The sequence below is a fragment of the Rosa rugosa genome, chromosome 3 (genome assembly GCF_958449725.1).
Source record: "Rosa rugosa chromosome 3, drRosRugo1.1, whole genome shotgun sequence".
Taxonomy (NCBI): Eukaryota; Viridiplantae; Streptophyta; class Magnoliopsida; order Rosales; family Rosaceae; genus Rosa; species Rosa rugosa.
In genome coordinates, this window is record NC_084822.1 from 43,646,420 (window position 1) to 43,885,350 (window position 238,931).

The window sequence follows — 238,931 nt, forward strand, 5'->3', positions numbered from 1 at the left end:
CCCACCTTCAGTTTGCTGCTAAGTGACCAAGTTCATACTCTGCCATCTCTTCTGTCTCACTAAAAGAGGAGAGTGACCAAATGCTACGACCTACTTTGACCCATAAGAGAAAATTTTCAATTTATCGGATCCCTTAATTATTTTCCCTTTCAGATGTGAACCAAAAGACATAGTATAGGAATGAACAAAACATATGAATATTGTAGTGGAGACGGTTGCTTTTGTTAAGAGTATAGGTCAAAGTCAAGGTCAATATCAAGTTAGTATAAATAGGGACTTATCCTTTACTGTTAGTGAGTCATCTTTGTAAACAGTCATCTTTGTAAACAAATTACCACCACAAGTCAATCAATATCAGTTTCCCTCTCTCTCCCGTTCTTCTTCTTCTTCATTCTCAGTAGCTCCTGTAGCTTTTCTTTCTAGATTTCTTTAGCTTTTATCAACCTTACCATGAATTTCAACATGGTATCAAAGCGAGGTTACCCACGTGTGCATGCCTGACGGCCACACGGGCTCCACGTCACCCAAGTTGTCTACGTGTATGGCTTGAAAATTAGCCACACGTGCGGGGGCGTGTTGAAAATATATATACAATCCCACATGGGAAAAATGGGACATTGCCTATAGGTTTATAAGGATTCGTGTTTTTCCTGCTCCTAGTAGCATAATACACGCTCTCAGAAACAAGGATGTCTCTCCAAGCAGATCTGTTAGTGGTTCTGTTTCTTTGGATGAGACCATATCTACTTCTAACTCTTTGAAGAGTCCAGAATTTGAATATATTGGCAATGAGAAGAGAAACAATCTCTACATTACAGACATCCCACAAATAGAAGGAATTATTCGGAAGAGAAATATACTCCTCAACACTTCGTTGAAACACGGCACTTGGCAGCTTCCCTATATACCTCCTGACAGACCTCTACTGAACTGTAGGCAGGCTTGTCGGTCTATGGAGCTATGACAATCACCTCTCCTCATTTCTCCTGGTTGAAACTATTATCAAAGGACTCTGCTGCAACCTAGTACTTGGTAATCCAAGTACTAGTTTGAGGGGGGATGTTAAGAGTATAGGTCAAAGTCAAGGTCAATATCAAGTTAGTATAAATAGGGACTTATCCTTTACTGTTAGTAAGTCATCTTTGTAAACAAATTACCACCACAAGTCAATCAATATCAGTTTCCCTTTCTCTCTCTCGTTCTTCTTCTTCTTCATTCTCAGTAGCTCCTATAGCTTTTCTTTCTAGATTTCTTTAGCTTTTATCAACCTTACCATGAATTTCAACAGCTTTCACTAGTCCTCAAACATATAAACATAGCAATGGAATTTGTACATGAGATACCAGCAAATTTTCTGTTCTTACCCTTAGCTACAAATTATTATTTGTCTGAATACAGCCAAAGCTCAGCCTCAAAATTCTCAAAATTCTGTTATGGAATATCTGATGGACTTTACTATACACACTACACCTAAACTCAGTATCTATTGTGAGGTGATTAAGTTGTCCATATGAAATATCTTCCTGGCCCTTTCCCTTTGGGTTCCATATTCGAAGGAACATATTCACTTTCTCCCAACTCTCCACATACACACAAACCCCATAATGCCATGCATTATGCTATTTGAATGTGTGAAATGTATACATATACATATCTATATAAAGCCTTCTCCTGAGGACGGTAAAAATGCCTGTATAAGAGTTTATATTAATTATTGCAATATCTACAAGCAGATCTTATATGCTACATATGAAAGCAAGATATTGGACTTCGGATTGGAAATCAGGAGAGTAGATCTCATGCATATACTTGTGCACGTATTAAATCATCAGGAATGTTGCTCAGAATTTTCAGATTTAAGCCTTCATATTACCTTGGAAACCAAGTTGTCTATGTTATATATAGACTAAACATGCAGACACCATCTCACAAATCAAGCAGAGAGAAAAGTCTTAACTAGTAGACGATGAAAATGGAGGGTATAATGCATATGATAGCCGGAATCAACATGCTGCGCCCTGCAAGAATTCAGTTTATTGGCAACTTAATGTTGTCTGAAAACGACATAAACAGTGGTACCCTGGTGCTCAATCTACCCCAATTCTTATGCAACGTAGATATTAATTTTGCTTCGAACCAAGCCATTCCATTGTGGTTCCTATCACCTCTGCATCCTAATACTTTTTTGACCCTTGTAAGGTATCAAAACCTCATGTATGGTCTAACAAGCGGCTGGTCAAGGATGGTGCAAGTTGAGAATTTTCAGGTCGGTGATATGGTGCAGCTATGGTGCTTCACAGAGGTTAACAACAATCTACACTTAGCTATGTATCACCTGGAAGGATCTTCTAATAACAATACTAACTAGAGCAAATACTAGCTGCATGCTATTGAATCAGTTAAAATTATTATGGTTTAATTTTCTAGCTTCAGGGAATAATGCTCGTGTAGTGCTAGAAGGTCATCATTTTCTTATAGCTAGGTTTTGTTTACTTTGTTGTTCTTTTAATTTTGTTTTGCTGTTAAATAAAGTCAAAGATGATTTATCAACATTACTTTTCTTATTCTTCACTTGTTAGCAGCTTTCGTTACATAGTGCAAATTAAGAACTGGAATCAAGAAGTTCGTAGAAAGTAAAACTTTACAATCATATTGAATTAATAAGATCGTAGTAGTTACGTAGTACAATGGAAACCAAGACATAATCACATTAAAACACATATCGATCGGAACCAAGAATTAAAATGTAAACCAGAAAAATGAGGGGATTCAATTCAAAACGATAATGACAGTGATGCCATTGTGGTCCTAATTGTTGAAAATCAACTGTTTCAAATAATCTGCAAATAACACAGGATGAAATAGAACTACTCAATGTTCAAATTACTTCCACACACACACACACATGCATGACAAAGCAAAAAAATTCAAAAAAAAAAAAAAAACTATGCACTCATCTGAAACATTGAAAAGAAACATATTATACTCATCTCTGATGCCATGGGAGTATATTTGAGGTGAAAAGTTGGAGAACCTCTCGCAGGCAATCTATAAAAATGGGGGTATGGCCCAATATTACTATGCGGACTTGTAGTGGACTAGAGAGAAGAAAAGTTGGTCGCTTAAACCCGAGAATTAGAAGTGCCTGCACGATACATAGCACGACTCCACCAATTGTGACTATAAAAGTTATAAATAGTTATTATGATTTGGAATGATGCTCAAAATTAATTTTATGACATGAACCATTTCTAACTTTTAACCTAATATTTTCTTCGATGCTCAAGTAAAGAGTTTTGAAGAATTTCAAACATTTTATATTCACTGTATTATAGCATGAGTTTATCACTTTCTGAGTGTTCGACATATTTTTGATGAAGCGAATTTCATCTGGGTGTGGGTTAACCCATAATTTGTTTAGGAGTCCAAAAGTGCCGGTAAACAATCCGTTATAAAAAGATATTAATAGACTATGGATTTCTGGTTACACATTTGTTAAACCAAAAATATCTTTTTTTTTTTTTTTTTTGAAAAGGGTAGTTCTAATTTGACCTCTATCTTTTTTTAATTATCAATAGATTTTGTCAACTCATATGAAAAGACAAATAAGGACAAATAGAGAAAAAGACAAAAGAGAAAAACAAATATACTTTTCTTATCTCCCCTAATAATATAACATTTGTTTAAGGAAAACTGAATTGGGAGAGAATTGAATCGTGCTTTCATTGATAATAGAGACCTCTTTATATAGAGGATTACAAGCATAGAGATAGAGTTGTACATGGAAACATAATCGTACATTGATTGGATATCTCCTAAGATTCTCCGAGAATATCTCTAATATAAACCATATTTCAACTAGAGCAAGTAACCTCGAGTTTGGGCCAGACACATATTCTGGATTTACTTGAACACTCCCCCTTGTGTCGCCCGAACGTGATGCTCCTCTCGTTGCCTTATTAAAAACCTTGCCGAGTAACAAATACCCTGTGGGACAAAAATAACCTCGGTTGAAGGGAAAAAAGAGCACAACACACCCTTCACGTTTCGAGACCATACATGAAGACATCTCCCCCTGATGTCTGCATCTCCCCCTAATGACAACGGTCATGGGAGTTCGGATAACTTTCGCAAACGATTCTATCAACATATTTCTCGAAAGTGGAATTTAGACAATGACTTAGTGAGCAAGTCTGCCACACTGTCCTCATATCAAACCTTCACTTTGATCTTGAGGAGAGTCTGTTGTTGCTGATTATGCTTGGTGTTGTCGCTTTTGATGTAGTCTTTGTTTCATTTGTTCAAAGCAAGCAGCATTATCCTAAATGCTCGTAGGCTCATCTGTGGTAGACTTTAAACCACAATTGTTTCGAACATGCGTAATTATGGATCCAATCCATATACATTCACGAACCACTTCGTGAAAAGCAATAATCTTTGCATTGTTCGAAGATATAGCGACTAGGGTCTGTTCTGTAGACCTTCAAGATATCACAGTTTTTACCCATGGTGAACACTTAACCATTTTGGGAATGACCTTTGTGTGGGTCAAAGAGATACCCAACATCAGCAAAACCTTCCAAAACACATGTCGTTTTGGGATGGGGAAGTGGACGCAGACCAGTGTTGACGACGTTCCTGGTATGTGATGGGTCCGAATTCATAGTTTCTCTGTAGGGATAGAACAAGCCCATATCAATCGTACATCTTAGGTACCGAAAGATATCTTTTACACCAATTCAATGGCGTCGCATTAGCGCAAAGCTATACTTTAGTTAACAAGTTCACTGCAAATGAGATGTTCAGTCTTGTGCATTGAGCTAGGTACAATAATGCACCTATTGTACTTAAGTAAGGCACTTCTGCCTCTAGCACATCTTCGCCATCATCCTTTGGACGAAGAAGATCATTTTCAGGATCAAGACTACGATCGATCATGGGAGTGCTTGAAGGCTTGACCTTGTCAAAATGCCTAAGCATCTATCAACATGATGCTCAAGTTCCAAACCGAGACATAATCGTGTTCTCCCAAAATCCTTCATCTCAAACTCGGATTTCAAGTGTTCAGCGGTTTCCCTTAACTCTTTAAGGGCTTCCAATGAAGATCATGTCCAACATGAACCGCGATAGAATCCGAAACTTGTTATGGAAACGCTCGAGCATATCCCTTCCCAATCAAGTAGTCACTTTAGTGAGCGTTTCAACCTCATTGTAAATGCACTCCGTGGTCTAGAGCCACTTGACTTGGGTAAATGAAGTTCACCATGAACCTTCATGTTATTCCGTATCTAGATCCCCATAGAGATACATAGTGACCGCATTTGTAAGCTGCATGTTCAGTTATTCAGAAACTACCAAACTGACATGGTAGTGGAGTGCAATGACATCCATTACGAGAGAATATGTCTCATCGTAGTCGATTCCAGGGCGTTTTGTGAAAAGCCTTGCACCATAAGGTGAGATTACCATCTCTTTTTGTCATCACGCTTTCTAACGAAAACCCATTAGTCAATAGGTTTTATGTTAGGAGGTGTTGGCATCACAGGCTCAGAAACATTCCTCTTCGTTAGAGAATCCAACTTAACCTGGATCGCATCTTTCCATTAGTCAATAGGTTTTATGTTAGGAGGTGTTGGCATCACAGGCTCAGAAACCTTCCTCTTCGTTAGAGTATCCAACTTAACCTGGATCGCATCTTTCCATTTAGGCCAAATTTCTCTACGTTGGCATTCATTCATCAACAGAGCGTGGTTCGATATCATCAGACTCAACAAACTCATGCGCAACGAAATGTGTGACTACATTATCAATTATGATGGAGTTTATATCCCACGTCTCATGTACACTAGTGTAATTTTCATAGAGCTCTATATTCTCAGGAATAGGTTCTGACGTTGAGGCGTCCCCCAACGATAACCATAACCCGGAAGATACTCATGAGACTGATTTTGAGGTCGATGATCAAAGGATTGCAGTGTGCCAAAGTATCCTTCGAACCCATGGGCCTCCCATGCATCCTAGATGGGGCCATGGCCTATAACGCCAGAGTGCCACTTTCTTTGGCGTTGGCGCCATACCTACCTCTGTGTAGGGTGGCGCTACGTCCTCTCGTAGGGACGTTCATCCTTGCAGGCATGTTTGCAGCAGATATGTGTGATCTCGTCACTTTAGTGGGGATCGAGATGAGACATAGTGGGGACAGATCACGACAATTCTTGTCATTCCTGCTGAACATTAGTGTTCTTATCTCCCCCTAACGACGGGAAGAATGTCTCATCAAAGTGACAACCCGCAAATCTAGCGGTAATGAGATCGCCTTGCAAGGGCATTAAGTGGCAGACGATTGCCGGAGTCTCAAATCCAACGTAGTTGCCCTTTCGTCTGTAAGGACCTGTCATAGTGCGTTGTGGCGGCGCAATTGGCACATAAATGGCTCACTCAAATGTGCGTAAGTACGATACTTGTACCCAGTCACTAGCTGTAACGCAGAGGTAGATTGAGTGGCGGTGGGTTGAAGACGAATTAGCATAGTTGCATGCGATATTGCATCACCCCAAGCTGATATAAGGAGATTGGTGTGCATTACCAATATCTTGACGACCATCGTTGTCGTTTCCGCGAGACAATTTAGGTGTGTACATGAGAATATGATGTCCAACATCAGTCCCAATGCAATAACCATCGAAAGTCTTCGATGTGAACTCTCTAGCATTGTCAAGTCCAATTGACGAAATATGATGATCCGGGGAGTGAGCTCGTTGTCATATGATATTGGCTAGGAGTGTAATATAAGCAGCATTTACAAGTGGACAATGGCATAACATGTGACCAGCGTGTTTGCGTGTCAACCAACATCATGAAATATTTAAGCGTTCGCAAGTTGGTTGAATCAGTCCATAGAATCCCAATGGATTCTATGTAAGAACAGAATGAGTATTTTCATATCCTTTGCATAGGACGGTCTCAATCCTAATTTCCCTAAGGAACAGGCTTTGTAAAACGAGCGAGAGGTTTTAGAAGCAACCAATGAGGATTTTGGTTGGGCCTGAGCGTCTGAAACGCTATTTGAAGCAAAGTTGGTGATTGCAGCATCACCTAGGGCGCCATCGCCATGATGGACGCCATCCATGGCTTCATGGATAGGGACTGTGCCAGCCCTAGGCTGCTGGTGGACGGCGGCAGCGACGGTCACACTTAGTCCAAGAATCAACTTTTGATTCATGCTTCGTTTCGCTCGAGAGAATGGGTGTCCGTGCGAAGTCTTTAGTAGACGGATCATCATATCAGGACCAGGATGACCTATCCTGTCGTGACAAAGCCAATATGTGTCTAAATCCAAGAGATCTTCTCTCATGACTTTTTTAGATTTAATAGCTCGAATAGTGACATAGAGTCCACTAGAGAGACACATAAACTTCTCTAAGATGCGACTTATTTCACAATCATTAGAGGTATTGCAAAGGAACTTATTTCCGTTCTCTACATGCGTTTTCGCATGGAATCCGTTGGTTATTCATAGGTGCGATTTGCCCTAGGAGCATAGAGAGTTTTTGTGACAATAATCAATGTGCCATTTGGCAGGGGAACTTGGGCTATTCAATGTCCTTGAATTAATGTGGATGGCCCAGCCATCGTAGTCACAAAAGTAATATGCTCAGAATCAAAATGTAGTCATAATGAAAAGAACTCGAAATTTTATTCATAAGCCAACAGAGTACATCATTGTCTCTTAACCATTAGGAGAATCTAATCCAAATGCTAGCTAATGCAAAACAAAGGTAGTCGTTTAACTTCTTTCGGTAACTCCAAAATAAATATGACCAGGTGAGTAGAGAGATGTCGGTGGAGCATAGCTCGCTTAAGTACCACTTATCTCAAAACCTTCCTAGAAATCATACTTATTTTGGATGAGCCTATGTGAAGAAAAACTAAACCAATGGCATTTACTACAAAGTATGTGGCAATTGCCTATTACATCTCTTGGAAAAATAAAGACTTAAACAGAATTGGCGATCTATTGATTCCAGCCAGATTTGTAGTCTTCAACCCTTCACTCTAGATCATCTTCTTGATCTTCTTGTTCCACATAGTGGGCTTCTCTTGCTTCACAATATGCTTTGTAGGCGGTGACAATTTCTTCACGAGCTCTACAAATGTGTGCCCAATGATCGGATACTCCACATCGAGAACATACATCTCTTCGCTCAGACTCCATTGATTGAGGCGCTTTGAAAGCGTCATTTAGATGGCACCTAGTGTTGGTGGCGCAACCAACATGGCCAGAGGCGTTGCCTCCCTCTCTCTTTCCACGTTGACCTCTTCGGTTCCGTGTTCGCCTATTTTGGCGGTTACCTTCCCAAGTAGAGCGATTATATGGACCAGAACGTCCAGAAGTATCCCTAAGATTAGGGTTACGCTCTTGGCGCCCTCTCTTAGGGGCGTGACTATAATTGGATTCCGGAATAAGCTCTGTTTCTACGGATCTCGAATTATAGTTTTTCACAAGGATGTTGTCATGCTTTTCAGCGACATTCATAGCTCCAATAAGCTCATGAAACCTTGTGATCCGTCCTGCAGTAACATCTATTCGATAGTTCTTAGCAACCATCAATGTAGAGACGGGGAAGGTAGAGAGAGTCTTCTCAATCAACATTGCATTTGTGATCTCTTTACCACAGAATTCCATTAAGGATTTAATGCGAAGTGCTTCCGAGTTGTAGTCAAGAACTGACTTGAAATCACAGAAGTGGAGGCTATGCCATCTCACTTCTAAGTCAGGAAGCAGGGAGTCACGGACGTTGCCAAATCTTTCTTCGAGTGAGACCCACAGCCTTCTGGGGTCTTCTTCATTCATACACTCGTACTGGAGCGAATAATCCATATGACGAGTCATTAGGATGATGGCTTTTGCCTTATTTGCCTCTAAGGCAGCTCTATTTGCTTCCAAAGCTTGAGCTTGCTCAACAGTTAGCACGTCCTGGCTAGGCTCAAGAATCGTATCCAGGATTCCATTGGCCTTGAGATGATGGCGGACATCACGAACCCACCTGTGATATCCAGAGCCAGTTGTTCCCAATGGAGCAAAGTCCAATTTGTTCAGGTTACTCATCCTGAAAGAGAACAAGAAAAATGGTTAGTTTCGGAGAGGAAAAAGCTACCATGAAAACATATAAAATTTCTTAGCGTAGTCGCTTCCAATAAATTAGGAATTTCTTAGCGTAATCGCTTCCAAAAAATTCAATTCCAAGAGGTATTGGATTAGATCGAAACAATGACGTAAGTGGTCGATCATAAATTCTCTACAAACTCTAAGTTTGGAGATCTCAACAAGCTCCAAGCTTAGAGTGAGCACGAACCCCCACAGTTCGGCTTAATTAGGTCTCCCCTATGATGAAAAAAGGGGGGTAGAAGAAGGGAGTTTGCAAGTCCCCGGAAAAAGAAGAGAAAAGAAATAAAAACTTCAAAAACGGGAACTTTTCGTAAAAATTACCTCGAAATAGGTTGCCGGAAATTTGGCTGGAAAAAGTAGTCGAAAAACTCGCTGGAAAGTGGCAGGAAAAGTCTTCGGCGGCGGCCGGAATAGTGGCCGGCGGTGCTGACATGGCGGAGCTGTTGCTGACGTGGATGAGCTTCTAGGCTTGGTGGGCTTCTCTTCTGCTTCTGGGCCTGGGCTTCTCTTCTGCTTCTGGGCTGTTGACGCACGTGGGCCGCTGGGCCTTGGGCTGCCTTCTCCTTCCCCTTTTTTTCTCTTTTCTTTTCTACCGGTTTTCCTTCAGGAAGTTGTGGCAGCCAGTTCAACAAGTTTTAGGCCGGTTTTTGGAATTTTTCTTCCGGTTCCTTGATTCTGGTATCAAAGGGCTTCTGTTGGAGAATATTGGTAGAAGTCGGAGGTCCGAAACATGGTGAACCGGTGGAGAAATTTCTGCGGGTGGTTTGGAGCTTCCGGTGGCCGGTTCGGTATGTTTCCGGCCTGTTCTGGTGGTTCTGCCGCCGGTTCTAGATTTCTGGGGTCGAGGGCTTTAAGGTGTGAGGTGGAGGCAGAAAAGGCTTCAAGGTTTTGTATTCGAATTTGGGGTTTTAGCTTCTTGAATCAGGGTTTGGCTATTTGTTTCAGGGTTAGGGCTTCGTGCTGATAACGTGTTTAAGGAAAACTGAATTGGGAGAGAATTGAATCGTACGCGTGCTTTCATTGATAATATGGGCCTCTTTATATAGAGGATTACAAGCATAGAGATAGAGTTGTACATGGAAATATAATCGTACATTGATTGGATATCTCCTAAGATTCTCTGAGAATATCTCACTACAAGAAATCATGTCATAAGCGAGGAAAATATTTGCGACGATTAACAATTCCTCGCAGAAAGTTGGATTTCGCGAGGAATAGATAGTCGTCGCTTGTTTAAAAATGTGTGAGGAAACATCCCTCGCAAATTCTCATTTTGAGTGAGGAATTTTGTTGTTCCTTGGTTATGATGTAGCAAGAATTGGCGCCAAAATTTTACGCCAAAAATTCCTCACAATTAATTTTAAGTTCCTCACAAAATCTTTGGCGTTTTTTGTTTTTTTATGCCAAATCTTTGGCGGCTTAAGATGGCGCCAATTTCGTTTCAAAAAAAAAAAAAAGATGGCGCCAATTTAAAAATATTTTACAAGGAAAGATAGACATTCCTCGCTGAAAACCCCTAACATTATATAACTTAAAAAAAATAACCCAAATTGCACGATAGAACTCTCTACACACCAGTTCTCTCTTACATACTATACTCTTCGATCACCTCCCACCATCTTAATCGATCCACCGCCAACCCCTTCTCTTATCACCAGCGACCACCTTTGATTGCCCGCGACCACCTTTGATTGCCGGAGATCACCTTCAATTGCCCGTGACCACCATCGATTATCTGCGACACTGTACCTCCTCAATCGTCATCATCCAATTTCAATCGTTTTCATCTTTTCAAGTATAACCCAACGTAGGTATATGGTTCAATCTTTCTCTTCCATATATCTCAACTTAATTCTCAGTTGCTTTAACTATATTGTGGTTTAGCAATTTCTTGTAGTTTGATTTTGTTTTATGATTTGAATGTGGGTTTTGAGTGTTTTAGTTGGTTTTTCAAGTTGTTGATTAAAATAATTCCTCATTCAGGTTTAATTTTCAAGACTATTTGGGGGGTTTTAGGTTTTTATTTGTCTTGAATTGATCATACTTGATTGAAATAGGTCCAATTTATGAATCGAAAGATGGATAGTACCACGTGTTGATTGAATTGATGAAATATATATCATACATATGAATTATGAGTTAGGGGCAAGTGGGTAGCATTTATTAATTTTCCCTCAGCCTTAGTGTTTGAGTTGCTTTTGGGTATAAATTATTTTTGCTTGCCGTTGTTGTCATGTGATTTGGTGTTTGTTCAATTTGTTTGTTCTGTTGTTTAATGATTTCTCCTTTTTGTGCATTTGGTGATCCTTTTTTTATCATCAATTACTTTACTCTGCTGAACTTTTTCAATTTTTTCTTGACTTTACTTTTCTACAATTTCTGTAATTTCTTCCATTGTTTGCTGTCTATTTCATGTGATCTTTTCCCACCAGTGAAATATGCACCTAATAAATATAGCATAAGTTAATTATCAAGAATAGAAATATGAAAGAAGGCTTTCAGATTGAATGATAATGAGGTTACTAATTGATTAGCTAGATAGATAATGAGAACTAGATAGAGAGAAGTTTCCCACATGTCATTATACTCTAGTAAAATATGAGACTGCATGGATAATGCATTTGCTTCAAAGTGTATATAATATAATACTCTAGCAAACTTCTGTTCGAGGATGTCATTTGCTGTACTAATTCTATTGTGGCTTATGTATCTAATTCTTTCTTGACAGGTGGTTTCCTTTCTTGTTGAGTAAAGCTTGCTGTGAAGCCTGTGGAAATCTTAAAGCAGCATTTCTTATAGCAGTGGTGAGTTATGAGTAACACAGAGAAGTTCATATATCTAGACATCAGCTACTTTTGTTTGAGAATCTTGTTGGTTAGTTTGTTCATGTGCTTTAGTTTGGTACTTCACGTCTGGTAGTTCAGTTTGTGGTGTAGAAGAGTACGTTCTTGCGATGTGGATAGAATGTGTTACAAAATAGGCCATGTTGGCTTTCCAAAACATACTTTTATTTCAGCATAAACTTTGGTTGTTATTTTCAAATATCTTCCAATAATGACTTCATCTGAGCTTTGTTACTTAAAAATAGACACCCCAAGATTTGTTCCAAGAAAGTTTTGTCCAAAACCAAAACAAATTTGAACTCTAAAATCCATCTAGAAGAGAGAACAGTTTTACTGAAATTCTGCAGAAACTGCAGCACCGCCCTCTTCGGAATTTATTTTAACCAACTTACTGGCCTCCGAATATTCTGAAATTTTGACATGTTTCTGTTTTGTTAGTTAACAAAGGATCTGGAAAGTTTCATCTTATTCCGTTGTAAAGTGAGTTTTGGGTGTTTTTTCCAAGTTTGGTCTGTAATTGAGAAAGTTCTAGAATTTTGAATGTATCTTCTGATTTTCTGTTGAGATTTGAACTCCCATTTGAATCAATGAGCCTCTGATTTTTATGTATATTGAATTTGACATTTCAAATGGTTGTTTCAAGACTGATTTCAAGTCAATTGGATTTAGAATGAATTTTTGGTGAATTTATAAAGAAGATAGTGTCACTACTCTTTAGTTTTTGTCCTTCAGTGTAATTGAGAAATTGTGCATTTCTTGTTGATGTAGTAATAGTTTGAAGATCATCTAGAAGTGCATGATTTTAAGAGGCACCTTTTGACTGAGTGCTTTTTTAAGAGCATAACACCTCTATATTAAACTTGGCCTCTTCTTCCTAGTTATATCTGATTGCCTTGACTAACAACCAAAAGAGGGTCCGTAGATCTAACACAATTAGCTCCATGTACGGCACATATATATGTGTGTGTGTGTGTGTGTGTGTGTGTGTGTGTGTGTATTCTGTCTAGCTCTAGGTGTCATTAGTTGATCGATATACTCTTCTGAATATATATGACTTCAAAAGACTGATGAGAACGAGATTAAGATGGAGGCTAGGGAGTAATAATTGAGCTTTTGTATTATCGATCTGCAAACTAGATATTCATGTATCTTCATTATGTCATCATTCTTTAGCTTAATGTATTGACAGGTGTATACGTTTTCTTTCCAATTTAATTACCATCATTTAGTAACACTTATTTCTCTGAATAACTATATCATCATTTTTTCCTAGGACATTGACTACATTTAACAACTTCAGTCCAAAGAACTTGTTGAGTTTGCGTGTTTTTTTAAGGTAAGTTATTCAACATATAAACTACTATGATAAGGCAACTTGTATTTATTTACATCTTCATTTAGAAACATATATACAGGTGTTTTATAGTTTACTTAAGAAAACTAATCATGCTTTGCTTGTAACATGAATCTGAAAACTTAGATAAGTGATGCCTGTAACATGAATTAAAAAAGAAGAAGATAGTAATGCCTCTAATATTTCTGAAAACTTGGATAACTTCTATTACATGAATCTGAAAACTTATTAGACAGGTGAAAAATGTTCTTTAAGATGCATATAATAAACTGTAATATAGATAAGTAATGCCTCTATATATAATGTTTCTGAAAACTTAGGTAACTTATGTCTTTTACATGCATTTGTTCTTATGCCAATTAAACTGCTAAAATGCATATAATAAACTGCATGTTGGTTATTACATATCCATATTGATCATTTTAATCTTGTTTAGATTGGAATTAGGTTAAGATGGATAGGGAATGGATACTTAAGCAAATTCAGTGAAGAGTATAAAGAAGGGTTTAGATCTTTTATGGAGGTTGCAAAACATCATGTGAATGAGAGGAATGAGACAATATGTCCCTGCATGGAGTGCTTGAATAAACGTTGGTAGCCTCTTCATGCTACTAATGCTCAAAACAGAGATCAACAGGAAAGTACCCATCGGGGTGGTGCACCATTTATTCAGCATGCTTTGCAAGCAGCAAAGGTAATTAAATAATAGTCGCTCGTGTGGCATTCTATTACGATAAACTCTTATTTACTGAACTGTATGTTTTTTCAAGTGCAGGAAGGTGGTAAGCCTGTATCATTTATAGACAATTATGAAAACATGTATCAGGATGCAGAGCATAAGTGGGTTAGTGAGGCTAAATGAGTGAGACATGTAAGTTATCAATCAATATCTTAGTTCAAATATAAGTTTTATAAAATAGAAATAGAAGATTTAGAATTCAAGTGTGTGATTTGTATCCGTATGTATATACATGTACAGTTCCACGCTGATTGAATTATATGTACAATGTCTTGTATCTAGATTTGTATTTTAGAAAGTGATGTATGTCATATATAGTGCATTATATCTAGTCTGACTTTGTTAATATCTAGGGTGTGTGTGTGTGTAATCATATCATTCTTTTTGTTGCAGGAGAAAATGAAGCAGAAGAGGGAAGATGTCAAGGCAAAGTTCATTGAAGAGGCACCAGAAGGTACTCTTATTGAATCAATAGAAGTGGCTTTGAATGACAAGATTGCAATTATGGTTTAGGAGTGTGGGAGAAAAGGTGGCAAGGTTCAAGGTTTAGGTGCTTTCCCTCGCTTGGATATCTCGTCTTCTTCTTCTTCTTCAATGCCAATAAATTCTGAGTGGAATGAGATGAAAGGTAATCTACAAAAGCTTACATCCACTGTAAGTTGCTTGGAATCTGAAAATGCGAAGTTGAAATCTATGTTGCGAGCAATATTTAGCAAATTGAATGGGAGTGACGACATTAATTGAGTTGCTGATGATAGCTCTGCTCAAGAAACTGATGGTATTGAAGGAATTGATGTCTTCTCTAATGACTAGCTTGGTATGGAGGGTTAGAATGCCTTGGGTTTCATGAAATATTTAGGAATTATCTTTCTCATATGTAGTTAAGGAACTACTTAGTCCTGAACAATCGGTCCTAGGTTATTTTATTTTGAATCCTTTTGGAATTGCAATTACTAAATAGTAATATATTGGTGACTAGCCTAAATTTAATATAATTTTGTAGGTTTTGTAAGTCATTTGCATTTTCCCTTTGTCTCTATAATGAACAAGCATAATTTTAACTATGACGAATACACATTCCTTGCAATGTCTAATCTATGAGGAAAATGTGTTCCTCACATTTATTAATTTGTAGGGAATATTTGTCCCTCACAATTATAAATTTGTGAGGAATCTTCATTCCTTGCAATTATTAATCTGTGAGGAATCATCATTCCTTGAGATTAATAATCTGCAAGGAATCTTTGTTCCTTGCTATTATTAATTTGCAAGGAACACATATTCCTCGCAATTAATAATTTGTGAGGAAATCGAAAATCCTCGCATATAGTCATCCGTGAGGGGGTTTAAGTGAGGAAAATTTGCGACGCACGAGTTTCCTCGCTCATTAGTTTAAGCGAGGAATTTGGACATTTTGTGAGGAATTCCATTCGTCACATTTCTTGTTTTTCCTTGTAGTGTCTCTAATATAAACCCTATTTCAACTAGTGCAAATAACCTCGAGTTTGGACCAGACACATATTCTGGATTTACTTGAACAACATTCAATTTTTTTTTTCAAATTTCCTTATATTACCTATATATGGCCCTATCATTTAATACAAAAGTAAATTAAAAAAAATCTGAATTTGAAATTTCCTTAAACTAAATTTATTGAATATCTTGGTGTAGTTATTACTAATTAAGATCCAAACTTTTAATTTGATTTAATCGATGTATATATATTATTTTTTTGAGAACCAAAATCTTTTCTAATCTGGATTAATAGAAAAATCTTTGTAATTGTCTACTTGTTCGGATCCTCCAACAATCACTTTCTAGTTCCATCACTGAAAGTATACCAAAAATATAGCCAGCTTATTCACCCAATTCTTCATGATTGAATTGATAGAGATAAGAAAAAAAAACAACAAATTGTTGATGATTCATATTTAATTGTTCAATGGTGTTTTGGTAAAATTAAGGAGGTCTATTTAGTTATTTAAGGATTCAAAAAGGTGAATTAGAGGTTTAATAAATAGAAGAAGTCCAAATATCAAATTTGGAGGTCCAACTAGAACCTCCTTTTTTTCAAAGCATCATTTCCCCTATAATTTAACCTCTACTGCAATGAGAAAATTACATTATCCTCTTTCACCGTCTCCAAATGATCATGTTGCTACTAGAATCAGCTCTAGTAGTGTCAAACCTCCAAAGGATAATGCAAGAAAGAGTTCTGACCCGTGATCCAATCTTTCTCAAATTTAGGTATCAAAATGTGACTCTCAGTGTTGCTTTTGAATTTAGGTGCTTACTAGCTAGTTACTGAAAATTCTTAGCTCATATTAAATTATTGATTAATGCATGGAACTTATGGAACTCGGAACTTAATTATAGCATGTTTTGATAATCATTAGCTATAGCGTGTCTTCATAAATAGTTGCTGACTAAGATACAAAGATGAGAGCTTCCATGGGGCTTCTGATATTGCAGCAATTTTCTGTTGTCTGTACATTTTGTTTTTGCTTATATTGCATTCGGATCATAGAATGAATATCTTTTTTTTTGACAAAATAGAATGAATATCTTGAACGCTGTTCTTTACAGTCTTCCAATTTTTTCCCTGGCATGTGCTTATCATCAATGTTCAGCATTTGATATTATCTCCGTCGATGGTATAAGTTTAATTATCATTTTCAGCATTTGTAGTTTTGTACTATATATTAACGGTTAGTCTTCTACCAAATTGTCTAAACTTATATAATTATGTATAAGTTTAATAATAATTCTCGGTCTTTGGATTGGAAATTAGGAGAGAGAGAGAAAGAGAGAGAGAGAGAGAGAGCGAGTATTGCATTCTACAAAATTTTATATGCTACATGTGAGAGAAAGACTGTCTTTTTAGGAGAGTAGATCTCATATGCATATACTTGTGCATGTATTAAATCAGGAATGTTGTTCAATATTTCCAGATTTAAGCCTTCAAATTACCTTGGAAACCAAGTCGTCTTTGTTGTATATAAACCCCAAGCATGCAGACACCATCTTGTATATAAACCCCAAACATGCAGACACCATCTTGTAAAGTCTTAACCAGTAGCTAGAAGACGACAATGGAGGGTATAATGCATTCTGATATGAAAGCCACAATCAAAATGTGGCGCCCTGCAAAAATTGAGTTTATTGGCAACTTAACGTTGTCTGCAAACGACATAACCAGTGGTACCTTGGTGCTCATCAGTTTACCTCAATCCTTATGCGATGTATATATTAATTTTGTTCCGAACCAAGCTATTCCAATATGGTTCATGTCAACCCGACTTCTTGATAATTTTTTGACTCTTGTGAGGTATCAAGACCTCATGCATGTATGGTTTAACAAGCGGGCAGCGGCTGGTCAAGGGTGGTGCAAGTTGAAAATTTTCAGGTCGGCGATGTGGTGCAGCTATGGTGCTTCGCAGAGGTTAACAACAATATACACTTAGCTATGTATTCCCAAGAGAGATCCGATTCTAACAATACTAGCTAGACCAAATAATAGCTGTATGCTATTCAATCGGTTAAGATTATTATGGTTTAAGTTTCGCTTCAAGAAATTAGCACGAGTAGTGCTAGATGGTTTTTGACATGTTTTAAGCTAGTACTACTAGGTTTTGGTTAGTTTGATGTTCTTTTAATTTTATTTTGCTATTAAATAAAATCGAGATGAGTTAGTGAACATTATTTTTCTTATCTTTCAATTGTTGGCAGTTTTTACTACATGGTGGTTCTAGTTGGATCTCCAAATTTGATATATGGACCTCCAACTTTTTTCAATTATTAATAGACTTTGTCAAGTATATGAAAAGACAAATAAGGACAAAGAGAACAAAATGCAATAAATAAATAAAAAAAACTCTTCTTAGAGCATCTTTAGCAATGATAGCCATTTTTGAGTCAAATTTTAGCCAAAGTAGCTAAAAAGTAATTTTAGCTAGCCACTTTAGAAATACGTCTGTATCAGTGTTCCTTACTTTAGTTAACTTTGAATTTATATTATTTTTAAATGAAGTTTAAATAGTTTAAATGTATTTATAAATTACATAAAATAACTCAAAATGAATGTTTTAAATTATAGAGAGCCTCATCTCGCTCTCTATATTTAGGAGCGAGATAGCTAAAAATTATAATGGAGAGCCACTTAGGAGTTTGGTCCAGTTGCTAAAATAGATAAAAAGCTAAACATGCTCTCTAAAATAGCTAATGAGCTAAAATAGAGAGTCTGCTAAAGATGCTCTTACCTCCCCAAATATAACAATCAATTAAATTGTTTTTTTTTTTCCAAAATTTCCTTTATAGTTTTATAATTTACCTAAAATATAATTAAGCAAAAATTAAGTAAAAATAATAATTTCTATACATGGTCCATCATTTAATACAAAAATAAATTCAAAACAATCTAATTTGAAATTTCCTTAAACTAAATTATTTGAATGTTATGATATAGTTATTACCCGATCTTCCAACCCAAAACCCTTGAAATCTTTCTTTTAGCAAATTCTGAGGGATTCCAGCAACATATCAAGATTAAGAACCAACCCTCTGATTAATTTTGGTGGAGGAGAGACCTACTCATAAGAGAGCAATATCATGTGATTTTTATTTATTATTCTTCTCGTGGTTGAAGATAGAGATAAAAAGTAGAATAACTGATTGTTGTATCTCATGTTCAAGGGTGTTTTGGTAAAAATAAGGAGATCTACTTCGCTTTTCAAGTATTCTAAAAGTAAACTAAAGGTCGGTGAGCCGTGGCCTGTTGGTTAGCTTGCCTAACTAACACTGTGGAGGTCACAGGTTCAAATCTCACTAACATCAGGGATGGGGTAGGGTGGGGAGTTACATTAATGTCGTCCAGAGTCAAAAAAATAAATAAACTAGAGGTATACAAAGTATGGGAGATCTAAATAGCAAATTTGGAGGTCCAACTAGAACCACCATTTACTACATAGTAAAGAATAGAGAAAAGTTCAGCTACCGTCCCCAAACTATTTTGCCAAGGCCAATTTAATACCCGAACTCTCAAAAGTATCCATGTGATACCCAAAGACCTAAATTGGCATCAACGTGATACTTCCATCCAAAATTTCTGACGGCGTCGTTTGTTTGCTGACGTGGCAAGCACGTGGGTAAAAAAAAAAAGAGGGCAAAATCGACTTTTTACTCTTTTTTTGTTAATTTTCTTTTCTTTTTTTTGAGAAAATTTCAGCTACCGTTCCCGAACTATGGTGCCAATGCCAATTTGATACCGGAACTCTCAAAAGTATCAATGTGATACCCAAAGACGTATTTTGACATCAACGTGATACTTCCATCAAAAATCTCTAACGGCGCTATCTGTTTACTGACGTGGCAAGCACGTGGGCCCTTAAAAAAAGTGAAATGACCAATTTACCCTTCTTTTTTTTGTTAATTCTTTTTTTTTTCTTTTCATTTATTTTTCTTCTTCTTGTTCTTGTTCTTCTGGGATATTGTTCTAGCCAAACCGCCGCAAGCTCCGCTCCTTCTCCTCCACCCAAGAATCAAAGAAAAATGGCTTATGCTTCTTCTTCAACCTCAGTCCTCTTCTTCTTCTCTCGCCTCCTCCTCTCTCTCATCTCCTTCCCCTCCGCCTAAACCATCACCAACACTGCCATCATCCTCTCCAATTCCTGCTACAAATTCATGTTCTTCGCACTCAACTCCCAGCGGACGAACCCAAAACCAAAGTTGGGTGACACGATTAACAAAAAAAAAAAATCAAATCTTTCTGCACCCAGAAAACTGCTCTGGGCACCTAGAGACGCCCATGTCTTCTTCTCCGCCAAGATTTCCTTCTTCTCCGCCCAACAACTTTCCTCTTTCGGGACAACCAACTGGGAAACTGGTTCGCTGCACACCAAATTCTGGTGAACCTTAGCTCCACCAACCATCTTCTTTCTTCGCAAAGACCGTCACCCATTCGCTAATAGAACCTCCGTTCATCAAACGCCCTCCTCCACCGCCACAACCTCAGCGTCATCTTCCTCCACCGCCACTGTCATGTCAGTAACAACAGATATCAGATACTCCGATCAAAATCACAATCACAAGGTCAAAGCAACATATAACTATGAATTCATGTATACAAGAAATAAAAACAAACCCAACATAAACCAAAAAAGCAAAACCAACCCAGATAGCATTTGAGCACAATTAGATCAAGAAAAAGACTTGGCAGCTGGTACTTGGTACCTTTGGCTTCTCCCACACACTGTCAATTGCTCGATTTTGGTAAATGGGTCATTTCACCTTTTTTTTTTTACCCACGTGCTTGCCACGTCAACAACACAAACGACGCCGTCAGAAATTTTAGACGGAAGTATCACGTTGATGCCAATTTAGGTCTTTGGGTATCATATTGATACTTTTGAGAGTTCGGGTATCAAATTGGCCTTGGCAGAATAGTTTGGGGACGATAGTTGAATTTTTCTCCAAAAAAAGAAGGGTAAATGGGTCATTTCATTTTTTTTTTTGACCCACGTGCTTGCCACGTTAGTAAACAAACGGCGCCATAAAAAATTTTGAACGGAAGTATCACGTTGATGCTAATTTAGGTCTTTGGGTATCACATTGATACTTTTGAGAGTTCGGGTATCAAATTGACCTTGACAGAATAGTTTGGGGACGGTAGCTAAATTTTTCTCTAAAGAATATATGAAAAACTTAAGAACTTGAAACAAAAATATGTGTGGGTTTTTTTATTTTGTTTTATTTTTTTATCAAAACATATAATTCAACTAACCACATGGTGTGGTAAGGTTGGTCAAGCGGCCACATAGAACCTCATGTCTAGCCTTTGAGTCCCAACTCTCACCGGTTTGAGGGGTCTTTTCCAGTCTACTGTTTCCTTTGCTTTTTTACTGTTGTCAATCTCTTTTCCAGCTTCTATTCTATTGTTGAATCTACCCTTCTTTGCTTGCCCTTATGGCTTAATGAGGTTTCATTATCGACCAAAAAGAAAAAAAAAGTTTGAGGGGCCTTTCGATTCGTGCGTCTACGGCGAGGGATTAGTCTGGCTTTACTAGAATATTCTCGTGGACATCTGTCCAAATATTGACTTGATGGGTGTGTTACTAACTCGCTAGCGTAACCCAAATAGCTTGCTACCTCATCCCTGATAAAAAAATAAAAAATAAAAAAAGACATATAACTCAACTGCCCGGCCAGTTAGAATTTAATCTAGTGACATAACTCTCATCTTTTTAATTGAGAGGTTATGAGTTCGACGAATCACAAAAAAATTAGATGTTGTAATCTATAATTGTTGATGTAATAATAATAACAAAAAAACATATATATATAATTCAACTTATAGTTTGTTTGTGAGTTCTTAAGCTATAGTACGTTATGAAGCTATCCTAAAAAGTGGCTTTCTCTGCTCCCAAAAATCCAGACTGCTCTTGGGTCTAGGGTTTGAATATTTATGCCTATCCGGCGGCGCTCGAGGTCGATGGGGATCTCCTCGCCGCTGATGGGCCGCTGTCGGGTGTTTGAAGGCTAGGCGCTCAGGGAGTTCTGAGAGAGGGGTGTTGGCTCAAGGTTTGGCTGATGGTTTTGACGGCGAGTACCGGACAAAGTCTTGGGCACGGTGGGTCGCGCTTCATTGAGGATGGAGGGGTTGGACGGTGGCACGGGGTGCTGGATCGGGCATCGTGGGAGGCTAGTTCAACGTGGCGTGGCTAAGTGGCTTGGGCACATCGTAGACGTGGCGGTGCCGCTTGCAGCATTAACGTGGTGGTGCGGTTGCAGCGGCGAGGTCCAAGGGATCTGCACCAGATCCGTGTGCAACTAGTGAGGCTAAGATGGAATTTGGGCTTGGGTCAAGCCATTCTTGGGTGAGTCTTGAGTTGGGCCTCTTTCTTGGGGTTGCCTTTTTGGGTTGGGTTGTTGCCCTAGTCTATTTATGTTTTTTTTTTTTTTTAAGAATAGTCTATATTTATGGTTTTAGTTAGTCTAAATTCAATAATTTCCTTTTCTCTTAGGAAGCCAGGCGCTGTGTGCGCACTTTATGCACCTCTAGGGCATATGGAGTAGTACCAAAGAAGGATTCCCACTAGGTTTACGTTCATGAATGTCTAATGAGTGAGTCTATTTCTATGTACCACTGTGGGTACACTACCGCTATCTTCTTGTTTGTCTATAGATGACAGCGGAATGGTATGTAACGGCCTATTCTGACTTTAGATGAATTTATCTATTGACATTCGGTTCTGGGTTTGATTAAAAAAAAAAACAAAAAACAAAACGTACTATAGTACGTTATGAATGTGCATGTGACTGTGCATGCTGGTTTTAGAGACAAATGCTGGGAGCTTGAGGTGAATAATACTAACGAAGCAGTCGTCGATGACTTCCCATCAAAGTGTTCCCTCCTTCAATTTTTTTGATTTATGGAATAGTACTACTCCATGCCATGACTGAGACTCTGAGAGAACCAATAATGAAGTCACGTTGCTCAGTCAAATTCTCATCTGGCAGAGACACCTATGGAGGAGACAACGATGGGGTTGATGATGACTACCTACCCAGACAAATTTTGAGTAAATTTCTTTCAAGTGGTCACTAATTTTGTTTGATAGTAAGATGAGCCACCATTCAAACAAATATATGTTACATATTAACAAAAAAAAAATCAAATATATGTTACAGAAGAAAGACTAAATATTATGAGAGTGGGCATGTGGCTATGCCAGTGCACCCATCCCCATCTCCCTCACACAGTCATAGTCTCATGGATAAGCTTGTGCCCTTTTGGGATGACAAAGACCCCATCCTTCCCTTGTTTTAGAAACCCCTTTGGTTTTTTCTCCTCTGCCCTTTTGGAGATCTCTACTGAGGAATGGACCAAAGAGATTAATGGAATGAAATCAAAGATTTTGATAGCTGACCTAACTTTCTCCTCAGCTTGCTTATGGCTAAGAGACAACCCACTTGCATAACGATTACGATTTATACGGAGGTTACGCGACACAGAGTTTATATATAACCAAGGCATACAATAATTAGAAGAGATTAGGGGCACGAAATCGCCAAGGGGGCAACGCATGTTGATGCCTTGATGGGATACGTACGCCTTATCTATCGAGAAACCCCACCAAGTTTGAGCTTTTTCTTTCTTTGGTTTATGCCCACTGCATTGTAGAGAAAAATCTGCATGAAAAGATAAAAGGCACTGCCATAGGACCCAAAAACTGGTACCAAGCCTCATGCATCTGTCTGCAACTGATTAGAAATCTAAATAGGGTTTTGCATAATTTTTGTGAGGCAAAAAAACAGAGAGGGAGAGTTGAAAATTAATCTGTTTGACTTGTATGATTGATGGTCCATACACATAATTGGGAACCAGCTGATAACTGTAGCTGAATAAGAGAAGACCAGTGATGTATGTTATGAATGTGATCCAGAAGAAGATGAGGACCATTCTAGCCTATTATAAATTTATAAGGACTATGTTGTGTAGCTCTCTAAAAAGGTCTGTTTGTGTCTTTAAAGCTTGGACTGGAGGCACATTAGGAACAACAACAAAGTGGAGGCACATGCATGACAGAGTCACATAGAGCTCCTGATACAGTTGATAGGCTAATAGAACTCTTAGCTGTGTACGTAGCTGTAGTTGTTAGTTGTTAGTTGCTTGTTACTGTCTGAATGCTCTGCTGGGGCGTCTGAATCTGCTAGCTGTTGCTTATAATTTGATTTTGTTTTCCGCTTCAATTCCAAACTCAATTTGAACTCAAAATTAAATTCTATAATGAGAATAATAAGATTCGAATTCGGTTTCACTTAACATTGGTAAAAAAAAAAAAAAAACCATAATAAGAAATAACTACTAATCTACAGAAAGCAAGTACATATTAAATTTTTAGTTGAAAAATCGACTACCCTATCACATTTGAGTCTATTAGATTAATTTTGCCTTCTTAATATGCTCACCTTGCAACCACAAAGTCACAAGGGGTGGATTAGCAGGTTTAATTTTGACATTTACTGTTCACCAAAACGAGATAGCCGATATACTAATTTCTGACGCCAACGCCAACATCGGTGAAGTTTACCTAAATTATAAATTAAGGTTTTGCAAAATAAAAAAAGGATCAATCTACTGGTTCAATTCACTGAATTCTCCGGAAACTTTAAAACCGATTAGATAACCAATCTACAATTTCAATTTCTGTTTTAACCTCCATTCCATGAAATTCTCTCACTCAGTAATGAAACTCAATGTTTTCATGAGAAAAATTCATGCGCAATCTATGCTTCACAATAATTCTGTCTTTTCCATACTCTATTTTTATAATGTAAGATCCAAAATTTTAGGTTGCTGGCCCAGAATAGGGGTGCTATGATCATCATGAGCAGCCATGGAATGTTTAACCCCTCACTTGGAGACAATACACATGAATCAATCATCGCTTTAACGCTGAAAACATTGCCCCTTTTTCAGGCTTTTAACACTTTTTTCCTCTCATTTCTGCACATGCTTTGCTTTGAGTAGAGCACACCACATTCACTTTTTCATAGACAGAGAGATTATAATAACAAGAAGAAAAAAAAAAGAGAGAAAAACCCCTTTTTTTTTTACAGATTGTGACCGTTAGATTTGCCTGGTTTTTTTTAAAGCACGTAGATAAACATTTCCCCAAATTTTCTAATCTAAAAAGAAATAAAAAAGCTAAACAACATCATATTTTTAATTTCAATTTTTCTTTGAAAGAAGGCGCGAAAATTGAAACTTCCATCCCCTTCTTCCCTCCGTTTCAGAAGACCAACTTCCTACAAAGCGCCGAAACTCTACCGGAATTGGGGGAAAAAGAGGCGAGATCTCGGATCGTTTCACCGATCAAGTCTTTGAAAATGAGGCGTTCAATGTCCAAAACGGCGTCGGACATTTCGACCGAGCAGTCACCCCAGCCGTTTATTGCGTCACCCGCAAGGTCCTTCTTCAATACTCCACATATGACCTCGAACAAGTCTTCGGATTCATCCCTCTCCCGGATTCTCTGAAACTCGGACCAGATTTCGGACACCGAAGTCTGCCTCGAGACGGCCTTCCACGGCGGCAATTGCCGGTTTCGGTCGAGAATCTCGTTGATAATGTCAAAGATTAGCTTCCTTTCGAGCGTCGAAACTCTGGACGTGTCTTTTCCCTTGAGCTGTTGCTGCTTCTCCAGCAATAAGAAAATGTCCGAGTCGTCCGGTAAGTAATTCGAAGCTCGGAGAATGTCGGAAACATAGACGAAATCACAGTCGTCGGATTCCGACTCGTTTCCACAGATTGCTTGACCCCAGATATCTTCCATCTGATCACCTGTTTCATCAAACCGAAAATTAGAATCAACAATCAACAACTGGCCGAAAATGTAGACAGGGCCGGTATATCAAATGCAGCAGCAGCAGTAGTTGCAAGTGGGTCATTGTCATGGATTACGGTTAGGGTTCATCAATTCGATCTTGACTAGCAAAACGTTGTCGTTTTGAACGTCTCTACACTCATAAGAAAGTGTATCGTACTCCCATGACTACTGTACCCACGGACCTATTTCTCTACTTATTTCATATATCCAAACCAACCAACCACGTATTTTGTAAAGCATAAAAATCTGAGCTGGGGGGAGGTCCAAATCGGGGCTGGCTGACGTGGAGCGGATTAATCGGGTGTTAAAGAGTTTACTAGATATATATTCACTGCTGCAGAGAGTGCAGAGGATCGCTTCCCCACAGCCCAGGCCAGGCAGTGGTACAGTACCAGTAAACCTATGAAATATGAATGCTAAGAGGGTAGGGAGGGGTGCAAAGACGTCACCATGAGGTTTAAAAACGCAAACTGTAAGCATTCAAAATCTCTCTGAAACTGGAAGGAAGACCAGTTCAGGGTCCAAAACCCAGAGGCCAGAGCTGTTTAAAGAAACAAAAATGGCAGTGTCTGTGTGTGGCAGGGTGGAAGTGGCCCAATTACCTTTGAAATCAATGCTGCGCTTCATCACTGGCGAGGGTGAAGATTCCTCTCTGTCAAACGACGAGTCCAGCACCGAAACCGGACTCGGTTGCAACTCGGCTATACTGTTGAGTAGCTTGTCACACCTCTCCAATAGACTCCTCCCTTCTTTGTACTCCTCCACCTTCCATCTCTGCCATTATCATTTCATTCGATTAATAAATAAACGCGTCGTCGTCGCCTAATGACTTACTCGATTACATGAAGAAGAAAAAAATTTACTACAAGGAAAGTTCATTAAGGAATTTAACTAATTAAGTTTTACCTCAGTGTCGGTTTGTGAAGAACTGCTCTCTGACATGGTGGAGGAATCATCCTCTGCTCTGTGAATAGTTGTTTTTTCCTCCTTGGGCGTCATCCCAGCCGTTGGTTTCTTGACCCTCGGTGACCGGTTGGTCGTAGGTTGATCTGAGACCGACCGTCTTGAACTAACCTTGGGAGAGTGAACCGGAGAGACTCTCCTGTGCTCCACTGAATCCACGCTTCCTTTCCTATGCGTCTCGATCACTAATGGGCCTCCTCTCCGACTCGGACTTCTCACGCCACTCTCGCTCCTGGTCGGCGGGCTCGGACTTCTACCTCTGCTCTGGCTCCGCACATTCTCCGCCCGCTCACGCCTTGGGCTCATTGCCTGATACGTCTCGCCGGCGGGGTTCGCGTTCCGGCGAACTCCGGCTCTTGACCGGAAGCTTGAAGGCGGCGATTCGTTGCCGAATCTGGCGGCTCGGTTAGTGGAAGTCGGCGATCTGGACGGCCTCATCACCACAATCGGCGATTCCGAGAACCGGTCGTAGACGAAATTTCGGGAGTTGATTTGACGCGAAGATTTCCGGGAGTGAAGAAGACCTTTGAGCTGTAAAGCTTCAAGGATTTGCTTCAATGTCTCCAAATCTTTAGACGGTTCATCAATGCCTCTCATCCTCAGCCTCTTCTCAATCTCACCGTACACCGAAATCGACTGTTTGGGCTCCGGAAAAAAATCCGCCGAATCAAAGAAGCTCTTCCTCTGCACCATTCCCCTGTTTTGAGCTTTCACATTGTAAGATTTCGGATCTACCTGTCTAGTATTGCAGCTCCGATCCTCTCTGCCTACATTGCCGCAGTTATTGCTCTTCAAATTCTGCTGCTGCGGTTGCCTTGCCAGAAAATTATTGCTGTCCACGGACCGTGCCTGGTACAGATCTCTGTTCACTCTGGACTCTGACGCAGATCTCCGGAGCTTGATCGGTTCGGGATCCGATTGCGGCAACGGTTCGAGTCCCATTAGCCTGGCAATGACGCTAGGCGAGCGGTGATTCTTGTCTCCGTCAATTGCTCCGTCGCCGGAGTTCACGCTTCGGTTGGCTGACAATATCGCAGCGTTGGTACGGATCTCCTTCGGGTACAGGCTTCCCTTTGCGTCCACGGTGGCTCTGCTATCGAGTGAGAGCCTCGGCATGTCTCTGGAAAACTTCCACGACGACCTCGTGCCTTCTTTGAATTCGAAAACCGGAAGAGGAAGAGGTGATTCCGACGACGGCGTCCGTAGTTGCGGCAGCGGAGATCGGAGCTCCGACGCCGGTGGAGATTGCTCCGACCTGTCCGGTGAAGGCATGGATTTCCTTTGCGGTTGTTTCTCCAGTTCTTTCGATATCTCCGGCGATGCGTTCGACGACGGCTCTGGTGACGACACCACCACCGCCTAACCAGCATCCAAACAAACAAATATCATTACTGGAATTTGTTGCTACATTGAGCCAAACAGTAATAAATAATCAAAGAGACAAAAATATAATGAAACTCAAAACTCACCGAAGAAGCAGGTAGGCGTTTGGTGGAGCAGAGGCGTTTTCCGGTGAGAATCTGGTGGCGATCGAAGATCTGAAGAAAGCCGGCCATGCACCCCATCTGCTTCTCTATGTGCTTTTCAAGGTTCTGCTCTTGCACTATCCCAGTCGTCATTTTCGCGGCCAGATTAAATATCGATGTACTGATGATCTCTCCCTTTCACACTCCTCTCTTCAACGCCTCTCTAATACAGAGTCTAGTCTTAATTTCCTCTCTCACTAAAACTTACATTTCTCCATAACTCTCTCTCTCTCTCTCTCTCTCTCTCTGACCACGCCTTTATCTGTGTCTCCCGCTTTTCTGGTTCTTTTTAAAGGGGTTGGCGGAGTTAATGGAGCGCCAGGAGGGAGTGATCGATATATAATAAAGGGCTCCGAACTGGCGAAATCCCAACAATTGCCCTTGTGTTTTTACGAAATGCCCAATGTGTCCGGTGCGGACTAAGGATTTGACGGTTTTGCCCTTTCAGTCAAGGGCGGGGGTTCGAAATAAAAATCGGGGATAATCAGATTTGAGAAGTGAGGACTTGTCTGCACGAAGAGTGCACGGACCTGGAGCTGGACCCGCACTTGGGTCGTTCCGTGGGCAATGCATGCACCCACTTCCACTTACTCGATCCGCGAGAACTTTTGACTGGGTTTGACTCATCCACGGAGGGCGATCACGGCCGTCCATCGCACTCCACTACCGTTAGTGGGCGAAACCCTTATTAGGACGGGGGGAAGGTCGTGCCAAAAGGGTACTTGGGACTTTGGGGGAGGGTCCCGCCGAGAAGGACAGGTGGAGAAGAGTCCACGTAAGGACACAGGGATTCCGGAGGAGTACGACTGCGGTTTTGGGAGGGAATCAAGGACCTGAGGCCAGCTGCTTGGAGGAAGAGGACGACGTTTCGACACTGTTTGCCACGTTTAGGTGAGCAGAAACGACATGGTTCACCGCTGACCGCTTGAGATGTTGAATCAGGGATTCGAAAGGATGAACATTCTTTGTTCCTGCTCGTATATATATGGTGGTTGAGGATGAGTAGTGCTATCAAATCAAATCATGCATATATGGGACGATCTTTGACACATGGGTTTCGTTTTCATGTGAAAAGTTACTTGAAAAACCCAGACTGATAACCACGTTGGTGTTCTATTTTGTATACGCTGTCATGCAAGAGATCATTCTGACTGGAATGGATCATAATTTCTTTCCCGAGTTTTCTACGTGACAATTAATAATGATCGAGAAGGGTCGAAGTTGATTGATGCAATCGTACACGGTTTATAGCATAGGGTACTCACAAATGCAAGCTTTTACAGAATCAACTTTGGGGTTTCTTAACTACCTACTTCTCCATAAGTCGGATATGAGTTTCTACCTTTAAATAAACAAAGAAGCATCCGTTAGGGTTTTCCTGATCGAGGAGAAATACGAAAATGAGAGACATTCCTATAGCACTTTCGAAACCCCGTTTGCCCCTTTAGGGTTTTCATTAGGCTAAAATATATTTTCACACCATTTTATTTGATTTAATACAAATTTACCACATTCAGATTTGCTATGTCCAACAGTTCTTACCCGTTCTATATTGATATAGGAATATAAGGCTCTTTATACTTTCATAGTATGCACATAGCAAATAATCAACTAAAAATTTTACTTTTTCATTTTTTATATCCATCAAATTACGTACGTGTTCCATTAAATTTTTAGATAAAAGTCTGTACCAAAAAAATAAATTATTAGGTAAAAGTGATAGTGAAAACTATTGCTTAGCGATTCTATCATCTTTTTTATTAGGTGTATATATACAATTACTCATTTTTATTTTGTTGATTCAACATTAACAAAACAGAAATTTGTGTATGTCCCTGGTGAATAATAAACCCTAATTAATAAAACGCCGTGAGTGCAAATTCACATCCGCCTCATCAAACTTTTTATGTTTCCAATTCATGATGCAAGAGTAGAAGCGACCACAATCATTTGAAAATGTGCTCACTCTATGATCAACACCTTGCATTTTACGCAATACTCATCCCATATTTGTTAACAGAAATAGGTATGAGTGCCCAATCCCAACTTGAATATAGTTCATTTCGGGGTCTCTGCTTTCCCTTAATATCTCTATCCCATTTTAAATTATACTTTTGGTTTTCCGAGCAACGGTAAACTTACTTATCTCTGCCATGAGGCTCAATATCCAATTCTTAAATAATTATCCAGGCGTATTTTTGCTTCTGGTTACAGCAAATGTGTTCCTAAATAATACTCGCACACATAATACTAACACATACTATATACATATCGTTTACTGAGTTTTTTTGTATCTTGGTCTTTGATATAATGCATAAAATCCGTCGAATCCAAAGAGATTTCTTAAAATACAAGGCAAATGTGACTAATACCGTTATCTTTTTCAGATATCGATTGTTTATTCTGTAAATTATATATAATATGTGATAAACCTCTTTGTTAGTAAAAAATGCAACTTGCTGTACTTGTTCTGAAATCTGCAACTTATACGAGAATAGTACTAACTACTAAGTACTAAACGACCTTGACCATCTGATCAAACCTACTATCTTCAATAGTTTCTATTAATGTCATCTAGAGTTGCTTGGATTAAAGTAATAGTGAGTTGTATCAATGGCCGATCCAAGGCAAGGCATTGAAGGCGATGACCGTCGACCCTCCAAAAATTGTTGTTGAGACATGAAAAATGATTGATTTTTTTTAACATTTTTAGCTAGGTAAGTTTCTTCAGTGTATAATCTCAAACAGGCAGGCTAATCGTGAAGACTTTTATCATCATATTGGTGATAGTAGAATGTGTTTGACGTAATGTCTCACTGAGGCTAAAGGCAAGCAACGTCACAAGCAAAATAGGTAAGCGTACGTGCAAACCTCTACTATATGTCATCTCTCCCTCGGTTACATTATATTGAGTTTGGTATCACCAAGGCTAAAGACATTAGCATCCCCGTAAGCGAACAGGCTAATCGTGCAAATTTCTTCAACGATCTCACTCTCAAGAAGAAAAGATTCTCAAATCCGGCACTAACTTGTGTTATGTATGAAATACGGCTCTTATGCTTCTCAATAATGAACTTGAGATGTTCCATACATATAAGGTATTATAGGATTCATGCATGTAGTCAATAGTGTAAATTTGTTTTAATTTGCATTTTACGCAAGACAGCTTATATATGATCGATGTGCAATAATTTGTTTGTGTTTAATGGATTTATGAGAGAGTTTATCTCGACTGAAGAGCTTAAAGTCAATTAGTCAAGCAAGCTGTACCGGTTCAGTCTTGGATTAAAAATGGAAGCAACTGCCCCATTAATTGATACTGCCATACTGGTGTGACAAGGATGTTAAAACTTACAACAAAGCTTAGTTGCTCACTGCAAAAGCCAGTTGATGAGCTGGTTTAAAGAAATCCTGACATCTTATAAATCACAATTATATTACCCACCACACCCTAAATGCCATCTACTCTTCAACCACAACAAGAACGGACATGACCCTCGAGTTTATTTTTTCATGCAAATGGTATTCAAACCTCAAATGTCGGTATATCAATACCTTCTTTGTTCTCTGTCGGACTCTCTGATTAATATTTTATACATGTAATATAATACATATATTATATATGTATATTGATATTATATATTAATCTGATTAAATATAAGGTTAATTCTATTCGGAAGGCAATCATCCATTCATCATTTCATCCCTATTAGAGCATTTTAGTAGACATGAAATTGTCCAGTAACATTTACAGGAAGCACATAAGATGTTCAATGAATTGTGGACCGAAACACATGACGTTAATTTTATGCAGAAAGCAATCATCCTTGTTAGACATTTTTTTATGGATAATATTTTTTTTAAATAAAGTGTCGAGGAATTACTTTAAAGAGTCTGAAGCATATAAGGGAAATTTTGTATGATGACATTTTGTATAGATACAAAATTGTTTAGCAACATCCTCAGGCCGAACATAAGATGTTCGATCAATTGCTTCATCAATTAGCCCAATAAGGAAGTCAATCATCACTACCCGGCATAAACATGAAAATTTTCACATAATATTCAATGAATTACTTCAAAGACATTAAAAGCATAAACCACTGTAGCAAAAAGAATCTAATGAAAACTAGTGGAATTTGGTTTTGTAGGGATCTGCATGCATAATATTCGTTTTCCTTTATAATTGGAACTGGACAATCTTCGACTGGAAACTAACTTCCCTGGATTGCCAAACGCAGTGGCTTTTGGAGTTATACTAGGCCACAATGACGATGATGATATGTAAATAAAAGGTAGGGTGGTGGTTCCATGCTTTTGCAATCATCAAAAGTTCAAAACAATGGGGGTCAGGTCTGCTGATGGAGGTTCCTGCCACCGCCATGTGTATTGTCTTAAGGCTAAAGCTTAAAGACCCCATGGCCTTTCTGGTTGCTCCATGTGACCCCCTTAGCTCTATTACTATTGATCTCTAGAGATGTGTACTCCTCTATATACTGGATGACTATCATTTCCAGTTTGATATCTCATATGATAGGAGCCTAACTACCTAATATCTCCCTCATGCATTGAGTCACTTGTCCTGTCTCCACTATTACAATTATTGTTTGGAGAATTATAAAATACAGATCAAAGATAAGTTGCACGCAGGCCTTTTTCAGTTATTTTTACCTTTATCTTTCTGCTTCTTGTTCTATCTCCCCTCTTTTTTCATATAATCCACATGCATCCAGATCTGCACAACCCAACCCCTCGATCTCTTCCACAGTTCCATTTGTTGTTCTTTTTCTTTTCTTTGAATATATAGTTGGAAATTAGTGATAACTAATTAAGAGCTCTTCTGTCATCAGAGGCCGTATTTAGTAGGTGATCAATTGTTTCCCTCCTGAGGACGAAGTTAATTATCTCTAATCTTTCACCGGTCAACCTCGATCTATGTTGTTTCAAAGTTATAACTAGTGTTTAGAGTTGATGTGAGCCCCCGAAAATTTTGTTTAATTTTTAGAATGTAATTCTTCGCCAATAAGATTTTCGCAAGGTGATTTAAGTGAAGAAATCGATTTTGGAAATTGTTTTGGTGTCGAGACCACCTACTGGGCCGACAATTTAAGTTTGGGCCTAGGACGAAGTCGAGAAATAATTTAGGAAGTTCTCGATGAAAAACGAAGAAAAGAAAGATTACGAGCCCAAAAACGGAAAGCAGTAAGCTAGGAGAGTTCCGTAATTTGTCTTAAGGGTGAAACCGTCATTCCACACTCATGGGTATAAATAGGAAAAGTGGAAAACCCTAACATCTAAACTCTCATTTTCTCCCTCACTCTCGGCCGCACTCTCTCTCTCCCCGACCTCACTCTCTCATTCTCACCTTCTCCCTCTGCCAGCGCCGGAAACTCCATCTCCGGCCACCAGCTCTTGTTACCGCCACCACCAATCGACGCCGCACCCAAAACCGACCCAAGCCCGAGTCTCACCGTCGACATGCATCGCCTCCAGCCTCCGCACGGGTTCCTCGAAGCAGCGACGCCACTGCTCCTTGTCCTCCTCTGATTTCCGGTCATCACCTCGCCACAACGACGCCGCCGCCTGACTCAGCAAGCAACGAGGAGCAAAACCCAGAAGTTCCGCCACCCACCGAAGCCAGGAAACGCTGTGCTAGCTCGCCGGAACTCGAGGTTCTGCATGTCTCCATTCTCCGATCTCCAGTCCAAAACGAGCCCAACCACCACCATACATGGAGTCAGCATCTCTCCCCTTGACCAAAACCCGATAACCCCGACCTCTAACTCTGACCAGAGCCTCCGCACGCACTACACGCGCCGGCGGCAGCACGTGAGCCACTGCAGCTCCGCCGCTCGTGTTGCCATACCCCCAGGTCGTCACGATTGGGTAATTTCGTCACACCTCCCTATACTTGAATCCTGTAGTTTGATTTGGACAGAAAACCCTAACTCTATCGTTTGAATTCCGGATTGTGTGAGGTTATGGATTTCTGCAGTTTTGAGAGTTTTGGAAACGAGGAAGCCACTGCGTCAGTTTTGATTACGACTGAAAGAGGGTAAGGAGTGCTCACAAGTTATGTTTTGAATACAAGTATTGGTGAAGAGATGGATTGTTAATTTTGTTATGCTCGTTAGGTGTTGAAACTGTTGTCGATGGTGGATTGCAGCAGCAACGACTTGATTCCCAATTTGGAAAAGAAGAATGGTAAGGGTCTGGGTATTTGGATATGATTTTGCTGTATATTGTGTGTACTCGGTGAAGTCATGGTTATGTGAAATATTAGAAACGAAAGTGGTACTTGTTGTTTGAGTTATGTTGGAAACTTGGAATGAATTGGCTTATTGAATAGAGGAGAATTGTCTTGAGAATTAAAAGGATGAATTTTTATCAACGTCGAAATGTAAAATAAGAATGGACCGGTTTTGGATAAGTGAATTAATAGTCCGTGAATAGAAATATTCCAAACCTACCATATCCTGGAATTATCGTATAATGAAATTATTCGGGAATGGTGGTTGCTATTTAATTACTTAGGGTTTAAACGCTAAATAAAATGAGGTCAAACCGGTTGACCGAAATTTTAATATGGGAAGAAGTGTGACCACCATATCCCGAATGAGCTTATTATGTTAAATGAATTGTTCGGGAATGGAAATTGCCATTTGTTTTCTTAAGGTAAAAAGGGTAAAGAAATGAAGGTGAAAGTGCTAAGTATAATCACCATATCCTAAATGATTCAAATGCTATATCATTTGGATTTGGATTGCTTGGGAATGGATAATAGAATTTATCAACTAAAGGAGAATTCTATAAACACAAGTTCTAGATCATTGTTCGATTAAAGGATAATCCGATGGATTATAAGGAAATTAAGTAAATGTTTTGGTTGCTCGGTTAGTTGAGTTATAATGAAGTCAAGTTACTTATTGGTTTAATTTTATTATAAAGGACCGAGCGTGTGCACTTGGATTTGGATAAAGGATCGAAAGTCGGGAACGAACCCGAATGCGGGCAAGCACTCCAATTCCAGGTAGGGTGAGCTGTCCCTTCCTTGTTAGAGGTTTTCAGTATATGTGGAATGCTATACTATGATAGTATGTTGCCTGCAAGAACGTTTTTGGTTGTTCATCAGTCGATGCCTCGTGATACATGTGTTTTCAGAGCTGATAATTGTTGATTGCGAAAACCGAGGCTAGACTTGCATGTTGAGATACTGTACCCTTTGTATGTTTGTGACCTGAAAGTGAATGGGACCTAGACGCGTTGATTCCTAGGGATCCCACGGTGTCGATAACCGTGAACCTCCGGAGGGGGCTGTGCTCCTATGTTTGTCGGGGAAAGGTAAGTACAGACAGTGAACCAGTCATAGGAGACTCAGAGCCAGGAAATGGACACTTTCGCTACTTGTAGTCACAAGGACTACAAAGTAGTTGGCTGGTTCTCTTACTCAGGACGAACCAGATCGGTCACTGATTTATTTTACTTTAGCCGGCAGGTAAGTATCTCGGAGCTCCAAATTGTGTGAAGCATACTGCATATGCTTTTTGAAAGAAAACAAATGTTTGTGGTTGCCTCTTTACTTAAAGTATTTTTCGATAATCGTGCACAATATTATGTAGTAAATATTTTCAAGTATATTATTTTTCAAACCTAGCATGGTTGGGTCGGCCCCTATTGGGCATGCGAGGACGAAAGCTCACCCCTACTATAGTGTGCAGGTTTCGAGCATGTGGTCGGGAAGCGTACAGGGGAGGCACATGGCACGGCTTGGCGCATTTCTCTTTAGTTTTATCAAAAGAAGGTTTTGGTCCTTAATCGGATTTTGTAGTAGCTTGTTTATTTACTTTTTATTTATTTCCTACTCGTTTACAAAAATTCCGGGAGACCCGTAACCCTGGGGCGCGTCTCCCATACTTGTCGTTACTTAGAGATGTGTTTTATTTTCCAAATTGGGCTCCGATCGCAAGCCCAAAACTCTTAGCCCATTTCGAATTCCGCTTTTGAAAATGTGTTGTTAGGTTGCTAGAATGATTTGTCCAAGAAAGTGTTTTGTAAACCAACAACCTAAACTCAAAAGGCCTTGCGGTTTCGGGTTGATGAGCTATCGAGATGCCATTCGTGACATGTCGATTCCTCATTGGCTCGGAGTCGCGGCGCTGTGGGACCCCCTCCCGGTCACTACAGTTGACCTCAATTTGATGCTTATTCTTAATTGATGTATAATATTTTACGATATGAGACTGCATCAGTGTATGATAAAATTTAGAATTAATTACGACTAGTAATTAAACCCAAATGTTGCAAGCTTTATGAGATACATAGTTATAAAGAGGATACTCTTTAAAATTGAAAATTGAGAGTCCAAAATGTAATTCTTGAAAACCGGCCATCATTCTTTAATTCATATGCAACTATGCATGCATACACAAAATGCACAAATAATCCATAATTGAAATCCTTTTAACAATTTTCACTATTAGCATCTTCATAATTCTAATTTTATCCTATAGATTGTAGTTATGACATAGTTTAGATCAACAATTTGTTAGAGATTAATTTGACTAAAAAAGTAAAAATTAAAAGAAAAAATCATCCGACCATCCGATCACATTTCTTGAATGATCGAAAATGATGGATCCCGTAAATTTTACGTCCAAACGAGGTTAACGAGCCGTAGTTCTACACTGTAAGCATTATATATCACATCCACCTGATGTGACAATATATAGTTTTTATAAATTGAAAACTAAAGTGGGTGGCTAACATGAGCTAATGTTTCTCAATTTCCCGTGCCCTAGTTTTAGTTACATGAATATGGTAAGATAGCACAGTTCCCAAACCTCAGAACTCCCATGTTCTCTCACCGACCCCCCTCTTCTGCACACATTCCTTACAACCAAAACCTTATATTTTCTTAATAATCAAATGCGTCAGAACTCAGAAATATTCATAGCCTGCTGCATTTTCCACATCTCTATGAAAAATGAGATCAAACCCTAGATAAGCATTTAATATCTAATTATAATCGATGAGCTGGGGGTTTCTTCTAATACGTCTATCCCTTCTTTATATTATAATGTTAATATTCTGATCCCTTCAGTCTTCACCCCATATGCTTTGACAGAGATATTAAACAAATGTTAGGTTTCTGCATAACTGTTTGATTGGAGGAAATGGATTCATGGGAATGCTGAATCAATCATGATAGCTGATGATAGGGATTCTGACTCTCTCCCTCTCTCTCTCTCTCTCTGCATGATGACTTGACTGGTGACTATTGTTGAAGACTTGAAGCCTACCCACATTTGATGTACATTTGTTCTGTATATGCATGTTATGCATGTCATAGTATGGTCCATTTCTAGCTCCGAGAGTCCGAGATTATTCACCGCATCTATAATTCTATATCTATCTTTCTTATATTAGGTTTCTTGTATTTTTGCACCCGCAATTGAAGGAGGTGAATGTATGACATTTATTCCATAAGTTAGAAGCAGGGCCGTCCCGTGACAAAGTGAGGTCTGAGGCAAAATTTAGAGAGACCTTCCTCATAATTTTGTCCATTGAAAAAAAAAAATGTCAGCAAAGCAAAACTCAAACTAAAACACAATAGATTATATAACAAAATAAAAAGTAACAATGCTGATAAAGAACAATAGAACTTGATTTTCTAACCACAAAATTTTGGACTTCAGGCCTTGACGGTTTGTTAAAATTGTATCAACTATCTAAATTATGATTACGAAATTAGAACAGAGGGTGAAATTCAGAATTGAGTAAGAGGAAGAGAAAGATTGCTTCTATGCGTTTATGAGAGTCTGTCAATGGCTTAAATAGACATAAAAGGAAGAAATGTTACCGTTTGTCTTTGAAAGAATCAGAGGGGAATCAAAAATTCATGTTTCAGCAGCCAATGTTTCATTTTTGCCCAAATTAGTGAAAGTGAGAGCAAAACTTTTGGTTATCTTCTTTTCTAATCCCGAAGTGATGGAGAAAGAGGAAAGCTTGGGGTGTTTAAGCTTGGGTTGTATTTTCTTTTCTTTTTTGTTATTAATGAAATAATAATAGGGGGACGGGCGGTGGGTTCCCAGAGTGTGGCAAACCCCTCTCCTTCGGAATAGAGGGTGGGACTTGTTCCCTACATCGTTTGCCTTTTGTAAAAAAAAAAAACTTACAAATACAAAAGAAAAAGAAGAAATTTTGAGGCCTCATGGAGTCACGGGTTTGATTTCATTGGCCTCAACGTCGTATTCTACAAACTGTAGTTCTGTGTCTTTTTTTTTAATATATATATATATATATATATATATTTTTTTTTTGATATGGAAGCCTTCCCCAAACTGAGGCCCAAGGCCACTGCCTTGGTTGCCTTGGTCAAGGGACGACTCTGGTTAGAAGTTAGGCCTCATTTCCGTAGCTCCATCAATTATTCTACCTAGTCATTAGACCTTACTCTATGGATTGTCTTTGGCGAATAAACATCAAACTAGTGAAGAATATTAACTTGCTATCATCGACTAATTCTTCTTCTAGTAAAAACCAAAATAGTCTCACTGCGTCTATACTCTAGCTCAAATTTAATAATATAAATAATGTATTTTTAGATCCACACACAGAGTAATCATATTTGAAAACCATTAGTAACCATGACCAATATACAAAAGAATACAATGTTTACAATATAAATATTAGAATAACCAAGATTATAATCTAACAATTGACTATGTATCTTGATATGATATTTAGATGAGAATTCAAACCGAGTAAGATGATTGCAATGTAACAATGCATTCCTTTCTGCTTTTTCATGAAATGAATACCATTCTTATTGTTTTGTGATTAATTTGATGTAGTATAATGGACTCTCATGGTTGTCACATTCTAACAATTTCAAAGAAATTTTTCAAAAAGGGGAACATGTTGAGACATGTGAATAGACCAAGTATAGTTGGCACATATGGCACATAGTAGGGAAGGCTTATTGGCCAATGGTTTAATCCTTTATTCTTCTTCGTATTATATTCCATTTTTAGTCTCTTAGCTAGTCTCATGCAAATTAAGAAACCTAGATTAACTGCGAAGCATAATTTTCAAAAATATCCAAAAGTGAAGGCATAATTTTTCCCAACATGCATGCAGTCAACATGATATTATTTTCTTTTCAGGTTTTAGATCTTTCATCAATTATACATGAAATAATTAAGGGGATAAAGCAATGCACATTCGGATGACGTAATTGTCATGTTTTTCTGCTAGATCTTGCCTCTTATCTCTCTGTTAAATCATTCATAAACATTCGGATTAAACGTCAAGATCAATCACGCAATTCTGAAACAGCCATATGCAGATGATTCAACCCTAGAAATCCATATCGGACACTTATTGAATATTTTGGATAACATTCAAATCATCATGTTATCACAACTCACAAATGCCAAGTTTGTATGTTTGTAATACGAAAGTTCATAAATAGTTAGCAGAATGTCATTTATCATTTCCCCTTTTGATCGCCGAACGTGCTTACTTCATATCCATAATCCATATAACAAAGCTCAAGTTGTTTTCATGTCTACTTGTCTAGCAAACGTTAGCCATGTGTACTATCGAGTATAACGTAGAAAATTGACATTTCATGGCCTTAATATATCAAAGAAGCGAAAAATAAGTTCAATTTTCTCTAATACCGTGTGTATCATTTCATTTCTTAATCTATACATCTGTCTCTATCATTACATGATCTAATACATACGCAACAAGAGAATTAATAAACTAATTGCATCTAATACTTACATATGTCGCCTGATCAAATAAATCGCCTAATGTAATTGTTCTATTGTTGTCATTAAGGCCTCAAAACGAGTTATAGCGGAACAAGTGGTTTTATGTGGTATAACAAGGTGAAATGTTTATTCAATTCGAACCGTTCATTTGATCAACCAATGGCTGCATTATTTGTATATATGTATAACTAGTGAGAATTTAAGAAATCCCCATGTGACTTTAATTACTATTATTTTCCGTCACTGTCAGGTTTTTTTTTTTTTGGGCAATGAATACTTCATTAAAGCTGCAAACGCAGCAAACGAAACAAAAGAAGATACAAAAGCAAAAGAAACAAACAAACAACTTACTGAAGCTAGAAACTAAACTAACAAAGGAAGAGCAGGCAAGCCCTCAGTTTTAAGAACCTGCATCAATGAAAGTGGAGGTTGATTGATCCAATCTCCCAAATCCACCCCCATTTTAGCTCGTGTAGCAAGCCAATCCGCCGCAGCGTTCTATGGGATAGTTCGATAGTTTAGATTGAGAATTGAAAACAGTAATTTTCATAAGAGCTAGCTAGCCTATTAGCCAATGGATTGGATATACATGCTAGCTAGTGTCTACTGACATATGCCAAGCATTAATCTTCATTATCTTCCCGAGACAATGATTAATTAGGACGGCTATTAACTATCACTAATTCACCAATGGATCCAAAGAGGAGGACAAAGTGAAAATGACGGTAAAAGTTAGATGCTTAAATTACGGTCTTTTAGGTCACCAGCGTCCTGCGTGCTTTTCCAGTTTTCACAAAATGTAATGAGGGTCTGGTCGGTTCGGGTCACACAATTGCAGAGAGTTTCACTGGATAATTTGCTTGGGAAGCGTAAGTAGCCAATATCTGCCTAAAAGTAATGAACTTTTCTCACATCGATGGATACCTATCCTCCTCCTCGACCTCACATGCATGCCCCCGCTCTCTGTGATAAAAAGTAAAGGGGTTTCATTGAAGAAAGCAAAGAACATGGTGGCATAGTGATAGGCTGCTAAGGAATCCTTAATATAATCAAGTATTAAGAGTTTAATAATGGGGTTTAGCTATTCTAGGATGATTAATTTTTGTTAGCTCAAACATCTATGCATTTTCCTATGTGTAATGATGATGCAATGTATGGGAATGGGAATTTGGACTTGGATAATCAAGTGGGTTTAATCATGTTTAACTGTTTAAGCAAATCAGATTTCTTCTTTCTTTGTTCCTAATTTCTTATCATCCATTATCCCGTAGGTTACGTAGCATACTCTCTACATTCTAGAATTGTGTGAGACCATCTGAATTTCTTTTCGATGTGACATATTCAATCACCCCAACACAAACAATATAAGTTGACCAAAAAAAAAAAAAACAAACACAAACAATATCCAACTATTCTATTTTCTTTTCTTGATAATTTAATATGCTAGTTGCTAAACATCAAGTGTTTAGCAAAAAAAAAAGACTAAATAATATCCAGATTAACAAAATATTAACCAAAGACCAAACTATGCTACCCATCACCATGCCAGCGACAATGGCTGCTAGAGGCTATGAGCGAGAAATGGCTGGCAATCCAATTTAGTGTGCTGCATTTTTGAAATGGCAGGACACATAGACCACATCTAATTGGTATGAAAAGAAGAGGTGTAAAGAGAAATAGAAGGATAAAATAGAAAGTTTATGGGATAAAATTTTTAAAGGGATGTTCAAATATTAAATTTGGATGTCCAAAGATAATCACTCAACTACAAAATAAAGTATATTTGGACATACAAATTAGAGGCCGTGACTGCTTCTTCCCTCTCTCTTTATGTTGTTTTGTTTTATTTTCTTTCTATGAGCAACTAACTCTTTAGTAGTTAGAGATTGTTGAAGCCCCAAATCATGATTATATTGCTATGCTATGATATTTAATTAGTTTTTATTTATCTATTGGATGAGAACCTAATTTCTATTTCTATTTCTAAAAATAAATAAATAAATAAATAGAGGCCGGTTTGAAGCCAATATGAATCTGGAGTTTTCTAACTTTATTCTTTCGATCTCAAAGGAAAATTTTTGGTGCAACAATATTTCAATATCAGGCCACTTGGTTTCTTCAAATCTTGCCCTGTTGTTTTCATATAATACTCTATTTGTTTGATCTGGCTGATTCAAAAGACTTTATAGCAAACTCCGTCATTGTCTAAAGACTTTAAGGACTGAAGGCCCAAAATATTGGGTTGATATCTCACAACACCAGCAAATGAGTGTAGTTTTATTTGAACAAGTACTTGCAGAATTCAGCCCAGCAGCCCAAACCCAAATTTAGTATTTTACCACTAGTTTTTCTCACTAGGAGGAAATGTTTGTGGGAAATTGTCCCCCTAGTTTACTCCAACTTTTGAGAAGCTTCTCAATTAAAATAACTCATTTGAGTTCAATTTGTGGAACTTGAACTTGAGTTATTCAAACTTGAACGAATGAACTCGAATGATCCGATACAATTTATAATAATTTGAAAGATAAAAAAAAATTATATGAACCGAACTTGAGCCCTCAAAAATGGGTTCATTTGCCTTTTTTTTTTTTTTCCTTTAAAAAAAAAGAAGGCTAGAACCATGATCCTTCTTATTACAATTACAACCTTGTATTCAATAACACAAGAATACAAATGCCCACGTGTGCACTGTATCAAATGAGTAATTACCCTCTTCTCTATGTGGCTTCTATAGTCGGTCTATCCTCATCAAAATTGACGTTATCGTGTGACTTTGTGTCACACTCACAGCAATGAGGATTTCAGGATCGAAAATGGTGAGAGATTATTAGGCAGAAAGTTTAGGCAGCCAAAATAATGCAGAAGATAATATGGCAACCGTATTAATGGTCTAATCAAACCCCCTCATGGAGTATACACCTTAATGGCCATTACACCACCAAACTTTAAACGGGTTTAAGTTGCTCTCAATCTCCCCAGATTTTCAAAACTAACCCAAATCACCAATCAAATCCCATCCCAGGAATTGGATTTCAATGGAAGAAAGCACCATTCTGCATAATTAAACAAGTCCCAGGTCAGTCCTATTCATTCATTTCAAGCAAGTTTCATCCTTTATCTGCCTAATTGTACTATCAGTATGGTTTGGCAATCACAGCTTCATATGGGGTAAAATCAATTTCAATATCATTTACCTCTACTTTCCTTTTCTCTTTTCTTTTCAGTTGCATATTATAAAAACTTTGCGTCATGGAAAAATTACATACCATGAGTACTATAAGTCTAGCTATAACCAGTTATGATTTGTGTAGAAAAGGGTTTGGTGTGTGATTGACTTCCCTTATGTAGAGAAAGTATTTTTGTCTGTTTGGTAATGAATGTTGCTGTAAGTTACAATCTTGAATCCATAGATCTGATTTTGTAGTTTAGAGGATGTCATAGAATGTTGAAGGCTATTACTTTCTTCTTGTCAGTTTGTTTTGATTTGATGAGTTATCTGTTTCTGTTTTAAAAAAAAAACAGTAATTTCCCTTATCAAATGGTGTTACAGAGTAGTAAATTGAATCTCTGTCTGCTGCCCAAAATCAAAGTTTTGGGTTTGAGTGGCGGATTGGGAAGAAACCTGTTTTTGTATCACAGCACCTTGATCCTCTCTGTTGACTTTCTTCAGGTCCAAGCTTCCAAAAACATGAAGCTGCAAGTAGGCAATTCAGTGGAGGTGTTGAGAAAAGAAAATGATCTGTGTATGTCCTGGTTTTCAGGTAAAGTAATGGCAGTTGATGGCGATGACTTCATTGTGAGGTATATGTCACTTATAGACCGCAAAGAGGTGATGGCGGTGGAGAGGGTGTACAGAAAGGCCATTAGGCCTCGGCCTCCACATGCAAAGAAAGAGAAGGGATGGATTGTTGGTGATATGGTTGAAGTGTTTGATACGAAGTGTTGGAAGGTTGGGAAGGTAGCCAAGGTAGGGAAGAACAATCGAGTTGTCATTAGATTTCTCGGGTCCATTCAGCTTAAGGAATTTGATGAATGTAACCTGAGGATCAGGCAAGCTTGGGATCAGAATAAGTGGTCAGTGATTGAGAAGGTCAAACCCTAAACCCTGAACCTAATTGTTGTTGCAAACTTACAAATCAATAGTCTTATTTGGCGCGCTTGTCGGACATTAATAGTTATATACAGATGCTTCTTGCTATTTAGTTTGTAGCTTTAAATTGCAGCAACTAGAACAGCTATCTTTGTGCTAGTATACTAGGTTTATAGGACTTATCCATTTCTGATGCTCACAGGTTCAAAAGAAAAATCAGGTTAAGATTCGGAGCCATAGATGGGATCATTCAAAAGTTCAACTAGAGGCAAGTTGTGCAGAACCTTTATCAAAAGAGAAGAGAATTAGCTGCAAGAGAAGAAGATCAAACATTAATGTGGGAGCATGTGACAGGCCATCAATGAGTAACCATTGGCTGTACATGCAGGTAGATAAAACATCAAGGAACAACTCTAGTACTGATATAGATCCCAAAATGAGAAAGGCAACCAGCTATGGGATGCATAGATCTTTTGAGTCTGCTCAGTGCACTGAGGATAGTTACCAGTGTTCTGTGGCTAGTTGTAGTATGAATGAGCTTTCCGGCTCTCAAAATGGGAGTTCTGCAGAACTTGGAGAAGATATTTGTGATAGTTCTGACGCAGAGTCATCATTTCCATCTTCGGCTGGGAAAAAACTCTCAGCTCCATTACCAGAGCCTTATGTGCTCGATGTTGACATCCACAAATTAGAGCTTCACGCATACAAGTCGACTTTGCAGGTGCTCTATGCTTCAGGTCCCTTGAGTTGGGAGCAGGAATCCCTCCTAACGAATCTTCGTCTGTCCCTTCATATAACAAATGAGGAACATTTGCTGCATTTGAGGCACCTCTTATCTTCTCAGGTTCTTTGATGAACTCCACACCAGTTCAAAATCTCCAAATTACTTGTAAAGTGTAAATACATGTAATTTGTTTTAAATGAGTTGGGTTTTGTTTTGGAACTCTTAGCCATTTTATCCTGATGACTTTTATTAGTACAATCCAGTATAAGTTGATCAATAAGTTTTGGGGGAATCCTGTATGAAAAAGGGTCATGTGGTCTGCTAGTGTTTGATCCCCAGGTAGAAAGAACAGATCAAGATGGTTGAAACTTGAAAGTTGAAACATCTTTACCCAAGTGGAAATTGTTTTACAATGTGCTTTAAAATATAATTGTGGACAATACAACAATTAAGCTGTAAAATCTTCATGCACTTCAAAGTTTTAAGCACAAGTTCTATTCTACTTTTAGTCTTTTATCACCTGTCAAGAGATTATTCAAGATCAGAACATAAAATTTCATGCTTCTATTGGCGTGTTATTAAAACTCTAGAGCCAGGATTTGTTGGATTAGCTCATATACTAAACACATGAATTTATTGGATTAGCTCATATACTAATACAACGGCTTCTCACTTCGGAGTTTCGATACTCCAAAACATTGTGGAATCTACGCCCATTGGGTCAATAATGTCAGAAAAGTCAGTCAAACACTGCCAGCCTGCTACAGGTTCAATTTTCCCCGTCACTGACTTGGTTTTTTCATTTTCTGGTCAACAACTCACTTATTGGGTTTGCTCATGCAATGTGTTAGCTTCTAGACGGGTATTACACGTATTGAAGTTGAAACTGACTCAGCTGTTCTTATACAGCTCATGATGCATTGTGATATTGATCTTCATCCTTTGGGAACCTTATTATCCAACTGTCAAACTATGCTCAATTCCTTTGAATTTCATTCCATACAACACATTCATCGGGAGCGAAATATGGTAGCTGATGGATTAGCTAAAAGAAGTACTGATCAAGAGCTTGGATTATGCAGGTGTCCTTCAGCTCCTTCCTTTATTTGTCAAGCCATGCTTGATGACATTGATGGCTTTGCTAGGCCTAGAGTGTTCAAATCAGTTGAGGCTATTTAGCTGTTAGTTTTTTTTTTTTTTTCCTGTTCTGGGTCTTGGACCCCCATTGTACCAAAAAAAAAATGTGTTAGCTTCTAGACTTAAAATTTCTTTCATTTAACTGGAGTCAGAAGAGCAACCGGGGCATTTGATATACAAACTTAATAATTGTAAGTTCTACATTCAATAGGGTCAACGTAACGGGGTCAAGCACCGCACACCTGGTACAAGCTTTAAAGAAGTAGGAGCAAAAATAACAATAACTCTGTAGCAGGTATGACATTTCTGTTTATACTCTCCTGCAGCCATGGCAAGAAATGTTAAATTGCATCCAATCACAGTATCAAGCAACTGCAACTTTGTGAGTTTTGAGGTCCTTCAAACCATCGATCCCATATTACATTTATAGGCCCATTTGTTCTGCAATAAGATATGATCAAGGATAGTGCATTAGACACTGAACCAACCCGTTTAATACAAAATGAGGAGATTGGTTACAGAACTAGGTGCTTACAGTGGAAGTAGAGGATCCGGCCGGCCTTCGGTATAGGGCAGCAATCTAAAGGACACCAACAAAACAGACCATCAATTATCATCGAGTTATCAGAGTAGTCATGTTAGGACAGGAAGCTCTAATGTAGTAACAGAAGGAGCTAACAAAAATGAACATCACTGATACTTACTCAGAACATATGGTGGAAACGTTTTCAGTTTGTTCAAGCTCTCCCAACTCTTCCTGGAAATCAAAGCAAATAAAGTAACATTAAAATGCAATTCATGCATGCAGTGTAGAGGATCACAAGAAAGACTTTCTGAAGCACATCATACATGAAACATTACAGATGGTATACCACATGCAATGTGCAAAATAAGGCCTTATGCTGTCTGTGTATAAACCCCTATTGACATAAATGTTAATGTTCTAGCACAAGAAGTAGAACTATTCAACAGTATAGATGGAGTCTAGAAAAGCTCCAAAGGACAAATACCAAGCATAGAATATCAGACTATCTAAAAAAACTTATACACACACAACTAAGGATCTAGTTGATAAGTTTTAAACAAGACCAGAAAATCCCTCACAGAATCAATGCTGTAGGACGTGAGATTATAACTAAACGCATCAGATTAACTAGGAACTCTGAAGCTAAGCAAGAGCGACATGGATAGCACATTGTAAGACCTGAGGGCAAAATATATGGTATTATACCACAAAATCACTCAAAGGAATAGATATGGTAAAAACACAAAACAATTGTGATCGATCTTCAACAACTGATCTACTAGTCATCGATCAAGTGTGATTCTTCACACAGTAAAAGGGCGGATGAACACACCCTCATCAAGAGGGAAGATAATTGGACGATCCACAGAATTAGCTCCATTGAGTTTCAACAACGAGTTAAATCTACTGGATTCAATTAAGTATCTTTGCCTATGAATCAGCTGTTAATACATCCGATGTGGAAGAGGTCAACTTTCTTTTTGTCATGATTAGTACTAAACTGCTGAAGAATTGATCTACATTCTTTTGTTATCTAGTCAAAATGCTTCTTCAGCTCTGTTCTCTCAACAATCATATGAATCATTACTCCCTACTAATCAAAATTCCTGAACTTAAACAATCAACGATGCCAATCATGCAAGGTTGACACTCTACAAACCCTGAATCTCAACATGTGGTCAATTTGTGAACAACTTTTCCTTCTCCATCCAAACGTGTACTAAACTCAAAAGAAGAAATGTCTTGAAAAGTATATACAACACCCCTTTGCTTCTTCAACAAAAGAAGAAAAAGCAACATTCTTTCCCAGCTATAAGTACCCAAAATGAGAACTTCTTTACTTGCTTCCAATGACTGAAAGAAAACAGCTTTATCGCAATGTGCAACAAAAAAAAAAGAGAGCAAAAGGGAATTGGCATCGGAACCGCAAAAAGACAAAATTTACAAAGAACTGGGAATTCAGAGAAAACAAGAACAAAGTGCATTTAAGTAAGAGAAGAAGAAAGAACCTGCAAGAATTTGAGTTCTTGTTCGAGTCGGTTGAGCTCGGCAAGAACCCGATGCCTTCCTCTGTTGTCAGTTGGAGTAACAGCGACAAGCTGTGCCTGTTGTTCGTCCACAGACGACGCCGTATCGGACGCCATTTGTTCTCTGCTCAGCTTAGAAACTCATTACAACCCCATGTTTCATAGCAGCAAGCAAAAGGGTACAGATCTCGTGAGAGAGAGAAGAGAAGAGAGTTGTGGAGACCGAATTTTCGTACTGGTTGTCCGACTTTTCTATGTTTTGAAAAGTTTTAAAGTTTTTTTTTTTACCCAAAAAACAAAACAAAAATTAATATCCTTTCAAGTTAATAAACTAGTTTTCATTCCATAATGGATAAATTTGGAGACAAGAGCAGGGAGATGCGGGGCTATGGCTTTGGCTTTAGAAGTGGCTCCTCACTTGGAAAAGGACCTGCCTGTCTCTGTCTGTATTACATCGACTCGATGACATCTTCCACCATCTTACTACTTACGTATGTACCACGTGATTGACAAGTAAATTTCAAAGAAAATGAACTACAAATTTGTAGTTTGGAGTCTATAGACTTGTCAAAAAAAGAAAATATCGTGTTTAGGTCGTAAGTTTCGAGACTAAATATTTATTGATAGAAAATAAATTGTTTGTTTAAAGGGAAAATTTCACAAACAGTGCACTAAGTAAAAGTTACTAATAATTCTTATACATAAAGTTTCAAACCAATCATTTCGGTACACGAAATCTGAAACTCGACCCACTATCAGTACACGACGTCAATGACGCCGTTAATTTGACACCAAAATGTCTATTATGCCCTCAATTCTTTTTTTTTTTTAATTCTTTTTTTCCTTCGTTTTTATCTCTTTCTTCTTCCTTCTTCCGGCTCCACGATGTGAAGTTGTGAACTTTGCCCATCACTCCGAGCTCACCCACGATGTCAAGCCAACAACCATACACACAGATGGATCTCTTTTAATTGCGCATAGAATCCCCGAAATCAACCTCATTTTCCGCAGATTCCGATCACAACCTCCCTGAAACCAATCAATCCCCACAAAATCCAAAAAGCAAATTCAAGACGAATTGAAGAAAACTAAACCCTAAAGATCGGATTTTGAAACTGAACAGGTTAGGGGAAATCAAAAATTGAGAGAAAGATGAAGTAGATACCTGGTTGGAGATGTCGGAGAGCACCTCTATTTTGAGGAATTGAGCCACGCTCTCATCCTCGTCCTCTGATATCATCATGTCGGGCATGCCTTCAGATCGACGGAGAGGATGACGACCTCTTTGGATTATTGTCATTGATGGCCTTGGGGGTTGGTACCGGAGATGGTGAGGGAGAACAGCCTCTGCCAAGCCGATTGTGAGGATCTCCCGCCTCTCGAGCACCGGAACCGATTGGGGCATCAGGTTGAGCAGGTCCCGGGCGTTCTCGCTGTAGGCAATGACCCCGAAGGTGGACTCTTCCACCGCAATCGTGCACCCGAACGGCTGGATATGGCCGCCCCTTTGGATTTTGGACAGGTACGCCATGATTTGCTGCAATTGTCACCGAACCACCGCAATTGTCACCAAAGAAGAGAGAGAGAGAGAGAGAGAGAGAGAGAGGGATCTGAGGAAGGAGGAATCGAATAGATGAAGAAAAATCAGAAAGAAAGAAAGGAAAACTGAAGAACAGAGGTGGGTTTCAAAGTGGGTGAGCTTGGAGTGATGGGCAAAGTTCACATCGTGGAGCCGGAAGAAGGAAGAAGAAAGAGATAAAAACGAAGGAAAAAAAAAAAGAACAGAAAAAAAAATTATTTAAAAAAAAAATTGAGGGCATAATAGACATTTTGGTGTCAAATTAACGGCGTTATTGACGTCGTGTACTGATAGTGGGTCGAGTTTCAGATTTCGTGTACCGAAATGATTGGTTTGAAACTTTATGTATAAGAATTATTAGTGGCATTTACTTGGTGTACTGTTTGCGAAATTTTCCCTTGTTGAAAATATGATATAGTGTGCAAAATCTTGTTACATATAGCTTGGTAAATTGATGTTATGAGCATAATTGAGAAAATTATCATTTTACTGTTTCTCCTAATTTTAGTTAGATTTAACGAAACTGTCATTCAAACTCCCAAGGGTTCACGGCTCATATTTATTGTGTAGGTTTTCTTTCTTTTTTGAGTCTACCCCCTCACTAATTAAACTCATTAATTTTATGCATAAATATAAGCTCACCAAAACCAAATGAAAAAGTTATACATAACTTGTATTTCACGAAACATTAACATTCTAGATCTTCTATTAGGGTTAAGTTGTCATTTGCTGGCTGTCTTGGGTTAAGTTGCAACTGAGGGTTTTAGGGATCCATGTCTTAAATAGAGCAAACAATTTTATCACTGTTTTACTAGAAACAAGGTAGCTCCATTTCACTCCCATAGTAAAACATCTCGAACTGAGGCTTCATAATGCAAGGAGGAGATGCCAATGGTTAGTTTGTTTTTGTTGACGTCTTTAGTAATTTAGACTCATAAGTTAGCAAAACTATGTATCATTTTCTTTGTCTATTATATAAACAAGTGAAGCTCATAAAAGGTTAATTAACAATATAATAAGTAATTTTCTTTAACATATTCATGAAGACGAAAATTTTATAAGATAGCAAATTGCCACACAGGTCATCAACTACAATTTTGATACATCTCTATTGGAGATGCTCTTAGATGCTTCAGTTGTTTTATTTGAATGCATTAAGTTCCCATTTAGAAACGCATAACCAAAGTCAGTTAACGAGTTTTACCCCACAACATTAAGCTTTACTTGCCACCCCAAAGTCATCCATGCCATAAACTAAGTTACGCTTAGAGCCATCAAACTTCTCTCCATCTTCTCACAATGCATAAGCCTCCTCGCCATGAATTGCATCATCCCCTCTTTTCAAGTCGTCTTCTGTCATCTTAAGCGGAACAATGAGCCTCAACAATAAGCAGATTAAGCTGGTCATGATAACGTTCACGACAACCACAAACACAATTCCAAGAAGTTAAATTCTCATTTGCTTCATCCTTGCCATAACTCGGCCGTCGTGGATACCATAGGCAACGCCGATATAGTGTTGCCAGGTGGGAACTAGATAGAAAAGACAACACAGCTTGAAATTGGAAAAGAAGCCGGTGAGGAGACCGCCTAGCTAGGCTTCATGCCGTGTGGAACACGAGCAGGAATGGGCAAATGGGGGCGGGGTACTGGCGGGTTTTACCCGCATTTGTCAAGCGAGGGCGGGGGCGGGGTTCTCCCATCACGGTTGCGGATGAGGGGGCAGAGGCGGGGCGGGGTTTCCCATTACCCAGACGGGGTCTCCATTTTTATTTTTCCTTTCAAAAAAATAAAAAAATAAAATAAACTTCCAAATCTCCAATACTCGGGTTTTCTTCTTCCAAATACATCAGCTATAAGCCTATAAGCCGCCATGGCTGAATTGAAATTTTCCTCTTCTATTTTCTTCTTCCTCCACACTCATAGCTAGAATCATTCCTTGGTTTTGCTCCTTGGATTTGCAATCTTCGAAACAAGTCGGAAGGTATAATGTCACAAAGCCTTGAATTTCTTTACTTCGTGTTCTGGGTGGAGCACTGTTTCATTACTTCAAAGGGCAATTGCACATTTGATGATGATTTAGACTGAGCCGAGGCCATGAAGGATAATGTCACTCTTTATGATTGACATTGGAAGAAGAGAGAATTGTTGATGAATGTAGGATTTCAGGGATTAGAATGATTAATGTACGATTATTAAGTAGGATTTCGATGGATCACCAACTTTTGTATCAAGTAGGATTAATTATTAATTGTCTATTAATATGATTAAGATTTTTTTGAATGGAAAGACGACAAACTTTATTAATACGAACTAATTGTTACAAAGGATCTCATCAAGTGCAGGAGGGACAATCCCACTCCAAGACACTTGCAACCCTGAAACAAGAGCACTACTAGCTAGCTTGTGAGCAATCTTATTAGATTCTCTATAGACATGGCAGAAGAAAGAACCAGCCATAGAAGTCAATGCCAAAGAAATGTCATCTACAATCCTCCCAATCTCAGAAGTATCCTCTTCAGCTGCCTGGACAGCCTGAACCAACCGTAGACAATCAGACTCCACAATGATGGGAGTTAGATGAAATTGTAAGGCAATCTTACATGCCAAACGACCAGCCAACGCCTCCACCATATATGGAGAAGTCACATCATCACACCTGCAACAAGCCCCAGCCACTATATCACCCATAGAGTCCCTAACAACTACTCCAAAACTACTCCAAGACCTCCATGACGTAAATGCATATTATACGCCCCATCAACATTAGCTTTTAGCCAACCAACAGGAGGAGGACACCAAGGTTTAACCTGCCTTCCCAGTGTAAGCTTATTTTCCACATTAACTGCCTTGAACGTATTGAACAAATACATCACTTGGAAATGAACCTGTGCAACAGAATGGAATATACCAGACCAAACCCTTTGGTTTCTCTCTTTCCAAACTCCCCAGATAAGCATCAACAATAGATCAAAATCCTCATTCGACAAGCGAGAGAGACAGAAGCTTAACCAATCAAGCATAGAGCTCATTGGTGTAGCCAAAACAGACTGCATGGAAGGGAACAGATTGAGCAGATTTTTCACAAAGGCACACTCCCTGCTAATATGAACAATAGACTCCTCTGCATCATTACAGAAATAACACCCATCTTGAAGGAAAACCCTGCGATCTCTAAGGTGAGAAATAGTAGGTAAAATTGAAGCGCAAGCTCGCCAAACATGAACCTTGATTTTACCTGGAATCTTTGCTGCCCAAATAGATTTCCAAATGGGAACTGAGACCTCAGAACTAGAACTAGCCGTTGTGTTGGGATGTAGAGCACCAACTGCCAATTTATATGCACTTTTAGTTGTAAACTTCCCTTTCAAATCAAAGTGCCAAACAAGTCTATTTGGCACATGATTAGAGCTAAGGGGAATAGAAGAAATAAGAGAGGCATCACCCGCATCAAAATTAGCTGCAATCACCTCTTTATCCCATTGTCCATTACGTAACAGTTCACTGACTAACACCAAAGAAGAGGTACCGTACTTGATAGGTCGAAACAAAACCGGCCTTGGGAGCCATGCATCCTCCCAAATTCTGATCCTCGACCCATCACCAACCTGCCACCTCACCCCACTCTGAAGAGTAGATCGTGCAGTATAAATACCTCTTCTTTGGTATTTACACCCCCAAAATACCTCTTCTATGATTAAGATGATTAAGTAGTTTCTTATAACCTTTATAATTTCAAATATTAACACCTTTAACGAATTTACCTTCTCAACGTATTGCTTCCTCGCGACTAAACCAACAATTTCTTTCTTAAACACTATCTCAAGAATTTGAAATATTTATTCAACGAAAACAAGGATGCAAAATAAAAAGAATAAAAAATTTATTTTTTGTCAAAAAAGGAAAGAAAAAAAATCTGAAAAGATAGAAAATAGAAAATTTCAAAATAAAAAAAATCATATAGAGAAAATGGCCAATGCGAGGCGGGGAACCCGTTACCCGCAGGGGCAGGGGCGGGGTATCCCCCATTTAAAAATATCTCCAGATGAAGAATGGAGGCACGGGGGAAATTTGAGGCGGGGGCGGGGGTGGGGGAATCCCCCGTGTGGCCATTCCTGAACACGGCCATAGTGTCGTCTACATGCTTTAGGAGTTTGATTTGCTTGTGGAGGATAGGAGGACCATCATTGTGTACCATGGGATGCTTCCGGATTTGATTACCATTGTGATTGCTGCCCAACCTTGCAATAGTACTCCTGTTAAACATCACTCAATCAATTAGTTCTCATGGGTCCATTTATATAAACGGCAACAAAACAATTTTGGTAAACTGTATTTTGGACCAAGTTTCACCAAGGTATTGTCGAGTACTATCAATTTTCTCTTTTGGTAACCCCAAATTGTTTCAAGTTTCTATTCGACACATGTATACCAACAAACGAGGAGCTCGAGAAGCTATTCGAAAGTGATCATAATATCTCCACTGTTTTCAACTAGGGTGCGGCTATTGTCACCCTACCATCTACTTAGTTCACCCTATAAGAGAAAATAAACCAAATATTCCAATTACAACCTTATTTTTTTGAAACAAAGGTTCATTGCATTAGATGACCAGCCAAAAAGCCAGAGTCTAACATACACTTAAAGACAGAAAAATGGCGGGGTAACTACCACGCTCCTATCTAAGCAATGTAAACTCATTACAAGTCGATTTTGAGCCCGCTTTGGAAGCGGACCCATAAACAAAGAACAACTCCGTGTCTTCTAGGGTAAAATCATTGACTAGCATCCCCATTAGCCAGGCGCGCAATTGCGGTACCAACAGAGAGCCACTTCCCAGCAAACAAATAGGAGTCAGTTCCTCATCCATAAGCCGCTTCCTCCAGTCCAAATTCAAGATAATTACCAATTCCGAAGAACCATGATCTGAATTTGGACTGGCATTTTAAAAAACTCTAAGCGCATAATATGGGCCTAGTTACAGCCCAGCAACCCAAGTTTGAGCCCAGGCCCAAGCCCAAACCCAAACCCGAGCAGCCAAGACAGCAGCCCTAGCCCCCAGTAGCCAAGCCACCCCTGCCGCCATCCAACCCTCCAGCGGTCGACCGCGACGGAGCCTGGCCATGGTGACCTCAAGCCTCAAACCCAAGCCGGAAAACAAGGACTGCCCGACTTGCAGAAAGATCCGGATCCACCGACGACAACGTCAAACCAGGTACCGCACCTCCAAGCCTGCAACGACAGCACGCTGCTCGTCTCTCGCCCAAGACCGGAAATTCCAGGCCGGTGCGACCTCGTCTGCTTCCTTAGAACGCCGCTGCTCAACCAACAAGTCAGATCGCCAAGATCAGAGATCGGTCCCCGTCTTGAATCTGTACCTGCAGCAACACGCACGCCCAGCAGCCTGTGATACTTAGCCCCACGACAAGAAACCTCGTCGTCGCTATGTCGGCCGGCGCCTTCGATCGATTCTGACACCGCCGCACTCTGCTAAACCCTAGGGTTTCTTGGACTTGTCTAGAATGTTTATTGTTGGTTGTTGGTGATTGATTGTATATAGTATTGTGCATTAATAGATTCCGGCCATAGTGGATTTGTCTCTCTCCATGCTTCCCAATTACACCCTTATATTCCAATTATAAGAGAAAATTATCTGCTATTGTTTTGCTGCCATCACTGCCGTGTTCTTTTTTCTTCTTTTATTGTTTCTCTTTGTTGTTGGATGTGGCTTTCCATTCCACAACTTATTGATCTCTAGAGCTCTTTTACCTTTCTACAATATTAATCAATTCCTAATTAGCTATTCACAGTGGTGTTCACTTGGTCAGTACTTGACCAAGAAATTTAAGTTCAATCACTCTTAGATGTAAATCCAATCATGGAAATAATTATTTTTAAGTTGAGTTGTTTTGTTTTTCTTTGTATATCCAACAGTAGTACCGTTGAGCATAAGTTTCTTGGTCAGTTATTGAATATCCAATTGCAATTATCCATACTTTTTATTCCTTCAATAATTATGAAGTGCAACTTGAAAATCTGTTATTTTTTATCTCTATACTTTAGGCTTTGTATTAAGAGCTAGCTAGCTAAGCCTCTAATTGAAATCCATCACTTGCTTGTAATGTCTTTTTTTTAATGGCTACAAATACAAACAATCTCGAGTTTTGCAAACCTGCAATATCAATTATGATCTTCTTCTCCATGTTATTGTCGTTAGCGTTATTAGAAAACATGCATGTAGCAAGGATTTTTTTTTTTTTCTACCCTTTTAAGTTTTTATTTTTTCAATTTCAAGTAACAAGGGTAAAATTGAAAATTTTAGTGTAAAAGTTAAATGTGAGGTGAACTAAGACGATAGCAGGGTGGCATTAGCCGCACCCTTTAGCTTGACTATTGGGTAAGTTCAAGCTAACCATTAAAAATAATAATAATAATAATAATAAAATTTAAAAAGGGACATACACTGCCGACACGATTAGTTGGCAAAAGACACACAAAAAAATAAATTAAGAAGGACAATTGCTGATGAATTGTTCATTGGAAAAAGTCTATCATAAGAAAATAAATTTTTGTTGATGAATTTTTCTTTGCAAATTATAAAGGGTCACACTTTGCCGACGGTTGGTTGTCATCTCTCAGAAAAAAATAAAAAATAAAAACACACTTTGTCGATGAAATATTTGTCGATAAAACTATTCCCATAAAAATGTAAAATAACAAGGAACCCGCTTAACCAACAAATGCTCGTTGCGTCATTTGTTTAACACACCTTCACGATAAAGTTGCTCTCTAGGTTTTCTCTCTAGAGGAACAATTGCCAACTTTTTTTCATGCTCCGTCCGACGACGCGTCTCCATGATGTCATCATCGGACGGGTCTCCTTAGCCTATGTGTTACTCTTCTATCTCTACCGGGGTGGGAGGCGGGCGTTAGGGGAGAGTAAGCGCCTCGGTGCGCCTCAGTGCCTTGGCATGACGGCTTGATCGCTTCCGATCAAGGCTATAAGATGAGGCTCGTAGGATGGCCGCGTAGGTGAGGTTGTGCACGATGGGGTTTTGCACGGTGGAGGGGGATTTTTTGGGTGTGGTGTTGTGGTTCTTCATGGTCATGTGGACGCGAGATTTGCTTCGGTTAGCTGGCGGAGGGTGTGTGGCTGCTCGTCGTGCGACTGGTCTGGATCGAGTGCAGAGTGTGCATGTGGAAGAGGTAGGCGGCGGTTGCCATCCAGTCGATGCAGGTGGTGGTGGTGTCCTGGCAGTTATTTGGTATGGGTCATGGTCAGAGGGTGGAGTGCTGAGTCACTTGGGTTTCATCTTGCTGGATTGTCTAGAGATTGGGCCTAATTGGTTTTTGGCCCACAGTTTGTTTTAGGTTTTTAATCTAGCATTGTTTAGATTTTTACTCTAACACTATTCTCTAGGGGTGCTCCCTCTGCGTAGGTTGGTCCTAAGGTTTAATGGATAATATTAGAGTTAGTTCTTGAGCTGTTTTGAAGCTCTCTCTAGTAGTGTCAGGTTATTGGGTACTTTGACCTTATTTTCATGGTGATATTGCAGTTTAGGTGACTTCAGGGTTATCTAAAAATGATGCAATTTTGTCGTAACCCAATATTGAGTGAGCTATTTTTTTACGATGTTACCTATATATTGATTTTAATGGATTGAAACTCACATTCTCTCAAAATCAAGTTGCGAGTGGTGTGGAATAATTGTGTATATTTCTCTCGTCTAATCCACTTTAGAGTTACTCACATTTACAGGGAAGGCAATATGGTAGCTGATGCGCTTGCTAATTATGGTGTCACAAATGTTGGTGCTAGGTGGTGGGATTCTTTACCTACCTTCATTGACCTACCTTCATTGCTGGACATTATGAAAAAGACTTATCGTCTGCTGTCTCTTATAGATTTCGTTAATGTGGGTCTTTAGATTTGTTTTGATTGCTTTTGCTTCGTTGGTTAATTTTGTTGTTTTTTCAAGTTTTTGTATAAGAAGAGGGTTTTGTCTCTTCTCTATCTGTTACTTGTTGGGTTTTGGTTTGGTCTCCCCCAACTTATGTAATTTTGCACTTTCTTTTAAATAAAATAAAAAATAGGGGGATGGGAGGTGGGTTCTCATAGTGTGGCAGACCCTTCTCCTTTGGGATTGAGGGTGTGATTTGTTCCCTACATTGTCTGCCTCCGATGAGCTAATATCGCCTAATCTCTTATTTTATTGAAAAAAAAAAAAAAAGTAGAAGTTGCAAAAATTTCTCATAAAGCAAACTTTTGTCGATAATATTTTGTCAATAATAGTCCTATACGAATGTAAAATAAAAAAAGAACACACTGATGTGTTTATTCGAGTACTTATGCCTTCAAAATATAGGAGCATAGGACCCTTAGAGCAAGTTTACCCGTTGGGTCACCGGGTCACCTACTATTCACTGCTTTTTAGTGTATATTTTCATTCTCTGGGTCACGAAATACACTGTGCTCGTGACCCAGGGCACAAAATACACTGTGCAGGTCACCATGGTGACCCAGAACACTGTACCGGGTGACCCAGGGCACGAAATACACTGTGCTCGTGACCCAGGGCACGAAATTAACACTAAAAAGTAGTGAATAGTGGGTGACCTGGTGACCCAACGGGTGAACTTGCCCTTAACCTCTTCCCCCACAGAAAAAAAAAAAAAGATAAGTATAAATGAGAGGAAAAAAACTTGATCATGATTGTGTAAGCGCAACCACCACTCTGCAAGTACCACCACAAGAATGCTCTAAGCACTTTGTTTGTACTTTGTATCGTCTTTGCCAAAACCTGTGGTTCGTGTTCCACTCCGTGACCAGTTTCTCTCTTCTTCTCAACCTCCCTTGCTCGCTCAAGGTAAGCTCCACGCCACGTAGATTTTTCTATTCCCCCAATTCAACACACACACACAGAGATAAGTGAACACAGAAGCACATCATATTCACTCTCTCACAGAGTCACAGTGTTCCGGGCAACCCAGCATCTTTTCATTTCTAGTCTTCAGATTGAAATTCACTAGCTTTCCTTTGTGGGTTTTGCTCCAGTTGATCAAACCATGGCCTCTGCGATGCTCAACGGGGCCGAGCATCTCACACTCCGGCGAGGTTTATCCCCAAATGGGTTGGGTTTTGTTGGGTCGGATTTTCATGGGAAGCAGTTTCTGAAGATGGGTTTGGTCTCAAACACTAGAATTTCCAAGTCTGGTGCTAGAGCCATTGTGCCCAAGTGTAGTGTCTCACCTTCCAGGCCTGCTTCTCAGCCCAGGTTCATTCAGCACAAGAAAGAGGCTTTCTGGTTTTATAGGTTTCTGTCAATTGTTTATGACCATGTCATAAACCCTGGGCATTGGACTGAGGACATGAGAGACGAGGCACTTGAGCCAGCTGATCTCAGCGACAGGAGAATGATTGTCGTAGATGTGGGTGGAGGTACTGGGTTCACTACCTTGGGGATAGTTAAGCATGTGGATGCCAAGAATGTGACCATTCTTGATCAGTCCCCTCATCAGCTAGCTAGGGCTAAGAAGAAGGAGCCTTTGAAGGAGTGCAAGATCATTGAGGGCGATGCTGAGGACTTGCCTTTTCGGACTGATTATGCGGATCGATATGTATCTGCAGGAAGGTACATTGCTCATGCTTCTTTCATGTGTTAATGATTTAGAAATTGTAGTTTGTTATGTACTTTGGAGATTGTGTTTCGATATGAAGGCTAGAGTTAGACTTTTGCCTATTATACATGCAGTGAAGTTCAATTATTGCATTGTTTTGTGTCCATAGCTGTGCTCTATGATGTGATTAAAGGAAGAGTTAAACATGCAAAGTCGAATTAGGAATTAGGAATTTCTGTTTTCACAAACCCCGTTGGCATTGTGGTCAGTTGGGCATGTATGGTCTATGCAGGCAATTTAATTTTCAAATGCACATTGTGTTTCAATGGTTGAACTCAAATGTATGTAGAAATCTGCAGGATGGTTTTTGTTGTAATTTGTCCTGAATTTACACACAATTAACTTTGTAATGGATCCCATTTTCTCAGTATTGAGTACTGGCCAGACCCACAGCGTGGCATCAAGGAAGCATACAGGGTCTTGAAACTTGGAGGAAAAGCATGTGTGATTGGTCCTGTGTACCCAACGTTTTGGTTGTCTCGCTTCTTTGCTGATGTATGGATGCTTTTCCCCAAGGAGGAAGAGTACATTGAATGGTTCGAGAAGGCTGGATTCAAAGATGTCCAACTGAAAAGAATTGGCCCAAAATGGTACCGTGGGGTTCGCCGCCATGGATTGATAATGGGGTGTTCTGTAACAGGCGTTAAGCCTGCATCTGGGGATTCTCCTTTACAGGTAGTTTGTTTTCGAGAGCTCTATTTTGACTTATTTCTTGATAATTATAATTGCTCTTCTGAGTTGGATTCCTTATCAGTTTATAGCCTTGAGATTTTATGTTTATGGATGCATATAATATCAACTTTGATGCAATCAGAAGCGCATCTAAATTTGTAGTAGTTTGATTACTACATTGACTATGCTACTACTTTTTTTACAAAAGGTAATCTTGCACAAGTCTATGAAGTTCCTGATCACTATGAAACGAGGAACTGGAATCTTATTGCTGTCAATTGAACACAATGTTGACTAGCAGTAATTAGAAGCAGATAGTGGCTGCACTTTTTAAATTAGAACCAAATGCAAAATGCTCTTGGTTACTGCTTCACAAATTATTGTTCTTATTTTGTGATATATGGTTCCTTCCATCTTATTCTTTTTTTGTTCGATCTTTTGTTTTGATGCAGCTCTGCTTCACAAATTATTGTTCTTATTTTGTGATATATGGTTCCTTCCATCTTATTCTTTTTTTGTTCGATCTTGTGTTTTGATGCAGCTCGGACCAAAAGCAGAGGATGTGTCAGAGCCGGTAAAGCCACTATCGTTCCTTACGCGATTCATCTTGGGTGCCTTGGCAGGAATGTACTACGTACTGGTGCCTATATACATGTGGCTCAAAGATCAAATTGTACCAAAAGGTCAACCAATCTAAGAGCGTCATGAAATCTTATCTCAACCTCATGTGCTTTTCGTTTTACTCATAGCGGACGAGCATAGTTGTAGTGTGGCATGTATGCAGAGGACAAGACTGAATTGTTGATGATCGCTTAATAAGTTCCCATCTCACTGTTCATTTCTATTATCTGCGGTGTGAATAGTGTGATATAGCAGCGTTTTATTTCGATCATTTGATAATCTATGGCTGCTTTACTGCTTACATAGATTCATCCAAATCCTAAAATCCATTTTGCAAACCCAATTTCTCATTCTTTTGCATGTGCATATGTTCAAATCTTTGCATACTACAGTTATATACTTGAATGAAAAAAGAGTCCAATACCAATTCAAGTCTTTTGCTTCAACGAATTTTTCAGCTTCAATTTTCCAAAATGGGAGAGGTTCGAACCCTCCATAATTCTTTACCCAACCTCCCTTCACAATTTTACTCCAAATCTTTTCATCCAAAGAGAAACAGCAAAAAAACACAGCCTTCAGTCCTTCACCTTGGCCAAACATCTCCACACCCACCACAGGGTGCGAAGAAGCGCAATCTCTGAGGAAACAGGTTGCAATCTGCGGCTAAAGGCTGCGGTAATTTTGATTTCTCAAAGAGAGGATGGGAAGATGGGCTGCAGGATGTTGTCACTGACATCCTCACGCTGGCGACAGCAGGATGGGGTGGGTGGCTGCCTGGGTTGTGGGTTTTTGGTATATATTTTGTTTGAATGTTTTCTTAGCCAAGCAAAGTTGAGTTTTGAAAACTTTTAGAGGTAAAAAAAAAAAAAAAAAGGAGGTTAACCAGGTAAACAAGCAGGTCAATAGCAAAAGCGATCAGCATCTGGAACTTTCAAACGAGTCCGTATATAAATAATAATAATAAATAAAAAAATCCATAAATAGTGCGAGAATGACTGAATAATGGAAGGATATTAGAGAGCTACAAAATCTGCAAGAATCTGGGACATCCAATGCATCTTCAATTTCAGCAAAAATTTTAAAAAAGAAAAAAGCATAATCAAACATAAGCTGTTTCTTTGCTCTAAACCCTGATGCAAAAGTCTCAGAACTATTGGATGAAAAAAGAGACGCCCGCACGTCCTCTGAAATGAGGACTCCATTACATTCACATTCTATTGCCCATGCAAAACCAAGTCCAATGAGATACCTATTATCCATTCTGTGTACAGATGCATGAACTGGATATATCATATTATCATTTGCTTCTCTTCCCATGAGTCAGGACTCAGGATTCAGGACTGATATCGTCATATGAGACCAACCCCCTTTGTTCAGCTGGAGAGCTTGATCTTGACCTACTGGGAGACCTAGTCGTCCTGTTACGACGCTTAGGTGTAGCATTGGGAGATCTGGAATGAGATACCCCTCGGCTTCTCGACCTGGACTTAGCCCTACCTCTGTCTGGAGAACGCTGATCACCAATGCGAGGTCCAAGGCGGGATTTTAATCTGTCACTTATAGGAGGTCGATCTGCTGGACTACGACTACGGCTGCGACTGCGGTCCCTATACCGGCCACGATATCCACCAGGGCTCCGAGATATGCTCCTACTTCGACTTCTCTGGCTTCGAGATCTATATAACAGAAACAAATCAACAGGATGCATCCATGGGTCACTCTATGTCAGAAACACAAACAGAATTCACACAAAAAGTAAAAAAATAAAAAATAATCAACGCTAATAAGTCATAACTCAGCAAAACTAAAATCTCGGTAATTAATATGTTAAAGTTGCCAAGTCAAATGTTTCTTCCCTCTGTTCCTGTAAATATGTGACGTTACCCATCCAAAATGAGTATAATGTACAGTTCTGTAGTCATCAAAATTAAAGGTTCCTCAACGGAAACAAGTAAAATGGATATCCTATTGATGCATCCATGTTATAATAGGTCCCTCAACAGAAGCTAAAACTGCCGGTGTGCTTCATTTTTTAATGCATAGGACAAATGCTTCCGAGTTAGAAGCATTTTAACAATTTTACAAATCCGAATGATGCCACAAAGTTTCCTAATAGCACACTTCAATTTTTGGAAGAGAGAGAGAACCTGGGAGGACTCCTGCCTCTTGGTGGGCTCCGGAAACGTCGAGGTTGTGAGCGCTCAGAATAATTCCGGTAGCTTGAGTACCTACATGAACAAACAAAAAGATGAATAAATTTTGACCCCATGCATTGCTTACTCTTAATTCCGTCACATGATGCCGAAATTACCTATCACGGTTACTTCTATAAATGTCTCTTCCACCGTAACGATAAGAGTTGCCCCGTGAACGCTCTGGAGATGGAGTACGGTAGCGACGTGCAAAGGCATATTGATCAGTGAAACCACGTCCTTTCCTAATGCGCTTGGGAGTGCCATTTGGAGAAGTGCTTCTTGACAAACCCTGTTCGTGGTTTGAAGTAGAAGGTTCAGGAGCTTTCCGGACAGGACTACCCAATGGACTCCTAGAAGGCCTTCCTCTCTTTTGCTCGAGAGAATTTCTTGGTGGACTTCTGCCAGTAATCCTCTTAGGACTTGCACTGTGTGATGGACTTCTGCTGATCAAATATGCAGAGTAATATTGTGAGGCAATCAAAAAGTATTTATACCAAACATGGTTATATAAGTCCCTAAATTGAAAAAAAAAAGAAGAAGAAGAAAGAATGAATATAAACGTTAAAAAGATATACAGGTGGTATCAATGGTAAAAACCTGGGCTTGTTCGAGTCATCTGAGTAGGACTGTTGATTAGCAGTTTTAGCTTCTGCATTATGCCCGTTAGTTACATGAACACCATTCTTTGGAGAAAATTCACCTTCTTCCTCGGATGAGTTGTCCCCAATTTTCTTTCTATCAAGATTCTTCCTCTGTTCAATAGATTTTTTCCCTCCTTGTGGGGATTGCTTTACCACATCTGCAACAGCAGAACAAACCATGAGTTCACATTGCAGTACAAAATGAAGGAATATGTTAACTGAACCTATAGTCTTCATTTCTTGAGCCAAGTGCAAATACGCAAAAAAGGGAATATATGCCATAAATAAACCACATAGGCTATTAGGTAACAGAGGTAATCTTCCAGAGAAATAGATGACATACCAAGATTTCTTGGAAGTTTATTTTCTGCCTTCTTTAAATTGCCGTTTTTACGAGAAGAAACGCGATGACCATCTTTATCATCATCAGAACTGCTGGCGCTGCTTCTAGTACTCTCACTTTCAGTATCACTTGAACTTTCTGACCTCCTGAAAACCAGTTCATAAATCAAAATTCTATGGAGCATTCAAGGAGAAAATGGCAGAAAACAGAGCAAACATATTTTCAACATAACTAGAAGTCTAGAACCCATACCGTTTTGACTTGCGCCTTGATTGTTTGGCATGTCGGCCTCTCTTCCTCTCTTTTTTTCCATCTCTTCTTTTCCTGGAACGGTAGTGCTTATCTCTTTTAACGGCTTTTCTCTTCCTACGCCTTTCATCACTAAGCGAACTTGAGTCGGATGAATCTGAATGTGAATGTGAATGTGAATCTGAAGAATAAGAATCTGACATGTCTGAGGAATCAGACGAAGAATATCTCTTTCTTTTCTTCCTCTTTTCCTTCAGAGATTTTTTACGCCTTCCTCTCACTTCCTCATCAGAACTATCCTCAGATGATGAAATCTTCACTGATTTCCTCTTTTTCCCTGAAATAAAACCTTATCCATTATAAGCATGCTCTGCTACATACAATATGTATTGGCAAGAGACTTCTTGCATCTTATATATACAATTGAATTACCTTTCTCTTTCTCTGTTGCACTGGTGATTTTACTATTCTCAACTTCACCACAGTCTACAATTTTCACCAGTTGCGAAGGGTTTCCTTGATCTGTTCCAGCTTTCTCAATTTTCTGAACTACATCTATTCCCTTTGTAACCTTTCCAAAAACAACATGTTTCCTATAAAGAAGATGAAGTAGAATGCAGCCGATGAGTTTAAATAATTTGAAAACTCATTTTATAGCTCATGTTAGGTTAACTAGGCATAAAATAAGCAAATTCGAATTACCCGTTAAGATGTGGTGTAGGATTGAAAATTATAAAGAACTGAGACCCATTTGTATTTGGACCGCCATTTGCCATAGACAGAAGGCCGGGTCTATCATGCTTCAATTTAAAATTTTCATCTGCAATCAAATAAAAACCATGAACTTAACTGAAATTATGAAACATGCAAGTGTGCAGACAATACACAATAAACCCACCTGCAAACTTTCCTCCATAAATACTTTCTCCGCCAGTTCCTGCACACCAATCAAAGATTGATCCTTAGAATTCTTGACGATAAATTTAGAAGTCAAACGGAGAATTTGTAGTCATCAAATAAAGTAAGTTAATTTACAGAAGAAATCATACCGTTCCCCTTTGAAAAATCACCACCCTGTATAGAGAAAGAAGTCCACAAGTAGTTAATACTTACAAGATAAATAAAATTAATAGCTCTAAATTGTAGCGAGGCAATAACTAGATATTGTTCTCTAATATCAGAATGTTATCATCCCCACATCTACCAGTTAAATCACAAGTATTAATCTAGCCTTTAAACATTTTAAAGCAAGCTATGTAACTGAAGGTTAAGTCTTCATATCATAAAGCCAATGCATAAAACATACCAAAAAGCCATGCGAAAGAAAATGGTCACTCCAAAGTCCTGGCCATAGAAATTTAAAAGAGCAACTCATTTCAACTATCATATAGAGCTGCAACTCTTGGTTCTAGCTTTTAGGAGTTTGAAGCGGGCTTTAAGACAGAAGAATATGTATTCAAATCATAAAGACCAGCCATGTAAGAGAAGAAAATGGTCAGTCAGGAAGTCCAAAGTCCTGGCCAAGGAGCATTTTGGAAAAGAAAAAAAACGCAGCTTATCAAATCACCATTTGTGTGCTTCCTAACTCCATAAGACACATTTGCCTGTGCTAATAGAGCAGATAGTCCTCTCGGACAGAAAAAGAGTTGAGTGATTTTGGAGATAGTTAAGATATAGCAACAAAAGTGGCCCAACTTTTTTAGTGTACAAATGAATACAACAATCTGAGATTACATCTATTGTAAACAAGGACTAACTGTATGATCAATGATAATGCAAACAATTCCACCAATAGAAAAGAAACATACTTGCGCCATAAATCCTTTGATAATTCGATGAAATTGCGTTCCTTTGTAGTGAAGAGGTTTGCCTGTAGACTTTCCAATGCCCTTCTCACCTATAAACATAGGATTGTCACACTTAGAAATAGGACTAACATAGAATACAGATATATCATGGCCAAAAAAAAAACAAACAAACAAAAGTTTTGAAATCAAATACTATAACCATGGATAGTCATACCGACAATTACTATTCCAATGAAACTATCAGTATAGAGGGGTACAAAACTGATCCATGTAATGCTCAGAAATCCTACATCTTATTTATTTTTATATTTTTCTCCAGATAAGTCCATATCAAAACCACATCCACCTCCTCAAATTTTCAAGGAATCAAAAACATTTTGAAGCATAGATGGCAATCAAATAATTATAAAGCATAATCAGAATTGAAAATCAAATACCTGTACAGAGAGCCCTAAAATTTTCTGCTGTCTTAGGCACAACATCCGCAAAAAGCTGCACATTCAAACAAGCATGTTTTTCCTCTTAAGCTAAATAAAGCAAGCTCAAGTTTCAATTGAACAAGAAATGTCACCGCTCTCTACATACCTCAATCACAATTCTTTCCGTCGGGGCCCCATCAATGGATACATCTAAGAAGACACTGGGGTTCGCTTTCTTGCTCATATCTTCCTCCTATTTCACAGACACCAAAGCCAAAAGTAAACAAACACATAACAATGTAATCCACACAGCCATTTAATAATCTACATTGACAATATGTGTGTTTCATATATGTAATCCCAACTTCAAAAAATCCACCCTGCTCAACAATTGTATATCAGATGAACAAGGGATGCTAATCCTCCAGATATCATACTTGCATTAGTAATCTACTTTCAACCAAAACTTGATGTAAAAATCAAATAAACTCACTGAACATAAACCCTAAACCACATTTCTTCCTCCCTATCCACTCGAATCGGAATCCAGCAGCGAAAACTATTAAACGGCATCGTTTCGGTATTATGCAAAATCCTAAACTATTCCAAGCTAGGGATTCGATCAGTTTGCTTGAGCTGCGTTGCTGGAATATATCCAAGTGTATAGTTTGTGCTTTCAGGAACTTGATCTTAGTGCAAAAGCTAGCGCAAGGAAATTGAGGCTTACCCGGATTCGGAGGAAGCAAATACGGCGGTGGCGAGTGAGAGATGAGAGTGAGAGAGAGACGATGGCTTCACTTTGGCTTCCGAGAGAGAGAGAGAGAGAGAGGTTTTAACTATCTTGGGGGTTAGGGCTGCTTAGGTGGTGCGCGGAGCATGCTATTGCGGTACATCCGTATGCTTATCGACTTATTGTTCGCCACGTGTGAAGAATATTTGGTTCTTAACCGACTCGGATAGTAGATTTGTATTTACTATTTAGTTACCAACGCGTATTCCCCCGCATTTTTCCCTTTGTGGTAAAATAGTATCGTCTCTTTCCTTCTCTCTCCTATTCCTTCTCATTCCCATTCCCATTCTAGACTTCTAGTCAAGCAAACACGCTCCAATGGTCGCCAAATGAGGTTTTGGATGCTGGCTGTGCAATCGCGCTCAGTGAGGCCTACATGGCGATTGTGGCCCGTTCACTTTTAAGGTGTGTTTAGCAATTTCTAAATTATCTTCATTCTTAGCAAACTTTGATCTTCAGAATCGATTTGCAGTAGTTTGGCACCACTGTCTCCCCCTTTCTGTATCCCATGTGCTCCATTTAGATCAGCTGGGTGGGGGAGTGCCTAGAGATTTCTGTCTGTAGTCTGTTTTCTTGTTTTATTTATGTCATCAAAAAAAAAAAAAATTCATTCTCTTACAAGTTTTAAATCATGTGTTTGGGGAGGAATTAATTTATGTGGAACTCACACAAAAATTTAGAATAATTCGTTCAGTTTAATTCCAATAAAAAGAATTGGCAGTGATTCAGTACATGTATCAAACAACTTTTATTCTACTTGTCTCATATTTTTCATTTTTCAAGAAGCTAATAAAATTTCAGAGGTTTGTCATTATGATGATACTACTTATTAAAAATAAGCCTTTTTTCTTTTATAATAACCCAAAAGTAACCCAGTATTTGTAATACCATTCTCTGTTCTAGTAAACACATGATTCATGTTTGCTTCTTTTTTATTTTTCCCCATTCGTTTTCTCTCCTATTCATTCTCAACGTCATTCTAGTCAAGCAAACACATTCCAGGTTCTAATGCCAATTATAATTGAAGCAACGTCATATTCACGTAATGAATTACGTACTTCACTGTGCCAACTACTATTGGATCTAAATCTAATAATGAAGAATAATAAGGGAAATATACATGTTCTTTTGACACTTGAGCACAAATAAGTGGAGAATCAACTAAGTAGCTCAACAGGACTTTATTGAGGCACATCCAGAATCATTATTCCCTCTTCATTTCTTTCTTGTATGTCTCTTCCCCGAGAGCATGAGCCGGGGCATTTCTTCAAGGATCCCAAACAACCGATCTAATCATACCAACCTCAAATTGGTGATGTGATGTCCAGTGGCGGAGGCAGTTCAAGACGAGTAGGGGCCACTGCCCCCATTGAGATTATGACACTTGTCTCACAATTATAGTATTATACGATTTGCCCCCATCAGCTAGCAATGTTAATAATATAATATATATATATATTGTGTTACCACAATCCACAGCCCACAAAGCATATGATGGCTGGAGTAAATATATCAGCAGGCCGACAAATCACAATACCTACAAAAACAACGGACAAAACAAGAAAAAAGGGAGTACGAAGCTTCTTGTGCACCCCATTCAGCATATATGATCAAAACTCAACTTTCAAAGCACTCAAAGTCAATAACCAACTGATATTGCTGGCTTGCTGCGATGACTTCGTTTCTCAAACCCCAGATATCAATATCTCTTTGTTGATCCGTCCATCATCTATGATAACGAAATTCATATGGAATTTTAGTTATCTATTGTCTGATTGTGACTCATGTTGATTAATTTGTTTGTTTGTTTTTTTTTTTTTACTGTTTTTCTTCTCCTCTGTTCTTGTATATTTCCTATTGAGAACGGTGTGAATTGAATTCATGATTTTGTTCATTGGTAGGATTATGATGTATTGATGTTCTATCATGTATTCATGTTACTAGTATAATTTGATTTCTCTGTTTTTGTGTTGAAAGATTTTATTGCTATTGTTTTTATCTCTTTTCTTTTTGTAGGGTATGTATTTTAGTTCATCAATGGTCTATTTTGGTGTTTGGTTAAATTTTTTGGCCCCATACACATATATTTCTCCCTCCGCCACAGGTGATGTCATAGGGTCCTAACGAGTCTGAGTAGGTGTTAACCTGAAATGTGAAAGAGTATGCTTGTCGAATCATACAACAAATCTTTGTGCAGTCACATTGATCCGAAAGGATCGCATTCGCACTATCTACCGTTAGTAAAGCAACATCATGTTCTTCTTCTGGTCATCACCAATGTGAGTCAAACACATCCACGTGTTGGCCAATTCTTATATTTGTCAAACGCACGCGGCTCCACAATACTTTTGAGTCGCTGGCAAAGATTTCTCTATGATTTTGCGAACACAAAATTTCAACAACAAAAAGCCCGTGTAAAATAAGCTGCTGAAGTCAGAGCTGAAACCCAGTTCCCTAAATTCCAAAACACTGAAAACAATAAAAGTCACGCCCTTCTTGACCTTAACAAATAGAGGTCAGACCAGACGAAATGACCAATAGGGTTTATTGAAAATTCCTACAGTTCTAGAAAATTTCCTCACGGACTTTTTCAATTAGAATATCAATTAATTCCGGCATCTTTGCTTTCCTACTTATAAAGTGACAACATCACACCAAACTTCATTCCAACTTTTCAATCACATACAATTCTGTGTTGACAACCAGACACACAGCGTACACTTCCTCTCCCGATTGAGCAGAAATTTCTTGGTCTTCATCTGAGTTTTTTGATTCGAAGAAGATGGCAGAAGCTTTAACAGAAAGCCAGATTGCTGAGTTCCAGGAAGCCTTTTGTCTGATTGACAAAGATTCAGATGGTGAGTTCTCTCTTCTTTACTCCCCTGTTCATGTAGCCTTGTTCTTATTTTACTTGTATCAATTAGCATTCAACTATTAATTTGATGGGTTTAATTGAAATGATTGATGGAAGTCATTCGGCTTTAGCTTGATATGTTTTGTTAACGTATCCCCAAAAGCTCAAGCCTTTTCGGGTCCGAACATGTTGTCGTGTTATTGTTAATGTCTTTGGTTGACTATTGAGTTTTGCTTCCTGGAAGGCCGGACCACTTATGTTGTTAACTAAGATGACATAATATCTTTGGTTGGTATATGATCGAATTAGTGAAAGCTCCAGTGCAGTATTATCATCAGGCCAATTTTATGTTCATTTTCTGAAGTCAGTGGCGTTGATTTGTAGGGGTTATAACCTTGGAAGAACTAGCCTCGGTGATCCAATCACTAGATGAACGTCCGACGAAAGAAGAAGTTCATGACATGATTAGTGAGATTGGTGCTGATGGAAATGGAACAATAGATTTTGAAGAGTTCTTGAATATCATGGCAAGGAAGATGCAGGTATACATTTTAACATCGTATTGTTATAATAATGAATTGAAATCTGTATGTCTTGAGCTGTTGGTGTAATCTTAGATGCTAAATCTTATGCTATAGGAAAACGTTGCTGAGGAGCTAAAAGAAGCATTCAAAGTATTTGACAGGGATCAAGACGGTTATATTTCAGCTTCTGAGGTATATATGTATACAAACATGGTCACCGCTGTATTTGGAATCAGCCTTTTTATATGTGTTTGTGCTATAACATTATCATTGATTCTCTTTCTCTTTTGGCAGTTGAGACAGGTGATGATAAACTTGGGAGAAAGATTGAGTAATGAAGAGGCTGAGCAAATGATCAAAGAGGCTGATTTGGATGGTGACGGTCTAGTTAGCTATGAAGAATTTGCAAGGATGATGCTCAGCTAGCTGTTCTTAATTTTCTCTCAAGTACTAATAGAAATAGAGGAAAAAAAAAAAAAATACAATGTGAGTCTCTGTAAACCCCATCATCTTGAAAGTGCATGTTTTGCAGAGTTTGTTGTACTATATGTAGGATCTCTCTTCCACATATAAGTAAAATTTTAAAATTTACATTTACAGACAGTCCATAATGACGTGTAGCTCTAGTGGTTAAGAGCATTATAATTAAAATTCCGAAAACAGACTTCTTCTCCATTCACTTTCTTTCTTTTTCAAATAACTTGTGTATCTTTACCATACTTCCCTATGTGGGAAGGTTCTTGCCCGATTTAAACCCGAACCATTTCAGGCAAACATTAGAACAATCAACAATGGCTTTGCGTTACTAGCCGGAACACCAATTTCAGGCAACCATTAGAACAATGACTTTGCACACTCGAATTGGGCATAAAAAACATCAAGCCCAATATTCATATTTGGCCCAAGCAGCCCATTTTCACTTCGTCGTCTTCTTATACCCTTAAACCTCAACCAGCTCGCAGCTCTCAACAATTCCAGAGTTGCTTAATCAATCCAATATCGAAACCCAATTCCCAATCAGCTAATCAAATTCCAATTCTCCCAGTTTTACCTTAAACCCTTTCAAAATGGCAGCCCCGGAACCCAGCAACATCGACGAGGAGCTCTCCGCCGCCTCCACGACCATCTTATTCGACCGCCCCGTCCCCTTGCTCCGCGGGCCGGTCCGGGCCGGCCCGCCCAACGACCCGTCGTCCGGCCCGTACGTGCTGGCATTCCGCGACCCGAAAACCTGGGCCAACGCCTACAGAGCGTGCGAGTCGAAGATCCTCCACCAGTGCGAGGCCGGGTCGAGAATCGGGTGCGCCCTCAGCGCATCGAGCAAGTGTAAGCCGCCGTGGTGGCGGTTTCTGATTGGGCAGAAAGCGCCGGAGTTGAAGCAGAGGGCGGAGTGCGAGGAGAGAGAGACGGAGGGGTGTTTGGCTACGGCGAAGGAGAAGTGCGTTGGGTTTGCGAGAGACAAGTGCTTGGAGCCGTTTAGGGAGGCCAGGGTTTGTGGGGTGAGTAAGAAGCAGGCGGAGAAGATGGTGTGCTGGGCGAGTGTGATCAATAAAAGTAGTACATGGGTGAGTTTGATTGGGTTGGAGAATTGTGGGTTTGGGGCGACGAATTGTAGGGCGGTTGAGCTGGTCGGGTATTCCGGTGAGGTTGATCGGGTTTTAGGTGGTGGCAATGAGACTTTGAAGTTGTAAATGTATTGCTTTCGGAGTTGAGAATCGTTAAATTGTAATTTGTTTGATTTGCGAGCTAATCCAACCATTTCGTATTATAAAGATTCGATACAATGTAATACTATAGATACTCCAAATTCCGGTTCTACAATTCATCATGAAAAAGAAGCATTTTTATATGTACTGCAAGAACTTTCGTAGTATAACAATGGCTTCGATGTTGTTTTTGCTATTGGATTGGCATTTTGCACAGGTTAAGTTCATTACATCCTGCATTTTATTGTTTTGCATGATTGAGTTATCTTGCTACATTGAGACTCATGCATGTAGAACTGGAACAATCTTTATTGCTTTCTCTTAATTGGAGCCTGTAACTTGCAGAACTTTGAAATTTAGTTCATGGAGATTGAATTGTTAGGAAATTCGGGTCACCTTCCGAATTCCTTAGCCCAATACCGAAACCGAATCAAGACAGTAATCACAAATTATGCAACCAAACACAAGATTGTTGACGAGGTTCGGTCAAACAGTTGACCTACGTCCCCGGATGATGATGATGGTGAATCCACTAAACGAGAAGAAGATTACAAACTTTTGAAGAACGTTTTGGTTCTTCCACTCAAATAACATCTCTCCTCACAACCCAAATTCTCAATTGAGAATTTCCAAATACACCCGATCTTTCAAAACTTGCAACTCTCTAAAATCTCTCAAATTATCAGAACACTCAATTGATCCACACACGGATCTCTCTAAACGATGTCTCAATGGTACCCTCCAAAATGAGTCTCTTTCAACCCACAATATGAGAATCTCCAAACCCTCACATCTTCTCTAAATGGTGTCTTCCAATCTCCGAAAGCACACACCAAACCAATAACCCTGAATGACTATTTATAGGCTCACGATTAGTCCGACTCCCAATAAGATCTTCAATCTTAAACCTTTAATTCTAAGGAAAAATTCCATAAATCCTAGATACACTAGAATTGCTTACCCAAAGCCTTCAGAAGTAAAGAATCCAAAACAGACAAGGAATTAGATATTGAGCCGCAATCCTAACAATTTCCACCTCGGCTCAAAATCTCTGAACTTTCACTGAACGCAAGCTTCCTTGGGTCTTCTCAACAAACCATGATCACCACCACACCTCAGTGCGCCTCTTGCGCTCAATAGCCAAACTTGTATGCCAAGTTTCACAACCACTCCAACTTGACCATAAGAGTTTTCCCCAAACATGCACCGTGCAGCCACTTGCATGCAATCCAAGGCTTCACCAAAGTTGCCAAACCTAATAAGAGTGATCTTTAATGGTTTGCACAACTTATCTTGAGCAACATCCCCCTGAAACAATTCTCTCACCATAAACTCCATGGAAATCTTCTCTTGACGCACTCTTAGAACACCAAGTTTGCTTCTCAACTTTCTCATTAACTCTACTCTCCAAAGTGCACTACTACAAAAATTGAATCAGATGACGGCTAAAAACTGTCGTCTGATGCGGAGCTGACTGTCGTATATCTCGCTGCCGTCTGATGAAACATGATTTAGAGAACTGTCGTCTGAAGAACTCGGCATTCATGTCAACAGCATGTCGACAGGCTGTCGACGTCATTAACTGTCGTGTGAACGTCACTCAGACGACGAGCAACTTAAGAACCCGTTGTGTGACTGTGATTCAGAAGTCATTTTTTTTTATATAACTGTTGTGTGACTGTTATTCACACAACTAAAACATTGATAGCATCCGTGATCTGTATTACTCTCACACAACAGTTTTTATTGTATGGCTGTTGTGAACATTGTGTACGTATAACAGAAAATGAAATCAAAAATCACCAAATGAACAGTAATTACCAATATATATAACTAGCATGGATGCCCGCAGCAACATATATCATGTTTTACTGAAATTCAGTGTTCAAAAACAGATTATAGTTGCTGTCGAAATAGCTTGCCAAAAATAAGTTGTTGTACTTATTGGCTAACTTGGTTACAGCAAATGCCTGATCTGGTTGCCAAAAATAAGTGATGATGTCGATTGCTAATCATGCATGCTGAGAAGTTGTTAGCCTAGTGGTGATCTGTAGTGGAGGTTGTCCAAAAAGTTGCTTCCTCCAAGTCTATTTACATAAAAAGTGCTGCGACACTTCAGTCCATTTTTTCTTTGCTGATGATTTCTGTTGATGATGTTGCTGATTCAACACTGGTTTCCCTCTGTTATAAAAGAGATAGTAAAGGTCAGTAATTATAAAAGATGTAAGTTTCTTATCTCAGATAGCAATAGTGTGAAGCAATAGATATGTCTAATACTGTAATGTGCCAAAAAGAAGTTGGATACTGGAATTGTAAGTTCCTTCAAACCAGAATAAATTCAAATTTCAATCAACCATCTATTCAATCACTAGTGGTATATGTATGCCACGTAGATCAGAAGTTACCTTAAAAAGACATCTAAAACTGCATTCTCCAACCTTTTTGTGGCTCAAATAGTTGTTTGGATAGATAATATTAGCAGCCAAGTCAAAAACAATGGTAATTCCAGATCTTCCTTCTTGATGTGCCCCAATTTTCCTGCAAAGCAGTGAAAGGATTAGGCATCTCAGGTGAGCTGATCTTCCTTTACAAATTACCATAAAGTGAAGTAGAGACCAATAACTGTATTATATTTCTAAGAGAAAAGAGCAAAGAGCAACATGCAAACATATAAAGCCACTGGGTGTTATTGACTTATTAAGACCAGGCAATGGTTTCTAGAGGAACCCATGATATTGCACACATTCAGTATATTTAGAACAACATTACACAATAGAATATCATTTTTCTTTCACCTAGAGCTTCTTAATTAAACACTCATATGGAAGAAAATAGTAATAATCCTTAACATCATACCAGGATATCCTAGTTCAAAAAAATACATGTGTATATTTTCTTCATCGTTCAGTCATAGCACTTATCTATCATTATTCATTAAAAACATAGTATACTTGCTTACTGCGTGCCATGCAAAATGAAGACATTCTAAACCATTTGCCACTTCTGTTTGCAGTATCAACTTTTATGCACTATAGTAAATTGAAAAGACATACTAATATCAAAAAGCAATGTTTATGTGCTCTGAACTTTACATGAAACAGATATTTATGCCCTTTGAATTTGATAACAAATTAAGAGAAAGAAAAGAAAAGCAATGTTTTTTAGTAAGCATAAAACTGAAGTGTTTTCGGCAAAAACTGAAAGCACACACTGATTTTTACTAATGAAATAGAAATATTGTAAAATATGAATGATTTCAATACCATGAAAATAACGACGTTAAATTTGCTCTAATTTTGATATGTACCTCTTTCAAAAGATACACAAACTGATTCCCCCTCCTCTCTTTCTCACTGCAAAAGGAAACCCCATAAAACAATTACATCAGACGCTACTAATCAGATAGATTAAAAAAAAAATCCTCCAACTTCCAAGCAATTACAGAAACAATTCCAACTGCTATTTCCCATGCTCACTCATAATATTCTAGCCAAATTGCACAAATCATATATCTGCCCTCTACCAAATCAACCTCAGATCTTAATCACCACCCAAAAAAAAAAAAAAAATATATATATATATATAGACACACACACACACACAAAGAAGGCCCAATTTATTGCACATTGAGAAAATGAAAGCAAAAGTAGCAGACCAATAATACAGACCAAAAGAGAAGACACAGACCTTACATGGAAGTAGATAGTTTAGAAACAAACATAAAACAGCGACTTTGACGGTTGCTACTATATACAAGAAAATTATGAACAAGTCCCTTACAAAATAAGTCCAAGGCGGGGCCTAGACTACGACAGACGTGGATGACATAGTCTAGTGCAGAACTCTGTTCTTATGATGTAGGACGAGAATGGACCCGACTCAATCAGAAAACCATAAAAGTAAAGAAGCGGCATATAATCAAGAAAAGTGATTGGAAAATAGGTAACTCACGTGTAAAGAGGTTATTAGCTGCTGGAATATTCAAGAAAAATTGGTTTTGGACTTTTCGGGTTTCTCGTGCGAAAAGTCAGGTTTTGATTTTGAATCAGATTTGACTAACTTTTGGCCAGAATGTCCGTTTGAGACGCATGATACCTTTCCAGAATGGGAACGACGAGATCTTCAAGACTCACTTTAGTCAGCCCTAACGGATTTAGGCCAAAATATGTCGTTTTAATTATCCGATTCGGGATTTAATATTTTAGGCTAGTTTTGCATTCTTTTTATTTTAGGTTTTCTAGTTTGTTTTGTTTTTACCCATGGGCTTTAGGGTTCAATGTTAGTCGCCCTAGGGTTTTATTTCTCTTATTTAAGCAGCCGTATGTGGCTGCAGAACGCATCTTTTATCTTTTATCAATAAAATTGAGATTATTCTCTTTTATCTCTGGTGGACTCCAGAATTCTTTGCTTAGGTTTATTGCTGGTAAACCTAGATATCAATCCGACTGCGTCAGGTGGTATCAGAGCAGGTCTTCCCTGTCTCTCCTATTTACCTTGGTAGCAATGGGTGAAGTTACAAAATCAGATATCGAAGCTCTCACAGCAGCGTTTACCGCTGCCATCAACACCATGAACAATCGGATGGACCAACAGATTGGAGAAATTCGTGGGTTGTTGGGAGAGAGAAACAGCCACAACAACAACGTTCAGAATAGAGGCAGGGAAGGAGGCCAGCGAGTTAGGGCTCCACGTAGAGAAGTTGTTGTTCATACTTCAGAATCTGAGTCTGAAGAAGAGATTGTGCAATATGAACCACAAGGACAAGCTGACCAGGATTACAAAGTCAAGGCCGAAATTCCTTTCTTTTCGGGCAACTTGGGTGTGGAAGATTTTCTGGATTGGCAAGTTGAGGTGGATAGGTTCTTCGAAATTATGGAGATTCCAGATAATAAGCAAGTTAAGATGGTGTCTCGAAAGCTTAAAAGTACTGCTGCTTATTGGTGGGATGAATTGCAAGGAGCCAGAAAGAGGCGAAGAAAAGTGCCTCTTCAGACATGGCGGAAGATGAAAGGTCTTCTTAATGAAAAATTTCTGCCTAGAGATTTTTGTTTCAAGAATTATCCTCCTAAGATTTTTGAGAAGAAGTTAAAGTCCAAAGAGTTTGCTTTGCCCGTTGAGAGAAATTGTTTACTTGAAGAGAAGATAGAAAATTTTTCAATAGAAGAAGCCCCACAAGAAATCATCCATGATGAAGAAGAGATTAAATATGAAATTGCTCGTGTTGACATGGTTATTAATAATGAATAAGTTTTGGAGCCTGAAATAAATCATTCAGAACCCGATGTCATTCAAGAATGCAACCTTGAGAGCCAAGAAGAATCTACTACGGTTGCCTATGAAAGCCAAAATGCATACGATAGACTCATCTATGGTGTTGGGTTCATGATTGTGCCATCAGAATATGCAGAAGATCTTATCAATAATCCACAGGTTCAATTGTCTAATTTTTTCTTGGGTCTTTTGAATGCCTATTCTTGTCTTTTATTCAAGAGGAACTCGAGGGCGAGTTCTTTCATAGTGGAGGAGAATGATGTAGGACGAGAATGGACCCGACTCAATCAGAAAACCATAAAAGTAAAGAAGCGGCATATAATCAAGAAAAGTGATTGGAAAATAGGTAACTCACGTGTAAAGAGGTTATTAGCTGCTGGAATATTCAAGAAAAATTGGTTTTGGACTTTTCGAGTTTCTCGTGCGAAAAGTCAGGTTTTGATTTTGAATCAGATTTGACTAACTTTTGGCCAGAATGTCCGTTTGAGACGCATGATACCTTTCCAGAATGGGAACGACGAGATCTTCAAGACTCACTTTAGTCAGCCCTAACGGATTTAGGCCAAAATATGTCGTTTTAATTATCCGATTCGGGATTTAATATTTTAGGCTAGTTTTGCATTCTTTTTATTTTAGGTTTTCTAGTTTGTTTTGTTTTTACCCATGGGCTTTAGGGTTCAATGTTAGTCGCCCTAGGGTTTTATTTCTCTTATTTAAGCAGCCGTATGTGGCTGCAGAACGCATCTTTTATCTTTTATCAATAAAATTGAGATTATTCTCTTTTATCTCTGGTGGACTCCAGAATTCTTTGCTTAGGTTTATTGCTGGTAAACCTAGATATCAATCCGACTGCGACATCTTATGACCTTAAAATGGTTAATGATGTGACCGTAATGCAAACCAACCAAGCAGGTAATTAACAATGGCCATCAATAATAGATATGTCACAGTTATCATCAATGCCATAACCCTGAGAAAGAGGTCACATACATTCAAAATTGAGCATATAGATATGATAAGAAATGAAGCAGAAAACTAAAAGAACGAAAAGGTGATTACTACTTACAACTGAAGTTTATACTTCCTGAGCAGAGATGATCCTGAACTAACAGTACCATCACCCTTTAGCCAAATCTCGCACAAGGCAGCTACTAAATAACCTATTACAATTCTCTGTGGGAGACAGCTAGCATTTTAGAGGTGCTATGGACACCAGAATATAAAGAACTTAGAAAAGTAACACTAATAATACAGCAATACAACATACACACCTGTAGAACGCCCATCCATCTCATCTTTGCAATATCGACCCCGAAAGTTAGTTCCTTGATGCCATGGAAAAATCCACCCTGAAGAAACAGGCCTAATGCTAGAAGCTTCAACCCCCCTCAATAATGCTTTTTTAGTTGCAATGGCCCTGCATGACAATTTCTGTACACAAATATTTTCATGAATGATAGACATTAGTATTTTGAACATTGTACAAGCAGGTAGATTTGGAGCAGGCCTAACCCACGACAATTACCGAGAGAATCAATGAATTTGAGAAGCTTCTGGCACCAGAGCCTCTGGGAGTCCTCTGATAAAGGCTCGAACACCAAGTCCTTCCTGACCAGAGCTACTCCGCTGCTCCCTACCAAAGCAGATTCCACCTCCGCCGTCGACCAGAGCTCCGATTCTGATCTTCGGACCCTCCACTTTGAGCCCGATGACCTCCTTCTCGATGACCTCCCTCTTGGTCCTCTTACTACAACAAAGAAAACAATCGCATCATAAATCAAAATCCCCAAAATTCAAAAAAATTAAAAAGTTAGGTCGAAATTGAAAAGAAGAGAAATTGGATACCCGTCGGTGCTGGAAAGTGAAGACTCGATCTGAGCCAAGCCAGTTTGGCCGCCTGTGACAAAGTCATCTTTGAGGCCGGAGAGGCTCCTCGCAGATTAGGTTGATGTGGAAACTAGTTTGGTTGTCGGAGAGATGGATTTGGGGTATAGGTGTAGCCGTGTAAAAGATAAGAGGGAGAGAGGAGAGAGGTCTAGGTTTTGGATCCGATGGATTTGGTGTCGGCGTAGAACAGTGGTCTTGGATCCGATGGATTTGAAGTGTAGGCGGTGATGGTTGTAGATTTTGGTTTTGGGGAGACGCCGTAGGGAGTGTGAGGAGATTTTGGTTTTGGCCTTTAATTTGAATCTGTGTCGAGAGAGAGTGAGGAGGTTTGAGTTTTTTGTTATTTTTTTGGCTCTAGTGTTAAGAGTTTCAAGCCCAGTCTATATCAATTTTGGACTTCAATATGGGGTTTGGCACCACTAACACGGTGGGAAACTTGGCGCTCAATTTTTTTTAACGTCACACAACAGTTTTTATCTTAAACGTCTTCTGAACTAGTTCCTAAGTCTTTATCAGACGACAGCTCTCAACAAAATGACGTTTGAAACAAAAAAATCATTCACACGACAGATAATTGCATAGCGTCGTCTGAGAGATGTCGTCTGATTCAATTTTTGTAGTAGTGGTGGGTGACACTCTGATTGTGGAATATGCATGAGCTAGCATATCTCCACCACAAACTTGTGTTAGGATCCTTATGGGTCTGCCTCCCTTTAAGGACTGCTGCAATTTTTGTTGCTCTTGAAATTTCATCTCATAAGCAAATTTTGTTCCTCCACATTTACTATTGCTCATCTTCCCCGAATGCCCCTATAGGAACCAAGATTGCCAGTCTTTCCACCTTGAACCAAACTCTTAGTGGAATAGTTAGTTCCACCTCCAACAAAGCTCCTTTCTTAACGACAGAAACCCTTTACTTGCTTAACTTTTATCAGAACGAGGGCTCCATTCAACACTTCAAAAAAGTTCCACCTTAACCTACAATCATCTTGTGGTCTTCAAAATCCAAAGTCCCAAGAAATATCAGATTTCTCTCGAAACTAGAAACATGGCGACATTCACTAAAGTCCTTTGATCCATCATGCACCTCAAATTTGATTGTTCTAACACTAGCGACTTCGTAGGTTTTATGCACAAACCCACTTTACTAAACCTTCCTACACAGGCCCGTAGGAAGAAAAAATCAATATGTATGTGTTCGAAACAACCCATATCTCATATCCACTCAGCTTGTGGCTTCTCTGAACATGATGTGATCACGATTGCATCTCCATAATCTTCTTCGAAATCTTCACTAGCCATGCCTGTAGTAGTTCCTCAATTTTCCTTAACCTTCAACTTTCCACATTAATATCTGATATGCTCGAAACTCATACAACAATAGCACTCCACGTCTTGTCTCTATCTTGATTTCTAAATTTCTCCAACGTCTTCATGGTCGCTCTTGAACCAAGAGCTCTGATACCACTTGTTAGGAAATTCGGGTCACCTTCCGAATTCCCTAGCCCAAGACCGAAACCGAATTAAGACAGTAATCACAAATTATGCAAGCAAACATAAGATTGTTGACGAGGTTCGGTCAAATAGTTGACCTACGTCCCCGGGTGATGATGATGGTGGATCCACTAAACGAGAAGAAGATTACAAACTTTTGAATAACGTTTTGGTTCTTCCACTCAAATAACCTCTCTCCTCACAACCCAAATTCTCAATTGAGAATTTCCAAATATACCCGATCTCTCAAAACTTGCAACTCTCTAAAATCTCTCAAATTATCAGAACACTCAATTGATCCACACACGGATCTCTCTAAACGATGTCTCAATGGCACCCTCCAAAATGAGTCTCTTTCAACCCACAATATGAGAATCTCCAAACCCTCACATCTTCTCTAAATGGTGTCTTCCAATCTCCGAAAGCACACACCAAACCAATAACCCTGAATGACTATTTATAGGCTCACGATTAGTCCGACTCCTAATAGGATCTTCAATCTTAAACCTTTACTTCTAAGGAAAAACTCCATAAATCCTAGATACACTAGAATTGCTTACCCAAAGCCTTCAGAAGTAAAGAATCCAAAACAGACAAGGAATTAGATATTGAGCCGCAATCCTAACATGAATACACAATGTTGCCTACCCTATTCTGCTTTGAGGACATGGGCCTCGATGGGCTGAACGAGACCGTGAAATCCCCAAATTCTGGTACAAACTTTGACTTGGGTTGAACATCCATATAAACCAAAGACTTTGGCCCCAAAGTATGAAACAGGACAAATTCTTGCGTACGCCAGACGTACCAAATGACCAATCAGACACCAGAAAATTTTATCTTTATTTCAAAATTGTCCCTACTTTTAAAAGTGCAATACCCAAAATATCCCCCCCTACTGGACACTGATTGGCGGTGCGGCTGCCCCACGCAAGAATCTCTCATGAAACAGATATAGGTATCTTGCACCTCACATGTAATTGCAAGCACGACGGCGGAATTGCCTTGAAAGAATCATTCTTATTTATAAAATACATTATGCTGTATAAGACTTTCTGTTTATCCACTCTATACCTTAGTTTATGCAGATTGTTTCTTGAAACCATCATTATCATTTATAAAATGATTAAAATCATTTAACTACATAGTGTGCATATGTAAGGAAGCACGTCTGTTGATGGCTCTTGTTTGCATACGTATCTAATCTTTTATATATTGTGACGGTTTTAGAATCTGCAGTCCAAGGATTTAGAATTTGCAGTCCCTATAAATTGAAGTGTTCGGCTTGGATCAGAGTTTATTAATTACGAGCGTTTTAGATTCTCTAATCCTTACGATTCTCAAACCCTGTTGTTAAGGACCCCGGCATGGTGAAGACTTGGATTGAATAATGGAATTGATCCCAGCTATACGTCCTTGTCTGGTATAGTTGAGCAGAAAGTAATGTGATTGAACTTTTGCTGGGAAAAGTAGATTAATTACTTGTACAGTTGTACGTACTGACCAGCATGTTTGGTGGGTATCACACATTCACATGCACCTTGGAAATTTTTGCAAAAGCTAGAATGAAATTTCTGCATCATTTCATTTCGGCCTCACCGCCTCAGTGATCAAGTCAAATGATGTTTGTTGCGTATGGACTATTATACCAACTAAATTCGATGCTTGCGTGTAGGCCGGTCATTGTTGAGTACGTAGGGCCAGTCGACCATCCACTAACATAATGGATGCTGCTATCATCGTCCTTGTCAAGCAAGTTGATTTAAGCTAAACGATGAACTCTGGGAAATTTCCAGGAAGTTGCATGGATAGCTATGTACTATGCTTAATCAATGTAATTGTGGTGTTTTGTTGACTGGTTGGCAATGAGTCACACATTGTTTTCTTAGTCAATATATAGGTTGCTGTTTGATAGGGAAACCACAAGGAAAAAGCATACAAAGTTGTATTGTAAGAGATTTTCTTGATGGGATACGAATCATACGATGTGGATATAAGATCAGATTACTGGAGATGGTGGAAAAGCTACAAAACTTCAGGAAACAATTGGTTGCCGCTTTTAAGGCTTTTTCTTTTATTTCGGTTCGTGGGAAAAAAATAGTGAAAATGAAATTCTGATTGGTTAATGATTCTGGCCTTTGAATTTGCCGCCTATTCATTTGAATTCTATGTCCAACGATGAAAAACATCCCACAGTTTGTAATATTTTGTATATTTTCGATTGTGGCCTTTGAGCTCACCCTTTAGAAATCATGACTAGCTACAAGACCAATCAAATTGAAAAAAAAAATTAGTATCGGAAATGTATCAACAAATAAATTTTCGATCTTTTGGTTGATAAAAAGTGGTTACAAATAAAAACCAATTTTTGGTTGGTTTGGTACAAAGAGAATTTTTACCTCATTATTCCATTACAATCCAAACTAGAAAAAAGTCTACGTCAGATTATCCGGCTAACAGATTTGTCCGACTCACCAATAGAAGATTGTTATGTCTGAAAAGTTAAAGAAAAAAAAGTATGGGGTACGTAATTCGGTGCTTTTGGATGAAAAACATGGAGTATTTGTTGCATAGAATCTTTTTATTTGCATATATGTTAGAATTTCATTATAGGGTAGTAGATGTTTCGACATCTCCACTAAAGACTTTTCCCAAAACTATTAGAGCAAGTGCAGCGGTTGCACTTTGACTGGGCAAAGGGAGAGAATGATGATGTGGTGACCGGCCACAAGCAAAATTGGTCCTCCACCGGCAATTGCTTGCCCAGCCAATTGTTGGCTTTTCGTGACTGAGGCAAAAAAAAAGGCAACAGGATGACTTTTTTCTTGACTGGGTTTGAGGGGCTGCCAGCTCGGCCCAAGGATTCACGTGGGCGACGTCATCACCAGACCCTCCACTGCGACGCGCTGAAGGCAGCGACTGGCTCACGAACGCATGACGCGTGGCGCCGCAAAGGTAGCTCGACTGACGCCACAGAGCAGCCAGACGATTTGCTCCGCCTGGGTTGCTTCGATCTCGGCCTGGGGGCAGCGTCTGGGCGGTTTGACGCCACAGAGCGGCCGAAAGAGGTGAGGCGACCTCGGGGGAGCGGGGTCCGTGGCCGGAGGACGGAGAAAAATCCGGGTCGGGTCGGACGAAACCCGCCAAGTCTGGTGCAGCTGCGAGAGAGAGAACCGGAGGGGGGGGGGAAAGAAAAAATGAAAAATTTTCGTCCTTTGAAACAAAATAGATTTTTTTTTTTTTTGCTATTTATAGAAAATTTTCAGATTTCAAAAATTCATAATAAATTCATACGAACTCCGAATATTGCGTTCCATGTATACACGAGATCGTATCGACGATCTCTATAACTTTCATGAAGGAAGTTTTCCCAAATTATGTATGTGTAAAAAGTCGATTTTCGAGACCCCCTAAAATTATATAATAATGAACAGTGTTGACCGGGCAAGAAAAACAACGGGTGTAAACCCATGTCCAGTGGCAGTGAATAGTAACTTGACTGGTCGAATTCTTGACTTCTCGACTTTGCATTTTCTTGACTACGGGTGCATTTGCTCTTAGCACTCTCATCAGCCACCCAAACGTACAACACTATAAAAGAACATTCTACTGTCCCAAGTAAAAAATAAACAAAAGCCAATGACCGCAGTCATCAACACTAATCTTGCATTCTGGATGAAGAATGATGTCATGACTCATGAGAATGTGTAATATATGTGTTTCGTTTGTTCAACTTCAAAGAATACATATATAGATGAAGGCAAAGAAGGTCCGGCTTGTCGGCACCAAAGACAAAAGACTGATTGTTATGGAGTTAGGGAGATCGATTGTTACAAACCAGTCACAAACTACAAAGGCTCTTCTAAAAACGATTAAGCTAAATCTAGCCTAACAAAATGAACTAGGGTTCAAACCATGCATGCATGCTTGTCGGTCCGCTCCGGGTAAATTAACTAAGCAGAACTGTACGACCTCGTATTAAAATGAAGCAATGAAATGAACACGAGAAAACAAGAACAAGAATATGTTAGAATGCATATGTTGGGTTAATGAAGGAAAAGATTGTCAAGATCGTAAAGTCTTGGAGGTAACCACAATGTAACATTGCGTTTGAGTTTGAGTTTGTTGGCCAATGCAGTTACGTAAGATCCTCAAGGAGAAGCTGTTTGGTTCTAATGGTTCCCCATCAAGCTCAAACAGCCGACTTTGCACATAAAGAAAACAGTTCTTCATTGTGAACAGAAGTATGAGAAAAGTCGAAGACGCGTTTCCCACATTTTGGGGTTTAGTAGTAAAGAAGTGAGAAATACCCTTCATTAAGGACTTGAACCATATCTTCCTCATTTTCAAACAAAAATTGAAGAAAAAAAATCATCTGACCCATAACACCTATGTCATTCTCGACTTTTCTGTCTGAATCTGTCCAGAACAACCCCACAGTTCCATAATCATTTGGAAACATCCCAACAATTTCTCCAACCTCCCCACCAAGTTTAAACAACTCGTCGATAATTCTAGTGAACCTGGTCATTGTATAATTTAGACCCCAAAAAGAGATAGTCACTGTTCCACCAGTTTCTGGTTCAATTTTCCTCCGTACAGATGTAAAGTTGAATATTCAAAAGAATGGAACGCATTCCGTGCAGAAATTTAATGCAATCAAATGCCGGCAGGTATCTGTAAAAGGAATTCACCGTAAACTTTGGTATACTGAGTCAACGAGGCAAATGCGAAAGCACAAAGCGGTTTATGCACCTTGGCATTGTCGGCATCAAGTCTATATAAGCGTAAACAGGCGGACGTTAGAATGAAAATCTTTCCCGGAAAAAATATATCTTTTGCTGCGAACTAGCTTTTTCTGAAGTTGAAGCTCTTCCTACCAATACAATAAGACATGGTGAGCAGCAAGAATTCACCTTATGATTGTGGCCAGTTGATAGTTGACATCACCACTACCACTTTTACCAGAGCGAAGAAGAGGTGGCGCATGGCTTATGCAGCCTTGTATGCTGTAAGGGTGATGCTATCACTTCCCAAAGAGCTTATGTACAAGAGGAGCAACTACAAGGACTACTCTGAGATCTCCGAGTATGGATCTTTCGGTGGTTTCCAAGGTCTCAAAGAAAGCCAGCGGGAGAAGGGAGATTCGAACTCTGGTCTCGAGCCTGAGGCTAAAAACTCTTCACCACTGGAGCTACAATCCCCTGCGCATGATGAGTCTCGTTCTTACACTTCCCTTGAAGTGAAACCGAGCACTTCCCCTGATGGAACTGATCACTATAGTTCTGTCCCCAACAACGTTGTCCATGCAGAGCTCGAAAAAATGGTGAAGGAAAAAGACTTGGCTGCTCTTAAGAAGTTTGGAGGAGTTACTGGCATAACCACTTCTCTTGAAACAAATCCTGAGTATGGGCTACCTGGCAACGACGCAGAAATCAACAGACGCCGTGAACTATTTGGCTCAAATACATACCCAAAGCCGCCTTCAAAAGGGCTCCTCTATTTTGTGCTGGACGCTCTGAAAGACATGACGATTCTGATTCTATGCGTCTGTGCAGCACTTGCTCTTGCATTTGGAATCAAAGAGTATGGAGTAGAGGAAGGCTGGTATGAAGGTGGAAGTATCTTTGTAGCTGTAATCATTGTCATTGTTGTCTCAGCTCTCAGTAACTTCAGACAGGAAATCCAATTCGACAAACTGTCTAAAATAAGCAGCAACATCAACGTTGAGGTATTTAGAGACAGACAAAGACGAGAAATCTCCATCTTTGATGTTGTGGTTGGAGATGTCGTCTTCCTTAACATCGGAGATCAAATTCCTGCAGACGGGGTGTTCTTAGATGGCTATTCATTTCAAGTGGACGAGTCCAGCATGACCGGGGAGAGCGACTATGTAGAAGTTGATTCCAGAAAGAATCCCTTCCTCTTGTCTGGTGCAAAGGTGGCTGATGGTTATGGTAGAATGCTTGTCACATCAGTTGGGATGAACACTGCTTGGGGCGAAATGATGAGCTCAATTTCGCAGGAATCAAATGTAAGAACTCCATTACAAGCTCGGCTTGACAAACTTACCTCTTCTATTGGAAAGGTAGGCCTTGCAGTTGCTTTCTTAGTTCTTCTAGTCTTGTTGATTCGTTATTTCACTGGCAACACAAAAGATAAGAATGGCAATAAGGAGTATATTGGTAGCAAAACAAAAACAGATGATGTGTTGAATGCAGTAGTACGGATTGTATCTGCTGCAGTCACTATTGTGGTGGTGGCAATCCCTGAAGGCTTGCCACTGGCTGTCACACTAACACTTGCTTACTCTATGAAAAGAATGATGAAAGATCAGGCAATGGTTAGAAAACTATCGGCTTGTGAGACAATGGGGTCAGCAACCGTTATCTGTACTGACAAAACAGGAACTCTGACACTAAACCAAATGAAAGTAACTAAGCTTTGGGTAGGCCAAGAATCTATTGCAGAAGATAATTCATCCATCACACCAAATGTTCGTGAGTTATTCTATCAAGGAGTTGGTTTGAACACAACTGGGAGTGTTTTCATGCCTCGTACAGGATCCGAACCCGAAATCTCTGGCAGCCCAACAGAAAAAGCCATACTCTATTGGGTTGTTTTAGATTTGGGTATGGACATGCAAGAACTGAAGCCCAGGTATGACATTCTTCATGTTGAAACATTTAATTCAGACAAGAAACGAAGTGGGGTTCTTATAAAGAAAAAAGATGATAACACCGTCCATGTGCACTGGAAAGGAGCTGCTGAGATGATAGTTGCAACATGCTCAAGTTATTATGATACCAATGGAACTGTAAAGCCCCTGGATGTAGATACAAGGTCTAAAATTGAGAAAATAATCCAAGGCATGGCAGCTAGTAGCCTCCGATGCATTGCTTTCGCTCATGCCCAAATTTCAGAGGAAGAAGTTGAATACAGTGATGATGACAAGACGCACCAAAAGCTCAAAGAAGATGGGCTGATCTTGCTAGGGATAGTCGGCCTCAAAGATCCATGTCGACCAGGGGTCATCCATGCTGTGAGAGTTTGCAAGGATGCAGGTGTGGACATCAAAATGATAACTGGAGACAATATTTTCACAGCAAAAGCTATAGCTACAGAATGTGGAATACTAAAGAAAGAGAACGAGGTAAAGGATGGACAAGTTGTAGAAGGAGTCGAATTTCGAAACTACACTGACGCAGAGAGAATGCAGAAGGTTGATAACATCCGTGTGATGGCAAGGTCCTCCCCATTTGACAAGCTTCTAATGGTACAGTGTTTGAAGGAGAAAGGTCATGTGGTTGCAGTCACTGGTGATGGTACGAATGATGCACCTGCATTGAAAGAAGCTGATATAGGACTTTCCATGGGCATCCAAGGAACTGAGGTGGCAAAAGAAAGCTCGGATATCATCATCTTGGATGACAACTTCAATTCTGTGGCCACAGTTTTGAGATGGGGGAGATGTGTTTATAACAATATACAGAAATTCATCCAATTTCAACTAACTGTTAATGTTGCAGCTCTAGTAATCAACTTTATTGCAGCAGTTTCAGCTGGTGAAGTTCCCCTAACAGCAGTTCAATTACTTTGGGTGAATCTCATCATGGACACGCTAGGTGCTCTGGCTCTTGCTACGGAGCGGCCAACTAATGAGCTAATGGAGAGGCAGCCTGTGGGTCGGACCGCTCCACTCATAACCAATATTATGTGGAGGAATCTTTTAGCTCAAGCTCTATATCAAATAGCTGTTCTCTTGATCTTGCAGTTCCAGGGTGAGTCTATATTCAATGTCACTGCTGCGGTGAATGATACTCTGATTTTCAATACCTTTGTATTATGCCAAGTTTTCAACGAGTTCAATTCAAGAAGCATGGAGAAGAAGAATGTATTCAAAGGTATTCTCAGGAATAGGCTGTTTATTGGGATTGTGGGGATAACTATTGTTCTTCAGGTTGTGATGGTGGAGTTTCTGAAGAAATTTGCAGATACAGAAAAGTTGAATGTTCAGCAATGGGTAGTTTGTATCGTGATTGCAGCTGTATCATGGCCAATTGGTTGGGTTGTGAAGTTCATACCTGTTTCAGAGGACCCATACTTCAGAATTATCAAAAGGTCACTCCTCAGATTAAAAAACATTTTGTGAAGGTTTTGGGTTCAATTTGGGTTAGGGGTTGCAATCCAGAATTGTCTTGCCATCAACACACAGACGCCACGAACCTTCTTTTTCGGGAGTAAGCAAGCCAGAACTCCCGGCCCGACCTCAAGGCTTGGGCCCGAATCTCAAGCCCAGTTGATTGTGGCCCGGGGTTATTTGGCACTGAAAGTCAGGAGATTGAAGCTTGGGGTGGAACCTCTGGTCGGAGTCTGGGTCTCATGTCCAGCGTTTAGAGTTTGGGGTCAGTGCCTAGAGTTTGGAATCCTAAGCTTGAAGAATTACTAATCTCTAAATGCACATTCCATTATGTTGAGGGAATGAGAATGCTCCTCTCTCTATATATAATGGAATGGCCACTAAGAGGTCAGGAGTGCTTATCCCAGCCGTACAAATTCACTGAAGTTTAGGGTTCCAACCTCTAGGCACTGGCCCCAAACCCCGAGCCGCGACAACTAGACACGCGGACTTGGATTTGACTCTCAATATGGATCTCACATCCAAGTCCGAGTGTCCGGTGTTTGGGGCTCATGGACACCGCCATGAGCTTGAAGTTTTAAGCTTGAGTGAATTTGTAGGATTGGAATAAGTATACCTAACCTCCAAAACCCCTTTTTGTTAGTTGGGGAAAGAGTGCTCACTCATTCCCGAATTATATGAATACCCAATTTATTGTAATGAACCAGAATAATACCTAGCATATGTATGATTGTAGAAAATAATTTGGTTTGAGAATAAGATTTCATCTATGATGTAATACCATTATTCTAATTAGTACAGTTGCCTAACTTTGTACCCTTAATTTTTCTTTTAAGAGATTTGAAAGGAGTTCTTACTTCCAATACAATCACTGATCACTATTTTCTTAGTTCTTTCTTTTTCATATGTAAATTTTTATTCGTTGTTTTGAAGCATATATATATAGTCAGAAGTAGATACAAAAGCTAATGCCATTCCAACAGACTCAGCTTTCAATTCCTTGATTATACAGTGAAGAAGAACATAACTTCTACTCCACGGGAAAATTGGAAAGGATCTAATATTGCTAAAGAAGAAGACTAGTCAGAGTAGCAAGGATCAAGTATATGAATTCTAATTCCAGAAAATCATCTTCTTCATAATTTCACTATTTAACATACAAGTGTGATGGGAAGAGGGGAACTGAGGGTCGTCAACCCATTATTATGACTATTCAGCAAAATAAAATTCTATGATTCTATCTCTAACAAAGGTGCATGCATGCAGTTATTCAATCTCGACACGCAAAATCTCAATCACGCAGAGGAAATAGAACCCAAATTGTGCACAAACAGCTATATACTATTGCAAGCAAACATTTGCATATTCGTTGCGGTTTCAAGCATCGGAACGTATATAACCTAAAATAGTAAAAGGAAATGGAGTTCACTCACATTGAACTTACGTCGAACACCTTGTGGGCATAAAAACAAGAGAAAATTATACAGTAGCACCTGGACCAAATATATAAACACAGAAAACCCACCTTCAATTTATTTTATACAAATAAGGACACAAGCTCAGGTCCAAAACCAAATATAAATGGGCCTGGCTTCGAATTATGTTACAAAATGACTAAAATGTTCAGTTTTTATTAAAATTTACGCTTATGCCACTGCCACAATCCAACGACCTAAACCTGAAATCCCAAAACACAAAACGCAAAAAAGCCCAAACGTGAATTTCTCTCCAGCGACGGATCTGGCTTGAAGCAGTAGCACTGCAAAATCTTCAGTAGCACTCAGCTTGATTCCGGAATCGACCTGCGCCTCTGACTCCAATCTGAATCGCGCCGGCGGCGACGATGCGCTCACCATTCACGAAGACGACGGCGACGGATCTAGCTTGAATCTCCGAAGCAGTAGCACTGCAAAAAAAATCTCCAGTAGCACTCAAATTGATTCCGGAATCGACCTTCGCCTCTTATTCTAAAATTGCAGAGTGTAATTCTGTGAGAGAGAGAGAGAGGATCGTCAGAAACAGAAGAAAAAGGTAGAATTTTTCGAAACTCTCAAAACCCTAGTTTTTTTTTTCTTTTTCTTTTTGGCTCTGGAATTCTGCTGTTCCCGATCCATTTTGGGACTGTTTTCTTTTTTTGGAGTGGAAATGTATGGAAGTGGGAGTCTTTTGGTTTCTGTTTGATTTTATCAATTTTTGAGTTTTACGAGCTTAATCTGGAGGTATTTGCAGGGTTAATTGAGCCCAATTTTTGGTCTAATTGAGTTTTCGCTTGGTTGGAATTGGATTTTTGTAGATGAATTACTGCTAGTTTGAGATTGATTGAGGGGAAGCAGTAGCATTCAGGGGAAGCAGTAGCACTCAGTTTGGAGTGTGGGGAAGTAGTAGCCTCTTCTGAAAATGGTATATTGATTATATTGTTCTGTGTTGTTTCTTATTGTTTTTTTTTGTGTGTGCGCATACAATTGATTTTGTTTTTTGGTTAATTGAATAGAAATACTTGTTTCTTAATTGATCTGTTATGTGCTACTGTGTGATCTGCTACTTTATAGTTTATAGTTTATGGTTTCTTAATTGAGTTTTCGCTTGGTTGGAATTGGATTTTTGTAGATGAATTACTGCTAGTTTGAGATTGATTGAGGGGAAGCAGTAGCATTCAGGGGAAGCAGTAGCACTCAGTTTGGGAACCCATATCGGCCATAAGACCCTCTCCTTGATTCTCGGAGCGACCGCCGCTAGCAGATGAAGAAGATGGAGAAATGGCCAGGCATTTATATGGGCCGCGGAATCTGGGCCCAAGCAGGAGACTTGAGGAGGGTGGTGTTATCCTCCACCACTTGTATTTGAGATTCTTATTTTGGTTTTGGTTTTGGTTTTGGGTTTGGAGGGTTGTTGGGTGGTGGGTGGTTGTGAAGGAGGAGCGAGAGAGAGAACGAGGGCGGACCCAATTGGGGAGGAGGAGATTTTGGGGGTGGGGTTTTATAGGAGAGGTTGCTGTGGTCATTTTGAGCACAAGGGATGACATGGTTTTTGGTTTTGGTTTTGGTTTTGGTTTTGTGCTACTGTGTTATCGTTGTATTTGTGCTATATTTGTGCTACTGTGCTACTGTGTTATTGTTGTTATGTGCTACTGTGTTTATTTGAAGTTTCTTTCTGCAGTTTATTGTTGTTATGTGCTACTGTGTTATCGTTGTATTTGTGCTACTGTGTTATCGTTGTATTTGTGCTACTGTGCTACTGTGTTATTGTTGTTATGTGCTACTGTGTTTAGTTTATTGTTTTTATGTGCTACTGTGCTACTGTGTTATTGTTGTTATGTGCTACTGTGTTTATTTGAAGTTTCTTTCTGCAGTTTATTGTTGTTATGTGCTACTGTGTTTAGTTTATTGTTGTTGGAGATTTTGTTTGAAACCAAACATGGAGCCTAAAATATGATTTTCACTTCTGTGGGATCTCTATTGTTTCACTATCCCATCACTCATAATGTGCATGTGTGAAGTACATATTATTGTTATGTGCTATTATGTGTGCAGTACATATTCTTCATGAACTGGACGAGTGCAGTAGCAGAACTGGACGAGTATGAGTTCAGCGAGTGCAGTAGCAGAATTGGACGAGCATGAGTGCAGTAGCAGAATTGGACGAGTATGAGTGCAGCGAGTGCAGTAGCAGGATTAGGTGATGACGAGTGCAGTAGCAGAACTGGACGAGTATGAGTGCAGCGAGTGCAGTAGCAGATTGGACGGGTGCAGTAGCAGGATTAGGCGATGACGAGTGCAGTAGCAGAACACAAGTAGCAGAACTGGACGAGTATGAGTGCAGCGAGTGCAGTAGCAGGATTGGACGAGTGCAATAGTAGGATTAGGCGATGAGATGAGAGTTCATTCTCTTAGCAACGTATAGAAGAAAGATATATATATTTTTTTTTTGCTTTTGAGAAGTAACATAAATGGGTTATTCTCAAGAAAAAAAAAAGTAATATAAACATATTATTCTCAGAAAAAAAAAAAAAAAAAAAGGTAACATAAAGGGATTAATCTCAGAAAAAGAAAAAAAAGTAATATAAAGGGATTAGAAGTCAAAATGAGTAGTTAAGGGGGAAAAAGTAACATAAATGGATTATTCTCGAAAAAAAAAAGTAATATAAAGGGATTATAAGTCAAAATGAGTAGTTAAGGGTAAAAAAGTAAATTAATTCATGACATGTGGCAAGTGAAGAGCAGATTGTACTTATTTGTAAGATTTAATCATTATAAAGGGATTACAAGTCAAAATATGTAGTTAAGGGTAAACAAGTAAATTAACTTATGACATGTGGCAAGTGGAGAGCATATTGTCCTTAAGTGTAAACTTTTGTCCTTAAATGTTCAAAACCAAATGTTGTGGAGTTTTTTGTGTTTTGAAATCCTATCAAGGGGGTATATGTAGTTTGTTATAAAAACAATCTCTTTCAAAATCCACGGCCGTCACATCGATCACTTTCCCTGCAACCAAATTTCCACACAGTTTTTGATACAAACAAAAAACCAAGGTCGTTCCTTTTCAACGAATAGTTGAGAAGAACAATCCATGGCACAAACCCAAATAAGCAATGAGCTGGGAAATGATGACAATGCATGTAGAAGATGAAAACACCATCACCTGTTACAATAAGGAATAATAAAGAACCCGATTAGTGTAATAAACGAACCCCATTTGCTTTTTTATTTGGGATGAAGAAACCCATCAAAGATGAAACAATAATCTGCATCAGGAAAGTGGTGGTTATCATTGAGTTTCCTGTATTAATAGGCAGAAAAGAAAAATAAAAAATAAAAAATTTGGAGGGAAAGAAAGGCAAAAGCTTTGACAAGTCACAAGTGGTTTTTGAAGAATGGAGGACTCACACGACACGACACGACACGACAGATTTTTATGTTCATACATACGATGGTGTTGCTTCGAGAGTTTGAGGGATTTGGCGCGAAATACACAGACTGCAGTGGAAAAGGCTGGAGAAAGAAGCAGTCTTGGTTTTACCCTGGAACTTTATTAGGTTGACGTGGTAAAGACGCATACACATGTTTGTTTGTTTGCTTTTTTTTTTTTTTTTTTTTTGAGTTAAATCTTTTCTTTTCGGACCAAAAAAAAAAAAACAAGAAGAGTACTTAAATCTTCTCTTTAAACTCTATTTGAGCAATTCCGAAGTTGGTGTACATAAGAGAAAGAAGAAGACAAACTTTAGTTACACTAACCGACCCTCCAATTATTCGTGCGATGCGTCAGTTAAGGCTCACAGAGGCGTCGACAGAGATTTGACCAGTTAATGTATGATTTTTATAGTTCATCATAATGATTGTCTGACTAACTAAGCTTCACTAATGACAAGAGGGCTGGCTCTTTTGGTGTTGATGAGAATCAGGGGCGTCCCTTGGGCAAGACAACCATGGGAATTAGGACCGCCTTAGGCCTCTGACTCCGTGAGGTCTCGTATATTTCTAATTCAGCATATATATTAATATATAGTTCAACTTTAAAAAAAAAAAAAAAGGTAGAGAAGAAAGCATGATGAAAATAAACTTGACTGTATGAATAGTCTTCCTAAGCTTTGCAAACTTATGCAGCAAAGTTTTCATCTATGTTGCTTTAGTTTTTGCCTAAAACTCAATAAATTGATATTAATAAAATCATCATTTGATTCTCTCTTCATACATCATACTCTCAAATTATAATCTCTATTAAGTTTGGAAGGCCTCTTCAAAATTCGCCTTAATTAAGCCTCGTTTCATATCGGGACAGCCCTAATGAGAACCAAACTTGATTGGCCACAATTGCAGTCAAACCAAGTTATCCCCAACCTAGGTTCGAACCCCGAAGCTGTCAAAGTGGCGAGGCACTGTGCTGCAATGCATAGTTGGAGCATTTCACATGCGCCGAAGGGGTTTATCTTGGGGCCTAGGAAGCCTTTGGGTTCCCCTTGACAAAGTAAAAAAAAAAAAAAGTTATCAAGGCACCAACCCCTTGGGTTTATTTTATTTTATTTTTTTATAAGTAAATAGATGATAATGCAATATTATCTCATCCGTGACGGTCACTTTAGGAGGTCAAACGCCCAACCGCCCACTAATTCTTTGGATTATGCATACATATGTTTTATTGGCTTAATTCTATTTGAACCCTAAGAGCATCTTTAACAATACTAGCTATTTTTTAGTCAAAGTAGTTAAAAAGTCATTTTAGCTAGCCACTTTAGAAATACGTCTGCATCAATGCTCCCTATTTTAGCTTTTTTTTTAGTAAAATGATGTCAGCCCTTTATTGAAAATGAAAGATTACAACGATACGATGCAAAAATGCATCAACCATGAAAGAAAACAACACAAAAAGAAAAGATGCAAAAATTGCATCGGAAATACAAGGAAAAAAAGAAAAACGCAAGAGTAGCAACGTCGAAACGCCAGCTAATTTTACACTACGGATTGCAGCCGTGTAGTGAATTGAGTAGTCGGTGGTTTGTGAAGGAATGGATGGATTTCAAAACTTTTTAATTAGTGCGGAATTAGTTTAACCATTAAACTACTAACTAAACATAAAATCCATTCCTTTAACCCATGATCTTGGCTTATTGTGATATGTATATAAACATAGCATGCATAGTAAGGAAGAACAAAGAGGGAGTTTATGTTCTACTCACCCTTGGAGCGTGATTTTAATCCGATCCAAGTGAACCACCAAAGTTCCTCTCCTTGATCTCTCCTTGTGTGTGTTTCCTCCACCTTGAAGCACCTTGGATTAAGAACTCCTTCTTGTGCTTGTAATCTTCTCTTTGATGTAACAAGTAAAGCCACAAAAGGATATGGCCTCTAAGGATCTTCACCAAGTGAATCAAGAGATAAAGAAAGATGAAAGAAAAGAAGAAATTATGCAAATGTTCTTCTTTCCTTTAATTTTGTAATGGACCAAGAAAGAACTCTTTCTCTCTCTCTCTCTCTCAAATCTGAAAATAATAGTGTGGAGACACACTTATTCTCTTTGTCCATGCTTTCACTTTTATATAATAGGAAATAACTCCAATTACTAAAAGAAAATATTGACTTTCATAAAGCCAATATTTTGGCTGGTCCATACTTGTTATTGGGCACTAAAAATGTGTCTTGGGCTTTCATTTAAATCTCATTTAGTGAAGCCCAAGTCCACACGAAAAGCCCGACAATCGTTTAGGCCCAATAGGTTCGGTTTTACCCGAAAAACCTAATTATGTCCAAATAATAAATCTAATTAATTATTTGGTCATAACCAACTCTTGTTTAATCTTCTTCATATACAATCTCAAGGATCCACTTATATGGTGTGCGATCTCTTAGGTTCTAATTAACAAGGCAGTGAAGTTTATAGAAACCATTCTATTTTGTTTACGAATCAAAAACTCCATTTTTGATTCTCCCTTGTTATTAGGATTATAAATGTTTATTAATCCTCGGGGACTTCACAAGTCATGAGTGACGTCTTGCAACATATCATGACTACCCTAGTTAATGTAGAATGACAAAGAACCTATTCAATTGGAATTACAATACAATACGGTCCTTCTCTAACACTATGTTCTAAATCACATCATCGGGGTATGGAATTGATATGTCAATCCCCTAATGTGATTTTCATTCTTATGTGATTCTTAGAATGTGATTAAAAACTCCTTTTTAATCTCATTCAATGCTTTGGCCAAAGACTCATTGAATCACATCTTTGAACATACACCTTATTTACTTAAGGATAGAGATTCCTTATTGTACACTCACATGTCTCCATGACCGAATTGATTATACCAATGAATGCATCTATTATATCCATTAAGGGACACAATATTATTGCATCATCAAGAGATAATCCATTCACTCATAAGACAACTATGGTGTCTCAGGTCAAAGGACTAATTTGTATTATTGCAATTTAGAGTTCAAGTTTGACATGTAAGTAAGACTCCATACAAGAACTCTAATGATCGCGTTCAGTGTACTCTTTAAGTTAAGAGCACCCACATACTTGTATTAGTGTCTCTACACAAATGACAAGAGACATATCATCCTCCATATTGAGCATACATAGTATGTGCTAGTCTTTCCGGATTATCAATGTCCAAGTGATAATCCTATGACTAGGAACCTTTTAGGATAAGAGTGTGAAAGAGTAAAGGTCTCACACATCTAACTCTTTAGATTACTTTCTCTTTAACTCATATTCCTTGGACCTTGTTCAATCAAATATTAAATATAAGTAATGAACAATAAACTTGCCCTTTTGATTAATAATAATTACAATAATAATTATATCAAAATGATTGTTTTAGGACACAATTCCTTCAGTTTGACTACCCATCGAACTCCAACGCACAAATTGACAAAAATCAACTTGGCGTTGGAATGAAGGCACTCTTCCACATAAAGATCGAAGCCGGCCAAGGGTGTCAGAACATGGCCATGTTGGCAGACAATCTTTCACGAACAAATACCATAGAATTGGGTCCTGGATCCAATACCAATAAAGCACAGGAGCCCCAATCCATTCTTGCAAACAAACAGCCCACAAAAAAACATGGGTCGCAGTCCAAGTCCAACGTCCACCCGGATCCCAGATCTGGATCCGAAACTGTGGAAGCCCAAATCCGCTTGTCCACCTATGGCTGCTTCGGCCCATGTCCAAAAACTCTTGAGCCCAGAACCCACTAGGTCTTCGCCCCATACCCAAAGCATCTGGGCAATCGACCTTACCGCCGATGACACACCCGGTATCCGTCGCCGCCATGCCTCCAATCAAAGGGTCGTCGTCTACCTCACCACGCAGATCTCGGAGATCACGACTGCCCAATCAAGGTCGCCTACACTAGACCACAGCCTGCTCATCGCACCGTCAGCGCCAGAATGGTACGACCTGCTAAGACCACCGTGAGAGAGAGGGAACATATTCAACCCACTACCCGGATCCCAATCCTGCCGACAACCACCGCCGCCTTTCTTCGTCAATCCAAAATTCCTTTGGCTCGCCGACATGACCACACAAACGCCAACACTCTCCTCAAACAGCACTCTACCATCGAAAACAGCAAGAGTCAACACACAGAGGCCGAAGCCTAGAAGTATCTCCATGAATGGAGCAGATTTAGGATGCGACGGCCACGAGACGCGCCGCTCCACAAACCCTAGCAGAGCGCTAGGGACCTTAGCTAGTTTTGAATGTATATTATTTTTCAAATGAAGATTAAATAGTTTAAAGAAGTTTTTGAATATAAGTCTAATTTCATTCCGTCATAATGGATGTAGTCCATATGTAATTTTATTATCAATTTAGGTCCATTGTCTATTGTCATTATATTTTCATGCCCATTTTGCCCCTTGAGTTAAATATAGAAACAAATTAATTGTTTTTTAGCATTTATTTATTTATTTATTCAATTTGAATTTTGAACCCATGATTAACCTGCAATAATTCAAAGGTAATACAAAATGTAATTAGTATTATAAAGTCATTTTAGCAATGCTAGCCATTTTTGAGTCAAATTTTAGCCAAACTAGCTAAAAAGTCATTTTAGCTAGCCACTAAGAGCATCTTTAGCAATGCTAGCTATTTTTGAGTCAAATTTTAGCCAAACTAACTAAAAAGTCATTTTGGCTAGCCATTTTAGAAATACGTCCGCATCAGTGCTCTCTATTTTAGCTAGTTTTGAATTTATATTATTTTTTAAATGAAGATTAAATAGTATAAATGTATTTATAAATTACATAAAATAACTCAAAATGAATGTTTTAAATTATAGAGAGCCTCATCTCGCTCTCTATATTTAGGAGCGAGATAGCTAAAAGTTATAATGGAAAGCCACTTAGGAGTCTGGTGCAGTTGCTAAAATAGATAAAAAGCTAAACATGCTCTCTAAAATAGCTAAGGAGCCAAAGTAGAGAGTCTGCTAAAGATGCTCTAATACGTCTGTATCACTGCTCTCTAATTTAGCTAGTTTTGAATTTATATAATTTTTTTTAAATGAAGATTAAATAGTTTAAATGTATTTATAAATTACATAAAATAACTTAAAATGAATGTTTTAAATTATAGAGAACCTCATCTCGCTCTCTATATTTAGGAGCAAGATAGCTAAAAGTTATAATGGAGAGCCACTTAGAAGTCTGGTACAGCTGCTAAATTAATAGATAAAAAGCTAAACATCCTCTCCAAAATAGCTAAAGAGTCAAAATAGAGAGTATGCTAAAGATGTTCTTAGGAGTTTGTTGCAGCTGTTAAAATAGATAAAAAGCTAAACATGCTCTCCAAAATAGCTAAGGAGCCAAAATAGAGAGTCTGTTAAAGATGCTCTAAGTTTGCTGAATAGTTAGATTTACATCCCTCTTAGCCAATTCTAATACCTTGTCACGCCCCGAATTTTGAATAATAAATTCAAATCCGAAACATGAATAATTACAATTACAAAATCCAAATCTCGAAACTTCGAGTTCATTATTACAATTCACTCTCACAAGCAATATTGTAAAGCTCAAATGAGCATAACACACCTCACAACGTACAATTGCTGTAAAACTCTAACAATTGCTCTAACCGCAAGATCACCGTCCTGGTTCTCCTGTCCTGTAGGATTACCCGCTACACAATTTGAATAGTGTACCGGGAGTTGCAACAACACAAAACCCGGTAAGCTTTTTACAGCCAGTATGAGTAAACAAGAAGAACTGTTGATTTAATAAAATACATTTCCTTTAACTCAAGTATAGAAATGTAGAAACATCACAATTACAATGATCACCACAAAACCACTTCACTTTCTCACTCTCATATATATATAAATATATATATATATATAAATATTATACACTTATGAGTCACTCCCCGTTACCCTCATAAGGTCACTCAACATTTGGCAGACAGACTAGAGCTCTAACTGATCGTTTCCACCTACCCGGCGCGAGGGCGTGGTTCACGATTTAATGCTATTAGTTTCCACCTACCCGGTACAAGGGCGTGGTTCACTAATAGATGCCATGGTCACCCCCGTGACCTATTGATCTCCACAGATCAATATATCTCAACAAATCAACAATTTATTGTTTCTCAACAATAAATTTAATACCTCTCACAATATTGTTGCTTTTCAACAATAAACTCAACACAACCATAACAGTACATAATATCTCACAATTTCAACAATACATATTATTTCACATAAATAATATATATATAGATAGACATTCACACAGGAATGCCCATTAATACCAACTATAGCTCACACAATGACGACAAAAAATAAATTAATTAAAAGTACTCGGTTCGTAATATGAACCACGTGAGGTTTACTCACCTCGATAATCCCGCTGCGTCTTCAATTCCGCTCAAAATACGATCCACAATCGTCCACTAACTCAAACCGTCAATCACCTAGTCAGATACGATCTTAACTTAGCAATCATTCATAAACCACACATATACGGAAATCCAACGGTCGGATTCTAATTTAATGATGATCCAACGGCCAGATCGAATTTATATGATGATCCAACGGTCTGATCCTCACGGATCGCCCTTAGGATCATCCTCCAAAATTATCACGAAGATCCAACGGTCAGATCTTCTTGAATCACTCTAACAAACATCTCCTCAAAATTATACGAAAATCCGACGGTTAGATTCTCACGAATCGCCTTCCGAATCACTATTTCACAATTATACGAAGATCCAACGGTCGGATCTTCGCCCATGACCACACAAAGCCACTGGGACAGTCATAAGATCAACATAACAAAACTACAAGTCCATCGGACGGTCTGATCTTCACAGATCACAAATCGAACGATCGAAATCGATCGAAACTTAAAAATTCATAACTTAATCATACGATATCCAAAAATTATGAATTATATATGCAAACGATCGTATCGACACGTAGAACACAAAAATGGACAGAAACTGTCCTTGGGGTGGCCGGAGGTCGCCGGAAACCACCATCACAGTGGCGGCACCGCCACCCATCCAAAGTCAAAATTAGACAAAACTCCCAACACGAAAGTTCTTCATCTTAACTCGAATTGAAACTTTCATAACTACACCAAAGTCAGATTATAAGCCAAAAAGTAGAATTTCACCTTATAAGGTTTGAAACCCGAAGAACCCTAGTTTTGAATTCGTTCCAATTCGATCTCCACAGATGAAATCGATGCAATCCACCTTAGGGGAAATGATCTACATCCTCAGAAGTGCAGAATCCTCTCAAGAATCACGGCAAAAGGTGGCCGGAGGAGGGAGAACGACGGTGGGGAAAGGAGGTGATTTCCAGCTCGACTGCACCGTGTTCTTCCACTTGTAGCGGCTACCACGTTGGTTATTTCCCCTCGATGTCTTCTACAAAGTTGTAATATAGCTCAGGCCCAGCAAAATCCCTTTTGGAATCAACTCGATTCGAGGTTGGATGAGAGAGATATCGGCCGGTGAAGGAAGAGCAGCATCGGGCGAATTCCAGCTCGAGCTGTGCAGCTTCTCGGCCTCCTAGCACCTTCCATGGTTCTTTTCTCACTTTGATGTCTTCTAGGAAGTTTTAACTGACTTCAAGGCGAATGAAAATACTTTTGGAATCAAGTCGATCGGAGGTCTGTGGAGGGAGATATGGCCGGTGGAAGAGAGAGGAACAAATCTGGGCTCGGGAGAGAATTGGGGAGAAAATATAGGTTTCTGAAATTTCTGTCCTCCAATGCAATTTCCGGAACTTTTTTTTGTATTTATAGAATTTTCCCGATTTTCAATCGCTTATAACTTTCTCATACGAACTCCGATTTTCGCATTCCATATGTCCACGAACTCGTATCGACGCGCTCTACAACTTTCATGAATGAAGTTTTCCCAAATTCCCAATGTATAAAAAGTCACTTTTTGAGACCTCCTAAATAACGTTCGTTTTCGAAAATTAATCGTTCAAACTAATTCCATAACTTCTCCAAGCCTCGTACTCGCTCCCACTATCGTGAAATCATTTCTAAAAATCCACGGAAATTAATTTGGATTTTTCGGGGTATTACATACCTTTTCATCTAAGTTACCTTAACGTCTACACGGGGTGGCACTAATAATATATGAATATTTTGGACATTTCAAGTCAAGGTCGAACTTGATATAATGCATAATGCCTACTTTACATTGTCATTTCTTTATACTGTATATTATAATGTGTATTTTCGTCAACTTTAAGCGAGACATGTATGGTATCGAGTTGGACTCTAACTTTAAATAACGAAATTAGTAATCATTTAATCACATAATCGGCGCGTGGGAACAATTTAAACCGAAAATGTTACAATTGACGAAGATGCTCTTGTAACCCAAAAATTGGTGTAAATTAACAAATTAAAAAAATCCGAAGAATCTTTGGTCTCCCACATTGAATCTAATCAATTTGTGTCATTCATGTCAAAGAAATATTATGAAATGAAAGAAACTTATCTTATTCATTCATGTGGTGCTTTATAGTTTATCTAGCTTATTGGAATATATATGCATCAGATTCTTTGCACGAAAATGATCAAGGGAGGATTCGGATTCTTGGGACAGTTCGAGTAAGTACATGTTGGGGCATGCATGACCTAATTAAGGATAAGCCATATATATATATATGATCCAGGACAAGTGACCTAGAAAGAGATTCTATATATTGTACAACCCTAAACCCTATAGGCTTATATATTGTACAACCAAATCAGGAAGGTGTACGTGGGAGGTCGGCAAAGGCCAGTAGTCTTAATTTGGGTAAATTGGTACAGAGTTGGCTAAGAGCTTGAGCTTGAGCTTTTACATGAGTACTATATAAAGTGGCAATGGTTGGTTAAATTTCATGAACATTGCAATAATGGCCGCATGTCAAGACTCATACTGAGGATAGGACTGTAAATAGGCTCGATACAGCTCGTGTTCAACTCGTATTTGGCTTGATTTTAGCTCATTCGGCTCGTGTTTGTAACATAAATGAGCCGAGCTTGAGCTCAATATTAAGCTCGACAAAAAAACGAGCCGAGCTTGAACAATGATATATTCGGCTCGTCTAGCTCGTGAGTAGCTCGTTTTTTCATGAGTCTTGATCATGAAAATTTATAGTATAAATAAAAATATAATTTTTCTAATCTCAAATCTTTAATTCTTTTTATTACCTTTATTTCAATTAGAAGAGAATCTGAGAATTTAAGTAAAATATATTCCAATAAAGTCAAATTTGGATTATTATTTTAAATTTTCTTTCTTCCTTTTTTATTTTTTAAATTTAAAGTCAAATGAGCCAAGCCAAGCTTATTCAAGCTCGAGCTCGTCTAATAAATCAAGCCGAGCTCGGGCTTAAGAAAAATACTCAAGCCGAGCTTGAGCATGAAAAAAAAAATTCAAGCTTTAGCCCGACTCGAGCTCGATAAAAAGCAAATGAGCTTAACATGATCACCTTGGTATTCGCTCTGACTCGGCTCATTAATTTACACCCCTAACTGAGGACAACTAGAATTTATAATGATATTTATACTTTTTCAGCGTATATATGATCACCTAACGAAGATAAATATATGGGCAATGATATAGGGCCTCAATGAGGCCTAAGATTTGTGGCCTCAAATCCTAGGTGTCATGCCATGTAAGCAAATTCAAATTTTATTTTCAATTCCACATAATAAATCTTGTCATACTATTGCAACACCAACTTTACCCTTTTAAATTTCCTTTTAGATGTTAGGGGATGAATCAATTACATTAAAGAATTAAATTAGGTGACGAAAAAAAAAAGATAAGCTATTAATTATGTATTCATTTAAGAGATATGTCTATAAATTCTTTGACAATTATTTTTCTTCATTTAATTAAATTCTTTCCTATAATTTTTCTTTCCAAATAGCATCAATATAGTCAAGAAATAGGCATTAACTTTTCTTTTCAAATATTGATTAATTTCCTCCAAAAAAATAGCATTAATAAATTGAATTTGAAAAATACATATGTCCAAATTAAGAGGTAAGAAAAAATTTCATCGATTAATTATCATCTACAAATCTAAATATAAGGAAAAAAAACAAACAAAAATAATAATAAACTCAAAATATAACATGTAAATCCTAGCTACATATAGAGAAGAAAAAAAAATTTAACATAAGAATACATATAATCATATGATTATGTACTTTTCACATTATACTTTCAAAATTTACAAGAACCCAACAAAGGTTGAATTCATATACATGTGTTATGCAAATCTGTTGATCGAGTGTATGTGCAAATCTATTGACTGAATTATATGAATTTTTTTTCCATTCTTGATTGAAGAAAAAAATTGTTGTTTAAATCTAAGCATCAGAGTAATGAAAAGAAAAAATGAAAAAAAAAACCAAAATAATTTTTGTTTAGAAGAAAGCCAAAGTAACTTAGATTCATTAGATTTTGGAATGATAAGATTGTCTTTTTCTCAAGAATTACATGTCATGATATGACAAATTAGTGATGTGTGTAGGTGACATGGCATGACACTTAAGATTGAGGCCACAAATCTTAGGCCTCATTGAGGCCACAAATCATTTTCCTAAATGTATATATTTTTTCCTTTTTGTGCATGAACTATGAAGGCATTGCCTAATTTGAATACGAAAGGTTTGCCATCAATGTTTCTCTAGCTAGGTTAATTACTTGCTTTAAGCTCTAGAGGATTAAAGATGTTTTCCATCCAAACTTTTTTTTCTTTTTTCTTTTGCTTATAAAAGAAAAGAAACACAACTAGAGGAAATAGTCCACGCCCGGCCAATGTTTAAAGCCCCAGAAGCCCTAGGGCGATCATTATGGACCAAATCTTCGTATCTCACGTGTCATATATTCATATATAGCATCTGCTATTGCAGTTGCTTCGTGGGAGCACATAATTCACTCTTGCTACATCAAAATGTCAAGAAGCTTTTCATCCAAGCACAAAACTTAAGCTGTTTTTCAGATCACTTACATATTTCACAGGTATCAAAATCAAACTTTACATTACAAAAATTGCATAAGCACTTTGATTAGTATCCAAGGATCGATTAAACAAAGATATCTGGAGACCTAAAAACCCACAACAAGAGACATGGTGGAACCATGGAAGCTAGCTTTATAGTAATGCACTGCATCCATGCACAAAGATTCAAGTGCTTTCTCCCCTTGAGATCCATTCTTTAACGACACATGTCACCGTTAAAGTGTTGTTCAACAGAACCAATATAAATTTCACGACAGGGAATGTAATAATTAAAATTAATACAAAGGCTGTTAGTTATAAATGGGGATTGAGCGGATAAGATATATAGAATCTGAAAAGAAGTAAACTAACCATGTTAAGAGACAGAAGAAATTCTGTCACTCAAAACCCTAACACCTATGTATGATTCTTATACTTTAAGCCATGTGTCTTCTTAGCCAGCTCAAGATTCTCATCAAAGGCCTAGTTATTTTCTGTTAGACTTATCGAGGCTATCTGTATATTATATAAGCTTTGCAAAAATGAGACATGATAAATACAGATCGAGTTACAACATCCGGTCAAAAATATTAACTTTAAGGCTAAAATTTACCACGTAACTAGACCTATAAGTGGAATCCTCCATATACAAGAAGCAAAACAATGCGAAAAGGGTAAAAACCGTTGACTATGGAACAGTAATTAATTAGCTGGCTGCTTGGTACCCAGAACTTCAGAAGTAAAAGAAACGAAGTAAAATAACCAAAATGATCGAGAAAACTAACTAATCAGGAGAAATGATGATCAGCATAAAGAGTGTATGTAGGAGTACTCGTGAAGCCATCAACAGGTGAAGCTGCCACATGATCTGATCTTTCCTTGACTCGTATATAACCGGCCGGCCGAGAGGGAAGTTTAGATCATGCTGGCAGCTTCAACTGCTAGTGATCCACGACAATTCAGCTCATAGAGAGAGAGAGAGAGAGAGAGAGAGAGAGAGAGAGAGATCGAGAGGTTTCAGCTGTCTTTTCTTTAGCTCTGGGAAGTGTGAGTTGGGGAAGAGAAGAGACGGATATAAATAGAGTAGAGAGATCCCAAAGCTAGCTAGCCAAACTGCCAAAGATGCCTGCCTCCTGTTTCAGGCTCTCTCTCTCTCTCTCTCTGTATGTGTTAGTGTTTTAGTAGTTTGTTAATTGTTATTAAAATAGACCATTAAGGGATTGAAAAGCTATGCTTGTGAGTGAGTAGAGAAGAGATGACAGTGCATGTGGTCCAGACTAAAGTAAGACAAATTGAATATTATCATATGTGAACTCATGGCTTGATGACACCACCATGCAGACAAAGCTAGCTAGGTTAGTGATCGATTCGATCGCGAGAGAGAGAGAGAGAGAGAGGGAGCTCTTTTGTATAATAACTTTAATAATTAGGTGGGTTACAAAATATATACATAACCATAAAAGAGTTCAAAACACAATGAGTTTACCCGGGACCATCGGCACGCTTCTTAGCAATTTTAGGAGAAAAGGAAAGGAAGAAGCATCTCAACTCTCTCAACCAATCCAAAACAAATGCATGTGACATTGTAACATACTCAATCTCTCGTTATCTTTTCTAATTTTAGCAAGAAGTGAACGGTACACAATGACAGATCCAAAAATTTGATATTATGAAGACTCAAATATTACTTCTTAATCTTTAATTTATAAAATACTTTTTTTTTTTTAAGAGGATCAAATGATTTCACTCCTACCCTCATAGTGACTCGAACCCAGGACCTAGATCCTAAGTAGTGGGTGCTCTAATCATTGAGCTAATACTTAAGTAAACATCCATTTATTTTTAACTCGAAAAAAAATCTGCAAATAAGATTTTTGCATCTCGATGAGCATCACATATGTCAAATAATTAGACAATCTAAATTTTATATTAAAGAATGTTGAAAATATTTTAGTGTACTTAATACGTATGATTTATCCCTAAAACATTGCACACAAGTTTTTCATGATATTCGTTCTAGCTAGCTTAATGCACTCGAATGAATGAGAACAAAATTCACGCAGAAAGCTAAACTAAGAATATTGCTAATAGTATATTACCCTTTCCTCGTTATTAAATAACATCAGAAAAGAGACAACCTTTAACTAAATTGAATGCCCTTTGTCAAAAGGCATTGATCCTAGCTAATGAACATAATCGGTGTCAGCTGCACATTAAAAGCAATGTTAAAAACGCCATTGCCATGAATTAAGTAATGCCTTGGAGTCTAACCTGTAAAGTGAATAATCTGAAACAAGCAAATAGGAAGAGGATGATCGATGCGTATATATACACATATACATATAATGTATAATGATTCTGCTAAAGTTGGTTACGATTTTGACATTCTGTTGCTTTCAGTTTTGTTTTGATCCCTTTGGTAGGTTAGAGGCAGATGGAACCAATAGCATGCAGAGTCATATCCCCATACCAAAGTATCGAGAACAGGAAAACATATATATTCTAAAGGAAAAGCTCCCCAACTATTGGCTTGATTCGGCTACATAACCCATGATTAACTACTACCTGGCCTCCAAAATCCAAAAGAAGTGGCTTTTCCATTGGTCTTATAATTATAATTGGATATAATTGTTTGCTTTGTCGAAAGAGCTATTGGAACTACTTGATTAATTAGTTCAGTCAAAGCTAGTTGAATGTCCTGGTTGGTTTAACAATCTCATTGGTTGTGATGAAAATATAATGCACCCCAATCCCTTTTTCTTTTTCCATTTTCCACTCAAAACAATGTAAACTCTTGGGAGAAATTGTTTACTTACAGTTGGATGCATTAATGACTTGCATATAACTAAGGACTAAAGTTGAGAACTCCTTTTTTTTTTTTTTTTTCTTTCCGAGATCATGCGGTATCCTCAAAGACTTCCTAGGCCTAGAGAATATTTGGCACGTAGGGGGGTCATGTTAAAACGCTTCCTCCTCCCGGCCACCAAGAATAGATTGAGATTTAAAGTTCAATCAGCGTCGATGGAATTTGAACCCGAATGTGGAGGCTCCACACCTGGAGGCTCTTACCAACTCGACCCCTATAGTGGTTAGAGAACTCCTTTAAGTCCGACCTTGTGTACAGTACCATAATAATATATTTTCTTATTTATTTCGTGATAATCAATAGATTGTCATTGAAGTAAAACATACTCACACAACATCTTGTACTACAAATATGCATATATTGAGGCCCAAGATCTCTCTTTTTTATTTTTTGTCTGATTTAGATATATGATAACGTGAAAGTTATGTTGTTCTATATGAGATTTCAAAAGTCTGAAGCACTAGCCTGAAAAATAAAACCTTTGGACAAAATGAAAATATGGGGAACCAATTTGGACCTCTAACAATTTTGGATCTGCAACTACTTTGCTTTTGATAGCTAGCAGCCTAGCAGCGGCTTTACAAATTTTAGAATCCTAAATGGAGCATCATTAATGTTATATATGATGGGTTTGGTTTGAGTATGAATAACTATATATAGGTTTAAGGCTATGATTCGAATTTATGAACCAAAATTTTTATCTTCTATATAACTCCTACGAGGGTTTATTGTAGAGACGTAGACATTGCACAAACTAAATTAGTACTTCTCCACAATATGATAGGTGAGGTCGTAAACTATTCGAGTCCCAATTCAATAAAAAATAACTTAAATTATGTCCAAACATGTCAGTTAAGTTTCCACAGAGAATAAATTGTTTTCTTTTGAACAAACAGTGCACAAATTATACACGTGCCTTCCTTTTCATTTCCAATGATACTATTTTCCACACTAACGATAAATCATCCTCTAAAAGGAAAACAGTCATACATATACAAATTTATAGTCCCAAATCCACATTTTGTAACAGTGGTTGGCAGAAACCCTTATGCAGCGAATCTTGAAGCTACTGATGCTCTCAAAGAAAATCTTCCTCATGTGATAGACACATATATAGTACAATCAAGTTGAAGCTAAGAGGACCCTGCGCGCAGCTGCAGCAAAACAGTAATCATTTTAGTTATTTACTGCACAGACTTTTCGATCTGTACATATCCAGATCTTCACTTAAAGATCATGTTCATTATCTTGTCACATGCATGAATCAAGCATAGAAATATACACAGATTCAACGACGAATAATCACAAGAGATTAAAGAACATATTCAAGTTTGGTGGTCTGACTTTCATAGATTAATGAGGAGCTTATAATTAGTAAAAGAAAAGCAGTAAAGAGAAAAAAGCTGGGCGCAAAAAGAGAAAGTTAGAACGCATGCCAGGAATGACAAAGTGAAAACCAAGACCCGGGAATATACTGTACACTTTATACTTACAGTGATATATCATACTTACGATTCTATATCTGCTTTCTTCTTTTGTTCAAACTTGGATGAGGATGTTATGCTTTACTGTGCTAGCTGAGCGTGGATTGTATAATGCATGGGGTCCCAAATAGGAAGGAGTGAAGCTGTCAGAGCATGACCTAGCTAGCGTTATTAGCGTATTCGATATCGATCTACATAATAACCAAAGCTAGATCATGCTGGCAGCTTCACTTTTTCCCTTGTGATCGATCAACTTGATTAAATCTCTTTCTGGAAGGACTAGGTCAACTCTGGTCCTCTCAAAACGATTGTGAGGACCTGCAAAACATGAATCTAAGAACAAACGGGTCGAGTACTATGACAGCTATACTCAGCTGCTACAAGAAAAAGAGAAAAGTAAAAGAGAGGAACTTAACAATTTTGAATGGATCCTTGCACATGCAATGTTTCCTATGTAAAATCATTAGGAGAAGAAGAAGAAAGAAGAAAAAATCAAAGTGTGAGGAGAGATGAAATGTAGGTTGCTAGGTCATCTAGAGAAAGAAGAGAGAGTTTTGGTGCATATAAAGACTAGAGAAGAAGAGCATGGGATGGGATTTATATCAAAAGTTGAGGGATTATTGTGTCAATTTATAATAGAAATCTAGACAGATGTTAGAGAGGTAGCTAAAGAGGTTCATAAAGACTCTAACCCCCACTCTCAACCTCTTTCTCTTGAAATTAAAGAGTGGACAGCGCCAAGATCAGAAAAAAGGACTGAATCAAATTCACAATACACAACAGGTAAGCAGTTGAGCAGAGCTGTAGGCAATAGCTATCTGTATAGTGTTTTAAGACACAATTGTTTAGGGTTACAGGTGGTGGAAATGTAGGGTGCAGTGGCCAGAGCTAGCTAGGGTTACTCTGAGATCCTCAAAGGATTTCTTCTCTGTCTGAAACCCTAAACCCAAAAAGACAATGTAGGGAGGCAGGCCATAGACCACAGGGGTCGTACTATAATTGTCTATAGAGTCTGTGATGCAGTTCAAAAACAGAACTGTTGCTTCTCAGGAACACATGAAAGGGCACTGTAATGCAATTATTGGGTTGACAAAAAAGATTTTAAAAAAAAAAAAATGATGTAGAATTTCAATGCATTTTTTATGGGTTAGTGACTGAAAGAGCATCCTATAAATAATTTTAAGATGTCTCTCCCTTCGATGACAACTGAGTAGTCACTTGTCATTTCATTATATAAGAAACAGGCCATTTGTTTTGGTTGCAAGCGTGATCAGCCAACACAACATATGCAAATTTAAGTTTCTGTTATGTTTGATAGAACAAGTCACTCTTACATTTATGTACTAAAATTCAATACAATATACAAAGGTCATTAGTAGGGTTCTGTCATTTTACTTCCTTCTTGTTTTGGTTGGAAAAATGAAGTCTCTTGTACTCACTAATATCCTCAGGGTTGTGTCTACTCTGGTAAATACTAAGAGCAAGTCCACCCGTAGTCAATAAATGTCAAGGTCGAAAAGTCAAGGCGTCGACCAGTCAAGTAACTGTTCACTGCCACTGGACTTGGGTTTCCACCCGTTGTTTTTCTTGACCAGTCAAGACTGTTCATCGATTTTTTCTTACATAAATGAAAAACTAGGAATTGTTGAAGGAAAATCGACTTAGTGCCTTATCAAACTAAGAGTAGTAATAGGAGAGAATGTTCTAGATTTCCTAGTCCTATTCGGATTAGTTTTCCTTGTAACATTAGAGCATGTACTTTGTAATCCCTATATATAGAGCTCCTATTCTCAATAATGATATACACAATTCTCTCATCAATCTCTCTCAAATCTATTATCCTTAAACACGTTATCAGCACGAGCCTTAACCCTGAAACAAAAACCCGAAAGTTCTTCTCACCGAAATCTGTCGCAAGCACTTGCCTGCAACTTTCTGCCTACCTGCGTGCCTACTGCCCCTAGCCCGAGCTAGCCAAGCCTTCGCTGCAGCCTGCTCCTCGCGCGCCCAGCTCTACGCTCCCCTGCGCTCTGTGCTGCCCGCCTGCGTGCCCGTGGGCCTGCAGCCCCGCGTCGCTGCCCTGCTGCTCCTGCAGCTCTGCTGCACATCTGCTGCCCCTGCAGCACCTACGCGCCTCTGCGCAAGCATCCCTGCTGCCCCTGCAGCACCAGCGCACACCGATTGCACCCTTCTCCTTTCCTGTGCAAGTCCGTCTGCTTGCAGGCTCCGAAACATCTTGTTTGGAACCTCAGATCAAAATCCTTTCTTCATCAGAGTTGTTTGTCTCTGTCTCTTCCATCTGACCTCCAAATTTCAGCCTTATCGGAGTTATTTTGAGACCGGTACAACAATCGAAGTGAAAGCTGTTCAGAAGTGAATCTGCTCCGAATTTCAACAAGTAAGTTTTTAAATTAAAGTTCCTGCTTTTCGAAATTTAAATTTCTCCTTCTTTTTCTCGGGGACTTGCAACCTCCCTTCTTCTACATCCCACCTTTCTTATAACGTGGGTTCGATTCTTGAAAAGCGGAATCGTGGGGATTCACGCTATTAACGAACTAAGAGCGTTCGTAAGACTTCGGACTAAGAGCGTCCGTAAGCATCGATTTATGACCATATAAACATCATCGTTTCGGTCTAATCCAATTATTCTTGGAAATCGATTTCTTGGTAGCATAGCTCGGAAATCCTATTTATATTAGTTTTCGTGGAAGCATTGAATCCGAAACTAACTTGTTCTTGTTTCATTTTTCAGGATGTCAAACACGAACAAACTCGATTTTGTTCCGTTGGATTATGCAGGCAAAAGGTACTTAATATGGGTCACTGATGTCGAGATCCACCTTATTGCCCGTGATTTATTACATACAATCCAAGAGCTTTGTCCTATAGAAACAGCTCCAGACCCTCAAACTAAGAGAGATAATTACAGGGCACTTGCCTTCATGAAACGTCACATGGATAGTGACCTCCAGTTTGAGTTCATAAATGAGGATAGCGCTATAAAGCTTTGGCAAGCGCTTCGCGAACGATATGGCAATGTTCGTGACTCCATCCTTCTGAATATAGAAATAGAATGGAAAGATCTTCGCTTCTCTAAATTTGACACAGTCATGCAATTTTATTCGGAAGCCCTCAGCATCAGAGCAATGATGCGTCTCTGTGGAAAAACAATCACAAAAGACCAATTGATTGAGAAAACCCTCAATACCTTCCCCGTATATGCTATGAGGTCCTCTGACTTATTCCGGACTCATGTAAATGCAAGATGGATCACAAGTTTCCAACAGCTTATTGAAGCTATGGCCATTGCTGAAAGACATGGCAACGAGCTCGTGAAAAGAGAAATTGATAGGCTTCAAGATAGCCATCAAGAGCATCGTCCTATGGCTAGAGAAAGTCATCATCGACGTCATGATCCATACGATCGAAATGCTCAAGAAGGTAATCGCCTAAGGCGACAATTGCACGACCGTAGGAGGCGTGACTTTGAGGGACGAAGGGTTGGAAACCATGGAGCCAACGTTGGCCATGGACATCACTTTCCAACGCCACCAGTCCTAGGGACTATGCATATTGCGCCAGTGCGCCTCAATCAAGGGAGAATCCTCTTTATGGTGTCTATTTCTGATATGGAATGTCTGATCAATGGACCTGAATTTGCGATGTACCTAAGAAGGTAGCCGCATCATGGTGATCAAGACATCGAGTTCACAAAGAGTTTAAATCTGGCGATGAAGACAAAATGCCGCAGATTTTTATTTAGAATAGTATTTTATTTTTCCAAGAATTATGTAATGGCAATATGCCTTAGTCAATAAATGACATTTTGTATTAACTCTCTCTCTCATGTGGCGCATCTAATAAAGTATGATGTCTAGGAAAGTAATTGAGATTAGTGGTACTTAAGAGAGCTTCGCTCCACCGACATCTCTCTCTACTTCCCTGGTCATATTTGATTGGAGTTACCAAACGGATAGAGTGACTACGATTTGTTTAAATTTGATTTTTATTTTGGATTAGATAAATGGTCACGAAACTTTGATGTAATCATTGACTATTATTAATAAAGTATCGATTTATTTTATCTCATGTCGTAGACATATTTTTCGAACTTTATTACTTCAAAGATATAAGAGCCAATGGTTTTCATGTGGAAACACATTGTGAGAATGGACAAGAGTTCCTTTGCATCACCTCTAATGACTACGGACATAAAAGAGTCTTAGAGAAACTTATGTGTCAATCTAGTGGGTTGTATGCAACCACTATTCGAATAATTGAATCCAATCATGTTATGAGAGATGATTTATGGGATTCTGACACATATAGGCTTTGGCATGACTGTTTGGGACATCCAGGTCGTGATATGATGATCCGTATATTAAAAACTTCACACGGACATCCATTTTTCAGAACGAAAAGAAGTAAAAATCAGATTTTGGACACCGAAAGAGCCCCTGCGCCTCACGGCGCCGTTCACCCCCAAAAAGCGGCCAGTCCCCCTGCGGCCTAAGGGTGGCATTGAAGCCACCAATTCTCTTTCTACTCCAAATTTTGCTTCTAAAGTCAATTGTGACTTCATGGCTCAACCAAAATCTTCATTGGTTGTTTCTAAAGCCCATCATTCGTTCTGCAAAGCCTGCTCTTTAGCCAAATAAGGATCCAGACCATCCTATGCAAAGGACACCAAAGAAAATATATCATTCTTGCAGAGAATCCAAGGTGATATTTGTGGACCTATTCAACCACCATGCAGACCATTTAGATATTTTATGGTGTTGGTTGATGCATCAACACGCTGGTCACATGTCATGCTATTGTCCACAAGGAACGCTGCATTTGCTAAACTCCTAGCACAAATTATTAAGTTAAAGGCTCACCACCCTGATCATTCTATTAAGTCTATAAGATTAGACAACGCTGGGGAGTTTACATAAAAAACTTTTGATGATTATTGCATGTCCATTGGGATTGAAGTTGAACATCCAGTTCCTCATGTTCACACCCAAAATGGTCTCGTAGAAGCCGCCATTAAACGACTACAAATAGTCGCTAGGGCATTGGTAATGCGCACCAATCTCCTTATTTTTGCTTGGGGCTATGCAATCTTGCATGCAGCTGTGCTTATTCGTCTGAGACCCACTGCCACTCAACCCTTTTCCGCGTCCCAGATGGTGACTGGGTATGAGCCTAATGTCTCACACTTACGCATATTTGGGTGTGCAGTTTATGTGTCAATTGCGCCGCCACAACGCACCAAAATGGGTCCTCAACGACGATTAGGCGTTTATGTTGGACATGATTCTCCAACTATTGTCCTCTACTTAGAACCCTAGACAGGCGATCTCTTTACCGCTAGATTTGCGGATTGTCACTTCGATGAGACAGTCTTCCCGTCGTTAGGGGGAGATAAGAACATAAATGTTCAACAGGAATGACAGGAATTGTCGTGGTCTGTCCCCACTCTGTCTCATCTTGATCCCCGAACCGCACAGTCCGAAATTGAAGTGAGGAGAATTCTCGATCTTCAGAACGTAGCAGAATCGATGCCTGATGCGTTTTCTGATATCGCTAAAGTGACGAGATCACACATACATGCTGCAAACGTGCCTGCAAGGATTGATGTCCCTAAAATTAGAGGACATGACGCCATCTCAAGGGCAACTGAGCATGGCGCCAACGTTCCCTCTCATAGTGATGGTGACGTTGTGGCTAGGGCACACGGCTCCTACCAGGAAGCGCGGGAGGCCCATAGGTTCGATGGATTCTCGCCCAAGAAAGAAAGCGAGTTTGGCACAGAATAATCCATTAATCATCGATGTAAATAATCCATCTCATGAGAATATTCCGGATTATGGTTATGTTCAAGAGACATCATTGGGGGACGCTCCAATGTCAGAACCAACTCCAGAGAATAGAGAGATCTCCATGAATTACACTAGTGTACATGAGATGATGGATAGAAATTCTATGGCAATTGATGATGCATTTGCATATCATGTTGCAAAAGGAATTATAGAATATGATGATATCGAACCTCGCTCTGTCGAAGAATGTCAACGAAGAGCGGATTGGCCTAAATGGAAAGATGTGATCCAGGCTGAATTTGATTCACTAACAAAGAGACAGGTGTTTGGGCCCATAACGCAGACACCCCCTAATGTAAAACCTGTTGGCCATAAATGGGTCTTTGTTAGAAAGCGTAATGAGAAAAATGAGGTGGTTAAATATAAAGCCCGCCTCGTGGCGCAAGGTTTCTCACAACGCCCTGGAATCGACTACGAGGAGACGTACTCTCCCGTAATGGACGTAATAACGTTCTGCTACCTAGTCAGTTTGATAGTTTCCGAAAAACTTGACATGCAGCTTATGGATGTGGTTACAACATATCTCTATGGGGATCTAGATTCAGAGATATATATAAAGGTTCCAGATGGACTTAAATTACCCAAATCAAGTGGCTCTAAACCACGGAGCGCGTTTTCAATAAGATTAAAACGCTCACTATTTGGATTAAAACAATCCGGACGGATGTGGTATAACCGTCTAAGTGACTACTTGATTGGGAAGAGATATATTAATAATGAAATATGCCCATGCGTGTTCATTAAAAGAACAAGTTCCGGATTTGCAATCGTAGCAGTTTATGTCGATGACATGAACCTAATTGGATCTCTAGATGAGTTAAAGGAAACTGCTAAATACTTGAAATCCAAATTTGAGATGAAAGATCTTGGGAAAACATGGTTTTGTCTCGGTTTAGAACTCGAGCACCGTAGTGATGGGATTTTGATCCAGCAGTCCGCATATACTTAGAAAATCTTAAGGCGCTTTAACGAAGATAAAGCGAAGCCTGTGAGTACTCTCATGATCGGCCGTAGTCTTGAGCCCGGAAAAGATCCGTTTCACCCAAAGGATGAGGACGAAGAATCACTAGAGGCCGAAGTGCCCTATTTAAGTGCAATAGGCGCATTATTGTACTTAGCTCAATGCACAAGACCGGACATCTCATTCGCAGTGAACTTGTTAGCTCGACATAGCTCTGCGCCAACACGCCGCCATTGGATTGGTGTAAAGACAATCTTTCGATACCTAAGAGGTACGATTGATATGGGCCTATTCTATCCCTACAGAGAGAAAAGGAATGACGGAAATTTGGGATCGGACCCTAAGAGGCAAAATGCCACAGTCCAAAGTATTGCCGCCGGCCATGTTGCCGGCGCCGGCGCCGTCCAGGGTGGCCGGCCTCATCCTACTCCCCTCCATCAAAACGACAATGATGTTTTGATGGGTTTTGCTGATGCAGGGTACCTCTCTGACCCTCACAAAGGTCGCTCTCAAACGGGTTATGTCTTTACCATGGGAAGCACTGCGATATCTTGGAGGTCTAAAAAACAGACCCTTGTTGTCACTTCCTCAAATCATGCAAAGATTATTGCTCTACATGAAGCCGTGCGTGAATGTATATGGCTAAGGTCTGTAATTAGACATATTCAAGGAAGTTGTGGTTTGAAGTCTACCACGGATGAACCTACATGCATTTATGAGGATAATGCAGCTTGTATTGAACAAATGAAGTTAGGTTTCATCAAGGGCGACAACACCAAGCACATATCGCCTAAGTTCTTCTATAATCAGCAACAACAATCACTTCTAAAGATTGAAGTGAATCAAATCCGATCAGAAGATAATGTAGCGGACTTATTCACTAAGTCGTTACCTAAATTCACATTCGAGAAACATGTGAAGAGCACCGGATTGAGAGAACTCCCATGATTGTAGCAATCAGGGGGAGATATCGACATCAGGGGGAGTTATATATGATGTCTACATGTTCAATCTCGAAGAGTGAAGGACGTGTTGTGCTCTTTTTGTCCTTCAACCATGATTATTTTTGTCCCACAGGGTTTTTGTTACTTGGCAAGGTTTTTAACGAGGCAACGGATGAAGCGTCACCACCAAGTTTGAGCGGCACAAGGGGGAGTGTTGAAGGAAAATCGACTTAGTGTGCCTTATCAAACTAGGAGTAGTAATAGGAGAGAATGTTCTAGATTTCCTAGTCCTATTCGGATTAGTTTTCGTTGTAACATTAAAGCATGTACTTTGTAATCCCTATATATAGCGCTCCTATTCTCAATAATGATATACACAATTCTCTCATCAATCTCTCTCAAATCTATTATCCTTAAATAGGAATAAGTACAATACAACGTTATTTAGTTGTTGTACGAGTAATTCGGTTTCTAATCGATTTTTATTTTCGAAACAAATGTTATTTAAGGGGTCGTGAAAATTGACTTTTTATACGTTCGGAATTTGGGAAAACTTCTTTCACGAAAGTAAGTAAGTAACGGCGTGCAAGTAAAGTTGGTCATTTCCACTCTCTGAACAAATTTAAATAAATTTTTAAAACTTGATCGAGAGTGCCACGTTGATCGTTTTATTATAGTGTATTTGATCCTAAACCCTAACTTTCTAGACATGCATACAATTTTGCATCACAGTTTAATAAGATTCCTAACAAATCAAACGAATCCAGAGTTTACTTCAGAGTACTGCAAAGTTGATTTTCTTGCTTTTGTGACCTTTCCTCAGGTTCAAGAAGAGTGCATTGAAACCATGCGGGTCAAAAGCTCCATGGTCAAACAAATCCTAGCTAGGTGAATATGAGAGTCTGTTGTTACTGGCAAAGATTTATTTACAGCTGTAACATCATGTCGATCGGTTTAATTTTCTGGAGAGTGTTGGGTGGAGGATTAAATTAAGGGCGTGGATATCTATCTGCTAATAGTTGATGGATGAATGCGTGTTTCGATGGAGACTAAATTAGCAGATGAACAAAGCTGATCCAGCTATTTGCTTTGCTCAGACTACGGTCTCGCTAGGCATGCAGGAGTAGTCTTTGAAATTACGAGATTTATTATCCCCCAAGAAAATTACAATTTGGGCCAACTAATTAACAACCTCGAAATGGTTTAGTCTAAGCCTTTGTATTACCTTATTTGAATATGAAAGTTTTGTAGTATTCTTGATCGGTATGATTGAATTTGGAACAGTTCCGGTACCTGGTATGGCCAGAATGAGGATGAGTTTGACTGCTGGGATGCAAATCATGCAATTGGATCCTACTAGAAGCACTACACGAATAAGAGTCTTCGGGTTGAGGCAATAGAGATCTCTGGAGTTTCAATAGTGCTCTACAGTACTGGAGCCGGGAGCCATTAGATTAATCATTCTTTGCAGTATATATCACTCACAATATGAGACAAAGAGAAACTAAAAAGAAATAAAAAAGTCTCTCTAATTCTGTGCTTTTCAAGCTGAAATATGAAGTAAATGCAAGAGTTGGCTGTAAAGTGTGGGAGGATCTGGTGTAGGTATGGTGGTCCCTGTTAGCTTGCAGTGCAGTGCAGTGGTGCAGGAATTGAAGAAGATGGACAGAGAAAACGTTTGTTTTTTTCTCTCTTGGTATGCTCAACTTACATTTATATTGCTGAACAAGATAAGCTAACCATCATTCACCATCAGCAGTCTTGAACTAGACCCAATGTTACCAATTAGTCTCACATACATTGAAGCAAAACCAATTCAATTACTTCCTGCTCTGATATCTACCCTGCATGATAAGCAAGCAACATAATACATGTTGATTTCAATCAATTTGAAATCATCGAAAAGCCAACTACGAATTCCTGGATTGCTGATTATTTTCAATATGAATCCCGATCAAAAGAATTTGTTTTCACACTGTTTCGGAGACAGAAGTAATGGGAAAAATTGGATTCATCTGTCAACTGTTGTTTGAATAGTGACTTTGTATAGTTGTATGATACATAGAATGATAATGGAATAAGCAGGCTTCACTTGCATGTTTTTGTACAAACTATAGTACATGCAATATGAAGAAATATCCCAGCTATTATCATTTGCCAATTCTGTAGATCAACTTGGAAGTGAAGAAAACAATCATATTCTTGATTCAACTCTGATTTATCCGTTTATGTGATGAAAATTTGAGCATATACTGTTTCAGGAACTCATCTCTCGCACACTTTCTCGCACTCTTCTGCTTGAATAGCAGCTGAAAAATAAAAACACTTCCAGCAGCTCTTTTGGCATGCAATGATAACACCAGCAGGAATGAATTCAAGACCCGATTGTCAAGACTGAAATATAATGTACAATCGTCACCAGAAATCGCCACAAGAACATTTTCCATCCTCGAAATGATGAAATCTATTAGCATCCCTAACTACAAGCACCCGCCTAAAAACTTTGGAAACTAGTTTAGTAAAAGTATGGCAATCCATACAAACCCGCAGGTTCTTTGTGATTCGAATAGGAGTTCCCTCAGGAATCTTAAGTAGACCATATGCAATGGCTAACCTTTCACTATGTCCATAAAGCATCTGAATTTTCTCTTCTTCTTCTACATTCTGCAACACACATTTAGTTTGAGCCACATAGCCTGCTTCCCTTTCTAATGTCTCGGTTATTTGAGCTAACTTTTGGTAAATTTCATTGGACTGAGGATGAGACTTATCCCTAGCCGTGAATGTATGAACTTTTTTTCCTGCCTCAATCCAACTACATCCTGGATTTTTCTTCAACCCAATTACCTTCATTTTGATCCTCACTTCTTCTACATGTTCCCATCTTCCCCTAGCAGCAAAGATATTCGACACAAGCACATAATTTCCTGGATTCTTGGTGCCCAACTCTAAGATCTTCTTTGCAGCAATTTCTTCTAATCCTTTGTTAGAATGAACTCGGCAAGCCCCAAGAAGAGCACACCATACTTCAGCAGTAGGTTGACTTTCCATGCTATTGACAAAATGATACGCCTCTTCCAATCGATTGGCACGTCCAAGAAGATCAACCATGCAAGCAAAATGTTCTGGCCAGGGGTCTAATTGATACTCATGTATCATGATTTCAAATAGTCCTTTACCCTCATCAATCAAGCCTGAATGACTGCAGGCATATAGAAGAGCCAAAAACGTAATATGATCAGGAACAATCTCTTGGTTTTGCATCCTTCTGAAGAAATCAATGGCTTCCTTGCCATGACCATGCATCCCATAAGCATTGATCATGGTAGTCCATAAAATTAGACTTTTGTTTCTAACACAATTATATATGTTGTATGCATTCTTCAGATTTCCACAGCGGGCATACATATCAACAAGAGAGCTCGCAACAGATCCCTCCAAGATGAAGCCCTTCCTAGTAAAAAAACCGTGAATTTCTTTCCCTTTCATCAAAGCAGACAAACTAGCGGCAGCAGATAGTATACTTACAAGCGCTATGGCATCAGGTTCAACATTTGTTTCTTTCATGAAGTGACAAAGTTCAAGAGCCTCATTTGCAAGCCCATTATGAACATAACAAGATATCATACTTGTCCAAGACACAACATCTTTAGATTCAATCAATTTGAACATCTGATATGCGTAATCTATGTAACCACACTGGCCATATACATTGACAACTGCATTTTGCAAGACGAGATCAAATAAACCTCTCCTCGTAGCGTAACCATGAACTTCTTTTACCAAAGAAACACATTTCAAAGATTCGCAAGCCAGTAAAATGCTTTCTACCATCATTGCATCCACTTCCAGCCCTAACATTTGCACCTTCCGGCACAGTTCTAAGGCCCTTGTGTGACAATTGTTCTGAGCATAGCCAGCAATAATTGTTGTCCAAGAAATGAAGTCTTTATTTGGCATCTTGTCAAAAGCACGGCCCATCAAGTTCACACAACAACACTTAGCATACATATCTATCAGTGTGTTCCCAACCTGCAAATCAGAATCGAATCCATTTTTTATCGCATAAGCATGAGCTTCCATTCCTGAAAATAAACTTCCTAACCGACCAGATGCTGCAAGGATATTCAACAAAGAAACCTGGTCAGGTTTATGACCAATCCTCTGCATATCATGGAACAACAGCAGAGCTTCCTCATATAGTCCATTTTGGACAAAACCAGAGAGTAATGTATTCCATGAGACAATATCCTTGTCATCCAAGTCATTAAAAATCCTTGCAGCCTCATCCATTTTACCACACCTCACATACATTGCAAGCAGAGAATTCGCCACATAAATATCAAAACAATAATTCAGTTTCAACACAGCAGCATGAATCTCCATACCGAGTTTTCCACAAAAAGAATCCTCACACGCTTGAAGAGCAGCCACAAAAGTATACGTGTTCATGGCAAGTCCCACCTGCTGCATTTCTCGAAACAATCCCAACGCTTCAACGGACATCCCCTTTGCTGAATATGCTGAAATAATAGAATTCCATGACACAACATCCTCCTTTTCTTTCATACCATCAAACAATTTCCTCGCCGCACCAAGATCATTGCAGTTTGCATACATTGCAACTAGCGAGTTAACCACAAATGCTACATCATCATACCCACATTTGATAGCCAGGCCATGAATTTCTTCCCCACAACAGAGACTATCAACCGCAACACACGCTTTCAGTACACAAGGGAAAGTAAACGAATCAAGAGGAACCCCGAAAACCCTCATGTCACTATACATCTCAAGAGACTTTAAGGGCTCCCCATTTGTCGCACAAGCACCAATCATTGCATTCCAAGTGAAAATCGTTCTGTGAGACATTTTATCAAACACCTTCTGTGCATTCATAACGGAGCCACATTTCCCGTACATGTAAACAAGTTTGGTACTCAGAAACGCGGAGTCCCATACAGCACAGGATTTAATCAAATGGGCATGGATTTGCTGCCCTTCTGATAGAGCCTTCTTCTTTGCACAGAGCTCAAGGAGCGGCGAGTAAGCTCCATCTAAAGAAAGCTCGAGTGAACCATCAAGAGTTAGCAAGTTGCTGAGTGATTTAAAAGCTTCCCTGAGGCTGCCTTCATCGCAAACCTGCTTCAAGGAAGGTAATAATTTGGTGGGCTTTTCGGAGAATTTGAAGAAATGGAGAGCTGGGTTTAGCTGGGCTTTGTTCAACATGGGTCGGAATTGGACGGCAGAAACGTGTGGAGACGAAGTAGCCATTACAGTGCTATAGGGTAGGCTGTGCCATGAACAGTAGCAACTCAGACCTGTTTTGCTAACCAACTTGAACCGGTTGCTTTGTATCGATAACGAACTTGAACCAGTTACTTGTTCGGAAAACTATATCTCTAGAAAATTACATATAACCTCTTTTGCTTTTAAAAGTTTACACGTGTTGTTAGATTGGACGGTCGGATAAACTTAATGATAGACCACATGATTGAAAATCCACTCCAACCGAAGACAGCATTAGTCCGAAACAAAAGAACACTGTATGAAGCAATGAACAAAAATCGATTACTCGACACGCAATGTGATTCCGCAAATTCATTTAGGAAACTGCTCCAAGAGCTAAAAAAAACCTTTTATAGATCCATGATAATGAGGATGCAATAATAAACGATGGCTTCATTCAATCTCAAACTGTAAACAAACAAGACCTCCTAAATATTTCTTTGATACAAGAAAAAATACCAAGTTCTTTCATTTCCCAATCAACAAAAGAACCAGCTTCCTTCCTAATAAACCTCGTAGGAATTAGGAAAGAGAAGATTGTACAATTCACAAAAAGAAAAGGCCATTAAGTGCCGCCCAATTGCACTGTTCAAAAAGAATTATAGCCAAAAGGCACATGTTCAACCAATTAATCGTCCCACATTCAAACAGGGGACGGGTCATCACCACCCCATGGTCCCATTCCTGACAAGCTTTTCTGCTATACAACAACTTCATTACACACTGTTAGTCCTAGTCCATCTATTTACATCAAAACAAAAGACCTGTAGAGACTTGATGTTCATCGGGTGAAACGGCAAACATCCTCCCATTCATGCAAAAGCACAGCCTATCATTCTGCCTTCTCGATCAGATGCTCGACCTGTTGGGGCAAACATCCTGTTGTATACTTGTGTGGCTTCAACATTTAACATAAGCTTATGAGAGTTCTAGTGTTTTACTGTCAATCCTGTATAGTTTGGTCCTGCTTCTGTCCAGGCCAGCCCTGCAGTGGCACTTTCCCTCTTTCCATGCATTATGAAGTCACTTCCATTCTTTTCATTCATGAGGATGACTCATAAAACCCTTAAGGTCTCATTTAGAATCGATAGCTGTCCCGTGTGGTGAAGTTATGACACTTAAATGAGAACCTCTGATCATCACCCCTGAATAGCTTTCAAGCTCTCATCTTGCAGTGTCCATGAAAGCAAATGCCCGCCAGAATCACCACTTAGTAACTGCCTTAGGTCAACCGTAAGGTGAAGGGCAGTAACAGGATGCTTATGATACTTCAGTACCTTGTGGAGCACCAACTTGTACTCTGGAGCCTTATCACTGAGATTTAAACCAACCGTTCCATTGCTAGTTGACTTCTGTTGGGAACTCTCACGGTTGGAGTGGTGCACCATTTGCCACACCTTAACAGCCCCACTCTGATGACCCGTTACAAACCAGTTTGTATCCAGCCAATCAGAATATGTACTGCTTGTCACGGAAAGAATTGAATCAGAAGGCAGTTGGGACGTGTTAACCATTGCAAGGCAGTCCCCATTAATGCTCCAAACAGCAAGCAAAATCCCAGCTGCCGTCACAATATCCCCAGTCAAATCATTCACATAAATTGCAGATATCGGTGTTGGGAACTCAGGGAGCTGCCTAACAAAAACCAAGGAGCTGAGATCCCATATAACGACAGTGCAGTCATCTGATCCACTCACAATCAGCATGTAAGGCTGGCTAACATGAAGGCATGTGATTTTGGATGTGTGGGCACAAAGTGCCTTCTCCAGCTGTAAGCGTCTCATGACACGGGGACCATACTTGCTGATTCTCCAAACAGAAACTAGGCCATCATCAGCCCCAGTCACCAGAATCTGACCATCATGGCTCACACCAGTGCACTGAATCTGGTTTCCCCCATGAAGATTCTCATGTGTGGAGACCAGTCGATCTTGATCATAACTCATAATTCTCAAGCTACGATCAGGAAAACCCCACGCGACGTACTTGGTATATGTTCTTGGTTTTAGCAAACAATTTGTTCCTGCCACTAGGATTTTCTCATTGACAGTAACAATCTGAGTTATGGAAGACGTAGTCTTGCGGATCTCATGCGGAACAAGATGGTTCGAGTACTTGAGTGGATGAGGAAGCCTTCTGTCAACCTGCCTTTTGACATGGGGTTTGAGAAATAACTGTTTGGGTGTCTGCCCAAAATGATTAATTTGTGCTAGAATTGAGGCTTTCATGGCAGGATCTGTAACTGAGTCGATGTCCACACTGCCCTCATATGTGTAGTGATAAAAGACATTCACAGCTTCCTCAGCCGCCTGTAAGATAAGAATGAATTAGCACCAAAAGCAGGAATAAAAGGGAAATGAATTTAAGCGAAAGCTGTGGGATAGCAAAAACTGTGGAGTTAATTTGAAAACCAGAACCAAACATATTCTTTAAGGTAGCATTCCATAATGTCCACCTTAGTTTACTAAGTTGAACATTCAATGCCCGTTTGACTGCCAAAAGCACACAAGGATTTCATCATACAAATAGTTTAGGTTAAGGCATCTCTTTTAAGATATAAAGGATAAATCATCTTTTCCTCATGATATCTTTCAGCTGGGGCATTCTCTGGATGAGGTTTAATATTGGGTTCAGAAAGATGAACCCAAAACGATGCCACATATTCTTAGAGAACTTCCTGGTACTTGTGCAATCTGCATGCCTTTTATCTGCTTTTTAAATTTATTACTTGGAACTTTAATGGACTCTTTCAAAAGATTGAGAATGAGTTGCAAAGTGCCAAATGCATAAAGGTAATGACTGAGAAACATATAGATCATGATGGATCTTGATACCGACCTTCCCTCTTTGTTTATATCCAAAGATGAGATCTATCCAATGATGCAAGTTTTCTGAAACATAATCAGATTCCAGTGCCTCCCTATGCTTTCTGATGAACTCCCTAACACTGCCTTTAGCCCAAGGAGGTAAACCAACATCACCAACCTGAAATAGAAAACAAAGACGCAATTCATAAACAACATGAAATAGAAAATGAAGACACAAACTGTATTATTCTATAGTATGTGAATGATCCTTGTTTTCAATCAGCAATTGCATGGGAGCACACATTGGGACAGGAAGGACCACACACAGCAAAACCACTTCCCCAACCTTGAACATGTACACAACCTCCCTCTAAAATGTCCCACCACTTACATTGCTGCATTTTCAAAATTATATATTCACACTCAAAGTATGAAGAAACATTAAGCATCCAGGGTTGTACAAATATTCAACACTACGATATCAGTATATACTTTGTCCCCTGCAAAAAATTTAGGTTCGGTAATAGACTGTAGAACATGAAACAGAATCAAATATCTAGTAAGCATCAAAAAATCTGACCTTCTCTCCCGACTGTTTCTCTCCCAAATCCAGATTGAAACGATTTTCCAGGAATTCTGGCATGTAGAAAAATTCTGGAATCAACTCTTTCACATCTGATGTGTTTCCCTTTCCAGCTGCACTTAACCAAGTATCTCCAACACTATTGAAAAGACGATCAGCATGATCAAATTGACCTCCCTGTAGCTTCTGATTCTCAGCACTGAATGGTGGTAGGCGGAGAAGATAGAAGAGGACAATCCCAGCACTTGAATAATGTGAACCATAATGAAATTTTGGTACCTCTGGATCATCCCAGCTCTCATATCTAAGTAGAAAAACAGAGAATAGGAAATAGAAATAAGAATACAATACTAAGTAATAAGTAACATCCATATGAAAAATATAAAAATGAAGTGGAAACCATAGAAGGGCAAAATCAATTATATAGAAATGCAACGAGAACGTCAATCAGTGAAAGTAAAAAAACAATAAGAACATAAAATGACTTTAAGAACAACTTCAAGTGTAAATGATGAAGGTGACCTTTTCCGGAATTCTTCTTCACCCTCTGGTGTTTGGCAACCCATCGGTTTTTCAAGTCTACGAAATGTTTTTGGATTCAATAAGTCCAGATTTTCACTCTCATAATCTGACAAAACCCATGGAAACACTGGATATTGGGTAAGATCACTGTATCCACGTCCTGCCAAGGTATTGAGATGCATGAGGTACTGAAAATTGCTTATTTCTCCATTTTGCCACCTTTTTGAAAAGGATTTAGCCACCGTCTTAAATAGACGGCTACCCTCGTTGCTTTCTTGTTTTGATGATCCTGAAATGGTTGTGTCCAACCTAATGCAAGGACGAGAATTACAAAGTCAAAAATTATGCATTTAAAAATTCAGAAGATGAAGAAAAAGTATTGGGCCGACAACTATCAATACTCAAGTTAAACAATAACATAGGTAAACCTGCCATTCATATCTGCCTTGTCTCATGCTATGCAGTGGCATCATAAAATCCCCAAAAGACTCAGATAAAGAGAAGGCAGATGCACAAACACATTCAGAACTAACAGAACACACACACACACGTCTAAGAAACTCAAGATTCATACAATATTTTATTAGAAAATGAAGAAAATGTCCAAAAGTTATGACAGCAACAAAATTTTGGGTTGCTTCTGAAAAAAGAGTGGAAAAAAAAAAGTATAGGCAATTGGAGACTTACATGCTATTCCTGGGAAGATTCATGGCCACTAGATTCTTAAAAACCTCCTCCCTCTCCTTTTTGTGGAACACCAGGAGATCATTACATCCATCCATGCTAAATATCTCAACAGCAACAGGACGCAGCTGGTAATCACGCTTCAACATTTCATGAACACTGTCAAGTTTCCACATGTGCCAAGGGTGAGGCAGGTTGCCACCAGTACACACTTTCTCCTTTCCCCATGCACCACCATTATAGGCCCATGCTCTTCCCCCAACCCAGGACTTAACAGCTGTGCCCCAAGATGAAGTTGACTTGGACTGGAAATCCATACTGCCATCCTTCTTTACCCCCAGAGCCTGATCAATAATAGAGAGGTCATCTTCGAATTCCTTTTCACAAATGCACCCAGATTCATCAATGAAAAAATTCTCAATCACATACAGAGAGAGCTCGCCTATCAAAAATATGCCATCATGTTTGTCAAGGCCTACAACTCGTTCACAGTTATATCGAAATCGTATCCTTTCAAAAGGTTGCAGATAAGGTCTGATTAGGTATTCTCCATTGTCATGGAGTTCCTTGTCTGGTTTATCATCTGTAACTTTGACATCATCAGTTCTTGCAGAAGAGGATTGCCATGGAGATCCTAGGTCAGATCTTCCTTGTATACTCTCATCTATGGGAAGAGACCCTGAACTAGACTTACCACCAAACTCAAGTGCAGAGTGTAGACTTGCTTCATTTATACTACTAGTTCTATCATCACTCCACTCATTCCTAACAGAAGCAACCTCTTTGACATTATCTGGTTCTTTATAAAATGATTCATCATACAGCTCTCTGTCAAGACCATTCTGTTTGGCATTATCAGGAAAGAGTTGAAAGAACGGTTCAGAATCATTATCAGAAGAGCCTGGATCGTTCTCATTTCTGGCTTTGACAAGCTCTGCTTCAGCTACTTCAAATTGTCCATCAAGAATGTTTTGGATGGTATCAATTTTCAATTTGCACCGATCAAGCTTTTTCCGCATCCTGTATGGACCTTCAATTGGACAAAGTTGCCAGTCCGGATCCTCTGGAACAGAGGATTTTCGCATTGGGAATATTCCGCGCTCATGAACAAGTTGTTGAAGATGGGTTTGCCACTCACTCTCAGCATGCAGAACCCATCCATACTTGTCTTGACGGACAACTCTCAGCTCAGTAGACATTGCATCCCGTACCAATTCCAGAGCATATCTTCGTTCATTCACCTGCTCCCAGTGCTTTGAATCTAACTTTGATGTATCCTTTGATTTTCTCCCCATTTCTCTCTTACGACGACCTTCCATAGCTTTTATTCTCACGCCAGGAAATTTAGCAGATCCAGTTATATACTGTACCCACATAATGGAAGCACACTGCTCTAGTACTTTTTCCACAACCTGTTCAGAGTTTTGAAGCCACTCAAAGAAATCAGATAAACTTCCAGTCAATAACTTGTCAAACCCACCATGTAGTACATCAAGGTGCTGTCCTTGGTTTGGTTTAGAGACAAGCAAATCTTCTAGAGCTGACCTGCGATACACCAGGAGGTACTTGACAATATCAACTGCCATGTTCCGTACGCTCTGTCGTTGGTCTCGAAGAAGAGAGATCAAATTTACACAAAGACAACAGTTTATGTCGGTATCCATATTGCTGGGACAGAACATAATTCGCCTGTGAGCAACTAATAACTGCAGGACTGTGCAGATATCAATCCCTAAATTATCTCCCGAAGAGTTTGGGGATACTCTCTTCTTGGGTTCAATTAGCAAACCTACACTTGAAAGGAGATCATCTTCTCCAATTGCAGCCAAGAATGTTGGCAGAAAGCAATACAATATCATACGATTTGTATTTTTAAGAATTGAATATATATATGCATCAAGTTGCCGACTCCCTCTTCCAATAGATAAGAGACCCTTTCCACTAGGAGTAGCTTCTTCAATTCGGCCATCTTTATTTGCCAATTGTACCATAGACAATAAGAACTCGAGGGTCCTCAGTACAGCAGCTGGTTGAGGAAAAGCACCCATATATGCACGATCCACTATCATCCAGCATAATGAATCCAAATTTGAGGACCAACGACCTTTATCCAGCTTTTTCTCATCTTCTTCATCATCACGCAAGAGACGTCTTTCCAGAAAGTTCATCAGTCTGCTCAGGCACAAACCCTGGAATACTAATACGGAATCTGCATCAACATATAGGGGGACACTTTCCAAGATGCCCTCTATAATCTGTGATGATTTTATTTGCTCAGTCACAAACTCGGAAAGAACTTCTGCAATAAAATCTAAAACAGCAGTTGCTCCGGCGGAACAAGGACCACCTCCATAACCAGAATCATCCATTTCAAGAAGCAGCTTTGGAGTAACTGCAAAAAAGGTATTTGCAATAGAAATCCCCTGAGAAGTGGTCTTCACCTCCGAAGATTGATCGAATTCAGTACTAGTCACAGAATAATCCACGGAAGGACTGGCGACTAAGGGAGATCTGGATTCATTATGGCCTGCACTTCCTAGCCACGATGTCAATGCTACAACTGGCGAAGGACTGATTGGAACTCTAGAGATGGACTTTTCGGATAAATTTGGAGAATCAAGCATGGTAAAAGAAGCAGAACTCTGCGAATCTGGTGGTTTAATGGGCTCGGGCCTGACTTTCTTGTTAAAGAAGCTAGATTCATCCATGCTGGAAGTAGCAGACATCTGGTCAGCATTGTCGTCATTTAAGCTCTGAACAGCTTGTGCATCATCTTGCACAGATTTGTTCAATTCCTCCTGAGATGTACAAACCTTGATCTCTGCTTTCTCATCAGTCACAGAATTCAGTCGGACAGCTGTATCTTCAGAACTTGTACTTACTTGAGCAGGAGGGAAGCTTCCAGCACTCATGGAGGTTTTGGCAGACTGATCCTGTTCATGAGGTAAGCTAGTGTTCTGTGAAATACAAGTATCATCAAAATCATTTGAGTTCTTCTCTTCTGTCTTTGAAGAAAGTTCCTTTGCCATCTTCACAGCATGAGCCGCTCTGCAAGACACCAGTTGAATGATAAGAAAATATCACAAAAAGTTAATTACAAAAAGTAACATCTTTAGTTGAACAGTACAGATAAGAATCACATGAAATTGGAATAACATGTCATCCTATATTACTATGGCAGAGTAAATTTTCTGTCCCATGACAAACCTGACACAAGAAAAATATAGGTCACCACAGCTTTCAAGAAATTCTGCTCGTTTGCAAATAGCAGTGAAAGGGGGGCACATTTTTGCCAAATCAACCATAAATCTCAAGACTGAAGTAGCAGCTGCAGGGGCTGATGCCTCCCCACCCATTAAGCGTGCCGCGTATGTTTTATGCATCAATGCTTCACCTTGAAGCTCTCCAGCCATGTCTGCATTTCCATTCACAAGTTCTGCCACAATGCCAGCAACCAGGGAAAGATTACCTGTTTGGTGGGCAAGCATTGACTGAAGGCTCAACCTATCAAAAGTAGATTTTGCCATAGTAATCACAGACTCCAACAACTCTATAAATTTCAATTCCACGGAACTTCCATCATTCGGCATAAGGGCATGAAAGTCTAGCATGCGAACTTCTGGCAATCTAGGATAAACTGGCTTGCCAAAAATCAGACAAAATAAAATATAATATATGTCTGGGGAATCATAGAAACTAGGAAGCACCCGGGACAAGCCTTGATAACCTCCACTCGAGCGAAATTTCAGTGCAAATGTAGGAGAGGAAGTAAGACAAACACCAAGCAGAGTCATGATCCATCTCATGCTTGTCGGGTGGACAGCCTCATCTAGAAAATATGTTATCAATTTGGATGAAACAATCTTGTGCCACTGCTCAAGCAACTCTTCTGATTTAATGGTTACTTGCAGATCAATCAGCATCTCCAGCAGCATATTTCGAACGATTACATGCTTCCCCATGGCCTCACGCATTATTGGATGTCTGGGTGTCAGTTCTGGTGGATCAAATGTCATAATGACAAACCTAACCACATGTTCCAGTTCAGAAGACAGAAAACCATCTTCTAGAATTACCCCAAGCAATACAACCAATTTCTCCAAAACAGGAACTTCAACATCACCACGTTGCAGAGTAACGAGTAAATGTTGAACAAGGTCTATACGGCGCAAAACAGTGAGGTTATGGTTTCTGTACCAGTGCATTGACACTAGATGCTCCAGAAAACCAAGGAGAGCAATTTGAATCGAAACTGAAGCTTTTACCCACAATGTCCAATCCAATAGGACATGCTCAACCATGTCTGCATTGGACAACACGATGCAATTTGAGGTCTCAGTTGGAATATCAACATTTTCTAGCTCTGATATATGACTAAATGAATCTTTCTGCGCAGAAAAATCGTCCATGTCTCCTTGGGATCCAACTGATGAAAACTCCTCACGAAACCTTGACAGATTAAGTTCCTCAAAACTGGTTTCCTGCACAGTTGAGGCTGGTGACAAATTAGTCCGAGTATACTTCAACTTCCTTGGTTCAGAAAATGAAGCTTCACAGGCAGCAATCTGGAAAAATATCTCAAGAGATTGCATATCAAATAGTGACATTCGTGGACGCAAAAAGAGAGATAGCAGATGGTATCCCCGGCATTTCTGCATGTCTCTCACATTCTGAGGATTTTGATGAAGAGCACATGCCAATAAAGTGAGGGCCATGTGAAGCATGTCCCTAGTCTCAGCAGCCTCAACTAAGGCAAGGACAACAGTAATTCCACCAACTGGACAGATAGTATCACCAACTACACATTGCCTACATAGATAAATATCCCCATGAAGACGTCCAAAACGTGGAATACCTACAGAAAACTAGAAATAAGAATACAGGATAAAAATAGAAAAGAAAAAAAAATAAAGAAAAAAAGAGTTAATCCAACTGCTCCAGCTTTGTTGATATAAAGTAGCCACATTAAGATGTTATATGTGAGAGGCTTTGACTTAAACATACCCCCAATAGGAGAAGCTGCTGCAGACATTGGATCAACTAGATTGAGCATGTATAAAGCCCCAGATGCTCTATTAGCTTCTGTACAGGTACCATCAAACGCAAATATAAGCTTCCTTCCAGCAAGCTGCAGGGAGAGATTTGCTAGTCTCTCCATATCCCAAACAATTCCACTGCCATCTGCTTTTGTGTCTCCTTGCTTGTTTGCAGTGTCAAGCTTCTGTGAATTAGAGGCCAGGGTCAAGTCAGCATCTAGTGAATCTAAGATAGCCATGCTACCGCCACCACATGCCTGGTTAGGGACAAAACGAAGGAGATCTGTGTCTTGGAAGAGCCCCCTATATCCTCTACCAAGAATGTACATGAAACAGATACAACCTGAGGTGAGCACCTCTTCAAAAAGATAGCACGAGCGGACCTTCCAGGTCAACTCACTAACTTTTGCACAGGTAACAGGGGTCCCTACTGTTACCTGCAAAGGAATTCCAAAAGGTGATGGAGAATATCCTAGTTTCCCTGTGTGTCTCAGCTTTCCATCAAGATACACATAAGCAACACTAGCTTGGAATAGTCCAGCAAGAGCATTTGGTTTGTTATGTACAACTGCAAGGTGATGCCACCTGCCCTCCTCAAATTCCAAGCCTGAAAATGATAGGGAGCAAGAGTTGCTGGTTGCGAGGGTCAGAACACCATCCTCCTGAAGATATAGTTCTGCATAGAATGTAGTTTCATTATTTGCTGCACCCACAGAAAACATTCGTAGAATATGCCGCTCGTGATTTTGCCCACTAGGCCGCCTTTTCGAAGTACCAGCTTTGGAAGACTCTGTTTCCTTAACTTGCGACTTGAAAAGATTTTGAAACTGAAACCAACAAACAAATGAATAACCAGCAGCTGGAGGCCAAGATCTTTCTCCCAGGGAGACCTGAATGGAAGCATGCCCAATTTTGCTCATGTCCATCTCTACAAAGGGTGCAAGAGAAACACTGTCCGAGGCCATATCCTCCATAAGGATTAACCTTTCCATCATTCCAACAAGTATGCTACCTGATTTCATTTGCCTCATTTGCAACACATATCTAATGAGCATTCGAAGTTCTGATGCAGATAGCCTGTCAGCCATACATAATAAACCTTGTTATTCAAGTACACTTTAACCCACACCAACATTCTTAATTTCTGTAGAGATAACTAAATTTCCAAAATCCAAATTTAAATACACACGAAAATGAGATGAAAATAAATTGAAGTCGAACCACAATGCTGACTGGACAGAGCAAATAAAATGGTTCCCAGAATTGTACAAAGTTATACCTGTATGCCCCAAGAACTTCTACAATCTCCAAAGCATATTTAAGTAATGAAGATGAGCCCGAAAGGAAAGGGTGGATGGTTTCCAGCAGAAGTTCTACACAACCTAAATATATTACAGAAAGTAGAAGTGAGAACTGAGAATAGTAGTCATTAATTTAGAAACTAAACATTGAATTATTTGCTTCGCACCTACAGAGGTGAGGTTTTCCTGATTGAAGGGGCCAGCACGAGCAAGACTTTCAATAAGTTTCAGCACTTCAAGCTGCAGCTTAGGAGTAAAGAGCAGTAATGAACGAATGAGAACTCTAACAGCACCAGCATTGTACACCCTTTCCTTATTGGGATGAAATGAGCCTGATGTAGTCGTTAGTGAAAAACTTGACGCCCCACTATCAGGCACATCAGATGGTGTATGACTTTCTGGTGTCAAGAACGGTGGAAGCACAATTTCAAGAGCTAGTTCGAATAGTAACTGTATGACTTGCTTTTCACAGTCCACACAAAGTAAGCCAGACTCGGATAAAAGATCATAGAAAGTTTGGGATGTTATAATTGTGTGCAATTTTGTCCTATTAACTGCATTATCACACACTCCAGCAGTCACAACACGCAACAGGTATGTAAACACCTTAATGTAGACTTCCAAAGAAGATTGATCTGCATGCCCTCCATCACCTTGGAAACTATGCAGTGTGGTAAGCAGAAGAGAAAAGCCAGTAGCTTCACCGAAAACCCTCTGAGCTGAGTTATTAACTCCCAAAATGCGCCACAAAGCTCCCATAGTGTCACATTTTGCATCATTTTCAAGCCTGTATTGAGATCCCGAAACACTTGTAACCATTCCACTTTTTAGGATTTCAACAATTGCACCTAACTCTTCAGGATGTGCCTAGTGAAAATCAGATCAAAAGTTATTTGGATACTAACAGACATAATTAAAGTTTAACTCATGTATTATGGTTTCTGCACAATAGCTTTTATAACATTCAGACGTGCAAAATTTGATATTTTGAACGTCCAGGATTTGGATTGCTAGTTAAATTGTATTCAAAAAAAAAAAAAAGTATGCAAATGTACCGGAGTAACAATAGAAAATTAATTCACAAACCTGGCTACCATCTTCAATGATCAAACATGACAAGACCCTTAGGACACCCGAGCGATGTATATCAGACACAAGAAATGGGAGAACAGCAGTTACCCCATCAGCCAAACGAAAAGATGACTGATTTGTTTCAGTTTTCTTTAGTAGAGATACCATGCAATCCCATGCAACGGAAATTGTACCATCAACTTCAAATATAGGAAGCTTCCCTGAACCAGATTCCATTAGCCTGGGTGATGAAATAATCACATCCTTATTGTCCAAGTGTGGTTTGAAGCTGCCTGATCCCGATTTTTTCTCCAGCAGATTCGTATTACTATGGTCTGCACCCAAAAGGAACTTGTGCTGCTTGAGGTCATCCAACAAAACCTCCAAGACACCAACTTCTCGGAGGACTTTCTTGTACTGCTGGTCAAATGATAGAAGCTTAACAAAGAAGGAAAGTATAGTGTGCTTTAAATCTGATGCTATTGGTTGCTGCAACAAGCAGCAAAGTGAAAGTAATTCTTGCTCAGGAATGCAATTCACCACAGTGACAGCATACTCGAGAATTTTTAAAATTATCTCGCGCAAGGAAGGAGGAAAACCGTCCATATTTAGGATTAAAAGTGGAACAGTCCGTAACTGTTGGCACAACTTGTAGTTTTCAAGATGACTTGAGAATATTTTAAACATCCGATTAAGAACTTCTGCTTGCAACTCCCTATTATCCGCTTTGAGAAAAATGTCCTGCAACATCTGAACTGCTTCAAGGTCTTTAACTTTATTATTGTCCTTTTCCCACACATCATCAGCCAAGCGATCGGAAGATGCTGTGAGACTCCTGCTATGACCACTAGACCTCATATGGGAAGATTTGGAACCTTTGACTCCAGAAGTTCCAGCAGACTCAGTTGGGCCAGTTTGAGCTAGATTAACAAGAACATCAAGCAACCTAGAGAGTGTAGGAGAAAGTTGTTGGGTTAAGGACTCCTTTTCTCCCATGATATCCTGCATGTCTGCAACATTAGATGCATCGGAACCATCTAAAGCAGAACTTTGGTCTGAAGATCTAGAATAAACAGCATGAAACCCCTGATTTTTTGACATGGATGAAAGTGCTAATGCGAACCGAACGAGGAACTGATACCCATGGGCATTATGAATATCCTCCCTGAGCCTAACACCGCCAGCCTCTACAGGCCAAAATAACATCAAATTAGAGCCAACACGTTAATTAAATTGCAGAAAATCACAATAACAGACGTACAGCATAAGGAAAAAATATTTAGCTTGATAACAAAAATTCATCCATCTCATCGAGTTAATATGATTCGATCAAAAAAAGAAAATTGATAAGGCAATTACCAGGCCTATATGACAACTCTACACATTCAAGCAACAAATCTACAATTCCCATAGTGTATGCAGAATCACCACAATCAGGATTGAAATCCTTAACTGCCATCAAAAGAACTTTTATCTGCATATGGGAGCAGAATATCAGAATCTGAGAAAATATATAGAATGACAACAAGAAAACCATGACTGTAAGATATGAAAATAATGAACCAAAGTCGGCACAGTATTTTTAGTCAACATCCACCTTGTTAAACTATACATTCATCCCAACCTGATCTAGAGGGGTATGTAGAAAGCATACATGAGTGTAGGAAAGCATTCAGTGTATTTAACCATGCACGAACAGTAAGAGTGCATATTTAATCTGACCATACCAGATGATGTTTGCGAATATATCGTGCAGTGCTCCCATTGTCATTGACCAAAAGAAGACCAAGAATCTGGAAAAATAACCATATGTTAACACAAGCAAGATAAAAATTAGCATGTTAGAGAGCTGATTAAATATGGCTAATATTGCTACACAGCTATGTCACTGCAATAATGGAAGGCAATATCTGCTATGATCTACCTGCATAGCATGTCTATGAAGTTGTATGATGTGCAGCAGAACTAGTCCCTCCTTATATCGAGAGAAGACAGTCAACGACCCATTTGCAACCATCTGAAAGAGCAACTGTAGCGAATCATCCTCAATCAAACTCTGCGCTGCCAAAGGATGGTTTGCCAATGCTTTCATAACATGCACAACACTTCCCTCTACCTGCATAATTATAGGTTAGAAAGGCGGTAACAAGATACAGTCAAAATGCACGAGAAATTGTTTGGTTGTTTTATTTATGCTAATTATTAGAGCACTATTCTGCTTGATATGTTCCAACTACGTGAAATTTACGCCTTATAGGAAAACAAGACAGGCCTATTCAAGAATCTTCATGCTTTAAAATGTAAAAGTCTCTAGCAAACAGAGACAAAACAACAATCAAGCCTATACAATTATTTTTCCAACAAAGAGTTTCAGGGGTGTCCGTGCGTATACATGCATTGATTCATAATTCATAATTCATAAGCATGCATGGTGTTGTGTACCATTAAGCAAAAGCTACCTCAAGCCGACGGACTTGACCAGCTTCACCATTGTAATCTTTCTCAGATAAAAATGGTTCTTCATGACCAGCAGCCTTTTGGTGTTGAATGGCTTCATCAGGATCCAGAAGGGCATTAAGAATATGAATGAGACAGCATAATATTCCCGAATCAAGGAGAGATTGCTTATCAATAGGCTGCATACAACAGTAATAAAGAGAAGAAAAGCAGATTAATAAATTCCATAGCTTTGACAGAATCGATGCATATAAGTTTCAAAGATAGTCTCAAGATAGGTTACACCAAAATAATAATAATAAGAATAAGAGTAATAATAAATATAATAATAATAATTATTATTATTATTATTATTATATAAAATACAATAGAAAATCACTCGACAGTCACAACAAAGAAGTATAGCAACATAGAGAAATCAATAAAAAAATAAAAATTACCCCTGAAACAAGGACTTCTATGGCTGTCAACATATTTGAACCAGGACTGATGCCATCCTGCAAACAATAAGCAAGGATATGACTTTGAATAGCCAATGAAGAGAAAAACAACAATAAGAATCAAGCTGAAATGTCTAAAAGCCCAACCTTTGTGATTTCTGAAAAAAACTTCAATACTTTTGCTATATCCAAACATCTTGTTTTGCTGCTGATTTTTAACTTTTCAATATCTGTTACAAATGCTCTTCCCACCACAAACGAGAATATATGTGTTTCAACTAACCTGTGATTCATCAAAACTTGCAGTGTTAGTCTAAAAGCTCATGATTTGCTTTCTGATTTCCACAAGACTAGGTAGATGCATTACAACTAATTGACAGTTGTTCAGTGGAAAATTTGCCTCGTTTACCAAAATAAGCAAAAGTCCCGTTTAAGTAAAAACGCTTTTGGATTAACACAAAACCATATGTATCTACTAAATCAAAGTCTAAATCAAATAAAATTGATTGATGATAAATTGTTAGGTATAGAGGAGTATCCACTTGTCCATTCCCAACTTCTGCAACATAAGGTTGTGATTGCTGGAACTAATCCATTTTGATTTGCAGTGGTACCAGGAATCAATTAAAGTACACACGTAAAGAATAACATGTGTGACTGACCAGTAATCAAGAATCCATTCATTAAAAAGCAAAAGCTCAGTATAATTTCCATCTCTATTACACAGGAAAATTGACCAAGAGCAAAGGTATACTTACTGCAACAATCATTATATTACATCATTTTTTTTTTACTGTAAACAAATAGGTCATAATATTCAGCAGATAGGATAGGGAGGAGAGTATTCATACATAGTAACTAACTGAGCTACGTTTGCATGCTGCTTCACTAATCTACAGAAAACATCTACAGTTAAATTTAAGGCCGCTTCTTTTTCCTGCATGTACCAAAAAAAAAAATTAGAAACTGAGAATAGTAGGTGACAATAGATTTTAAGAATAAAAATAGCTTCATGCATACTAGCCTAGTGCGTGTCATTTAGCCTTTTGTTTTTGAAAATTTGTGAAAAAAAAAAAAAACTGGAAAATAAAGAAGAAAAGAAATGAATAGTGAGTAGTTATTTTCAGTTTTATAGCTAATATCAGTTTTACCCTCTGTAAATGTTGTTCTTCTGCATATTAATAAACTATGGGCATAGAAGGAAGTTCAAAAATTTAACCATTCAAAGGAGAATTGGGTTAATTATATAAGAGAGACGTATATATATATATGAGAAATCATTAACCCAAGAACAAAACATTCTAGATAGAAATTCTTAATCCCAAGAATGATTTTAGTACTCTAGGATGTTTTATTATGACATTCTGGACTATCCTGGCAAATATATAATACTACTCTCTAGGGACAGGAATTGACTTAGTTGACTAAGATGTGTGGAATCTGCACCAAGACTCGATCTTATTTTTCCTCCTCTCTCCCTATTGGTTCTGCATCACGGTAAGAAAGAAGAGCAAAAAAAATAACTAGTTAAGAACAAACCTTTTCAGAGCTGGATGACCGGAACTCTTCCCAAAACCTCTTGAAGTCCAATTCCAGTTCATGTTTGTCTCTGATTTCACAGGCATGTATGTTAATAATCCTCCAAAAGAGAACACCACTGAAATATAGTCTACAAACACCTGATACCTTGACATATACTTTCTGGTTGAGGTTTAAAAATGTACTTTTACAAGCAACGATTAAAAACCCACCCAAAACAATAATCCAATTATTTCTGGGAGAAGAACCTGGGGAAGAGCTATATTAACTTCCCACTTTTTGGTTCTTATGCTCTCCAGTCACCAGCCGTGTTTCGAGAGGCAGGCACAAATTAACTCCTCTATGGAATTAGAGAAACTCTATACAGGCACATAGGTACATAGGTATGTATCTGTACATACCTACCTCACTACCATCATCTTCAACAGACAGCACACTACCAGCTGCTTTATTTTACAAGGCTTTTATCACATCGTCAAACATAATCTATTACCCTTTCCTTTATAAGGCCATATATTATGTCATTGGTATGCAAAAATTATCAACCAATGACATGCAATCCAAAGCAACAAGGGCTTCAGACATAAAATCTAACTTAAACCACAGTGTGATTGAATCAGAAACTTTTCTGAGGACCAAGAACATTAGCAGATCATGTATCTAAAACATAACGGAAACCTACGGAGGCAGAGGAATCCATTGCTTAGTGCCATGAATTAGATGTCAACAACTCCAATTCGGCAACAGCTACCAGGGCCTACACTAAAGAACTGAGAAAGAAACTTCCTACAGAAACCACTCCTGCACCACTAAAACTAATCATCATGTCATCTACTAACACCGCAACTGTGTCATCAAATTAAAAAAAAACAGTCTCACAATCCAGCACTTGATCAAACACCGGAGTGCCGATGCTCGAGTGAACAAGACCTCATCCTAGTCCATCATGAACTGGTATTCCACCACCTAAAACCCCAGTAAACCCCCACCGGAGCAATCCTAACCAAGAAGAAACACACACAAAAAGGCAATGCCGTACTGAAAACGAACCAGTCGAAAAGAGCCGAACAACAAAAAGCCCTAATTGAAAGTCAAAGACGAACAAGAACAGATAAAGGAGAGTAGAGTTAACACAGACCTTGAAGGAGAATACGAGCCGTGAAGAGCTGTAAGAGCATTGGTAGAGGAAGAAAGAGCATCCGAAGAAGAAGAAGAAGCAGCAGCTGTGGCAGAAGAAGCTGAAGCAGAGGCAGGGGAATTAGTGAGGCCAACCTTCTCTCTCAAGTCCTTAAGCAATGTTCCCCATTTCATCGTTCTCCCACCTCCTTTGGATCCCTGAAACATACGAAGCGTCCTCCTCTCTCATCCGCCGCACCAGATCCAAGCCCTAGGAGGATCTGATCCAGCCAGAAACACCTCTCTCTCCCCTCCTTCTCTAAATCCTCCCAACCCCGCAAGAAAATGAACCAAAATCCAATCCAATCGACAAGTCCACCGCAATTGGGGATTCGAAAGGCAGCGAGATCCGGCAAAACGACGCCGCTTCGTGCTCCGAGCTCGATCTTCGTCTCTTCCGCGTCGTTTGAATTTTTTTTTTTTTTTTTTTTTTTTCCCTTGGAAGTGAGCCTGAAAAGAAGGAAAGCTTAAACGAGAAACGCGGAGGTTTAAGGACTTTGGGCTCAGAGAAACAAAGGCAATATAATATTTATGATTATGATTATTACCAAGATGATGATGATGAAGAAGAAGGAGAAAGGAAATTAAAACTCTCTCTTTCTCTGTGAGTCTCTGTGTTCTGTTTCGGACGGCCTCTCTCCGCGCCTTGTTCGTTTTTTTTTTTTTTTTTCTCTTTTCCTCTCTCTTTCTCTATCTCTCTGTGGACGATTCAAAAAGAAATAAAAATTAAAAATGGAGATTTCATTTTCATTTCTTTTTTCTAGAGAAATCGCCCTTTCCTCGACCACGTCAGCGTGGGATCCACGACTCGCAGCCTTCCACGTGGCGTCTCGAGATTGACGGTCAAGACGTGAGAGCCTCTCTTTCTAGAATCTAAAATTGCTAATTTTTTATTAGCCGGGAAAAAATGAAGATTACTTTATTTTATGTTTGTTGTTGGCAGTATTTAATTGTTTGAATGATGTAACTCTACTTCTTGCCTTAATGGCGAAGGGATAGCACCCAAGCACTTTCACTTTCTCTATTGGTAAGAAATTAGCTTTTTTCTTTTTTCCTCATTTTTTTAATATTATTTTAATTATTTACTTTGACATATCTTAAATTTGAATTTCTCATCAAAGTTACTGAGTAAGTACAAACCCTGAATTTGAGTTTCGAGAACAACGAATGACGAGAATTTTCCTACATTGCTTCCGAACTCGCAACGATGTTGTGGATATTTGGTACTTGACAATTGTAGTTTTCGGACTTCCCATATGTGAAGCTAGCATTGTAATGGTGGCTACACTTTTAACTAGCTTGCTAGTTTGTCAGATTTTGCCTATGTCAAGCAAAGTCTTGTGTATGGGGTGGATTGTATTGTAGTCATTACTTTTAGTTGAGATGCTTGACACTATACTTGTCACCCTCGCATGTTACTTAGTAGTTCGGATTTTGGGGTGGGGGAGATATATTTGGCTAGCTTTTCACCTAGTGATAGTTGATTATGATTGCTCTTAGCTTTCTATTATTTCATTTTCCTAGAGGAAAATGAAATACCATTATATAAAAAAAAAAATTTTGAATTCACCCTCAATCCCTCTCCCTCTCGCTTGATGAAAATCAAAACAATAGAAGAAAAAAATAGAGCTCGGAAAAAATATACATGTTGGGCATATATGAGAATCAATATTTCTAGTCACAATAGGAATTTCTATATAACTCATATGATTAATACCTATACCCCTACCAACTTTATGAAATAAGTTTTATCCCCTTCCTTCCATATGTGTACAATGTTGACTAACTAACCACAAGAAATTATGTAGATAAAATTAGAATAATTTGTTAGATACTTAGCAAATATGTATTTATATGTTCTACAACCGAAATTTAGTAGGAAGTTATTTAGGATCGCATGACAAATATTATTCAATAATTTGATGAGCTTGTCGCCAAATTATTTTTTTGTTGAATGCGTGATTGAACCGACAAAAGTGGATAACGTCGCCAAAGCGGATAGCTCGCTGAAGGTGGTATATCATGGAAAGTTTGAAATATCATGGCATAAACAGTGAATTTGAAGAGTGAAAATTTAGTTGATTCAAGTCTATGCATGTGAACAGTATTTGTGTGAAACTACTATGTAATTTGTATCTAAGTGTTGCTCACTAATTGTGAGCTAGTATGTTCAATCTCTTTTAAGCATGTTTCAAGATATGCAAATTTCATTGCTGATGCAGTTGCAAATTTATGCCATAATACCTTTGTAAATGCTTCTTGGACCAATAGTATTCCAATAGAGGCTTCTAAGGCCTTATTGTTTGACATTGTAAATTTGGTTGCTCCAGAGGTTTTAGCACTTAATTTAGTTTCTTTTTAAAAAAAAATTGTGAGCTAGTATGTGTTAGCATATTTAATGTCCGAAAAGGTTCTAATTCAAATAAAAACAGTTACATAGTCAGTGTAGAACCACTTGGATCCAAACATGATCAAAAGAAATTATAACACCTTGTGATTTGGTAGGAAAGTAGCTAAGATCCGACATGCTTCATGCTAACATATGCAGGTGCAGTTGAACATGACGCTTCTAAGATCCAGTGTGCCAGGGAATTAAATTTAATCTGTAAAAGCAGCTTGGCCCTTTGCCCCTTTCGAGATGGATGCCCTCGCTGTGAAGTAAGAGTATGACTAGGCTGGGAAATTGAAGACAACAAAATTATCTTAGTGATTAAGAGTGGTAATATTGCAGGTGAAGTAGATTTTGACGTGTGAGCTAAATTAGGTAAATGCACTTAGGATGCATGGAGAAAGCCACTTACTCAAAAAAGATATGAATAAAATAACTAAATTCAAACACACTCAAATGAATATCATATTTCGTTTTTACTTATTTTAAACATGATATATGTTGATTCGTTGAAGCTTATAAATACAAATTCTGTATCTAAAATATGTTATCCAAATTCTAATTCACTTTTTTTTTTTTAAATTACAAAAGTATATGCATCACCAACACTACAAAGTATTCCCCCTTATCTATATATATATATATATATATATATATATATATATATATATATATATATATAATATTAGAGGGTTATATTCGTTAAATTTTAATGTTTTGGAGAGCAAGCTCTCTTCTCTTAATAATAGTATAGATATATTATCTTTTTTTAGTTATGCATCACCAACACTACAAAGTATTCCCTCATAGACTACCAATTTAGCAAAAGGGAGAATACTCTAAATAAAAAATAAAAACAAAAAACAGGCATCCAACACATCTAATCCACTCAAATTTTTTTTTTTTTTTAGAATGTAATCCACTCAATTTTGCACATTACGGATTTGATGAATTAGCAACCATTACATATATTAGCTATTCGAATGTCAATCCGATTCTTTTGAGTCGATTCATCTAAATACACTTTCTATCCATAAACACGTCTTTTTAAAGTGCAGCTAATACCACAATAGACGTATAGTTTTATTGCAAAAATACGATTAAGTCTATTTGCAACAGCCCTCATTGACCTTTCTTTCTTCAAAAGAATGCATGTATGAACATATGATTAATTAAACACAGTATTTTAGTTAGGTGAGAATGAGTCTTCCTTTGTAACCTGCCAGCAATCTAAATAGGATGGTTGCTACTTGCTAGTGGAATAGAATCTGAAAATTTCCAACTTCATTTCACCGCCCAAATTATCATTAAGAAATTAAATGTCTTTTAAAATGCAGAGGGAGAGCTCACGTCTCTGTCATTACTCATTATCAAAGAAAAAAAAAAAAAGGGTCACGTCTCAGTGTCCCCTATCTGCAAAATTCTTTGGTTGAAGTCTCTTCCCGCCAATCTCGTGATTTTGGTTCTTAGGTATGATCGACTGTCCACTATTTGATTAAATATTTGGTATCAATGTCCTTTTCTTGTTTAATTAAATAAATGTCCTTTTTGATGGCCCAATGCCAATTTGGACAGAAATCTCATATGATATTAGAGATAAGAATAACAGTAAATCGAGAGCTAGTTAATTCATTAAAATGTTTGAGATTGTTTATAAAAAATTTTAAAATGTCTTTTAAAAGTTTGAAAAAATATTTTTTTTTTATGAAAAAGCAATTGTCAAGTTCTTTTCATGATCACATACTATTTTTTTACATATATAATTACTTTTTTATTTATTCAATAAGATTTTTGGTTCTCTTATAATTGATTCTATCTCATACGATATATTTACAAATAACTATTTAACTCCATAAAAATAATATTGAGATACAATCAATTCAACCTTAAATTATGAGGAAGCAGTACGTTTAAAACAAATATTTATTTTAAGTACCTAACTTAAAAACTGACCTAGCACTCTGCTAGGGTTTCAGAATCCTCTTCCTAAGGGCGGCGGTTTCTCGTATGCTCGCTATTGCTTGTCAATGGTGGTTATGGCAGACTTGGGTTTGCTTATTCTCTTCTTCATTGCGCTGGATGGCGCTGAGGCTGTGTTGATTTCATGGGATGGGGGTGTTGTTGTTTCTGCGTCCAAACTCGATGGTGAAGTGAAAGATGCGGCCTCGTTTGCGGGGATGGCATCTAGGTGGCGGATGAGCGGCGATCCGATCTTGGGTTGGGCTAGATCAGTTCAGAAGGTTCGTTTCTGATCGAGTGCTGATTTTTGGCATGTCGGTGACCTTGCTGTTGTGGAAGACGATGATCTGTTGGTTTGCTTGACCTCGGGATTTGTCATCTCTAATGGCGATCCGAGGCTGCCGGAGGTGAGACCGACTCTGTTTCCCTTGAGCTCGGACCCTTTGTTGGTGGGGAGGATGACTTCTTTCTACTCATCAGAGGAAGCTGCTTTTGATGGTGGTAACCCGGTGGCCAGGATATTGGCTGCGAGCTCTAACATCGGTGTCTGTGCAGATTGTGACGATGATCGATGGCAGGATGGGGATGATCTCGGGCCTATGGTGTTTTGCTCATCGCCTGAACTGTTTCGCCTGGAATCGGGCCCTACCAGTGAAGGTGGCAAAGCAGGCGACGTCCTTCGGCGAGTGGTGGTCGGTAGCGGGGGCAGGGCTGTCTTCTCACTTAGAGTTTGCCCTAGGTAGGTTGATTGGGCCTGGCATTGGAATTAGGCTGCGAGAGCTTTGCTTTGGGCTTGGACTGCTGTATTGTTTCCCATTTTCATTTTCAGTTTGGGCCTTCATCTTTTTGTTCTAAAAGATGATTGGCCTGTTTATTTCTTGCTTTGAGTGGGAAAGATCGCAAAGAAAAGAGAGACCATGTTATCTGTTGAGCCTCGCTTTTCGGGGTGTTATTTTTAATTCCTCAGGGCTCTACTATTCTTTGTTCGGACTTAATCTTAGAAGGTGGGTGTACTAGGAGATTACTAGTTTGGTTTGCTCTTTTAGTTAGGGTTGGCTTTGTAGTAGTTTCTACAGAACGATTCTTTCTGTTGCCCCCATAGGGAGGGATCGTTTTTGTACTGCTTCCTGAGCTGCATAATGGATGACCTCTTCTACTCAAAAATTCAACCTTAAATTATAATTTAGCGTTTACATGCTCATATTACAATCATTTAGATATATTTTTATATCGTTTGCATACAAGTTATTTCCTATTTAAAAAAGGATTACACAAATTATCCTATTTACATAGAGAAGATTTGTGCCTGTTCCGGGAATATCTATTTTCAGTGAATATCTCAAATTCAGGAAAATTATTGATAAAAAAAAATCAGGCAAATTAATTGCCAAAAAGAAAAAGTTAGGCAAGTTTTTTAAGTATTCAAATTTTCTGAAATATATATTTACCAAGTCGGATAATATGATGATGGGTTCCCGCTTGGAGCGCGTGAAAGTGGCCCCCACCTTGGATTGGACCAAACGAAAGTCTCTCCTGCTTTAGCCATGACTTTTGAATTTTCCTTTTTTCAAAAACAGCTTTGATGGCTATTCTCCAAAAAAGAATAAAAGAAAAAAGAAAAAAAAACTTTGAGTGCTTGAAGCCTTTCTTTGAAGTTTGAACATTTCAAATTTGAATCCTATCTCCATTTTCTCTCATGACCATATTTTTTAATAGAGTGCGGTTATTGTCACACTATCATTTTCTTAGTTCACCCTATAAATATTTGAATTATTAAAAGACTATATTACCTAAGTGCAAAATAACTAATAAGTACACTAATTTTCTAAAATCCAAATCTATAAGGAAAACTATATAGTTAGACCTCCCCATTTATTGTTTAGACCTCTTATAATTTTTGTAAAATTTTATTTCATATTTTACCCACTAAAAAAATAAGAAGAAGAGAAAGAATTTCCTATTCACAAACCCAGCTATTTGATCTTCCACGCAATGAGACCTGAAAAAACAACAAGAATTGGTCTTTGGGCATGGATCCGGGAAGCCAAACCTCCATTTTCAACAGCAAAATAAGCAAAGAATTCATCAAATCATGCTTTCATACTCCATATTTTCTTCTTGCGCATGACAAATTCTCTATTTCATTCAAATTTAAAAAAGATCATCACATCATCATCAAAACTGCACCTCCCTCCAAAAAGGTTCAATCTTTGCCTCATTAAACATTATTGATGCATCAAAAAATCAAAATAAAGACCAAATCTTTGTGCGAAGCAATCCAATTTTGATACTTCTTGCTTTCTCATATCCAATAAGTACAGAGCTCACTAAACCTAATTCAATATCATGTTTTTATCTAATTATCATTTCAACTTATATAAAATTATAAAGGGTAAAGTCAGTTTAGTCCCTGTACTATGCCTCTCTCATCATTTCAGTCCCTGACATTCCAATTTAATCTGAAAAGTCCCTGAGATCTCAATTTCAGTCTAATAAGTCATTTCCGCGGGAAATTAGGAATTAGCCTTGGGTGAAATGTCCAATATACCCCTCAGTTATTTCTTTTTTCTTTTTTTTTTCCTTTTTAATTTATTTTTTTCATTTTTTTCTTTTTCCTTTTTAATTTCATTTTTCCTTTTTTTATTTTTATTTTTTTCCTTTTTCCATTTTAATTTCTTTTTTTTTTCTTTTTTCTTTTTCCTTTTTAATTTTTTTTTTCTTGTTTCTTTTTTCTTTTTCCTTTTTAATTTCTTTTTTTTTCTTTTTCCTTTTATTTTTCTTTTTTTCCTTTTTCCATTTTAATTTTTTTTCTTTTTCCTTTTTAATTTCTTTTTTTTCTTGTTTCTTTTTTCTTTTTCCTTTTTAATTTCTTTTTTTTCTTTTTCCTTTTTTTTTTCTTTTTTTCCTTTTTCCTTTTTCCATTTTAATTTCTTTTTTCTTTTTAATTTATTTTTTCCTTTTTTTATTTTTATTTTTTCCTTTTTAATTTCTTTTTTCCTTTTTCTTTTTTCTTTTTTCTTTTTCCTTTTTAATGACCATCGTATTCTGCTGCATCAGTAGCGCCACGTCGGCGAACCAATCCAGATCGACCCGAAACCCCAATTCTTGTTCTACACGCCAGCTGCCATTTTTCTTTTCCATCACTATTCTTCTTCTTCACTTCTGGTTTTTGTCAACTTGGCCATCAAAAACCACAATTTCAACCAAACCCAAAATTCAAATCACCATTTTGAGCAAGACCCAAAAACCTCAGAGTTTGAAAAAATAGTAGTTTTCAGTGAAAAGTTAAAAAATTGTAATTTTCAGTGAAAAGTTTCTAAATTGAGGCTTGATGTGGAGAGAGAAAGTGGGATTTGAGTGGGAGAGAGAGAAGTAGGCTGTGAAAATAAGAGGGGAGTGGTTTAGCGGTGAATTTCCGAGCTGATTGGGAAACAGATGGGTTGTGGAGTTTGATCGGAATGGGATTGGTGGGTTGAGGAAGTAGAAAGTAGGCAAAACGAAAAAGAAAAAAGAACTTAAAAAGGAACAAGAAAAAAAGAAGAAATAGCAAAAAAGAAATTAAAAAGGAAAAAAAATGAAAAAAAAAAGAAATTAAAAAGGAAAAATGAAAAAAAGGAAAAAAGAAATTAAAAAGGAAAAAGAAAAAAAATGAAAAAAAGAAATTAAAAACGAAAAAGAAAAAAGAAAAAAAAAGAAATTAAAATGGAAAAAGGAAAAAAATAAAAATAAAAAAAGGAAAAATGAAATTTAAAAGGAAAAAAAAGAAAAAAGAAATAACTTAGGGGTATATTAGACATTTCACCCAAGGCCAATTCCTAATTTCCCTCGGAAAGGACCTATTAGACGGAAATTGAGACCTCAGGGACTTTTCAGATTAAATTGGGATGTCAGGGACTGAAACGATGAGAGAGACATAGTATAGGGACTAAACAGACTTTAGCCCAATTATAAATATGGATTTGGCAAGCCTTCAATTTGAACCTCAACCCAACCACATACTTAGCTGATAAGTCCTAATTCAATCTTAGAATCAAGAACAGGTAGTCAATGATTATGGAAGCCATTATTGTTTATATAGAGCTTGGGTGGAAAAAGAATGAAAAATAAAACTTGTTGATCAATCTCCATGACCTTATATTAAAAGAATAGAGAACATTAGGTGGGTTGAACAAATGAAAGAAGGAGGATTTGACTTTGTTGAGGAGAGCACACGATTAAAAGAGACAATTTTTATTAATTTTTTTAAAAAAAAATTTTATAGAAGGGGTAAAATAGAAAAAAAGAATTTACAAAAATTAAAAGAGGTCCAAATAGTAAATTGAGAGGTCTGAAACTCTGAATAGAACCTCCCAAACTATATACATAACCAATTAATTAAATACAAAGACTCTACTTAATTTCACATTGGATAACATTAATCTTTATCTTTTCAATCCAAATGGCACTTCCACCGCTTGAACAGTCACCACTGTCACCGTACCTGTCCCTGCTGCCGCCACACCTACCAGCGTTCAAGCTACTAGCACCATCCACATCAAGGGAAGACAGATTCGATACCATCCCCACAGTAGTGTTCATCACCGTCAAATCCACCAGGCACACCCAATCTGGTCCCATCGCCCACGACCGCGTTCAAGAACCATGCTCACGGAGCACTCAGATCTCCGGGCTCTTTCATCCACTCTGCAATCCAAGCAACCGAGACCCCATCTCGAACAAAGACATCTCGGTTGATCACCGAGCACACCATCCGATCAGTGCCGCCGACCCTGGTCGCAATACCCGCATCCGCAACAGCAGTAGCACTAGAACCCGACACCCTCACAAAACCTTCGTTGCCTAACGCAACAAGAAAGAGAAGAAGCAGCCTAAATGCCACCATGGCTACCATTGACAGGCAATAGAGAGATATGAGAAGCCGCCGCGAGAGGTTTCTCAAACCCTAGCAGAGCGCTAGGTCACGTCTAGAGAACCTTAGATTAAAACACTTTCTTTTGAGCCTTTTAAGGCCCCTAATCATTTATTTCATTTGTTCCTTTAACTCGTAATTGTTTCGTCATCTCTAGCATTCTGTTTTCAGCTGATAGTAATTTTTCTGGTAATTACCACCAAATACAGCAAATTCAAACCTGTAAAATGCTATGTACGGAACTCACAAGTGAGTGACTCTATAGAAGTTCAACAAATGTAACTGTTAAGCGCGAAGGGATCAATATATAATTTACTCCACTGGTATACAAATCTTACATTCTGGTAAAACATGTGATAATTGGCCATATCAGACGGAGATCACAATATGGCCAAGAATTTAGAGTTGCGCTTAAATTTTTTAAAAGTTGATAGGGCTTCTCATTTGATGTGCCAATGTTCTCCAGAGAATGAAAGCAACGGGAAAATGGCAAAAACAAGAAACCCAGATTCCGCCAAATGCACAAAACAATAACCACAGGACAACTTGGTAGAGAATCCATCAGATTAATAAATCTGAGGCATCATTGTTCTTGTGCATGCTTGCTTATAGTCAATAATAGTCAATATAGAAACTTAGAAATGATGGCAAGCTATCTATTCCCACATGGCTACGAAGCTAGTACATTCATTTCATTCATAATCATATTGTAGATGGAAGTACTATTTTCTCAAGCATGCCTGGAATGTATATTCTATATGATCTGTGGCATTTTCTTCGTGTCCTGAATAGTACTAGTGGTAGTTGGACTGAGATATAAACATTTACTTGTTCATATGCTTATGTGCTAAGTGTATGTTCGACGAATTATCTTAAAAGAATAGACTAAAGCAAAAATTATCGGGCGAAAAAAAAGAAGTTGGATTGCAAACTTCTTCATCTAACTACTCCTCAAAAACGAATTCATCATGGACTACGAGATCTCGTGATATGGTATTGGTACAAAAAAATGTAGATGTCAAGCAAAGAATTAAGCATAGAGTGCAAGGAAGAACAGTATACTAGAGTTGCCTTATTTGAGAATGGAAATGGAAGTTCAAACTCTGTTGTAGCCAACCGTCTTGCTGAACAGATTGCGGATGTACACCACTTGAAGAGCACTTGCACCGGCAAAGACAATGTACTCTGCTAGTGTGAAGTAGATAACACGTTTTTTGGTGCTTTGATTTGCTGCAACAACACAAGCACAGAAAAAGCCCTATCGATATAAACCCGAAGATAATCAGAATCGAAGTTTCTTAGACAATGTGGCAAACTTACTGTATCGATGCCTTGCATCCCGGGCTTTAAGGTACTTTTGCTCTGCTCTGATAGACTCCAATGCCTCCCTCAGCTCGGCAATCTTAATATTTAGAGGGTCCATATGTTCTGCACCGCCAAAAAATACAAATCTCATGATACCTTGTTTAAAAGCCAAACAACTTGAGGTACATTGATGTTGAGTGTTGAAGTTACTGACCATCTTGGGCCAAGTCATGCTCAGTTGGAATGTGACCAACATGTATGTAGAAAGACACAGTCTCCGGAGTTTGAGCCGGATTGCGGAAACAGAACTTGTAGATTCCGCCTTGTGGCGCCTTGAGTTCAAACTTATCGCCCGATGTTCCTTTGAGAGAAAATACTGTACTGCCTCCCGGAGATGTTACCTGTGCAACCATTTGAAAATCAATCACAATCCATGGCATAAAATTTGGTCATTTTCTAAACCGGCATAGGATGAGTCATCAGAAGTGATGATCTCTTGATTTGACATTGAGGTTGCACATTTCTCCCGGCACTCATTCTAATTATATGCACGTAATGCATCAGTTACATACTCTCAGACCTACCAATATGTACACAGTTGAAGATAACATATAAGATAGTTTGACATGTTATATTATTAAATTGCATAATACGACGTCATATTGAACAGTTCAACAAGTTAAGTTACCAAACTGCAAATTAGATCACACACAGTGCCATGATTCAACTAAACTATAAATGGTTATTCAAGTTAATCTAGCAAGATCCAAGATGCATGACACAAACTCGACTCATGTAAGAACATGCTATTTCGATTACAAAACTAAAGAAATGAGAGTGTCAATGCCTATAACAAAATTACTTTCAACGATCACCTAGACAGAAGAAAAATTGTAGGGAATTTGCTAACAGAAGCTTACGCTGAATTCGAGACCGGGATGATCATGGCTCCAGAAGATATCATGATCAATGGCAACAAAATTCCCAGAAATGGTGTCTCCCTCGTACAAAACTAGCTCCGAAACGCATTCCACATCAGTCACAGTGATCGAAAGAGCAGCAACATTCCTATGGCCAATAAGGCACAACATAAAACTGCATGCTACGTATAATTTGGCACGCTCAAATCTCTTCCTCGTCTCCATTTTGATCCTAATTTGCTCTCAACATTCCTCTCTGGGTTCTCCAAGAGAGACACATGCACAAGACTTTTTCCTAGAATTGGGATACAAACTAGCCTCAAACTTCGGTTAGGTCGTTATGAAAGTCCGTTGGGTTCCCTCCAAGACTTTTGCCTACTGGGCCTGAAACTTGGGCTTACTTTATTGGGCTTCACTAAAACCCAGAAACTTCTGTAAAGCCGAGGCATTAGCGAGTCGTGGAGTGAAATTGTGAAGCACAAAGACAATGGAGGAGTCTCTGCGAATTCGAAGATTGGAGGAAGTTCCTCCGGCCAAAGACTTCACCGCTCGGATTGAATCCAGGAATATTCCGGCGGTAAGTTTTCTTATTCCACATAAGCTACAATCATCTTCACTAGCATTTCTTAGTCTCAGATTCTCAATTTTTTTTTTTTTTTCTGGTTGAAAAGGTTATCAAGGGCTGCGTTAAAGATTGGGAAGCTGTTTCCAAGTGGAATCCATCGAATGGCGGCCTGGAATATTTGCAGGTTTCTCTTTCTACTCTAGCCTGCTTCGTTCTTTTTGATAATAGAATGATAGATTGTGAATTCAGTGAAGAATTGAGTGTACTAAAACTGCTTTTGCTATGATTATTCTGAAATGCTTGCGTAATGCCGTAATGGTGTTCTTGCTCAAATACAAGTAACGAAGATGAATATATTTGGACCAGGCTTGTTGTGCTTGGCGTATTTGAATTTTGTGGCATATGTGCACCTCGGTGTAGTAATCCGTTTTGGTTCTCCGAAATAATGCTTTAAGGAGCTAGCTGCTAGTATTTTACTTTCGTGAAGTTTCTAGTTATGAGAGTCTGCTACATAGTTTATAGAGCTCTTTGTTTTTTCTTTTTTAACTAAACTGAAGTTTGTGCTTAATGCCACTTTGATGATTAGGAACGAGTCGGATTGTGTGTTGTGGAGGCTATGCTATCTAGTTTCGCACCTGTCTTCTACGGCGATCTTAGAAGTCATGAGAGGGTAATCACTAAGATTGTTGTTATGATCTAGAGCATTGATTTTCTTTCTCTTTAGGATGTTACTGGCCCTAACTAGTTTGCTATGCCTTTTTTTTTTTTAGGTACCACTGCCATTTTCTGCCTTCATTCGTCTATGTAGACTACGCATGCATCATGCAGAGGATGGTTCTGGTGCTTATTCTGAATCGGAACGGACTGGGCTGCTAGGGCCTGAATCTGAGCATGACTGTAAGCCCTATGAGGATGCTCCTCAACAAATCTATTTAGCACAGGTTTCACATTAAAGAGTTTTAAGATGATGGATATCCTACTTTGCAATTATAATCTATTATTTTCTCATTACTATTGGTGGTGCAAATGTTTATAATGTTGCATTTAGGATGCAAGCTATATTTGGGCTGCCTTTGGAAGAATTATGTAGGATATAGTTTACTTTGTTAAGTTTCTAGGGTTATAATCTTGCAATGTCGGGATGTAAATTATATTATGTATGAAACAGGTACCGATAATCAGTACTGAAAATGAAGAGAGGGTTCAGTTGGAAACTTTGAGGGAAGATATTCAAATGGTTTGTGAATTCTTCTGCCGGTCCTTGTTTATTCTACAGTCATCCACTAAAAGAATCCTTTTTCTCATTGTTGATTACGAATGTCCACTGGTTGTTTTCTATAGCCTGCATTTTTGGAGGATAAATCACTAATTTCTGTCAACCTCTGGATGAACAATGCTCAAGCTAGATCAAGCACTCACTATGATCCACACCATAACCTTCTCTGCATAGTTTCTGGCTGTAAACAAGGTCAAATAATTTTCTCTGATCTTCTAAATGTATTGAGCTGCTTCCAACTTCATAGTGATTAATATGTTTATATAAAGAATAACTTGAAGTGAAGAAAGAAGTTTGTTCAATTTTGCACGACTTTTGTCTATTAGAGTTCTCTTTTTTTTTCTAAAACAAACTTGTATGCTTCACAGTGGTTTTATGGCCTCCTTCAGCAACTCTGGTGTTATACCCTATGCCAATATATGGGGAGGCATCAAATCATAGGTATGGTACTTTCTGAAGTAATAATATGAATTCAGATCAAATCTCTTCTCTTTTCTCTACCTACTTGAAAGTTTATGCTTCTAGTCTATTTTCTATCTTTTCTTTTTCTACTTACTTTCTGTGTAGTCTTCCAATAGTTGAATTGTACCCCCTCTTGGCAGTTCTGTTCCTTTAGACAACCTTGACTTTTCAAATTATCCAAGAGCAGAATCTTCAATGGAGTACTCGCAGAAGGTTATTCTTCATGCAGGGGATGCACTATTTATTCCTGAAGGCTGGTAAGGTTTAAAATCCATGAACAGTATTTTGTTAGGCGTGCTCTCTCTCTGAACAGATTGCAACTATTTCTTTCCTAATTGCTATTTCTGTTCTCTACAGGTTCCACCAGGTGGATAGTGATGATCTGACAATCGCTGTCAACTTTTGGTGGCAATCAAACATAATGTCAAGCATGTCAGAACACATGGATGCATATTATTTGCGCATACTATTAAGAAGGTACCTGTGGATGTGGTTAAGTGTCCTTTTTCATATGTCAGAAGAGCATTTCCGAAATAGCTGACTTGATTCTGTTTCCCTTTCATGCCTCTCTTATGCGTCATATCCTTATTGAAAGAATGACAGTTCGAGAAATGGTATCCTCTCTCTCTCTCTCTCTCTCACACACACACACACAGAGACACATCTGGTGTGTGTCTATTTAGTGAAATCTATGGCAAAGCCAATTCTTACATCTGTCATTGAGCTGAAGTTGGACTGATCTGACTAGTTCTTATACATTGACCCTTACTTTTTTAATCTCTCTCTCTCATTTTTTTTTTTTTTTTTTTTTTTTTCTAACCAGTAAAGAAAACGAGTTATGAAGTATAATATGGCTAAAATATGGAAGAAAAATAAAAAATTGCTATTGGGAAAATTTTGAATTATTTCATTTTATCAAGTAATAAATTTCTGTAGTTTAAATATTACTCAAGGAAATTGATAGAACTAATAATTCATTTAAAAATTGAAATGTATTGGTCATTGATTGAATTCCACAATCAATGATTGTGATCTCTTTAGAATGGTAGATCTATGCTTTAAGAGAATCAAAATAACTGTGATAATTAGAGAACCAATACATAAGTTAGATGGCTTGAAGGCTCTCTTTTCAATTTATTAAGTGGGGAAACTACAATCAGTGGTCTTGAGTCTTAGTTGAAGTTAGTCTACCTCCATTAGATAGATATAGAACAGCCACTTTGATGAAATCTTGGAAGTTGGTATGGGGATGATATCTACTCTGTGTATGTGTGTGGCTTTTTTATTTTTTTTATTATTTGAAGCAGAAGTTTATAATCGAGCACTATAAGTTATATTTAATTTCTAAAATTTGGGACAGAACCAAGTGCTACCTAAAGCGTCTTTAGTGGAAATGGCGAACACAAAGAGGCATGCATGTAAGCTGCTTAATAACGGACAAGTAGGTCAGTTTTCTATAAGCTGTCTGACAGATCATCTTATATTAAGATTACTTTATATTGTTTCCTTAATCATTGGTGAAAAGAAGGGGAAATTTGAAGTGCATGTTTATGCATGCGGCATTTCTCTTTTTGCTGACAGCCATGATTTGATATGTTACCCAGATCAGAATGACAAGGATTTGGATCAGGCGAGTGAGAGGAAGGATCTTGAAGGAAAGGAGCTGAAGCAAGAAACTACTTTGCATGAACTGGAACCGGTTGCCGTCCATGCTCTTCATGAACTTGTTTCTTTAGTTCACAGTCATGTCAATGCCGCAGAGCAAAGACAACCGGAGCAATCCACTTCAAGAACTGATTCTGCACTCAATGTCAAGGACAAGGGTAACAAAGTTGTGAGAGTGCATGCATTTAGTTTGGAAGATGACCCAGTTGCTAACATTATTTGGACTCTTCCGCCATGCACTCTTCAACGCGTACTTCTTGCCATGGTGGTAAGTGTGTAGGGTTTTACTATCATTGAAGTTTGCACTTGTAAATTGTAATAGGTAGCTGGATATTGCATCCGCTCTGGGTTGAACTCATTGTTGTTCAAAGTGGCTTTGAATTGATTTGTCTGTTCCATGTAATATTGGTGTGTCAAATAGGAATAACCGACACCAAAAGCAGGTCATAATACTAGAATTAGAAGAACTTTGTTATCCCTACAGGACCTTACACTCTTTTAATTTTATGGGCGGGTCTGTAGGCACTGTTTCTGCTTACTATTCTGAATGCCCGAACTTTGCAAGTCCTTATGCTTTTACCATTAGATCCAGAATTTGAAGCGGCTTGACCCCTCTTTTTCTTTGTTCATATATTCGGATATTCCCTTCTTTCTAGGGTCGTGCAAGATGATTGGACCATTTTTTGTTGGTCTGAAAAAGTTTATCTGTGTCTATGTGACCTTGTGCATGTTATGTGTATTGAATTTGGGTAAGCAATATGATTTTTTAATTATGCCTTACATCTAGTTTGTAAGTAATAGGATCTGGTAATGCGTCATGGCAAAGTGGTGAGGCTGCTAATGCTGATGCTTGTATGATTACATAGCAAAAAATCATATTGTATCTTCAGCCACATAAATGCTAACTCTACGTTATTTTCTCATCGTTAGCATGTAACAATTTATGTCATCTTGTGCAGAAAAGTTTTCCAAGAACTTTGGAGGCTTTAATACTGCACATGCTTACACCAGTGGGAGCAGAAGTGCTTACACGTAAATTTGAAGAAATGGATGACCTGAACACCAAGGAAGATCGGTATAGGCTAATTTCTTTTTCATCAATTGTTGAAAAAAGTTTATATATATATATTCCAATGCAATCTGCTTTTTGTCATTTCAGGAACAGATTTTACCAAGTTTTCTATGAATCATTCAACGACCAATTTGCTGCAATGGATGCAATTCTGAATGGAAAGGAATTATTTGCCCTCCAGGTAATGCTGTGATCTTGTTGAACCATGTCTTTCAGTGCTCATAAATCCTTTTATCAAAATATGAAGTATGCAAAAATAGATAATGTAGTAGTAGGAGATTGTCCTCCTATTCGTGTATTAGCTTAAGAGTGAATTGGATAATTGGATAGCGGGTGATTGAGGAGGGTGGACATAAGCTTTTCCATATCCTGACCATATTTGGTAGGGAAAAAAAAATTGATTAACCTAAGAAATAGAAAGTGTGTGGTGCAGTGTAATATAAAATCCAACAAAACGCTGAACTGCTTGTTTAGAAAAACAGAATCTCGATCTAGAGTGACCATGATCTCCGTATACACCAGATTGATATAAACTCTCATATACACCGTATTCCTTGTTGCAGGCATACAAGAATGTGTTAGATAAGAACATAGGAGTAGATTGGGGTGGGCCAAAACCAGTTGTGTGATGAAATGCTGTATTGACACACAGTTCTTAAAGAAATTGGTCCCCTTGGCTTGAGGGAGCTAATCGATGCATATTCATTGCAGAAACTTTCTTTTCTTCTTTGAACTCAATCAACTGTACTTTACATACTTTCATCCACAGGCTCTCAGAACATGGGTGTATCATTGAGTTTGTACATTCTATTTGATTTCATCTGACGCTGCAACTTTTAGTTTTCTGATATTCTGTGCCTTCAATTTTTGTGTTTGCCTAATTTGAGATCCCACGTGGTCAAGCAGATAGCTAAATTATTACTGAAAAGATCAAAAGAAGAATTTTTTTTTGTCCAAAAATTGTAGTTCATGGGTTAATTGAATTGAAGGGAGAGGGGTTCAATTAAAGTAAATATTAGTCAAGGACCACAAGCGTGCTGGGAGCAAACGGGCCAGGTAAAGGACTGAGAAGAACATATACAGAGGCCAGCTGAAGACTGAAGTTGCTATATGTGTGCCACCTAAACATATTAGTTCAAAGTGTTCTCCGTACAAATTGTTATGAAATTACTCATAGTTACAATCAGTGTTCTGGTAGTTTAACTAGGACCAGAACATTGCTGGTTTCATGGACGTTATACTTGAAATGGGTAGTGATTCTACTTTGGAATATAAGAGATAGGGAGGCAGTAGAAACTAGAAAGTAGCACAAGGGAAACTTATAACAATCAATTCAAACCTATTGTTCTGTTGAGATTGTGACAAGTTACGGAGATAATATTAGAACAAATACTAGCAACCTTTCACATGGGCTAATATTCACAACCCCATGTCATCTTATCTATACAGTCACGAGTCGTAGATGCAAAAAGTTAAAAAAACTAAAGATTGTGTTTACAGTAACTACATGACTAAATCGCTTGATTTTGGCAGATACGGTCATCAAATACTTATTCAAATGAAATATTTTCGTTGTCAAAAAAAAAAAAAAAAATATTTTGAATCATGGAGTGGCTTTGCGAAATTGGAATGTTTTCCGGTTTTCCCCCTCCTTAAATACTTATTACTCTATTTTCGTATTGTAATTTATTAATTTCTGCATTCCTACGGGGATTTGCAGCAGAAGGGGAAGGAGAAGAGGATAGCGCGGTACAAATAAAGAAAGGATGGAAAAGGGGTTGGTACATAATCATTAAGTTTTGAAGGACAAAATTTAAAAGAGGGAAAAGGAGGTTTTGCAGAGGAGGTAAGATTCCCTGCCGGAAGATGACATACGCAAATAGGCTATAAAAGCAAAGAAAGAAAGAGAGTAAAGAGGGTGTAAATGGAATAGAAGAGAAGCTTTTTGTTTGTCTGGTTGTGCAGCAGAGGAAGATAGAAAGATGCAGTCCCTTTTTACCAGGCAAATGGTATATAGTGTACCTTAAGCCTGCAACTTATATATAAAACTTTCTAAAAGCTAGGTTGGATATACCATAACCACCCACCCCTGCTTTCATTAATCCCTAGGCTCTCTTTTTCTTAGTGGATATACTGTGGTGAAGTATCAAGGATCCTGCTCATTCTTTTAATTTGGTCAAACATGATTAAGACCTTGTTTACTTGTGAAACTTCGGTTTGATTGTAGCCTTGACCCTTCAACTTTTTATCCAATAATGTCTACCAATTTGCTTCAGATCGAACCTCAAAGTCCTCTATTGTTCACCGGTGTTATACTATAGTTAGGAATAGACATCAAGTTAGATTAACTTTCTCTTATTTTAAGTTAATATTGTTTGGTCCATGTCACTAATTCCTTCTCTTAATTTTCATCCTCTCATCTCACCGTCTCCTCTCTAAATCCCAACGTAAAAACGCATCAAACCCATCCGTTTTGTTAAAATTTGGATGATTCAGTTTCATTAGCATCCATTTTTCAGCTTATCTGAGCATAGAGGAGGATGTACGTACGTAGTTCATGTTTATGCAATTATGCTTTGCCACCATGATTCAGGATTTACAATGATAAATCATAAAGAGCTAGCTGGGCCATGCAAAACAACATCGTCTCAATTATGGGTGCTTATTGTAGGGTGAAGCTGCCAATACCAAAGGGAAAAAGGCTGTGCTGTGGGGATTTTCTGCACAGAAATTGATAAAGAGCAACTCCATCAACGAAGAAAAGGAAGAAGAAGACTGAGATTGAACGAAGGAATCTGGTTTTTCAAAGTTTCTATCGAGCTATAGCATCTTTTCCATTACCGTTGACATTCATCAACCTTTCATTTCAAGCATCCTTGTGCTGCTAATTGTCTCTTTTCTTTTCCTCTTTATTAGAGCTAGGTTTAGTACCACTATCTATATCTATATGGTCTAAATTGCATGTCCCGGACCACCATCACACCCAGCACAAATTCACATAACCCATCAGCTTAGTTGTTTGCCTTTCTACTCACGCTTGCAAATACAGCAGGTTTTACAGTCTCCCCGCCCTATATAGATAGCTACTACTGTCTTTCTTTACAAAAGGCCATTGTCTCTTTTTAATTTTCCAATTTTATTACTACCCCACAAGAAAGTCATCTAATTAGAAAAGGGCAATTTCCCTAGGGTAGACTAAATTTTTAAGGCTTATGTTCATAACATGTCGGATACTGGCAAATTACAATCTAATATATATATATATATATATTCGCATGTATCTCTTTCACTTTGACACTTGGTTTTAGTTGTAAATGTAAACTAGCAAATCTCAATTTGTTGCAACCACAATTCTGAAATTTGTACCGCTGTCCTTTCGTATGGTGTGAGGAGTCACCTGAGCACGCTGTGCACAATTATAAATTTCGGAAGGAAATATAAGTGTCACAATGTGGTTTCATGTCTATCATTGCACGCTATGTATTAAAGTGAGAAATATAAGAAAATATCAAATTTATGAAAACTAAGTCTTGAAACTAGAAGAATGACCTAATAGATCGTCGTAAAATGTAAATAATCATTTTGGATTACACTAATCCCGCTAGAAAAATTATTCGTCGATATATATATGAAATAGAAATGGTAAAACAAATAAATTAGATAGATGTGGATTTGATAACTGAATAATTTGATGACAATTTTATTTGTATACTTCTTAGTCTCATCACGGACTTAAATATATACTAACTAACTTGCAATCAAGGAATCATATTCGATGTCCATAACGTGAAGGACCACTATCAAGTGCCAACATTAGTGTTCATTAAAGCCTTCAAGGGATCACATTCTATTGATTCTTGCATGCTTCTCTCTCTTTCTCTTTTTGTAGCATTCCGTGCCGTACATGTCCATGCATTCGTATATATTTATATGGACTAGTTTCATTCTGCTTCGGCTTCGGTCATTCACGCTCACCACCTAATTTCTTACAGGGATAAAGTATATAATGTACCGATTCCTTCATAATTTCTCCAAAACTTCAAACCATTGTACTTCTGGTAAATAAATCGAAAACAGAGCAAAAAGAAAAATCATAGTAAAAATGAGATACGAAAACAACTAAAATATCATAATGAACTAATTTCTACCATGCAGAAAATTAAGCATACAAAATGGTCTCAAGTCTTAACAGAGATTTTTGATTTTCATCCTCTTTCCTTTCTTTCCTTTCCGTCATTTGACCATCGGCTAGCTTACTCTTTTACCCCCTCGGGGTCAAATATCTTGCTCAACAATCCCCCCACGTGTCAGAGGCAGTAGTCTCCGCGAACCCAAAACCCTGGGGCTTCAACAGAGCGTGATGGCCACGCAGACGCTGGTCATGATGATACTGTTGAAACTCGACGGCTCCCCCGGCGTACGTTAACATATCGTTGACGACGTTAACAGCTCCATTCCCATGATCACAGCCGTTGCCATCCGCGGACGTCAGACCGAGGAAGTCCCTCGTCAGACGGTCAGTCTTCTGCCACGTGGTGAGTTCTCCGGACGTGAACCCTCCTAATGTCCCAAACTCAGCCAAGCCAGCTGACTGAGACTGCTGCTGCCCAGCCGCGGAGGCGCCAATGGTGGCGGCCTTTTGGAGCAGCGCAGTGGCTGACAGGTGAGCTGACGTGGCGACACTTGAGGTTGGCTGTGTGCTGACGTGGAGGTGCTGGAAGGGAGAGGTTATCAGAGGCTTGTGTTGAGGTGATGGGGTCTCTTGGAAGAGAATTGGGTTTAGGGGGAAGTGGTGGTGAGTTTCTTCAGGCTTGACGTGGTGGTGAAGTGGGTTTTGGGTGGTATTAGGGTTAGGGTTAGGGTTGTGGGGTGGGTCCCAGGGAGAGAGGGTGGTGAATGGTAATGGGGGTGGGTTTGTGAAGTGAGAGTGGTTTGGGAAAGGGAAGAGAGAGATTTGAGGTGTGGTGGCAATAGCTAATTGGCTTGCTGAGAGCCTTGCACTTTCTTCAGCCAGAGCATCACAGAAGGCTCTGTGAGTTATGAAGCTATCCTTCCTGCATGTCCAGAAATATTTACAAAGCTATATCAATCTCAGTAGGGGAATAACAAACATGAGTAAAATTATCAGAAAATGCCATGAACTTATGAGATTAATTAGTATAGGTTGTTTTGAAACACATAAAATTGACTTCTTTTGAGATCGAAGGTTTAATCAAGCAAGAAATATTACAAAAAATGAGCTCCCCACTAAGTGAGACGACAAAAGAGATTTCAAATGAGTACAACCTGATTGTTAATCACTGATCGGACTAAAGCAATACACAAAAATATATAGTTCAAGTAGCAATGCACTTGGTCTCAAAAATATAATAATATAAAAAGAAGGCTAGGCAGGCATGGATATTCCGCAATCCAAATTTCAGCTAAAATGTAGATGCCGTCCGAGCGGTGTTGTTATACCGTTGGAAGAGTACAACTATTTTGGCGAAATTGCTTCTGATCATCTCCGTATATGTACATGTATATGTGCCATGCATGTGTACACAAATATACTGGTAAGTTTGATGATGATGCAAATGTACGCATTTTACTTTGGTCGATCATCTGTCATCACTACAGATTGACTGGAAGACATGAATGAAAGTCGGGCCTAGTACTCATGCATGTGGAAATATTGGAGATGGACTAAAACGTCAAAAAGGTAAATTAAAAGATAATAAAACAACAAATTAGATACTTACATTAATATAGATATGCATTGATAAATGGAAACATTACTTGATGGCCAAAAAGTTAATTGAAAAAAGGACTCGTGCATGAAACCAGGATTGGATATGCAAACTCGGGAGATCAGATAATACATTGATGAGTACAAGGGAAAGCAACTGAGGATACCACCAGATATTCTGGCAGATTTTTCAGTTTTCATAATTATTACCAAAGTTCAGAGGTTCTCTGCCCTCTCTGCAAGTAATCAATGTCATCTATGCTTCATGGACCCAAAATAAATAATTTGGAAAAGAAAAAAACAAGCTAGCTAGTCACGGGTTGGTTTTCTCTCCAATTCAACCATGAAATGAAATCACAAAAATACTCGAACAATCTTTTACTTTTTTCTTATATAAGAACAGTTCACCATCATTGTCTTCAAGAATGGAGAGAAAAGAAGAAGAAACCATATATAGCTAGCTAGGCTCCAGCTAAAGACCAAAGAAAACAATTGGAATTGTGAGAATTTAAAGCATTCACTACAAGGACCTGAGGACTTAAAATTGAACTGCTTTTAAATCAGGACTTATAAACTAAGAGAGAGATTATATTCGTGTATAAGAACATGAAAATGATATGCTTCCAAAAACAGTTACTTTTCATTAATTAAGGGTGTCCATTTTGGTGCAATCTCCCTCTGAAATATTAGAACTGTCCGGCCAGATATATATTCCATGCCAGAAAGAGTTTACCATTCTTGTGTAAGAACAACCTCACAACAAAACCCAACGGATACATTCAAACACTGATATATACATTGATTCTCTTAATGACATGACTCATGAAATTTCCCACTTTAAACAAAAGACCAATGTACTTCTGTATGAATCTCATTTGGGTCCAAACTCATGAAAAAACTTCAATTAATTCTTTTAAGGCTAGCTGAAATGTTTATGACTCACCTGGAGAAAAGGGTTCCACAGTCACATCTATATTCTCTTGTACCACAGGTTTTGGAGTGAGCTTTCCAATCAGATTGAACAGCATAGATCTTCGAGCACTTGTCACACTTCCACTTCTTCTCCCCATGCTTTCTGCAAAAGTGCTTCTTGATCCCTGTGAGATCCCCAAGTGCTCTTGAAGGGTGGTGATGAACACAAGAGGGCTCAGGGCACACATAGGCTCTCTTTTTTATCAAGTCTTTGCTGCTCCTTTGCTTCAGCTTCCATGGCAGGTTGTGGCCTCTCCTGTGAAGCTGGAGGTTCTGGTCCCTCTGGAACCCCTTGTTGCAAATCTCGCACACGAATCTGTTCGTGGCCAGGAGCGTTTTAGGGGATAATGCTATCACTTCGGCATCAGGGTCTAAATAATCGAACAACAACAACGAATCACAATCAATCAGTCAATATTGCTTAAGATAATATTAAAAGGTATTGAGTAATTGATTACCTGGGTTTCCAGGGAGGCTTCTCTTCTTTTTAATCTTCTGCGGCGGCTGCTGATGGTCGAGAGGAGAAGAGGTAATGGTTGAAACTGAAAGAGGGTTTAAGCAAGCAAAGTGATCTGGGAGTCTGGAACCAGAAGAAACACTAGCTGCTTCTTCAGTGGACAAAGAAGTTGAATTGGACATGGCTGCTACCGAAGGAAACATTTTCTTTTGGCCTTGTTGGAGGAAAGGAAAACTCCAAAGAGAGAAAAACAAATTAAAGGGATGAGAAAACCCACCACACCCAGATGAGATCTCTTTAGATACTTGGGTTTTTCTCCCAAAGACTCAAACTTTAACCCCACTTTTGCACTCTGAAAAATTTGGACTAACAAGGGCACTCTCCTTTTGTACACAACTAAGCATGAGTGTGAGCTGAACTAGAGCTTGTTCATGTACAACAGGTGGCAGCTAGCACAGACTAATAATGATAATTCATATACTGGAAAAAAGAAATAAAAAGTAAAATTTGGGCATTCAAAAATCCCGTGAAGGTGATGATGATGATGATGAATAGAGGATGGTGATGACGATGGGTTATTCGATCTAGCTAGCTCCAAGTCGTTGTCCAGTGTACTCTATCTAGGCCATGGATTACTTGTCTGAGCAACTCTGCAACCGCAATACCAACAGATCTCTCTCTCTCTCTCTCTCTTTCAAACCATGCAATCCAACATGGACAATAATATGATGTTGTTTACAACTTTCTCTTGTGTTTGAAATTTTCCTCACTATCCAATGACCCTCTCCTTTTGTGTATATTTGTTTTGCAGTTAGAGAGCGACAGGAGAAATGAAGAGGATATTTCAGAGTAGCAGCAGCTGCTTATTTTGTAGCTAGCTTAAGCGAAGCTATGAGAGGTAGAGAGAGAAAGTCATGATTGTAGTGGCAGACTAAGGTAGAGTACAGATGGTGGCAAGTTGGAAATATTTATTTATGGAATAAAAATACATAGAAAAACACAAGCAGTATAGGTATTAGGGAAAATGCTAGTAGGGAAACCAAGGAAAAGCTACAAATTCTGAGATGAGGAGGAGGCTAAAGGTCAGCTAAAGCAAAGACTAGGAAGAACGCCAAATGATCCAAATCCACTCAATTTCAGTAATTTTTTGCTCTCTTTATTAATTAAGTAGTTTTCTTTTCAAATGTGACGTTGGCACTTTCTGTCTTTTCCTTTGTTCTTCTGTAATAAAACACCCAAACCCTAAAAGGACCTCGATTTGATTTGAATATGGAATGGTATTAAAAGAACGGATTGCTTTGCTTATGGACTTACCGGAAGACTTAGGAGAATGAGAAGCTTAAAAAGCTTTGTCAAGGGTGGTAAAAAGGCAAAGTAGATTTTAACATATATCATGGACCGACGCAATTGAGGTCTCAACTTTTTTTCTAATACCCCACTAGAATATATGATTGATCCATTGATTGACCACGAACATTTGTATACAATATTATACTTAAAATTCGAAATGAATAATCAGGCTATGATTGTGCCATGCTTATCGTCAAAACTTGTGTATTTTGACTATTGCTATTTTTCCCTGACTACATTACTGATCACGTACATTATATTATATATCAATTTGGACAATTCTCCAGCATTGTCTCTTTGATGCAATAGTGATTTGAATACTCTCTCAGCTTTTTCTCTCGAACAAAACTTATGATCACTTTTTTCATGGCATTGGTGTTTTGCAGTGGTAATGTTAGTTAAGATGTTTTTTTTTTCCTGAAATTCATAGGAGTAAAGCTCCATCTCATCTCATAATATCAGTGAGATACTGAGATTTAAACATATGATCTCTACGGTATCGGTAGAAATTCTTCTATGCACTGACTGTGCAAGTAACCCAGCGCCTATTAAATGATCTCAACCATTGATATTTATAGTTAACATTTTTTTTAAGGGGTTTTGTCCATTTACCCCATTTCTAAGAATTTTTTTCCCACTTACCCCATTAAGTTTTTTTAATTCTCTCTTACCCAATACACTCTAAGGGAGTCTTCCCTAATACCCCATTAAGATTTTTTTTTTGTTTTTAATTTTTTTTAATACCATTTTACCCCTCACCTCTTTGTTACTTAGAGAGAGAGAGATAGAGAAAATGGAAGAGAGAGAAACCATAGGAGACTTCGCCGGAGCCCGTCACCGGTCGCCGGAATCCGGTCACCGATCGCCGGAATCCGGTCACCGGCCGCGGGAATCCAGCCAACTTTCACCGGAATCCGGTCACCGGTCGCCAGATTCCGGTCACCGGCTGCCGCCCACCGGAATTTGCTGAAAATCTCACCGGAAAGTTTTTTTGCCCCCAATAGACATCTATTGCCCCCTAATAGACGTCTATCGGCCCCCAATAGACGACTATCAGCCATGTATTGCCCCCCAGTAGACGTCTATTGCCCCCAATAGACGTTTAGATTACCAAAATGGTAATTAATCTTCCTAAAACTACACAAATAAAACTTTGATTAAATAAAAAAAACGAGGAGATTACATCAATTCAAAACGTCTATTGCCCCCCAATAGACGCCTATTACCCCCCAATAGACGGCAATAAAGGTCTATTGCCCCCCAATAGAGGGGTCTATTCCCCCCCCAATTTTACCTTTTTCTTTCCTTCCCAGCTTTCTGCCTAAATTTTACCAAAAAATAATAATAATTTGAGCACCCAGATACTAATAATATGATAAACAAAACCAACAGAATCATTTCAGATCCAGAATAGGACCAGAAATGTGCTTACTTTATTATATCTTTCTTTCTATCTTAAGATTATTCTAGTGTTTGCATTGATCTGCACCTTCTTCCTGCAATAAAATAATGGCTACATGATCAGTGATCGCCTCCCAATTCTTGTCCAAAAGAATACAAAAACTAATCTATTAATTAACGGCTTAACAATTCCAGTTTTAAAACCATAGACATCGAATCCAAGTATAAAACTCTAATAGCATAGAGAAATAGAATGATTTAATACGTTTCTCTATGCATGAAATGGTATTCTTATGACTATAAAACTATTAAAAACAGAGCAGAAATATGAAGGTGATGGAGAGAATCGGGAGAGAAGCGAGAAGGTCAAGCATGGCAGCTGCTGCAACTGATGGACTTTCCGGCCGCCGTGAATCGATTTCTCATCCAAGGACCTGGACGACGTCGTTTTCCGATCGATCACAGTGTCGCGGTCAGAGCCAACCCCTCGGTGCTGCTGCAGCTTTTGCTCGTCTTCTTCGATGTAATCTTCGTTGTCTTCGTCGTCTTCGGAGAGGACGCGAGACGGCGGCTTGCGGTGGATCTCGATGAGGCGGTCGATGACTTGGTCGACGCTGCGTTTGTGGATGTAGAAGGCGGAGACGGCCATAAGGGAGGCGCCGACTAAGGCGGCCATGGCTAGGTTCAGAGCAGAGGTTGATGAGTGGAAGAAGATGAAGATGGCGAGTCCATTTTCGTAGTGGACTCAGCGCAGTGGCTCTGTTAGTGGAGATGGCTATGGGGGAGTGTGAAGAGAAGATAGTTGTGCATCGTGATTTGTGACTGGAGAGAGAGAATACCATGGCAGTATTGTAGTTTAGTAATTAGGCTGAGGGTATATCTGTCATTTCTCTTTAAATTGTGTTAGTGAGAATAAAAATCATTTGCTGGGGTAAGTGGGATAATTTTCCCTCATTTTGGTGCTTTGGGTCAAGGACCTTTTTTTTAATAACCAAAAAGTCAACTTGATGTTATCTAGCCATCTATTCATGTTGGTGCAAGTGCTCTAAATTCTCCCCTATTATCGATTGTTTCAACTTTCAAATAACTACAAACCACAACCCACCGACAATAAATATAAAATTTATAATTTTTTTTTTTTTTGAGGAAAAGATAACTTCATTCATTTATCCATGGCCAGAAGGCACATACATCAAATGTCGTCTTACACCAAAATCATAAATGGTATAAGCTACCAAACAAAGGACAGGTGACCCTCACTGCTAACACATGCGCTCACTTATTGAGCCTACCTACAAGAGATCAAATCCTCACTACAAGGCTCTCTTTGAAAAGTAAACCTAGTCGCTTAGAGACTTTAATTGATGTACAACTAGAGAGAACTAAGAAGCAAATAGTAAAGACGCAATTTCAAGTACTAGGCAAGGAGACCTGGGAACCAAAAGCTTCCCTTTGCCCTTATCTCGAGAATCCTCCGTCGTTACTACTCTAGAGGATTTGCTAGAGGCACGAAAGTGCGTAGTTCCCTAACAAAATTAGAGAGTAATACTAACTTAGGGTTCCCATAACAAAGAGAAGACAAAAGTAAAGTAACTTAAAAAAAAACACAAGGCAAGGCCCAAAAAGAACCCCAACCCAAGCTTCAGCCCAAAAAAGGCCCACAGCCAGTGCCCAAACCCAGAAGGTCAGACCAGAAGATGGGCCATACCCAACCCTCCCAGCCCAAGCCGCAGACTGCCTCGCCGCGCCTCCACCTCCGCCTCCCAACCAGTGGCGTCGGATCTGCAACATGCATGACCTATCGCCGCCCGACCAACGGGGAGTGACCGTGATCCCGATCCACACCAAATCACCTCTGCCTGAGTCGAAACCAATGTCTGATCCACCGTTGTTAGCCAACCAACCAAAACATTCAAACCCAGCCGGCCAACTGCTGACCATCACCAGACTTTGCCTCCACCCCTGCAAGGACTCATGCCCACTCTGATCCCGTCCCATTGCCACGACGCATCCACCACATGCAACCGGGAGAGAGGCAGTAGAACGCCCACCGATCTTAACCTCCGAGTCGGAAGCACGTCTCCGAAACTAAACTATCCGTCCGGCCACCCCCAACGTGCGCCGGCTAGGCCAAAGGCCGTCGCCGACCCCGGACAGGCATCTGCGCAGCCAACAGTGTTCTAGAGAGAGGGGTTCCTCTATGCGTTCTAGAGAGAGGGTTCTCTGTGTCCTGTAAAATTTCTAATAAGTTCTCAACTAATGTAACTAGTTTTCTTTTTAGAACTAATGTAACTAATTATTATTTTTATTTTTAATTAATTTTTGGGAGTAAAAGCATCATAGAGATTTTCATTAATATAAAGGTAATGCCAGAATGACCATTACATATCCTTCTGCTACCATCTACAGATAGACAAGAAGTTGTCGTGAAGAAACACTATAGTGATACATAGGATATGACCATTAATTTAACAAGTCATGCTCACTTATTCAAAACAAGCCTACACACTATGAAGTAACATAGTAAATAAGCAACCCTAAAGGTAAAATTCATAACTGCACAAAAGAGTGCCTAGCTACCTAAAAACAATAGGAAATAGTAAGAAAGTAAAAAAAAACTAACAAATACGAGCCCTAAAGGACAACCCAATCCAAGGCCTAACAGATAGGCCGAAACCCATCCAAATCTCCACAGCCTGCCTCCACGTCGCACACCCACGAGATATGCTACCACGAATCGTATGAGACGTCACCACCATCCAGCTTCAAGAAAAACAAAACCTCCATTGAGCACCAATAGAGGACGAAGACGTACTACCCTGCAACCGAAACAGGAACAAGTCTCAGCGTCCATGCCGCCCTCAAGAAAGGTTTCCGCATAGCCACCGTCGTCGCCGCCCATGCCTTTCCTGAAAAGAGTGCATATGACTAGCCATAGAGCTGGCTCAATTTGAATAGGTCTAAACCACCACTGGTAAAACCTCAAGGAGAGCAATTCCGTAAGTCCAATCATCACCCGTCCGCAGCATCACAACGACGACGAGGCGACGCCTGAGTGTCGTCAGACGAGAGCTGAGGATGCCGCGCCGCCGCAAGCTTGGTTTGAGAGAGAGAGAGATTTTAGGGTAATGTAACTAATTAATTAGTTGTGTGCAAATAGCATTTTTCATACATTCTCATAAAATCATGTTATTTATTGTCGAACCTATAATAATTGAAACCATACAATGATTTTTGGGTGACTAACCTAATTAATAATTTAGCCTCTCTATCTGCATGCAATTATTTTATCGAGTTGGCATGCCTTGATGAATTATTTGGAGCTAGAATGTTGATTTATCAATTCTTGTGTGCCATAATATAGTTGAGGATTTCTTCTCCCTTTCTGTCTCTCTTTCTTTGGTTATTATTATTATTATTCTCTCCAGTTCGGCAGTTCCTATCTAGTATATAGTGAAAGTGCCCAACCCAAAACCCCACCAAGAGGGAATTTTGGAAGGCCCTCAATTCCTCTCTTTTCTCTCTTTCTTAACCATCTTTATTCCAAACCCAAATCTAAAGTCACAAGCAAATTGTCCATTCTGTCCCCTTCCTTACGCAAATTGGCGAATACCCTTTGCTTCTAATTATGTAATACACATGGTTAAAAATGTCATTGTGAAGGATTCTCTTCCTTTTGAAGCCATGCGTGGCCTGAACCTGCATATGGCAGATTGGCAGCAACCATGCAATCCAGATCAATCTCTTAAGCTGTAGGCATGTAGGACATGTATAGGACCCTTGATGGTGAGCTACATGGTCATCTTAATTTGGTTTTGCTCTTCTAAATCATCGATCTTTTTTGGAATCCTATGTGGGTTTCTTTTGATGATCTAAATCTTTCGAATATGCGGGGCTTTCTAGCGAGATTCATCTTTCTTTTTCTTTTGTGATAGGATGAGATTTATGCTTCGTTGATCATTTTGCTTTAAAGCAAACTAGTGCAATGTACATTGATATATGGCTCAAGAAAGCAATGTTGGGTAGAATCAAGAAGGCAATATTCTTGGTAAAGTCAGTAGTTCCCATTATTGGCGGACGACCAAGTTAACTTCAAATTGTTTTAGACAATGTTTACACGTATGTACCAACTTTTTATATCTCAAATAGCATATTTCATCTTGTTCTTGGGGACCTCATTTATTTATAGGAAGTGTTCAACAAATCTTGAACAAACTAGTAAGCATGCAGACCTCTTAATCCGTTTAGAATATATATGGCTCTTTTATCGATCGTTTATTTTTAACAACAGAGGAAAAATTTCTAGATTGTCCACTGAATTAGTAGAGCAAAATAGAATCCTGGAGTTCATCTATGTCTTTGTCAGTTTCAATTCAATGCTTTGTATTTTGATCTTTTAATTAGCTAGGTTTGAGTTGTTGTAGGGGTGGCTCTTTGTATGTAGCCTCTTGTTTGTATTCTACCATAAAAACCTAAAAAAAGAATAGGGCAAAATGTTCTGTTTTGCTTTAGTTGATATTTAATTAAAGAGAAATTATTTAGTTCGCTACTAAAAAACAAGCATAGGACGCCATCGATTAAGGGTGTCAAATACTCTCGTTAGCCACCAAAACCATGAATAGCCAGTATGCAGCCACTATGAATAGCCACTATGTCAGTGCCCTTAATTGGGGTTTCCTATAGAGCATACAGCACCATTCTAGCATTGGTGCTGTGTTTTCCACTGAGAACGCCATGGCCCATTTAAAGGATGTTACTGACACATCTGATGTCAACTCATTGATTTTATTAATTTTCTACACTATTATAAACTGATGTATCGGTGTGAAAACCAAACAACATTTAAAAAAAAAAAAATTGCGCCAGTTTAATTGGCGCCAAAATCAAGCATTTATTTTATAAATTTTCATTTTTCCCCTGGCCTGCCCCATGTTTTGGATTGTATAATCATATTACAGCAATTACACAGCAAATGAAAAACCTCTAGAAACACTTATGAGAGACTTTGCTTGTATTCCATAGTTGTCATAACTGCACAATGGAAAATGACTTATTTAACATGTACGTCTTCTCGTCAAAATGCCTCTTCATACTTGAAACTGTAGAAGAATAGAAAGCAAAGCTACCTAATTTAGTTCTCAGGGAACACGTGTGTTCTGAAGGAATCAAAACAGAAAGAAGAACAATAATACTTAGCTTAGCTCTCATGTAGCTTCTGATGTTAACCCTAACATTCAGTATTTCCTTCTCCAATTCGTCTTATCACTTCAACTTCCGCCCAGCTAGGAGCTTTCTTAACCTTGCAGCTACTTGTTTAGAAATTCCTAAAACACCTGTACAATAAGTTAAACTCACAAATATACACACTAAAGTCTGAAAACATAAAATAGCAAACTGATCGGGTTTCACATATGAAGTTTCCAGAAATAGTGATAAATAAAGTAACCTCATTGTCACACTATCAGTTGATTCAAAAGCAGAAGCAAAATGCCAACAATGTTCACTTATTTCGTACACCATAATTTGGTTTTACCTTGATCCCATCCGCAAATGTCAATGGCATTGGAAACAATATTTCCTTCTCGATGATATGAGCAACAAAATCAATTAAATGGAGTGAATTAATTAATGAGGCTGAGACATATCTGAATACCAAAGAAAAGATAGATATTACAAACTTCAACAACAAACTGCCAAATACAATATATATTCAATAGAAACCTAAATACCTTCAATGGAAAACAATGAGCTGATAGAACCAAAACCAGTATGGTGAAGAGCCTTGTTGAACAGATCAGGCAAAAGTAACCTGATAAGAAAAAGACAATAGTTACCACAAGGCCTGTCATTGAAGTCGCAAATGTAAATAGGTTACGACATACCACTTTATCATATATAAACTAAAAAGAACCATCAACAAGCATTTAGATTCTATATAAAGAATATAACAAGTTATGCTATTTCACTGCAAAAGTCTAAAAGTATATATTCATAAGAAAGGAATTTACTTTAAATTTTGCTTCAATAACTGAAAAGAAAATATTCAGGTTATGAGAACTTGCAATCATCCTGCCAACCCAAATGAAATGTAACAATCCTGAGATACACCACTGTCAATAACAAAGAAACAAAGTTAACAGGAGTATGCATGGTGCATGTTTCCCATGACAGCCCAATGAACACAATTTCACATTCTCATAGCTTCAGTAGTTTCCATCACGGAACCAATTTTAGACAAACATGATATATGGATATAAGTGTCATGACTAGTAATCCCAAAAGTAAAATGCCAGACATTACATGCAAGCTCTGAAACTTAAAATCCCTTGGATCCTCTACTAATGTGAAAAAAAAGAGAGGGAGGAGTATTACCTTCAAAAATAAAGTAATAGCATGTCTTCTCCTTGATTGGTTTCTCACTCGCTGCAGGAAGTAGAATAAACAAAGAGCTATGAAGACTGCTTTTTGTATGGTTTCTCACACTAACGGAATATAATACAAGTAGTATTTATTTGAATATAAAATGTATTGCATTTGGGTTTGTAACAAAGAGAAATCACTCATAATTTACAGATGCTCACTAGTCAAGACTTCAAGTCAGAAGAACTTTGAAACCTTCCCACTGAAACATACCTAGCCATCCAAATAAACTAAGGATGACAAACTGGAAGCACAAAAAGATGTAAGAAAAGATACGATAGGATACAAAACGTACTAACCAACATGCCAGTGATAAAGGAGAGAAGAACAATAATATAAGCAAACAAAAAGAAAGTCCTAGAATCCAAGAGTGAAATATTGAAACAGAGAACATGACTACCAAATCAGAACTACCATTGTTGCATAACTTACAATGCAGCAGAAACCTAAAGGAACCATGATAAAGGCATAAAGCATTAAGTTTATGCCTGACAGTGATCGACTATCAGACCTTAATTGTTCCTACAAAACCAAATTTTTGATAAGAAAAATCAAATAGTAAGTACATTTACAGAATTGAAAGCAACCAAATCTTGAAGCACCGTACTAATATATCTTAGGTAGTGCCCAAATACATAACTAAATCAGAATCAAACTATAAAAAAGGATTCTTTTGCTTACTCAGTCAGCAACTATGAATAACAAGGAGACCATTTTTCAAAGATCAATTGGTAGCATATCCAGTAAGCCACCTAAATCAAGGGTTTATTGATAAATTACAAGCAGAATTTAATTAATTAGGTTGGATAAAGTGAAAATTGGAACTTACAATAATCTTAGATATCTTCAACTGTAATCTAATGAAAATTGGAACTTACAATAATAATTTCAGACCTCTTGGGTGTCGGAAACCCCCGAAAGTTCTGAGATCATCATCATGCTCAGATCAATATCTTCCAACAGCCCTCCAGCCATGATCACAGCAACGGATGGTGGTTTGTAGACCCTGGTGTAATACCCGAAAAATTCAAGTTAATTTCCGATGACGTTTTGGAAATGATTTCGTGGTCGTGGACACGAGTACGAAGCTTAGAGGAGTGTGGAATTAGTTCGAGCGATTTTATTTTGAAAACTGAACGTTTTAGGGGGGTCAAAGGAGTTGACTTTTTATACATTGGGAAATTGGGAAAACTTCCTTCATGAAAGTTGTAGAGCGCGTCGATACGAGTTCGTGGACATATGGAACGTAATATTCGGAGTTTGTATGAATAAGTTACGAATATTTGAAAATTGGGATTTTCTATAAATATGAAAAAAAATCCGAATATTGCAAATGAGGACAGAATTTCTGGAACTCCAGAAATTTCTCCCCATTTCTCTCCCGAGCCCAGCCGCGACCCCCTCCCTTCGTCACCTTCGTTCTTCCTCATCCGGCCACCGATTGATGTGAAACAAAGTGGGTTTTTCTGGTCTCGACCCCCTTTACGAGTTTGTAGAAGAAATCGAAGTGAAATACGAGCTGTATGACAAGGTCGAGAAGAGAGCCTCGTCGGAGACGAAATCGCTCTTCCCCACTTTTTCTGGGCTCTACTTTGTCTGGCCATATCTTCCTCTACAGGCCTCCGATCGACCTGATTCCAAAAGCAATTTTTCTCACCGTGAAGTTTTCTACAACTTTCCAGAAGACATCGACTTGAGATAACCATCGTGGTGGCCGCTAGAAGACCGAGAAGCCGCACAGCCGAGCTGGAAATCGTCTTCCTTCGCCACCTTGGTTCTCCCAGCTCCGGCCACTATAGCTCGAATTCTTTGAGGGCTTTTCTAGCCCAGAGGAAGTAGAAGCTATCCCCAAGAAGGCTTGCAGCGATTTGATCCGGGGTGATCGAATTTTGAAGATTGGGAAACTAGGGTTCTTCGGGTTTCAAAACTTGCGAGGTAAAATTCTACTTTTTGGCTTATAATCTGACTTTGGTGTAGTTATGAAAAGTGAAATTGGAGTTGAGTTGAAGGACTTTGATGTTGGGAGTTTTGTCTAATTTTGACTTCGGATGGGTGGCTGTGCCGCCACTGTGATGGTGGTTTCCGGCGACCTCCGGACACCCCAAGGACAGTTTCTGTCCATTTTTGTGTTCTACGTGTCGATACGATCGTTTGCATATATAATTCATAATTTTTGGATATCGTATGATGAAGTTATGAATTTTTAAGTTTCGATCGATTTCGATCGTTAGATTTGTGATATGTGAAGTTAGGACCGTCAGATGGACTTGTAGTTTTGATACGATGATCTTATGACTGTCCCAGTGGCTTTGTGTGGTCATGGGCGAAGATCCGACCGTTGGATCTTCGTATAAATGCAAAACGGTGATTAGGGAGGCGATTCGTGAGAATCCGTCCGTCGGATTTTTGTATAAATTTGTGAAGATGTTAGTAAGGACGATTCAGGAAGATCTGACCGTTGGATCTTCGTGATGATTTTTGGGGGGTGATCCTAAAGGCGATCCGTGAGGATCCGACCGTTGGATCATCATTTAATTTCGATCCGACCGTTGGATTGTCGTTTGAGTATGTTTTTGAGCTATTGGCTAAGTTAAGGTCATGTGTGATTAGGTGATTGACGGTCTCCCTTGGGTGAACGATTTCGGTGTGTATTGTGTTGAATTGAAGACGCAGCGGGAATATCGAGGTGAGTAAATCGCACATGGTTCATTCACGAACCGAAATTCGGTGATTTTATTTAATTGAGAAATTGTGGAAATTGTTTTACGAAAATAAATATTTGTTTTAAATTATATGGACTTGATCGACTACGGTCCATAGGTAAGTAAAATGAATTTAAACTATAAAAATGAATTTCTAGATTTTATTGCATGTGAACTATAGTTGGTATTAGTGGTCACTCTTGTGTGGGTGACTACGTATATATATATTTACGTGGAATATATATTGGATGGTGTGATTTACTGAGTTATATTTTGAGCATTACCCTTGGAATATGTGATTTATCTTAGATGTTGTGTTGTCTATGATAATGGGTAATTGAGTAAAGTGCGATAGTTGAGTCGTTGAGATGAATTAAATGAGGAGTCGAGTGAATTGAGAAAAGCAGTCATTCGTAAGGTGAACCTTGGCCTAGGTGACACTTTACGATACAGTTAGAGCTCTAGTCTGTCTGCCATCATACTGCTTGGGGGATAAACGAGTTATCATATGCCCTTGGGTATGACATGACATACTGAATGGGGTGATTAATATAATTAATCATAAGCCTGTAAGTATGATATACTGAATGGGGTGATTAATCTAATTAATCATAAGCCTGTAAGTATAATATACTGCATGGGATGATTTATATAAATAAATCATAAGCCTGTGAGTATATATTGAGTAAACAGTTGTTTGTTTTTGAGTAGTCATGTTGAGATGTGAGTTGATTGATGCTTGAAGTGACATTGTACACTTCAATTATTATGCAAAGAAAATACTTGAGTTAAATTTATGCATGAGTTGATTTGGTTACTTTAAATCGTGCAATCCTTTCATTTACTCATACGAGCTTTGCAAAAAGCTTACCGGGTTTGTATTGTTGCAATCCCGGTACACTATTCAAACGGTGTAGCGGGTAATCCTGCAGGTCAGGAGAATCAGGGCGGTGATCGAGCGGGTTAGAGTATTTGTTATAGTTTTACAGCATTTGTAATAGTGAGGTGAGTTAAGCTCATTGAGCCTTACAATTTGATTTGGTGAGAGTGTGTTGTAATAATTAACTTGAGGATTTGATTTATTGTAATATTGAGAGGTGTGAAGTGTGGTTGTTTGTGAGAAAAAAATTCAGGACGTTTATTCTATTAAGTTGTATAATTCATGTTTCGGATTTTAATTGTATTTAAAATTCGGGGCGTGACACCTGGTGACCGAGGCCAAATATGGACGACGTCTCTGAGAAGATTCAGCCTTCCAATCTCATTCCGAGAGAGCCAGGTCATTTTTTGGTAAAGTGATCGAGTGTGTGTTGTGGATATTGGGTGAATAAAAAAACGATAATTTTTGGATTTCCTGCCATTACCCATTCTTTTCATCTCTGACCAAAAAACGAAGACCCATGCTCTTTTGCTGATCAAGGGATGAAAACTGGGGGCAAACCCGTTAATATTTGTAACCAAACATACCAATAATCAAATGTGAGCATTGGGCCACCGACTGTCAGTGGCATCTTCATTACAAGTCACCGATCAAATTAAACGGTGCAAAACTATTGAACATACAGACCAATTCAGAAGAGTGCCCAAAATTGGTGTCCTATAGCCCCATTTTGTTGTAGAAAGTAGAAACAACGTTGTTTCTTGTTTTGTTCCATAAACTTAGATAAGATATTTGAATAGAGAGATTCTCTAGGGACATATTAATTAGCTTAGATATCATCTGATCGACAGAGTTGGGGTCAATTTGGCAAGTTGAGAAACCCAAGTGACTCGTATCAAGAAAAGAAAATATTACTCTGTCAAGTTACTCGATCATACGCTTATTGTATCTGCATATGGGATTCACCAGCTCCATGTATTTGTCTCTTTGCTAATTTTGGAGTTTGATGTTTTAACTGTCGTTAATGATTTAGCTAAAGATGATTTAGATTGGTCTGTAGAGAGCATGCTATTAGAAGAGGAGAAATCATTGTTTCATCTCGTCACTTTAGTTGTTTGTATTTATTGCCCACGAAAATATAATCAGGCAGCACACTTGTTAGCTAAAAATGCACTTTTGTTTCCTGCATTTCGTGTTTGGTTTGAGGACGTGTCACAACGACTGTCCCATATACTTATAACTGATGTACTTATCTAAATTGCTTATCAATGCAATTCCTTCTTTCTTCTAAAAAACGAAAAATATATCAAGGACACGTCTGATGGATTGTTCTTGCTGAACGTTGAATCTAATTGGAAGCTTATCATTATAACTCTGTTCGTGTTCTGTTGTACATGCAGAGAGAGAGAGAGAGAGAGAGAGAGAGAGAGAGTATTGATGAATGGTAATGACAGAAACCAGCATGCGGGCCATGGGTCTTATTCACGGGTTCTTCTATTCCCAGATTCTTATATTATATTCACAATTTCTCCACAATTTCACCTGTAAGTTTTGGCTGTGAGGGCACAAGCAAAAGGAAGGCATGCATATAGTTTAGAAATACAGAGGAGGAAGACCTATATGTCTATCTTGTTCCTCTCCATTTCCTGTTAATGGTACAATCCAGTTCAAGCTTAAAGAAAGCCTGAACCTATTTCCCTATAACCAACCCAGTCAAGACCTTACTACAATTTACAATTTTTCCTATAACCAACCCAACCTTACCAACCTTATTTAGCGGACTATATAGTTAATAGTAAGAAGGGATACTTACTGCCAACAAAAAGAGAGAGAGAGAGAGAGAGGACACAATATATAGTTCATGGCTTCATGCTCTGCCTCTAATATCACCAGAAAAAAAAAAATTGTTGTAAAAGGAGGCTCACAAGCTGTGTGGTGAGCTTCAAAACTATGGGCCAGTCTCTTTGGTAACCGTGGGTTTCAATGCAAGTCTCTCTCAAATTTGTTAGGAAGAACCATGTATGGTGCTGGCGAAGAAAGAAAGCCTAGAGACGAAGAAGGGATGTTCTTGGTGGATTGCTGACATACCCTTTCAATTTTTCTTTTTCTTTTACTCAATTGGCCTTTGATTCAAGTCTTATGAATTTTTCATATGGAAAGCATGGAATATGAATTTGATGATGCTGTACGAAATTAGTTTGGTGAACTGCGGATGCAAAACAAAAAAAATTAGTAATTTGACAATGGGCATTTTTTCTGGGTCAGTTCAGTTTGGTAATGTTGAATGTGCAATAATGTACATTGCCCTTTGCTGATTTCGAATACCAAATAATATGAAATTGAGGAATATCTCATGCCTTTTTTTTTTTTTTTTTTTGACTTTATCAAGGGGAACCCAAAGGCTTCCTAGGTCCAAGATAAACCCCTTCGGCGCATGTGAAATGCTCCAACTGTGCATTGCAGCACAGTGCCTGACCACTTTGACAGCTTCGGGGTTCGAACCTAGGTTGGGGAGCACACCCAACTAGGCAAGAACCACTAGGCCACTTGCAGTGGTTATCTCATGCCCTTTTAGCAACCTTTTAAGTGGTTAAGTTTACAAGTTATGGTTTGAGTCTTATGATAAAAATATGTCTTCTTCAGGCCGATATATATCCTATTTGTTGAGAGATTCCAAAGCGTCTGATTGTCGTAGCAGGGAATGCCCTGAGGAATGTAAGGAAGTTGTTGCATCACTGATGGTTATTGCAGCTAGATTTTCTGATTTACCAGACGTGTGACATTAGGCAACCATTTCAGGAGAGATATGCAAACTCTCTGGCTTATTGTGTGGATCAAAAGGTAATTATTTATGGACCTTCATATGAGACATTTTCAAAGCTCCAACTCTGCATTCATATGGCTTATTGTATCTGCATATGGGATTCACCAGCTCCATGTATTTGTCTCTTTGCTAGCAGTTTTTCATGTGCTCTACTGCATCACAACCTTGGCTTTGGGAAGACACAAGGTAAAGTGGCAAATACAATTTTGGAATCTCTCTCTCTCTCTCGTAACAATTCATTGTTTTTGTTTTTCTAGACTACAAATGAGAAGTATTGGGAGAATGAGACAAAAATAGTTGAATACCAGTTTAGTAATGGTTCAATCTCTTAACAAATTGGTTCAATCTCTTCACTTAAAAGCTAAATACATCCATTTCTTCAACACGATGATTCCTTTAAGTATGCAAATCAATTAGTTAGTCTGCAGGTTGACTTTCTTAACATATCAAGTGTTCCTACAAATTAAGCTTCTGTGGCGTATTCTTTTTTCCTTTTTGCAATCTGTAATGTCATCTCAGACACCAGTTGACAAACTTTAAGCTTTCTTAATTAATCACCAGTTGACATTAAGCTTTCTTAATGTCATCTTGAATCATCTAACACGAAATGTATATGCAGGGGCTTATGATGAAGAATAATCTGCAGCAAGAGCATATGATTTGGCAGGACTCAAGTAGTGGGGAACATCAACTTTTACAAATTTTCCGGTGTCTGTGTATGAGAATGAAATTGATCTATTGAACACTAACAAAAAGAAGAGTACTCGGTCTCTCTAAGAAGGTATTTATTCATCTTCAAATTAATAAGTAGTTGAGCAGCCTACCTTAACTGTTGTAAACATTTCAAGTCCGTGACTCTTTTATTTTTGTGTATTTGCAGGAGAAGCAGTGGCTTTTCAAGAGGCCGGTGTATCCAAGTATAGAGGAGTTGCAACTTGCAAGGTAAGCTTCATAACTAATTAATGCTTTTGTTGGGTCTGTATGTACTATTCCCTAACTACAGTTCAACAATGCAAGCTCTCTCTATTCCTGCTGAATCTTAGTACTGCCCTGTTAATTTATTTGATATATCTATTTACTAATTATTTGATAGCTTTTTGTTCAAACCTGCACTGCGGTCCATAGTAGAATTTCCGCAAATTCATACTAAATTGCACTCTATAAATGAGTGGATGCAAAAGGATACATCTTTAATTCTCCAGTTGTGTTTGATTAAGTATTTACTAGAAATATATACCTCTGTGTGTGCCCTTTCGAATTCTAAGGCAGTTGCAATTTTGCAGGAATTGGAAACGAAAACACATAAATGTTTGAAAAAAGAAAAGGTCATCTCAAAAACCAAGTAGTGGAACAAGAAGAAGAAGCTGCATATATACAGAGAGAAAATGGTAGCGAAATGGGCCTTCACTCACCCGTAGCAAAGCGCAGACTGTCTCACTAGTACTTACAATAGGTAGAGCCTTTAGAATAATAAGCAGCTTAGTTGATATTTCAAAAGTTCAAATCTAGTCCTACATATATAGTCCATCACTTAACCTCAGTGAGAAAGGTGCGCCAATGTTGACATTTGATTCTTTATGAAGCTGATGGAAAAATTAATAGTAAACAAATTAGTTTTTTTTTTTTTTTTAAGTAACTGTAGGGACTTAGGGCATCTCCAACAGACTAGTTAAATTCAAATTTTAGCTATATATAATTATTTTTAAAGCAAAATTCAACTCCAACAGACTAGCTATTGCTAAGTTAAATTTAGCTTTAGCTAAATTGGCTAGCTATATTTAGCTAGAGAATCATGCATAGCTAAACCAAAAGTTATATTCTTCTCTCCTCTTTTGTCCACATGTCATTTTATGATTGGATAAAATATAGTATATTATTTATAGGGCTAAATACTGTTTAGTCCCTGAACTTTTGCTGAAAAAACACTTCAGTCCCTCGCCTTTTAATTTGACATGTTTACTCCTTGTTTTTTCAGTTTTACATCCAATAGGTCCATTCCGTTAGACTCCGTTAAATTGTGCAGTTAACTCTCTATTTTAAGGATAAAATTACTATTATAGCCCCGACTTTCTCTTTCTATAATTTTTTAAATTGTTTTTATTCTTCCTTTTTTTTTTTAATTGTTTTTATTCTTCTCTTTTTGTTTTGCTTTCTTTAATTTTTTTTATTCTTCTCTTATATTTTTTTTCTTTTGATTTTCACCAATAAATTAATATTTTTTTAATTGTTTTTATTCTTCTCTTTATTTTTTTCTTCTCTTTTAAGGATAAAATTACTATTATATTCCACCCCTTGTTTCTTTTGTTATGACTAATTTTATTGGGTGTTTGGGTGAGGCGGAGAAGAAAAAAATAATCATAACAAATAGATCCATTCCGTTACACTCCGTTAAATTGTGCCGTTAACTCTCTATTTTGAGGATAAAATTACTATTATAGCCCTGACTTTCTTTTTCTTTAATTTTTTTAATTATTTTATTCTTCTCTTTTATTTTTTTCTTCTGATTCACACCAGAAGGGAGAGAATATAATAGTAATTTTTAAAAAGAGAAGAAAACAATAAAAATAATTAAACAATTAAAGAGAAGAATAAAAATAATTTTAAAAAATTGGTAATTTTATTGGTGTGAATCAGAAGAAAAACAATAAAAGAGAAGAATACAAAAATTAATTAAAAAAATTAAAGAAAACAAAAATAAAAGAGAAGAATAAAAACAATTAAAAAAATTAGTAATTTTATTGGTGCAAATCAGAAGAAAAAAATAAGAGAGAAGAATAAAAACAATTAAAAAAATTAAAGAAAGAGAAAGTCAGGGCTATAATAGTAATTTTATCCTTAAAATTGGGAGTTAACGGCACAATTTAACGGAGTCTAACGGAATGGACTTATTAGGTGTAAAACTGAAAGAACAGGGAGTAAACATGTCAAATTACAAGGCGAGGGACTGAAGTGTTTTTTCAGCAAAAGTTTAGGGACTAAACAATATTTAGCCCTTATTTATAAATAGCTACTACTGCTGGAGCAACATTGTTAAATCAATAGCTATATTTCACAATTTTACCTATATTTAACTACAAAATAATACCTACTGTTGGAGATGCTCTTATTTCGAGTTGGATGACGACCAGCCTGAAATGGTGATCGAGACTTGGATATTTAGTTGACGTCCTGTTACTTTTTTTTTCCTTCAAAATTTTGGACGGAACACACTAAAATAAACATGTAGCAAAAACCAGATTTGTTACTATGAATCTCCTCATGTTTTCTTCTTTGCTCACAGGGTTCTTCTATGTTGCATGCATTTTGTGGCCTGTAGGATAATTGAATGGCTTGCTAACAATATCCATCGCATTTAAAAGAAGTCTATCATAAAATCGAATTGATACATATTTTCTTGATAAATCTGAATGCTTGCTATCTTAATGCACCCGCCCACCATTTAATGTGACATGACCATATAATGTTACATAACCTTCATGCTTACTGGTTTATGCAAATTCTGCTCTAATCAAAGTTGCCAATATTCTTTATATATGGCTGCAGCGAGAGAATGAGGGAGGGGGAAGGAGGGTGAAGTGAAGGTGTAGAATTTATTTCATCTTTTTTAATTTTCAATTTGTTCACTTTTTTAGAGGGCAAATTTGAATTTAAAAACTTTCAAAAAATATAGGAGGTTCAAATAACATTTTAGGAGATAGGTATGAATAGAACTCTCCATCTTCAATCCCAACCTGGTACTGTTTAAAACATCCAAGTGATTGGTATCTGCGAAACCGATAAAATAGGACAGAACTAGGGTTGGAGAGAGTTAACGAAAGTTGTCAGCCTGTCCGGCGGCGCCCCCGCGTCGGCCGTGGCTCCCTGCTTCATTGACGAGTGGCGGGTGTTGCCGGACGGGGTCTTGGGATCTCAGGGGTCCTACTCTGCTCTTCGTTTTGCTGGTCAAGGTTGGGTACTTTTCTTCGCTTCTCTTAGATGGCATCGTCGGTGTGGAGGTCGGATGGGTGGTGGTCGGCGTGGAGAAAGTGGTCAGAGGCCAGATCATGGCAGCGGTATACCATGGATCGTATGGCGCTGACTTCTAATCTACGGTGGGTCGCTAGTCGGAGATGGCAGCTGTGGTGGATCTGGGTTTTCAAGGTGGTGGGCATGGCAGAGGCAAGGCATGGTGAGCCTTTCATCGATTTCTTGGTGATAGATTTGTTGTGGTTTGCTGTATGGTTCAGGCACCTTCGACTTGGGGAGATTGAAGACATGGGACTGCGGTGGTGGCCTGCCGGTGGGTCATCTGACGACAAGGGTGAGGAGTACTGTGGCGGCGACTATTTTCTTTTGGTTAGAGTCTTGGTTTTAGTTAGGTTGTTGGTTAGTTTACTTTGGTCAATAGTTGGTCCCTACTCGTTTGAGCTAGGGTTGGGTCAAATTGATGTGTCATGGATGTGGTGTCTTTCCTGGGGACGAGTTGGTTTAATTTCAGTTTTATCTTATGGTCAATGTGCTAACAAGCGATCCTTGCACGTGGTCTGGTTTCATTGGGACGCGGTGTGGAAGAGGGCGCTGGTTTCTCTGGCGGTTGTCTATGGGGTGTTATCGAGTTTCTCGGGGTTATCTGTAGCCTGTGAGGTTGGGCGAAATAGGTGGTTAGGGGTTGGGCTCTTTTGGCTCATGGATGTCATTCTGGATGACGGACCCGTAACTAGTTCGGTTTTTAGGGAGCAGAGTGGGGAGTTCTTGTCCACCACTGATCATTCTCATATTATGTAATCTTGGTTATTTTCAATAAAGGATTCTTATTCTAAAAAAAAAAGAACTCTCCATCTTCATTTTTTTTCAAAGAAAGAAAGAAGATTTAGGCCGGTTAGGTTTTATTTAATTTGATTATTATTTTGTGTTTTTAAAAATTAAAAATCTTATTTTGATTGGAAAAACTAAAAGAAAAATCCTTTTTTTTTTTTGGCAATCCATGACCAGTTAAGAAGATTTGAATTCTGATGCGACATGGTTTCCGATCGTCTGGTGGAGGAAGATTGGCGGAGGCAAGGCTCAGATTGGGTGATCTCCTAGTCGCTGTCATGCTTGACTTGCTTTGGTGCAGATCTGGTGGTCAACCGAGTTTGGATCTTGGTGGGTTCATGGTCGTGATGTGGGAGGCCTCTCGCTGGTGCAAGGGAGGTGGTGGCGCGATGGTGGGGGTGGTCCGACGGAGATGGTGGTGCGGCATAGGGGGTAGTGTGTTGGTGGTGACTATGCAAGAAGTGGGCTGTGCTTGTCCAGTGGGACAGCGTGGTCTTCTTGTTCCCTTGAGTAGTGCTTGGGCCTGGGCTCACGTGTTGGGTCATTCCTGGGCGTTTGTTGGTCTTAGTGTCTTGTTTTATTTTATTTTTTCAGTTTTCATTGTTGGAATAAGTCCTAGCTATGTTAATAATGTTTTATTTTACTACAGTTATGCTTTTAGTTCGCGCCTTTGGCGTGAAATAAGAGTCTACACTTATTGTGTAGAACTAGTAGGGCCTTGTGCCAGTCTATGCACTCAATGTGCCTTAGTTGCTCTAGGTTGGCAGCGAGCTTTTGGCTTCGTCAAATGGTCGTTACCGCCTAGTGGCAGGATGAAGCTAAGTGTCGTCGGATTTATCATCTGCCGGCAACATAGGAGGAAAGCTGTGCTAAAGCGGGTACTTATGCTACGTTGTAATCGAGTTACATATCGAGTTATCTTTCTGTTATGTCACTGCTATGTGAAAGCAAATGGAGTAGCCTTTAGAGCACTCTTTGCTAGTTGGTGCTTGTTAGAATACAAGTATTTTGTAGAGATTCCTGATACTATTTCGGGACATACTCTAGTTGTTTATTGTAATCAGGGGTTTAGGCTCAATGTCCCCCCCTTGTATTCACCAGCTTAATTAATCAAGGCTTGAGGGCAGCTACACCAGCCCTTCATTCAAAAAAAAAAGAAAAAAGATTTGAATTGGCATGTACATATTTCTTACTAGTTTATTTAAGGGGAGTGTTATAAACACTCTCAGCTGAGTGTGTGCCCACACTCAACTATGTGACGGTTTTTCATTTGTCAACTATGTGATCCTTAATAAAATAACAAAGATTAAAAACAGCCAACACATTCTGTCTCTTCGTATTGGCTAACAGACACTCATTTGAGTGTGTATATAGCATTCCCCTTCACTTAATGTTATCTAGTCAGTTGTTATTATGTTCTGCGGTAGTACACAGTAACACAGATACCACCAAACACGAGAATATAACAGATCTTTATTGATATGAGTGATTGCTAATCATCAAACTCCAAGCAACCAAGACACAAATTAAAGAAAAGAAAAAAAAAATGAGAGTAGAGGCTCTAGCGAAGACCCATATCCCAAGAGACATACAATACCAAAGCAAAGCAAACCCAACCGAAGGAAGAAGGCCTTATTCTAAACACCAGAGCGCTTCACGATCAGCACTTTATTAAAAGCGGCATGGCTACTAAACATGCATGGTCTTCAAATTCCAATGGCGGCTATTCTTCTCCGTTCAAAGACGATTAGGCTAAACATCAACGGGAACATCCTTCAGCTCCCAGGCGCCTCTCTCATTTTGAACCATGAACTTATTTAAAATCCAGATGGGGGGGACTATAGTTTCATCCTTAAGACCGTCCAATGTTTTGTTCACCATCACTGTACGGCGGATATCTTCCAATGCCACAGTTGTCCCTGGGTGCGCTGCAACCCCATGCAAGTAAACCTCCAACTCATGTACGGTATCTATTGGATTCTTCAAGTAGGGCGAATTGACTGTGTTAATTTTCTCCTCTACTCCAATATGTTCATATTCCGGAGAAGGCTCCGAATTAGTCACTGGATCTGGTTCATTTGTGACCCGCAAGATCTGAAACATGGTCTCATCGTTCTCCGCATTCTTAAAGGCTTCGTTTCCAACAAAGGGACAGCCAAAGACAATCGCCGTGACCAGACATGGGCTCTTGGGTTGTTTTGTAGGATAATTGAGTTTGTTGCAAACAATATCCATCCCATTTAAAATTGCAAATGCAGCACCAGTGCCGCGGCCAGTTATAGTAATGCTGAGTTGTTGACCCTCGTTACCGTATTGATCTATCAGTTTTCTAACGGCCTCTCCAACCTGAAAATAGTTCGCAAGTAATTTGTGATTCTAGCTAGCTAGGAAATGTCTCTCTATTGAAACATAATTCATTTCAAGCTGAATGTGATCAGGATGTTGCTATAAATTAAATGAATGGAATTTAAACTCTAGGTAGAAAAAGGAACTGATGGATCGACTGAAGTTGAACAAAGAAAAAAGAAAAATACATACCTGATCTTGGCAACTAGTTCGTTGGTTCTTGGGGGTCCTAACGTCAGTATTAATGTAATAATCATACCAACCACCGTGCACCATAGCGCCGGCATACTGGTTTCCAAAAATTTTAGGAGCCGGGCGTAGTTCGGTGTTTTTGTCGACAGCAACTTCAGCCTCCAACTTGGTTCCTCTCCAGGCAATCAGAATGTCCCTCCTCCCCAAGGCTTTAGTTCCTTCATTGTCTGACACCGCAACGTAAGCCAACAGGTAGGATGGGCGACATCGCAGTTTTGGTGCTCCATACACATATTTCTCCACTATGTACGTGGGTCGATAATTGCCTTTCACCAATCCCACTTTATCGAATAAATCTTTCCTTGCATATCGAGGATATCCGATGGACTGGGGATTTATCGGGGAAACGAGCTTGCCATCAATGAAAGGAAATTCTAGTGTAGTGGTGGGTATCTCATACCCACATTTACAAAAGTGAGAACAAATTTTGTTGTCAAAGTTGTAATTTGAGTCCTACTTTGTGTAATTTTAGTTCTAATAATGGTAATTACACCTCTTACGACATTTTACAAGTTTTTGAACAAATTCGTTGTCAATGTTGTAATCTTAGTTCTTATAATGGTAATTACACCTCTTACGACATTTTTACAAGCTTTTGAACAAATTTGTTGTCAATGTTGTAATTTTTGTTTAACTATATGTAAATAGTGTAAATGAATATGGTAACTTTTGTTCTCAATGTTGTAATTTTGGTTCAAATACTTGTAAATTTTTATTCAAATAGTTGTAAATGAGGGTATCTCATACCCACCAGTACACTAGCTTGTCTCATCAATGAAAGCATCGTCAATAGCTCCAGCCCTTTCACCGTAATGAATGATATAGCGGCGGAGATCGACGTGGAGAGGATCTTTTAGAGCACTCCAGAGATTGTCACCAGACAGTTTTTCCCAGTTTTTGGAAAAGTCAGTCATGACGCACACACCTGTTTTTGTTTTCTGAAGAAGAATTGAACCAATTGCTCGAAAGAAAGGATTGGTATTAATTCTTGGTGTGCATTTCACTGCTGCCCTAGCACTCGTATTTATAGCTGAGAGGCTCTGCGTATGCATGCTTCATGCATGCACTACACCACAAAGTTACTGATAACTTTGAATTAATGAATGACGTCTCAAAGAAAACGTCATGGAAAGAGAGTCGATGACGTTCCTTTTTGTTAGAATAGAATTGTTGACTCAGACTCGGCCGGCTACCAGGAAGGACAGCTAGCCCTTTTGAATGTGATTGGTTCAGGACGCACAGCTGCCCCAGTTTATTATTAGGCTAATGAGAATTATTAATTCCATCTCCAGCAACTATATTTCGTTCATGATCACCACGTACGACCTTGTTACCATATATTTTTCATCAATTGTTCCAGCAATGGATTGAATTGGTAGCAAAAGAAAAACAGATTATTGTGATGTGTTGAATGCAATCCCCGAATTAATTCTAGCTCCAGCAACTATACTGCTTTCATTCATTACGTACTGCATGCGTATTCACTGTGATGGATTTACTTCAGTTTTCTATGATTGAAAATGTCAGACGTTGAGACGTTTTCTCCATTCACAGCTTAGGGAACTGCAGGTTACCATTTTTATCAGTTTTTCAAACTGTCACAGGGTACGCTGTAAAAGGGGGTTCAAGGAAACGTTATGTATAAATTCTTGCTGAATATAGATAATCGTAGTTTGAAGCTTATCATCACAACTCTGTTTTGCACGCAGAGATCTTGAAGCAAGCACTATATCATAAGTCTAATCCAGAAGAAAGCAAAATCTCCACGCAATATTTTACTTTTGTTGCCGATGAAAAAGAATTGTATTTTGCATACAGAGATCGAGAAGCAAGCATATATATCATAAGTCTAATTTAGAAGAAATAAGCAAAATCTCCAAATAATATTTTACTTTTGTCGCCGATGAAAAAGAATTGAGGTAAAGGAATTGTTCAGGAATTGTTAGCATAAAACCTATATTAGTGACAGTTGGGGTGGGGGTAGAGAAAGTTAGAAAAAGGTATATAAGAAATTAAGGTGGCGTTCGGTAACGTTTTTAAGTCATCTTTTTCATTTTATAAAATGAAAATGGCTTGAAAATGGGTTCATTGGTCTGTTTTCAAAAATACAGAAAATAAAAATTGAAAATGATTTTTTATTTTACTCGTAAAACAGGAAAACGACAAATAGACGTTTTCACATTTTCATTCTCATATTTTAGAAAACACGGAGATATATGTATACATTTTCATTGTTTTTTGTATTTTCATACGGTAGTACCGGACGCGTTTTTGCTGTTCTCGTTTTTGAAAATTGTTTTCGGAATAAACTACCAGACACATTTTCGGATCTCAAAAATCCAATCTTGTTTTCTCGTTTTCATTTTCAAAATCGGTTTTTGAAAAATCATTTTTAAAAACGTTACCGGACAGACCCTTAAGTATTCACATTTTCCAATAATAAATTAATACACAAAAACTCGATTTTTATTTTAAGATGACGGGAGTAGAGTAGATAAAGACGAAGTCTTTAAATTGCGGTTCTATCTCTTTTTTCCTTGCAAAGAGAGCCCTCTCTCTCTCTCTGACCGCGACTTTACTATGAGTTATTGGTTCTTCCATTCTTAGTATTTTAATCTATAGAAGTCCAAAGTTTTTTTCGATTACAATGGAAGTCCAAAATGTCCATTATGCCCTCAGTTCTTTTTTTTTTTAATAAATTTTTTTTCCTTGCCTATGGGTTTATAAAAAAAAAAGACATATTGTACGTAGTAGCCTATGTGGGTAATAAGTGTTGAGAATATATATACATCCCACATGGGAAAAATGAGACATTGCCTATGAGTTTATAAGGGTTTGGGCCACTCCATCCATTGCCAATTGGTTTTGGATGTGAACCCCAGATTACTTTATCATGGTATCAGAGCGGGTTACCCACGTGTGCATGCCTAACGGCCACACGGGCTCCACGTCACCCTAGTTGTCCACGTGTATGGCTTGAAAAATTCGCCCCACGTGCGGGGGCGTGTTGAGAATATATATACATCCCACATGGGAAAAATGGGACCTTGCCTATGGGTTTATTCATATTGAGATCCCCTGACTGCCCGCTTCATCTTATCAATCAATTTAATTTACTTTACAAAGAAATGGCTTTGATCTCTTCTTAAGTACTGTTCACACATTAACTCTCGCATATATCATTTTCTCATGCTCTCGTGCTTCCATATCTTTGCTTTTTGTTTCCATTGACTAACGTGTGGCTTTAATTTAATGTGTAATGATGAAGCGGTAACTAAGAATTTTGTGGTTATTCAACCGTATATTTAATTTCAAGAGTTGAGATTAAACACTTAACATCATTGTAAAAATTAAAAAATAAATTAACACGTGAACGTGTGAATATTACTGTATTATATATGTATAACTACATCATTTTTTTTTTTTTGAATCAATGCATCAATGATTGTCAGTGCCAAACTGTCACGCCCCGAATTTTGAATAACAAATTCAAATCCGAAACATGAATTAATACAACTCACATAAATACAACCTGAATTTTTTTCTCAAAACAACCACACCTCACATCGCTCGATATTACATAAACCAAATCTCAAATTTGTTTATTACAGCACACTCTCACCAAATTATATTGTAAGGCTCAAATGAGCATAACTCACCTCACAATTACAATTGCTGTAAAACTAAAACAAATTCTCTAACCCGCACGATCACCGTCCTGATTCTCCTGACCTGTAGGATTACCCGCTACACAATTTGAATAGTGTACCGGGATTGCAACAACACAAACCCGGTAAGCTTTTGACAGCCCGTATGAGTAAACAAGGAATTGCACGATTTTAAAGTAACAATTCAATTTCAGTATCTCTTAGCATAATAATTGAAGTGCACAACGTCACTTCAAGCATCAATCAACACACGTCTCATCATGACTACTCAAAAACAAACAACTGTTTACTCAATATATACTCACAGGCTTATGATTAAATATATTAATCATCTCATACCGTATATTATACTCACGTCTCAACATAACTACGCAAAAACAAACAACTGTTTACTCAATATATACTCACAGGCTTATGATTTATTTATATAAATCATCCCATGCAGTATATTATACTTACAGGCTTATGATTAATTATATTAATCACCCCATTCAGTATATCATACTTACAGGCTTATGATTAAATATATTAATCATCCCATACCGTATACTATACTCACGTCTCAACATGACTACGCAAAAACAAACAACTGTTTACTCAATATATACTCACAGGCTTATGATTTATTTATATAAATCATCCCATGCAGTATATTATACTTACAGGCTTATGATTAATTATATTAATCACCCCATTCAGTATATCATACTTACAGGCTTATGATTAAATATATTAATCACCCCATTCAGTACGTATATCATACTTACAGGCTTATGATTAAATATATTAATCACCCCATTCAGTATGATGGCAGACAGACTAGAGCTCTAACTGAATCGTAGAGTGTCACCTTGGCCAAGGTTCACCCTTACGAAAATATTTGCCTCAAATCACTCGACTCCTCATTTAACTCATCTCAACGACTCAACTATAGTACTTTACTCAATTACTCTTTATCACACTCAACTCAACCTATGAGATAAATTATATCTTCTAGAGAGTAATGCTCGAATTGTAAATCAATCGCATCAATTCCACACTTCACCAAATACCACACATCCAATATATATTCCACGTAAATATATATATACGTAGTCACCCACACAAGAATGACCACTAATACCAACTATAGTTCACATGCATTAAAATCAGGAAATTCATTTTTATAGTTTAAATACATTTTACTTACCTATGGACCGTAGTCGATCAAGTCCATATAATTTAAAACAAATATTGATGTTCTTAAAACAGTTTTCACAAAATCACTATAGAATTCAATCACTGAATTTCGGTTCGTAAATGAACCATGTGCGATTTTACTCACCTCGATATTCCCGCTGCGTCTTCAATTCAACACAATACACACCGAAATCGCTCACCCAAGGGAGACCGTCAATCACCTAATCACACATGACCTTAACTTAGCCAATAACTCAAAAACATATTCAAACGACAATCCAACGGTCGGATCGAAATTAAATGATGATCCAACGGTCGGATCCTCACGGATCGCCTTTAGGATCACCCTCCAAAAATCATCACGAAGATCCAACGGTCTGATCTTCCTGAATCGTCCTTACTAACATCTTCACAAATTTATACGAAAATCCGACGGACGGATTCTCACGAATCGCCTCCCTAATCACTGTTTTGCATTTATACGAAGATCCAACGGTCGGATCTTCGCCCATGACTACACAAAGCCACTGGGACAGTCATAAGATCATCATATCAAAACTACAAGTCCATCTGACGGTCCTAACTTCACAGATCACAAATCTAACGATCGAAATCGATCGAAACTTAAAAATTCATAACTTAATCATACGATATCCAAAAATTGCGTATAATATATCAAAATGATCGTATTGAAATATAGAATCTGAAAATGTACAGAAACCATATTTTTGATCCCCGGAGGTGGCCGGAAAGGGCCGCCGGAGTTAGTGGCAGAGCCGCCGCCGACCACCACCAATGGTGTCGGGGCCGGGCTGCTCCTCTTCATCTTATCATGCTTAACAAAAAACTCTAAAGGCTTGCTATCAGAAAACGTCAAGAAGAGGTCGAAAATTACCAAACTCAGTCACGGTGGCCGGAATTTTTCCAGAATCCGGCGTGAGCTCCGATCAGCGTGAAAACATCCACCACTCGCTTCGATTCCTCCTGGAGACTGGTTCAGAAACTCAAGGCGAGTTCATCAAGCCAAGAATCACAAAGAAAGGTGGCCGGAAACTCAAGATATCGGCGTTGACTCAAAATCGAACTCAAATCGGACCAAGCTTGCCGCCGCCGCTACAGGCCGCGCCGTCGTGCAAGGCTTCCACAGACGTGTGCGCAAGGACCATACGAAGCCAATGGAAGAAGTTTGATGAGGATCGGTGGCCGGAGGAGGAAGATATGGCCAAACGAAAATCGGAGGCGATTTCCGGCGGGGACGAGGGCTGCAGCAGCTTTTTTTCTATTTTTGTAAATTCTGAAACTATTTTCGGAAATTTCCGAAAATGGAAGCTTTATACTAAATTGGAAACTTTTTCAAAAAATCATAACTAATTCATACGAACTCCGATTTTTGCGTTCCGCATATGCCCGCGATCGTATCGACGAGCTCTACAACTTTCATGAATGAAGTTTTCCCAAATTTTGAACGTATAAAAAGTCAACTTTCGCGAGCCCCTAAATAACGTTCGTTTTCGAAAATTAATCGTTCGAACTAATTCCACAACTTCTCCGAGCCTCGTACTCGCTCCCACTATCGTGAAATCATTTCTAAAAATCCACAGAATTTAATTTGGATTTTTCGGGGTATTACACAAACGACCATTACATACTCCTCTGCTAGCATTTAAAGATAGGCAAGAGGTTGTGGGGATACCACGATGATACATACAATTATATCATCATTAAACAACCAGTGCTCACTTATTCAAGCAAGCCTATCAACTATGCTACTACTAGGACATAACTATAGACTTATAGGCAATGTAAAGAAAAACTACATTTTTCCCTTGCCCTTCAAGCTATGGTTAGGAAGTTTCTCCGAGTACAAGACACTTAAGACATCTTCAGCATGAACCTTTTTCGATTTTGATGGATTTTTGTTCTTTGCCCCTCTTCTTTTTATCTGCAGCTTGCTCCACTGCTACTGTTTCTTTGGGCATAGATGCTAGAGGTAGCATCACTTCGATCTTTTGGTACCAGCATACCTCCTGGAGTCTCAACAAGGCCTAGTGATTTTGCTGTAAATTTATTAGGGAATTTGGGCACTTTTACCTTTTTTGTTGCCATGTCTAATGTTCGATTACCTTGTAGTCTTTCAAAGAGAATTTTCAGCTTTTTTTGGGATAAGAATGGGGATGTAGATCGACCCCATTTCGCAGTGTGCTACACATCATCCACTGGCACCAAGGCCAGGTCCTGGTTACGGCTCGCTTGCTTGCACTGCTCATCCAGCCAATCTTCAACATGCTTGACGACCACGGGTTTGTGGCTCTTTTGATTTTCTCCATTGCCAAACAAATTTCTTGCCACCTACAGCAACACAGGCTTCTGAATATCCTGAAACATTAATGCCCCATTAGTGAACAGTGGTTCTTTGAAACCAGCAAAAATAACTAACGAGGTCAAGTCGGTGTGCCACATGATTCTCAGATTTGGTGCTAGGTTTGGCTCTAGTTTTTGCAGCCGGGCATACACCCTGATCATGAAAGATGAGGTTGCAAACTCTACACTTTCCAATCAGATTTTCAAAAAAGAAGGATATTTGTTTGATCACACCACGGGCTAGCTCTAGGATCCTTTTGAGACTGAAAGGCTTCCTGATGTCATGAGCTATATGCACTCGAATCAGACCCCTTCTATCAAACAACTTTTGATCCAACTCCAGGAATTTTCCAGCTATGGACGCGACATTCATGATTGTTTCTTCCACCTCCAGGGCTGGTGGGATGTTGGTAATTCTTACCCAGAGGAACAGGATGTCAAATTGAATGGAATGAGGTACAGTCAAACCATTATATTCCTGCACAACCACGGTGTCTCTTGTTGAAATACCATGGACCTCTCTTTACCACCTAGTTTCGATCTTTTCTAAGATTAAAAAAAAAAAAAAACACACGCACAAACCTATTTTGGGTTCTATCTTGTACCTTGAACCCTCCATCCAACACCCAAACGCTTCGGAAATGACGCTGAAGATCAGCAACTCTAAAGGTCTTCGTCGTCAGAGGCCGTGCAAGCATATAAGCCTGCGACCCACGTCGAACACCAGCACCAGTCATGTGCAATAGACCTACTACTTCATTGCCCGCAAGAGCCAAGGACGCGACGAAGATGGCAGTGACATCCTAAATGGACGATATCGGTAGGGTTGTAAAAGAAGAAACAACACAGATCGCGTTATAGGGTTTTGGGGGCCAGCAGACGCTCGCCTTGGAGAACTGTTAATTAGATCCTCATTATTCCCACCATCCCACAAGTATCCAGAATTCTTCACAACGCCACCTACAAAAATTAATTCGTTGCACGATGATGTAGAGAGAAGGAATTAATAAATAAAGACTCAATGTATGTTAGAAAATTGTTTCCTTTTGTGTACATACACGGAGAAATAACTGATAAAAACTTTATTTTAGGAGACTTTATACTTTTGTGCACACACACATATCGATAATTGACAAAGGCTTAATTTTAAGAGACTTTTTAATTTTGTGTACATACATGGATCAATAAATAAAAAATACTCAATTTTAGAAGACTTTTCATTTTAGGTCTTGTTTGGTTCATGGAAAGAAAAATAATTCATTTGTCTTTCCCATGGGAAGGGAAATGAAATTTTACATGAATTTTCCATTTCGATGTTTAGTAACATAAGGAAAGTTATCAAAAAAGTTATTAAAAAGTTTGTAAATAATGCAATAAAATAATTTGCTATGAGTAATAAATGCAAGAAAATAAGGGGGAAATTAATTCCATTGGGGTTTGGATAGAACTTGCGTAAATTTATTGTAATTAGTCGTTGGTTGGTTGTCTTTGATTATTAGAAATAAAATTTACAATTTAATTAATTTATTTAAGCGAGTTCATATTGGTGTTATATATATACCTACTTAATTATCGGATATAAGTTGAGGGTGTAAAATTAAACAATGAATAGAGCATCTTAGATAATTTATAATATTTAAATAACTTGGAAGTTTCGCCTTCTTCTTGATCAGATAGTAATATATGCTTTTGCTTCTCGATCTCTGCATGCAGAAGCAGCAGAGAGTTATAATAAATGAGAAGCTTCAAAAATAGGTTCTTGCAAGTTAAAGGTCCCAACCCTACCCACGCGGTTCTCCTAGACTTTCGCGCAACGCAATTATGGGTTATCATAGTTTAATCAACCCTTACTTAATTAAGCTCTCTTGAAGCTTGAATTGTTTGGGAAGAAATCTGCTGTCCCTAATACCCTGTGCCAAACCTGTTCCCATGCATTCATTGGTCCATAAAGACTAAGAAAATATTTTCTTAATCTTTTGTTCCATATTTTATTCTTTGTGGACCAATGAATGCATGTGGACTGGTTTGGCACAGTATTTTTGGGGACAGCAGATTTCATCCCGAATTGTTTGACTGAATTTGTCTTAATACCGATCTTGCATGGATCCAGAAGCACCCTCTTGTGCTTGGTTATTCTTGGTTTTAAATCTCATGCATTCATTCAATATTGGGAAAATTTTAAAAACAGTACACCAACTAAGGCCCACTATGCATTTGTGTACACGAAGTTACAAATTATGAATTTTGGTACACGAAATTTGAAACCCGACCTACTATCTGTACACGACGTTAATGACGCTGTTAACTCTTATGTCATTATTCATTTGTTAAAGGATAACTTAGTACTTTCTCACTGACTCTTCTCTTTGGTCCAAAAAAAAAAAATTCACCTCTCTCTCTCCCTCTGACCCACTCACTCTCTTTCCAGTTTCCACATACCCAAAACATGTCTAATCGAAGAGAACAAGATGAAACAACAACAACCCAGAAGGAGCCATGACTTTATATCTGCACAAACAACTACTTTATTCTGAAACATAATTCTAAAAAAACACCTTCAAAATTGAGATACAGAGCCAGACACACGGACAAACTATTATAGAGCTATTACTATCAAGCTTTTCTTCTTCAAGCACCAGACTCCATTAAAGCTTCAGGACCTCGCTCACTTGCAATTGTAAGGTTGCAGATGCAGTTGACAGATTTACAGCCACCGGAGCCTCCCTCGGTAGCCACACCAGCCTCGTGCCGTCCATAGTTCAGTTTCTGTGTTCCCACGACACCAATGACAAGAGTCTCAGAGGCCGAGCTCTACTCTGTGATGTCCGGTTAGTTGCCGCACCCTCCGCAACCACCTCCGAGAAAGAAAAAAAAAAACCCAGAAGCCGACGCCTCTATAAGAAGAAGAAGATGGAGATGTATCGACCCAGAACCCGAATCGAGTGATAAACCAAAACATGTTTGATGGAAGAGAAGAAGATGAAACAATAACAACCCAGAACCTGAATCTGGAGATTCCGGATATCAACATCGACATCCTGAAACGGCTGCCGGCGAAGTCTCTGGTTCAATTCAGGTGCGTGTGCAAGCCATGGGGCTCTCTGCTCACAGACCCCAACTTCATCAAATCTCATCTGGAGCGAAATCGATCGTTATTCCAATCTAATCTCAAAACCAACACTCGGCTCATGAGGACACACCTCCTTATTTCGATAAGCATATTTTTCAGGCTACTGAGGTGAATGGTGGGCTGTGTTGGCTGGTTGAGGATCATCAAACCGCTAGGTGTGTCATTCTGAGGTTTGATTTAGCCAAGTATTGGTCCGCCGCCAATGGTAGCATCGGATCCCTGAACCTGCTTCCTATTTCCAATTGAGGGAGGGGGAAGAGAGAGAGAGAGGTGGGTGCCCAGAACAAAAGAAGAGATAGCTGGGTGCTCAGAGTAAAAAATGTGAAAAGACCGTTTTACCCTTTGAACTAACGGTGTCATTGACGTCGTGTATGTATACTGGGTCTGTTTTGAAACCTTATGTACCAAAAGTTATATTTTGAAACTTGACGTATTGAAATGCATAGTGGGCCTTACTTTGGGTATCATTCATGAAATTTTCCCTTCAATATTTGAAGGTGGATTAATGCCCCACGTCAGCACTTACATCTTGATGAAGGATTTTAACCCAGCGCGCTTTGTTTCAGAAGAATTGAAAACTAGATGTAAAGGAAGGAGTCGTCGGATGAGAGATGATGTAAAAACTTGGGACATAGATGGAGAATAAATACTGATATCAATTCATTTGCTTTATATTACTTAAATTCATTAAATTTTTGTGTAGGACTTTACCCACATTGGTTTGGTAGTTCAGCTTCAATTTGTCCAATTTGGCTTCCGATGCAGAAGGGGGTTTTAGGATCTGAGTTTAGAGGAACGCCGACTGTGAGCTCTTCTCACTTGCCCATTGTCGTCTTTCTCAAATCCACCATAATTCATCATGTTTTTCTTCCTCTTTTCATTCCCTTTCTCTGATTTGTGCCTCCAAATCAGTTGCTGCGATTTCTCCCTTCTTTTTTCCAGTTTCCTCTTTCCAGATTTTATATTAAAATCTGATTATTGAGCGATGGATAGTGATGATGAAATCAAATTGGTTGCTCGTGAGGAAAGCGAGAATGACTCCGCCATTTGTGTAGCAGTTAATTTTTCTAATGATTATTTGAAAAATAAAATTCTGCAAGATTGAAACTTTGAAGAAGATGTAATCCAAAAAGCTCTGGAGTAGAAGGGAGAAGAAGTGAGATAACGGAGAAAGAAGAAAGAAAACGTCGGTTAGCCTAAATTTTAAATAATTAGTAATCAGAAGCTGATGTGGATTATCTATGACCTTTCATTTTCAGATAAACGATCAAGATTGAAAGTCAAGGACAAATAAGGCTGGAAAGAGACAAGAAGAGGATCCAGATCCTACCTATACATACATCTAAAGCCGAATCACTGTTCCTCGACACTGTTTATTCAACTGTTCATTTAACAGTGAAATGACAGTTTTGCCCTCGAGCTGTATGCGGAGAGAAAAAGGCCCGAGTTTTCTTCTGTGTTCTAGAAGCATACATCGACTACGCTTCGTTCCATTTTCGGTTTTGTTCTCGGATACAGACGCGGCGTGAAATGGAGTTATCAAGCGTATCGATCAAGCTCTCAGATATAAAGGTTGGGCTGCAAACGAATAGGAGGGGTTTGGTTTTGAGAGCTTTTGAATTTTTGATTTGATTTAATATTTTTCGATTTTGATCGTAGGTCGCTGGGTAGCAGAGAGAAGGGGAGAGATCCAAGATTTTCGTCCAAGCTTCGGGTTTGTTTTGTAAATTTGGATTTGGTTTCTTCCTGTGGGCTGGAAACAAATAGGAGGCGTTTGGTTGTTAAAGCTTTTGAATTTTTGAGGTAATGTTTTCGATTTTGATTGTAGGTCGTTGGGGTGGCAAAAAGAAGGGGAGGGATCGAAGATTGTGGTCGACTTCTGGAGGAAGGTTTGGGTTTGTTTTATGAATTTGAATTTAGTTTCTTCTTCTCTGATTGTAGCTTTTTCTGTAAACAATTTTTTGATGGTTGGCTTATAGGTTGAAAAAGAGTGGGGGCGTTTCTCAGTTCGTGTATAGGTGAGGAAATCCAAATTCAAATCACAACCATTAACAAGGGTGAAAATTACAAGGGTGAAAATTTTGGTTGTGATTTTGCTTCTTAAACTTGAAATTTTTTGATTGAATTGTTCATTGATTGAATTTGTTTTATTTTATTTTATTTGTGTAGTGTGTGCTTAATCTAGAAGTTGTACATATTGAAGGAGCGGGGATTTGCTTAAGAATCATAAGCAGTTGTGTCTTTGAAGGTAAGTATGGGTCGATTTGTTTATACCAATATGTTTGCAATTAACTGTTATAATAGTCTGTTGGCCTTTCTGATTAAACACTGATGTTCTGTCCATATCCAGTAGTTGATTGGCTTTAGCCCTTATTAAAATATGGAATATGGGATGTGGTTTGTTGGTATACTTTTCATGGCTTTTGATGGTCTTATTGGTGAACAAAGAAGTTTGTTAATAGCCGCATTCTTTAAATTTAAGTCCAAGTACCTGTGTAGAGGTTATCATACCTGTGATTATAAACCGAATTTCAAGGCCAAGTTAGTGTTTAAAGAATTTCACCGAGTGTTAGAGCTTGGGACAAGTTGGTTCAGTTCTCAATTCCTCTTTGTTTTGATAGTCAGTCAACCATATACATTACTCTTTGTCAGGGGTGAAGACTGCATTATACTTGGACATGGTCTATGTAGTAGATATTTTCAATTTATGATTAGCCAACTTGGATCCTTATTTTCCATAAAAGATCCAAGTGATCTTCAATGTTTTATAGGCTTGGGAAGCTGTAGACACTCTGTTGGTCACCATTTGTCCTAAACTAATTACATTTCTGATTTAATAAATGAACTTAATGTGCTTTTACTGGTGGATATAGGGCTGGTTGGATATCTCTGCGAGGTAGGCTTGGGTTCGTTTTGGAAGAGGTGTGTGCTGAGATTGTGATCGAGTTTAGGAGACGGGCTTTGGGAGCAAAAGAGGTATGTGTTTTGTTGCTTTCTCCAATTCTGTCAAGTCAAGGTTGGTGTTTTTTTTCTTTTGTATTTGCAGATTTATTAGAAGAAAAAGGAAGAATTATGAATAAGAGAAAATTTATAATGAGCTTATTGTTTAGAACAGGTGTGTCAATAGTGAAAAGAAGTGTTACTGTTTTTGGGTAATTAGGTTTTACTTCAAATAGAAGAATGTTGTTCTGTTTTGTTAGAGCTGAAGTAGTTTGTTTTGTAGTCTAAGTTTAGAGGGAAGCAATGAAATGCTGGAGAATTGGATTTGGACATTGGTTTTTATTGAGAAGTAATCAGCTTAAATATTAGTTAAAAGGTGATATCAGGAGAGTCATTAATCCTTCTGTTTGTGATTTAAGCAAACTTTATTACCCGTGTTAAAATTGGCTTTCTAGACTTTGGAGTAATCAGCTTATTGTTTTCTACTAAAACTGTTGAGTTGTAATGATGTTCCTAATCTTTGAGCTTTGATTTAGGGCCTTGACCTTAGATCTATGTAAATTCAACATCTTTAATCAGGAACTGAAACTTTCAACCTGCATTGAAGAGTAACTGATGTTGATAATTATTAATTGACATTATCCTGGTATTATTGGGTTTTGAGGTATTGATTAACTTATTGAGGTAATATTTAAGGCAGAAGCTTTATTTAGCTGCGAAGGGTTTAGTATAGCAAAATTACATTTTGTATGATGTGGAACATGACATTTATAGGTTTCGTTTAGTTAGTTTAGACTTGGCTATATTTGTGCTGGAACAGTATCCCCTATATCGAATTTGCTATATAAAGCTAATGAATTAAATCAACGGAATGTGCAATCTAAAGCTGCAGTAGTTGAACACAAACAACAGGTTAGGGTTGCTTGATTTAAGGGTTACTTGGTTTTGTCTGTAATAGGATGTTAATGAAGGGATTTAATGCTTATATGTCTACTTTTCTTTTAGTATTGCTGGATTGAAAGTACGATTTCTTAGGGTTGCTTCATTTGGTTCTTGATAAAGCTCCTTTCAGTTGTTTAGTGCCTATATATGGATGACCTTTAAAATGGTTAGTTCATTATTTGATTAATTATTTGTTAGGTCCGCTTGGTTGTTTCTGAGATTAAGTATATAGTTTCAGGTGATGGATTTGGTCCCTTGATTTTTCGTTGTGAGATGGAATATGAAATGCTAATATTACATACAGAATGACCTAAAAAATATTCCCTGTTTCTCTTTCACATGGTTGACAAAATTGATTAGACTCCAGACTTTTCTATTTGATTTCCAATTAGAAATGGACTTTTTCTTTGAGTTTTTTTGCAGATATGAATTTTCTGTTACTATAGCTTATTGGATTTTGGTAATGAAAACATCGCCAATTCCAACCAATGGACATTGTATCTTTTCTGGATTCTTATGTAAATATTAGCTCATGATTTAGGGAATGAAGTTATTTTTGAAAGAGTTTGATGGAATACACAAACAAAAGAATTGCAAGAAGAGACTTTCTGGCTAATTATATTGTTTCATCTATCATACAGGGTGCAGTGGAGAAACTTCGCCAATGCTGCCTTGAAGAAATTTGAGATTACAAGCATGGTGGAAAAGACCACTAAAGGTAGGAGAATGATGGAGGAATTATAAAGATACACTTTAATTCAGTTAAGAAAAACAAAACCCCCGCAGCATCGCGCGGGAAGGATCATCTAGTAACTATACTAAAGTGCAAACGGAGTGACGACAAACGAAATGAACAGTGGCAGCACCTTTTTGCCCTTCTTTGTTTATAGGAATTGCATAGGCCACCTGTTGCTTTGCTGAGATACCACCACTCCTTTATGTATCGCGTGCCTTCGTTTCAGCAGAAACAGATGCTCTGAGAGAGATAGAAAGGTGTTTGTTTGGGAACTTTGGGTTGTCTGCATGATCTGTATCACCACAACGTTCACCACACGTATCCAGCAAAAAAAGGATTCCTTACACGTATCACCACAACGTTCACCAGTGCTTACACGTATCTGCAACACCTTCACCAGCTCTTACACGTATAATTCAATCACTCTACACATATGACCTTTAACAAACGCTTCCAAAATAAACCGCTCAATTCAGCTCTCACCTGGAAACATAGACGCGACGGAGCTCATACCAAGAAAGGTAATCACACTTCTTCTTCCTGTACTCTTATTCTAAGCAGCTACTCGCATGCATAGAGCCATCTAGCCTGCTGTTTGATTGCTACCATTTCCACTTCTTATACAATTCATCTATATATTCCTTTCTATTTGCTTTCTATGTCAATTTGTATCCATTAATTTAGGCTAGAGGTTTAGGTTTTTACCTGCAATTTAGCTTCAACAGAATCTTTCAATGATTTATCACAGGTATATGCGAATTCAATCACTTGGACAATGAGTTTCACTTCAACTCTATTGGTTTATAATAACTCATTGTTCAAGTGGTTGAATTTCCATATAGCTGTCTCTACGACAGTCAATATGTAGAGCTTAATATTATTTTCGTTTGGTGCGCAGTGTGTCTTCAATCTTGCATAATTGGTATGAAATAAGAGATGTTTAGCCAATTGGGTTTTTTGGGATCATTGATTGTGTGATATTAATGTCTGTGTTCAAGGTGTGGGTGGCTTTGATCTTAATTTCAGAGCTAATTTGGACTCTAAAGCCTCGAATATCATCTGGGTTTTATCTGTTTTGGGTGCTTGGGGGTTTTGTGTTTTTCATGAACACAACTAAAAAGTAAAAACTAACCAATTTTACGGAGGTGGAGACCATGGAGTTGTTTTGAGCTTATTGGGAGAGCTTTGTTTTCATCAAACGAACTCTATGGATTCTGTTGTGTTCATCTTTGTTTTTATCAACAATGTGGTGTAGTTTTTGGGTAAAGAGCAACTTCAGTGCTTTTGCAGATCCAAGGTGCGCGTTTGCTTTTGCATTTTGCTTCTACATCACCTAATGTGATATTTCCTATGCTTTTTTTTAAATAATATCTTGCTTTTTTTGAAAGACAATTCAATTAAAATAATATTTTAAAATCTCTCATAGTAATCACTTCGATCTGTGTTCTGTCTAGAATCTCTTCTTTCTTGCTTCTGGAGCCTTCTAATTGGAGAGGACACAGGGAGAAAATCATCAAAGCCAATAAAGGTATTGCTTCTTCTTGCACTCTGTCTTTTCAAAGCTGAGTATTGCTTGCTTTTCTGAGTTCATGGCTATTAGTGTGCATTTTGAATTGTGGATAGAGAAATATTGAGCTTTTGAATTTGTGAGAGATGAGGATAACAATGACCCCATATTTTTAGATGGTTTGAAATGATATCATCAGATAAGATATGACATGTAGTGGACAAAGATCCAACCGTAATTTGGACAACCACTTAGAGATTGAGAGGCTGAGAAAATGAGAGGATGAGATCGGGTTCCAGTTACCCTAATTCTTTTTTTTTTAATATTTAATATATTAATATAACACCCAATCATAGATAGACAAGTGGCAACTCAGATACGGGTCGGGTTCGGGCTTTCGGTCTATCCATATTTAAAACCCGAGACCGAACTGAGATAATATTTTCGGGTCGGGCCCTAGACCGAACCGATATTTTCAAAATCAAACCCGAACCGAATCGGGCTTTTTTCGGTTTTTCGGGTCGGGCTTTCGGTTTTTCGGGTCCGGACACCCACCCCTAGCATGATCTACACTTATCAAAGAACATTTGGTATGAAGAAGTCGAACGCCAATTCCGAAGTCTCGGTGAAGATTCAATTGAATGAATTTTCGGAAGCAGAAAATGAATCCTAGTTGATCGAATAAGGGTAACTTGGCTGAGAATCCATTTTGGACAGATTTGTTGTGCATTTTTGGAAGGGTTATGTTGCTGCAATTCTCAAGGAGAGTTCTAGAACAATCCTACAAGATTAGGACAAGATTAATCCGTCATATTATCATTTGGATAATAAGCATGGTGCATAGGGTTCTCTCCATCCTTGTCATTGAATTTGGTGACCTAAAACCACCCCAACACTCTTCAAATTCATGATTCCCATGCACAATAAAGAGAGCTAGCTGCACCTCTCTTTTCCTAAGTCATCTTTTTCTACTCTACACTCTAATACCTCATCATTACTTCCCTCTTTTTACTCCATCTCTTCCATACCCTTTCCCCTTGTTTTTAGGATCTATTACCACTCTTATACTCCACCTCCATGCTTCTTACAATGCTTGAGCTGCTCCGTTTGTTTCCATTCATCATTTTACTCATCTTTCTCTTCTCTATATAAACATCCCTTCATCAAACTCTGAAGGCATCACCCATATACCACTTCATTACATCTTTTTCTCTCTATATATTCTCTACAATCCACTATCATCTCCTCCATAAAACCTCCATCACCACCACTATCAATCCAAAACCTCCATCACCACCACCATCAATCTATAACATCTATTACCACAACCACCAAATTCATCATCTTTTCCATCTACCCATTCTATTTCATATACATAATCCACCATTTCACCACTTGATCATTTCTACATCTCATATTCCATCATCAATCTTTGAAGAAGAAGGAGAGGGTCTAGCTGCACTTGAGGAATCATCATCACCATGACAAAACCTCCATGAGTTTATCTACACCATCCTCAATTTGATCATCACTAGTCACTTCTCTATCCCTACTTTTTAGTTTGATGTTCATAAACATGTTGGAGCTTATGTATTTGACTATGAGTGAGTAGTTAGTTTGTTAGGGCTATGATTGAAAGCCCAGCCAATCTTGTGTTACTTTGATGTAGATATTATATTGGATTAAATTCAGTTTAGCCCCCTGAACTTTGGGCCTAAAATCAGACTGGTCCTTAAACTTTTTTTTTTAATCAGACTGGTCCCTGTACTCTCAAACGACATCACCCGAGTCCAAATTTTGAATCCGGGTCCAAAAATGACGTCAGCTGCTGAGTTGGAGCCGACAAGGGGGCCCACACTTCAGATTTTTAAATCCTGAAGGAGGGCAGAATGGACATTTCCTATTTAATATATATATATATATATATATTTTTTTTTTTTTTTAAATTCTCTCTCTCTCTCTCTCTCTCTCTCTCTCTCTCTCTCTCTCTCTCTCTCTCTCTCTCTCTCTCTCTCTCTCTCTCTCTCTCTCTCTCTCTCTCTCTCCGACCACGCTAGAAACCCCTTCTGGGATTGTTACTTGATCGGAAACGGAAACAAGAGCCATGAATACGCAGTAGCCACAAAACCCAAAACTCCAATTCTCCAAATTCAACCAAAACTTGAATTAAGTTATACCCAACAATAAGAATCACGATCTCATGTTCATATATATAGTCGGAAATAGACCAACAAATATCAACAGACAATCTTGAACAGTGAAACCCGAAATGAACAGTAACCTCAAAATCCCAATTCTCAAAACATGAACTTGAAGTGAAATCCGGAGTAATAGACAGGTAGAGGTTGATAATTAAAAAAAAAAAAAATTCCAATTCCCTTTCCTTCTTCTTCTTCTGCTCCAGCCAATTCCCTTTCCTTCTTCGTCTTCTTGTTATTCCGAACCCATCAACACCCAAACTCAAACCCAATTGCTATCAAATTCAAATCCAAAACCCAATTGCTATCAAATTCAAAACTAAAAACCAAACTCAAATCCAATTGCATGCTATCAAATTTAAATCCACTGTCTTCATTCTCACCTTTGATGGCCATGGGCAGAGAGGGAGAGGATCGAAGAGAGAGAGAGGGAGCCGAAGAAGAAGAAGCGGGCCCTTTGGCCTAGGTCTCCGACGCAATGACCTGGCTCAGGAAGTTAGTGATGATGTCCAACGCGGGTCGGATAGGTGAAAGCTCTGGTGCAGAAGGTGTCCTACAGGTCGGCGGTGAGGCACGTGGATCGGATCGGGAGTTGGAGGATTTGGGATCAGATCGGAGACTTTGCAGCCTCCGCCATGAGGACTGCGCAGTGGAGAGAGAGAGAGGACTGCGCAGTGGAGATAGAGAAAGAGAGAGAGAGAATATAGAGAGAAAAAAATAAAAAATTTATATTAAATAGGAAATGTCCATTCTGCCCTCCTTCAGGATTTAAAAATCTGAAGTGTGGGCCCCATTGTCAGCTCCAACTCAGCAGCTGACGTCATTTTTGGACCCGGATTCAAAATTTGGACTCGGGTGATGAGGTTTGAGAGTACAGGGACCAGTCTGATTAAAAAAAAAGTTTAAGGACCAGTCTGATTTTAGGCCCAAAGTTCAAGGGGGTAAACTGAATTTTTTCCTATTATATTTGATGCACTTTCCTTTAGCACCTTAACATGCTAGTTCAAGAGTTGAATGTTTATGCTTAAACTTAATCAATTTGGGTATGAATATTTGCTGACATGAGAAACAATTAGGGCTTGATTAACCTTGGTTGTTTGAAGCATGATAGCATATCATATGTGCATGTTAGGGTTGTGAACTACAATCACTTAGAGATAAGCTTGGTTGGTTTTCATAATTTCTTCATCTCCAAGCTTTATGCACTTAGGTAAATGTATTAGATACCTAATTAACCGGATTGAAATGCATGACTTAAGTAGTTAAGTACTACACCCGAGAGGGGTTGCTTGATATCATCAAAGAAGCATGTCCCTTGTCATACCCGAGAGGGATGCAAGGAGAGAAATTGGCTAATTAAAATGGCATCATTCACTATAAAAGCATCATTGTTTGCAAGAGAGGCTAGAGGTGAAAACCTTGAGTCCTAACTCCCATCCATTTCATTACCTCTAATTTAGCTTAGCATAGTTTACATTTCAAGTATTCATTTAGTTGTTTCCGAATCAAATCATCTCCAAAACCAAAATCAAACCACTATTCCACCTTGCATATATTCACCATGAACTTTGGTTCACTTGTGAGCCCTTGTTTATGACTTGAACATTTGCATATTCATCTAGCATCCTTTAGGTTTTTCTTAGCTAGAGTGGGTTTTCCAATCTCTTGGGTACGATATCCCCTACTCATAATCCCTTACACTATAACTTGGCCCTTATACTTGAGGGTGGCTATTTGGCTAACAGTAAACAACAATGTGGGGGAAAATTTGGCAAACCAAAATGCTCAACACAGCAAAGGTTACAGCCTGGATTCCCTAGAAGATAGGACACAATATTCTGCCTACAAGGGACAAATTGGCCGCTAGATATGTTGTGCTGGAGTTTCAGGTATGTATGCTCTGCAGTATCGAAGATGAATCTATATTGCATCTACGTCGAAATTGTTCTTTCACTAGGGAAATGATGGCAACTAATCATAACTTGAACTTGAGTTGCTTTGGAATAGAATCTGATCAGTTTGATGCCCTTAGCTGACTTAGCTTTTGCCCAGATAAATTATCAAAGACAGCTTTTTCACAGTTATTATTCCTCATCTCGAGTATTTGGAAGGAAAGGAATGCTAGGATATGGGACAATAAAATTACATCTATATATGACGTTGCTCTTATGTCTTCCAGAAGATTGAGCTATTTTATTATCCATAACTCTAAGCTACAAGGAATGGAGAATATTAGAAGGGTGTTCAATGGAAAGCCCCTCCTCAAGGGTGATTGAAAGTGAACTTTGATGGTGCATACTATTGTGAAATTTTAATTAAAACTCGCAAGCGCACGAATTGTCGTTAGTATAGTGTGCAAGTACGAGGTCGTTCCAACTGAGGATTGATAATCAATTTAAATCCTAACCTAATTAATCCAAACACAAAATCACATAAACAATCAAGCAAAAGAAGATATTGATTTTTGGATTTTCCAATACACAAATAATTTGAGAATTAAAGAAACAAACAAATAATGATAAAACCTAGGGTTTCGAAATCAACCACTAACAATCCTATTTATGTTTCAATGCAATTAACAGATTCTTTTGTTTCTTTTGATGACAATTCCCGTATCTAAGTCCAGGTACGGCACTTAGACCATAGTTTTCCTTAAGTGTATGATTCTCTCCAGGTACGGCAGAGGTCGTATATCCTAACATGTAGTTTATCCAGGTACGGCATAAATTTAACATTTAGGACTCATTACGTACTAGAAAACAAGAGAATCATGCAAACCATTACTTCAGGTAGGACAATAATGTAATTCACAACTCTTAATCACAAGAAGCTAATTTGAATTATATTTAAACGTCCGCAAGTTGGTTGAATCAGTCCACAGAATCCCCTCAGATTCTGTGTAAGAACAGAATGAGTATTTTCATATCTTTTTCGAAGGACGGTCTCAATCCTAATTTCCCTAAGGAACAGGCTTTGTAGAACGAGCGAGGGGCCTTAGAAACAACCAATGAGGATTTTGGTTGGGCTCGAGCGTCTGTAACAATACTGGAAGCAAAGTTGGTGATTGCAACATCACCTGGGGCGCCATCACCATGATGGACGCAACCCATGGTGTCATGGATATGGACTACGCTAACCCTAGGCTGGTGGTGGACGACAGCGGCGAGAGAGGCATCGGCGGCGATCACACTTAGTCCAGGAATCAACCTTTGATTCGTGCTTCATTTTGCTCGAAAGAATGGATGTCCATGTGAAGTCTTTAGTAGATAAATCATCATATCATGACTAGGATGACCTATATATCCTGTCGTGACAAAGCCAATATGTGTCTAAATCTAAGAGATCTTCTCTCATAACTTTATTGGATTTAATAGCTCGAATAGTGGTGACGTAAAATCCACTAGAGAGACAGATACGTTTCTCTAAAATGTGCATTTATTCGCAATCATTAGAGGTAATGTAAAGGAACTCTTTTCCATTCTCTATATGCGTTTTCGCATGGAATCTGTTGGCTCAAATAGCTCAATAGGGTTCGATTTGCCCTAGGAGCGTAGAGAGTTTTTGTGATAGTAATCAAGGTGCCATTTGACAAGAGGAATTTGGGTCATTCCATGTCCCTGAACTAGTCATGATGGCCCAGCCATCGTAGTCACAAAGTAATATGCTCATAATTTTAATTAGAGTTATAATGAAAAGAACTCAAAATTTTATTCATAAGCCAAATGTATACATCATTGTTTCTTTGACCAAAAGAAAATCTAATCCGAATACTAACTAATGCAAAACAATGGTAGTCGTTTAATTTCTTTCGGTAACTCCAAAATAAATATGATCAGGTGAGTAGAGAGATGTCGGTGGAGCAAAACTCGCTTAAGTACCACTTATCTCAAAACCTTCCTAGACATCATACTCACTTTGGATGAGCCTAGTTGAAGAAAAACTAAATCAATGGCATTTAGTACAAAACATATGGCAATTGCCTATTACAACTCTTGGCAAAACAAAAACTTTATTCAAAATCGGCAGTATCTTGATCTTGGCCTGATTTGAAGTCTTCAACCCTTAGTTCGATCGAGATCACCTTCTTGATCTTCTTGTTCCACATAGTGAGCTTGTCTTGCTTCACAATATGCTTTGTAGGCGGTGACAATACTCTCACGAGCTCTACAAATGTGTGCCCAATGACCGGATGCTCCACATCGAGAACATACATCTCTGTGCTCAGACTCCCATGATGAAGGCGCTTTTGAAAGCGTCATTAGGATGACTCTTAGTGTTGGTGGCGCCACCAACATGGCCAAAGGCGTTGCCTCTCTCTCTCTCTCTTTCCACGTAACCTCTTCGGTCCAGTGTCCGCCTATTTTGGCGTTTATCTTCTCAAGTAAAGCGATTATATAGACCAAAACGTCTAGAAATATCCCTAGGATTAGGGTTTCGCTCTTGGCGCCCTCCCTTTGGAGCGCAACTATAATTGGACTCTGGAATAGACTATGTTCCCATGGGTCTCGAATTATAGTTCTTTACAAGGATGTTGTCATGCTTTTCAGCGACATTCGTGGCTCCAATGAGCTCATGAAATCTTGTGATTCATCCTGCAATAACATCGATTCGATAGCTCTTAGCAACCATCAAAGTAGAAACGAGGAAGGTAGAGAGAGTCCTCTCAATCAATATCGCATATGTGATATCTTTTCCACAAAATTCTATTAAGGATTTGATGCGAAGTGCTTCCGAGTTGTAACCAAGAACTGTCTTGAAATCACAAAAGCAGAGATTATGCTATCTCACATCTAGGTCAGGAAGCAGGGAGTCACGGATCAAAAACTGAAAAACTATCATGGTGTACCATTATCTCTCTTAGATGACTTTATGATCAAAAGTTCAAAACCCATGATCATGTCTACGCAAATCAACCTGATTAACGCTTGTGGTGGCTCACTGGGTTTCTTTTGGCATAATGGGGCTAGGAGAAAAAGGTAGTTGTTAGCAGTCAGTTGGAAGATTAATTGTTGTGATGTTAGATTTGCCTTGGGGAGAATTGAGATTGGTATTGAAATTAGAATTATGATTCTTTATTTAGAACACACACCATGAGAATATTGTTCAAGATTTCTCAAATGACTTTTCGTGTATCTCATATTTTTCGTGAAGGTAATAAGGTAGCTGATGCTTTGGCGAATTATGGTACGACTGCTCCTAATATGGTGTGGTGGGATGCTCCACCATCTTTTCTTTTATCGCATTGTCAGAGTGACCAATTGAGTTTTCCCCAATTTCGGTTACGATAGCTTATTTATTTTCGTTGCTTTTGTAGGGAGGTTTGGTTTGGTCCCCCTCCTATGTTCCTTTTTTTTCTTCTTACTCTTTTATTAAATTCAAAAAAAAAAAAAAATTGCTCGAATTGTAGAAGAAGATGAGAAAAGAGCTCTAATCAAAGAATGATTTATTGATTTATTAGTAAAAATAATACTAAAGGAGTTTTAATAATTTGGCCACACAAAAAAAAAAAAGGAAATATTAAATGTATAGTTTAATCTCATTCGTTGGTATTCTTTTAATTTAATGGTTCACAATTGAAGTAAAAAACTGAGTATAAATTTTGGTGCCACGGATCCACCCCCTACTTGGTAGATCACATGTAGATTTCCTTTTCTTCTAAAATTGGATAATTTTTCCTTTCAAAAAAATTGGATAATTTTTTTTTTTTTAGGAAATATGTTAACTCTTTTATAATCAACAAAATAACATATAATAACTCGGATAGTAGAGTTGCCAATAAATTCATTACCTAAGCAATTCAACATTTTTAACAAACAATAAAGCTTCTTCAAAACTATCTTACACTACCTATGTAGATCAAATGGCACAAGTACTGTAGATATTATTAGTGACATTTCTCAAACCTAAAGACCTACAAACTTCTCCCCGAAAGAGGAGGAATCCTGACAAAATAAAAACAAAAATTAAGAAGGAAAATTTGAGTTAGCAATGGACCAATAGATCAGAAAATTCCTGACTACATTGGATGAGCGTGACAAAATTTGGCTCATATGTAAGAAGTGATAACAAGTACTAATTCTATCCTTGTCGTCATAAAGACGAGAGTGTTGTCCGAGTTGATCACAGTTCCATCAGAATCACTCAATAATTGACTCAAATTGTTGACTGTGAGCTAGACTTGAAGGAATGAACTATGCAGGTATTGAAGGCTTTTTTTTGGTCATGATGCAGGTATTGAAGGCTAGGGTTGAAGTACTGCCATTTTGATTGTGGGATTGAACTAATAGAATTGGAAGAATGGTTGGACTTCAATCTTGGTTTTGTAGGGTTGCTTAATGATTATGTTAAAACCCTGCTTCAAATTCTAATAACTTAAATTTTGAATGGTGTTCTTCTGGGTAGCAGTGACACTCACTAATACTATTTTCTCACTTCTGTTTGAAACTTTCCTCTAATGGCATAATTGGTAAGTTTCAAACAGTCTTCCCGTATATGCCTATGTTAGCCTATGACGACCTCGGAAGATATGATGCAATACAATATCTGATGCACAATATTAGACCTCTTTGCATTAAAATTCTCAGTTTACAGAACCTTGCAGAACAAGTTTCAATTATCACTATATACAAAACTTCAACAAATTCTTGCCTTTTTCGTAGAATTAGATTCTTATTAAGCACTTCAATCAATCTTCTATTTTTGTATCCGGTTCCGGTCTTCATCTGTAAGACATCAATGGGTAAAGAACACATTTTTATGTCATGTTTTAAAAGACTCATACCGTACCAATTCTTATTAGGCACTTCAACCAATCTTCTATTTTTGTATCTGGTTCCGATCTTCATCTGTAAGACATCAATGGGTAAAGAACACATTTTTATGTCATGTTTTAAAAGATTCACACCGTACCAATTCTTATTAGGCACTTCAACCAATCTTCTATTTTTGTATCTGGTTCCGGTCTTCATCTGTAAGACATCAATGGGTAAAGAACACATTTTTATGTCATGTTTTAAAAGATTCACACTGTACCAATTCTTATTAGGCACTTCAATCAATCTTCTATTTTTGTATCTGGTTCCGATCTTCATCTGTAAGACATCAATGGGTAAAGAACACATTTTTATGTTATGTTTTAAAAGATTCATACTGTACCAGTTGGGAGTCCACAGCTGATGTAGTGACAGAGAGAACCAAGTTTCGCACGAAAAGATCTACATGGTACAAATGTAACACCTCTTTATATCTTACTAAAGATAGTAGGCAATGCAGTAACAGAAAAATAAAATTAGCTACCAATGATCACTTGGATCCATCCATAAACAATATTATGTTTATGGTCCTTGGAGCTTGCAGCTACTCCTTTTCAAGTTCAACAGCTTCTGAATAATCAACAATCTACATTCATTTAAGAGGCCAGTAAAAAAAGATTACAACAGGCAGAGACAAATAATGCATTGGATGTATGCGTGATACATGGAACAGTGGTTTCAGTGATATGAAATAAACAAGAACCTTGAGGAGATAAATCATGATAAAAACTAGCACAGATTCTGTCCAAGCAATGCCTGCAACCTAACCAAGATAAAGAGAGAAGAAAAGGGCATTATTAGATGCGAAAAGGAGACAATAAGCAATTAAATGCAGGGTTAGAAACACCAGAAACAAAGTTGGTTTCCCCAGATAAACAGCTTGTGCTAATCCCCCTATCCTGTCAATATTACCAAGAAACAATTCCAGATGACAGTTATGGCCAAATGGCACAGACTTGAAGAGACTCTAGCGATGCAAAGTGAAAGAGAGAGAGAGAGAGAGAGAGAGAGAGAGAGAGAGAGAGAAAGAGAAAGAGAAGGAGAAAGAGAAAGAGAAAGAGAGAGGACGAGAGGGAGAGAGGGAATGAAAAACGATGAAACAACTACTGAAGGCCATAGCCTCCTACCCGAAAGAAATGGTCACTGGGGCAGTGTACTGAAGAGGAGAGATAGCAATGCAGAAGAAGTTTAGCTGTTCTAATTTGGGCTTGAACCTAAGTAACCTAAGCGATCAGCCAAGATAATGACATCTTCGTCATCACCTATTTCAGCACATGGTATGCTTAAGTCCCCCTCAAACCTCTCGCTAAATAGTTCATCCCAAAATCCTTCATCAAGCTCTTTATCCCCAATTTCCAGGGGCTCTGACTCTTCCTCTGGTTCCTTTCTTGCCTTATGAAATCCTTGCATTTCCATTGCAAGCGCTTCTAGCTCCGACATTTCGTACTCGCCATCTCCAAATTCAAGAGGCTCAGCTTTAACAGGGTTAATTCCTTTGCCCCTTTGGTTAGTTTCACCACCACCAAAGCCACTAGGGCCTTGATCAATCGGCCTTCTCCTTTTCTTAGTCACGGCTTCTTCAAGCTCCTTCCGTTTCTCCTTATGTTGGACTAGCTGCTGCAGGAAAGCCGGGTTCTGCAGTGCCCTGGCCAAGAAAGCCATCATTTGTTGCTGCTTCATTTCTGTCCCTTTTAGCCTTTGTTCCATGGCTTGAAGGCAAGCTCTAGTACTCTGCTGCTGCTGTCTAAGCTTCACCAACTCCATCATGAGAACCTGCTTGTCACGTCGCAAACGATCAATTTCTCCATCTAGCCCAAACCGGCCTACTTCCACACAAGGGCCTAGGGCTTGGTGTGCTGGAATAGGCTGAGAAGGTGTCTTCCTTCTCCTAATGTTCTTTAGGAGATGCTTCTGACCCCGTAAAAATCCTTCATTGGCAAACTCCCACCTATCCGGATCAACCTTTCTAAAGCCCTGCAGAAGTTCAATCAACAACCAATGACTCCACAAATCTAATTGTCCAATCAGATTCAGAAATCATTCAAAGCGTCTCCATTAACACTTTTTTACCCAATAGCCATCAAATATTAGATTTAGACTGACTGACTACATATGTATTTCACCATTGGTCAGACCAAATTAACCTGCACCTGTCAAGAGCTTTGATACTGCTGAATATTGTATTACTGAATTGGGATTTGCCTCCCAGTTAGAAACTATACAATTAAGTAATACCATCATCTATTTCCATCCAAGCATATGAAAATTCAGATCAACTAAAGCAAACAACTCGCATCGATCATGATAGAAAATTGAAGGTCTGAACTTTTCTGAAGAAGCAGAAAGGACCAAAAGCTCTACTAACCAATTTGAGCTTTGGGGAGTAAAGACACTTACGTAAGTGTTAAGCTGCCTGACAAAGCTGGAGAAATTATTGTGCTTGAAGTATCTAGGCAGGAGGTTCATCACAAACGAATGAGGGTCCCAAACCACAAAGCTGCTCCCTCCTCTGCTCCACGAGACTATCCGATTAGTACTCGGGTCATCCACCATGTCATAAGTCTTGTTCAGAAAAGGAGGAGGCCCGGTGTCATTCAGCCCCTCCATCGGCTGCGGTGGAGCCACCATCATCGGAGGATCCCCGCTCCACTGCGACGAACCCGACCCGCCCGGGTACTCTTCCTTCACTGGGTACAAGTAATTCATGCCTACAATATTACAACAAGCTAGAGGATCGATGTTGATGTATATTGCCAAATTGTTCTGATTCTGCCCACCCAGTTAGGTGTTCTGTAAGATTCAAAGTCGATTTTGGTGGGATTGTTTAGAACAGGAACAACTGACTGAACCCACTAATTCTCTTTTTTTTTTTTCAATTTGGGTGACAATTTCAGGAGTATCCGAGTGATGAGAATCAGTGATTAGATGGAAAGGGAAAGGGGAGCTTTGAGATAGTTGGATTTGCTGCTTTCTCCTTTGGGAAAGTCGTTGAAGCCGTTATATCGTAGGCAGGCGGGTTTGTCACAGGCACATCCTCTCGCGTTGAAAAACCACCACGGGCACATGAGAGGCCTCAAGTTTAAATAGAGGTGTGTCCCGTTGATGAATTGGGGAAGAAAGAAAGTTCTAGATCTAAAACAGTAGATTACATTGTTTAACTGCCAATTCGGAACAGGATTTAAAATGGAAATTACGAGTGATGGAGAGCATTAGGAGGTGGTCCTGAGGAAAGTTCTGGAAGGAAGTTCCTATGGAGGGGTAATGGGTGGAGGGATGGGTCGGGGGTCGTGGGTGGTGGGTGGTGGGTCTTAAAAAATTCATACGGATCGGAAATTTATATCTCATTGGACGATGGATGGACCCCACTTATAATTTGGTGTGACTTGATGGCATTATCTTATCATTGGTTTTTTTTTTTTTTTTCCTTTTCTTTTTTTTGTTTGACAAAATCTTATCATTGGTTTTGAAAAAAAAATATTTGACAGAGAGAGGTTTATATATATTTTTAAATTAATTAAGGAATTAGACGTTTGAAAACTCGCTTTCAAATGCTTTGAAAACCCACCTACCTAATCCTTTTTTTCTTTTTTTCTTGGTCATAAACAGTGTTCGGTACTTGGTAGGGACTATTGAGGATAAAACTAAACTTAATATGAGCATTTCAGCCAAAAAAAAAACACTTAATATGAGCATCTAGTGATGGAGTTATTGCGCTAAGAATTTTTTCTTTTGTTAGGCCGTTACTTCCTTAAATTAGGTTTGGGTTTTAAAGTTGTTCTCTGTGATTTGTCCTCTCTTGAACAAGATAAGCCATTAAATTTCCTTTCATGTCAGAAGTAGTGAGCACCAAAATGATGATTGCGAGCATGTGGAAAAGTCTCTTTTATTAGCAATAAGCAGAAAGTTTAAAGGTGGCGACCTCATTTAAAGTCTAATTGTTAAGTGATTTTTAACTTCCTTTGGAATGATCCCTTTCATTTTTTTTTTTTTGATTGAAATGATCCCTTTCATTATATTATATTATATATATATATATATATATATATATAATGCATTAGTTGTATAGTAGATATTCACTTGATTTCAAAATACAATTATCTATACTATTATTAAGAGAATAGGTGTTGTTAGCCAAAATCAAAATTTTTGACAGAAATGACCCTAAAAGATTAATAAACTTTGAGAATTAATTAAATCATAAGGACAATTAGGACAATCATAAAATAGATTTTTATTAAGAAAAATAAACAAAAAAAGATCCAATAACCCATTTTTCTCTGCATTAATAAACTGTTATTTCCCACTATCTTCTCTGCAATAACTGTTTTCTTATATTATATATTATTTTTCATTAAAAAAAAAAACACTTATTTTGATGCATGCAGAGCATGTGTGGAGGAACGTTAGTATATAATAAATGTTGTGCATTTCAAAAATCACAAAAAGAAAAACGAAAGTGCTCGTAAAATACTAGTTAACCTTGTCATATTTTATGTTTGTAATCGGATTTACTCTTCTTAGATAAGGCAAGATTCAAGGCAAATAAGAAAAACTCAGCCTAAGTAAGGCAAGATTCATCTGGTTTTGCCATTTTCTGCAATGTTTTAGGTAGCTTCATTCAACCAACATATATAAATCAAGATAAACAAGAAAAACTCAGTCTAGTGCCCAAGCTGGCCTATATGTGGCTCCACCCCTGGACTTACTCACTTGACTATGATCTAATTCATTTTATACCAATTAGCAAGATACATGTTTCGTATTTCTATTCGTGTCAAACAATAATCGATCTAAATCTGCCAACGTTGTATCAAGTTTGAGTCGTTGCAGATTCTTTGAATTACATACACCACTGTTTTTTTATCTTTTAATCATGTCCCCCACTCACACTTAATAATTAAATTCGTACACCACAATGCTAATCAGTTTTCTCTTTTACATCGTTGTTGTTATCATCATTGTTTTGTTTTTCTTCGTTTCTTTGTTTATTAAATAATCCACGTGATATATTATCGTTCCAGCTCAGCCACAAAATATCTTGTTCCTCTTTCATAGTTTAAAAATGGTCGTCCCAAGAAAACCTCTCCTCAATCGGGCAAAGCTTATCCAAATCTTAGTAAAAGTGGTATTACCCCATTGGACTATAGGCCGAAAAACGAATCAGAGCTAGGGCATCCGTGGATACCACTTCCGCTCGACAAGCATTTATATTATATGCTTATCCCTTTGCTAATAGCCTAATACGTTAATCTCTACATAAATTACTCGCATTAAAAATTGGAATCAAACCAAGTGGGGTGCTATCCGATTTAGACACGCCACCTCATCGGGTGATATGTGATTGGTCACCGGGGGTAATATTATAATTTACAATCAGAGTCACGCACTAAGCAATTTGGCAATTTGACAATTTGGCAAGTTGCAATTATTTTGTTTAGCAGTGGGGAGTATTATATTCTATTTTTGTAGGGTTATGTAAGAACTAAGAAGTGTATTGATTCTCTCGCTCTATTGGACCACACATTTGTTTTGATTAAAGAGGACATATTTTTTTGAGAAAAAAAAAAAAACAAAGAGGACATATTCCAAAGTTTATCTTATGCTGAATTATTGGGAAGGACTTTCACATGAATCATAGATCCAGGATTCGGTCTAGCATTGATATTTGGATCGGATAAGAATTTATCGATTTTTGTAAATACGAGTTTAATGTAAAATAATTCATTTACGAAACTTTTCTGATTGGTTAGGTAGCTTCAAAGTATTATTTTCAAACACATTTTCCAAGAAATAAATTTCTTAAGCCTATGCAATTACAGAAATCGGTCATAATTTCAGTTTAGCATTATGGAAATCTTCTCTCCTTTTAGACCATCTCTAATGGATGTGTCAAATCTATGTGGAGGCTTTTACTGGTAACAAAAGACATATGAAAGCACTCCAACCCATAGGTTTTATCCTACGTGTAAATGACATATGGAGTAGGGCTGTCAAATTTGATAGAACAAACCCAATCTGTCTTTTGTTTTTTAATCATTATTTCTCTCTCTTCCTTCTCTCTCGTCTCTCTCTCTCTCTCGCTTCTTTCCCCACAGAGCTTCTTTCTCTTTCCTTCTCCAGTTCTGCATCTTCTCAGGCAATTGACCCACAATAACATTGGCCGGTGTCGACTTGGACGTAGTCCTTCGACGGGGTTTTGATTCCAAGCTTTGCGAAGTAGAGAGACCGGCCTCAGAATGGTGGCCGTTGCCGCCCAATTCAATATCCACAACAGATGAAAAAACAGATAGAAGGCTCCGGCTATGGCACCGAGCGTCGTCGACTTTTAACCCCGAAGTTTGGGATTGGACCCAGAAGCAACAAGGAGACTAAACCCTGAAGAAGAAGAGTGAATGGTTTTCCAATTGTGAATGATTTTCCAATTATGAATGGGTAGACGGGTGAGACTCGATCTTATTTGGGTGCTTTGGATAGATGGAATAAGATTTGTTTGGGTGCTTTGGGATTGAAAAGTTATCTCCTGCAATTGTTGGCTTGTTGCCCATCAAAGAAGATAAAAGAAACACAGAGAAGAAGAAGAGCGAAGATCAGAAGAGATAAAGAAGAAAGAGAAAAAATAGTTTTTTTTTGTTATAAAAAATTTCAAAAAATAATAAAATAATATTTAAATATAACTAATCCATTAGACTAAAAATTTATCAAAAATGACCATGACACGTCATCCTTCAAATTCGAATTTGACACAAGCTTTTTGACCAACCCGTTGGAGTCTTGGAGATGCTCTTATTTGCTGCAAATGCCCTTAGATTTGAGCGGTTAGGTAGTGGTTGTTGAAGGGGCTTTGCCGTTTAGTTTTTTTCCGTTATTCTTTTTCCTATATTAAAAAAAAAAAAAAAAAACTTCATTCACGAACTTATTGTAAGAAACATTTTTGTAATACAATTTCATCTTTTAATCAAAATTTTGTAATATGTTATAACACTTTGTAAACTTTTGTATTATTTCTTGAAATTAACTCACATTTTTGGTAAATGAATGTGATTATTTTCACCCTATTAATTGCTTTATTCACCCTACAACCAAAATTTTATTTTAAATTCCAAAATTACTGTCAATTACAATTATTAAAAAAATAATAATCAAATTCTAATCCAACAATTTTACTAAAAATAAAAACTCCTACTCTACTTTCTTCCCAACTTCCTCATCACTAGCAAAACATAGAAGAGTTGCTCATGTGAGTCAAGATTATAATTTTGAGTCAATTTTTTAGAGTATTAGTTTGGGTTAATAATTCAAAGCATAAGGATATATAATATTATTTTGGTAAATTTCGTCGGATTTATCATCCGGTGGCAACATAGTAGGAGTTTTTAGTAATTATGTTACTTTGTAATCGAGCTACATATCGAGTTATTTTTCCGTTATGTCATCACTATGTCAAAATAAATAGAGTAGCCAATAGAACATTATTTGCTAGTTGGTGTCTGATTGAATATATTTTTTTAGTCGAGACTCCTGATATCATTTTAGAACGTTCTCTAGATGTTTACTGTAATAAGAGGTTTAGGCTCAATGCCCCCCCTGTATTCGACAATTTCATTAATCAAGGTTTGAGGATAGCCACACAAGCCCTTTTGAAAAAGAAAAGAAAAAAATTGTTGTAGGAGTAATTAGTGATCACCATTGGAAGTGCTTGATGAAGGAATGAGAGAAGGAAAAGAAGAGAAAGAACAAGAGGAGGTTAAGGTTAAGGATGACTGACTGCAGCTCGGTGATGATGATGGTTGTTCTTTTTTTTTTTTTTTTTGTCATTTAGCTTTTGACTAGGCAAAAAACCCACGCGATGCTGCGGGTATACTATTGATATTGGTGAATTTACATCGAAACTATGTTATAGATATATTACATACAATAAAACTACATTATACAATGTTGTACTTAGCCAGATTTCGAAATTATACATTAAAACTTCATTATACATTGTTTTACTTGTCCCAAAAATCCGGATGCTTTCTCAATTTCCTTTCACCTTCTAGCTCATCCCCTGACCAACTGAACATCAGTTTTGAGTCGGCTTTGGTCTAAGACTTGACGAACCCTGACCAACTGACCATCAGACTTGCTTCGTCAAGTCGTCCATTTCTTGCCTATCCCATTGCTTTTCATGCACCAACTCTTGAATTATAGCCTTAGAATGATCCGCTCAGTGCTTTTACCAATGATATATTAGATGCATGCTGTTCTTCAAGATTCCAGATACGATTGAGTACTTGTAATTCTCTAGATGTGTTAAGACCCCAATTTGACTCACCCTTCCTTCCCTTATATGGTGCGACCTACAAAGATCAAAGGTTATCTGAGATTTCAATCTACCAAAAGGAGATATTGGGTAAATTAGCTTCTGAGTCTATGCAAGTCAATTTTGCACCGCCTTCTCAATCGTCAACTCTTGGTATGAACACGATTAAAAAGTCACATTCAATAGACTACAAAAAGAAAGAGAAAAAAAAAAAGGAAAAAAAAGAAAAAAGAATACCTGCAGCTCAATCAATGTTTCACGCTTAAGATCTTGCCGTTTAGCTGGATCGATAGAATCAATGATCTCGCAGCAAACGTTCAACTTACTGATAAACAGATTCTGCTTCTGTGGATTTGAAACCTCTTTGAAAGACAGATGAGGCTCCACTACCTCTGCTCCAGCTGAAATGCTTGCTGGGCAAACAACTGAAGACACCCGTTTGACAACATTTAATTTGCTTGCAAGAGAACTCCCACGGTCCCACCAATTGTTCATTGGAAACCACTGCCCAAATTAGGACTATTGTTGCCAGAATCACTTCCAGTGGAATCTAGTGACAAATTTTGGCTTGCGAGGTGAATTTGCTCAGAATTTGCTTAAGCATGGTGGAGTCTTACACAATCAGCGAACATTTAAAACGGATCAATTTTACAGGCGCAATCAAGTCAATACATTAATGAGAAGAAGAGAAAATGGTCAGCTTAAAAATTGCTAATTACAACAGGATTTCAGGATTCTACTTTATCTACAACTTTCCATAACATTAACCTCTAATATCCCTTAGGCATATCAGCTAGGAAATAATCCATATATGTGGAGTGGACTCCAAAGACAGTAGCTACCATGTCCAACAAAACGATCTAAACTAAGATAGTTAAAACCAATCTAAAGAATTTAACTGCAGAAGCTTGAGGGGGACTCCAAACACAGTAGCTACCATGTCCAACAAAACGATCTAAACTAAGATAGTTAAAACCAAACTAAGATAGTTAAATCCATATATGTGGAGTGGACTCCAAACACAGTAGCTACCATGTCCAACAAAACGATCTAAACTAAGATAGTTAAAACCAATCTAAAGAATTTAACTGCAGAAGCAGTCAAGGAGCAAGAAGAACGCTACTTAGCAAATTCATCCTTTCCGCTTGTATAAAGGAAGAGTACTACACCCACAAAGTGTTGGTCCATTCATTCTAATATAAACAACATGCCACTCTATATCAGAAAGAACATACTCATATAAACAAACCTGGCAGGCAGCAAGAGTAGTACACTCACAAAGGTGTTGGTCCATTCATTCTATGAACAAAATTGGCCAGCATCTTGAAATTCCAAGATCAAACCCTAAAAAATAACACACTAATCAGAATTCCCAGAAATAACACAAAAAGCAAATCAACAATTACTCGAATATCAATGCCATAAAGAAAATGAATGCAAAAATTTCTTCAATTTAGGTGTGGCATCCAAAACCACCTGGAGAATTGAACCCCAAGGTGCCACACGTGGAGAATTGAACCCCAAGGGAACACAAACAATCAATCAAAAAACTTCAAATTCCAATTCTAGGGTTTTCTGAATATGTCCTAGAAAGCAAATAATATCGCACACAAATTTGGGACAGAAGTAAAGTTTTCTAGGAGTTAAAGGAAGTTTCTGATTCAGTCCACTCAACTCCAGTATTACCTGGGAGCAGGAACTTACTGCTAAGTCACTTCTTCTTCCTCTAGTCCCTTCGCTCTCTCTCTCTCTCTCTTTGTGCAGAGGAAAGAAGTAGACCCTGTATCTCACCATAATGTCTACCTCTATATTTCTGCAGAGCAAGGCCACGCCAACAGTAATCGGTGGCAGGAGAAGCAAACAGGTGGTGGCTCCGTAGATCAACAGGTGGACTGTGTAATTTCGTTGAACATAATCGGTGCCACAAAAATTGAACAGCTGGAGGGACAGTTTACCAGGCAAGAGAGGGGTAGAATGGTCGCGTCACTATTCATTTTGTTTGTCGTTTTGCCGTTTGCGTTTTAGTATAGTTATAATTTAGGGAGCTTCTATTCATACCTCCAAAATTGTTATTTAGACCTCTCACTTTTTCTAAGTAATAGTTGACTTTGTCAACTTATGTCAAATTACCAATAAAGACACAAATAAGGAAGAAAAAAAAATCTCTTCTTATCTCTACGAACAATAATAGTCTTCAACTTGGGAAAAATTTTCTCCTCCAATGTAAACCCTAAAATATATATTGCCAAATGTTATTTAATGTTGAAGTCAATATTTTCTGAATTTGACTTTGTCTTAGTAAAGTGATAGACTTCCTTGCTCACATAACTGACAATTTACAAGATCTGTACTGCGTTATAAAAAAAATAAAAAAATAAAAGGAAAGAAAATGGGAAATACAAAGATACCTCAGTTGATGAAGCCCTACTCATTCTGAATGCAATCAAATATGTGAACGAGCGGCGACAAAAAGCAGTACTCCAGCACGTTTATATGACAAACGCAGCAATGGGTAGTTGTCCACAAGATCTTCCTGCACATCATTAGTGCAGAGCAATTTTATGTGGAACTATTCTATAGATATGATGAAAAATTCGACCATTTGATATAAATCTATGGAGAATGCACTAGACTCATGGTTAATTATTGTAATTTCCTCCACTATCCCATACATATCTAAAACAAAAGGACCATGCATGTTCATTTCAAGCTGCTATGGAAACAAGTAGGAGAGAATCAGTTTAGGGACAACGACACCTAAATGCAATGAAAATAATACTTGGAAAACATATTTATACGAGATGATGAGCAAACATGGTATTGTTGCCTACGCTAACCAAGAGTCGACAATTCATTGAAAAAATGCTAGAACCTCTGTTACTCGTATATTGAGGATGAACTTCCAAAAAAAAAAAAAAATTGCTGCAATTCCAAATCTTCAAAAACTGAAGGAGATCCAACTACTGATTTTTGAAAGTATGAATAGCTAGAATCTAAAAAAAAAAAAACAGATCTTTTATTGATTTTAATATTGGACGATGGGCATTATAGGAAAATTACAGAGGTGTAGATAGCAAATTGGTTATTTGTAAAAGTAAGTTGGAGGTCTATTTAAGTAGGGAGGTCCAAATGCCAAATTTGGAGGTATGAATAGAAGCTCCCTTTGATTTAATATATCTTTTTGAATTTTTTGTTTTCTTATTTTACTTTACTTGTGGGTGAAATAAAAAACTTATTGGTGAAAATTAGATTGTAAGATGATAAAAGCATTTAATAGGGTGAAAATTACCGCATCTTATAACTCGTTTTTGTTCCTATCATGAAAAGAGTTGACCAAGGTGTTTTTTAACTTATTACATAATGGATTTTTGGTGTGAGAGCTCATAGCTCTAAAGCTATGGGCGTTTTCTAACTCGTCCAATAATGTAGGTAGTAGGTTTAGTAGGGAGTGATCTGACTTCTGATGTACTTGGAATAATTGGAGATGGACACCTGGCGACAATCCGAGTCTCTCTTACTCTCTTAGGCAGTGTTCGGTAATAAATCATTAGATTCAGACAAAAAAAAAAAAGGTAATAAATCATTAGATCATGTAACTACACACGCGTTTTGTAGGACTGATATGATTGCTTCTTTGAAATTTAAGATTTGACCAATGTGATTGCATTTGATTGACTGACCTACTAACTATGGATTTGTAACTACACTCGTAAATCAACACGTTTATATATACCGACGGGTTCGCATCTGTAGTGAATGCATGTGTGTACCTATATGCATGGTCCAGACTTCCAGTATGTTACAAGAACTGGAGATGTGAAATCACTAATTCACTATATATATATATATCCTTACCTAAGCTGGTTAGATAGTGACATTGTGTTCGTTGTATGATGGTATTATTAGACGATTAAACCCAGGCCGATTTGTTCTTTGAACATCTTCCATATGCCGGTCTTGACCAAAATTGATCGAGTCGAGATTGATATTAGCACCAAATATTTGTATGGGATCATTGCCAACATATCGTCTATTGTAGCGTTGGCCTTGAGATTGTAGGTGCTAAAAGTTGCATGTATTTTTTTTATCTTGTTACATTGATGTGGGAGGGTCCGGGAGGAGATTTAGACTTGGGATTAAAATCCGTCAATAAATAAAAATATTACAACACAGTGGAAAAAAAGTTGTAAGCAATTGTGTACCTATAGTTACAGATCCATCAATATCAATAACATCTATGAGCCATACGAGCCCAATCCTAACTACATTTTAGACCCAAAACTTTGAGCTAGAATGAAAAATAATTAGTCTCAAGTGTCATGATACAAACTTGCCAGCTGTAACATTAAGATAAACCACTTTATCCTCTTAAGCACCGTGTATAAATAATGCCAGACCACGTGTAATGACAATTCACCATCACGTTGATAAGCAAAGAGCACCAAAATTAGAACCTATAGTTCTTGAGAGTAAGACCATAGACACGCCACCACATCAACACCAATAAACCAACACCCCATGTCTAAGGAAAATAAAACTTGAGATCTCATTCAATACTAATTTGTTAGAAATTACAAACGGAGAGGATTAATTTTCGAATTACAAAATGTTTTAGGGGCCGTGACCACTTACCTAATTTTAACTTAAAAATTGCCCACTTGCTCCACTAAGAGTTTTTTGACCCCATTTACCCAATCTAACTTCTACTGACATAATTACCCTCATTTTAATCTCTCTCTCTCTCTCCCCCCTCACCGATTTCTCTCTCTCTCTCTCTCTCTCCCTCTCTCTCTCTCTCTCTCTCTCTCTCTCCCCCTTCCCCCCCAGCCGGACGGCCAGATGCCGAGCCACGACGCCTTCAGCACCATCTTCTCCGAGATCGGTGCCGGCAAGCATGTCCCAGGCGTAATCTTCGCCTAACTCGAGCCCACCATCTTCTTCTCCGAGATCGGTGCCGGCAAGCATATCCCAGGCGTAATCTTCGCCGACCTCGAGCCCACCGTCAAAGCCCATCGTCCCAGTCGCTGCTGCTCGTGCTGGAAGCTCCCGGAGGCGCTGGTCCCGATGTGGGAATTCGGGTCGGATAGGAACGTCGGCGTCCACCCCCGACTTGTAAGAATTCTTCCTCACCTCGGTTCTTGTGCTCGGCCACAGAGACATTGCACCTTTCTTTGCATATCCCAGGCGCTGTAGGTACGTCCTCGTTCGTCTGGGCCGAGCGACGGCGCTGCTGGTGTCGCCGGAGGAGTGACATGGATTACTCCGGTTGCTGCGTTTTTTTTTTTTTTTTTTTTAAGTATTGTTGTTCAGTTTTTTTTTTTTTTTGCAAGGAATAGCATTTTTTTTTTAAATGTCTATTGGATTGGAGGCCAATGATCTACTATCTGTTCAACAATGTAAGTAATCTGACATTGCAATGTAACTGTGGGGTTTGTTTGATGGTCTACTGGGGGGCAGTAGACACATTATTGGCCCCCAGTAGACTTTGATACGAGGGACAGGGATCACTATAGTGTGGTGTTTTGATAAGTTACATGTTGTTTTCTGTGTATTAAAGTCAAATTATATGTGAATCCTACAAAAAGGTGCATTTTTGGTGGTCTATTGGGAGGCAGTAGAGACATTGGACTTTGTATTGGGGGGCAATAATATGATTATTGGGAGGCAATAATATGATTATTGGGAGCCAATAATATGATTATAAATTGATCAATTGTGCCTGTAGTGTATTCATTTTGGTTTTGGGAGTTCATACAATTCACTGGACGACAATAATATGATTTTTGGGAGGCAATAATATGATTATTGGGGGGCAATAATATGATTACTGGGGGCAATAATATGGTTACTGGATATTATTAGGGACCGGTCGCCGGATTCCGGTCACCGATCGTCGGATTCCGGTCAGTTTTCGCCGGATTCCGGTCGCCGGATTCCGGTCACCGGTTGCCGGTCGCCGGCGCCCTGCCACTGGTCACCAGAGGCCGGCAAGGTGGAGGATGACTTCTCCCTCTAAGTGAAAAAGAAGGAGAGGGCAAAAAAGTCTCCAAAAAAAAAAAAAAAAGAATTAATTGGGTAAAGGGGAAATAATCCCTTAGAGTGTTTTGGGTAAATGGGGTTAAAAAACAGTTGGTGGAGCAAGTGGGCAAATTTTAAGCTAAAATTGGGTAAATGAGCATTTTCCCAATGTTTTATCATTAGCTCAAATGTATTTAATATCAATATCATGACTTAATTTCTTTTCTATGTCATCGGAGACTCAATCATCATTGTCATAATACCTGCAACCTTCACGAAGAATATAATTTTGAAGTTCACATTATGAATAGTATTGACAATCACACCCCCATAACGAAACACTTAAATAACAGGGAGATGAACAAGAAATTGCAGATTTAGTGAAACCAAATAATCCATGGAAGAAGGTAAATGGCACAAGGAAATTTCAACCTCGACCAGTTTATAAAAGTTGTAGGCATTGAGCATATGAACTTGAAATAACTAAACTTCTAACTAGTGAAGGATCGATCTTACAGCATCTTCAACACATTTCCTATAAAATCGCTATTATGTGGATTTAAAAGTTTTTTTTTTTTAATCGAAAGAGGTCAGCCCGATTTTATAATTCAGCAAGCAGTATCAAACGACACACCCCTATAGGGTCGACAATAAATAGCCGTCCTTTAGGACTTACAATAATCCTATTCTAGACAAATAGAACTCTGCAATCCAGAGTACCCACCTTTTAGGAAGTTCACGCACCATTATTCTAACAAAAATCAAGATGCTCAGAAGCTCGTAAAATAAAAGGTTCAACCGAACACCCGGTCTTTGCGATCTCCCCCAATTCAAAAAAAGAAAAAATTAGACATCACTTCCTTCAAAAATGAAGGAAGAGTGACTAAAATCAACATACAAAATAAAATAAAGAAAGCCCAAACCAGACTAGCCCAAACTAGTCCTAAAGCCCAACTAAAGGCCCAATAACCTGAAACCCTAGCATTCAGCTGCTCCAGCCCGCAGTCGCCACCGACGATTGTATTGCCGATATCGAGCCATTCATCATCGTCGTCCCAGTTTTGTACGGCACCGTCATCCACAATCCAGCAACACTTCGCAAGTTTTGGGCCACCATCGACAACTCGTGCCGCCGCCAAATAAAACCGCCACTATCTAAAGATCACAGCTTCCCAACCAGGACTCCTTCGATCCTCCTCCCCCACCAGGTTCCGACCACCGCCGCATGGCGCATCTTGTCCCCCAGAAGCAGCGGCAAAATCTAGCCAAAACCCACGCTGCATCACCGCACCTGCAGTAGACCTTCGATCCCGGCTTCCAACACACAATGCAGCCCAGCCAACCACCACCAAACCAATCACCATCTGACGATCTCCGACGATTACACCATCAGCATCGACTACCACCAATCTCTCCTCAATCCAACACGCGAGGAAAAAACATAAAGCAAAAAGCAGATTGGCCCGCCGGAGAAAGTCCCCGTCGCTTGCCACAATCCCACCAAAGAAAGGAAGAGGATAAACTCCCTACCTCCTAGTCAGAGGTTCGCCGTTACCGGCCATGTTTGAGAATTTTGTGCATGTTAAAGGTAATAACTAATGAGGTATTACATATAGGAAGTGAATTGAAGTTATAATAACATGTCTTTAACTTAGATAGTTGTGTTGTTGCAACTTCTAATTCAAATACATGAATCCTTCTCATTACCTAGTTTTGATGGTTTTTTATATGTATTGCTGAAATATAATATATAGTTGACATTTCTTAAAACAATGTAAAAGGCTAAAAGCTAAGCAATATAACAGATAAGATATAGGGAAGCTGTTGGAGTAAAAAAAAAAAAAAAAACCTATTTTTTTCTAAAATAGAGAAAAATAAGATATAGATCGAAAAGTTGTTGGAGATGCTATTAGGTAGCTAGGAATTGTCAAATCATGCTGTGTTAAACATCCTTTTTTTTTTTTTTTTTTGAGGTAAAAATAGACTAGGATTTCATTGAGTTAAGTGGGAGGAGGAAGCTCCTCTTGTACAATATCCCTGATACAATCTGGGGTTGTATGTAACCAGCAAACACTTTGCTCTGACTCATATGCTAAACTAGCCAGTCTGTGAGCTAATCTATTACAAGCACGAGGTGCATAAGAAACCTGAATTGGATGTAGCTACTGTATCATGAGCTGGATGTCCTCAATTAATGGTCCATACTCCGATAGAATAGGATACCTGCCATTGATGTCCTGCACAACCAATAAGCAGTCCGACACAATGCAAACTGACTGGAATTTATGCAATCTGACAAGTTGCAAACCCGACTGAATTGCAAGAAGTTCAATATGTATGGGAGAGCTGACAAACGGAACTACAGCTTGAAAAGCAGCCTGAACCTCTCCTCTAGCATTTTGAATAACACCACCCAGCCCGCCTTTTGTGAACTGAGGAAGAAATGCCCCATCCACATTCAAAGTAAGTGTAGCTGTGCTTGCCGGATTCTACTTCTTACTGACCGGCACTTGGGGTGCAACATCAGACTTTCTAGCTTGGTGAAACTCATCCAACCAAGCCATACACCTGAGAAAGATGTCAGAGGCCGAACTAACCTTGTTTTCCTGTAATTTTGAGTTTCGATTTTTCCACAAACCCCATATAAGCATCAGAAGCTTCTCAAACACCTCCATCTTGAGATGCATAGCCCTTTCCAACAACCATTCTTTAAAGTTGATATTAGGCAGCAATGAGTTTTACAGATGGAAGGGAGCTTGGGATAGCAGCATGGTAGCCGTAGGACATGTACAAAAGAGATGAGAAGAGTCTTCAACAGCATAATGGCACAGAAGACAGTGTAGATCACCCTCATACCCTTTAGTTGTAAGTCTTTCACGAGTAGGAAGTAAATTGCAGCAAGCCCTCCATGCACAAATATGCACTTTTCCAGGCACCCGTGCCTTCCAAAGCTTTCTCCATAGCTCCTTGATTGGATCTCCATTAGATGATAAGGCTAGGACATTGCCAAGGACCTGTTGCCGAGCAAGCCAGTAAGCACTCTTGATCGTGTACCAACCCCTAATATCCGGAAACCAATAGTGCTTATCAAGTCCGTTCCGATGTGTTAGAGGAATACTAAGAATTTTGGCTGCCACTGAAGGTTGAAAAATCCCGTGAATAATGGAAGGAATCCATTTTTTAGTAGACGCATCAATGAGATCAGATACCATCTCAACCGGAGAGTGGGTTGGTCTCTGGACAAGGCTCGGTGAGCAGTTTGGTATCCATGACTCATTCCATATATTAATCTTTGTACCATCCCCGATACGCCATCTAATACCAGCCTTGAGCACAGGTCTACCTGCAAGAATACTTCTCCACGAAAAGGAAGGTGCATCACCTAACTTTGCTTGCCAAAAATCACAGTTTGGAAAATAGGGCCTTGTACAACTTGGCAATAAGCGACGAAGGGTTTGTGACAATTCTCCATCCTTGTTTGGCTAACATGGCAAGGTTATACGCATATAAATTTTTGAAACCCATACCTCCCTCATGTTTTGTAAGACATAAACGTTCCCAACTTCTCCAATGAATCTTCTTTTTGTCCTCTGTATCTCCCCAAAAGAAAGAGGCACATAACTTGTGAACATCATCACACAATCCCTTCGGCAATAAGTAACAGTTCATGGCATATAAAGGCATAGTTTGAGCAACAGCCTTAATCAAAATCTCCTTGCCAGCACAACTGAGGATTTTAGCTTTCCAATTCTCCAGCTTCTTTGACACTTTATCCTTGATATACTGAAAAATTTGAGTTTTAGATTTACCCACTCGCAATGGGAGACCCAGATATCTGTCATGTTCTGTGACGCACTTGACCTCCAAAATAGCAGAGAGTTGTGCTTGAATATCAGCATGAACATTCCTACTAAAAACCACGCTGCTTTTCTGGAAATTAATTTTCTATCCAGAAGCTCTTTCATATGTGTTTAAAATATGTCGAAAAGTGTGGCATTCTTCCAGGGTAGCTGCTCCAAATAAGATACTGTCATCCGCAAAGAATAAATGATGCAATATTGGAGCCTGAGGACACATTTTAAGGCCCGTGATTGCCCCAGAGTCAACCGCCTGAGATATGAGTGTTGTTAACCCTCAGCACATAAGATAAATAAGTAGGGAGATAAGGGATCACCTTGCCTGATACCTCTGGTAGGGTGTATAGTGTTAGATGGCTCACCCTGTACAAGAATGGCATAACTGACTGAAGTGACACAACCATTACCATAGATATCCATTGAGCTGAAAAACCCAGTTTCACTAACATGGCATGTAGAAAAGGCCATTCCAACCGATCATAGGCCTTACTGATGTCCAGTTTGAGTGAGAAGAAACATTCCTCTTGTGATGTAAGTTTATGCATGAAATGTGCTGCCTCAGTTGCAACCAGAGTATTATCGGAGATGAGTCTGCCAGGCACATAGGCACTTTGGAGGGGAGAAATGATGTCCGGAAGCCATTTTTTTAACCTGTTGGCAATGACCTTGGAACTAATTCGGTAAAGCACATTGCATAATGCTATAGGCCGAAAGTGTGATGCAATAGTAGGATTTTTAATTTTTGGGATCAAGCAAATATACGTAAAATTCGATTCCTTCCAAATTTCCCCATGCTACAAGAAATTACATATAGCAGTGCAAACATCTAAACCAACAATATGCCAATATTTTTGAAAGAAGAAGGGAGACATACCATCAGGACCAGGGCTTTTAGACGGTTGCATTTGGAACAAAGCAGTTTTTATTTCTTCATCCAAGTACGGGGCAGTTAGCTAACTCATCTACTCCCTCAGAAGAGAAGGTCATATTATAAAAGTCCATAAGGAGTTGATTCACTTCCGATGGGTCATCAGTCCACACTCCATTTTCATTCATCAAACCTCTAATAGTGTTCCTGCTTTTTCTGTTTGAGGCTTTACGATGAAAGTACGCAGAGTTTCTATCCCCATCCTTAAACCATAAAGCACGTGACCTTTGCCGCTAATATTTTTCCTCTTGCGAAAGCAATTGACTTTGCCGAACATGCAACCTTCTTTGTTCATCATACTGCTCACTCGAGAATGGTTTTCTCATTGGGTCGAGTAACTTACTTTGGACCTCACAGAGCTCTACTTTTTGGCATTGAAAATCAGTAACATGCCATTGCAAAAGTTGCTGTCCAGTAGAGTGAATCTTGGAACCCAAATGCTGCAACATATTATCTGTGAGTGGAGCAGACCACTGTTTCTGAATGATATCTGCGCATTGCTTATTGCCATGCCATATTTCCTCGAAACGAAAACGGCGAGTACGCCTTCGGACGGGCTCCCTTTCAGCCCTTGCTTCAACCAATATGGGGTTATGGTCCGAGTCAGAGGGGGGGGGGGGGCAATGTAATTATCCTGGACAACGGGAATAGAGTTCTCCAAGACTCCGACCAAAAGGCTCGATCTAACCTTTCCTTTGTGAATTTATTGAACTACGTATACTGGCACCCATAGAAACCCATGTCACTGAGGCCTGCAGCATCCATAGTGTGACGAAACAGAGCCATTGGAGCTAGAGCACGGGGAGGGAGGACCGCTTGACTTGTCTGCTCGAATTAGCAGCTCATTAAAATCTCCCGCCATTAACCAAGGCAGCGATCATATCTCTGCTGCAAGGGTTTCTATTAGGGACCATGTACAATGTATGTCTTCTCTTGCAGCATAACCATAGATGCCCGTAAATCTCCACACTTCGTTTGTGCCCCGTTCTCGAACCTCTGCATCAATGTGATGCGATGACTTCGTGCGTAGTTCAACATGGAGATCATGACTCCACAACAGAGCAAGCCCCTGAGAGTCTGGCCCCTTTTGGACGCAGAGATTGTCTACAAAACCCAGGCGGGATGTAATGGAATTGATGAGTGTTTCCGTGGCTAGGGTTTCAGCCAAAAAGATGAGGAAAGGTCGTTTGGCTTGCACCAAATCAACCAAAGCTCTCTGTGTCTCGAGATTTACAATCCCGCGACAATTCCAGACAAGGACGTTGCCTTGCAGCATGGTGGCCGGTATGGTGGCAATTAGGGCGGCGCAGATGAGTGCGGCGCTTAAGGTTTTTTTTCCAAGTTTGACTTGAAATATATCCGTTATGTAAGAACCCAATTGGACATATCATCTAATAATAAAGTTTACACAATAATTATATGTGATGTCTTTCAATTAAATCAAAGGATCATATATGCAGTAAATCAGTGGCTATAATGTTGTGATTGATGTTATAGATTATGAGCCTAATAATATGTCTTAAAGGATATGAAATCAAGTGACTTAACCACTAAGGAGGTGCATATGGTAAGTGATAAATTCTCTTTAATGGGTGGGTTCTATCACTTGGCACCTATATAAGTCAAGGTCCCTGTTCTCCCAATGCTACCGGTTCACAAGTAATCTCGCCCCATTGAGAGATAGAACAAATCGCTATTGGAGAGAACAGAAGACTTTGTCTTACCGAATCCTTGCTTGAAGACGATGGACTCCATAGGTATTCATTCTATCTACAAACATTTATAGTCATTCAAAATGTTTTGTACTTAGTATCTCTATCTCTATGCAGATGATGACATGTTCATATTTATTTTATGATCTATCAAGTGGTATCAGAGCCACTCTGCATATATAGGGATCGGTTGAAGTTTTGGTTGTTCCTTAAAAAGAAAAATGATATCTCTCATTTGGGTCTTTTGTATAAACAAAACAATAGGGAAATTTGGAATAAAGTAAATTACAATAAAATAAAATGGGGCCTGGTTTTTATTTTATTTTATTTCAAACGGTGCGTTTTGTTTTATTGGAATCAACATGATTCATCCCATTCATCCCCATTCTTCCGCTGCACATTTTGGGTTTTCAGAAATCCAGTTTTGGGGGTTTTTTCTTTCGGTGTTTATGCTTCTTATTTACTCAAATCAAGCAATGGGTTATTCACACTCTATCGCTGGGAGCCCATATCATGTCCCTTTTACTGTTTCCATGCTTATACCCATCCATACTTCATGCTTCTATCATTAAATTTAAGGATCGAAATTCATTGAGGTTAGCATTTATTTTCTTTCCAATGTCTCGATTGTGTGGTTGGATATAATCAGAAATAGTATGTATGTATTATACTTCAACTTGCAGGAACAAAATGCTCAGGTATTGGTATGTAGTTTGGCAATTTTTGCTAAGCTAATTAAGTTTCATTCTTGCATATCAGAGTATATGAATGCGTAGAACATATAATTGCATAATTATTCATTATGAGTATTTTTCTGGGCTAGATGGCAATTCAGCATCCAACATATGTTTATATATATTTTTTTTTGCAATATATGTTTTTTGTTTGAGGTCTTATTTAAGTTAAAGTTTTTAATCGAAACCTTCACACTTAAATATACACTTCATAAGACTCAAACAAAACATTGGTCTAGTTCTGAGATACCCCATAATGATTTTTCCTTGCCATACAGGTGTTAAAATTGTTCAGGTTTTTCTCAGTTCATGGTTATAATATTAGACCAAAATTGTGACCTTAAAATATGATATATGGATATTATCTTGCCATACAGGTGTTAATTAAGTATATCGTAGTTTAAGTCAGCACATCAAAGGAATTTAGAGCACATAAAGAAATCTTATCATCTTGCTCACATGCGTTGATAAAATTTATCAAGTTTCGTGTTCTATAAAGCTTGTGGTGTGGTAAAGAACTCAAGGCACTAATAAATTTCTTGCTCACATGTGTTATTTAATAGTGCAACTAAAGATTGGGGTTATTTGAACAATTTTTTGTGCTCTCTTAATTGTTCTTTTGTTCTTTGTATGACATGTTTAGGATAATTTTCTTAAGGCCTATTACATGTTTTACTTTACAGTTTCTTCTGCGCTTATGACACCCATAGAAATTCTGAGTGCAACCAACTTTAAGGGCTGGAAGCATGACGTAATGATAAACCTAGGAATTATGGATCTCGATTTAGCCTTAAGGGAGGATCAGCCTGTGATTACTCCAACCAGTACTAATGCTCAGAAGGAGAAAGCTGAAAAATGGGAGAGATCTAACAGGGTGGCATTGTTGTTCATGAAAAAGTACATGAATGAGACTGTTCGAGGTAGCATTGCAGAAACTAATGATGCCAAAGCTTATCTGGCAGCCATAGGACAGAAGTTTCAGGAATCCTCAAAGGCAGAAACAGGAAACCTGATGATGGCACTGTCTAAGGCGCAGTTTGAAGGAGAAGGAAGCGTTAGGGCGCATATTATGAAGCTGATTGACCTGAGCAAGAAACTTTCAGCCCTAGCAATTCCTATTCCTGATCCTTTCCTTGTCCATTTTGCTCTTGAATCTCTTCCAGATGCCTATAGCCAACTGAAGGTTAGCTATAATACTCAGAAAGAGAAGTGGAACATAGATGAGCTTATTGCCCACTCTGTGCAAGAAGAAGCTAGGCTGAAAAAGGAAAAGGAGAAATCTGTCCTTTTGGTTATCCAGTCAGGGATCAATAAAGGGAAGGCTGTTGGATCCTACAAACGCCCACCTCATCATGCCAAGAGTGATCCAAGGCAGAACTCCTCTTCATCCAAAGGATCTCAGAACCTTAAGCCAAAACAAACAACAGTTTTCAAATGCTTCTTTTGCAAAAATTCTGGTCACATGAAGAAAAACTGTGCTAAGTATAAGTCGTGGCTAGAAAAGAAGGGTACGTATCGTGTTTTTACTATCCTAGGTCCTTGTCTAGGTTCAGCTCATGTTTTTACAATAATTGAGTCAAATCTTATTTCTGTTCCTTCAAATTCCTGGTGGTATGACACCGGTTCTCCTATTCACATCTCAAATTCCTTGCAGGGCTTCGTAAACCGGAGAACTCCAAGTAGAGATGAAGTCAAAGTTTTCGTAGGGAATGGAGTCAAAGTTGCTGTTGAAGCCATAGGAACTGTTCACCTTAAGTTAGAATCTGGTTTTGTTTTGATTTTAAAGGATGTTTTGTTTATTCCTTCGATGAGAAGGAATTTAATTTCCCCTGTCAAACTTGTTAAGGATGGTTTCAATTTTACTGTTTCTGAAGAAATAAAGTTTTTCCTTAATTCAGATTATGTTGGTAGTGCTTATCTTCAAGATGACATGTGGCGTCTGAGGTGTTCTTATTCTGTTGATTCTTATCTCATAGAGCAATCTATAGGTTCCAAAAGAGTCTTAATTAATGAAAATTCCTCTTTTCTATGGCATAAACGTCTTGGACACATATCCAAAACACGTCTTCAACAGCTTGTTAAGTCTGGAATACTTCCAGCCTTAGATTTTTCTGATATGGCAATCTGTGTTGATTGCATAAAAGGCAAAATGACAAACTCCAGGAAGTTAGGTTCCACACGTAGTTCTAATCTACTAGAACTTATCCATTCAGATATTTGTGGTCCTTTTAATGTCAATACCATCTGTGGCAAAAAGTATTTTATAACCTTCATTGATGATTTTTCACGGTATTGCCATATCTACCTACTTTCTGAAAAATCTCAAAGTCTCGAAGCATTCAAAATTTACAAACCTGAAGTTGAAAAACAGTTGGAGAAATCCATTAAAGTGGTTCGATCCGACAGAGGAGGAGAATACTATGGCAAATATGATGAGGCAGGACAACATAAGGGTCCGTTTGCGAAATATTTGGAGGAATGTGGAATCATTGCACAATACACAACACCAGGTACACCAGAACAGAATGGGGTTGCAGAACGTAGAAATCGTACGTTGTTAAACATGGTCCGAAGCATGATCAGCAGAAGCAGTTTACCAATTTTTTTGTGGGGTGAAGCACTCAAGACTGCGAATTATATTTCTAACCGTGTACCTAGCAAAGCCGTTGATAAAACACCATTTGAAATCTGGAATGGTCGAAAACCGAGTCTTATGCATTTTCGTACCTGGGGATGTCCAGCAGAGGCTCGTCCTTACAATCCAGAAGAGAAAAAGCTAGATCCAAGAACCATTACTTGCCATTTTATTGGCTATCCTGATAAATCTAAAGGTTTTAAGTTTTATTGTCCTAGTCACTCCACTAGGATAATTGAAACTAATAAAGCCAAGTTTCTTGAGAATAATATGCCATCTACTGTTCAGGATTTTATTTTGGAGGAAGAGGGTGAAGAAGCTGTTCAAAATCCAGTAGCAAATGCTCCAGCCATTCCAGCCATAGTATACCCTTCAGTACCAGAAGATCCTCCTGTTCTTGATAATCAGATTGTTGAGAATCCCATTGATTTCGAACACCAAGATCTTCCTCCTAATCAAGCAGCCATAGCACAACCAGAAGCTGTTCCAATAAGGAGGTCTGAAAGAGTTCGTAAGTCTGCAATTTCAGATGATTATGTGCTATTTCTTCAAGAAGTAGAACCTGAAAAGTTTAGTACCTATCTTCAAGAGGTCGATTTTGATATCGGCGAAGAGAATGATCCAATCACTTATAACCAAGCCATCAATAGTTCCCAATCAGCTTTATGGACAGAAGCAATGCATGCAGAGTTAGAGTCCATGAGAGATAATCAAGTGTGGGAGCTAGTTGAACCAGCCCCAAATGTCAAGCCAATTGGGTGCAAGTGGGTCTTCAAAACAAAGAAGAACTCAGATGGAAGAATAGAAAGGTATAAAGCCAGGTTGGTGGCAAAGGGTTTTACTCAAAGAGAAGGAGTAGACTACCATGAAACTTTTTCACCGGTTTCAACCAAAGATGCATTTCGGATGATTATGGCATTAGTAGCTCATTATGATATGGAGCTACATCAGATGGATGTTAAGACAGCTTTCCTTAACGGAGAGTTGGAAGAAGAAATTTATATGAAGCAGCCACAAGGTTTTGAGGAACGAGGAAGTGAGCACTTGGTTTGTAGGCTCAAAAGGTCAATTTATGGCTTAAAGCAAGCTTCAAGGCAGTGGTACTTGAAGTTTGATTCAGTTGTAACTGAAAATGGTTTTGTGGAGAATCCTCTAGATGAATGCATTTACTTTAAGGTCTGTGGGAGCAGGTTTATTGTCTTGGTACTGTACGTTGACGACATTTTATTAGCTAGTACAGATATGAAACTACTCTTAGAGACTAAAGCATTCTTTTCCAAGTCTTTTGAGATGAAGGACTTGGGGGAAGCATCTTTTGTGTTGGGAATCAAGATCACAAGAGATAGAAAACGGGGCCTGCTGGGAATTTCTCAAGAGAGTTACATAGACAAAGTGCTAAGGCGTTTTTCAATGGAAAATTGTGCTGGTGGAGATTTACCTATGAGCAAAGGTGACAAATTCAATAAGTCACAGTGTCCGAAGAATGATTTTGAGAAGAATGCCATGAAGAACAAGCCGTACGCTTCACTCGTAGGAAGTTTGATGTATGCCCAGGTTTGTACTCGCCCGGATATAGCCTTTGCTGTTAGTATGCTTGGTAGGTATCAAGTTAATCTAGGAGAGATTCATTGGACAGCGGGCAAGAAAGTTTTGAGATACCTGAAGAAAACTAGAGACTACAAGCTAGTGTACAGGAAAGGTGAATCATTAGATGTGGTTGGGTATTCTGACTCAGATCATGCAGGTGATAAGGATGACTTGAAGTCTACTTCTGGTTTTGTTTTCCTCATGGCTGGTGGAGCAATATCATGGAGTAGTTCAAAGCAAACTGAGGCTACCTTATCTACCATGCAATCTGAATTTATTGCATTGAGTCATGCCACTACTCATGCAGTTTGGTTAAGAGATCTTATTCGCTGCACTCAGGTTGTTCCAACCATAGAAAGACCGATGCCTATCTATTGCGACAATTCTGCTGCAGTTTTCTTTGCAAAGAATAACAAGAGGTCTTCTAGCTCAAAACAAATAGAACTGAAATTTCTTCATGTAAGGAAGAAAACTGAAGAGCTAAAGGTGGTTGTTGAAGACATCAGAACAACAGAAATGATTGCTGATCCCCTCACCAAACCTGTGTCAGTTTCAGTATTTAACAAGCATGTTAAAAATATGGGATTAGTTGATAGCTTTAATTCCATAGAATAGTGGGAGCATATCTCCAAACTTTATCTATTTGCTTCTTTTTGTCTGCAGATTTGGTTTATATTGATTGCTGCAATTTGATACAATTGGTTGTTTCTCATTAATATTGGAATGTATTGTCACTTCTGCAATTGTTAAAAGATTATTTGATTGCTAGTATCTGACAATTTATTGCTGCAGCTCAAGTCTTGAATAGCTATTCGAAAGATCATTTGTCTTCAAGTATTTGATCACAATGAATTGAAATGTGTTTTTCATTCTGGAAACACATCAGCTTTATTGGAAGCATAAAGGGCTTTTCTACAAAGCCATAAGGTGAGACCATGATATGAGACGTTAAGTAATCACATTCAGTTACTCTTTATCAAATATTTTCATATCTTGTGGTGGCTCATGTGAATACAAGTGCTGATGCTATGGACATAAGGTGCTATGCAAATTGTTGCATCAGATTTCTTATGATCTGGTTTGAGTGGCTGTGTTTGACAGAGTCTTGAAGTTAGGTTATACTGTATGTATTGTCCATGTCGACTAAAGATTGGTTTAATTTGGTTTTGGATTGATATCTTTATTGTGTATTATATGATAGTCCAAGTGGGAGAATGTAAGAACCCAATTGGACATATCATCTAATAATAAAGTTTACACAATAATTATATGTGATGTCTTTCAATTAAATCAAAGGATCATATATGCAGTAAATCAGTGGCTATAATGTTGTGATTGATGTTATAGATTATGAGCCTAATAATATGTCTTAAAGGATATGAAATCAAGTGACTTAACCACTAAG

At 38.5% G+C, this 238,931-nt stretch overlaps 16 protein-coding genes and 9 long non-coding RNA genes across 36 annotated transcripts; 12 read left to right on the forward strand and 13 right to left on the reverse strand.

The window, feature by feature from the left end:
- The first annotated feature begins 10,909 nt into the window (after positions 1–10,909).
- Positions 10,910–13,362, forward strand: LOC133736265 (uncharacterized). The gene is made up of 3 exons (XR_009859477.1): positions 10,910–10,980; positions 11,898–11,973; positions 13,286–13,362. It is a non-coding gene; the product is annotated as an uncharacterized LOC133736265 (long non-coding RNA).
- An 11,189-nt stretch (positions 13,363–24,551) lies between these two features.
- Positions 24,552–28,299, reverse strand: LOC133738513 (protein LONGIFOLIA 1). The gene is made up of 4 exons (XM_062166069.1): positions 27,925–28,299; positions 26,399–27,814; positions 26,095–26,266; positions 24,552–25,446 (listed from the first exon to the last, which is right to left on the reverse strand). The coding sequence occupies exons 1-4, from the start codon at positions 28,072–28,074 to the stop codon at positions 24,896–24,898; spliced, it is 2,289 nt and encodes a 762-aa protein (XP_062022053.1). The 5' UTR covers positions 28,075–28,299; the 3' UTR covers positions 24,552–24,895.
- Positions 28,300–42,517: 14,218 nt separating this feature from the next.
- Positions 42,518–45,066, forward strand: LOC133740513 (uncharacterized). 4 transcript variants are annotated; one of them, XM_062168470.1, is made up of 3 exons: positions 42,518–42,837; positions 43,523–43,851; positions 44,054–45,066. In XM_062168470.1, exons 2-3 carry the CDS (start codon positions 43,531–43,533, stop codon positions 44,702–44,704), a joined length of 972 nt encoding a protein of 323 aa, XP_062024454.1. In that variant the 5' UTR covers positions 42,518–42,837; positions 43,523–43,530; the 3' UTR covers positions 44,705–45,066. The 4 variants fall into 4 exon arrangements, with proteins under 4 accessions (XP_062024454.1, XP_062024453.1, XP_062024452.1 ...); XM_062168469.1 differs by having other exon boundaries at positions 42,519–42,929; positions 43,432–43,851; XM_062168468.1 differs by having other exon boundaries at positions 42,520–42,837; positions 43,432–43,851.
- A 789-nt stretch (positions 45,067–45,855) lies between these two features.
- Positions 45,856–48,060, reverse strand: LOC133739092 (guanine nucleotide-binding protein subunit gamma 1). Its single transcript, XM_062166815.1, has 4 exons — positions 47,747–48,060; positions 46,417–46,469; positions 46,248–46,292; positions 45,856–46,153 (listed from the first exon to the last, which is right to left on the reverse strand). The coding sequence occupies exons 1-4, from the start codon at positions 47,879–47,881 to the stop codon at positions 46,069–46,071; spliced, it is 318 nt and encodes a 105-aa protein (XP_062022799.1). The 5' UTR covers positions 47,882–48,060; the 3' UTR covers positions 45,856–46,068.
- A 9,991-nt stretch (positions 48,061–58,051) lies between these two features.
- Positions 58,052–60,540, forward strand: LOC133739940 (2-methyl-6-phytyl-1,4-hydroquinone methyltransferase, chloroplastic). Its single transcript, XM_062167765.1, has 4 exons — positions 58,052–58,210; positions 58,399–58,975; positions 59,390–59,696; positions 60,235–60,540. Exons 2-4 carry the CDS (start codon positions 58,410–58,412, stop codon positions 60,388–60,390), a joined length of 1,029 nt encoding a protein of 342 aa, XP_062023749.1. The 5' UTR covers positions 58,052–58,210; positions 58,399–58,409; the 3' UTR covers positions 60,391–60,540.
- Positions 60,541–61,314: 774 nt separating this feature from the next.
- On the reverse strand, positions 61,315–66,826 carry LOC133740659 (peptidyl-prolyl cis-trans isomerase CYP63). 2 transcript variants are annotated; one of them, XM_062168594.1, is made up of 14 exons: positions 66,697–66,826; positions 66,136–66,222; positions 65,988–66,042; positions 65,551–65,639; positions 64,792–64,816; positions 64,641–64,679; positions 64,445–64,562; positions 64,175–64,335; positions 63,746–64,079; positions 63,494–63,639; positions 63,107–63,308; positions 62,626–62,952; positions 62,462–62,542; positions 61,315–61,990 (listed from the first exon to the last, which is right to left on the reverse strand). In XM_062168594.1, exons 2-14 carry the CDS (start codon positions 66,211–66,213, stop codon positions 61,642–61,644), a joined length of 2,004 nt encoding a protein of 667 aa, XP_062024578.1. In that variant the 5' UTR covers positions 66,214–66,222; positions 66,697–66,826; the 3' UTR covers positions 61,315–61,641. The 2 variants fall into 2 exon arrangements, with proteins under 2 accessions (XP_062024578.1, XP_062024579.1); XM_062168595.1 differs by having other exon boundaries at positions 62,626–62,949; positions 66,697–66,825.
- A 2,443-nt stretch (positions 66,827–69,269) lies between these two features.
- LOC133740661 (calmodulin-like protein 8) lies at positions 69,270–70,812 on the forward strand. The gene is made up of 4 exons (XM_062168597.1): positions 69,270–69,617; positions 69,998–70,155; positions 70,252–70,329; positions 70,432–70,812. The coding sequence occupies exons 1-4, from the start codon at positions 69,542–69,544 to the stop codon at positions 70,561–70,563; spliced, it is 444 nt and encodes a 147-aa protein (XP_062024581.1). The 5' UTR covers positions 69,270–69,541; the 3' UTR covers positions 70,564–70,812.
- A 150-nt stretch (positions 70,813–70,962) lies between these two features.
- LOC133740660 (uncharacterized) lies at positions 70,963–71,990 on the forward strand. The gene has a single exon (XM_062168596.1). It carries the CDS (start codon positions 71,205–71,207, stop codon positions 71,826–71,828), a length of 624 nt encoding a protein of 207 aa, XP_062024580.1. The 5' UTR covers positions 70,963–71,204; the 3' UTR covers positions 71,829–71,990.
- A 5,981-nt stretch (positions 71,991–77,971) lies between these two features.
- Positions 77,972–78,829, reverse strand: LOC133740662 (uncharacterized). Its single transcript, XR_009861364.1, has 4 exons — positions 78,640–78,829; positions 78,386–78,531; positions 78,181–78,287; positions 77,972–78,084 (listed from the first exon to the last, which is right to left on the reverse strand). It is a non-coding gene; the product is annotated as an uncharacterized LOC133740662 (long non-coding RNA).
- Positions 78,830–84,897: 6,068 nt separating this feature from the next.
- On the forward strand, positions 84,898–89,453 carry LOC133735437 (calcium-transporting ATPase 12, plasma membrane-type). The gene has a single exon (XM_062162841.1). The coding sequence runs from the start codon at positions 85,390–85,392 to the stop codon at positions 88,645–88,647; it is 3,258 nt and encodes a 1,085-aa protein (XP_062018825.1). The 5' UTR covers positions 84,898–85,389; the 3' UTR covers positions 88,648–89,453.
- Positions 89,454–90,362: 909 nt separating this feature from the next.
- Positions 90,363–92,462, forward strand: LOC133741502 (uncharacterized). Its single transcript, XR_009861968.1, has 3 exons — positions 90,363–90,666; positions 90,929–91,035; positions 91,243–92,462. It is a non-coding gene; the product is annotated as an uncharacterized LOC133741502 (long non-coding RNA).
- A 6,547-nt stretch (positions 92,463–99,009) lies between these two features.
- LOC133736296 (uncharacterized) lies at positions 99,010–101,114 on the reverse strand. The gene is made up of 3 exons (XR_009859493.1): positions 100,752–101,114; positions 99,971–100,047; positions 99,010–99,258 (listed from the first exon to the last, which is right to left on the reverse strand). It is a non-coding gene; the product is annotated as an uncharacterized LOC133736296 (long non-coding RNA).
- A 16,998-nt stretch (positions 101,115–118,112) lies between these two features.
- Positions 118,113–122,233, reverse strand: LOC133739213 (pentatricopeptide repeat-containing protein At3g63370, chloroplastic). Its single transcript, XM_062166951.1, has one exon. It carries the CDS (start codon positions 121,999–122,001, stop codon positions 119,143–119,145), a length of 2,859 nt encoding a protein of 952 aa, XP_062022935.1. The 5' UTR covers positions 122,002–122,233; the 3' UTR covers positions 118,113–119,142.
- A 153-nt stretch (positions 122,234–122,386) lies between these two features.
- Positions 122,387–140,328, reverse strand: LOC133741152 (protein SPIRRIG-like). Of its 3 annotated transcripts, XM_062169102.1 has the most exons (20): positions 140,181–140,328; positions 139,595–140,082; positions 138,457–138,526; positions 137,769–137,854; positions 137,065–137,200; positions 136,918–136,974; positions 136,480–136,656; positions 135,945–136,136; positions 135,748–135,813; positions 135,380–135,494; positions 134,036–135,207; positions 133,117–133,816; positions 132,928–133,030; positions 131,617–132,725; positions 129,820–131,467; positions 126,616–129,660; positions 125,929–126,237; positions 125,404–125,710; positions 124,855–125,001; positions 122,387–124,325 (listed from the first exon to the last, which is right to left on the reverse strand). In XM_062169102.1, exons 2-20 carry the CDS (start codon positions 139,798–139,800, stop codon positions 123,156–123,158), a joined length of 10,815 nt encoding a protein of 3,604 aa, XP_062025086.1. In that variant the 5' UTR covers positions 139,801–140,082; positions 140,181–140,328; the 3' UTR covers positions 122,387–123,155. The 3 variants fall into 3 exon arrangements, with proteins under 3 accessions (XP_062025086.1, XP_062025085.1, XP_062025087.1); XM_062169101.1 differs by having other exon boundaries at positions 139,595–140,322; XM_062169103.1 differs by lacking the exons at positions 136,918–136,974; positions 137,065–137,200; positions 137,769–137,854; ... (1 more) ...; positions 139,595–140,082; positions 140,181–140,328 and having other exon boundaries at positions 136,463–136,599.
- Positions 140,329–149,821: 9,493 nt separating this feature from the next.
- LOC133741224 (transmembrane emp24 domain-containing protein p24beta3-like) lies at positions 149,822–151,403 on the reverse strand. The gene is made up of 4 exons (XM_062169158.1): positions 151,115–151,403; positions 150,409–150,595; positions 150,210–150,317; positions 149,822–150,119 (listed from the first exon to the last, which is right to left on the reverse strand). The coding sequence occupies exons 1-4, from the start codon at positions 151,337–151,339 to the stop codon at positions 149,986–149,988; spliced, it is 654 nt and encodes a 217-aa protein (XP_062025142.1). The 5' UTR covers positions 151,340–151,403; the 3' UTR covers positions 149,822–149,985.
- Positions 151,404–151,553: 150 nt separating this feature from the next.
- LOC133738148 (lysine-specific demethylase JMJ31) lies at positions 151,554–157,002 on the forward strand. Its single transcript, XM_062165597.1, has 15 exons — positions 151,554–151,691; positions 151,786–151,863; positions 152,266–152,349; positions 152,450–152,620; positions 152,848–152,916; positions 153,021–153,147; positions 153,324–153,396; positions 153,558–153,674; positions 153,775–153,894; positions 154,013–154,031; positions 154,778–154,862; positions 155,022–155,350; positions 156,042–156,157; positions 156,242–156,335; positions 156,718–157,002. Exons 1-15 carry the CDS (start codon positions 151,602–151,604, stop codon positions 156,781–156,783), a joined length of 1,638 nt encoding a protein of 545 aa, XP_062021581.1. The 5' UTR covers positions 151,554–151,601; the 3' UTR covers positions 156,784–157,002.
- Positions 157,003–160,260: 3,258 nt separating this feature from the next.
- On the reverse strand, positions 160,261–164,258 carry LOC133741446 (protein indeterminate-domain 12). The gene is made up of 3 exons (XM_062169338.1): positions 163,313–164,258; positions 162,826–163,225; positions 160,261–161,208 (listed from the first exon to the last, which is right to left on the reverse strand). Exons 1-3 carry the CDS (start codon positions 163,512–163,514, stop codon positions 160,443–160,445), a joined length of 1,368 nt encoding a protein of 455 aa, XP_062025322.1. The 5' UTR covers positions 163,515–164,258; the 3' UTR covers positions 160,261–160,442.
- Positions 164,259–170,912: 6,654 nt separating this feature from the next.
- On the reverse strand, positions 170,913–176,816 carry LOC133735952 (uncharacterized). Of its 4 annotated transcripts, none has more exons than XR_009859364.1 (7): positions 176,390–176,816; positions 173,361–173,488; positions 173,164–173,234; positions 172,435–172,485; positions 171,792–171,871; positions 171,596–171,707; positions 170,913–171,395 (listed from the first exon to the last, which is right to left on the reverse strand). It is a non-coding gene; the product is annotated as an uncharacterized LOC133735952 (long non-coding RNA). The 4 variants fall into 4 exon arrangements; XR_009859363.1 differs by having other exon boundaries at positions 171,792–171,904; XR_009859361.1 differs by lacking the exons at positions 173,164–173,234; positions 173,361–173,488; positions 176,390–176,816 and having other exon boundaries at positions 171,792–171,904; positions 172,435–173,145.
- On the forward strand, positions 173,835–176,330 carry LOC133735951 (uncharacterized). Its single transcript, XR_009859360.1, has 3 exons — positions 173,835–174,417; positions 175,093–175,168; positions 176,102–176,330. It is a non-coding gene; the product is annotated as an uncharacterized LOC133735951 (long non-coding RNA).
- A 2,151-nt stretch (positions 176,817–178,967) lies between the features above and the next one.
- On the forward strand, positions 178,968–180,406 carry LOC133736702 (uncharacterized). The gene is made up of 4 exons (XR_009859669.1): positions 178,968–179,074; positions 179,508–179,669; positions 179,769–179,830; positions 180,172–180,406. It is a non-coding gene; the product is annotated as an uncharacterized LOC133736702 (long non-coding RNA).
- A 5,028-nt stretch (positions 180,407–185,434) lies between these two features.
- LOC133737774 (phospholipase A1-IIgamma-like) lies at positions 185,435–187,194 on the reverse strand. The gene is made up of 3 exons (XM_062165273.1): positions 187,044–187,194; positions 186,221–186,654; positions 185,435–186,028 (listed from the first exon to the last, which is right to left on the reverse strand). The coding sequence occupies exons 1-3, from the start codon at positions 187,192–187,194 to the stop codon at positions 185,435–185,437; spliced, it is 1,179 nt and encodes a 392-aa protein (XP_062021257.1).
- A 10,846-nt stretch (positions 187,195–198,040) lies between these two features.
- LOC133738058 (uncharacterized) lies at positions 198,041–211,969 on the forward strand. Its single transcript, XR_009859950.1, has 9 exons — positions 198,041–198,190; positions 198,278–198,332; positions 198,447–198,507; positions 198,598–198,636; positions 198,788–198,866; positions 199,492–199,594; positions 201,142–201,757; positions 202,691–202,764; positions 210,093–211,969. It is a non-coding gene; the product is annotated as an uncharacterized LOC133738058 (long non-coding RNA).
- A 145-nt stretch (positions 211,970–212,114) lies between these two features.
- Positions 212,115–214,905, reverse strand: LOC133738057 (heat stress transcription factor A-7a-like). 3 transcript variants are annotated; one of them, XR_009859949.1, is made up of 4 exons: positions 214,151–214,905; positions 212,457–213,727; positions 212,238–212,339; positions 212,115–212,155 (listed from the first exon to the last, which is right to left on the reverse strand). XR_009859949.1 is itself a non-coding variant. In XM_062165496.1 (2 exons), the coding sequence occupies exons 1-2, from the start codon at positions 214,457–214,459 to the stop codon at positions 212,951–212,953; spliced, it is 1,086 nt and encodes a 361-aa protein (XP_062021480.1). In that variant the 5' UTR covers positions 214,460–214,905; the 3' UTR covers positions 212,329–212,950. The 3 variants fall into 3 exon arrangements, 1 of the variants encoding a protein (XP_062021480.1); XR_009859948.1 differs by having other exon boundaries at positions 212,115–212,339; XM_062165496.1 differs by lacking the exon at positions 212,115–212,155 and having other exon boundaries at positions 212,329–213,727.
- A 5,060-nt stretch (positions 214,906–219,965) lies between these two features.
- On the reverse strand, positions 219,966–220,525 carry LOC133741321 (uncharacterized). Its single transcript, XR_009861804.1, has 2 exons — positions 220,293–220,525; positions 219,966–220,092 (listed from the first exon to the last, which is right to left on the reverse strand). It is a non-coding gene; the product is annotated as an uncharacterized LOC133741321 (long non-coding RNA).
- A 13,476-nt stretch (positions 220,526–234,001) lies between these two features.
- LOC133737775 (uncharacterized) lies at positions 234,002–234,987 on the forward strand. Its single transcript, XM_062165274.1, has 2 exons — positions 234,002–234,812; positions 234,959–234,987. The coding sequence occupies exons 1-2, from the start codon at positions 234,002–234,004 to the stop codon at positions 234,985–234,987; spliced, it is 840 nt and encodes a 279-aa protein (XP_062021258.1).
- The last annotated feature ends 3,944 nt before the right edge of the window (positions 234,988–238,931 follow it).

Coding starts and splice junctions, on each gene's coding strand:
- LOC133738513 (XM_062166069.1), bottom strand. CDS start 28,074: ATGACGACTGGGATAGTGCAAGAGCAGAACCTTGAAAAGCACATAGAG. Junction 27,815..27,924: donor AACGCCTACCTGCTTCTTCG/GTGAGTTTTGAG, acceptor GATGCTGGTTAG/GCGGTGGTGGTGTCGTCACC. Junction 25,447..26,094: donor GCGCAGCATTGATTTCAAAG/GTAATTGGGCCA, acceptor TTGATGAAACAG/GTGATCAGATGGAAGATATC.
- LOC133740513 (XM_062168467.1), top strand. Junction 43,852..44,053: donor AGTGGTCAGTGATTGAGAAG/GTCAAACCCTAA, acceptor TGATGCTCACAG/GTTCAAAAGAAAAATCAGGT.
- LOC133739092 (XM_062166815.1), bottom strand. CDS start 47,881: ATGGCGTCCGATACGGCGTCGTCTGTGGACGAACAACAGGCACAGCTT. Junction 46,470..47,746: donor AAGAACTCAAATTCTTGCAG/GTTCTTTCTTCT, acceptor TTTGATTTCCAG/GAAGAGTTGGGAGAGCTTGA. Junction 46,154..46,247: donor CCGGATCCTCTACTTCCACT/GTAAGCACCTAG, acceptor ATCTTATTGCAG/AACAAATGGGCCTATAAATG.
- LOC133739940 (XM_062167765.1), top strand. CDS start 58,410: ATGGCCTCTGCGATGCTCAACGGGGCCGAGCATCTCACACTCCGGCGA. Junction 58,976..59,389: donor CGATATGTATCTGCAGGAAG/GTACATTGCTCA, acceptor CCATTTTCTCAG/TATTGAGTACTGGCCAGACC. Junction 59,697..60,234: donor CTGGGGATTCTCCTTTACAG/GTAGTTTGTTTT, acceptor GTTTTGATGCAG/CTCGGACCAAAAGCAGAGGA.
- LOC133740659 (XM_062168594.1), bottom strand. CDS start 66,213: ATGAGCAAGAAAGCGAACCCCAGTGTCTTCTTAGATGTATCCATTGAT. Junction 62,953..63,106: donor GATGACTCGAACAAGCCCAG/GTTTTTACCATT, acceptor ATATTTGATCAG/CAGAAGTCCATCACACAGTG. Junction 62,543..62,625: donor TATAGAAGTAACCGTGATAG/GTAATTTCGGCA, acceptor TTGTTCATGTAG/GTACTCAAGCTACCGGAATT.
- LOC133740661 (XM_062168597.1), top strand. CDS start 69,542: ATGGCAGAAGCTTTAACAGAAAGCCAGATTGCTGAGTTCCAGGAAGCC. Junction 70,156..70,251: donor TCATGGCAAGGAAGATGCAG/GTATACATTTTA, acceptor CTTATGCTATAG/GAAAACGTTGCTGAGGAGCT. Junction 70,330..70,431: donor GTTATATTTCAGCTTCTGAG/GTATATATGTAT, acceptor CTCTTTTGGCAG/TTGAGACAGGTGATGATAAA.
- LOC133740660 (XM_062168596.1), top strand. CDS start 71,205: ATGGCAGCCCCGGAACCCAGCAACATCGACGAGGAGCTCTCCGCCGCC.
- LOC133735437 (XM_062162841.1), top strand. CDS start 85,390: ATGGTGAGCAGCAAGAATTCACCTTATGATTGTGGCCAGTTGATAGTT.
- LOC133739213 (XM_062166951.1), bottom strand. CDS start 122,001: ATGGCTACTTCGTCTCCACACGTTTCTGCCGTCCAATTCCGACCCATG.
- LOC133741152 (XM_062169102.1), bottom strand. CDS start 139,800: ATGTTTCAGGGATCCAAAGGAGGTGGGAGAACGATGAAATGGGGAACA. Junction 133,031..133,116: donor GGAAAACCTCACCTCTGTAG/GTGCGAAGCAAA, acceptor TAATATATTTAG/GTTGTGTAGAACTTCTGCTG. Junction 129,661..129,819: donor CTATATTTTTCTTGTGTCAG/GTTTGTCATGGG, acceptor GGTGTCTTGCAG/AGCGGCTCATGCTGTGAAGA.
- LOC133741224 (XM_062169158.1), bottom strand. CDS start 151,339: ATGGAGACGAGGAAGAGATTTGAGCGTGCCAAATTATACGTAGCATGC. Junction 150,596..151,114: donor ATCCCGGTCTCGAATTCAGC/GTAAGCTTCTGT, acceptor ATGGTTGCACAG/GTAACATCTCCGGGAGGCAG. Junction 150,120..150,209: donor GGATGCAAGGCATCGATACA/GTAAGTTTGCCA, acceptor GTGTTGTTGCAG/CAAATCAAAGCACCAAAAAA.
- LOC133738148 (XM_062165597.1), top strand. CDS start 151,602: ATGGAGGAGTCTCTGCGAATTCGAAGATTGGAGGAAGTTCCTCCGGCC. Junction 152,350..152,449: donor ATCTTAGAAGTCATGAGAGG/GTAATCACTAAG, acceptor TTTTTTTTTTAG/GTACCACTGCCATTTTCTGC. Junction 155,351..156,041: donor GCGTACTTCTTGCCATGGTG/GTAAGTGTGTAG, acceptor CATCTTGTGCAG/AAAAGTTTTCCAAGAACTTT.
- LOC133741446 (XM_062169338.1), bottom strand. CDS start 163,514: ATGTTTCCTTCGGTAGCAGCCATGTCCAATTCAACTTCTTTGTCCACT. Junction 163,226..163,312: donor AAGCCTCCCTGGAAACCCAG/GTAATCAATTAC, acceptor TCGATTATTTAG/ACCCTGATGCCGAAGTGATA. Junction 161,209..162,825: donor TGTGGAACCCTTTTCTCCAG/GTGAGTCATAAA, acceptor CTGGACATGCAG/GAAGGATAGCTTCATAACTC.
- LOC133737774 (XM_062165273.1), bottom strand. CDS start 187,194: ATGACTGACTTTTCCAAAAACTGGGAAAAACTGTCTGGTGACAATCTC. Junction 186,655..187,043: donor TGCTTTCATTGATGAGACAA/GCTAGTGTACTG, acceptor CCACTACACTAG/AATTTCCTTTCATTGATGGC. Junction 186,029..186,220: donor GAACTAGTTGCCAAGATCAG/GTATGTATTTTT, acceptor AACTATTTTCAG/GTTGGAGAGGCCGTTAGAAA.
- LOC133738057 (XM_062165496.1), bottom strand. CDS start 214,459: ATGAATTACTTGTACCCAGTGAAGGAAGAGTACCCGGGCGGGTCGGGT. Junction 213,728..214,150: donor TCAGGCAGCTTAACACTTAC/GTAAGTGTCTTT, acceptor GAACTTCTGCAG/GGCTTTAGAAAGGTTGATCC.
- LOC133737775 (XM_062165274.1), top strand. CDS start 234,002: ATGACACCCATAGAAATTCTGAGTGCAACCAACTTTAAGGGCTGGAAG. Junction 234,813..234,958: donor GTCGTGGCTAGAAAAGAAGG/GTACGTATCGTG, acceptor AATTCCTTGCAG/GGCTTCGTAAACCGGAGAAC.